The following is a 288,358-nucleotide window of genomic DNA, read 5'->3' on the forward strand; positions in this document are numbered from 1 at the left end:
GCTTCCTGTTCGTTACACAGATGTTCCTTCAGGTGAGACGTCGACTTCCTGGACGTTCACGTCACTTTCACTGCTGGGAGGCGTCATTAGCATCGTACAGAGAGGTGAAGAGACTCCTCCCACTTTAACACATAGTGATGAGGGCAGCTGGCTGCAGTATCCATGGCAACGCATCAGGAAGTGTCGCAATGTCAGTGGACGGATCATGTGACACTGCAGTTCTAGTTTATTCCTTCTGATTTTCTATTGTAATCCTGCTCAGGAATCCCAGTTTCTATTCAATATACCTGTAACAAGATTAACATTTTTTTATGTACTGTGACGGATTACAGTTAAAAAAAAATGTGTATCCTAATTACGTAACACTGTTACATGTAATCCATTACTGCCCAACCCTGTTGGCCGGAGTGGTCAAGGGGTCAAGGGTCACAGGGAGGACCTGGATATAGGAAGACCACTTCTCTCATTCAAAAGTCTGTTCCTTCAGTTTCACTCTCTTTCTTCCGGCCTCAGGTTGGAGAGAACATGTCTGTCCTGTGCAGCTGACCATGTGGTGAACGTCTTTGTATAATAAATTATTGTGTTCATTCTTAACAGTCTCAGGTCTATTGTTCTTAAGCCAGCTACAGTAAAGGAACATGCAGAATCCAGAGAGAATAATAATATAATAATATATTTTAGTTATAAAGCGTATTTCATTTAAACAAATCTCAAAGTGCAAGAAGCACACAGTCAAACAAAGTGAAGCCTTTTAAAAGTAAAGTCTTCCAGTGATTTTAAAAAGCAGCCACTGTCTGTGAGGTTCTGATGAGGTTTTGTTTAGAGTTCTGTTTAAAAACAGTAATTTGTTATACTGCTGTAGTTTTGTCATTCATGTCCTGCATGTTTGTGATATTAAAATTATAACAGCTTTTACCAGAGTAGATGTGGAGAGAATGGTGAAATAGGTAAGCTGTGTACAATTTTAAAATCCTCAGAAAAGAGGGGTTTAAACCACCATTTCTTCAGTATCGGTTCCAAAACGTTGTGTCGTTCTTGGGTTGGTCTCTTTGTGTTCACCGTGTGAGGTTTACACAGATACAACCATACAGCCTGCTGTTGATGTTGTTTCATGTGTTTCAGGTGCATGGTTGCTACTACAAAGTATTTCCTCCACGTGTTTCTCATCACATCCTTCAGTGTGATGAGAAGCCAATCAGATGGTCGTGACGTCTGACCCTCCCACTTTATGAGATTACAAATAAAGTGGAGACGCTCTGATTGTAGCAGTCAGTGGTGGACTCCTCAGAAAATGTTGCTCATAGTTTGTTTTCTGTTGATGATCAGAGTCGCGGGTAAGTATTTGATGAAGTGTCACATTCTGTAAATAGACACTGAATGATGATGGTACATTTAATATTCTCTTTGTTTTATTCACTGGCAGATTTTGCTTGTTTCTTTCAGGCTGCACAGGTGATGAGAAGGTTGAGATAAAGTCTGTTGCTGCTCAACAAGATGTGACTCTGACGTGTCCTCGAGGGAAAGACCAGAGTGACAAGACGCTGTATTGGATCAGAATCATTTCTGGAAAACAGCCTGAATTCCTGGGAGGAACATGGAGCTTTGATTATAAAGAAGTGAATCAAACTCCTCATTTTACAACTAAACAAGGACCTGGAACTTTTATTCTGCATATTTATCAAACTCAGATGATGGACACTGGACTTTACTACTGTGTACAAACCTCCTGGACTGACATGACATTTTTGAAAGGAGTGTTTCTAAAAGTTAAAGGTGAAGTGAACTCATTTTATATGCAGTCTTTCATATTCATTCACACTTGACTCCTTAATTCCATATACATATAATTGTTATTTATTGATTTATTTATTATTATTTATTTACAATGATGTTCTTACTTGCATATTTATCTGGTTACTTGTGTTCTGCTTACTTTTCTAGTCACTTTTTCTCACTTCCATATTGATTAAGAGAAATACTTACCAACTTATGTATTCATTTATATATTTTCTTAAACTGGTTTCTTACTTTTTATTCGGTACTTCCAGGACCCCAGTCTGTCGTCTCTAGCATCAGTCAAGCTCCTCCGTCTGAGTCGGTCCCTCCAGGAGAGTCGGTGTCTCTGCAGTGTTCGGTTCTCTCTGACTCTGAGAACAAAACATGTCCAGAACATTCCACAGTTTACTGGTTCAGAGCCGGATCAGATCAATCTCACCCCAGTTTCATTTATACTGCTGGAGACGGTGCAGAGTGTGGAAACGCTTCACAGAAATGTTTCTATAACTTCTCTAAGAAGGTCAGTGTCTCTGATGCTGCTTCTTATCACTGTGCTGTGGCTGCATGTGGAGAGATCATGTTTGGAAATGGAGCAAAACTGGACAATAAAGGTCAGTACAGACTAGTTTACCAGGAAAATGTTTTTAACTTCAAAAAATAAATAATTATGATCATAGAATGTTTTATTTTCTCAGATCCCATCATTAGAGCTTTGAAGAATACAGTAATAGCTCTTTCTATCGTCTGCATTGCTTTGGCTGCGAGTGTGATTGTTTTAGTTTATCTCATCTGGACCAAGAAGAAGAAGGATTGTACCCGTGGTAATACAAGTTTCTTTAATGTAATGTGAAATCTGAGTGTGGCGTTCAATTAATTAATCACATTTTCCATTAAACTTCTCTGTTGAAACAGACTCTGAAGCGTCCAGCAGTGATCAGCAGGTAAAGTCTCAGGATGAAATAACTGGAAAAGTTCTTTTCAGTTGATTTTATATAAATAAAGTTGTAACATTTCTACATTTTCTTCTATTTCCTCAGAGAGAAGAAGCTTCATTGACCTATTCTGCACCGACCTTCAGCAGGAGAAAAGTTCCCAAAGCAGAAAGAGGAAACACAAAGTCGACTCAGAAAGAGACGATCTACACTGACGTGCGTTTTCACTGAATCATTTACAATCTCAACCTGATAAATGATGGTGGTGTGATTTGTTTTTTTAATACAATTCCTGATTGCAAATATACGTAGCTACCAGGGTGCAAGGAAGAGATTATGTGTACTGTATTTTCATTTTTGTAATCAAGTAGTAATTTGGGTTACTTGTTATACTCCAGTACAGTTTATATCATGTTATGTACTTTTTATATTCAATGTAAATTGCTACCAAACAAGGCCACAGCTTCAATTAAAATGCCAACTTTTTTAGATGACATCACCTTGAACTTCATTATTTCATGAATATCCAGTATAATTTAATGATTGCCTGCTATTAACCAAAGTAAAAAAAAAGTCCAGGAAAAGAAACTGATGTTTTGATGCATTGTGATCAATTAAAAAGTATAAAAAGTAGCAGCAGCTTCACTTCAGTGTTCATCAGTTATTTTCCGCCTCTGATAAGTAACCAAGTATCTGACTTGAATTTCATGTCTGTGATCATAAAGCAATCACAATAAACTTTCCTTCAGTTGGTTCATTGAAAATATAAATATGTTCTGCTCATTTTACTCTTTATGCCAATTATGATGTAATTTCTTCAAAAAATTGAATCCACCATGAAGTTTTTAAAATATTCTCCATTGTTCTGGACAAGTGTGTTTTTTTTTCAACATATTTTTTCTTGATTCTTGTGACAGCGTGTTGAAGGTATCCTGCACATTTTCACCTGGATCAGTTCATTTTAAACAAATCGAAACTAAAGTTTCTTTACACATCTTGTTTATCTGGTTCTGTCAAATAAAACACAATTATTCAAACATGTTTTCTTTTGTTACATCGATTTGCTTTTACATTGATTTTATTTTTGTTTAAAAATGAGATGTTTGATAAATTTCAAACGATGATTTTTCTAAATTGCTAAAACATTATCGTTATGATGTAAAGATTTCTTTTAAATTCATTTTATGTGTTAAACTACATATGAATACACGGTGCTCTGTCTCAATACACCACAATGTGATTAGTAATAAAACCAGACGGGGATCAGTGTGACTTAAAAAAGCCATGATTAAAACAATGATTACAACTCAGAGCTTTACAACTTTATGACATTTTCATGTTTTAATAAAAGTCAAACTGAAAGATGTAATGTTATGAAGGAAACAACCGTCCACTTTCTGCTGCTTCTCCGGGCCGGGTCCCAGAGGCAGCAGGAAGTGTCAGTTACAGGGTCTCACAATACATTCTACTTCTTTTTCTTCTTTTTTTTTTTTGTGAAAGCATTTTACTATCATGTGTCATCAAATGTATTCAATTATAAATTGATCCCCCATAAACAACAATGTATTTTATACTGAAAAGTTCAAGGTGTACTGATGTACACAATGTACTGATACAGTGGCTTGTAAAAGTATTCAAACCCCTTGAACTTTTCCACATTTTGTCACATTACACGCCACAAACATAAATATATTTTATTGGAATTTTATGTGAAAGACCAACACAAAGTGTCACACAATTGTGAAGTACAAAGAAAACTATACATGACTTTAAATTTTTTTCACAAATAAAACACTGAAAAGTGCAGTGTGCAAAAGTATTCAGAGTCAATACTTTGTGGAACCGCCTTTTGCTGCAACTACAGCTGCAAGTCTTTTGGGGTATGTCTCTACCAGCTTTGCACATCTGGAGACTGAGATTTGTTCCCATTGTTCTTTGCAAAACAGCTCAAGCTCAGTCAAATTAGATGGAGAGCGTTTGTGAACGGCGGTTTTCAGATCTTGCCACAGATTGTCGATGGGATTTAGGTCGGGACTTTGACTGGGCCATTCTAACACATGAATATGTTTTGTTTTAAACCATTCCATTGTAGCCCTGGTGTCATGTTTAGGATGATTGTCCTGCTGGAAGGTGAACCTCCAGTCTCTAGTCTTTATGTTTAGGATGGTGGTCCTGCTGGAAGGTGAACCTCCAGTCTCTAGTCTTTATGTTTAGGATGGTGGTCCTGCTGGAAGGTGAACCTCCAGTCTCTAGTCTTTTGCAGACTCCAACAGGTTTTCTTCCTAGATTGCCCTGTATTTGGCTCCATCCATCTTCCCATCAACTCTGACCAACTTCCCTGTCCCTGCTGAAGAGCAGCACCCAGAGCATGATGCTACCACCACAATGTTGGACAGTGGGGACGGTGTGTTCAGGGTGATGTGCAGTGTTCAATTTCCGCCACACATAACGTTTTGCATTTAGGCCAAAAAGTTCCATTTTGGTCTCATGTGACCAGAGCACCTTCTTCCACATGTTTGCTGTGTCCCCACATGGTTTCTGGCAAACTGCCAACGGGACTTCTTATGTCTTTCTTTTAACAATGGCTTTCTTCTTGCCACTTGTCCAGAAAGGCCAGATTTGTGCAGCCCAATAGTTGTCCTGTGGACAAATTCCCCCACCTGAGCTGTGGATCTCTGCAGTTGGTCCAGAGTCTCCATGGGCCTCTTGGCTGCATCTCTGGTCACTGCTCTCCTTGTTCAGCCTGGAAGTTTAGCTGGACGGCCGTGTCTTGGTAGGTTTGCAGTCATACGTACTCTTTCCATTTCTGGATAATGGATTGAACAGTGCGCCGTGAGATGTTCAAAGCTTGGGAAATCTTTTTATAGCCAAACCCTGCTTTAAACTTCTCCACAACTTTATCTCTGACCTGTCTGGCATGTTCCTTGGACTCCATGGTGATGTTTGTTCCCCAATATTCTCTTAACAAACCTCTGAGGTGTCACAGAACAGCTGTATTTGAACTGAGATTACAATACACACAGGTGGACTCTATTTAGTCATTAGGTCAACATTCAATCATTCAGCAGTCACCAGGCAACTTCTGAAGGCAATTGGTTGCACTCAGAGAAAAGGAGCTGAATACTTTTGCACGCTGCACTTTTCAGTGTTTTATTTGTGAAAAAAATGTAGTCATATATAATTTTCTTTGTACTTCACAATTGTGTGACACTTTGTGTTGGTCATTCACATAAAATTCCAATAAAATATATTTATGTTTGTGGCGAGTATTGTGACAAAATGTGGAAATGTTCAAGGGGTATGAATGCTTTTGCAAGCCACTGTATATTTTGTACAAAATAAAATGGACCTCTGCATTTCAGGTGAACTGTTTAAGTTTAGAGTGAATTGTGAGTTCTACTGTCAATGTGTGAGAGGTAACAGATCTGCTTGAACCCAATTTTCCTGATTTTTGCCCACTTCAACCAGACTGCAGGTCTAAAAGTATAACTTCATCCCCTCCAGCAAATAGGACCCTGTAAAACACACTGGCCCAAATACTACATCATTATATTACTAAATGCCTCCACTGCATCATGAAAATATCCACTTACATAACAAAGCTGTTTTAAAATGTTATTAATTTCATAACATTAATCATTAATGAGAACATGACTGCTAGAAATAATTGCTTCTGTTACACAATACTTTATGACACTTTGGTGTTATTTTTTAAAATCCTGTGTGATGATAATTTGCACACTCCTGCAAATATAAGATAATATTATACGCCATAATCTATAATAATAGATGGTTGGTGTCACAATAAAACATGAGTATATGAATGAAGGTTTTGTGTCCAACTGGCCCATTTTCTCAAATCTAGTTAAGTCAACTTTTCTGATAAAGTACATTTAAAACCAACTAAAGCCGACCAAAGTGCTTTACAGTTCAAATGGAAAAACAAAACACAAACTGTGGGGAAACGTACAGGTCAGAGCCGGCCCAAGGCATAAGCAAACTTAATACATGCTTGCACCCCGTGGACACTAGGGGGCCCCCAAGAGCACTTAACAAACATTATATCTCAGTGGCGCCGTGCATTTCAGAGCCAGACCTTCACTGCTGGTCTGAGTCAATCCAACCCTCAATAACTTTTTATGTCTACAAAAACCATGCTACTGCAGAAATACCATATAAAAAGCGTTTTCATCACAGATAGATACTCGTGTAGCCAGAATAAATACCTTTACGAATGAAAACAATCCAAGTTCACGTCTCTTCTCCTGCTGCAGCTGCATATAAAAGTGGCTGTTTTTCCAGAAACTTCTGGGGGTCGAGGAGGGAGACAAACGTCAGCTTTTTGTGGTCTTGAAAACAATATAATGGTAAATAATATAATCCTGAATCCTGTCATGGAGTTTGTAGTGAGCACTAGTAACTTACACCAGAGGTGTCCCCAGAGTGCTGTGGTGCGTTCAATGACCTCTTGGAAAAGTCCTTCTTCAAAACTGTTTTGACAATAATTCCAACCAAATGTATTTGTCTTCTCCTTTAGTTATTAGTTCTGGAGAGTGAACTCTCTGACCATCCAATCAGAGGGCTTGAATACACTGACGTCATGTTAGGCCTTCCAGAAGGCCCAGATCACTAATATCAAAATCTGATTAGTTGAAGCAGCAGTGACCGACACTAGTTTTACACTGCAGACTCCTGCAGAGTTGAATTTGAAGGCCTCAGGCAGATCTCTTTACCCGGCAACAGATGATGGCTAAAATGTGATTGGTTACAAGCTTTAATATGGAAGCAGCGAAGCCGGGGGAGAAGGGAGGAGGAGAAGTGGACAGACCACTTGGAATTATTTAAAAAGTATTCATGGACAAAATATAATCAACATCTGTGACTCAGATATTTTTCTTAGGCCTGCAGAGAAGGTCTTGAAGACCCTGATGGTCCACCTCTGGTTTATAGTAGGTGTGTGAATGATATTATGGGCAGAAATAAAGGGCCCCAAAATCTAATTTTGCTAAGGGCCCCACAGAGGCTTGGGCCAGCTCTGATACAGATTTACAATCTAGACCAGGACACTTCTGATCGGGGTGATGTGAATGAGGGATACAATAATCTGCAGTTTAATTTTATATTATTGTGGCGGTTGCTAGGATCCAGGCCTCTCACCCAAAGGAACTATAGGAAAAGGGGCGGGGTTTGAGCGCTCCCGCGCTGGGGCTTTTGTGGGCTGTTCCAGTCCAGTTCTGTGTTCGCTACAATAAAGACGTGTTCCAAGATTCAGATCTGCCTCATCCTTCGTCCTGCCACATTGGTGACCCCGTTGTGGACATGTTCGAGGAAGTAGAAGACTGCGACGTTGATTCGTCCTCGTCTCCTCAGCCGCGCCGGACGGCGGTTTTCGCTGCGGCTCCGAGGCTTCCCGGCTTCTGGCAAAATGACCCGGCTTCATGGTTTGTGCATGTCGAGGCGCTCTTTCGACTGCGAGGAATCACGGAGGATGAGCAGAGGTACTACTTGACCGTCGCAGCCTTGGACCAGCAGTCCACCAGGCGAGTAATCCAGCTCCTCCGCGCTCCCCGCGGCTCGGAAAATTCATCGCGCTGAAGCAGCTCCTGCTGCGGAGGTTCCGCCTTTCTGCCCCCGAGAGGGCGGACAAACTCCTCTCCCTGCCTGGGTTAGGGGACGGCTCGGCCGTGGACTTGATGGACGACATGCTGTCGCTGTTGGGCGAGGGCGAGGGTGGATTCCTTTTCCCTCACTTGTTCCTGTGCCAACTCCCGCCGCCAGCGCGCGCAGTTTTGACTAACTCCCGCTGCTTGGTCGAAGGCGACTTCCGTGGTTTTGCCGAAGAGGCGGATCGAGTTCTGCTGGCAACAAGGAAATTTGCGGTTCAAGGTGTGGGAGCGGAGCCCTCCCTCCCAGACACTGCAGCGGTGGCTGGAGTCACCGCCCGGAGACAACGCGGGACCAGCATCTGTGTTTTTCATCAGCGTTTTGGCGCCAAGGCGCGACGCAGCGTCCCTCCTTGCTCTTTCGAGACACCGGGAAACGCCAGCGCCAGCACTCAGTAGCAGCTGTGGGTGCTGGTGGACGATGTGAGCTGCTTTTCGTCAAAGACTCGGTGTCAGGGAAGCGTTTTCTGGTGGACTCTGGCTCGCAGCTGAGCCTCCTCCCTCCAGCCGGCATGGATTTGCCGGCCCGGGACACAGGACCTCTGTTGAGCGCGGCCAACGGTTCCCCCATCTCATCTTTTGGCAGTAGGTCAGCGACTGTATGTTTCCACGGACGCCAGTTTAAGTGGGATTTTGTGATCGCCTCCATTACTGTTCCCATTATCGGTGCTGATTTTGTCTTTGCTCATTACTTACTGGTTGATGTCGCGAACCCGCCGGTTGTTCGATGCAGTGTCATTTGCTACCTTTCCGTGTGAGACCGGGGTACCTGGGCCGTTAACCCGCGCTAATTTGGTAGCATCAGAGAATGTGTTTCAGCGTTTGTTGGGGGAGTATCCGTCTTTGACCAAGCCTGTATTTTCCACCACGGTGACGAAGCACGGCGGCGAGCATTTCATTGCTACCACAGGCCCGCCGGTTTTTGCGTGCGCACGTCGCTTAGACGCGGAGAAGCTAGCTATAGCTAAAAAGGAGTTTGCCAATATGGAGCGTTTGGGCATCGTGAGGCCTTCTAATAGCCCGTGGGCCTCACCGCTTCACATGGTGCTGAAGGCAGACGGTTCATGGGGGCCATGTGGAGATTTTCGCTGCCTTAACAATATCACGGTGCACGATCGCTATCCCGTTCCGCATATTCAAGACTTTTCTGTGCGTTTGGCAGGCACGTCTGTGTTTTCTAAAGTGGACCTGGTGCGCGGTTATCACCAGGTTCCTGTGCGTGCAGATGATGTGCCTAAGATGCAGTGATTACCCCGTTCGGGCTTTTTGAGTTCCTGCGCATGCCTTTTGGCCTTAAAGGGGAAGCACAGACTTTTCAGAGGTTAATGGACTCGGTGCTGCGCGACCTCGCTTTCGTGTTTGTTGACCTGGACGACATCTTGGTGGCTAGTTCTTCAGTTGAGGAGCATTTGTCGCATCTGAAGCAAGTTTTTCAGCGTCTTGAGGAACATGGCCTTATTGTTAATCCTGCTGAGTGCCAGTTTGGTCTGCCTGTGATTGACTTTTTGGGTCATCGGATTTCAGCTCAGGGTGCTATTCCGTTGCCTTCTAAGGTGCAAGCGGTGACGGATTTCCCTCGTCCAGCCTCGGTTAAGGCCCTGCAGGAGTTTTTGGGCATGATTAATTTCTACAACCGTTTTCTTCCGCGTGCCGCCCACCTTCTGCAGCCACTTTATGGGGTTTTGCATTTGAAGAAAGGCTCCAATCCGGTTGACTGGACACCAGATCGTGTCCAGGCTTTTGAGAGTGCTAAGACTGCTTTTGCTGATGCAGCTCTTTTAGACCATCCAGCACCTTTAGCACCCATCTCTTTAACGACTGACGTGTCTGATATAGCGGTGGGGGCTGTGGTGGAACAGCAGGTGGATGTTGTTTGGCAGCCTCTTGCATTTTTCAGCCGCAAGTTAAGAGATAGCGAATGCAAGTATAGCGTTTTCGACCACGAGTTATTGGCGTTGTATCTTGCAATTCGTCATTTCCGTTTCCTTTTGGAGGGTCGTTCATTCACAGCTTACGTGGATCACAAACCGTTGACCTTTGTGATGTCTAAGGTGACGGAGCCGTGGTCTGCTCGCCAGCAGCCCCATTTGGCATCCATCTCCGAGTTTACGACCGATATTCGACATGTGGCTGGTGAAGCGAATTGTGTCGCTGATTGTCTGTCTAGTGTGATTGTGTGTCCGGTGCATCTGGGGTTGGATTTTTCTGCTATGGCTGCCGACCAATCCGATGACTCACATTTTGACCCTTTAGTCTGCGAGTACGGGCCTTAGGCTGGAGAATGCGGCTTTGGAGGAAGGTGGTTTGTCTCTCCTCTGTGATGTCTCTACGGGTCGGCCCCGCCCCGTAGTTCCAGTTTCTTGGCGCCGCCGCGTTTTCGATTCTGTTCATTCCCTCTCTCACCCAGGGGTGTGGGCGTCGGTGAAATTAGTCGGGGCTAAGTTTGTGTGGCCGGGCTTCGCCGTGATGTTAAAGAGTGGGCGGCTGCGTGTGTCGCGTGTCAGCGTGCTAAGGTCCACCAGCACACTAAGGCACCCCTGGAATCGTTCCCCATTCCGGCGAGACGTTTTGATCACGTGCATGTGGATTTGGTGGGTCCTTTGCCTCCTCCGCAAGGTTTTACCCACCTGCTTTCAATGGTGGATCGAACCACCAGGTGGCCAGAGATGGTTCCTCTGTCCTCCACGACTTCCGTAGATGTGGCGCGCGCGTTCCTTTCGGCTGGGGTCTCGCGTTTCGGTACCCCGTCAGATACTACCTCTGACAGGGGCCCCCAGTTTGTGTCACAGCTTGTGTGAGCGTTTTCACCGGTCCCTTAAAGCAGCGCTGCGTGCCGCATTGTCTGATGGTAACTGGGTAGATCGTTTGCCTTGGGTAATGCTGGGGTTACGTTCGGCTCTGTTGGAATAATTTCACATAAACTATCACATTTATGCTTAATCCACATTTATGCCAAATCATTTGAAGCGTTTCAGTTGCCATGCAATAAGAACAGTGCCCTTGCTGTTTAATCTTGTATTTGGAATACTTGCAGGAACACACTGACCGAGACTGATAAACAGGAGACCAATGTCCTGTCGAAACTGCCACACAGCAATGTCTCGTGCATACTGAATGTTCCGACTTGTGCTTGTCTAGTGATTTTCCACTACAGTGCCTTTCTTTCACCTTTCTTCCACACCCCACCTTCGAACCCCTAATAACAAGAGAGGAAGTGGATGAGAGTCTTCAGAATGGGTTGGAGGTTGTAGCTGAAGCACTCCCTATCCATTCTCCTCACGAGTTAATAAGAAACTTACCCTTGTTGTCTTGTTCTTTCTTGCAGATTTAATAAATGTCTATAGCCTGAACCTGACAGGCTCCTAAGGAGGATCTAAATGTGTCGCCTGCCGAGCTCGTGCTTTGTCAGCCGCTTCGTGTTCCTGGGGAATTTTTGCCTGTGAGTTTTGCGCCGCGACCCCAGTCAGTCGTCGGTCCATTTTCCTCCAGCGGTTTTTTGGCTCCGGGCCCCATTCACCACTGTTTTCCACAGTCATTTGCTCCGGTGGAGCTTAATTCGGCCAGTTTCATTTTCGTACGACATGACGCTCACCGATCCCCCGTATGATGGCCCCTTTAGGGTCCTGGAGAGGGGTCCTAAGGTTTTTGTGCTGGATATGGGTGGGCGGAGGGAGTGCATTTCAATAGACAGGCTGAAGCCCGCTTTTGTGATGGCCGATGAGGTCATGTGTCCGCCCCAGGTTCCCCGTTGTGGTCGCCCTCCTTCAAGACCCCCTGTGTTTTCTCCTCCTCATGGACGACCTGATCGCCGAGTTTCATCTGAGGTTTCGCATGAGGGGACAACGCAGCCGTTATGGCCGACCGTTAAAGCCTCCTGTGAGGTATTGACTGGTTTCCCAGATGTGCCTTCTGGGTGTCCGGGAGGGGGGGGGGGGGGGGGGGGGGGGGGATCCAGGCCTCTCACCCAAAGGAACTATGGGAAAAGGGGTGGGGTTTTGAGCTCTCCCGCGCTGGGGCTTTTGTGGGCTGTTCCAGTCCAGTTCTGTGTTCGCTACAATAAAGACGTGTTCCAAGATTCAGATCTGCCTCATCCTTCGTCCTGCCACATTATTATTATTATTATTATTATTATTATTATTATTATTATTATTATTTGAACTTGAATTCTTCCATGTAGTGAATCATTTTAGGTTCACTGTCAGACAATAGGTCAACATTGAAGCCAACATTTTCCACCATGTTGGCTTCACTGACACTTGTGAACAAGAGGTGTTGAAATGTAAACAAGGACCCACTGGAGCCCACCTCAGAGGACAGGAGCCATTGTGATTGGCCGGAGTGGTCAAGGGGTCAAGGGTCACAGGGAGGACCTGGATATAGGAAGTCTGCTTCTCTCATTCAAAAGTCTGTTCCTTCAGTTTCACTCTCTTTCTTCTGGCCTCAGGTTGGAGAGAACATGTCTGTCTTGTGCAGCTGACCATGTGGTGAACGTCTTTGTGTAATTAACTACTGTGTTCATTCATAACAGTCTCAGATCTATTGTTCTTAGGCCAGCCACAGTAAATGAACATGCAGAATCCAGAGAGAATAATAATAATAATAATAATAATAATAATAATAATAATAATAATAATAATAATAATAATAATGATAATATATTTTAGTTATAAAGCACATTTCATTTAAATCTCAAAGCGCCAGAAGCACACAGTCAAACAAAGTGAAGCCTTTTTTTTAAAGTAAAGTCTTCCAGTGATTTTAAAAAGCAGCCACTGTCTGAGAGGTTCTGATGAGGGTTTGTTTAGAGTTCTGTTTAAAACCAGTAATTTTTTATATCGCTGTAGTTTTGTCATTCATGTCCTGCATGTTTGTGATATTAAAATTATAACAGCTTTTACCAGAGTAGATGTGGAGAGAATGGTGAAATAGGTAAGCTGTGTACAATTTTAAAATCCTCTGAAAAGAGGGGTTTAAACCACCATTTCTTCAGTATCGGTTCAAAACGTTGTGTCGTTCTTGGGTTGGTCTCTTTGTGTTCACCGTGTGAGGTTTACACAGATACAACCATACAGCCTGCTGTTGATGTTGTTTCATGTGTTTCAGGTGCATGGTTGCTACTACAAAGTATTTCCTCCACGTGTTTCTCATCACACCCTTCAGTGTGATGAGAAGCCAATCAGATGGTCGTGACGTCTGACCCTCCCACTTTATGAGATTACAAATAAAGTGGAGACGCTCTGATTGTAGCAGTCAGTGGTGGACTCCTCAGAAAATGTTGCTCATAGTTTGTTTTCTGTTGATGATCAGAGTCGCGGGTAAGTATTTGATGAAGTGTCACATTCTGTAAATAGACACTGAATGATGATGGTACATTTAATATTCTCTTTGTTTTATTCACTGGCAGATTTTGCTTGTTTCTTTCAGGCTGCACAGGTGATGAGAAGGTTGAGATAAAGTCTGTTGCTGCTCAACAAGATGTGACTCTGACGTGTCCTCGAGAGAAAGACCAGAGTGACAAGACGCTGTATTGGTTCAGAATCATTTCTGGAAAACAGCCTGAATTCCTGGGAGGAACAACTGGCAGTGATTTTCGAAAAGTTAATCAAAATCCTCATTTTACAACCGAACAAGGACCTGGAACATTTATTCTGCATATTAATCAAACTCAGATGATGGACACTGGACTTTACTACTGTGTACAAACCCAGTGGACTGACATGACATTTTTGAAAGGAGTGTTTCTAAAAATTGAAGGTGAAGTGAACTCATTTTATATACAGTTTTTCATATTCATTCACATGCATTTGATTTCTTTATTACACAATTAACTCCTTAATTCCTTATACATTTAATTGTTATTTATTCACAATGATGTTCTTACTTGCATATTTATTAGGTTACTTGTGTTCTGCTTACTTTTCTAGTCACTTTTTCTCACTTCCATATTGATTAAGAGATATACTTACCAACTTATGTATTCATTAATATATTTTCTCAAACTGGTTTCTTACTTTTTATTCGGTACTTCCAGGACCCCAGTCTGTCGTCTCTAACATCAGTCAAGCTCCTCCGTCTGAGTCGGTCCCTCCAGGAGAGTCGGTGTCTCTGCAGTGTTCGGTTCTCTCTGACTCTGAGAACAAAACATGTCCAGAACATTCCAGAGTTTACTGGTTCAGAGCCGGATCAGATCAATCTCACCCCAGTTTCATTTATACTGCTGGAGACGGTGCAGAGTGTGGAAACGCTTCACAGAAATGTTTCTATAACTTCTCTAAGAAGGTCAGTGTCTCTGATGCTGCTTCTTATCACTGTGCTGTGGCTGCATGTGGAGAGATCATGTTTGGAAATGGAGCAAAACTGGACATTAAAGGTCAGTGCAGACTAGTTTACTAGGAAAATGTTTTTTAAATTTCAAAAAATAAATAATCATGATCATAGAATGTTTTATTTTCTCAGATTCAAACATGACAGCTTTGACGAATACAGAAATAGCACTTTCTATCGTCTGCATTGCTTTGGCTGCGATTGTGATTGTTTTAGTTTATCTCATCTGGACCAAGAAGAAGAAGGATTGTACCCGTGGTAATACAAGTTTCATAGATATCAGTCTAACACTGAATGAAGTTTTAAATTTGAATGAATTTAAAACAACTATTTTTGAAAATATCTTCTTTGAAAACAGACTCTGAAGCGTCCAGCAGTGATCAGCAGGTAAAGTCTCAGGATGAAATAACTGGAAAAGTTCTTTAAAGCCATTTTTAAATAAATAAAGTTGTAACATTTCTACATTTTCTTCTATTTCCTCAGAGAGAAGAAGCTTCATTGACCTATTCTGCACCGACCTTCAGCAGGAGAAAAGTTCCCAAAGCAGAAAGAGGAAACACAAAGTCGACTCAGAAAGAGACGATCTACACTGACGTGCGTTTTCACTGAATCATTTACAATCTCAGTCTGATAAATGACGGTGGTGTGATTTTGTTGTTTGTTTTTTTGCTGATGGCACTTGAGTGTAAATATAGTTACAGTTAGGAAGGAATCAATTACATTCACTCATATTTCTGTAAATACATAATAGTAATAGTAATTAAGAAGGGTTGTTTGTACTATTAGGAGTATTTTTCCACGTACTAGTACTTGAGCACAATTTACACATGTTGAATATAATTTGAAATTATTGTTTTAAGAAAATATATTGCTTGAAAAAATATTTCAAATTATATTCAATCATTTTTTTATTTTCATTTTGCAGATTCTAAGTTAGTTTAAAATAATTATTGCTTTTCATTTACATGTGTTTATCATATTCATAGACATGATCACTCATGATAGAAATGCTCCTTGAACATTCACATGTCTTACATGTAAATTAAACTGAATGCCTGCGACTGCCAATGAAAATATAAATATACAAAGTAAAATGCAAATCATTTGGCACTTTTACATGGGTAATTTTAATGATGATACTTTTACTTGTGATTAAGTAGTAATTCTAAACTATAACAACTTTAATACTCATCATCAGTACTTGTCATATGTTTGCATGCGACTTGAATTGATTAAAAGAAAGTACATTAAACCTTATCTACATTTAATTATTCTCTACTTGGTTTTAGACATCATGTTGATTTAAATGTAGTGACGTCAGAAATGTTAATCCTTATTCTGTATTATTGTCTTTTATTCATTAATTCTTTGGTTATTCTTGATGTTTATCACTTCGTGTTGAAGGTTTCTGCCTTTTTTATCTCTGAAAGATTGTAAGATATTTACTTCTCTTGTATATATCATGGGGTTTTTTCTACCTCATACAAATTTTGAAAACTGAATCATTCAAACAAAGCTGTTTTATTAATTTGTATCTTCACAAATGTTTACTTTCTATCTGCTTCATATTAACTTTCTCTTTTCTAAAAACTATGTTTTATACTTAATCAAATTTAATCTTACTGAAATAAATGTTTTGGTAAAACGTCCAAGCTTATGATGTAAACCATCGTTTAAATGTTCTATATGTATTAAATTAGCAATGAATTCAAAGTACACACATTTATGGCATATGTTGAGTTGGTTGAACATATCATGTAGTTCTAATTTAATATTTTGACCAAACCTCCATTTCCGATAGAAAATTCTGTTGTACAACAAAATAACATCTTTCTGTTAGAAAAGTCAAAAACTTTGATCCGCTTGTCGAAGGTTACTCAACCTGCTTTGCTATCGCTCATGTCGGGGCAAAGACGACCTTTTGGTCTCTCAATGTCACAAGTTACAGCTCATGGGAATTTAAATCACTAATTGTTTTATTCAATTCGTGACCTTTACTCCTCACCTTTACTAATTTTTTCCTCACTACCAGAAGTAATGTGCTGTAATAACAAGTTAGTGGATTATTTACTTAAAATGATACCATGAGTGGTGTCACACACAAACACAAGGACACAAATGAGGGTTTATGGTGCATTAGGTCAGTTTAGACCAGGACAATCTGCTGGAAACTGCCTTACTTCTGTCTTTATTTACCTGCAGTCGCAGTGTAGTTTGAAGTTATTAAACATATCAGTGCGTTTTAGGAAATACATATTAATTTTAACAGAAAAAAAGAACACTATGAATGACTATCTGCTGCAGCTTCACTTCAGTGTTCATCAGTTATTTTCCGCCTCTGATAAGTAACCAAGTATCTGACTTGAGTTTCATGTCTGTGATCATAAAGCAATCACAATAAACTTTACTTCAGTTGGTTCATTGAAAATATAAATATGTTCTGCTCATTTTACTCTTTAGGCCAATTATGATGTAATTTCTTCAAAAAAATTTAATCCACAATGAAGTTTTGAAAATATTCTCCATTGTTCTGGACAAGTGTGTTTTTTTATTCAACATTTTTTTATGTGATGCTTGTGACAACGTGTTGAAGGTATCCTGCACATTTTTACCTGGATCAGTTCATTTTAAACAAATCAAAACTTAAGTTTCTTTACACATCTTGTTTATCTACTTCTGTCAAATAAAACTGTCAAATAAAACTTTGCTTTTATATCAACTTTATTTTTATTTAAAAATGTGATTTTGATAAATTTCAAATGAGGAATTTTCTAAACTGATTTCTAAATTGATAAAATATCATCATTTTGATATAAATCCTTGCTTTAATTTATTTTATGTGTTAAACTGCATATGAATATACGGTGCTCTGTCTCAATACACCACAATGTGATTAGTGATAAAACCAGACGGGGATCAGTGTGACTTAAAAAAGCCATGATTAAAATAATGATTACAACTCAGAGCTTTACAACTTTATGACGTTTTCATGTTTTCATAAAAGTCAAACTGAAAAACGTAATGTGAAGAAGGAAATAAAATCGAATTTAATTACATATTATTGCTTAATTAAAATATTTATTATGTATTATATTTCCAGTGTGTCAGCTACAGGGTCTCACAATAGATTCTACTTTTCTTTTTTTTTTTTTTTTAATTGTGAAAGCATTTTAATAGTTATTGATGGACAAAATATAATCAACATCTGTGACTCAGATCTTTTTCTTAGGCCTGCAGAGAAGGTCTTGAAGACCCTGACGGTCCACCTCTGGTTTATAGTAGGTGTGTGAATGATATTATGGGCAGAAATAAAGGACCCCAAAATCAAATTCTACTAAGGGCCCCACAGAGGCTTGGGCCAGCTCTGATACAGATTTACAATCTAGACCAGGACACTTCTGATCGGGGTGATGTGAATGATGGATACAATTATCTGCAGTTTAATTTTTTCTAATAAGTGTAATAATAATTTTCTAATAAGTGTAATAATAATTTTCTAATAAGTGTAATAATAATTTTCTAATAAGTGTAATAATAATTTGTATTATCATTATTATTAGTGTTATTATTATTGTTATTTGAACTTGAATTCTTCCATGTAGTGTATCATTTTAGGTTCACTGTCAGACAATGGGTCGACATTGAAGCCAACATTTTCCACCATGTTGGCTTCACTGATACTTGTGAACAAGAGGTGTTGAAATGTAAACAAGGACCCACTGGAGCCCACCTCAGAGGACAGGAGCCATTGTGATTGGCCGGCAGGTTGCTTGTGTTGGGATTTCTTACATCATAAGGAACTATTATTTATGTTGTGGTTGGCTATCGATAATGATTAATAGTCATCAAAGATAGTTATTAATTATGTTGTTGAAATATAATCTGATCTGTATCAGAAATCTCGGAGCACCACCTGTCTAAACAGGAAATGATAGTCAATTCAGTTATATCAGTCTCATAAGATATACTAAACAGTTAATCAGGAATTTGAATTAATAGTTAAATTAATTGCAATTACCAGAATTAACAGTAAAGCTTGAAGGATTTTGGAGTTCTTGACACAGAAGAGGTCGACATTTCATTCACCTTTGTGCTCATTAATACAACAGCAAATATGATTCCAAAAATTATATTTATTTACAATGAAAACAAATAAAACACAGATTCTAGCTACCTATATACATCTTGGTGTGTGTAGGTGTGTGTGTGTGTGTGTGTGTGTGTGTGTGTGTGTGTGTGTGTGTGTGTGTGTGTGTGTGTGTGTGTGTGTGTGTGTGGAGAGAGAAAGAGAGAGAGAGAGTTAGAGGGAGTGTGTGTGTGAGACGTGTGATGGAACTACAAAACAAGATGGCGGATCACAAGAAACTACATTCAAATGGAGGTTATCAGAGAGCAGGAAGTCTGTCCTGAGTCTCCACCATGTGCTGGAGAACAATGGAACATGGAAGCTAGTCTTTAGCGTCTGCTTCCTGTGGGGAATGTTTTACTCGGACACCAGCCTGAACACAAGACAAGGTAAGTGGAAACTCCTCACACACCACAACACTCATCTTCAAACATTCACAGCACACACATCAACAACCAAAAGAATAAGATCATCTTAAATACACATATTGCACATTGCTCCATTCATTGTTGTGTTTCTCCACAGGTGGCCGGACCTATCCACAACAGAAGACTCAATAAATAAGTTAAATGGTGCAGCTGCCATACCATGTTGTGATGCAGTATGTCAGGACGCTCTCAATGGATGAGTGGTAGAAGGTCAGCAGCAGGTTGGAGTCCAGTACAACCTGGACTCCAACCTGCTGCTGACCTTCTACCACTCATCCATTGAGAGCCTCCTGACAAACTACATCACAACATGGTATGGCAGCTGCACTGCTGCAGACAGGGAGAGGCTCCAGAGAGTGGTAAAGACAGCACAGAAGATCGTCGGCTGCCCTCTCCCCTCCCTGACGGACATCTACACCTCCCGCTGCCTCAGCAGAGCCATGAACATCATCAAGGACAGCTTCCACCCTGGCTCTGACCTGTTTGACCTGCTGCCCTCAGGAAGGCGCTACAGGGTCATAAGGTCTAAAACAAACAGACTCAAGAACAGTTTTTTCCCCAAAGCCATAACCACTGTGAACTCCCATATGCACTGACCTTACAGTCTACCCACCACCGTCATATTTATTTCCTGTAATTACACACAACATTATTATTATGTATTGTTCTCAGGACTGAACTGTGTACCTTACCTCCTCTACACCCCCCCCCCCCCCCCCCCCTTGCACTTATTCTGCACTTTCTTCTTGAAATGTTTTTAACATATGTTTTGCACTGATACTGGAGTTGTTTTTAATCTCATTGTACCTAGGTATAGTGACAATAAAAGGCATTGATTGATGAAAACAATTGTGTGCAAATTAATTTATCTATGTGCAAATATCTTGATCTTAAAGTGTCGTGTGCTTCTTAAAGTGCTGATGAACATTTTAAAGTGCTGAATAAAGTGTTGAGTGCATCAAAATAAAGGAACGAGCTTCCTGTTCGTTACACAGATGTTCCTTCAGGTGAGACGTCGACTTCCTGGACGTTCACGTCACTTTCACTGCTGGGAGGCGTCATTAGCATCGTACAGAGAGGTGAAGAGACTCCTCCCACTTTAACACATAGTGATGAGGGCAGCTGGCTGCAGTATCCATGGCAACGCATCAGGAAGTGTCGCAATGTCAGTGGACGGATCATGTGACACTGCAGTTCTAGTTTATTCCTTCTGATTTTCTATTGTAATCCTGCTCAGGAATCCCAGTTTCTATTCAATATACCTGTAACAAGATTAACATTTTTTTATGTACTGTGACGGATTACAGTTAAAAAAAAATGTGTATCCTAATTACGTAACACTGTTACATGTAATCCATTACTGCCCAACCCTGTTGGCCGGAGTGGTCAAGGGATCAAGGGTCACAGGGAGGACCTGGATATAGGAAGACCGCTTCTCTCATTCAAAAGTCTGTTCCTTCAGTTTCACTCTTTCTTCCGGCCTCAGGTTGGAGAGAACATGTCTGTCCTGTGCAGCTGACCATGTGGTGAACGTCTTTGTATAATAAATTATTGTGTTCATTCTTAACAGTCTCAGGTCTATTGTTCTTAAGCCAGCTACAGTAAAGGAACATGCAGAATCCAGAGAGAATAATAATATAATAATATATTTTAGTTATAAAGCGTATTTCATTTAAACAAATCTCAAAGTGCAAGAAGCACACAGTCAAACAAAGTGAAGCCTTTTAAAAGTAAAGTCTTCCAGTGATTTTAAAAAGCAGCCACTGTCTGTGAGGTTCTGATGAGGTTTTGTTTAGAGTTCTGTTTAAAAACAGTAATTTGTTACACCGCTGTAGTTTTGTCATTCATGTCCTGCATGTTTGTGATATTAAAATTATAACAGCTTTTACCAGAGTAGATGTTGGAGAGAATGGTGAAATAGGTAAGCTGTGTACAATTTTAAAATCCTCAGAAAAGAGGGGTTTAAACCACCATTTCTTCAGAATCGGTTCAAAAACGTTGTGTCCTTCTTGGGTTGGTCTCTTTGTGTTCACCGTGTGAGGTTTACACAGATACAACCATACAGCCTGCTGTTGATGTTGTTTCATGTGTTTCAGGTGCATGGTTGCTACTACAAAGTATTTCCTCCACGTGTTTCTCATCACATCCTTCAGTGTGATGAGAAGCCAATCAGATGGTCGTGACGTCTGACCCTCCCACTTTATGAGATTACAAATAAAGTGGAGACGCTCTGATTGTAGCAGTCAGTGGTGGACTCCTCAGAAAATGTTGCTCATAGTTTGTTTTCTGTTGATGATCAGAGTCGCGGGTAAGTATTTGATGAAGTGTCACATTCTGTAAATAGACACTGAATGATGATGGTACATTTAATATTCTCTTTGTTTTATTCACTGGCAGATTTTGCTTGTTTCTTTCAGGCTGCACAGGTGATGAGAAGGTTGAGATAAAGTCTGTTGCTGCTCAACAAGATGTGACTCTGACGTGTCCTCGAGGGAAAGACCAGAGTGGCAAGACGCTGTTTTGGATCAGAATCATTTCTGGAAAACAGCCTGAATTCCTGGGAGGAACATGGAGCTTTGATTATAAAGAAGTGAATCAAACTCCTCATTTTACAACTAAACAAGGACCTGGAACTTTTATTCTGCATATTTATCAAACTCAGATGATGGACACTGGACTTTACTACTGTGTACAAACCCAGTGGACTGACATGACATTTTTGAAAGGAGTGTTTCTAAAAGTTAAAGGTGAAGTGAACTCATTTTATATGCAGTCTTTCATATTCATTCACACTTGACTCCTTAATTCCATATACATATAATTGTTATTTATTGATTTATTTATTATTATTTATTTACAATGATGTTCTTACTTGCATATTTATCTGGTTACTTGTGTTCTGCTTACTTTTCTAGTCACTTTTTCTCACTTCCATATTGATTAAGAGAAATACTTACCAACTTATGTATTCATTTATATATTTTCTTAAACTGGTTTCTTACTTTTTATTCGGTACTTCCAGGACCCCAGTCTGTCGTCTCTAGCATCAGTCAAGCTCCTCCGTCTGAGTCGGTCCCTCCAGGAGAGTCGGTGTCTCTGCAGTGTTCGGTTCTCTCTGACTCTGAGAACAAAACATGTCCAGAACATTACAGAGTTTACTGGTTCAGAGCCGGATCAGATCAATCTCACCCCAGTTTCATTTATACTGCTGGAGACGGTGCAGAGTGTGGAAACGCTCCACAGAAATGTTTCTATAACTTCTCTAAGAAGGTCAGTGTCTCTGATGCTGCTTCTTATCACTGTGCTGTGGCTGCATGTGGAGAGATCATGTTTGGAAATGGAGCAAAACTGGACATTAAAGGTCAGTACAGACTAGTTTACTAGGAAAATGGTTTTTAAAGTCAAAATAATCATCAGTATTAAATGTCTATTCTTTTTTTCTTTAGAACATAAGCAGGAAAAAAGTGCCATCACAACCCTTTATGGTGTCGCTGCAGCTTTTGTTGCAACTGTGATTGTTTGCTTCAGTCTCATTTGGACCAACGACAAAAATGATGGTAACAGAGTGAAGACGGTGGTCTTTTTCACCCGTCTGTCTCAATCTGAAGGAAAAACATGGAACTCCAGCCAGCAGTGATCGGCAGGTAAAGTCACAGACTGATGATATTTTAAAAGTAATTTGTTCTGAAAATAAAATCACAATATTTTCTTCTATTTCCTCAGAGAGAAGAAGCTTCATTGACCTATTCTGCACCGACCTTCAGCAGGAGAAAAGTTCCGAAGCAGAAAGAGGAAACACAAACTCGGCTTTTTTAAATACAATACCTGATTGCAAATATACGTAGCTACCAGGGTGCAAGGAAGAGATTATGTGTACTGTATTTTCAATTTTGTAATCAAGTAGTGATTTGGATTACTTGTTATTCTCCAGTACAGTTTATATCATGTTATGTACTTTTTATATTCAATGTAAATTACTACCAAACAAGGCCACAGCTTCAATTAAAATGCCAAGTTATGCGTTATATAAATATATAAATAAATAAATAAATAAATATATATATATATATATATATATATATATATATATATATATATATATATATATATATATATATATATATATATATATATATATATGAAATCACCTTGAACTTCATTATTGCATGACTATCCAGTATAATTTAATGATTGCCTGCTATAAACCAAAGTAAATAAAAGTCCAGGAAAAGAAACTGATGTTTTGATGCATTGTGATCAATTAAAAAGTATAAAAAGTAGCAGCAGCTTCACTTCAGTGTTCATCAGTTATTTTCCACTTCTGATAAGTAACCAAGTATCTGACTTGAATTTCATGTCTGTGATCATAAAGCAATCACAATAAACTTTACTTCAGTTGGTTCATTGAAAATATAAATATGTTCTGCTCATTTTACTCTCTTTATGCCAATTATGATGTAATTTCTTCAAAAAAGCTTTATCCACAATGATTTAAAAAAAAAATTTCTCCATTGTTCTGGACAAGTGTGTTTTTTTATTCAACATTTTTTTTCTTGATGCTTGTGACGGCGTGTTGAAGGTATCCTGCACATTTTTACCTGCATCAGTTCATTTTAAACAAATCAAAACTAAAGTTACACATCTTGTTTATCTGCTTCTGTCAAATAAAACACAATTATTCAAACATGTGTTCTTTTGTTGCATCGATTTTCTTTTATATCGACTTTGTTTTTGTTTATAAATGTGATGTTTGATAAATTTCAAATGATGAATTTTTGAAACTGATTTCCAAATTGATAAAATATCATCATTTTGATATAAATCCTCGCTTTAATTTATTTTATGTGTTAAACTACATATGAATACACGGTGCTCTGTCTCAATAAACCACAATGTGATTAGTAATAAAACCAGACGGGGATCAGTGTGACTTAAAAAAGCCATGATTAAAATAATGATTACAACTCAGAGCTTAACAACTTTATGACATTTTCATGTTTTAATAAAAGTCAAACTGAAAGATGTAATGTTATGAAGGAAACAACCGTCCACTTTCTGCTGCTTCTCCGGGCCGGGTCCCAGAGGCAGCAGGAAGTGTCAGTTACAGGGTCTCACAATACATTCCACTTCTTTTTCTTCTTTTTTTTTGTTAAAGCATTTTACTATCATGTGTCATCAAATGTATTCAATTATAAATTGATCCCCCATAAACAACAATGTATTTTATACTGAAAAGTTCAAGGTGTACTGATGTACACAATGTGCTGATACAGTGGCTTGCAAAAGTATTCAAACCCCTTGAACTTTTCCACATTTTGTCACATTACACACCACAAACATAAATATATTTTATTGGAATTTTATGTGAAAAACCAACACAGTGTCACACAATTGTGAAGTACAAAGAAAACTATACATGACTTTACATTTTTTTCCACAAATAAAACACTGAAAAGTGCAGCGTGCAAAAGTATTCAGAGTCAATACTTTGTGGAAGTGCCTTTTGCTGCAATTACAGCTGCAAGTCTTTTGGGGTATGTCTCTACCAGCTTTGCACATCTGGAGACTGAGATTTGTTCCCATTGTTCTTTGCAAAACAGCTCAAGCTCAGTCAAATTAGATGGAGAGCGTTTGTGAACGGCGGTTTTCAGATCTTGCCACAGATTGTCGATGGGATTTAGGTCGGGACTTTGACTGGCCATTCTAACACATTTGTAAAACTTCTCAAATTCTTCGATTCATCTTGTTTGCAGACGAAACAAATATGTTTGCATCAGGAGACGTTTTAAAACAACTGTGTCTAATTGTTAACTTGGAACTCAAGAGTGTCAACAAGTGGTTCAAACAAAACAAATGATCTCTAAATCTGAGTAAAAGCAAAATGACGATATTCGGCAACTGTAATTCCAATTGGCAGGAAGCAGTTCAGATAGAGGGTGGTGTTGTAGAGCGGGTGCATGAAATCAAATTCCTTGGAGTTATTATTGATGATAGAATTACTTGTAAATCTCATATTAAATATATGTCTACGAAAATTTCAAGAAACATTGCAATAATAGCAAAAGCAAAGCACATTTTAAATATCAAAGCTTTACACAGCGTATACTGTTCTCTGATTTTGCCCTATTTATATTATTGTACTGTTGGGATTTATGGTTGGTAATTAGCATTAATAATTACTGTAAGTGATAGATTACTGAAAGTAATAGATTACTGAGAGTAATTTAGGAAAAATTGGAATTACTAATGAAGTAAACGGTCATTTAGTCATCAGCAACTCCTAGAGTAATTGAGTAATTACTCAAAAGTTAATAAATTATCAAAAATAATTTATTAATGAAACATTTTTAATTTGAATAAATTGATCATTTATCAAATAATAATTGAATGGGGTCACCACCAGCTAAGCTGGAAATAGCTAATACCAAGTTTCAGTCTCATTTGTCAAAAGGTTATTTAATTAAGTTAATATTTCTGTGTAAATATAACAATCTTAAATAACAAGGAAGGTGTGAGATTCGAGCACAGACCAGTGAATTGTCAACAATAAATACACAATAATTACCAGGAATCGATCAATTCAGTTAAAATGTGTTTATTAACAAAAATTTATTTATTCATAAATAATTCAGGAACTACTCATTACAACAACACAATGAAGTAATAAACGTTTAACACGGAGATCTAATCTGCTAACAGCAACACTATGTACAAAGAAAGAGTCTGTGTGTGTGTGTGTGTGTGTGTGTGTGTGTGTGTGTGTGTGTGTGTGTGTGTGTGTGTGTGTGCGTGTGTGCGTGTGTATGTGTGTGTCGTGTGTGGAAGCCTGAGTAATGACCATGTAATGACCAGGAGTGTCCACCAGGTGGCGGCGGACCTTGGAGGGTCAGTGTGAGTGGGTGTAATGACCATGAGTGTCCACCAGGTGGCGGCGGACCTTGGAGGGTCAGTGTGAGAGGGTGTAATGACTATGAGTGTCCACCAGGTGGCGGCGGACCTTGGAGGGTCACTGTGAGAGGGTGTAATGACCACTAGTGTCCACCAGGTGGCGGCGGACCTTGGAGGGTCAGTGTGAGAGGGTGTAATGACCACGAGTGTCCACCAGGTGGCCGAGGACCTTGGAGCAAGAGATGTCAGTGGAAAATACAAGATGGAGGGGTTACGGGCGTCGCCATACTTATTTACAGGTTGCCGCCATCTTGAACTCGAGTAAGGCGGAAGCGTGACCGGAAATGACGCAAAATGACGCGCATGAAGTGACGTTCATATAAGCGACATACAGGAAGGGACGTATTCGACTGAAACGGAGGGAATTACGTTTACGGAGGCCGACCCACAGTTAGTTACGTTCTGATCGAGCATGCAGGAAGGTACGTAGACGACATGAACACTTGGGAAGTGGCGTAGCGGGACCCACTCGCCGGATATGACGCCAAAAACAAGTCATTCGCTGAAAAGACGAAAAGACGCACATTTATCGTTTCTTTCTTCCAGTCTTTCGTATGTCAACAGAAGGAGGATTGTCTTCTCATAAGGTAATGATTTCCCTTGTTATCTATATAGAAACGATCAGCCTGCTCTAATAAGAAGCAGTAGTTTATCAGTGTTAATGAGAGAAGGAGGAGTTTTGTAATTAAGTTAGGAGCAATGAAGGTTTAAGTTGCTCTTTCTATCCCCATGCCTTGTTTTGTTAAGTGTCATTTCTTGTCTTGTGAAAACTTACTCTAGTAACTTTTGGTGTGTTAAGAATTAAGAATGTGCCGACATTGAACTGCATCAGTAATCATGTCATTCTGTATTAATGGATGTATACAACGAGCTTGCTGCTGTATTTTTATCCCAGATAGATGCTGTGTGTGTGTGTGTGTGTGTGTGTGTGTGTGTGTGTGTGTGTGTGTGTGTGTGTGTGTGTGTGTGTGTGTGTGTGTGTGTGTATATGTTCACTTTGTGTCAACATGTGTCTTTATGTGTAAAATTACATTACTATTCATCCTCGGTCACTAAAATGTGACTAATAATTAATTTATTATAATCAGGCATCTCAATAGGAAGCATGTATCTTGGATGAAACTTTTTATCAGTGCATTCACATGAGAAAATTATTAAAGGTTATGAGATAAATTTTAAATCAAATGTATAACATAATGCAACAAATCATTTAGATGTTTGTCAATAAAGTTAAATGTTTATGTCTGTGCCACACATATAGAGAACTGAAATTGCATTTCTCTTCACATATGCATTTAAAAAATAATTTCACACACTAACAATATACATAATTGACGTAAAATATATACAGGCTATGAATATAAGAAGTTAAGAGAAGTATAAAAAGATAAATAATGTAAACACTGCAGTGAAATCAACACAGTAAAGTGAACAGAAAGTTATAACAAATGTAAATAATGATGATTGACTTGTTCTTTTTTCAGAGCAAATCTTTTATTTAAAATAAAATAAAACAACAATAATGTGAATACATCTCTTGTTTTGCAGGATTTTTTTATTCGAGACACAGAAATGCTGGAATGGATGCAGTGCAAACTTTGCAAAGGCTGCTGCATGTTGGTTGTGCCTTAAAATCCCACAAACATCTGGAGGAGTCCAGATCCAGCTGTGGATGTAAGACCACGAATGAGAGCACAAGGTACTACAACAATAGTTTGTACAGTTGTTCAATAGATGTGTGTCGTATGGCAGAAATGACTGAACCACTTGGTGAGATATTTATTCTGCACTCTTTGTGTTGATGGTTTGTCTTTATATGAGGTCACTGCTTTCATAAAGGTTTAATCATCAACAGTAGTTTGATGATCACATTGTCAAAGTAAAATATCAACTGATTCTGCATCTTGTCTACAGTTGGTGATTAATATTGTTTAAATCACAGAAACAATAATTCCCAGACAGTTTAAGTTTAATCAAAGTGGAACTTTCCTGCTGCGTCTTTTCATTGGTTTCCACAACGTATTTTTCTCTGCAGGATCATTGAGGCTGTTGAAGGAGGAGGAGGATCCTCACTGTGTTTTCCAGAGAGCAGATCAAGGTGAGTGAAACAAACTGTGCTGTTAGTGATTCTATTCTCTTGTGCTAATATCTGTTCTCTCTTCTCTCTTTACTCTTTGGCTTCAGAGCTTCATGAGGATCTCATGGACTCGAGGGTCCGTTCAAACAGAATGAACCTCTGGAAGATGTCGTCTGCATCACCTGCCCTCCAGCAGCACGTCATCATGAAGATGTTGTTTCAGTGACCAGCAGGTCAGAAAACATCTCTTCAGTCAACTTTGAGAGTTTTTACGTAGCATAAGCTTGATTTGTTTACTTTTATTCCTCTGTATTGCAGCAGATGTTGGAGCTACTGGAAGAGATGGAGGAGGTCACAGGAACCAAGAAGAGAGACCAGAGACTCATCAGTTATGTTTTTGATGTTATACTTCCAGATGTAAGATGATCAATCAAATGGAGGACATCATAGAAGTAGAGTGGTCAATATTTTGTGTCTATTGAAGCCTATCTACATGCACCTTGTCAGTGTTTTTCCGATCATCATCAACATCCTGATGGGCTCAGGTCACACAAGGCTGGAGGCCCAGGTCCTCATAGCCAGTGGGAGAAAGTTCTAACACTCTCACAGACTAACCAACCGTACATGATGAACAAGAGTCTGAATGCATCTGGTGATGGTGAAGTAATCTGATTACTTCCTGTTTTCACCTGAGTGTAGCTGCGCTGCTGCTGCTGCTCATTACCGTCTTATCTATTGGAATCTTTACCTTTACTTTTGGTTCTCAGAGTGCTGGTTTACTGGAGGTTCCTAGGTTTTCTAAAAGTAGAACGGAGGCGGAGCTTTCAGAGTGGATCTCTCTCTTATCTACTATCTGTCTGTCCTCTCTTCTGTCCTCTTCTCTGTCCTCTCTTCTGTCCTCTCACCTCAACAGGTCAACAGAAAAGACGCCACCTCTGACTCTGGTTTCTCCAAAGGTGTCTTCCTGTTAGAGGGACTTTTTCCTTTCCATACTTGCTCATATGAGTTTTCTCTATCAAAGTCACCTGTGCTTGTGTATAAAATAAAGAACAATGACATGATTCATGGATGTTTTATTCTTTTAAAGTTGTCAGAGGTCATTTTTGAAGGTTTGTCATGGACATTTACTCCTTTCCTGCTGAAGTAACTACAGTTACTCTCCATTCTTGTAGTTTGTTTTGCTTAATGCACCACACATTGTCAATGCATGAATGAATGAATGAAGTAGGCAGATCAGTTTAGTAGCTGAACTCTCCAGATGTGGTTCCAGCTGCAGTGTCTTGCTGAAATAGGTTCAGAGAGAGTTGGACAACTTGGTCAATCATGTCCACAGCAAGTGTCTCCAGAATAAATGTTTGCAATGTGGCTCAGCAACAATGTGGGATATAAAATAAGAGGTGCAGTGATGTGAAATGTCAATGTACTGCAGTATTTAGAAGAGAGAAGAGTAAATGTACTGCAGTATTTAGAATAGAGAAGAGTAAATGTACTGCAGTATTTAGAAGAGAGAAGAGTAAATGTACTGCAGTATTTAGAATAGAGAAGAGTAAATGTACTGCAGTATTTAGAATAGAGAAGAGTAAATGTACTGCAGTATTTAGAATAGAGAAGAGTAAATGTACTGCAGTATTTAGAAGAGAGAAGAGTAAATGTACTGCAGTATTTAGAAGAGAGAAGAGTAAATGTACTGCAGTATTTAGAATAGAGAAGAGTAAATGTACTGCAGTATTTAGAAGAGAGAAGAGTAAATGTACTGCAGTATTTAGAATAGAGAAGAGTAAATGTACTGCAGTATTTAGAAGAGAGAAGAGTAAATGTACTGCAGTATTTAGAAGAGAGAAGAGTAAATGTACTGCAGTATTTAGAATAGAGAAGAGTGGGGTTAGATGAGACTATGTTGTCCTGAAGGGAAGGAAACATGACAAGTAGAAGGAAAGCTTATTCAGGATGTCTGAAATAATTCTGCCTCATTTCATTGTCAATAATTCCTCACCAGTAAGACATTATTGCCTAAAATAGCAACGTTTAATTTCTTTTCAGAAATGTTTGTAGTTCTTCCATCTGAGCCTGGAGATCAGAGGCTGTTTTTATGATGATACATTGAATTAAATTGTTCAAAATTTGACTCCATCCTCTTCTACATTTGTAAAGTTTTCTTTGTTTATGAGAATCAGATCATTTATGTAATTGAAAAGTGATTCAGTATTTTCTTAAGAAGATGCATAGAGGTTGATAATGACACCTCCATTATTATTTTGTTCAAAGCATTCTTTTCTCTAGGCTGTGTTTGTATAAATTGAATATGTAATATAATGGGGGGGGGGGGGGTTCTCCCTCTTCAATCCACTTGGCTCTAGACCTTGTATAAATACTCTCTGAGCTTTATTCACATTGTATCCACCTGGATGTTCCTCCAGTGTTCTTGTACTTCTTCAAACTGAACATGATCATGATCCATGAAACTGTGACGTAACTGAAGCAGTGACGTCAGTAGTCCTTTTAAATATGGTGGCGACCACAAACGCACATGGCGGCGGCCAAAAACAAGTATGTCGACAACTGCAAGCCACCATTGTGATACCGCACTGGCGAGGTTTGAGTTTTGAGAGTAGTATGGCGCTGACCGTGAGCAATAATGGCGGCGTCCGCAAACAAGTATGTCGGCGTCCATAAACAAGCATGTGAGCGGCCGTACACCGCCATTTTTATACCGCACTGGCGAAGTTTCAAGTCTGGAGGAGCACGGTTGTATTGCGGATCATGTACTCTTGCTTCCCATCGACAGTGACGTTGTAATTGTGCGTCGGAACAAAACAACGCCGCGATCCACAGGAAGCAGCCATATTGCATGTACTACTGCCTCCCACCAACAGTGGAGGGTCCGTGTGAGTGGGTGTAGTGACCTCGAACGTCCACCAGGTGGCGGCAGACCTTGGAGGGTCAGTGTGAGAGGGAGTAATGACCTCGAACGGACACCTGGTGGCGGCAGGCGTCTGGTTCGAGGCAGTGGCCGTAACGACCACTAGGGGCGCGGCGGCGCACGGAGGGAGAATGCAATGACTCAGGTGTCCACCAAATGGCGGCCTCTCAGGAGATTGCAATCACCCACGCGGCCACCAGAGGCGCTCGGCGCACTCTTTCTGGACAGCGTGACGTCACTGTGCTCGTGCACGGCTCGTGAGCCTGCTTGGAGCGCGCCTGGGGTCTCTTGGGCGAGAAATCCCAGGGACAGTGAACTACACACGGTCCCAGAAGCGCTGTGGAGGAGCGCACGGTTAGTGAGGAGAGGAGAGAAAGGAGGACAGATCCTACTGTGTGTCCAACTCTGCACAATGTCTCAGCCTGTCCACAGAGTCTAGATATGCGAGTTAGGCAGGATCTAGACTCCAGGAGAAGAGGGGCAAGCTAAGAGAGAGAGAGAGAGAGAGAGAGAGAGAGCTGCACAGTGTGGAGGTTCGCGTGGATGTGAATCTAACGCGCTGACACAGATTGGTTGAAAATAGGGGATCAGCGTCCCTGCGTTCAAACAATAATAAAACACACAGCAATATTAAAGTCACGTTATTCTAATTGCCTGCCCAAACTCTAAGCCTTACTTAGTTGGACGAGGGTGAACGTGCTTCCGTGGCCGGTTGAAGTCTGTTGATTTCCGGCCGCGGGCTTGTTTCTCTGGTGTCCCAGGGAAAGGGAACTGAACTGTTTGTGGACAGGGAAAAGTCCACAGGATGATCGGAGGAGTGATGAAGCGCTTCTTGTGAGGAGGGGGAAGAAGAAGCGGGTTCAGGTCGGCATGCAGAGTGCGCGGTGGTTCTCGGCTTGTCCAGCGAGGTGAAGAACTCTGGGCCCGGTCAGTGTGTTAACATGTGGTACTTTGTCTCCGTGCGAAGAGGTGCGTCCGTCTGGGAGCACATTCGACTTGGAAGAGGTCTGTTTACCTTCGCGGGTGGATTTTATACCGCTGGTTTTTGTTCCGGGTTCCCATTGTGCTCTGGGCCATGTGGACCAATCCTGAGGGAGGGCTCGCCCCGGAGTCTCCGGCTGGTGAGGGAGCTCTTGGGCTCCCCTGCCGTTGGCCTCCAGTGTTGCACCATGCTGGGGGGGAGACCCTGGGGGAGGGTCACATGACCAATGGCGAACTTTTCCGGTCCTGAGCATGTGGTCTCTTTGTTCATGAAACGTGGTCCCCCCTCCCCCCTTCCATGAGGTTGAGTGACCACGGGACTTTGGATCCAACAGTACTGTGGTTTGCGGTAGTACTTTTAAAAACACAGTAAAACCAATAGTAATGTTGCAAAAAAGAGCTATTCAATTAATTCATAAAGTTGGTTTCTGGACCACACAAACTTGTTATTTTTCAAATCAAAGATCATGAAGTTTAGTGACATTGTTGAGTTCCAAGCAGTACAGATGTTCTATAAAGCAGGTTACAGATTGTTACCAAGACAAATACAAAGAAGGTTCCAAGATCGTACTGGTCGTTATGAATCACATGAGGAATTAAACTTTAGGACTCAGAAACACAGTACAACCCTGAAAAGTTTTAGCCCGACAGTTAATGGTGTACGATTGTGGAATAAACTGGAGATGGAGTTGAAACAATGTCCAAACATCCACCTGGTCAAATATAAATACAAACAAAAGACTTTTGAAATATACAGAGAAGAAGAAATGCATTAGGGGGACAAGTAGGATCAACTTATGTGTGTGTGAGTGTGTGTGTGTGTGTGTGTGTGTGTGTGTGTGTGTGTGTGTGTGTGTGTGTGTGTGTGTGTGTGTGTGCGTGCGTGCGTGCGTGTGTGTGTGTGTGTGTGTGTGTGTGTGTGTGTGTGTGTGTGTGTGTGTGTGTGTGTGTGTGTGAGTGTGTGTGTGTGTGTGTGTGTGTGTGTGTGTGTTGTAAGTTTGGTTCGTGTTGATATAGTTGTTTGAAATGTAACAGGTTCTGTTTTGTTGATGTTTTGTTGATGTTTTGTTCTTTCTATACCAGTAAAATGTAAAATGAGTTTTTATTGCATGAAATTTGGGGGAAGGCGCTCATAAGCTTCTAAATAAATAAATAAATTGGATAATGTGGTTATGATACAAGTTTACAAATTTTGTAGTTAACAGTTCTATAGTAACAGAAAACATCTCATACAGTGAATATGTTTTAGCCATGAAAATCAACATTTTCATGGCTAAAACAACAACAACAACAACAACAACAACAACAACAACAACAACAAGAAAGTTTTCTGTGCCTGAGAAAGAGACATTTCCTGAAAAGGGCTTCAGGGTTGAAGGGAGTGTTTGTCTCCCTCTCGTGTCAAAGTCTGCACCCTGCAGCTATGAGCAAATGTTTTGAGTTCAAATGACAAAACTGATTTAAAAGACAAAGCACTTCCCCTCCATTGTTGAAAATGACAGTTGAAATGGCCAAAACAGCAATGATGGCTGAACTATTGAGTGAAACTAAAGCAGAGTTATTACTAAAAGATTTAAGTCAAAATAAAAAGAACGAAATGAATTCCTTTCATTTCATCAATGCAACACAAGCCACCGTTTTGGTACATTTAGAAAAAAAATCTAATAAAGGTTGTATTGACTTTTCATTTTGTTGGAGGTTTTGTTTAGTGTGTCGACCTCAGTCCTGCCGCTGATCGCTGGTGTTTGTGAGGATGTCTGCTGGGAGCAGTCTGTAAAACAGCACCAGGCTCCTGGTGGAGATGACGCTCAGGCCAGCTGTTCCCAACATCAGGACATATAGAGGCAATGTTGAGTCTGACGAGTCGGCCAGCGGCTCGTCCAGCAAAGTGTGACAACGATGAACACCGCAAGCCTGAAACAGGAAGTGGAAAGCCAAGAGACACAGGACATGAATATGATGATAGAAAACACTGACAGGACAGGATTAAAATATATTTGTGTGGCTTTATCTTAGTTCTGTGAACGTGTGAATTAACAGACAATAAAAGAAACAAAGTGTTTGGATGCTCTTCCAGCAGATCGCTGACTGAACAGGTGCTTCTGTTTGTGTAAATTAATCAATAATTGGTTGACTGATGACTCAGGTTGTGGTTTTCCTCTCTGTGGAGGGTCTGAGGCCCCAAGTCTGATGAACTAGAACAGGAACATTTCAGATGTAGCTGAGCTGTCTGAATACAGTGACAGACACTGAACACTTGCAGGGAAGCTGGAGGGACGGCTGCAGCCGGCCGTGGAGAGGGAAAGGCCTCGGGCCTCTGATGGAGGAAGACACAGCCTGTATGGCTGCCACAGTTCCACATCCTGGCGCATGTGCTTCTCCTTCCCTATCGTCTTCCTTGTTTTCATGACAAGCAAAGAATTGTGTGTCCGGACACGTGGAGCCATGATGGTTTTGCTTTGCAGGCCCCCTGCTGTGCTCCCTGGAAAGAGAAGTGAGGGTCCCCTCATTGTGGAGAGCGTGTGCTCCGACGCCCTGCTACAGGATGAAGGCACTCAGACCTACAACGTTCCGTCTGCTCCGTTCCAGAGGAAAACCTCCCTGGCTGATCTGACAGCGGGGAAACGCCTGGAGCTGCACCTCCAGCTGCAGGTAGAGGGCGTCACCAGTCGTCACCACAAGGCCACTCCGCCTTCACCTTCCTCTGTGGACACACCTTCCAGAGAGTTCTGCACACACTACAAGTGAGTTGGTATCTGGAAGTCTCAATCTAAGGAGATGACTTTATTATGTGGGGAAGCTATTCTGTGTGCAGTAATCAAGATCTATGTATTGTTTTTTCAAACCAGAAACATCCGCAGTGACATCCAGATGGGTGTGAATGGATGGTTTGACCACAGAAGCCCACTGGATTATTTGGGATGAACCTATAGCCAGAAGAGGTTTCGGCCCTCAACGCATGATGCCAATGTAAACTACAAGTAAGCAAAACAAACCCTTTAGAAACCAAAACAGACCAGATTTCTAAGTCTATCAAGTGAAATGCCATAATCAACAGTGTCAAAAGCAGCGCTGAGATCCAATCAAATCAAGACTGTGAGCTGTTGGGAGTCTTGATTGTACCTGATGTCATTTAAAATGTTTAAAAGATTCTCTGTGCTGTGGTTCTTCCTAAAACCAGACTGATGCTTCTCTAAAATGTTCTTTGTAAGTTAAAATGTATTTAATTGATTAAAAATGATTTTTTCTAAAATGTTGCTAAAAAAAGGTCAGTTGGATCAGAAGGATAGTTATTAAGAACCTTGGGGTCTAAACTGCTCTTCTTCAGAAGGGCCTCACCACCACCGTTTTAAAGGCGGTGAGGGAAACACCGTCTGAAGAGAGCAGTTGACCATGTATAGAAGCTGTTCCTCAAAGAACCCATACAGTGACTTAAAAAGTGAGGTAGGAATTGATCTAACAGGCAGGTTGTTGGTTTAACTTGGGAGAAAAGTCCAGCAAGTGTTCCTGCATCAACCAGAGCAAAACAGGGATTCCTCTGGTGAAGAACCAGTCCAGGTGAGTTCAAAGGTCCAGTTTGTAAAGGATCTCTTTCTTAAGCTTTTATTCCTAATTACTAAGTAGTAATCAACATTTCTTCTGTGTTCTTTAAACTAAACCTGCTGATTGAGACTGTTTAACTCTGATGTAATTGTATTTTATCCATTATCATTAACAATGTCTTTCATTTGTTTTGTTAGATCAAATCTACATTGAAATTTAAGTTAACTATTTAAAATATTTTTCTTTGTTTTCTTCAGAGTAATGTGAAATCAATTAATGATCTAACATTGTCTCCTGCTGAGACAGAAACAAGCAGTACAACTACCAGGGTGAATCCCCCAGCCGGCCCTCCCGGCCTTGTGCACACCCCATTTTCCTAGCAACACTGACATTTCTGAATCATCAGTGCAGTTTTGCTGATCTAAAGATATCATTTAGATAAAACTACATTTATTTATTTATTTAGTCTGGATTCACAGGTTGTGTGACAAGGAATGAAGTATCTGAGCAGCAGAAGTATTCAATATGTGCAAGTCTACATGTGGCACATGAACTACACAATCGTGTGCAAGTACACTCAGTGAAGATTTATCAGTCAAAGCAACAGCGGCCACTAATCTCAAACATCTAGACATGCCGAGGACAAGTGGGCAGAGACGCGAGGAGTAATACTCCACAGCGCACCATGCTTCTGCACCAACATTCCAGTAGAAGCCAAGCACTGGAGCTGAACTCAACGTCTGCTTGAGTCTCTGAAAAGCATCTTGCATCTCGCAATGACTCCTCACACTACATGGACCTTGCTGACAAAGTAGTCACATGATTGGCTTTTGTTTTTGTCCTCTGGTGTATTTTGATGTGCTATTTTTGTTCTTATGAATGAGGAGACAATTATGTCCTTCGTTTTCCTTTCTATTGCACAGATTTTGTAGTTGCATTGTTTAATGGAAACGAAAGCCACATGGACTTTCGTGCTTGCAGCTATTCAAGCTATTTCAGGTGACAGACAGTATATGTGGGCTGTCAACAGACCTGCACCGTCCGTCAAGTGCAGTGCAGCCAGCAGAGGACAGCAGTGACCCTCATTCAAACCCCACAGTGTCCAAGCTTGTGTAAACGTGTGTATCTGTATAAGTTATGTACATATTGTGTTTCATGAAACGTGTTTCAATGCATTAAACTCTACAGAATAACATATTTTATCATGTCTAGCCCCCCCAAAAACTTAAGTGGATAAATGTAGACGCTATTAAGCACCATTGTTGTCACATATGTCATATACAAACACATAACTATACTTATTATTGGTGGAAATTAACAAATACCCCCCCATCCAAACAAAAAAGAAAAGAAATGAAAAATAAAATGAAGAGCATCAATCAAGTGTTCTCGCTGGGAGGAAAATATGCTTCAATAAGAGCTCAACACATTACAGCAGCACCTACCTCAGTGTTTAGCATGACTATGTTGTGTTCTGGATTTACAATTGAAATTGAAGAAGAAACATGAAGGAATGTGGAGGTTATTAAACAAGTCATCAAGTGACTTCTCAACATTAAGTGTTACTATCAGCCTCCAGTTTTCAGGTCTGGGCTCGTTTTCCTGTGAAAACCAAGGGGAACAAACATTTCAATGCCTTGTTATAAACAATAGAAAAAAGAAAATCACATTAAATTAATTGTAACGCAAAGTGATTCACGTGTGGAAACATTTGAACGGACCGTCAACTCTGTACACAGACTGATGCAGGTTGTGGTGAACTGTGGTTAAACCAAGTCTCTGTGAGGGAGGCCAGTTCACACGCTCGAATGAACAAGACCCCCTTATAAAAGATTCAGCTTGGAGACACTTCATCATCAGAGACCTCTGGAGTTCAGGTAAATATACACCACATACTGACTTTCAGAGGAGAGAGAGGTTTGATGTGTAACAGCAAACATTACAGCAGTCATGTTTTGATTCCTTTTGCAGGTACATCTGAGTAATCAACAAGAAGAAAGAGAATCTTCAAATTTCCAAAGGTTTGCAGTCCTTTTTTTTGTTTTTTTTAAGTCAGTCAGTTTGTAGTCATATCATGTTGTGTGTGAAGTGAAATATAAACATTACCCCTGATTATTATTATTATTATTGCTTTTATTTGATTATTTTGACGCAGAAACATATATTCAACATTTCAAAGTAGGCCCTGCTTATTTTTGTGTGACTCTTTTGTTATTGTTGTTTTGTTTGTGAATGTGTTGTTTGTCTGTCTTTTGACCTGTTTTCCACAGCGGAGCCATGAGGATCCAGGTCGTGAGTCTGCTGCTGCTGCTGGCTGCCTCTCCTGTCTTGTTGGATGAGAACCTCAGTCGTCCATCTGCATACCAAAAGTTCAAAAAGCAGCATATCAACAAGACGATGGAGACTGGTGATTGTGATTCTGTTATAAGAAAGAACAAGATCTACACCAAGGAAGACAACAAACCAACATGTAAGCTGATCAACACCTTCATCCTGGCCACTGAACGCAGCGTGAAATCCGTCTGTAAGAAGGGAAAACCACAAGGCAAATATATGAAAAGCAATGCAGTCTTCAACCTCGTTGCTTGTAAACTGACAAATAGGAAAACCGATTACCCAAACTGTCTGTATGAGGGAGTCAAACTTCACAATAAGAAGATTATAATTGCATGTGATAAAAAGAAGTTGCCTGTCCACTACCAGGGAGACATCAGATACTCTGACGCCTGATTGAACAGCTGATTGTAAACTGTCTCAATAAATAAACTCCTAGACCATGTGGTCATCTCTTCCACACCAGTCTACTGTATTTGCTCATAAAGTCACTTGAAAGTCAATGGAAGGTTTGATTTCCACCTCCGGACTTTACTCAGTTCTGATGTTCCTCTGCAAGCTGCAGTGAATTCTCTCCTGAACGCAAGACAACTGTGACATCGGCAAGCAAAATAAAACTGGACATGTCATTTATGTAGAAATAGAAAGCAATTGTGAATGTTTCATTTGTGTCTGAATCATGTTTCATAAGCTTTAATTTGTCTTTTTAGCGTAAGCAGTGTATAAAAAGTTATTCACAAACATCACTGGGGGAAAAAAGAAAAAAGAAACACGTGTAAAAAAAAAAGAAGAAGAAAAAAAACACATGTGACTGTTAAACTGGTAAAATCCTGTGGTGTTTCACTGACCAAACACACTATTGACTCACAGAAGACTTCCACAGCTATTTAACAGGATGTAGAGCCAGACCATTTGGTGCCTGAGGCCAGATTTCACCTGGTGCCTCTTCTATTGCAGCCAATTCTGCCACAAATACCATTTTTTACACACTTAAAGAAAAATGAAGTACAGCTTGACATTTACAACACAATTTCTTTATTTTTAAATAAAAGAATGTCTGTGAACAACTTGAACAAAATTGTAACATTTATATTTATCATTGAATAAATTGGAATTCAAATAAATACAATTCAAATACTTTAAAAGTGCATCTGTCAAGAGAAGATGAGATGTAAGATAATCTTTCACAAGTTAGTCATATTGTGAACAAAGAAATCTGCTGTGAAACCAGGTAATTTGACATGAGTTGCATTACAGCCTTTAACTGTCTCATGAGCAAAAACAACTGCAGGGATTTCTATATCTTTGTGACTATTGATGTTATGGCTGTGTTGTTGTTGTTATTATTGTTCACAATAAATAGTATTATTGCAAAAGTCTGGACCAATATGACGTCAATATTCAGACAATAGCCAGAAAAATATGCAAAATCTGCTGAAGATAAGCTGACTTCACGATTGATCATAAAAAAAACACTTATAAAAGCATAATTCCAGTTCAAGAAATACCATGGTACCATGTTTTCTCTACAAAGCAGCAGAGCTTTAAACTAGTAATCAGCAGGTGATGGAAAACAAAGACTTTTAATGGACTCAGCTCGGTGTAAGATTACGAGGTACACAATACATTCAATAAGAAATATATGTCGGTCTTATCCAGCCTACCATAGGACATATTTCACGAAAATAAACTTTTTCACTGTATCACTGGTTATTTGAGAACACATAACATAATATCAGTAATTAAAACACTCCTTATTTTTCTTATTTTTTATCCATTGATCTTAATTAATCAATAAAACATACAAGTTCTGGATTATCTGCTCAAATACGCCTTTGCTAAATGTATTAGTGGACACAGTGGTGGTTAATTCAAGGACATGTTCAGTTTCACTTTCACACGTTGCACTGAAACAAAACGATGCTTAACGATAGTTTGTATGAATTAGTAGCTTGATTGTGGCTCATCTGTCTTTCACCAACCTGAGAGAACAGGCAAACTCCAGAAAGAAACCAACTCTCTGTGCCAATCACTGCACCTCGCAAACAACCGTCAACACAAACTATTTCTAAGTTAGGATTTCGTCATGATCTGAAACCTGAAGGTGAAAAAAAGAGAAGGGAGATTTAGGATTTCAGGATTCACTTTGCACGAGCTTTTACATGTGGAACATGACAAACAACCAGCTGTCCCACCTCAGCTGAGGACTTCAATGTCTTTCATCTTCTTTCTCTCATGACAGAAGTTGAACATTTGGGCGCCCCCTGGTGGCAGCACCCTGAAACAGCCAGACAACAACTTCAATTGGAGCGTCGTTTCTCAGGCCACAATGAAACCTGCTGCTCTTCTAAACAACAAAACCACGCGTGACTCGAGTGATTGTCTTTCAGTCGTATGGTTGATGGTTCAATTCCCCATCTCCCCCTGTCCAAGTGTCCTGGAACAAGACACTGAATCATTAATTTCTCCCGATGGACGGATTGAGTTACCTATATTTGTGTGTGAATGGATGAATGTGAAACAGTTATAAATAAGCTGTTAATAAACAGAATGGAGAAGAGCTTTGGGGAACAAGTGGTGGAAAAGTGGTATGTAAAGTTGTATATTAGTGAAATCCAATTACTATTTACCATCAAAGAAAAGTATCTAAGAATAACAAAACTGTCACTTCTCACAATTAACTTTGGTCAATTAGCTCACACACTTGTTTGTCTCAGTTGTACAGTTTGCTAGAATTGTGTATTTCTAGTTATTTCATCTATATATATAAACTGCACCATGTTTATGTCCTGTCACTGTGAAGCAGAATTCACCAAGCGTTGGATTGTTCACACACTAATAGGAATCATGAACTGGGATTAGTGAGGCAGGCTGGTTTTACTCTACCAATGATGTGTTGTTGCAATAGTAATCCTCTTCATATAGACTTCATATGAATATAGAAATCATCTGTTTGCGCAAGAAACACAAACAGCAAAAATCTTCATTCACTCACATTATATTTATTCAATCAACAAACAACAATTTAACTGTATGGTTTCTTTTTCTCAGCATGTGTCCTCTGACCACATCTAAAATTGTCTGGCTTAACAATTCAAGAAACAACAAACAGATGCACACAGAAGCAAATGCTGTGGTTCTCCATTTCCTCACTGAGTGACTCAGCATCAGCCAGGGCCTTCAAGACAGGATGTCTGAGGTTGGAAGAGCATGATGAAGCTCACAACCTGTGGGTTCGTTTTCAAAAGAAAATGCATGAAGATAATATCACATGGCCTTATTAAAGCATATTAAAGTGGTGAGGAAGACAAATGGATGTTACATATTTTAAAATATACATGAAGCAAGGAAAAATCTAAGAAAGTGTGTGTGTGTGTGTGTGTGTGTGTGTGTGTGTGTGTGTGTGTGTGTGTGTGTGTGTGTGTGTGTGTGTGTGTGTGTGTGTGTGTGTGTGTGTGTGTGTGTGTGTGTGTGTGCGTGTGTGCGTGTGTGTGTGCGTGTGTGTGTGTGTGTGTGTCTCTTCAGCGAATTACGCAAAACACGTTGTCCAAACTTTGAAAAGAAAGGCCATAGAGCTCAATCCTGAGGGGGATTCTTGGTGTGAGATGAAAATAAAACCACTACGATGCTGTGCCGGAAATGTTTTAACTGTAATTGAGGCACAGCCTCTTGACTGGAATCGAGAAGTAAAAAAAAAAGTGTCTGAACAAGCAGGCGAGAGAGATCAGTGCGATACATCTACATTGAAAGTTACACAATCTGCTTCATGACTTTGCATGTCCTCCCCCTCATAAAAAACGTATGGTGTAAGATCACTAAGTACACAATACATTCAATAAGAAATATATGTTGGTCTTATCCAGCCTACCATAGGACATATTTCACGAAAATAAACTTTTTCACTGTGTCACTGGTTATTTGAGAACACATAACATAATATCAGTAATTAAAACACTCCTTATTTTTCTTATTTTTTATCCATTGATCTTAATTAATCAATAAAACATACAAGTTCTGGATTATCTGCTCAAATATGCCTTTGCTAAATGTATTAGTGGACACAGTGGTGGTTAATTCAAGGACAGGTTCAGTTTCACTTTCACACGTTGCACTGAAACAAAACGATGCTTCACGATAGTTTGTATGAATTAGTAGCTTGATTGTGGCTCATCTGTCTTTCACCAACCTGAGAGAACAGGCAAACTCCAGAAAGAAACCAACTCTCTGTGCCAATCACTGCACCTCGCAAACAACCGTCAACACAAACTATTTCTAAGTTAGGATTTCGTCATGATCTGATAACCTGAAGGCGGGTTAGTTTTCAAAAGAAGCTGGTAGTTGTACTGCACAGCTCCAGTCGTTTTCTCATTCACACAAATCACAGTGAAAATTAAACATGTTTACACAAATGTACTTGAGACAAAAGTCCTGGCTTTAGACACTCTTTGTCTTTAGATGCAGGAAAAAAAATACATGTGGTATTTAAATATGTTTATGCTGCTGTGTGTGAAGTTGTCTCATGTCTGCCTCGTTGTGTTTTGACAGACGCTGATGAGAAGATCAGGAGATCCTGGAGAGCCAGGACTACTTCCCTGATCCTGACGCTGAGATTGAAAACCAAGAGTAAGTACACCAGTGAATATTCAGAGAAAGATGTTGACGCATTGATTCTCTTTTCTTTAGCACACAGTTAAAAAGACAAACATAATAAATGTGGCTTTTAGTAAATACTTTTTTAAGTACTTTTTAAGTATACTGAAGCCTCTGCAATCAGTGTCCATACTGAGAATACTGCTGATGTGGGATTGTTTCAGATACAGTAAACTGGAGCATTTTCCAACCTCATTACTAATTATAGAGTCATTTTAAAGGTTTTTATGTCACCATGGTGACGCCACACTGGCACATTGTCAGTCATGTGATTTCACCATCCAGGTCATGTGACCTGTGGGCCTCTTGAGCTCAGTGAAGGTGTGGGACTAACCCACAATGCAACAGGGCCTCACTTTCAATGTAGTCAGCAGTCGGGGTGAAAGAGAGCTGAAGCCTCTCCTCTGTCTAACGGTTCCTCCACCTTCTGTATGACACCAGGAACTAAACAACTGTGAACCTCTGAAGACAAGAAACGTGTCTGTGCCTGGAAGAAACACTTCTTCTTTTGTGTTCGCAGGGACGAAGTTGAACTGGAGTTTGAGGTGGAGCCGTTCGAGACAGAGGAAGGAGCAGAACCTGAGATCATCTTCAACTTAACAATTGAAGGGCCAGAATAAAAAAACCTTCCGGTCCACTAAAATAAAGTGTCTAAACTCATAATTGATAAAAATTGCCCAATGCAAAAAATACTGTATAAACAGAAAGTGTAAAGAAAAACCACAGATGTCTAAAGGATTGTTAAATGCATCCAAGAAAAAAAATTCACTTTACAAAATGTTTATAAATAATAGATCAAAAGAAGCGGGGGACAAATATAAGAAATATAAAAATATATTGATGGGTATAATTAGAAAATGTAAACAGGATTATTATAATAAGTTGTTAGATAACAATAAGAATAATATTAAAGGCTTGTGGAATATCTTAAACAGTATCATTAGAAATAAACCGAGAACGATCAATTATCCACAGTATTTCAAAGATGAGGATAAAACTCTAAACAATATGAATGAAGTAGTTGATACATTTAATAAATTCTTTGTAAATGTTGAACCCAACCTCGCTGCAAAAATAGCAAATGATGAGAATTATAACTGTGAGCTCATAGACACAAATCCTCTGTCCTGTTCCTCCATCCTGTGGAGGAAAAGGAGATACTGGACATTGTTAGAGGGTGGAACAATAAAACCTGGACACATTATTATGACATGGATATGAAGACCTTACAAAGTGTTATTGAAAGTATCTCTAAGCCGTTAACATACATCAGTAACTTCTGGTTACAAACTGGACATTTCCTGATGGTATGAAAGTTAAAGTGATTCCTCTGTTCAAGGCAGGAGATAAACATCTCTTCACAAACTACAGGCCTGTCTCCCTCTTACCGCAATTCTCTACAATCTTAGAAAAGGTTTTCAATTCCAGACTTGACAGCTTTATTGAACGGTTTAATTTACTCTGATAACCAGTTTGGCTTTAGGAACAATCACTTAAGTCAACTCTTTGATATAAGTGAAGAAATAACTAATGCTGTTGACAACAAGAAATATGCATTAGGGTTATTTATTGACCCGAGTAAAGCGTTTGACACAATAAACTATGATATATTAATTAATAAGCTAGAACATTATGGGATCAGGGTGTAACTCAACAGTGGGTTACCAGTTACTTAAAAAATATAAAACAACGTGTGAAAATTGGCCATTATCAGTCAAGTTGTCTACAAATTGTGTGTGGAGCACCTCAAGGTTCCATTCTGGGCCCAAAATTGTTTAACATGTACATAAACCACATTTGTAAAACTTAAATTCTTAGATTCATCTTGTTTGCAGACGAAACAAATATGTTTGCATCAGGAGACGATTTAAAACAACTGTGTCTAATTGTTAACTTGGAACTCAAGAGTGTCAACAAGTGGTTCAAACAAAACAAATGATCTCTAAATCTGAGTAAAAGCAAAATGATGATATTCGGCAACTGTAATTCCAATTGGCAGGAAGCAGTTCAGATAGAGGGTGGTGTTGTAGAGCGGGTGCATGAAATCAAGTTCCTTGGAGTTATTATTGATGATAGAATTACTTGGAAATCTCATATTAAATATATATCTACGAAAATTTCAAGAAATATTGTAATAATAGCAACAGCAAAGCACATTTTAAATATCAAAGCTTTACACAGCGTATACTGTTCTCTGATTTTGCCCTATTTATATCATTGTACTGTGGTTTGGGGTAGCACTATTCAAAACACAGCAAAACCAATAGTAGTGTTGCAAAAAAGAGCTATTCAATTAATTCATAAAGTTGGTTTCTGGACCACACAAACTGTTTTGTTTTTAAAAAAAATCAAAGATCATGAAGTTTAGTGACATTGTTGAGTTCCAAGCAGTACAGATGTTATATAAAGCAAGTTACAGATTGTTACCAAGACAAATACAAAGAAGGTTCCAAGATCGTACTGGTCGTTATGAATCACATGAGGAATTAAACTTCAGGACTCAGAAACACAGTACAACCCTGAAAAGTTTGAGCCCGACAGTTAATGGTGAACGATTGTGGAAAAAACTGGAGATGGAGTTGAAACAATGTCCAAACATCCACCTGGTCAAATATAAATACAAACAAAAGACTTTTGAAATATACAGAGAAGAAGAAATGCATTAGGGGGACAAGTAGGATCAACTTATATGTGCATGTCCAAAATCAACATTTCCATGGCTAAGAAAACAACAACAAGAAAGAGACATTTCCTGAAAAGGGCTTCAGGGTTGAAGGGAGTGTTTGTCTCCCTCTAGTGTCAAAGTCTGCACCCTACAGCTATGAGCAAATGTTTTCAGTTCAAATGACAAAACTGATTTAAAAGACAAAGCAATTCCCCTCCATTGTTGAAAATGACAGTTGAAATGGACAAAGCAGCAATGATGGCTGAACTATTGAGTGACACTAAAGCAGAGTTATTCTCCGAGCGAGCAAAGCAAGTGAGGAGACTTATCTCGTTTCAATTTCACTCTGAACCATCTAGCCTGTGAAATCCAACAAAAGTGATCGAACCACATGGGTTTCAGGTACCGCAAGGTAAAGAACACCAGCAATAGTCAAGTCTGGTCGAGTCGAGTCAAGTAAAGTAAAGTAGAGTAGAGTAAAGTAGAGTAGAGTAGAGTAAAGTAAAGTAGAGTTGAGTCAAGTAAAGTAAAGTAGAGTAGAGTAGAGTAAAGTAAAGTAGAGTAGAGTTGAGTCGGCTCGGGTCAAGTCATTTTAACTTACTGGCACAGGGATTATGATATACAGATTATGATGTGTGATCAAACTAGTGATCAGATTATCCTACTTTGTTGTTATCTAACAGTACTGCATTTAGGTAGGTAACACAGTATTGTGTTCGTTAACAGTAGCCAACTGTATTGTTTGTTGTATCTATATAATTTATAGTTTTCTGTGCATTCATTGTCCTTTCTAATGTTTTTTTAAATGTATCTAAAGTAACATGGCTGCTAGGACACCAGTGAGGATCCCTGTGGACTTTCCATACAGATGATCCAGGACGGATTGGATGAAGAGCCCATCAGAGGCATTGACTCAGAATGTGACATCTCAGATGTAGAGGACCCAGACTGTCGTCCCCCACTGAACAAGGCCAGTCAGACACAGAGGAGTCCTCTGATGAGTCCTCTGAAGAGGAAATGGATATTGTGTCCAACAGAATGAGGTTCAAAGGCTCTTACTGGGCAGAGTGACCTCCCAGCCAGGCTAAAACACCACGGCACAATATTCCAAGTTGTCAGCCAGGGCCTGCACCTGGGTTTAGTACTGTCTCCCCAATAGATGCAAGGAAGCTGTTCATGTCTGATAATATAATAGAAGAGGTGCTGACTGTACCAGTCCGTGTGTTTTTTAGGAGTCCTCTACATAACCCGTCCGTCCTGGACCATTTGTATGACGAGGTCCACAGGGCTCCTCGCTGGCCTCCTCGCAGCCATGTTACTTTAGATAAATAAATAAAAAGATTAGAAAGGACAATGTTTAAAATGCACAGAAAACTATAAATCATATAACAATACTGTTGGCGACTGTTAGCGAACACAATACCATGTTACCTACCTATATACAATACTGTTAGCTAACAACAAAGTAGGCTAATCTGATCACACATTGGATCACTAATCTGATCACACATCATAATAAGTCAATGAAAAATAAGTACATAAATGGAGAGAATACTTACATGTACACTGCTGGTAAAATGACCTCCAGGGTGGTGAGACTGCTGACATCACATGTGTAAGTGGGACAGTATTGACAGTCAAAGTTGCATTAGCTGTATAAGATGATATCAGATGTGTAAGTAGGACTGTCAGAGTTGCTAAGAATTAAAGTTTCATAGAAGATTCCATAGGAACTGCTTGGGGTCATTTTTGACCCCACTTGTGGAAGAGTAGGGTCATGATACAAAAACTGCAATTTCTTAAAATTAATGAAAAAAATAAATAAAAATGCAAATGGCCTCATGTCACAAACATGTTTTATGAGGAATACCTAGAATATGAAAATGTAACAACTCTTTGTTTTAAAAGATTTTGACGAATAACAACCCAGTATTGCAAAAACGCATTGATTTGAATTGGGGTCATTTTTGACCAATTTTCCAAGATCGGTTGGAACAAGAAGAAAAGGAAAGATTAAGTGATGAGTTATTGTGTCAAGAGTATGAAGAATTTCTGTAAAGGTGACAGAGTACATGGTGTGACAGAGTACATGGTATGGTAAATGTATGAGTAAAGGTATTGGTATGACTGTCAGACCAACGACGTACGGAGCCAGAATTTTTCTGGATTACTTCCTTTAATGGAAGTGCGTCAATTTTGCCTCCCAAATGGGAGGAAATCTTAAATTCTATAAAAATTGAAGTAAATAAGAAAACTGAGTAATGGTAGAGTGGTTTTTGAAATGGTTGTTTGTGTATTTGGGAAAGGTATTGAAATTTGTGAATGCATGCTTTTAAATTGGTATTTGGCAATCAATGTAAAGTGTGTAATCCCCTTGCCAACCTCAGTCTATACTGAATTTGATTTGATGTTCATAGTATTTCTTGAATATTGGCAACGGCTCCAAAGGCCTCCTGGAATAGTGTTGCAATGTCCTTATTTTGATTTTGAAATACTATGTGGCCAGGAAACTGGAGGTGGCACACTTATGTTAATATCTAAACCAAATGCCCAAACAACTTTCTCCAATGCCACTCTACCAATACTCTGTTCTATTTGCGTAAGATTACTTCTTTTACAAAATAGTATTCCTGTTTGCCTCCTGCATGAGAGGCAACTCTGCTTATGCAAAAGGCCCTTTTAAGAATGGTGAGAATGTTTTCTAACAATGGAGAAGACGCTGGACAACACAGGTGGACCACTTGAACTTCAGAAACCATTGATGACCGGTTTGAATTGTGAAGAAACCACTGGGGGAGATGTTCAATGTCAGGATTTCAAATGTCGTATCGATAGATATATGAGGATGATGTTCCAGGTAACAATATGTTCTGTTCATGAGAATATACATCTTGTGCTCTGCTTGGTTCCACACAATGTCTGGGGAAATATTTACCAATGATTCAACAATTACACGCATTATTTTTGATCTGGAAGACGAGGCATACAAGAAAATTGACATATCGCTAAGGCTCGCTCTGAGGCATTCCACAACGTAGTGTGGATGTCTATTTACTGGTTTGAAAAGTATTCATGGACAAAATATAATCAACATCTGTGACTCAGATCTTTTTCTTAGGCCTGCAGAGAAGGTCTTGAAGACCCTGACGGTCCACCTCTGGATCATAGTTGGTGTGTGAATAATATTATTAGCAGAAATAGAGGACCCCAAAATCAAATTCTACTAAGGGCCCCACGGAGGCTTGGGCCAGCTCTGATACAGATGTACAATCTAGACCAGGACACTTCTGATCGGGGTGATGTGAATGATGGATACAATAATCTGCAGTTTAATTTTTTATAGTAAGTGTAATAATAAAAAAAAATATAGGATTACTACATCAACAACACATTATCAGTAGGGTAAAACTAACCTGTCTCACGACGGTCTAATCAGCTCACGTTCCCTATTAGTGGTGAACAATCCAACGCTTGTTGAATTCTGCTTCACAATGATAGGAAGAGCGACATCGAAGGATCAAAAAGTGACGTCGCTATGAACGCTTGGCCGCCACAAGCCAGTTCTCCCTGTGGTCACTTTTCTGACACCTCCTGCTTAAAACCCCAAAAGTCAGAAGGATGGTGAGGCGCCGCTTTCACGCTCTGTATTCGTACTGAAAATCAAGATCAAGCGAGCTTTTGCCCTTCTGCTTCTTCCTTCTCCCTACAGGGTGTCCGCTCCCATCACGTTCCCTCGCCAGAGCTTCTCTGTATCAAGTATAGGGATAATTAATGATATGATTTGTGATGAAAATGAACAGTTATGTCCACGATGTTAATGTCTATGTACTTGGATGGTTGAATGTGTAGGAGTCCATCTGATTGGCTGAAGTATTGACATGCAGGCAGCCAATCGTTGACATGAACCACTGATGGGAACTCGTGCAATGTGCTGCAGGTTTCTGTTGTTTGAGGTGCTCACAAGCTCACAAATCTGATTGCATAAAATACACATGCACACGGTGCTTCCGTTTTCTCCAATCAAACTTGTGGAACTCCATAATATCCTGATTTTTTGTGACATGTTTTAAATGTCAGGAATCAGTGTGAAGATCGTTTTAGTCAAAACTAAAACACATTTGCTTCTTTTGTTGTTGTTGTTGTTTCCCGCCCGTGAAAGTAAAAACCAAGTACTACAGCGACACCTGCCTGACAGGAGAAACATGTTCGGATGGATGGGAAGTGGTGATCCAAGTTGTGGGCATTCATCCCTGTGACGGCTGGACGAGCATTAATAAGAGCACGACTGTGACTACGGAGAAGCCGGGAGGTAAAAGTACAAGAGTATCAAGCATATGTACTATACAGTGATTTTTTTTAGGTGATTTTCTATGTATCGGTCATCATATTTGGGTGGTATTTTAGAGCCTGTCTGTACTGCATGTGCTTGCACAGGTCGGCTGGTGGAGGGTTTTAAATGTGTGACCGAGCCCAGTGGAATAAACTGTTCCTGGATCCCGCTGAATCCAGATCTTAACATGGTCGTGTCCTACAGGTGAGGATTAAAATATATGGAAACAGAAAAAGGAAAAGCTGTACAGTATGTGCAGAAAGAAGATGATTTACACAATATCCCTTCCAGTGTTACTTGGAAACTTGTTTGTAGCTTCATTTGGTGGAATTATAAAAGCGACAAAATGATCCGAGCCTCATTTCCTTGCTAAAACTGAAAACTTCCCCATCATCGTTTCAGGAAATTTGATATTTTTTCCCATGTTCTTGCAATTTTATTGCAAGTTGCAACATTTTAAATCATGGAGTCCATAAACTTGGATTTTCTGGACGCTGGAGTTGGTAAAGCCTTGTTTGAATAGTATTTATATAATCATGACTACAAGACATTTTCTTTGCTCTGTTTTTCTCTTTGTCACACATTATATCCATTTAAGAGCAAACAGAGCAGTAGTTAAACTACATGGCATCTTTTTATTTCTGTTTGCATACCAGACTTTTACACTCTATATCAACAACTGTCAAGATCCAAACTGCAGCCGTGGATGCACTAAAGGTTATTATATAATTACAATCCCCATCACCTTTGTATCAAATTCAACAGCAAATGTTTTGATTTGTGGCAATAATGGGCATTGTAGGAACCCCGAGTGGTGAAAGAAGGGATTGCAGAGTCATCAACAGCAAGTAAAGGATGAAAACCTGTCTTGACCCACTCCCGTCTCTGTAATTGCAGGCTTTGTGAAACCACAGAGGAGAATATTAAAAGTTTAAAAAGATGCCATCACGGTTACAGCGATGGGATGAGGAACGGTTGTTACCTGAACGGTCTCAGCACAGAGGTCTGTGTCCTCGTGGAGACCGACCTTCAAGCCGACACTTGGTTGGTGCTTTTAATCACATTTGTCTCGTCACGCGCTTTTGAGACATAAGTAAAGTCAAGTGTGGACGACTCGCTTGTTGTCTCCCATCTCCAGTAATACCTTTGCCAGAGATGAGCGTCAGAGAGGACGGAGAGCGTCTCAGTCTGACGTGGACGACCCCGGAGCTTGGAACGAGTAATTGCTGGGATTACCAGGTCTGCTACAAAGAATGTGAAATAAAACAAGTAAGATGCCTGACGTGTGTGATCTCCTCTCACATTTAACTATTAATGCTCCCAGCTGCAAAGAGATGGCACTTCATGTCCATTAATCAAAATTCTTTCCTTTATTTTTTCCCCAGCCCTGCCAGACCATTCAGACACCCCCTGAGCTCACAGAAGAGCGCTTATTGCATTTCATTATTGACTATAATAATGAGTGTCGCTATGAGTTTGTGTACAATGTTAAGTCCACTCATTACTGCCCGGACATGCGGAGCGATGGCCCGAGATTCAAGACTTACGGTAAGAATCTTTATTTGAAATGCAACGTTTTATTGCACACACACGGGTGTGTGCAAGTGCTTTAAGTGCAACCGGTCCAATTAGACAGCTGCTTCTCGATTTGTATCAGATCTGCTCACTGTGGTGAAAAGTGAAGGTTGAAAATAAAAACAAATCATCATGCAATCTTTCGTCTGGGCTGGTCTGGACTCTCTTTAGGGAAGCGTTGGCGCCTCCTGCTGGTTGTACACTAAAATACACTGGAGGGTCTCGCTTCACGTGACACACATCTGAAGAACAAGTAGATCTGCCCAGAAGTGAAGAAGTTAAGATCACATTGCTTTTGAGATCTGATAAGTTTGTAGGATGAGACTGTGTGGAGTTCAAGTGAACAAGCGAATGTGTGTTGTCGTTGTCACAGGTAGTAATAGAGTGTCTGTCCAGCCCATGAAGTCTACCGTTGTGATCGCCAGCATCCTTTCCATCGTTATGTCTATCTGCTTGGTTCTGGCCTGCTACTGCTTCAAGAGGTGCGTCTTTTAAGAGTCGTCTGTGCGTGTTCCCGAAATGCTCCCAGAATTGGCCTGAATTGCAACGCGCTTTTCTGTTTGTTCCGTAGATACAGAGCCATCTTCTGTCCCAATATACCCGATCCTTTGGCGATATTCAACGGGAACAAAGAATGGAAGGTGCAGTAAAGGGAAAAACAGAAAGTGTTTGGTGTGTCTCTCTGAGCAGGAACTTGAGCCCACGCCTTTCTTTTTTTTTGACAGACCCCGATAAGCCGCCTGTACACGCCGGTGCCTGAAGCTACTGAGCAGTGCAAACTCACACTGGTGGTTGAAAACAGCATCCGCCAGGAGAACTCCTGACAGGCTCGTGGTTCACCCTGAGCACCAGAAGGCTTTGTCTCGCTCCTCTCTTCTCATTTGAAGATTGAAATGCGTCGCGTGTCTGTGGCGGCGTCGGTCACCTCGTCGCGCTCCTTTCTGGTCACGTCTCATCGACAACTTCGGCCACAAAGTAGATTTCAGCCTGCTGAGGAGTTGCTCTCTGACGGGCGTGCGATTCACGCTGAGACAGGAAGTGTTTCCCGGGACAGGAAGTGAAAACTTTGGCACCGCCTTCCAAAGATCTGTCGGCGCAGAACCCTGGATCTTGTGTGTGAAGTTTACTGGGAAATGTGTGCGCCATCATTTCTTTTTGTATGCAAGTTATTCTTCTAGAAGCTGTGCACTTTTCACAGTTCCAAGAACTCTCAGGAGGGATGGTACCTGATCACATCAAGAAGAACCTCGTCAGTTCACAGAACTGGGTTTTTAACTCGCTGTTTTCAAGTGGATACGTTGCTATCTTGCTTTCCCTATCGTAAGAATACTGTCCAACACTTGAATGGACTGGTAATGGCAATGGACAAGTTAGAAATTGGTTACAAATATGGCACAAAATGAAAGTCCAGACTGAGAAAAGTCTTTGAAACAACTTCCCCCAAACTACACAAAAATGAAAAGGTCACTTTTCCGTTTGGATCCCGGGGAAACTGGCCTCAGTAAATAAACGCTACTCCTGCTGCTCCCGTGGTCTCTCTCTAATAAATGAATGAATAAAGCTGGTATTTAAGTTGACCAGTGTCATTATCAACTGATATCTGCATTAGTGGTACACTGGCGTCTACTGAAGTTAGTGGACAAGCTTGGGCCGCGTTGCAAAGCCCGTTTGCGCCACAAGGTGGTGTCGAGATCAACAAAGCAGGAAGAAGCAACACAACAGTGACCAAGGGTCTTGGTAGCTAGCAAATCAAAAGCTAATTTATGAAATTAGAGAAACGGATGCGACGCCTTCTATTCACCTTGTCTGAGGGAAGAAGAGGGGCGTTTATTAATTCCTTATTACAACATGTTGGAACCATCAACCTGCTCGAACTTTACTTGGAGAAACTTCTGACCTGAGCCACAGAGTTTCTGTGACTTTGGCGGGAATTTGGGACTTAAGTGTGTTTTTCTTCAAACAAAAACAAGCAATGATGAAAACTGGGGCCTCTCCATACTGGATAATGAAGTAATTCAACAAACGTGGATGTCACTTAGTTGATTCTGTGTAAAGTGATGACATGAGTATTGACATTTCTACTTGCTTATTTACAATGAGATGTTTCACCCTGGGTTCTCTGCTGACTGTGTTTTAAGGAGTTAATAAAGACAATCTGAATTATTTGATTATCAAGCAATCTTGTGTTTTCTTGGCAGATGTTTGAAGGAGATTATGTTAGTCTCAAGTTTCAATGTAATCTGCAGTGAATTGTATTAAATGCTCTCAAAGTTCTTCTTCTTCTACGCAGCTTCTCTTCAAAACACTTTTCAGTTTGTGCTTTGTTCACCCACATACAAACATTCAACGTCACAATACGGAAAGTGTGACATCAATCAATCGAACCAGGCGAAGGAGAGAAGAAGCAGGGCTTTTCTCCTGCCTCCAGGGACGACCACGCTTCTCCTCACATGAAAGGCTGAATGTTCACATGTTCCAAACCACTTTTCAACATGATTATCATTCAGCCATTAACACAAGACAACCTGGGGTTTCTAACCCAAACAGAACCATGTAAACAGGACGATGTGAGCGTCAAACCATCAACCCTGATGAGGTCAAATGTGAAAAAGTTTCTTTGTTCAAAATGTTTCAGCTCAAGACTCAATGTGAGTCAGAGTCATTCGTTCATAACGGACACTGAAACCGAAGTGGCGTCTTGTGAGGAGGACGCATGGGTCAGAGGATGCCTGAGGAGAACGGCGCCGAGTCCCTGGAGGCGCTCGTCCGTTGATCATGAAGGAGCCGAGGTGCCAAGTGAGAAGCCATTCATCATCTGGACCAGCGTCCAGCCCCCACCTGGTCCTCTTACGTATATGATTTCAGTTTCCCAAGGGCCACACACTTCTTCTAAAGTCGCACGTTTAGAGCATTTTTTTAATAGACAGCGCCACCTACCATGCCCAACTTACTTTAAAGGGACTCAGTTGGTGTGAACCGTAAGTTGTGCATGGTATTTAGCGCTGTCTTTCAAAAATGCTCAAAACGTGCGACCTGAGAAGAAGTGTACAGCCCTCCGGCTCTGCAGACACATCCTCATTGTAATGGGAAAATAAAAGTCCTTTTTTTTTTTTTTTAAACTTCAAAATGTATATTTGATCAATATTTAAATGGGCCAGAGGCCATGATTGAGCCGACCCCGATGGTCCAGAGGCCAAAGTGTGAGCCTGACCCTGACCTGACCCCGACCCCGACCCCGACCCCGACCCCGACCCCAACCCTGACTCCGACCCCGACCCCGACCCCGACCCCGACCCCGACCCCGACCCCGACCCCGATCCCGACCCCGACCCTGACCCTGTCAGGGGTACGTCCAAAATGTCCCTCCTCACCCCTTATCTATCGACTTTCACTTCACCCCGGAAGTGTTTTGTGTAGCTGCCATGATGAAAAATGTCTGAATTTTAAATGAGCAAAGAAAAGGAGGCTCGTAGCTTCCTTTAGAGCCTCCTTTAGCCTAGGAAACACTGATGCTTCCTTTAGCGAAGGAGGCGAGCTCATGCTGCACCACAATTCCTTGCGGCAACAACATTTAAAGGGACCTGCTCATCTGAGCGTTGATGGAAAATCACGATGGCGGAAAAAGGATCATGTAGGTGACAAAGGCATTAATCTGCCTTGAACAACTTTAAATCATCAAAAACCCAAATGCTCTTTTTGTAGTCCATTTTCGGAAAGTTGTAGTTCTTTCCCCCACATGTGCTGCTTTGGGCTATCTTAGGGCGATATTTGGACAATCGTGCAGAGGTTGAACTGTGACTTTGTCTCTTCTTGTGAGAATAATGTAATAAACAATTTATGAATAAAGGGAATAAATCAAATGTGTGGTGTGGACATGAAATGTTTGGGGTGTGGCTGCAAAACAAAACAGGTGAGGTGAGGTCAGTGAATGGCAGCACCTTCAAACTGTGTCCGTCACACAAGGTTGGACCTAAGCGTGGCTGTTTTCTTTATATTTTATAAGGTTTTGGAAGTGTCTGCAAAAAGGATTCCTGCATATACATGAAAAAAAATGTGTTTTTTAAATCTGTTTAGGAAAACTATACTAAAACAAGACAAATTCAGCCAAAATATCTTTAAAAGCATTATTCAGTCATGATGGCATAAGTGCATATTCAAAGCCGAAAACTGAATGAAAATGCGAGATTATCGTTAACAAAATGGCTGAAATGTAGCATTGAAGGTCTTTTACACAGATCCATTAATAAATGTGTCCAATTGAGAGTTTTATAGCAATAAAGTAAGGTTTTTGATCAGTTCAATGGTTCTTAATTTACTATGTTGTACTAAAAAAAAGGTATGTCGGGTGTTTATCTACACTTCAATGACAGGATGAGTTGAAATTTTCAGGTATTTCAATGAGTGTCTGTATATAAATCCAAAATAAATCCACAAGGTTGTTAAATGATGATTGTTCTTTGTCAAATCTGTGAACAATGAAAGAAGAACGAAGTCAGATGGATTCATTCCATGGTTTTGTGTGGATGTTTTATGTGTTTCTTTATTGTTGAGCAAATTCACACTTGACTGTTTAGAAATATTGATTAAATGTTCATTGAAATGAGGGATGTTCAGGGGTCCAAAGTTGTGGTGATGAAGGTGGGAACCGGTGTTGTTTTTCACTTTCCACTGTGAAATCTGCCGTTGGTTCACAGATTTGAAGTCAATTCTTCAACATCACAGACTGATGTTAAAATAAAAAACCTCAAAACTATGTTGTAATTACCTTTGGCCTTTCTATTAAATCAATGTATTTGCCGAATATCAGAAAAGTGAGCAGGCTGTGTGCGGAGGTCATGTGACTTTGATGCTGGTTGTCATGGTGATCAGATGGTGGCTGGGGGTATGACATCACAAAGCATCCTAAAGTTCCTTTCATGTCTGCTTGACTGTTGGCCAGTTCATAACCTCAAAGCTTGAGAGAGTTCAGTTTGAGAGTTTTTTCCACACTGAGTGCTTCAAAACCTGCGACGTTGACCTCCAGACCTGAGATAATCTTTGGTAAGTTGATCTGATCTTTATGAAGAACTTGGTCCAGAAAAGAAAAGTCCAAACTAACTTCTATGTTGATGTCAAGTTTTCCTACATAGTTTACTGGTAATGTGGAGCTGTAACTAATATCAAATGCTTGTTTTATATTCAGAAACATGTTCTTCTACATATATTTACTTTAACGTCAGTTGGAATTTAAAACATTTAAAAAGTCTGAGCTTTTTGATGTCCAACTTTACTGGATCAGAACGGAGACAGTATGTCGAGGTACAGGTGCTTTTGTAAAGAATTTGAGGTTTTTTTTTTTTTTTTTTTTACTTAAATCAAACATTGAAATTGAAACATTTGAGGACAAGGCATTTTGTTTACTATTTGTCGATTTAGGCATGAATGTGTTTCATAATATCACATTTCTCTTGTTCATTTATTTAGAGACCATAACAATTAAAAGAGAAAATATCACACATCATTGCCAGTTGGCTTTGATGTTGGCTTTGATATTTTCCTTTTATCACATGATTGAAAGGGACTCAGCCAACTTAACCTGAATAGACAGAAGTGTGTGGCATTGTTTTTTGGAGTGTGAGTTGGATTGGAGACGTTGAGTCCTGAAGTTCATCGTTCATTTCTGTTTTCTCTTGATTGCAGCGTACAGGAAAGAATCTGCCTGCAAACAATTACACCTTGCAATTACAATTAACCCTTTGACCCCCTGTTGTGCGAACACCTTTTGGTAAGTATCAAAAGAGTAACATTGAAGGTGGTAAAGGACAAGCTAAGTTGAAGTAATAATGAAAAGGAATAAAGTAGCACTAATAGTGGGAAATAAAAATTAAATTAGCGCTAACAGTGAAAGAAATATCAATAAAAACAACAATCCGGCATACTACTACTACTACGGCTACTACTACTACTACTACTACTACTACTGATAATAATAATAATAATAATAATAATAACAATAAAATACAGGGACTTAGGTTAGTAATATTTGCCTCATCTAATACAAAGGCATGAATACAGTAACTGAATGTGGTCTGAGGATAGTAGTCATTGCTTTTTGCCTTATTCAGAAGCAGGTCCACACAAAAAACATATCTACTTTAATGCAAGCTTGTTCTTTATGAATTAACCTATTCTATTTCAGGTTAGACTGACTTTAACTACAGTTTTAATTGGATTCTCGATGTTTCATCATCATGAACTCTTCTCTTAAAGATCGGAACCATGTTAAAGGTTGGAGACACAATCTCCTCCCCCACATGCCACTACTTGGTAAAAGACATCCTGGGCACCGGGGCCTTTGGGACGGTCGTCACGTGCAAAAAGAAGGACGCCACCAACTTGGTGGCTTTGAAAATAACCAAAATGGCGAATGCCAAAGTTGACTGCAAGAACGAGGTACCGTACAAGAAAAGTCACTCACATTTCAGTTGTATGACATGAATCTAAAAGCAGTGTGTAACATGAGATTTTCTACGATGTGGTGTGATTCCAGACCAAGATCATGAAACTGGTGAGCGAACTGGGCTCTCAGAATTTCAACATTGTTTTGTGGGCTGACTCCTTCAAGGCCGAGAATCTTTTTTGCATGGAGTTGGAGAGGCTGGACATGAGTATCCATGGTTATATGAAGAAAAAAATGTTCAGTCTGAAGGAGATTCGCCCCTTCATCCAACAGGTATGAGTTTCTTATCTTCTTAATTGATACAATTGCTCTGTATCTCTTTCATATGTCGGTTTACTCAAAATTCAACCTGAAGTGTCATGACAGTTTCTTTTTAGAGTTTTAGGAAAGTGTTGCAGTCAGTTTATTGATTATGAATCCATTTGTGTCTTTGGATGTTTGAAACGTTTGGGACACGCAGGTGATTTTCTAGTGTTGTTCTGTTCTTTGTCTCAGATGAGCGTAGCCCTTCAATTCCTCGGGGCCAATGGGATCGTTCACAGCGACCTCAAACCCCATAACATCATGCTGGTCGACCATCTTCGGGAACCGCTGAGGTTCAAACTAATCGACTTCGGCTTGGCTCATAGTGTCCCGCTGAGACGTACTGGTCGGGTGAGCGGAACTCTTCCATACATGTAAGTAACCAAACTCTGTTCTGCAGATGTGAACAGCTGTGTCAGCACTGCAAGCTGGCATCTCAGTTTGTCAGTCAAGCTCATGTGTGATCAAGTCATGGTGACTAAAGTCTATTTGTGTCCTCATCAGTGCTCCAGAAATGCTGCTGGGAGCCCACTATACCAACGCCATTGACATCTGGGCTTTGGGCTGCATCGCAGTTGAAATGCTTTGCAAAAAAGTTCTGCTAATGTGTCGCAATCGAGCTGACCTGGTGAGTGTTACATTTAATATGATCATTTAACCCACTTTGACTCGACTTCTATTGAAATCAGAACTTCTCTGGGTATGTTTAAACATATAACATTGTGTTTTGCCCACAGTTGAGACTCATCATTTCAATTCTTGGAGATATCCCCGACCATGTGATGGACGGTGGATATCACACTGGAATGTATTTCCATAGGGCATTTGACCGTCAAGCCAAGTCCCTCACTTTGTGTTGGAGGCTCCGACTCATGGTCAGTTTGAACAGTGTTGGATCACAGTCGATTGTTGTTTCCATTTTTCAATCTGACGTCATTGAGATGTGGACTAAATTAAATATTTTCTCTCCACAGCCAACCGGTGTGGACAATGTCCCATCAAACCACATCAAATCTTTGAAGGACCTTCTGGTGGTGAGTGGTAACTCCACTTGTTTTTAGGATTTTAACGTGTAGGTTTATGTCTCGTCTGACTGTTTTTTCTTCTGTGCCTCCAAGGTACCTAAAGGTACAACAGTTGAAGACTACCAGGCTGAACTGCTTGACCGAAAAAGCTTTGTTGATCTGATCACCAAGATGATCAATGTCGATCCCTCCCAAAGAATCACAGCCTCAGCCATCCTCAACCATCCTTTCGTGACGCTCAGCCACCTGGACAGCACATGTGACAGCTAGTAAGTGTCTCTCTCTGATGTTTGGTGCTTCATCAGCCATTAAATCAAGATGTTGAACTCAATGACTTATTGTCTTACAGCCGACAAGAGTCCATCAATATCATGAGAGTCTGTCCCAAATGGCATGCCGATAAGAAGAAACATGCTCTTCCATGTTCTGCTGCCACCAGCAGTTCTAAGCAGAGCAGCAGAGAGCATCCTGTCCTACAAAATAACAGGTCAGGACGAATAAGACCTTCTGATCCTTGTTCCTTTGGGTATGCATTTTAACTTTCATCCTGCGCTGATACTTTGCTGTATAATGTACTGAGAAACCGTTTGTTATCTTGGTAATTAAAGGTCTTCACAACAAACTGATGAAGACATATTTGGAAACACACGTGACTGCAAGGCTCCACCTAATAAAGTTTTGAAAATCAACCATGGTGGAACTGTAAGGAGGAGCATGTCCAGTAAGTCCACTGATTTCAAGCACGATTTGATCAGTTAGATGAGAATTATTTCAAATGAGTGCTTCCCACCTATCATCTGAGCAGCATTGTTTCAACACAAACGGCATGTTATTTTTCAGAAAAAAGAAGCAAGTCAAAGACTCCAACAAGTCAAAATCAATTGAGGAAGAGGACGAGGGCGCAAATGAAGCAAGACACTGACCCGTCCCCCTGTCTCAAGACAAAGATCCCCAACATGAAGAGGACGAGGGAGGAAACGGAGAAAGACACTGACCCGTCCCCCTGTCTCAAGACAAAGATCCCCAACATGAAGAGGACGAGGGAGCAAATGAAGAAAGACACTGACCCGTCCCCCTGTCTCAAGACAAAGATCCCCAACATGAAGAGGACGAGAGAGGAAATGGAGAAAGACACTGACCCGTCCCCCTGTCTCAAGACAAAGATCCCCAACATGAAGAGGACGAGGGAGGAAACGGAGAAAGACACTGACCCGTCCCCCTGTCTCAAGACAAAGATCCCCAACATGAAGAGGACGAGGGAGCAAATGAAGAAAGACACTGACCCGTCCCCCTGTCTCAAGACAAAGATCCCCAACATGAAGAGGACGAGGGAGGAAATGGAGAAAGACACTGACCCGCCCCCCTGTCTCAAGACAAAGATCCCCAACATGAAGAGGACGAGGGAGGAAACGGAGAAAGACACTGACCCGTCCCCCTGTCTCAAGACAAAGATCCCCAAAATGAAGAGGACGAGGGAGGACACGGAGAAAGACACTGACCCGTCCCCCTGTCTCAAGACAAAGATCCCCAAAATGAAGAGGACAAGGGAGGAAACGGAGAAAGACACTGACCCGTCCCCCTGTCTCAAGCAAAAGATCCCCAAAATGAAGAGGACGAGGGCGCAAATGAAGCAAGACACTGACCCCTCCCCCTGTCTCAAGACAAAGATCCCCAACATGAAGAGGACGAGAGAGGAAATGGAGAAAGACACTGACCCGTCCCCCTGTCTCAAGACAAAGATCCCCAACATGAAGAGGACGAGAGAGGAATTGAAGCAAGACACTGACCCGTCCCCCTGTCTCAAGACAAAGATCCCCAAAATGAAGAAGACGAGGGAGGAAACGGAGAAAGACACTGACCCGTCCCCCTGTCTCAAGCAAAGATCCCCAAAATGAAGAGGACGAGGGAGGAAACAGAGAAAGACACTGACCCGTCCCCCTGTCTCAAGACAAAGATCCCCAAAATGAAGAGAACGAGAGAGGAAACGGAGAAAGACACTGACCCGTCCCCCTGTCTCAAGCAACAGATCCCCAAAATGAAGAGGACGAGGGAGGAAACGGAGAAAGACACTGACCCGTCCCCCTGTCTCAAGACAAAGATCCCCAAAATGAAGAGGACGAGGGAGGAAACGGAGAAAGACACTGACCCGTCCCACTGTCTCAAGACAAAGATCCCCAACATGAAGAGGACGAGGGAGGAAAAGGAGAAAGACACTGGCCCGTCCCCCCGTCTCAAGCATAAGATCCCCAAAATGAAGAGTACAAGGGAGGAAAAGGAGAAAGACACTGGCCCTCCCTCTGGGTCAAGCTAAAGAGCCTGTGGCCCTTTTCACACTTATTTTAACATGTTGATATTTTCAAATTATTATTGTCCAAAAACAAAAATAAAATAATTAAAAAAGAAAATTACACTCCAGCTTCCTCAGAAGTGAAGAAAGTCTGTCGTATCGTTCTCTGGCAGGTTTTTTCTAAAGTGTGTGCGAGCGAGTCGGAAAGCAAACCCTCGGTCGCGTCATCAGGTTGTTGTTTTTTTAACCAACCACTATCCAGGTAGACCCTCCTTTGACCCGCCCACAACCAGCCCGCTGTGGGCTCAAGACCTCTGTGATGAAGAGAAAGAAAAAGGGCACCCGTCTGTGTGTTGTCTACTATTCTGACACAGCCCTCCAACAGACCATAATGTCTGAATGTATAGTTCCATATTAGGGAACAGAATACACAAGAGTGTCCCGCCATTTTAGGAGATGGAATCCCACCCCTATTTGGGGATTTATTACCTCATAAGGATCACTCGGAACCATTTATTTTGTGTTTGGCTATCGATAATGATTAATAATTATCACAGATAGTTATTAATTATGTTATTGAAAATGTAATCTGACCTGTATCAGAACCTCGGAGCTCCACCTGTTTAACAGGAAATGATAGCCAATTCAGTTCTATCAGTCTCATAAGATATACTAATCAGTTAATCAGGAAGTTGAATTAATACTTAAATTAATTACAGTTAGCAGAATTAACAGTAAAGCTTGAAGGATTTTGTAGTTCTTGACACAGAAGAGGTCGACATTTCATTCACTTTTGTGCACAACAAGCATGATTCATAAAAATTTGATTTATTTACAATGAAAACAAATAAAACACAGATTCTAACTACCTATATACAGCTTGGTCTGTGGGTACAGCCTAGTCTCTTCGTTACCGTGGAGTGCATTTATGGAACAAACCATGTTGTGGAGATTAAAGAAAAATCAAACATGGTTGGTGCCGTAACTGTTGTATAAAATTGTGTCTGTAGATGTTTGGGCGTATGAATGCAATGACATTGGATGTTAAATTACACCAAAACTTGTTTGACTGAAGCGAATGAAGATGCAAAGGAGTGGGATTGAATACATTTACACTTCTCCCTACTTCCTTTTGAACATGCAAATCCGGATTGACACGTAAGGGATTGTGTTGTCTTCTACATTTGTTTACTCATCTGGATTATTTTTTTCCATTTTCCTTCTCCGTTTGTTTGTTGTTGTTTTTTTTCTTTACACGTTTACAATATGCAAAACATTGGGGAGAAATGCTGTAATTCACACTTAACAGTAATCGGAGCGTTGGAGTTTAAGTGTGAAACATGTTGCGCGTGAGTCTGCGTGTGCAGACTGCGGTCAAGCCAGCCCGCAAGTTCAAAAACGAAGTCAGGGTTTCTGTTAAATTTAATGATGCAGTGTACTACTTCCGCCAGCTGATTTCAAAATAAAACCTCCAATCACCTCGCCTGGAATGGTTGTCAATTTCTATAAAGAATGATTTATTCAAGCTAAAAACTATTCATTAAAGAATTCTGAATTGATTTTTTTTTGTATAGAATGAAGGTTTATTTCATACGTGGACACAAATTTGATTATTTCAATCTGTAACAACACAATTAAATATATTTAAAAAGAAGAACAGAAAACATAATAGAGCAAAGCAAAGCCAAATGTAAGTAATTAAATTATAATGCACAGCCAATTGAGAACAATTGTGGAACAAAAGGTTAATTTAATTAAAGTTGTGTGATATTAAGTAAAACTTTATTTTTATTTCTATCTTTGCTAATATGATGTTGCATCCAGTAGCAACAGTAGCGGTCCAGTACCTCCATCCTTCACTTCATACTTTTCTTTATTTCCTGTTTTGTGGTGCACCGGTGATGAGGGTTTTGTGTCTGTTCCTCCAGTTTACTCTTCAACAACATCTCAAGAAGAAGAAATCAACCCAAGCAGAACATAAGAATCAATTGAAAGGTTAAAATCAACCTCTTGTCTCCTGTGTCCACGAATATGTTCACTCTTTCATTTATAGATATTTTTACTTGTATTTAAGTACAATTAAAGACATTTAACAATGGCTGTATTTAAATACACATTTTCAGTACTCGAGTCGTAAGGAGCCTGCATATGGATTGTTTGTCATGTCTGAAACAACAGAGTGAATTATTTTGAGCTTGATTTAGCTTTGTTGTAATTATGAATTGTAATTATGAAATATAACTCAGTTTGTTTCCTTTGATGCCTAGAGTCTATCTGGAAGTTGTAAATACCATCCTGTTGTAGAATATCTAAGATCTGTTTGATTTCGGGCCTACGTATTCACTGATAATTATGCCATCTGCCAGGTCACTGCCACCCCAGGCCGGTTACGTTGTTGTTAGATTTGCTAATTCTGGACTAGAGTGTTTCATTCATCAATATTTTGTTTTCTTCGTTGATGTTTGTCACAGTGCGTTGAAGGTTTCATGACTATTTTCATCTGAAACAAGGTTTTTCTGAGACTCTTCTGTTGGATGCGACACTTCAATGTAAACCGATGTATATAACTAGTATTTTTTATTTTTGCAACGCTTTAGACCTTGGAAATAATTGTAATAGACAAAACATTTTGGCTTAATTTGTAAGACCGTCTACCAGTCACTTTTTGAAAACTGAAGAAACTGGCCAAAGATTTGGTATAAAATGTCTTTACATTTGTATCTTGACAGGGGGAGGCGGAGTTTAACTGACAGTCTGCAACAGAAGCAGAGTGTGTGTGACCTGTGTGTGACCGTTCTCTAGGATTCTGATTGGCTCTGTTTGGCTGCTCACAGTGACTCCTCACAAGCTTTTTTATGGGTTTGTGATTTAATTTTGGTGCTTATAAACAGGGGTGGGGTATTAATTTGATCAAATCCAGGCGATGTGTAAACATGGCATTTGTTGTGTCGGTGCACTCAGTGTGCATGAATGCATGGCAGAAATATATCTGATGATGAAGATGAATACAGAGTGGCAAATATACATTTTGTTGAAGAAGCATTTCAATTCCAACACGGGAGTCGTGTGTTCAGAAATCACCACTAATCAAACCGACAGAGCTTTTGCTGCACACCTACTTCCTGGAATGTAACCAGAGGGCGGGACAGGAAGAAAAGCTGCTACTCTGCACACATGTACTTCTTTAAAAGCACAACCACAACAAAGGTGGTCATTGTATTCCTCAGTTCCACGCACAAGCAACACTTTGTAAGGAATCTCACGCATGATTTTTAAAAATAAAATCCAACTCAAAGTCACACAGTAAAAGTCAAAGTCAGTTGTTTTTGCTGTTGATCTTTCAGAGTAAAAATCAAAGTGTTTTCCAGCTTGCAAAGTTGTGCTCATCTGGAACAGTGGACTCTTGTTGTTCCTGTGATGAACTGCTGACTGGTCTTGGTTCCAATCTGCTTTAACTTCAAGTCATAAAGTGACGCAGAAGAGCGGTACGTCAACAGTTTTATCTGCAATTGAAATTCAGCAAAACCAAGAGTGAAACTTTGTTGTGGTCGAGCGTTTAAGAAGAATTGCAGAGGACTTTTCTTCCTGCCTCGCATTCTGTTTGAAGTTCAGGAAGTTGGTCGTGCACTGCTTTTCAAAGAAACCTATATTTAGCACTTGTGATGTTCTGGTGATTTCAGAGCTATTGAGTGGAAAAGTAAGTGTACAAGAGTGTTGACCACACATTCAGATATCCTGACTGTTGTCTTTTGTTTATAAAATCATTTCTGTGTTGTTTGATGTTTTCACACTGTTGAAGAGTGTTGCCTTCTCTTTGGCTTCACACTACGAAACCTGAAGTTAATATTTTTTACTTTGACCTTTAGGACAGAACAAATTCATTCACAACAAAGAGTCTAAGATCTTTATTTATTCTGTTGGAGAATAAATCTATGAAATGTGTGTTTCCCGTGTTATTTCCCAGAAGAGGTGTGTGAGGAGTCGACCTTCACTCTCCTCTGATGCCCCGTTGACACGATTTAGGAGAAAATGCATCGTTTTTGTTTCAGACACATGTTCACATTTACGGCAGCTTTTTGAGAATGATGTCCGTTTCCAATGTAATGAAAGATGACATCAAGACAAACTCAGAGCATTCTTGGAAAGATGTGGTTTTCTCTGTTTCCACGGAGACAGAGGATTTAAAAAAAAAAAAAAGTTGTTTTCAATGACACAAACAAAATGTGCAGCAGCTCCTCCATGTGCTCTCTGATGAAGACGTCCTCCATCGTCTTCCTCTCACTTGTTTTCATCACGTCCTTCAGTGTGAAGACGAACCAATCAGATGGTCGTGGAGTCTGACCCTCCCTCTTTATGAGATGACAAAAGAAGTGGAGACGCTCTGATTGAAACAGTCAGTGGAGGATTTCTCAGAAAATGTTTGTCATATTAGGTTTTCTGTTGATGATGGCAGCCGGCTGTAAGTATTTCTACACAACTCTGTTTCACCGTATGTGTGATTGTGTAATTAATGATTGAATTTGCTTGTTTCTTTCAGGCTGCCTGAAGGATCACAACTTTGAGATAAAGTCTGTTAATGTCAAACAAAGTGTGACTTTAATTTGCCCTCGTGATTCTGAGACCCGAGATATGTTTTATTGGCTCAGAATCATTTCTGATCAGCAGCCTGAAGTCTTGGGAGTAACAACTGCCTTTAATTCTAGTGAAATTAATCAGACTCCTCATTTTACAACCAAACAAGGACCTAGAACTTTTATTCTGCACATTAATCAAACTCAGACGACCGACACAGGATTTTACTACTGCATAGAACTGGGCTGGAGCTTTACATTTTTGAGAGGAATATTTCTCAGAGTTAAAGGTAAAGTGATCTCTGTTTCTATGTCTGCTCATAAATGTTACAAAACAGATGACCTTTTATATGGCCTTTTATCACTTCTCTTTTCTCTCTATCTTCATTTACTGGTTTATTAATAAATTCACTTATTTATATTTTACCTAATTAATTGCTTATTACAGATGTACTTACCAACTTATTCAGATAATTGTTAATGTTCTTTATTCTGTTAATTCCCTTAATGTTCTCAAAATCTCTCACTTCATATGGGACATCAAAGCTCAGTCATAACCTACAAGTTACCCTTGTGTAGGATATAGAATCTGAGTTTTGGTGTAACACTGCAAGAACAGATTCCAAAGCTTTAGTAATATAAGAGAGAAGAACTGATGCAGGTCTTAACCTCATTTCAAATACACCATCAAGAATTCACATAGACATAAAAATTCAGGACTATCAACACCTTTCAAAGATGTCAGATTTTGGATATAACTGGGTAAAGGCCCCTGCATACTCCCAATTAGAAGCCATAAGAGCAAGAAGAAAATTCAGCAGTGAAAAACATCTATTTCGGCAGGAGAGTTCGTACTCCAGGGAGAAGCTGATGAAATCGCAGGCCACGTCCCCTCACAGCAGCCACATGTCGGTGAAGCAACATTTTATCTTTTCAACTGTACAACTTATCTCTCGCCTCCAGTGCTTTCAGAAATACATTTCTCTGAACTGTTTCAGTAATAAAAGAGAAAGTTCATGTCCAAGCCACGATGTTGGTCTGGTTTCAACTGCAGGTGTGAACTTGCAGGATCTGACAGCATTGAGTGATGCATTCAGTGGCATCGCGTAAAGCCACCCTGAGACATGTTGATGAGCTGCGGGGCTCATACAGTAGAGAGGCTACATGCTAAACAGAATAAAAATATGACTGATACAGTCATTAGTGAGCTGGAACATGCATGTGCAGCACACAGCAGTGCCGAAGTTTGTGTTGCATTAGCATGTTTCAGCTTGCTCATGACTATCAGTCATATTTTAATCATATTTAGCTTGTTACCTTGCTACTGCAGCTCGTTAAGATATCAGAGTGCAGATGTACATGATGCACCTGAACGCATCACTAAAAGCTCTCACCTCCTGTAGTTAAAACCTAAAGTTAAAAACCGGACCAACATCGCAGCTTGGAAACACACTTCTTCTTTTATTACTGAAACACATCAGCGAAGTGTATTTCTGAAAACATTCAGCTGCTTCACACAAGAGTGAGCGATGTGAGGGGGCGTTGCCTGTGAGTTCACAGCTTCTCCTCAGAGAATGACCTGTCCTGCTGAAAAAGCATTTTTTTCAGCAGCCTGCTGACGTGACAGCCAAACTTTTCTTCTTGTTCTTATGGCTTCTAAACGGTAGTACGCAGGGGCCTTGACCTCAGTTTGTGGGGTATATTGCTAAACAGAGTATTTTCAGTAGCAAGTGTAGAGAATTATCTTTGTTTAATCTTAATTCAGATCATCTCTTGCTGACCCACATGGAAAGAACCTATATAAACATGTATGTTTTAATATAGGTTTTGATATAGGTTTTGAATATATGTGACATATATAAAATTGGCCGTTTCCCTATATTTTATGCACATATATGTGCATAAAAGATAGGACATATATGCACATATTTTACATCTATGCACATATGTGTACTTATATGTGCATATATGCTGCATATAGGTTTCATATATGTGCATAAAAGATAGGACATATATGCACATATTTTACATCTATGCACATATGTGTACTTATATGTGCATATATGCTGCATATAGGTTTCATATATGTGCATATATCCTCATATAGGTTCTTTCCATGTGGGGATAGTGATTTTTTTTTCTTACTTTTTTACTCACTAATGTCTCAGAAATGGTCTTGTAGTTTTATTTTGTGTCTTCCAGGACCCCAGTCTGTCGTCTCTAGCATCAGTCAAGCTCCTCCGTCTGAGTCGGTCCCTCCAGGAGAGTCGGTGTCTCTGCAGTGTTCGGTTCTCTCTGACTCTGAGAACAAAACATGTCCAGAACATTACAGAGTTTACTGGTTCAGAGCCGGATCAGATCAATCTCACCCCAGTTTCATTTATACTGCTGGAGACGGTGCAGAGTGTGGAAACGCTTCACAGAAATGTTTCTATAACTTCTCTAAGAAGGTCAGTGTCTCTGATGCTGCTTCTTATCACTGTGCTGTGGCTGCATGTGGAGAGATCATGTTTGGAAATGGAGCAAAACTGGACAATAAAGGTCAGTACAGACTAGTTTACTAGGAAAATGGTTTTAACTTCAAAAAATAAATAATCATGATCATAGAATGTTTTATTTTCTCAGATCCCATCATGAGAGCTTTGAAGAATACAGTAATAGCTCTTTCTATCGTCTGCGTTGCTTTGGCTGCGAGTGTGATTGTTTTAGTTTATCTCATCTGGACCAAGAAGAAGAAGGATTGTACCCGTGGTAATATAAGTTTCTTTAATATAATGTGAAATCTGAGTGTGGCGTTCAATTAATTAATCACATTTTACATTAAACGTCTCTGTTGAAACAGACTCTGAAGCGTCCAGCAGTGATCAGCAGGTAAAGTCTCAGGATGAAATAACTGGAAAAGTTAATTGCAGCTATTTTTATATAAATAAAGTTGTAACATTTCTACATTTTCTTCTATTTCCTCAGAGAGAAGAAGCTTCATTGACCTATTCTGCACCGACCTTCAGCAGGAGAAAAGTTCCCAAAGCAAAAAGAGGAAACACAAAGTCGACTCAGAAAGAGACGATCTACACTGACGTGCGTTTTCACTGAATCATTTACAATCTCAGTCTGATAAATGACGGTGGTGTGATTTTTGTTGTTGATGAAAATGTATTTCAAATAGTTACCAAGGGAGGAAGTACCAAATTTTATGGAATCACATTTCTGTCATTAAGAAGTAGTTTGAGTTTCTTGTGACATTAGAAGTTTTTTAAATCCAACATACACCATGTAATTAACTTTTCTGTTTTAAAAGCTTAAATTACTACTGAGCAAAATATTTTCAATTCAAATTCTAACCTTTTTTTTAATCATTGTTTTTACTGATTACATTTTAATTACATTTTTCAAATAAAGTAGTATTCACATTTTTGATCTGCATTTGTTTGCCATTTTGTTACTTTGATATGCATTATCACCTGTAGGGTAATTTGGTATAATTAAATGCAAAAGCATTTGCACGTTTTCAGTCTATTATGTTTGATGTTGTTTCACAAAACTACATTATTTTGTAAATGTTACCAAAAAAAGCAATAATTATTTACAATTTACAATGATTTAAAAATATTCACCCCTTTTCTGAATTATCATGTTTTAGTCTGTGCTTTTTTTCATCTATGAAGTTTTTTTTTATTGTGTGGAAGGTTCCTTTCCTATATCTTTATCCCACACAGTCTTTAAGATATACTTTCTTCTTGTGTGTATCAGTTAAATGTGAAACAACGATCCAAATTAATTTATTTAAATTGGTTTGTTTGCTTCATAGGAAAAAAAAGAAATCATTCAAATCTGTTTTCGTATTTTACATTTTTGCTTTTTGTTAAAGAATGTTATGTTTTAAGCTTTGTAATAAACAGTTTTCGACCTTGATAAAACACTCAAGCAAACAGGATTTAGCCTCAAATGCCATCGATCAAAAGGCTGATTGAGATGATTGAGATTTCTACCATTTATAGTAGAAAGTGGCGTGTTGATTTGAACTTGAAAGGGTTAACACAGTATTACCTCTTATAATCAGAGGCCTGTCCTCTTATTAACCTCTGTCCTCACATTCACCTCAGGTACTTTCGGTTTGAAGAACCGGCTCAAACCAGCTCTTGTTTACCCCAAAAACTTTACCTTTGCCATGACGTATGCATTGACTCATGTAGAGACCACTATCTGACTGTGACCAATCACAAGCATGAAATACCTTCTGAGACCAAATAAGGGGTCCGCCGAGGTCGAGAGGTCAGGTTCAACTGTATAAATCTTATGCTCCGTCAAAGTACGAGGCTTCTATTCTGTACTCTTGTAGTGCATGTATGGTTGCCCTGAATGCATTCAGTACAATAAAGACTCCTGCAATTCATCCAGACAACGGTTTGACTCTTCTTCATAACCAAACGGACGCGCGGAATTGATGATAATTCCAACAAACTACATAAGAGTCCAGGTGGATTGTGACCTAAAAAAGGAAAATGCGTGCAGATGTGACACACAGTTTTACCAATCCGATTGCTTTTTAAAAGCAGACACGATTTTCAGTTTTTGGGCACATAAACACTTTTAGTAGGAATCCTGCACACGATTTTATACACGAGGCCCCTGGCATCGCGGCTCCAGTGTGTGTAACTCTTCCTGTTGTCCACCAGACGGCAGCCAAACCACATATTTCCAATCTTCCTGTAGCAAACTGAGGCCTTAGTTTCTTTTTGATGGGTTCATGTGGCACATGAAGGTTAAGGTAAGATTTCGGTCTCATATGACACCAGTTGTTCATGGAAAATGTAGAAAAACAGCTGGTTAGACTCCCAATGCAATAAGCCAACGGACATTGTGTTGTGCTGAGTGTATGCAGCATTTTTGTGGAAGCGTGTGTCCTGAGAATTCATTGATTCATTTGACGAAAGTCTTCTCCTAATACTTTGTCTCTTCTGTAAATAAGACACACACCCACTGACAGAAGTGCCTGCAGGTGAACTCTTTCTGTGTCTGTAAACTCCTCATGTGCAAACGCACGATGTGCTACGATTTATGCAGCGAGCCACGATGAGTGAACACCCGGCATAATATTAATTCAGAGCCATGACTGGACTTGCTGAAGCGGCCTACGGGGAGCTGGAAGGGACACTACTGCGCTAAGCAGATGGCGTGGAGGAGGCAGAGGCTGGAGACACACGCCGATAAAATCACACTCTCATACGAGTGTATATACGCACACACACACATACGCACACACACACACACATTCACACACACGATGATCCCTCTGAGCTCCCGCCACACCACTAATCACTCTGCTTCATCCAATGACTACAAATGCATGGATCAGTGGATCAGCTCGTGATCACGAGTGCTATCAGAGAACCACCAGAGGCTCCGACTCCATATCTGCCAAGTAGAAGTCGTCAGATAGTCAGTTCACATTGGCCCAGACTGCACTTTTATACATCAGAATCAGAAAAAGACTTTATTCATCCCCGAGGGGCAATTAGGTGGGCAAAGAGCGATACATAAAAAAGCAGGAGAGAAAAACCCCCCACAAAAAAAGACGGGTGGGCGAAAGCAGGAGATGGTGTGCAGAGGCAGACCTGCCTGCACAGTATAAGTAACAGTACAAGTAGTTGCTGCTGAGGTAGTGAATACAACATTCATCGACATGTGAGAAGAGAAAAGAGCATTTTTAAACTTTCAATTTAATGTTAATTTTCACTTGGGTTGTTTTATTCTTGTAGTTGTTGGAGAGTGTACACACAAGGGAGAACGCACACAAAACCACCAGGGGCACCACAAAACTGGAAAAAAGAAGTATGAACTGAAGGATGGGGTAAAAAAACCAAAGAGGTGCGGTACTGGGCCAACCCTGTACACGGCTGTGGAAGCCAGTACCGGCACCGGGTTGAGGAAAAACCCAATCGAGACCCAGATCAAAATGAAAGTGAAAAACCTCGGCCGGTCCAGCCAAGTGAAAACTACTACTGCTAACAAAGAAAGGCTCTCGGCTACCAGGAAGTAAGAACAAGCAACATGGCACTGCTGACGGAGGGAGAGTGCACGGAGACGAGACGCCTCCAGGAAGTGATCGTCGCTGAGAGAGAAAGAACTATATTTGTAGGTGGAGCACCAGCATTTAAATAAGAAAATACTACAGAGAAGTAAACAGACTCACCAAAAAAAAATAGGCTCAAGCCATTTAATATATAAATGCCCTCAAGAAATTACACACCCCCATAGCACCCTCAAGAAATTAGATTTTTTTTTTTCCTACAAATTTGTTTATATGTGAACATTATAATTTTTCATCTGGCTAATTAATAAATATACCAATGAAACATCTATCTATCTATCTATCTATCTATCTATCTATCTATTTGTATATTTACTAAAAAGCAGTCTGATTCAGCCAATCGGTGCAGCTCTTGCATTAACCTTTGAACTTCCTGTAAATGAGAGCTCATTTCACCTGGTGACTGTATAACTTATTTATAGTAATACAGCTAATTAAATGTTATAATAATATGTGACAAAATCATTGATGCCTTTGCTCTCAAGCACAACAACTGACATGTCGATTAAACTGACATCTAAAGGGGTGAGTGCAGGATTATTGGTGGCTACAATCTGAATTCTGATGCAGCAGAGGGAGTGGGAGGCGCTGGGAGGCTCCTGATGCTCATCCATGTTTAATTGTGTCTCTACTCATGGACAGTAGCAGCTGGGAGGCTTTTAAAGGAGGAGAAGCTCAAGGAGGCAACAGAAACTTGTTGTGGTTAAAATGAAGAACTTAACAATTGAGACTGACTCTACATCTGTGTGCTCTCCGATAGCACCAGCGGGGGGAAAAATAATCTCTGGCGGAGTCCTAAATAAACACTAGCTTACCATTATCAGAGTTCTTTGCTGTTTCTTTCACCAACAGGTGCTGCGCCGAGTTCTGCACGACTCCCAGATAAAGGCACCAACCTTCAAAAGAGCACGTGCTGCACCTGCTTTCAAACCGATTAACTGAAACATTGACTTCTACTTAACCCAAGACTCGTTTACATGACATTTTAAAGCGAAAATGACAACATTGGTTGCATTCGGGGAGTCTGTTTGTACGATGACGGTGCTCGGACCCGCTGAAATCACAGCTTTTTGAAAATGCCCCCCAATATGGAACTTTACAAAACAAAATGATTTGACGACACTGTCCAAGTTGAGCGACGAGTCAAACATCCCGCTCACATGTAAAATTTAATTTAAGTAATAGTTTTCTAATTTTGTAAGCTGTTCAATAAAGGTGACATTCATTAAAGGTCTAAAAAGAGCAGAGTATATATTGTATATACAACCCCGTATATATAATTATGTATATATATATATAATTATATATATATATATTTTACTGAGCAGTCAAACGATGGAGGAAAGTGGCTCACTGCACCATCTTGTGGTGCAACGTAGCATTACAATATTAATCGGTGCATGTTGCGTTTGGTAAATTTCTCTGCCAGATCATTATTGAACTGTTTTGTTTTGCATACTGTTTTTGACTAAAGATATTCCAACTTTTCTGAAATGCTGCTACTGCCCATGTGCACCATGGCTGTAGTGACTAGTTCTTCTTGCACATGTTTTCGTCTGTGGTGCCATATTCTCCTGGACTTGATAGGTTTATTTTGACAGTCACCATAATAACAATACAGCTTAGTTGTCTGTCCACTAGAATGTCCATGTATGAACATTGTTAATGTTTATAGTGTGTTGTTCGCTGCAGCATGTGTATCTGGTTTTCTTACAAAAACAACCAACAGTGCCCACTACTGGCCTAACATGGTAACGGCATTGTTTTGAGCCATTCTGTCTTCCTGTGTAAACAGACAAGGTTTTTAAAATGTTGCCGTGCAAACACAAAAAGATGCTGTCTGATACTCCTCTCTGCTAATCACATGCTGATATCATGTGTACAATGTCACAGCACGACTACTATAATACAACTTTGTGCACATTATTGTTGTAATTGAGTTTATATGGAGGTAAAAGGTAAAATAATTAATTCAAAAAAGAACTGTCTTCATATTTTTTGGGAGCTTTCTTTATTTATCTGTTATTTCCTGTCTTTCTGCACCCTTAATCCACCAATATAGACTGCATGTTGATTATATCTGCGTCCACTGTTCCTATTCCTGTTGGTATTTATAGTATTTTCAGCATGTTTCATTTGTTTCGTTCATCCATCCATCTACTCAAATATTTGGAAAGACATTTCCAACCACTATTTGCTCGAAAACTCCACTTCCAGATGTGCCTCCCTGATTTTTTTTCAGGCAAGTCTTTCCCACCTGTGAAACTGCCAAAAGCTCAAGTGAGACATTGCCACTGAGGTAAAATCACTTCCATCACTCCAACACATATATAGAAAGAAAAGAGGAGGGCATCGGGGTGACGATGTGGACATCACTACTCAATTCCTTGGGTGACAAGCAGGCAGTCAATAAAAGCAAGTGCACCATATTGATTTCATCTCATGCCCTTCGCCATACAAAATGTTTCCAGTGGCAAGCAGATGAGCCCCCCCCCCCCCCCCCCCCCCTTGCTGTTTTTGCAGTTTTCTGTTATACAAGTATAGATTTCTTGCGACTGTCACCATTTTTCAAGTTTTGCTCTTACACGTTTGTTCCTGAGGTTGAACATCTGTTTCTTTTAACATGAGCAGCCACTGCCGGCGCAGCCACAACACATTTCAATTCATCCATCTTTTGTTGAGTTTGTGGGCGTGGGGGCTACATCCAGTCCAATCCCAGTACGGGTGGAGGTCACCAGTCCACTTTTGACAGGAAGCCAGAGGAAGCCTTTGTATGCAAAGTCCACACAGAAAGGTAATACGATGATAATGGGTATTCTAGCTGTAAGTTGAACATGCCTCAAGATCTGTAATTATATTTTAAGCTCTGTATAATTGAAAAGACATCCAGTGATGTGGCAGGATGGCAGAGTTTTGTCGCTCTCGCTGCCTTGAGCAAATAAGAACAAGTAATAATCTGTCATTTTATTCAGACTGCTTCGATTTACAGCAGAATTTTGTCAGTTTTAGGAGTGCCGCTGGATGGATTTCGTGTAATTTTCCCTGCACTCATCTCTGAATTGTTGTTTGTGTTCAGCTTGTCTTTATTAGCTATTATCTGCCAGTGTAGTACTCCTTGTTGAGCCTTTGGGTTTTATTTTATTTTTTTCAGTTGGTTTCTCACTGAATCTCACGGTTCCAATGAACAGAGAAAAAGTCATGAGCAATCATTGTCATTATTATCAGTCCTGTAACTCACAAAACAATGAGAGAAACCCACATTTTATTTGAAATCTCAAGCAAGAGTAGAATCCTCGTGTTGTATTGTGTTTTATGCTGGTGTCTTGAAGCAAATAATACTATTTACATAACCAAAGCCTGTGTGGTGGTGTTCATACCTTCTTAGATTTCCTGACTCCTCCGGTCACCTCCCAATAAATTCAGCGTTAATAAAACTATGAATTCTGTGTTGTGGAATGGCTCACCGCCATCCAGCACTAATGCCTGTTTAATGAACGAAGACCGCACAATGTCATGGTCAGCCTCCAACAACACAAAAGAAAAAAAAATACCGATCCTCAAAAACAGACGTTCGTCATTTGTCAGTTGAAATTCAATCTGTTTTTTACTCACTCTATGTCTTAATACCTAAAAGCTTTTTGATATTGGGTTGTTACAATGAATGTGGCTCATTTGTTTGACTTCATTTGTCTTTTTGCTCAATATGCATTTCATTATTTTTTTACATGTATAATGTTGAACTAATGCGTATGTTTCTGGCTATGTCTGATTGACGTTAACAAAAGGGAAAAAGGTGCATGCTAAACATTACTACATGATACTAAACATACTTACTGAGCTTTCAACATCTCACCATAGTGCAACACTATTGTGCAAGAAGATAGGAACTGTCTCATTGAATCAACACAGCGACCTGCTGCTAGCACATTTTTTGTCAAGAGGGTTGTTATTGTATATATTATTGTACATGTGGCAATGGTGAAGAGAAGAAAATCCACATGCTGATGCTACAGCCCACATGCTCATCACACAAATGCATTTTTCTGGTAAATAAAGCAACAGGCAAAAGGACAATAACCAGGTTATTTAACAACTACGGTGGATTTGTAAGAAGCATGATCATAACAGTTTAAACATCTTCCAAACACAAAGCTTGATGCTGTTTATGTTGAGAGGTTTGGTAGAAGGTAGAAGATGGAGAGGTGACTCAGACTGCAATCCCAAAGGAAGGAGAAGGAGGTTAAAAAAATAAATGTTTTCTTCTGTATTTAACCAGAAGCCCCATCTCACAACCCCAAGTTGCAAAAAGCAGCACAGAAAATTATTGAGCGTTTTGGATTGTACCTGCCTGGGACACGTTTACACGACATGTCATTTTATTTTCATGTTCAAAATGACAAAATGGCTTTTTTCATAGGTGGAACAGAACGATTCCAAAAGCCACATTCATTTCCTCTAAGAGCTGTGGAGGTTGTTTTTTTTAGGAGGACATCTCAAGGATGAATTGACCATTTTTAATTTTATTTAATAAAAATTTTTTACAATAGGAATGTAGTCCCAATAAATAACACCATGTTGCATTTGCGATGAAAATTTTCCCTTGTAATGAATATCTTAGCGCTGTTTAAAGGCAAACTGCACCCCAACATTCAATTTCAGCTATTGAATAATATCAGTAGGTATCTGCAAGTGTTAACAGCTGAACAAAGTTGCCTCTAACATCACTACCTATGAGTCAAACTTTAGTTAGCTTTAAATAATGAACTTCATGCTTAACCTCATGCTTAACATTTCTGTGGTCTTTTTGCATATGTCCATTCTCAACATGTCTCTCGAGTGCCAATTAATATCTTGTGGGAAATTTGAAATTTGAAATTTTGGATTTATTTACATAGACTTGTAGTGACACATAGTGTTTGGGAGCGATACACTCACAATGCAGTAATTCTAAGTTGCACTGTAGTTGGCAGATCTGTCATTGACATTTCCTCAGCTGACTAACAGGACACATTATCTGTATTGTATCTTAAATGCTGAATTTGTAACTGTTCATGTGTCTTATTGTGTATTTCTTTTTTTTTGTTTTGTTTTATGAGCTCAATTACGTCCTCCCCAACACATCCATGCAGTACCGACAGTTTCAACTCGGGATGGGTAATGAATTTGGTGCTTTTATATGTAACTACGAATTCTGGTGGTACTACCAAGTACTGACTCATGTAAAACAATCCCATGTTTTGGTACCCAAATGCATCCTTGTGACTGTTGGAGTGGAAGAGTGGGCGATTTTCCGAGCAGAACTTGAACACAGCATTTCCACACACAAGCGTAATGATGTCAGTCGCAACGGGTTCAGTCAACAATGTCATAGTGGTGTGTGATACTGCGAGATTTGGTTATGATCCGATACCAAGTAACTACAAGCCCAGTATCACCGATCCCGATCCAATAGAGATACTTTTTAATTCTCAAGGTTAAAGCAATTGCTTTATCTGAAGCAATTTTTATGCCCCTAAAGGTTTTTATGATTGTTTTTTACTTTGGTTTATGAATTAGTTAAACGTTCAAAATGTAGGGGTAAACAGAAATACCATATTTCATAAGAAATAATTTTGTTCAAACAACAGTAGCAAAACAATTTTCTCCCATACATTGTAATGTCTGGATTGTGTTTCTTGTTATATAAATAAAGTGTACAAAACTATCATTCCAGAACAAATTAGAACAAAACATGATTTCAGGTCGAGGTCAGGATGGAGCAGCAGGCATAGAGAAAAACTGAATGAGTATTGATCTCATTGTACTGTTAATACCAACGTAGGTCTCGATATTTAGATCAACCCGCCCACCACTGCAAAGCAAACATGGCTGATTGAAAGTGCTCCAGAGGCTCTGCTTTTCAAAACATGATGCAGATTACACTGCTGCAGTATTTGTGAGGCGAAGTGCAAGGCCAGCGGTGGGAATATCTCTAAACTGAAGAAGCACCTTGGTTAAACATTAGATTTTTCTCAAGGCTGCAGAGCGCACAATTGTCGACAGTGTCAGATCTGCCATCACAATGTTTCTAGAGGGGACAGAAATAGGAGTATGTGGCTTTAATTTGTGCATTATGCACTCTCACAAAAGCATCAAAAGATGGTACTGTTGAGCTCAGGTACCGGATATTGTTACCGCACCAGTTCAAATGTGAGTACCCATCTCAAGTTTCAAGTACATCAGTCTTGTACAAGCTGATTACATGGAAAACTCTAATTGAAATACATCTGTTTTCACATAATGTCACATGTGTTCTCCTGAGACGTTCATACAACATTTCAAGTGAAAATGCATATTTATACAGAAACATTTTGAAAATTATGTCCATTTACATGGAATCAGCAGAAATATTGAAAATCATGTAATTGACATGTCGGGCCACTAGTGGGTGCTGTTGGTTTTAGTAATGAAGACCACACAAATGTGCACAAAGAGAACAATTCGCTACAAACATTAACAATAAGAATACACAAACATTCGCATGGATGGACAACAAAGTCAGATTGCTATTACATCAACAATAAAACGATCAAGTCACAGGAGAATATGGACTGAGAGTCATGACACTCTGGAGGAAACACTATTGTTATTGTCCATCTACTTACTACGGCCATGATGCTCATGCACTGTTCCAAAAAAGTGTTGGCTTCCCAGGTTTACTCAGAGCAATTATGAAAATTCCACCACGGTTTTCAATTTTCTTCAAAAACAATATCCAACATGGAATTCTCTAGAATAAAGGTAGTTCTCAAGCGCTGCCATCTATGCATGTATCTCTGTGCGGTGTGTGGCTTGTCGCAGAAGTCCACCTTTCATCGAGAGAAATACTTTATCTTGTTGCTCCTCTCATACTCTCATGTTTACTTCTCTGGCTTTAACAAGTTATTTCCTTCTCATTAAAACCTGTCAATGGCTAACTTCACTGTCTGCTCATTAAACTTATATAGCAGTGACTACATCCAGCTAAGTTTATAAATACCCAATGACAGATATATGTGGATATACTCAAAATAGTGGATTAAATGTGGAAGCACTGAGACAGAAACAATCCAAAATTCTTAGGTTGACAAAGTTCGAATGTTGTGACTTGACCTGGACTTCAAGACTTGATGGCTTTTCTCCTTTAACTCAGTGAACTTAAAACCAGAGAGGAATCTGAATTTGTTTTGACTTCACCACCACTGCCAAAACCTTCAATCTGGCAAGAGGTCAGGTAACCAAAACCAATGACCGTAAACAAATTACTTTAAGGGTCTGTGTTTGTGATGTTTACAGGCCCCTGGTTGTTTTTTAATGGAACAATTGTATCCATAAATATACAACAAACTAAACTTTTCCACTGTGGATCGACGTGTCCTTATGCTGAATCCTAAAATGGACGATGAACAAAAACAAAATATCCTCATATTGAGGAGTCTGTGGTTTGTCCTCATATTTAATTTGGCAAAAATAACTATCTCCATTTGACATCAAACCATCTCCATCTTTCATTCAGTTGGTGTATATTCATCAACAAATGTTTTGATTCTTAATGTTTTTGCTTCCGTCTGTTAAGAGTTACTGCCCTCCTCCCTCAGCTCAGATCTCGTCTCCAGTCAAATCTAAAACTGAAGACGCTTGTCATGTTTTTTCGGCGTTATTTGATGCATAGATCACATCTGAGGTGATAGATCTATTTCAACATCAAAACAGAAGGAAATCTGTCAAAGTGCAGAAGATGTAGGAAAAAAAAAATCCAGGACTTGAGGAGATTTGATCTCAATAGGTTTTTCACACTGTGATTTTTTGGGCCGTGGGGGAAAACATCACAGAGATTTATCAACATGTGCTGAAGCTGATGTTTTCACAATAAACACACACAGATTCAAACCCTGCAAGAAACACTGACACAAACTTCATGATATACTTACCCATCAAAATATTAGAACAGTGATAATCAACTATTTGGAGAACCTTGGACATTTTTTAAAGAAAACAACACAATACTGCAACAACAATTACATTTTCAATTTAAATTAATTTAACAAGGAAAATAAAACCCATTGAAATCAAGATCTCTTTTACAAGGGAGACCTGGCCAAGAGTGTCACGTCTCCCCAGATTATGTCAGGTTTCCCTCAGGTTTCATGTCATTTCCTGTTTTAATTTGAAATCACTCACCTCTGTCTCTGTTTCAGTTTGTCTTCCTGCCCCTCCATTTTGTGTGCCTCGCCTCATGTTTTCAATGAACCAAACCAATTATGTTCTTCTTCTGTGTGCTCCCATCCTTGTGTCCACCTGTGTCTCGTCTGGTCTGAGAGTATTTAATCTGTGATCTCCCGTCCTCCTGTGCCAGTTCGTATGTCGTCCTCCCTCCGTCCCAGCGGTTTCCTGTATGACTCCCTGTTGCCGACCTCAGCTCTGTTTTGGGATTTTCTTCTTGTCTCCCCCTTTGGATACTTGTGCCTCAATAAAACCCTTGAACTGTCCTGCCTTGAGTCCTGCATTTGGGTCTTCCCCGTCTGTGCCAAGCTCATGACTAAGAGGTCCGCAGCACACATCACATCTTTAGATTTAAAAACATATAAAACTAATTTGACACAACTAACAGAGTATAACAATTAAAATGAGCTCATACAAATTAACATCCCATGCATGATTTTGGACTGTGGGAGGAAACCTGGAGGAAAAGTTAAGCGTGGTTATGTGAGAAGAAAAATAAAAAATTGATTCAAAACCATCAAACTCCACACATAGAGGCTCCTAAAGCTTTCACATAAACCATAATACAAACTCCTCAAAAAAAGTTTGGAAACATAATTTTGGTCAATTATATCCCCACTTTAACAATACTGATTGGTTTTGTATTATATATCGTTGGGAAGCTTGGTAAGTCACCTTTACAACAAGATATCACTTTTAAGGATGGTGCTTTTGTGGAATAAACAACACAGTTAAATGTGTAGGTAGCACCGTCCAAAAATGTGCCAAAATCCACTGCAATATTCTCCTGTTTTCTTGTTCAGTGTTGCTTTGTGGATTGGATGATTGGTGCCGCCGTCTCATGCTGGTCACCAACCTGACCTGGTCACTCTGGCACTACAGCTCGCCAAGCTGATCCCACAACAGTTGAGTTGGGTTGAGGTCTGGAATCACGGCAGGCCAATACTATCATCTCCACGCCCAGATTCTGGAGGTCGTCTGTGATGATCCTGGCTCGGTGGGGACGAGCATTGTCATACTGGAGGGTGGAGTTTGGTCCCAGATTCTGGAGATATGAGATTGCTGCTGGCTCCAGAATCTCATTCCGATATCTCACTGCAATAAGATTGCCTTCAATGATGACATGTTCTGTTTTGCCTGTGAGAGAGATAAAACACTACACCATCACACGCCATTGAAAGATGTCACGTGATCTGCGCTGCAACCTGCATAGCATTCTCCACGCCATCTCCACTCTCTGATCCTGCCATTCAGCTTCCTCAGACAGAACCTTGATTCATCACTGAACATGACGTTTCCCCACATTCTTAGGTTCCACTGGCGGTGCTGTCAACTCCAGAGCAAATGAGCCTGACGGTGAAGGCCTGTCATTGCAGACTTCCTAGCAGCCTCAGCCAGAGTCTGTCTGTGGTACCGTTGTGCAAATCTTGTCTGGACATTTAATGAAGTGTGTTGTCTTCCTGGGATGCCCACTTATCAGTCTGTCTTGGACTTTGCCAGTGTCAAGGATTTTGGTCCTCAGTTTGGACATGGTACCAAGGTTGACACCAAATAATGCTGTCATTCTGTGTACTGGAACACCAACTTCCAGTTGCCCTACTGTGCAGACCCTGAAGGGACAAACGTGGCATGTTGATGCCTGGAGCGAACACAAACTCAACAAAGTAGCAGGACCCATGCTCACAAGTGCAGTGGACAGGTGTAGATCACTATTAGGTGCTAATCTGGTGCCAGTCACACTGTCAAGTCTCTGGGTACATCCAAAAAAATCCCCCCTACCTCCTTATCTACGGACTTAACTTAACCCCGTGGATGACATCATAGGGTTAAGGAAAGGTGTTAGAAGGCTTCCGAAAGGAGTTAGTGAAAGGCAATCATGTTAGTGTGGCAGTCGGACTGCACTTTCACTGAGGGAAGTTAGTGACGTCTGCCATAGTGGGAAAAGAACTACCGGTACAAGTTTCTGAAAATGGACAACAAAAGGCACATTTGGGTTTTAGATGATTTTAAGTTGTTCAATGGAGATTATTGCTTTGGTAACTTACATGATCTGCTCCTTTTTCAGTCATCGTGAGTTTCCCTGACCACTCGGATGAGCGGTTCCCTTTCAATGTTGTCGCCACAAGGAATTGTAGCATGAGCTCACCTCCTTTGCTAAACTATGCATCAGTGTTTCCTAGGCTAAAGAAGCCTCTAAAGGAAGCAACAAACCTCCTTTCCTTTGCTTATTGAGAATTCAGACAGTCCTTATCATGGCTGCTACACAAAACACTTCTGGGGTGAAAGAATAGTCGATAGATGAGGAGATAGGAGGGACTTTTCGGACATACCCTCTGTGTCTGCCCCTGTGTGTGTCACCTCATGTTTCCTATTAACCAATGATCTTCTCCCTCTGTGTGCACCCATCATTATGTTCCATCTGTGTCCACCCTCTCCCGCTGTTGTCTTGTCAACATGTTGCTACTTTTGTCACCCGTTGTTCCATGTTCCCTGGGTTTTGTTGTACCACCTGAACATTCTCAACAATAAAGTCTGTTTTTTATGGAATTGTGTCTGCCTTTGGGTCCACCTCCAATTCCCTGACATGCACATTTGAAGCTCAAAGCAAGAGTGAATACCAACAGAAGAAAACTGCAGGTGATTTTGGCACATTTGTTTGATACACTATACACACATTTCACTGTGTTGCTCAATATATGAAAGCAGGATCATTACAAGATATATTGCATTATAAACATGACTAATCAGCCTTTCCAATAATATGTAAAACTAAACCAATTAGTATTTTTCTAGGGGAGATGTTTCCAAACTTGAGGAGAGGATAATCACTGCAAGGCAAGACTGCAGACATGTAGAAAAAGTTTCCAATCATCTTTGTGAGGCTGAGTATTCACAGGTATGATTATCATTCGACTTAGAGACTTTAACAGTCACCGATGTGACAGCGTTTTGTTAGAGTTATGACGTTTTCTTTGACCTCCGAACTGTGACGCTTCCCGCATGGACTTATTCAAACTGTTAAAATGGCGTCGGACTGTTTTGTTATTGAGCTATAGATGGTGGACAAATACTGAAATGCATCATGGGTAGCGTAGTTTGTTCAGTCTGTGTGAAGGTCCGCCAATAGGAGATTACGTTGCTTACGCCTCTTTCTAGCGGTGGCCAATGCAAAGAGGGGATTTAGCGGAGCGCGTGTTTTATCTAGCGGAAGCTCTGGCTGGCTCGTCCTTCTTGTTTTCCGCTCTTCGACTGATCTGACGCGCGTTTATCCTCAGCTGCTTTAACGGCTAAGTATAAGGCGATTCTCTGGATGGCCAGTGTTTCTGTCTTTTGTAATAAATTACTGTGTTAATCCAATCTCAAGGTTTGTAGAACTATGACTTACTGTTCGCCGCTGCTTCCCTTCAGCAGGAGATCTGTCCGCTCCTCCGTGCGGTGGGATACAGAGACAAAGGACGGACAGTTTCTGCTGAGATGAAAGCGTTAGTGATGAGATCATGCTGACATGGAGAAATAGTTCTTGTGTTTTGGTAACACAGTAAAGTGTCATTCTGAGAGTGTATGAGCATCTGAAGCAGAAACCCTATGAGGAATCTAAACAAGATACTTGTGTGATAAACTACTGAAGTCAGAGGAATGGCTATGACAGAAATGAGAGAGAAGGGAAGCCCTAGTTCAGCCAGAGTTACATCATTATGTTGCATTTAAATCAATAACATAAATACCTATATGAGTTGCAGAGTGATGATCGTCAGTAAATTATGATTTCATTCAAGAGCAGTGTTATTTTTAACACATTTGGAAGTTGTGCTTTAAGTAGAAATCCCTTTGTGAGTTGTCGCATAAAGCCATTAGTTAATTGTAGTATTAATTACATTACTGAAGTCTAAGATGGCACATTTCACTTCTCAGATGTGAGACAAAAGCGTGATAAGTGTGATATGCAAATGTTACCCCAGTTCATAGTGTGTTGATCTGAACAGCCGTAAGAAACTGTGACTGTAAAAGTTAGATGAAAAAGTAATAAAATGTCTTCACAAGTTCAGAAACTGTCCTCAGTCTACCACGTCACTGTGAATGAGCAGTGAAGGCTGAGTCAGCCATGTGTTGATCGTGAAGCCATTCACTGTCTTTCCATAAAAACATGTTTCAGATGAAAATGAAATCAACTACAGGTGACAGAATAAGCACTTGAAAAGTCTTTTGTTCTTTATTGCTAATACAGATTGGAGACATCTTCTTTTCTGCATACCATGAAAAAAGAAAGCTAACTTCCCACACACTGTCAGCTCCGACTTAAATGTATTTCTAATTAAATGACAGCCTGCAGGCCTTCAGTTTCAAATACACTTTCATCATCAGCATTTTTCCTTCTACTTAAGAGCGTTTCACTGTTTCTGTCATTAAGTGAGTTATTATCATCATCCCCTGAGTTTCTAAAGTGGCTTCCTTCTTTGGAAACCAGTCAAGTTTGTTGAATTTCATTAAAAGCTCAGCTTTAGTCCTGCATTAAAAAAAAAAAAAAAACATATTTCTTTGGGACCCTGTCACTGTAACTAACTTCCAGGTGGGTTAATAACAATAAATCGATGATGAACTCTTGCAATATGTCAACACCCCCTTTGTACTTTCGCTTTTCCTTGAAGAAGTGACTGCTAACGCTGGATAACATGGAGGGTGAATGAGCTTGTGTATTGTCTCCTCGAGGCAGAACAGTTGGCTGTGCTCGCGGTGTATTGATCCCTGGAGACGCTCACCTGGCAGCCTGATAATTTACTGTCAACTTTAAGTTTCACTTCAAGGCTTTATTGATTGTATAAATGCTCATCCAGCGCCCACGCTGCCGTAAGCACTTATCACGGCTTAACTTTGTTTCTGCTCCACACACACACACACACACGACGTATATGTTTGAACCCACATGGATCGCAATGGGGGAACAATAAATAAATAAATAATCTTGGTTCATATGTGTACATCCTCAGGTTTAAAGCAGAGGTCTAAAACTCAGATCCTGGATGGACGCAGCCCCGAATGTTTTCCATGTCTCCCTTCTTCACCACACCTGGATGTCCTGATGGTTCATCACCACATTCAGCACAAAGCCAGATAATGAGACACTCACTACAGTATAACAACTCACAACAACAGATCTTGTAAAAAATAATAGTGCTGCATTTGGTGCTATATAAATAAAGTTGAATTGAATTGAATTGAATTAAATAGCTCCATTTGTTGTTAAAAACATTGTCATGTTTTCAACAACTTTACTTGCTTCAATTAGAACTGAAGAAAATAAAAAGCTGCTTTCACCGTACACAATATTAATAATAACAGTAAAACAGTAAATCTGCTGAGATAATAAATAAGCCACCATTTGAAAGATTCAACTCATGATTCTCCTAATAATTAACATAATTTGGATCATTTTCTAATTACTTAGCCAGACGGGGGACAGAACCCTTCACACCAGCAGGCACAAAACAAATGATGTGACGGATTATCACCCTCCCATTGAAAGGCTCTGCACTGATTAACAAACACAGAAAACAACATGCAAAAGACTGCGCTCCAAAATTACTCATGTTAATCAATGTTCTTTAACATATTTAGTTGTTATGATTAAGACATTATGCTGTTAATATACTTGAAATGATATTTCCTTTAGGTTGGACTTGAAAACAATGTTTTGGAGCTGATCTGAACTGGGGAGATCAAATATTTGTCCTCTTTTCATGTTTGCGCAGCGAATCTGGGTTTTGATTTGTTATAAATTCATGAGAATGTACAATTTATATAATATTAATATATGTATATATGTAATGTACAGGTGCAGATACATTTATGTGATGTCATACGAGTAAAGTTTGAGTTACATTACAAGTATCCCAAGGCCCAGCCAAGTGCCCACTATTTTGGATATCAAATAATGATCATTATAATTGACATATAAGGTGGATGTGAGACAGTGTAAATATCAATATTTTAACATGAAAATAAATCCCAAAACAGACAAAATATGATCATTTTGGTATTGATCTCCACAATACTACTGAGAGAACTGTAGCCACAAGAAAACATTTTTCTGTGATGTCGCAGATACCAAACATCAGCATCTGACAGAGATGATTAATTTTGTATCTTTGATACCCCAACAATCAACACATCAGTTTTCTTGTCCTTCAGCAGCAGCTACCAGATATGACTTAATGTCAGATCTGCAGGCCAAGAAAAAATAAACAACAAAACAAGGATACTCTGATTTCTTCTCAGTTTGATGTCTGTTATTAATTCCCCCCTGCCTCCTCAAAGCCAAACAATGGCAGTGTGGGCTGCAAATGGACACAGTGAGTGAAAAGCCATTTAGCATGTCGGGCTTGAAATAAAATGACTTGTATAGATGAAAGAATAATGGCCCATTGTCACGATGTAGAAAATAATAATAGATAGACCGAATATCTCCTCAGTTTTTAGCTCGCATATTTGGGTATTGAAAATTCTAGTTTATATGTTTCTCTAACATGCAGATAGCAAACATGTAGGATGAACAGCAGAGCTGAGCGCATGGGTTGCAGCCATGAAAAATAGGGAAAATGATAAATATATGCTAGTTTTCCATTGCAGCACAATCAGAAATGACTTCATTTAAGAGTCAGACTCTTTAATTGTGGTAGATTTTAACAGTGGGTGCATTTCCCCATCAAACCCAGTCAATAAAGCCTTAATGCCACAAGCTCAGGAACGTTTTACACCAGTATTACATGTAGACAGTAAGACTCTTTTCAAAAGGCAGCCGACTGTTTCACTACTTCTCTCTAGCCCATGCTGCTACAAAGAAAGACATAAATCAATAGTAATCTATGCTGTGACCTCAACGATCATTCTGAAAATACACCTCTTATCTTTCCCAACACTCATCAATCATTATAAATTCTGCTTTTTATTCCACCTCTGAGCTTCATCTGAGAAATCTTTGGCTGTTCAATGAAGTCTCAATGCTCCAGTATCTCAGTTTGTTCACAATTAAATACCAACTTTGTATCTTTATTTTTCCTTGAGTACTACGTGAGCAGCACATGTAAGTACGGCCTCCAGAGGATAACGTGGTAATCGCATGGGGATCGCACGTTGTAAGCACGTTGTAAGCACGTTGTAAACACGTAGACAGGCAGCCAGTGTAGAGATTGGAGCACAGCTGCAGCATTCTGGATGAGCTACAGTTGTCTGACACTTTTTTTACTGAGGCCTGTAAACACACCGTTACAATTAATAACCTAAGGGGGCTTTTCTACCAGAAAGAACCAGGTTCTAGTTCGGAGCCAGGGCCAGAGTTAGCACCAGTTCTTTGTCTTTCCACCGCCAAAACCGGTTCTTAACAGGGGCTAAACCGGGGCTACGCTGGCTCCACTTCCTTCCTGGACCAGTGAAGAACCAGGCTGGAGCCAGACGTGTCATCAGCTGGGGGCGGAGTTACCGGAGTTATCGCTACTTGCAAGGCGGAAGAGACGTGAACCGGCTTTCTGAAAACTACAATGAACACGGAGCCCCGGAGAGGTTATTGAGAAAAAAATACAAATAAAGCATTGGAACGATGTAATCAATCGCTCCTTGAAGTTAATAATAGGAGCAAACGAGAATGCTATTGTATCAACGGTGATTATAACTTTAGAGCTGAAGTTCTCTACAAGGTGGTTGATAGAAGCTGCATGCTAGTGAATGTCTGGCTGAAGACTCAGTGTGTGTTTTCATCAATGTGCCATTTTCCAATCAACTCCGTCTTATTCTGCTGTCAGCTGAGATAGACACTTTAAATGAAACAAAATAATGGTCAGAAAGAGACACATCTTTCACAACAACCTGAGAAATGTTTAGGCCTTTGGAAATAACCAAGTCTAAGATGTGTCCCTTGTGTGTGGAATTTGTCACATGCTGGAAAAATGTGGACTTATATTGTCTCTTTGACAACCGACATGCCTCAGACAAACCGTTTTTTCTCCTTGAAGCATAAACATGTTTTCTCCTTTGCGTCGTTCATGAAACATCCTTTCATCTGCATCCATTTTTCTCTCCCTGGACATTTTGGGATCATTTGTATTTCTCAATTCTACTTGGTGAAAATTGAATCGATTTTTATACAGTACAATCTTTACAGGTAGTATAATATTTATTTATTTATTTATTCATTTGATTGGGACGACACACATTAATGAACAATCATACAAATTTGACAGAAATTGTAAATGTGCTAGACTGTTGCAAAACTGCAAATTCACATTTTTAGTATAAAAATAAATCCCCCTTGAACTGCTACCATATCGTGGTGGGGGGGGGTTTGAGAACCGGAATGATCCCAGGAGCTCTATTGTCGGGGGGCTTTATGCCCCCCAGTAGGGTCTCCCAAGGTAAAAATGTCTGAGGTGACGAGTCAGACTAAAAGCAGTTCAACAAGCCTCTATGGACAGGGAACCAAACAGAAGAGTGATGTCGCCCGGTAAGTTGCAGCCGGGGCCCCACCCTGGAGCCAGGCCTGGGGTTGGGGCTCATGTGAGAGCGCCTGGTGGCCGGGCTTTTTCCCACGCGGCCCGCCCCAAAGGATGAAGCAGGCCCCTCCTCCTCTTCTTCCTGTGTGCCCACCACCCACAGAGGCTACAGTAGGGGTCGGGTGCATTGTGGATTGGGTGGCAGTCGATGGCAGGGGCCTCGACGAACCGATCCCCGGACACAGACTCTGGCTTTTGGGACATGGAACGTGACCTCGCTGGGGGGGAAGGAGCCAGAGCTTGTGTGGGAGGTGGAGAGATACCGTCTAGATAGAGTCTGGTCAATAGCTTCGACTCTGGAACCCCTTGAAAACTTGGCCTATGTGTGCTTAACAGCTACACCCTGGGAGATTTTATTTCATGTTACACTCAACAACTTTTTTAGTAAAGCATTGAGCTTTGAATTGAAAATCGAGAGATTTTCCAGAATGTCCAACTACTCATCCAGCTGTGTATACACTGGAGATGCTTCCCATACAAAATGTAAATATTTGTAGTGTGCTTATGTGGCACACATACTTATGTACTTAAGTAAGTAGAATGGGACCCTGAGCTCATTGACTGTATTTATTTTAGTAGATTATCTCAGTGTCAATTTCATTTTGGGTATGCAAATTAACTGTAAACACGAGAAAACAACTTTTTCGATCACTATTTGATATTGGTGATTATTATGTTTGAGGACCTTTAAACTTATCAAAATCAGTTTACACATAATAACCAGTTATGCCAGTAATGCGTTACCTAGTAACCGAGTGATGCACTAGCAACATCACTAGTTATTCACTGGTGTAAAGGTGCAAAGAACCGGGACCCTCCTTCATTCTCCTTCAACTGGAGACACACACACACACACACACACACACACACACACACACACACACACACACACACACACACACACACACACACACACACACACACACACACACACACACACACACACACACACAGGTCGTCTCTGCATGCTCAACCAGTTGTTATTGTCATGTTGAGATAGTGGGTAGTGTTGCCAGCTGCTGCTGAAAGTAACTAAAAAGTAACTTTTGATTGTAGTTACTTTAAAAAACAAGTAATCAGTTACTAAATAGTAGTTAGTAAAAGTAAGCAAGGTACTTTTTAATGTAGTGACGAGTAATCAGTATTTGGATTACTTTTCAAGCTAACTGGCATCACTGATAATAACACAGAAACTGAATTAAAGTAAAACAGTAATTTCTTACTTTATTTATTTTAGTCATAAAATATTTCACCTTCAAACAATTTTAACACAAAACTATATTAAGCGGGCAGAATAAAGTACTGAATCAAAATAGCCAGCTGCAGGCCTGTTCACTTGAATGTGTGGAAATCAAAACTGACTCGCTCACCAAACCAGCGAGACAACAAAGAACCAAGAAGTACCTTTCAGAGAGGAGTGGTGCAAAAGATGACTCCTCCATGAGCTGAGAAGTAGATGATGTCCAGCAGTAACACAGAGCTGCCAGAGGAACTCTGAGAATCCAGGGGAGATCTGGTGGATCACTCTTGTTTTCTGGTCAAAGTCGATTCGAGAACGAGTCAAGTCATCCAGACGAAGCCACAATGACGAGCTGTCTGCTCACTCAAGGCGTCTTCATGTGGCTGTGTGTGCGCAGAGTATGTGTGACGTAATAGTCGTCATCCATTCCTTTGCGCAGTTCCGCTGCGGCCCCACTGCAGTTGACCGCGTAGCCCAAATTCTGAGACCGCGCGACCTGATCGCGCCGACTGCACATGCATCAGAGCTCCTGGGCGCTTGTGTGAGGAGATCCTCCGTCTCCCCGTCTGAACAATCACAATTTAAAAGCAAATAAAGAGCCAGACGACTCAGAAGTCTTGAAGTGAAACAAAAACTATTTGAGGACAGGTGGAGAATGCCGAGCAGTATGGATGTGCACCTGTGACCTGTGACCTGCGACCTGCGACCTGCGACCTGCGCACGTTCTGCAGAAATACGATGTGCAGAGCATGAAGGGGCCTTCACTGCTCACTGGTCCAACCAACATTTCATTCAGTCAAAAAAAGCCTCCAAAAAGCCTTGCTAAAGTTCTGGAAATATGTGTTCTTGCAGATTACTTTACTAATAATCCATCCATAAAAAGTTAGTGCACTCACTCTGCTCATTAACCTCTCCGTGCTCCACCTCACACACTCACCTGCCAGCCCACTCATTAGTCAACTGACCACTTGACCAATGGTATTTCTCCAGAACGATAGCTCTCAAAGATTTAACATTTCTTACTGAAATTAACAGATTTGCCTGCTCACAATGAAATTCACATTTTGTTTTTTATGGATAATTTAAAGCCGTCTACTTCAGGCATTACCAATATCATTATATTCTTTAGCGAAATATCACATCCACTGTTCCAAATGGAAAAATAAGAAACCATCATTTCCTTGTTTTATTAAAGAATTTAAATTGTATTTTAATGGCCAGGAAAAATAAATACCACCAGCTATTCAAATTGCAAATGTTTTAAGATGTGTTCTCTTTTGTATACATTGACTAGTTTTATGGAGGGTCTTTTTTTTTCTTCTTCTTTGTATTCTTCCTCTTTAACTTTGGTTTCAATGTTTTGGTGATGATTCATTTATTATTGAGAACTTTGTTAATGCACTCCCAGCATGTTCTTTAAAAATGTTCATTGTTTATTTCTGAGATTGTTTTCCTATACAAGAGTTTGTAATTGTATTGTTTGTTGTTTCTTAAATAACAAAGGTTTGGGGGAAAAAGAAAACAGATTATAAGATTTAACATTTATTTTACAAAATAAATTCGATAAAATGTATGTAAGCATTTTTAAACATAAAAAAGAAAAAAAACACAAAGCTGTAAATAAACAAATGTAGCCCCAAAAACACATTGATAGTTTAAGGTTCTAAATGTCATCACAAACAATCTGGCTTCAGTGTGAAAGATGCTGTGGGCTTGATTTCATTCAGGGCTTTTGCATTAGCGTTGAGTCTGTGCACTTTGGCAGTTTGTCACTGCTGCAGATCAGGAACAGTCTGAGAGCCGTCCTCAATGTGTAACCACATTAATGTCTCCTCAGAACGAATTTACTCCTCTTAATTGAATTGCTACTTCAGTACCTTCAGTATCTGTGGCTGTCTGCCCGTCTTATCTACACGTCTATGTCCGTTCTTGTTTATCTTCTTTTAGTCTGGCTTATCAGTCTCCTCCTTTTACAATTTGCTTTTTAGACTTAAAAAAAAAGGTTGACTGTGTTAAGCAATTACTTTAAAATGCAGCAACACAGGCCTATGTTACAAAGTCTGCACCCCACAGGGGGTTGCACATCACTAATGTCTTCATCCATCGTTTCACGTTATGCATTTGATGTATCACTGCAAGAGACAAGTTAAATGAATCACAATGATCAGTTTAAACGACTGCCCAGTTTAATTTGTTTTCCCTTTCATCCGAGCTCTCTGTGCATGTTTTAGTGCATGACAGAAGTATATATAAAAATTTGTGTCAGAGTAACAGCTACTTGACAAATTATGATGTGCTGACCATTTCTAATTCAGAGGCTGTCTGAATTATTATTGCTTTCCTTCTCTCAATGTATTGAGCGAGTGCCATTTGAGACGTTTGAGCAAATAGAGCAAAAGAAGATTATCTGAGCGGAAACATAGAACAAACAAGCTGGATTCATGGAGTTTTTGAATAGCATAGCATTGATTTAAGTTATTATGATGAAGCGATATGCAGTATATATTAAAGACTTGCAGTAAATTGTTACTGTAATAATTTGCATCAGTATTTTAACCGTTTCACATACATGGAGATCACAATAGAGCTGGACAGCTGCTGTCGCACTCAACAAAGCTGTTGTCTTGACTGTTACTATTTCAATAAATTCCTGTTTACTTGAGGAGGAGCACCTCGTTAATCTCGCTCACAAAGGGAAATGTGTATGCAAAAAGTTCTTAAATGTACAGTGACTGAAGCAAAGTTTGATATTTGCATAATACTCCTTTAAAACTTTTATAAATGTCATGCCATGATATACGTTTGCTGCAATCAATCCTGCATGTCTGACCACCGACGTTTCACTACCTTGTGTGAAGGTGAAATGAGTCCTAATGAGCTGCATCCATAGCATGCTGCACAGACAATGTAAACTCAAATAACCCATCAGATGTCGCCTAAAGTAAATTCTTCCCTGCTCTTGCAGAACTACCCAAAAACAGAGTGGGAGCATGCATGAAGTGATTTTACTTTACATAAAGAGTGCATACTTGTACATGCATGGTTTCCTCGCTTGTAATTAAAAATATGCATTTGCATGTTTTATTTTCTCATCCTGGCAAGCTGGCAATTTACACAAAATAATTTCCATCTGAACTCCAAGGAGTTCTGCACTAAATTCGAGAAAAAAAACCTTTTTCTATATTTATGTTAAGAACAAGCTTCAAGAAAAGCCTGATGACATAATTAATTATTATTATCATCATCATCGTCGTCATCATCATCATCATTAATTATTATTACACGAGAGGGAAAACAAGTTTCTCAGAATTTTCAATTATAGTTTGAAGCATCAGGGGAATATAAAGGTCAGTAAATTTCCTGCCTGTCAGAGTGTCACCAGTAAATTGTCATCATTGATTCATCATATAGGCAGTAAAAACAGGAGAGACGCTTTACTCATCCTTCACTGTCAGCCTCCACAAGGATGAAGTGCTTAATGTGGTTTGTCTCCTTCCAGAGTATTTCTGGGCTCCTTCAAGCTGCCAGAGTTTCACATACGGAGGCGGAACATCTTGATCGTGGAGCGAACCGACACCAATGTTGTGTAGAAATGCACAAAGCAGCCAACGTCAGGATTATCAACATCTCTTTAATCTTTAATCAGCCTTTTCTTTTGTTTTGAAATCAGAACTGTCACATAGCAACAGAAAAAAAGTCATACACATTTCAGCTCCCTGAAAGAGAAGCCTTTAATGTTCTTTTAATAAATGAAAATACCCATTTTGTTCTGTCAAAATAAATACTGCAGAGTTATATAAAAGTTGTTCTCTGTTTTTATGTCTCCATCAGACAGTTTGTGGGTGGTTGTTTTTTTTTCATCTCTTCCTTTATATACACATTCATGGTGCAGGCTGCAAACATAAAATAAATTAAGAAAATGGTTGATTCAACAGGGATACAAAGAAGAACAAATAAAGATGGCAGCTACTGTCAGAGCCCTGTTTAATGAACCATACATTAAAAAAGAATTATCACATGAGGATTCTGTGTCTGACAAATCTAATCAAAATATCACAATGAAAACCTATAGGAAGATTTTTTTTAAGTGTTATTTTACTTTTTTAAATTTTTGGTTCAGAAAGTTTTCCCAGGACTTGGACAGTAGCGCAATCTCAGCTATTCTGTCATTGACATTTAAAAGGCAGGAAAGAATATATCAAGGGACATTTTCATTATGCAAATAAAAGGCGAAGTAGAACTTTTAGTACCAAATGTCGTCCGTGAGGTTACTTAAAGTCTGAATCCAGCATTTGACAGAATTATTGCCACAGCTACAAATGTTCAATACACCAGAAACCTTGTGATTATGGTGAATTTGAAAAAAACAAAACAGGAGTTGTCTGAAAATACCTTCATAAAAACAGAGATACCAGCCCCCTAATCCTTTGCAAGAATAATGGGAGAAAAGGATTTCAAGGTACAAATTTAGGAGGCTAAAGGCTTTTAAGAGCTACAAACTATTCAAGGGAAAGAAGAGAAAATTAAAGGTCTTTTCTTTGAAATTATATGCCTTTATTATCATCTGTCCTCAAGCTTTTTGCAGTTTGCCTCAGCAGAGGGTAGTGGAGGACTTTAACTGCTTTATAGTTCTGTGTTTAATTCGTGTTTTGAGCGGCAGCACAGCTCTGAGTTGGTTTCACCAGACAGGCTTCTAAATCCACCACAGAAATTCTTTTCTAATCATGTTTGGTCTTCGTGTGATTGGTTGCTTCTAACTAATTCTCAGTGTTCTTTATTTTGTGTAAAGCACTTTATCGTGTTGCATCTGTTTAAAGTTTCTTTACTTTGATAAAAGCTGGAGTGGATTCTTGCAATCAGAGCTGCATTCTTTGCAAACTGAAAATCAAAACAACTAAATAAATGCACATTATGTGGTTTGTCCACTTCCAGAATGAATGTCACAGTTTTCCATTTTTCATTAGTTCAATACTTCTTTTTTTGTGAGACAAGGATGTTAAAGTAGAATGTAACACATTTTTAATTGGAATATACACTGAACAAAAATATAAAAGCAACACTTATTTTTGCTCCCATTTTTCACGAGCTGAACTCAAGGATGTAAAAGATTTTCTATATACACAAAAGACCTATTTCTCTCAAATATTGTTCACAAATATGTCTAAATGTGAGTTAGTGAGCACTTCTCCTTGACCGAGATAATCCCTCCACCTCTCAGGTGCAGCTTATCAACATGCTGATGAGAGTCTGATTATTACACAGGTGTGTCTTCAGGAGGCCACAATAAAAGGCCACTCTGAAATGTGCAGTTTGATGACACAGCACAAAGCCACAGATGTCACAAGTTATGAGGGAGCGTTCAATTAACCTGCTGACTGCAGGAATGTCCACCAGAGCTGCTGTCCCTGAATTGAATATTCATTTCTCTACCAAAAGTGTCTCCAAAGGCATTTCAGAGAATTTTGCAGGACATCCAACCAGCCTCACCACCACAGACCAGGTGTAACCACACCCGCCCAGGACCTCCACCTCCAGCATGTTCACCTCCATGATGGTCTGAGACCAGCCACCCAGACGTTCACCTCCATGATGGTCTGAGACCAGCCACCCAGTGGAGCAACATTCCACAGTCAACCACCTGATCAACTCTATGAGAAGAAGTGTTGCACTGCGTGAGGCAAATGGTGGTCAGACCAGACACTGACTGGTTTCCTGACTCCTCCAATAAAGCAAAACTGCACATTTCAGAGTGGCCTTTTATTGTGGCCTCCTGAAGACACACCTGTGTAATAATCAGACTCTCATCAGCATGTTGATAAGCTGCACCTGAGAGGTGGAGGGATTATCTCAGCAAAGGAGAAGTGCTCACTAACACACATTTAGACAGATTTGTGAACAATATTTGAGACAAATAGGTCTTTTGTGTATCTAGAAAATGTTTTAGATCTTTGAGTTCAGCTCATGAAAAAACAAAAGTGTTGTGTTTATATTCTTGATCAGTGTGTTTTCTTTACATAGGCATTGCTTTCACATAATAAGAAAGAATATTTTGCTCAGATTCTGTGGAAAATAAAATGTGTTTTTATGAAATGGTTAAAACTACGGCTGGATTGCTTAGCAGAAAATAAATCAAAACATATTTGTTGAGGAGAAAAGCAAAGCTTTGTAATAAAAACAAATATATAAATTGGTGTTTACACACCAAAACAATAGCTTTGGCTCATTTAAAATCTAACGTTTCTTTCCCAATGTGAATTGAATATACTTCCATTTCTAAAAATGCACAACTTGTTCTTCATTCCTGGAAAAGATCTGGAAGTTACATATTGATTTTAAAGGTCTGTGATGTATCAATGACAGATCACATTCATTTGAGAATCACCTCACAAACAGTTTAACCTGTTCATGGTTCCTTGCCGGTGTGTTTTATGGTGCAGTTAGAATTGTCTGTGTATTAAATACATTTTGTCGCTTGATCTCTCCGCCTGACAGCCTGTTGTTACTTTAACGCATTGACAAAAAACCCTTCAGTAGGGTCAGTCTAAACAATGTAGGTTAGTCTTTGTGAGTGACGCATGCATTCTTCCTCCCCATCCCAAACAGACTGAGAACAAGTCCCAGACAAAGGGAGGCTCAGTGGATATTTAGAGATTGAAACACCACCAGTGGTTCGTCTGTTGCTGCTGTCACTCCTTCCTGCAGCTTTCCTCTCAGCGTTTTAGACTCAGCAGTGCAGAAACTGGCTGAACATTAACACAGAACCCCCGTTTTCTATTTTTTCTTAAGTTATCTCTCTGAGGCAAGGCAGATGTTCCTTTTTTGAACAGTGTTAGAAGGTTTAAAAAAAAAAAAAAAAAAACTCAATGGAAAGAGGTTTAGATGCCTGAGGTGATTTTGCATCGCTCTCCGTCTATCTGGCAAATAATTTAGCAACCGTTTGGTCGCACCATCACATGTGAACATCAAACTCAGAACAAACTCACTCATGAATAAATCCTGATTCCTCCACAGGTCGATGAGTGCCTTGTTTCTAAGAAGTCGGGACAAAAATAAAGCGTTTCAATTTGGGGCTTTGTGCTCGCTACATCTCTTTCCAACGGAATTAGTTCAATGACCCCGAGAATCTCTTACATGGTCTCCATCTTGGCTGCATCTCGTTGGATAATCTCAAACAGAATGTGGCTCATTAACTTTCAGAGAGTTTTAGTTGCCTAATTTTAGACTGTTGAGGAGCTTCCCACACAACACAAACACACACAATCTTCTCCATGCAGTTATGGACAGAGACACACACTGCTTGATATTCAGCTGCAGACTCAGATGTCATGGAAACTGGACTTGTGGAGGTGGGCGGCTATTGAGCAGCAGAGCAAAGGGGGGGTGAAAAAAATAAAGAGGTAAAATATAGAAAGACCAAAAAGGCATGACACTCAATACGACAAAGTCCGAGCCCTTCCTCACGCACGGAAAAACAACAGATGCTTGTTTGAAACGAAAATTGCGGGTTTGCAAATGCTTGAAATGTGAATGTGATTGCCTATTCAACAGACCGAAATTGCAACATCCCACTGTTCATGGTTGTTGTTGTTGTTTTTGTTATCTTTTATTTTGTATAATCTGCAGCCTTTGTTCCCATGTTTCGTGGCCTCAAATTGCAGGTCATGTCTCTGAAGTCTTGACTTGCTTCACCTTCACTCATGTGTGCTCATTTGAGCCTTTTCTTTCAAATATTCATGCTAAATATATCACAATCACAAAAAAACAAAACAAGTTCTAAACTTTGAGATAGCTGGAGCTTGTGTATGAACTTGTGAAAATGTTGAAAATATTTTGCCGTTGTGTTTTACCTTCTGACAAAAACAGACAATTCTATATTTTGTTTTAAGAAACCATCTATTTCCCCCAATCATTGGATTTAAAGCAATGCTTGCTATTTCACTTAATAATACACATCGAGTAAATCAAGCTATCAACAGTGACTGCATGTCCATTTTTAAATGTATGCACAGTGTGTTTAGTCATCAGCAGTAAATGGTGTATAAAATGTGTCAATAAGATGGTAAAGACTTTTGATGTTCAGATTTGTATCATTTAAAGGAATATTTTGACATAAATCTGAAAAGATTTTACATTTCAGACAACTCAGATATAGTTGTGTTGTTAAAAGACTACAAAAGACTTAAGACTGAGACTTGAATATCTTTTGAAATGCTCCAGCACTGAAATTTTACATATCTGAGTATTGGAGTGCCTTTCTTGATTCAACATCATTCCAGTAACAGCGTCTCTTCAGTGGTTGTCAGTAAATTAAAATATTTCACTTAATTCTGTGCTACATTGATCTAGACTACATTTATTTTATTTTTGGAAGTATGTTGCACTTTTTAAGAAATCTTTAAAAAAGAAAGTACTTGTGCTTTACTGATGAAAGACGTCACAGCTTAAAAAGATCACACGAAAACAGAAAAGTAAAGCTGTTGTTTGTTGCTGAAAATATCACTAACATTAACATTGGAGGAAACAAACTAAATCCTCCCATATATTGTATCATCATCATTTTTACCCTTTACAAATGTTTGGACTTAGATCAAACCTGAAAATGGACCGAATTCCTGGAGGAAATGTCTCTGAAATGCAGCGGTAAGGCAGCGGCTGATGGTAAAGCTCTGCTTCATCTTTACGCATTCCTGTCAGCTCGCTGCACCACAAACTTTACATTACAGAAAGCTGCTTCTGGGTTTTTTTTTGTTGGTTTTCTTATTTTACGAGTGAATCAAGTTTTTTCTTTTAAATAATGCTAAACCTTCAGTTGAAATCTTCTGTCTGGAGAAGCTTTGTTGTACGAATTTTCCTGTATAACATTTCAGACAATTACTCTCAGTCTGCCATACAGTGAAACATCATCTCATAAAGGACGTATTTGATGAGGCTTAAAGGATTTTTATGTTGTACAAATGCTCTAAACCCCCAGCCCCTGGGCCGCGGACCGATACCGGGCCACGGCCGTTTGGTACCGGGCCGCACAGAAAGAATAAATAACTTATATTATTTCTATTTTATTCATTGTCCGAGTCTGAGCAATCTCTTATTTTGAAAAATTACTGAATTCTTTCCTTTACATCTGTCTATGACTCATGCTTGTGTCGGTCACATGATACATTATCGTTAATATTAAACCCACAAACAGCAAAATGAATGAAAAACAGACGTCTTTGGAAAGTTTCTTTGCAAAGCGGAAAAGGCCCAGTGAGGAGACAGAAGAATAACATACAAGTAAGTAGAAAGACATATAAGTACACATTAGATTACTATCTATTATCATATTTACAAAATGGCACAGTTTTTGTGTGGGTTGTATGATTTTATTATGTTGTATTTATCTGCTACACCTTAAAGACCAGTCCATGAAAATATTGTCTGACATTAAACCGGTCCAGGGCGCAAAAAAGGTTGGGGACTGCTGCTCTAAACACTCATCCAAATAATTTAAAAAAAATTCTCGTTGTAAAATTTTAACTGTATTTCAAGTTTAGTATTTTATTATGATTTATGTTGCCATTATATTATTGTAGTATTGAACCTTTTTTTCACAGGCTTTTAAAAGCAACCTGCTACACAAGTAGCTCCACTACTATTTCTGAGTTCAATTTGTCGTTTTTATTTTCACTGCATCCTACAACCTTCACTTAAATCAAAATGCTCCAATACTAACCTCTCTTCAATGGCTCCCTGTTAAATCTAGAATAGAATTTAAAATCCTTCTTCTAACTTATAAAGAAGACAAACAAATAAAATAAAATAAACAACCAAGCCCCATCATATCTTAAAGAACTGTTTGTCCTGTATCTCAGAAGAAGAACACTTGGTTCTCAGAGTGCTGCTTACTGGAGGTTCCGAGGTTTTCTAAAAGTAGAATGGAGGCAGAGCCTTCAGCTCTCAAGCTCCCGTCTCGTGGAACCAGATCCCAGTTTCAGTTAGGGAGGCGGAAACAGTCTCCACTGTTAAGGCCAGACTCAAAACTTTTCTATTTACTAAAGCTTACAGTGAGGGCTGTTTCAACCCCCACCACCACCCGCCTCTCTCTCTATGTCTCTCTACCTGGACCAGGGTCTGTTTCTTGCCGATTACCCGAATCAAGGTTTGTATCTCCCCACCCAATCTATCTCTCTATCTATCCTCTCCTCTCCTCTATCCTCTCACCCCAACCGGTCAGCAGAATGCCGCCACCTCTGAGTCTGGTTTGTGTAAAGGTTTCTTTCTTTTAGAGGGAGTTTTTCCTTTTCACAGTTGCAAATAAACCTGCTTGCTCATGTGGATCCGTTAATCCATTCTGTTAAAAGCACCTGGAAATGACAGTCTTGTATTTGGTGCTATATAAATAAAGTTGAATTGAATTGAATTGAATCCTTCATAAAATGTACTGGACTTTATATTGCTCTGTTGATATTTTGGCATCATAATCGACTTTATGCTTATTTACTTCCATAATGAGTGAAAGAATAAATTTCTCCACCAAAAGGTGTATATATCTATTGTCTGCATTGATATATCTAAACGGAAGCAAGCTTGAAGCTATGGCTTAGCTTTGAATTTCGATTTTAGTTTTTATTAGTTTTTTTTTAATATTGGAACATAGAGACTGATTGATTTAACAAAATAAAATCAATGGAGATGTATCTAAAAACACTTAGAATAAGTTCTGAGTTTATATTAAAAGCTGATAAAAGCTTCATGGCTTGGTGTGAGGAAACAATGTATAATTGTGAGATTGGAGTTAATTGTGCGCCTTTCACTCTCCATGCATGCCAATGGAATTTCTCCATTACTTGGATTCGAAAGATATTTTACAGTTATTGGTCAGGTCTGCTCGTGAACTTGCTTGAAACACCATGCAGGAATAAATGTAATCCCCCAGCAAAAGCCCCTTTCCAAGAAAAGGACATCCACTGTCGTGTTTTTACGTTACATTGTTTTATCCATGTTCACCTCACTGTGCAGGTTCTCGCATCCGGGCGACTCGAGGGCTTTAAAATGAAAGCCTTCATTAACTTTTTACGCCACACCATTACATTGGGAAGTGGGTCAACGGGCTCATCTGTGAGAGGATTTGCAATCATCTTTCTCTTTCAAGAGCTTTTTTGGGGGCTTTTCTTCGCCAGTCAATCAACCCTGAGCCGTATTTCCATATAATTAACTGATTTGAAAAGGCAGTTTGTTTTCTCCTTTTTCCAGCTTGGTCTTGTTAAATTACGATTCTACATTTTCATGTGTCATTGAGTCAGGAAAATGCTCCATACAGGCACCACAGTGGTGTTTTCAGCTCTTACATTATTCAGCAGATCAGAAACATTACAAATGCAAAAGAACGTCTCGGAACTATTGCACATCCCAACATTGAGTGGCTCAATCAAAGGCAAAAATATAAACTGACATATCATGTTATAGCTACAGACTGAGCTGAGAACAATGATTTCATGCTGAACAGCATAATGCTTTAGTCTCGACCATCTTTAACAACCAAATATTCTGTCCTGTACTTTCTATAACTGCTAACAACATTAGAGCTGCTTGGGTGCATTAAGTGAGCCGCAGCAACAGCAACAAAGGAGTCTAATGCAGTCAAGCGCAGCAGAGTTTTGCAGCTTTGTTTCTGCAAATAAAGCAGGCTGAGAATAAAAAGATTTCCCCTCATACAATTCCTTCAATTGACTTCATACTCATGTACAAACCACGTGTAATACTTTATACAGTAGCTGTTATCAGATAGAAGTTCTCGGCATCAATTAGAAGAGTAAAACTTGATTTGGTTTCCTCTGCAGCTTTTATTGAAGGAGAAACCTCCCCAGTGAAAGACGAGCAGGAGAAATTTGTAAAGTATGATTGATTGCGACTTACATGCAGACATTTCCCTGCAGTGTTTTTCATGTATTCAAGTGGCGGCACCTCTAATTAATACTTTGTGGAGTGTAAGTGGTGCCTAATCATGTTGTGAGATGCAGCCTTCAGGGATCAGTGAGCGGCCTTTTGATGAAAACACTTCAGAACTGAGTTTCATGGTGAGAGACGCAGCGGGCCTCGAAAGAGATGAGAATTTTAAGCAAAATCGTACACATTTTCAGTTTTTGTTTCAACAATTTTATGTTTGCGCAGGAACGTTTTGAAAACTACGTCAGTTTTCACCGAAACACTATAAATCATATTTTCATGTTGGGCAACACTGGTTGGCACTGTTGTTTGTTTTTGTAATGACACCACACAATCCACTGGAAGTACAACAATTGGAGAAGACATTCTAGTGGACAGACCACTAAGTTGAATTAAGGTGAATGTCTACTCTAAAACTACCAAGTCCCAGGAGAATATGGACTGGGAGTCATGACACTCTGGATACCGCCATTGCTGTTATTGTACGTCTACTGGCAAATGTGCAGAAGAAATATTTACTATGGCCGCAGTGCACATGTACACTGGAACACTGCTGACAGGTTAATGGAAACCCAAAACGAAATGAAAGCTTTGCATTTCACTTGAAAACATTGCATAAACGGGGCCTTTAAAGTGCAAAATACAAACAAGTTGGTAATCTCAGAACATAGAAAAAAAAAAAGGTCTCTAAGTCCATAAATTTAAACAAATGGGAAAAAGAACATTCTTGGTACATTCTTCATCATCGTCTCCAAGGTGAGTGCAGACGGAGGGAATGAATGATGAAGGAAATCGGAAGCAACTATGATGGGGAAAGTGCATTTCATACATAAGACCATCATGTTTCACGCATTCAGCCACACTCAAACACACGTAATCATACAAACACATACGGCTCCTGATGAATCATTATATTGCGAGACGCTCCGCGGTAAAACAATCATCCAGATGCAGCCTGGTGGAGCCATGAGCACAGTGTGAGGAAGCAGCCTCTGTAATAATGACACACTTTGACAGTTCAGGTGAAGGGTTTTCACTGGCCTCGCAGACACAAATGTCCTCTTAAAGACCTCATAAAATGAAAAAATACATGTCCTTCACTTTTGTATTGTGTCTTTCAGCTGATGTGACTCCATATCAGTGCCACGTAATTGAATTTTGAAGCATTTTTGCATCAAATTTTCTCTTCCCATGAAACTGTTTAGGAAATGTTGGTTGAAGTTACAAGCTCTAAGCTTCTGAGCTCCTTCGCTGTGACGCATTTGCATCTTTGCTGTTTGTTATCTTCGCTGCAACACCTGCACTACCAGCTGTAACTGATGGGGGGGGGAGGTCACGCATGATCAGCACAATTAAAAAAAGTTTTTGCAAGAATTTGTGAAGTATCCAGAAATATATACTACTTGGATATCATTTTATGGACTCTTCAATGAGAAGTTAACATAGTGATTAACACAAATAGAAAATATAGTTTTCTTAAACTCTGCATCTTTCCTTCTCTTTTAAAGGCTAATTTTCCCAACTTGAGGAGCAACCTTCTAAAATCTAAAGTCAATGCTTCTGACTTTTCAATGGAGAAAAAACAAAAAGGAGCATCATTTCGTAATCAGAACATAGGTCCACGGTATCAAATAGCTTTGGCAACATAATGCACGTCCATGTCTCCTGGGTAGAGTCGTCCATCACAGAGATCCTCCAGGACACCAGATCGGTTCCAAGACAAGCTGGACTCCACAGTTTGGCTCTGGGTGAGTTTTATTCACTGACACAGAACAACCGGTGTGACACAGAACTGGTTTCACACATTCACAGACCTCGGGTCAAGTTTGAGTTGAGCTGAGGAATCAGACGCCCTCCCCTTTCCTGGAAATGTCCTCTTCGATCCTCCACAGCCCACCTGGAGGTCCAGTTTGGAGTTCTGCTGGGTGGTGTTGCGGGCAGGGATGTGTGAAGGCTGCGGTGAGTTTCCGTCAACTCGCCAGTGACACAGGGACGGCCGAGGCCGCAGGGAATGTGACTGGAATCTGGAGTCACATTGGTCACAAGCAGGACTCGTGGGATTCTGTGTGCAGAGACATTTTCTGCTCTGTGTGGTTCCCGTTCTGAAGAACTGAATACCTGAAAGAAAAAGAGGAAGAGAAGATTGCTTCAGAGATGAAATAGGAGCACATAAATCCTTATGGAGTGGGACATTTCTAATGTGCATGCAAAACATCATGATTTAAAATTTAAAGAGGTCATATTATGCAAAATTCACTTCCTAATGGTTTTCCATCAGTACTAATCGTCTCCATACCAGGAACGACGCCCCAAAAGTGAAGAAATTCTGTCCTCTCTCTCCCTGGCTGGTTTCAGTTTTTAAAACGTGTGTTGCTCCAACCAGCCAATCAGAAATCAAACCCTATATAGTGTCATCGGGGGTTTAGCCAATCACAATCAAGGTAGGCTCCTCCCCTTTGACTCCTCCCACAATTAGGCAGCTCTGCTTTGGCACATGGAACCATGAGAGGAAGTACTTCCTCCTCTCCCCATAGATGGGCATGAGTGGGCGGAGCCAGTCCAGTTCACACAGACACAGCAGATTCTGAATGCAGCAATGGGAACTGAATGAATCAGTTCCCATTGAAAAATGTTACAAGAAGAAAAAAAAGAAAAAGAAAAAGAAAAAAAAGATGTTATAATAGTATTTTTACTGGAACTTCTGACAATTTCTCTCTTGCTTCTGTTCTCTCTCCATTTCGGTGAAAACATCAGCATCTTGTCATATCCAGGTCAGCCTCTTGTCTTTTTCTAAGTGCCACCACGTCTAAATCACAAAACACAGCCGGTCTTTATCCTCCTGTCGATCTTCCTTTTCAACCAAGCTCGGACTCTGATTGTTAGGAAATGCGTCAGCTGTAAGGACAATTCCCATTTTGATAAAGTATTTTTTTAAATCTCCTGTATTTGTCACTATCTGCAGTTAAAGGCACAATAAATAATCCCATTTAAGGCCAATGTGAATGTAAACACTACTATTATAATAAATCAACCCTATCTGATTTAAACTATAATACAAACGACAACACCGACACCCAACATGACAGAACAAAGCATTGTAGGATTGATCCGACGACTAAATAGAAAGATATTCTTGAGGTATATAAACCCAGACATCAATCCGATCACTCCCTTCAATATTCATCTAAACAGGGCTAAATAAATAATCAAACAGATTTCAATCCCAAAAATTCCGACCATGTAAACACAGATATTAATTGACCATCGTCGCTGTACAATGAACAGTTAAAACTTGAAAACTGCAGCGTTACTCATACACAGCAAACACCTCCAGCACCAACATAAACTATGAGAAAACTCTTGTGTTTCTCTGTCATCAGCCTCTAATTAAAGACACAAAACACTGGCTTCACCCGTCTGTTTGGACGGATGAAGCCAAAGTGCAGCAGGAGGTTCAGGAGAATAGTAGAATTCCTTTGAGACAAAGTTGAGAAACATAAAAACATCCCAGTCGGTCTTGTGTTGTTTTTTTTCTTTCAAAACAGTTTAGACCTGACAGACCTTTATAAAAATGCAATATGATTGTGTAAAACTTTGTAATTTTCTCCTGATGGAAACTGAGTCATTTCTTAACATTGTTCAGTCGCTTCTTACTGGAAATGCGACCATGCAGCGAGTTACAGGAGCGTGATTCAGAGAAGCTTTCAGCCTCAGCCACACTTTGACTCAGATGACATTGGTGGTACTGGAGTGATAGTGAAAAGCCAGGCTGAGGTGGAAGAATTGGTCGGTGTGTTCTATTAAAAGGCTTTAGAGCCTCTTGGCTGACTTTATTTGGAGTATGTGTACGTCAAGACAGACTGAGAGACTGAGGCCTAGAAATATGAAATACTGTCAATTTAAAGCTAAAAAACATCCTTAGTGGTAGGAAAGAAAAAAGAAAAAAACAGCTCCTCTGTACTACTGACCTGGAACAAGTTGAAATGGCTATAAAGCAACATGACATCTTTCAATTTAAGTATTTAATATTTCTTTGCTCTTTTGTGACATCTCCATCGTGTGAGACATTCACCTTTAAAAAGCTCAAATACGGACTATTTGTTGATAACATTTAACCAAGACAAATACAGTCGAACACATTTTAATTCAGGGTTTACAAAAAGTCCCATTCCATCTTGAGTGGGCTTGAGTTGGCCGAACCGGCAACAAACGTTCAAGTTTTTTTTGTTGTTGCTGTGGTGCCGAGTATGTGTGATGAGAATGTCTATTTTAGTGAACCAAACAATTCTACCAAAATCTACTACCTCCAAAATAAAGCCAATTTTTATTAAACCTTCTGGTGTAAAATGGAGTGAAATGTCCAGAAAGCTTCTCATATAGTTGTTGCATTATGCAGGTTTTTTACAAACTCACTCTGGCAGCATGGCTTTGAGGTTAATGCTTTTAAGCTGATATCTCAGCACGGGTCTCGGTGTTGTTCTGTTTATTATTCTTAAAAAGAAATTGGAAAAAAGCCTATGTAGTCTTTGAAATGTTTAAAATTTTCTTGATGGTTTGGTTGGATTGTAGCCTCTTGTTTTGTTTTAGCCCACAGACCTTATGCTTGACATCCCTGACTGAGGCCACTTTCCCTCACTGTAGGTCTTTATGCTCAATTCAGAATTTTTGCTTGGAGAAACATTTTTTACGTGATCATTCACATTACATTTTAATCGTGACCTCTGCCAGGCTGCCATGGGATGTGATCAGACCAGATGTTTTTGAGCCCCAGAGTGCAGAAGACAATGGTCATGGAGGTAAATATGGACGCCACGCCGGTCAGCACCAGAGTTGTTTACCGTTTAAGCCCAAACAGCAAAAAACCCACACACCTCAATAAAAACCAGCTCAAACCTCAGCCTGTGTAGAAATCATGTTAACGCCCTAAAGCTATTATATGTGTGATAAAGAACACGTCATAAACACACAAATGCACGAAAATATACAAAGTGAGAAGGAAAATGAGCAAAAAAACTTTGCTTGAGCTGCTTCCTCTGTGACGTCAGTCACACGCCAATGACGAAGCTGTCGCATGTAGAAAAATATCCAAATTGGAACCACGTATAATCAAATAAAACATCGGAATTGCAGCTTTCACATGGCCACAAAACAGGTCAGATATGGGTCACTGTGAGCAACAAATCTGAATGGGGTTGCGTTTGCCTGCAGTGTGAACGAGGCTTCAGAGTCTTAAGAATAGTTCACAACAAGCACATGCATTCACATTCATTCACATCTGCAGGCAACCAACTCAACACATCAAATCAAATCAAATCAAATCAAATCAAATCAAATCAAACTTTATTTATAGAGCACCTTTCATACAAATAAACAGGCAACTCAAAGTGCTTCACATAAAATAAAAATATAAAAACTAGAAATAAAATAGAAACATGCACACACCCAGCCACACCCACCCACACCAACCCTAACTGCCCATAACAGAATATAAAAACTGATATAAGGATGGTGTAAGAATAGCCAGACATCTGTCTTTACATTGTGTGAGGATGACGCTATGAGGTCAGTAAGCAGTACACCAGTGTGCAACATCAATGTGGGTCCCAAAATTGAGAAAGAAACACAGCTTCTACCAGCTTTTCTGAATCACTGTAAAAAACTAAAAACTAACAAATATATTAGCTGCTAAAGCAACGTGAATAATGTGTTAATCAAACTGCTGGAGCAGCTACACTGGCTTGACAATAGAAGCATTTAGCAGCACAAATGATCACATTGACCAACACAATTGTGATGCGATACATCTGTCCTATAATTGGCTCAGACAAGCAATGCAACACAAATCTAAACAGGACATTAAGAGTGAAACAACAGCTTCTTTCAAAGAGTGGTTAAAGTGAACTCCACTGTGGAGTCTGTGGGCCTCGCTGCATTTCAGTGAGTGATTCTCTGCAGTAAACATGCAGGCATGCACATATGCATGTGTGTACACAGTAAATGATTTTGCATTGTGTGTATATGATCGTGTGCATGTGGAGACCGTGTGTGCCCCGCCGCGGGCTTAAAACCATTACGAGCCGTTTACACAAACACCCTGACCAAAGACACTTCCTGCTGCCAAACTGGCCGTGAAATGCACGTTCCAGACAGCCACGAACATTTAGGGCTTTTCTAAAGGAAACAGGCTGCAAACTCTCGCCAGAGCAGAACCCAAAAATTGCTGCCACATTGTGGCTCTAAACCCCCAGCCGGCCTCACTGCGGGGCTGAAACCGCGATCGTATCGAGACTCTTCCAGCTGCAGTCAGGACTGCCACTGGAGGCCTGCTCCGAGGGAAATTATTGAGTTTTATTGTGCTTTCATTGAGTTCTGCCCGGTGACACGTTTTCATTCATCTTAGTCACATGTCATGCAGCTTGTGTCCTAATCACAGCACTTACACAGTAACTGCCGTTATTGCAGTGATATGCTGATAAACAGCCTTTTGAAAACATTAAGTTCCAAAAGCTGTGAGAACAGAGATATTAAAATAACGATTGCTTTGGCAGCACATGTGACGATTTAACACACTGTTGCCCTTTTTTTTTACGGCATCTGTCTTTGTTGTTCTAAAATCAGATCCCAGTTGAGAGCTTTAGGGTTCACACTGAAATGAAAGTGACGTAGAATAAGGGAATTTTAAAGTGGGAGTAAAGTCACAGACCTTGACCTGCATGAAGTGCAGATTCCTTCATCAGCCTCTGAACAAGGTACTCGGTGTGGGCCTACCATGTATCCTGAATACTTAAATAACCAGCACTGCTTATGTCTTCAGTAGAAACTATGGTACGAGGTGTTGCTACAGAATCAACAACATGTACCCGAATGGTCTTACCTCCTTGTTGGAGGCAGAGTGCAGTTATATAAAGAAGCATTCTGTAGAAATCCTACAATTTCAGTCAGAATCTTAAAACCCTCAACACAAAATTGGAATGTTACACATAGAATCATAACCTCATTCTTATTTTGTCCAAGGTGAGGTGTAGGGGAGCTGAACCAATCCTAGCAATCTCATACAAACACTTACAACTTAGTTGTTTAGTCCTCAGTGAAACTAACATGCATGCCTTATGCCACATCGACCCCCTGACCCTGAACTAAAGCACGACACCACAAAAAGCCTTAATGAGCATCAAAATGAACACACAGTGAACGAAATGAACAGATAGAACAGATAGAACCACAAACTGCACCACAGATTTATTCAAACAAATGTATAGAAAAAACACTGTTAGACCCCAAATAGAACACATTTACCTTGAAGTTTCACATGTCATGCATATGAACAATTTATAATAGACATCAGCGTGTGTGCACACCATAAGTTCTTTGTACAGAAAACATCTCCAAAATCCCAAGAAAAAAAAAAACCGTGATGGGTTTGTTTGAGGCGTGTGTTCAGTTTGATACTTGGATCAAATGAAAACCCGCAGCAGGACATGTGGCTGGATCCTTCCTGTGTTTATTTGGGGTTTTATTTGTACACAACTGAGCCAACCGGCCAATTGGCAGAGAGGGAGAGACAGGATGGAGATTTGTTTAATGAGGCCAAGAGAGAGAGAGAGAGAGAGAGAGAGAGAGAGAGAGAGAGAGAGAGAGAGCGAGAGAGAGAGAGAGAGAGAGAGAGAGAGAAAGCCCGGATTGCAAGCAGACTAAACATTTCAACATTTGGGCAGCAATGTGCTGAACATTCATCTTGATGGAGAGCCCTTTAGCAAGACCTTGAAAGTGCTGAATAGCAGATTCTGAATTTTCATTTCAAAGCCTCAGAAGGGAAAAACTTTGTTTCTCAATGGAGATGTTGAGTGACGATGTAAAGTGACGAATCAAAAAATTAATACACTTGTGACCTAAATGTACCTTTGCATGCATTGGTAAAGCTGCCAAACTAACATTTCAGTGTCAACACAACAACATCGATTGAAGATACATACGAGGTTTAATTACTATAAATCCTATTGTAAGATCTGCCACATTAAACTCAATGAAGTTTCCCCTGTGGTAAAACGCTACAAGTTTTACCTGCTTATCCTGTAGAATTTGAAGTAAGAAATCAGTCTAACAAGCCTAATAAACTAAACAGCCACCTGAATAAAACTTTGCATAACACCAGTGAGTGATAAAACAATCCGTCCAGTGCTTGAGAGCATCTTCAGCTTTATTAACACCAACTTTATGATGCCATTGGTGAATCACATTAACCTGAGAAACAACCTTTTCAAACTCAACACTTGTTCTTGCTTTATTAATGAGTCTGTGGAGGAGATTTTCACGCAGCATCCAGATGGCAGTGTAGTGCTCTGGTGAGAGCTTACCAAAGGTTAATTCATAGGTTAATAAAAGAGATAGAGAAAGCTGACATAAAGGTTTTTTTTTGTTTTTTGTTTTAAATTAGTTAGATTAAAGTGATGAAAAAACCCCAAGAATCTTTAACATGTTAAAACCACATCGTAGCTGGATTTTTGTTGGACTCTGTTTACAAACAGAACTGAAAGTGGTGATTTAAGCCTAGAGGACCTACTTCAAGCCATCATTCAACCACCGTCGGTATCCAGGCACACCCTCACATGTCAGCCAATCCCTGCTGCAGATCAGCTCCTCCCAGCCAATCATCGGCCAGGTCCGGCCTCATAAGCCAGTACGTTCAAGCCTCGCCTGTCTCAGCTGCATGGTTATCCTCCTCCACTCGCGTCTTTGACGCCCATCATCCAGCCGCAGCCGTACTCGACCTGAACTGTTCACCTCACGCTCCTTCACTCTCACCCCAACCGGTCAGCAGAACGCCGCCACCTCTGAGTCTGGTTCTGCAAAGGTTTCTTCCCATCAGAGGGAGTTTTTCCTTTCCACAGTCGCTCACGTGGATCTGCTGGGTTTCTCAACGTCAAAAGAAATGAATCGCCTACTCGTCTCAGGCTTCATTTTCGTCACTACCAGTGTCCGGGCTCCGGGAGAAAGACTAATCCCAGATCTTCATGTTCATGCAACCATTACTCATTGCAGTCTTCCGCCGGGGTCTGAGCACCAAATAACTTTCTAAGCAATAAAGCTAACGCATATTGTATCTGTGAGTCTGCAGTTTATGAAGAATGTCTAAATGACTGTTTTTTCCACTGAGAATATCCTGGACTTGAATCTGGGCTTGGGCTACTGCGCACGTGTGACTTGTTTAGTTGTTTTCTACAGGTTCTTCTACTTCATCTCAGTCTGAAAACATGAGCCCTAATGTTTTCTCCTCTTATTCAGCTGTAATTGGCTCCAGTGCACCTCAAAACTCTGTACGTTAAAATAGTATAGAAGATGGGTTTAATTGATGACTGAAAATCAACATTTTGTGAACATCATCTTCAGTACCGGAAAGCCTCAAACTGTATTCTCACTGTTTTCATGTTTGACAGGAACAATGAATATTTACTCTGGCTGGGGGAATTTTTAGCACATCTTGTGTTCCTCCTAGTTTATTCAAATCTAATGATTCAATCATAAACTTGTGCATCCTGTAGCTCTCTCTCGCTCTCTCTTCCTCTCCAATTGTGCTGATGACTCCACTCGTGCCGTCTGAAGAGGATGATTTTATCATTCCAATCAGGAAGCCCCTTTTCTTTCCCTGCTCTTTGCTTTCTCTTTTTGTCTCTCGCTCGGAGCTCGATCAGATCTCCGCCTACCAAGACAGCGAGTGGCCTGCCTATTTCAGTCACAAGCAGCTTGAAGCACCAGCTCACAGCCACGATAATAAAATGAGGAAGAGGATCAGGATGGAAGGATGATGAATACGTGACGAATACAATACACCGGAATTTGAATAGGGAATAGATTTCTCAGAAATGAGGCAACTGCACATGAAGAATGTTATGTCAAGCTTGTTTGGAGGTAACACCCTTGAGGAGAGTTTACATGGGGTTCTGCAAAAGAAACACTTTATTTCAAGAACACAATGACTTTCTGAGGCTTAAAAAACATATTTCATATATGAAGTTTGCAATCCAGTCCTCTGACCTGGAAGGAAATCTATTTGTAACCTTGCGCAGGTGAGCAGGAGCAATATGAGTCTTCAATGTCAAATAAATAACAACAGGTCAACGCCTCAACAGCAGCAGCAAAGGGTAAAGTTTTATTTGAGGGCAAAGAAAAGATGAGAAATAGAAGAGTTGAAATTTTTATATATGAAAGAACTCCAAAAACGTCCTATTTTGGTAAAAAAAACTAAACAGGATTACCGCTCAGGAGCTGATTTGATACTGATTTTGTAACTGCAAAATCTGTCTATCAATCAGAATTCTAAGAAGCTAAAGCCGCTTTACTGACATTAGGTTACTGAGAGAATCTGGAAATTGGACTTTTGTGGGATTAAACCTTGCCGGCTTGTTTTATTTCTTTCCTCTTCTTGTTTGATGAGACTCTGAAGATGTGTCAGAGAGCATTAGGGCAAACCGAGAGCTTTTTAACCAGGGCCAAAGAAACCAATCTGCAGCAGGTCAACAGAGCAGAGAAACAGAAAAGTGAAACACGGGTGGAATGTGGCGGCATGGATCCACGTTGTGTCACAGCAATCGAGCACAATTAAGACTTCATATGAGAAACGGGGGAAAACTGAGGTTTTTGTGAAAGCTTGTACAGACATGTACAAGGACTAGCAATGCAAAAAAACCAACCCCAAACTCAACAGCTTAAAGATTGTTGCGCAGCCTTTTGTTCATTTTAATTTCTGAATAGAAGCTTCTCTTGTGACGAGTTCGTCGTGCAGCCTTGTGATGCATCAATATTAAGCTTCACATATGTTTGTCTTTATATCATTTGAAAAAAAAAATGTCTCTGCATTTTATCATCTCATCTTAGTTTGGCCTCACAAACATCTTGTCTTCTTGCAGCTTCAGCAGAGACAGACGGCTTCAGCGAGACGTACGTGTTGTCCTGTGTGTTTCTTCAGGGAGTCCAGAGCTCAAACGCAAATAGAAGAGTTGAATAAGAAAGTCTGAAGTCATCCAAAGAGCCATCTGTCCCAAAGTGCAGTGTGAGGACGCACTCAAACGTCTTCTCGTGTTAGTTCCAAAAGAATGATGTTCTCTCTGCAAACTACCAAAATGACCCTGAAGCAAGGAGGGGAACACGTCAATGGATGCTGCCGATGAAACACAATATTGTGAAGTGACACCCCAACCTCTGGCAGTAAGACTGATTATTTTTATTATATTTCCAACACCTGGTTTATTCTCTTAAAATCTCATTTATTCCCATGAAAAGTTTGTAACTTCTGGAGAATATTGCAGCCCTGAATAAAACATGCAAAGGATGGATAGAGGCCCCTCGTGGACAAACTGTGTGGTCCATCTAGTGCAGTAAATCAAATCGGGTGAGAATTCATAACATTTCAGCCTCAGAGTTCTGCTTATCAGCATATAAAACACCACAGTCATCCTCCATATTTTTCATCAACTTGTTTCGTAAGGATCTGATGACAGACAGTTTCACCACGAGCTGTGAGGGATTAGATGGCAGAGCGTTGCAGAGCGACTCGATGCAAACAAAAAAACTTTCCCCCTTTTATTCTGTCACAATGATACCTTCTACAATTCCAGGCTCAGTTTCAGAAAGAGACGGTGGCAGGGTGTCTGTTACAGCTCTGCGCAAGCTTTTCTGGGGTCGAAACTGAAACTGCATAAAGAGATATAGAAAAGTTGAGTTGGCGACAATTGTATTTTGCTTGTACCGTTGTCACTCCATGATGAGAGGCTTTGAGCCACATGGGCTTCAACCCAACTGGAGTCTGCATCTAAAGCTGTTCTGCAGGCAGGGCGAGCCGCAACGCAGAGAGAAAACTGCAATGGGATGTTGACCTACTGATAACAGGGAGCCAGTCAACATTGGCAACACGGAAAAAGAAAAAAAAATGTGTTTATATTGCGATCTATTGTCGTCTCTAATGCTCACAGACTTTAATCTTTCGTGAAAGCTCTTCCTCTCCGAAGTTTCAATTGTCTGGGATTTCTGCATCACCTTTTGTTGTTCGGCGATCGAATTTCAAATATTAAAAGTTTACAACAGAGAGAAAGTATACGGTGGCGATGCAGGAAGGTTTCTGGAAAACCCACTACATTGTGCATCCATCCATCTTTCCACCCGTCCACCCACCCACTCCTCCGTCCATCCATCCATCCAAACAGAAACAACGGTCACACAGGCACAACTACAGGCATTTAGTCACAAATTAACCAAATATTCATCTGATCTTTGTGAAAAACAGATTGCGTCGAACCAGACCAGCACCCACAAGTGGGCCCAACATAAAAACTACGTTGTTTTCAGGGTTTCTGCTATTTCCATGGTAACCGACATGGTTGGCATTTATACGTGAAGCTTTTCTGAGACAAAAACGCAGAAATGATGCCTTGTCACTTCAAAGGTTATGGTGTAAATGGGGCATTAATGTTATTGCTGTGCATTGGAAGACTTATACCTTATCGAAGGTAATTATCAAAGCAAATTTTACATTTTAAAATGTGTAACAGAGGACTGCATGTAGAGTCATGTATGAATCTACTTTTTGTTGTAGATATCACATTATATAAGACCTGAAATTCACCAGGAAGGAATTGAATGCAACAGTAAAATAATAATGGCGAACAGCAAAAGCAACTTTAAATAATTTGATTTCATATGATACCCAACTCTTATCATTGCTGCGTGGTTCAGGCTCGCTATGTGGTTTAGTCATTTGTCACCTGACCCTTCTGTGTTCTTCAGTGTTGTTTTTTCATGATTCTGCTGCAACACTGGTTTTGGCAGATGTTCTATAAATGAACTCAACTTTGAGTTCTGAATACAAAACTGGAGATCAGCAGATTTCACTGATGATGTCATATTGCTGTTCATCTTGTGCTTTCCAGAGCTGCATAATTATATAGAACAAACTCAAAAAGCCGAGAAAAACAGGCCCCTAATGGCAGATATCCTTTGTGGTTATTTCTGGTAATTTTCTAAGTGATGCTCTCTTTTTCCTCTAACCTTGTGTCTGTACTCTCTAAGTTTTTTTCTTTTTCTCTTGGCCGAAGCGGGTCAGGTAGCAGAGTCCATATCATCTTCTTTGATTTTGCTCGTCTGTCACGTTGTGTGTGGGCGTACTGAGCCCACCTGCAGGGGTGAGTCCAGGATGAAAACAGTGACGTTCTGCTCCGTTTGTCTGAGGACATTAAAGCTGGACGCCGCCGCCAAGCGAGGCGGTAGGAAATACATAGGAAACACAACATATGCTCTTCTACGTTTATCTGGGTGAACGCACACAGCAATGCTGGTGAAACCTTAAAGATGCTAAAAAAAATAGATGGAGAAGCGTCACTTTCGAGTGTGTGTGTGTGTGTGTGTGTGTGTGTGTGTGTGTAAGGGGTGACAGCAGGCTCTCAGTAGAGCAGAGATTTTATTATTTCTGGATGACCGACGTCTGAAAAGCAACATTCCTCAGCTAATTGCTTACATGACCCGAATGAAGGGAGCCAACCTCGCTGTGTGTTTGTACATGAAAGCGAATTAAAGCACACAGTTTGTTACAACCCGCAAATAGTTTAAGTCAAGCCTTTAAAGTACTATAGATTAGAATTTGTTCGGTGTAAAAGATTGATGTTAAAAGTTTAAGCAAGTAGATACTGCATGTCTGAAAGCACTTCACTTTGACCTTTATGTTTTTCTATTTCATGATACAAGCATATTAAATGTGTGAAGTTAATTGGAAAAGTGCAACATGATATATGTTTTTGCATGATCTCATTTATCCAGGAAGGAAGCACCACAATGCAAAATGAATCATGTATGTAGTACATGAATGGACAGGACCCAGTCCAGTGACCTCATTTAGTTTGCATTGAGCTGCAACATGAAAGTTTTGGGTCTGACAAGATATTGTGATGAGATTTTATTATTCAAATGGAAAAATATGTATCTTAATCCCAAGTGATTCAAACTGTGAAATACGTAAAAATGTCTGTCATTCTCATCCTTTCCATTTCATTGACTTTACTTTGCACTTTTTCCATATTGATATTTGGCGTCTTAAATCACCTGTAACTATCATGCCGTCTCATCAGAGAACCACACGTCACCCCGAGCCGGATGTCTTCACAAACAACAGACGGGCTCCACGCATCCAACGTAGAAACACTAAACTTCGATATGAGAGGCGGAGGTGCTTCACTGCATCACTTCAAAAATGAATGCGTTTCATTTCAAGGAGCAATTTTCAACTCAATCAAATGTGAGTTAAAGGACTTACAGATAAGTCAACTTTACTTGCTGCTTTTCCCCACATTAATATTTGGGGTGTTAAATTACTCACAGATATTACGTTCTCATAGTGAAAAATACAAGCACAAAATCCTACTAAATTTGAATTAATGAACAAAAACTTGAGAATGATGACCAAAGCTCATTGTTGATTTGTCATACGATGAATCACCTTACTTTTCCTTCCGACTGAAGTGTCTCAATGTTATTAACCCCAAAGTAAAAATCTACCTTTCTGGCAGCAAAACGTATTCCTCCATCTCTGATTTGATGCTGATTATTTCTTGCTAGCGAAACAGTCGATCTGGTTGTCTGAACTAATCAGATCCTCCTCCACTAACAGAAGAGGTTTTATTTTTCTTCCCCATGTCTTCATCTGACAGGAGATTAACAGATGATTGCAGCAGTAACCTGAAGGCAGCCGGACAACTCCAGCTCCACAGTCGTTCGCTAGATTTCTCAAACATTTACTAGTTTGATGGTGATAATAGGTATATTTGTTATGGCTTATATAATAAGACCATAACAAATACAGTAGAACAGGTAAATGATTAACACCAGTAGGGGTTTTTATATCTTAAAAAAAAAATATTTGAAACACCAAATAATAAAAACTACGCAAAGAACCCAAAGACATTAAGAGGACTTCAGAAACCAAAAACTAAACCCCATATCGCAATGAAACAAAGCTTTATTCCAGGGAGAAGAAAGAAAATACATCGAGCAGGAAGATACTGATCTAATATTAGCTTTAAGCAGCGACCAGGCGCCTTTTTCATAACCAACCACAGACCAACAACACCAGTCAAAATCTAATAAAACGTCAACTATGACTGAAAACAAAAGCTTGAGCGTTCTGTCAATTAATTTTTGGTCTCCTGGGTGAAGCCGGAGTGCCGACATTCATGAGTCAAGAATGAAACTAAACTCACTATATTGTGCCGCTTCATTTGATGTTTTTCAGAGGTACTTTTGTTTCAGCTATTTGAATTAAGAAAAACAATTAAGGAAAAAAACCTGCTTTCATTTCGGGTTATATGTAGGTTTGATTGAGAGTCAGTGGGTGGTGGTGGTCGGAGGGGCCGATGGCGCAGTTTAACAGCCTGACTTCAGTCAGTCTGCCCCGGGGCAGCTGTGGCTACATAGTTTACCACCATCCAGTATGGAGTGAATGAATAATGCAATGTAAAGGATCTTTGAATGTCCTGAAAAGTGCTATATAAAACATGCAATATTTTTACTATTACTATTATCATCATTATTATTATTATTATAGGAGACATGTTTCTAATTAGATTGGCAGTAATAAATTTTATATATATATATATATATATATATATATTATACAATATATTATTGTAATAACACTATTTTTTATTAATTTGTTTGTTTATTCTGTATTAATAATTATTATTTATCTGCAAGTTATTGCATCATTGACTTCATGACATTCGGCATGCCCAAACTATTTAACTTATTGTCCCGTTTCACATTACTGGCTGCTGCATGTTTCCTTAAAATATGAAAGTATAAAGGAAACATGCCGAGGTTGATTCTGTATGTGTCATTCAATTTGACTTCATAAAAACTAAAAGAAAAAGAAAGCTTTCAGTTTGGAACAGAGCTGCACAAACCATGGTTGAATACTTTGAACGATTCTTTTAGAAATTAGTGGATTGATTTAACATCTCCGAGCTTTTAGATTATTTTCAGGATAATGGGCATCTGTCGCTCACGTATTCAATTACACATGAGTGCATAGAAAGGTAATTCATTGCAGTTCAGTCAATTGTTTTCATTATATAAAATATATTGCACATGTTAATATGTCAATGATTTCTTAATTACATATTGTTCAGCCCTTCGTGTGGAATTTATCTGAAGTATTTCTATCTTTATTTGACTAAAATAACACCAGATCAGAGCAAAGCAACAAACGGCTGTTCAACTGCAGAAAGTCCACTTTCTTTCCAGCCCTGTTGTTGCTTTATGTTGTCAATATTACTTTTTTGTGGTCACACACAACAACAAAACCAAACAGGATCTTTCATTTGAACCTACATTTTTATTTTACTATAACAACTGGTGGTTTCCTGAGAACATAATCCATAAATCACTTTGGCAGGAACATATTTTTTGTTAAATCTGTGTTTTGAAATGTTTCAAAGCTCCTACAATTTAAAAAAACAGCAACAATGTTTGTCTCTCACTGTGCAGGACTGGAAAAAAACCCTCAATTATAAGGTCAACAAAACACATTTTATTTATTTATATATTCTGTACTTTTAGAAAGCGCTTCAGTCCAGGTATGACTCGTGTATGCAATTCAACCTTAAACACTTGTTTTGATTTGGTTTCATCTGTGATGATCAGTCCCACGTTACCAGGGGATGAATTATTATTGGTCCGAGTTATACCAACTCAAACTCTGGTTTATTAGTGCTTTGCAAGAAAACTCTGAACTCTGGAACAAATGTTTTGATTCACTAATCCTCGCGTGTCGCGTCTTTGCCCTCATGTGCTGCAGCGTTCATGTTTTGTGGTCTTCTCCCTGTTTAAATATCTCTGAATGCATCACCCTGGGCTCCGTGGCTGCGGCCTGTGGCAGAACAATCGTCCTCCTCAGAGGAAAGTCTTCCATCTCAGAATTACAATCAGCAAATAACCAATAAAATACTTTAACAGAGTTTATAAGTTTTTGTGCATTTTTGCTGTAATTCACTTGCATCTTCACTCCTTCCCTCTCCTGTCTGCTGCCTCACCACGGAGGCCCTGTTTAAAAAGTTGCTTTTTTTTTTTTAAAGTTAACACAATCCCGCAGTGAAATTTATATCTTTACAACATGGACACCTATTTATATATGCTTATAGACAAGCAGAATGACTGACTGACGTTTGCTTCACGTTATTGGGATATTTTAAGCTGGAAGTGCTTAGAAATGAAAACTCCTTCCTGCAGAGTGTGAGAAATACATTTTGTTGTATCTTTGGCATTACTGTATGGATTTATGCACTGCAGGCAGGTTAATTGTCTAAAAATTGTTGATCAGATTAGTCACAATGATAGATTAAACTGCGTGAACACGTCAATTTTGACAGCACTAATAAAAATCTGATTGAACCTTAATTTTGCCTGGACGAGTAGGCTTCGACGTTTTGATTGATTTGATCGAAAGAAACAAAACAAAGTGAAATAAAAAAAAAAAGAGGAGATGGGCATAAAAATACATTTATTGTAACGATATAGAAGGTTTCATCAACCAGAAGAGCTGCAGGTGTGTAGTATTTTTCATCAATTCGTTGCATTCTTTAATCACACCCTGTTTGTCTCGTGTCCTTCATCCTGTACGTGTGAAACGAACCGGCAGAAACTGAAACCATCTGTCTAATCTACATGGACGTGTGCTGCCATGTGCGTTCCAACATGCCTCCCATGATGTATGAATGAAACATGACCAGCAGCTGATTGGGAGAGTTTAATCTCTGCTTTGACCCGTTGACCCGCGAGTGTCGAGCCCTGAGGACGGAGACGTCAGTCAGTCTGTTTGTTCATCGTCTGTCAGTTTCAGAGCATGAGACAGTGAAAACCCTGAGGACAGTGTGTTTCAGAGGCTTTGTAGTTAGAACAGATAGTTACAGATAATTACCTTCACCAACAAAAACTGGGGCAAAGGTTATGTTTTTGTCTGCGAGTATTTATTTATTGGTTTGTATGTATGTATGTATGTATGTATGTATGCATTTATTTTTACCATCCGCAAAAACTATTTCCTCGAATTACATGAAATATTTAGAAATGATTTGACCCCATCCAAAGATGGCACCACTACATTCTAAGAGGCATTGTGTTAAAGGGCAAGGCTTAGATCATGAAAAGGTCAAAAAAGTATCATACCACAGTCAGTTCTAATCTGACCGGAAACCGCCAAAATGTTCGTTTTTCAATTCCTAATCCTCTGATATGCCACATGATGCAGTGACGTCATTACCGTGGTTCGTGGTTGGGGAGGGTCACATTGGAATTGTAAAATGTATGTGCATCAGTTTCAAACAGTAATAACATGTAGCAATTCAAACGACCACGACAAATGATGGAAGGAGTGGTGTGGTGGATCAAGTAACCTTGTAATCCATTGGTTTCCATGGTGACAAATGTGGCGTTGCCAAAGGTATGCGCTCTACCGAATGCCCGTTCAAGTTACCAGATGTTTCAAGCAGCAGAGTGGTGTCGTGTTTTGCCCTCTTGCCTCATAAGCAGAAGGTGTAAGTCTGTGCTGGGTGCAGTTTACATGTTCTCCATGTGCATGTGGGGGTTTTGTCCAGTTTCTACTTTCCAAATGAGTGTAATTGGTAACAGCAACACGTCTGAAAGCCTGAGTGTGTATATCTGTCTGTTTTTCTGTTTTCTTCTGTGATGGATTGGCCCATTTCTCTCCTTTTTTGAACTGAAATTGGCTCTGGCAAGTCCAGGTAACAAAGATGGATGGACGGGAGATTTTTCAAGTACCTTATAGGTGCTGTATGGTGTGTACCCCAGGTGGGTATAATACAAACAAATACCTTCCCACTGTGCAACAGTGGTCCAGATGATGGGGTTGAGTGATGAGGCCAAAAAGGTTGCTGTTCATTCTGGCTCTCTTGAAGACAGAACATGTTATTGTACGTTAAGGAATCACGTGACCAAGGTGAACAGAGTGAAAAAGAAAAAAGTATTTTCAAAAGAGAATCTCCGACAGTGGTACAGACAGTAAGAGAATGTGGAATGTACGCAATGAAATCATGGGGAAAATAATCTACCTGTTCTTCTTTTGTTGAATTGAATGGAGTTTATTTGACTAAGCCATCACAGGCTGCAAATTAGTTCAATGATTATTTTGTTAATAAGGTTTCCAAACTTAGAGAGAAAATGGATTGTACTGCTGATTCCAACTCCGATGAGCTGATAAAAAAATCTATTATGAAGGATAAACTGTGTAATTTGGAATTTCATGAGGTTACATTTGTGCAGGTGGAAATGTTGCTGAGAGCTTTGACTATCGGTGGGTCTGCTGGTACAGACAACTTGGATAGTCGGCTGTTGAAATTATGGGCTGTACATATTTCTAAATCAATGTGTCACATATTGAACAGACGTGTGATTAGTGTTTTGTGTCCAAAGCTTTGGAAGGAGGGAAACGTCATTCCTTTACCCAAAGACACAAAATAAACTTTCTGTGGTTCGAATAGTCGGCCTGTTAGCATTCTGCTTATTCTGAGTAAATTATTGGTAAAGATTCTATCTGGGGGTGACCGTGGCTCAGGTGGTAGAGTGGTCGTCTTCGGAGTGAGAGGTCAGAGGTTCAATCCCAGTCTACACCGGTCTATGTGTCGAATTCACAGGTGTGTGAATGTGAGCATGAATGGGTGAATGATCTGATATGTAAAGCGCTTTGGGACTGCCTCAGTGTGGTTAGAAGGCGCTATATAAATCTAGACCATTTACCATTTGAGCGAGGACATGATTATATTTCTCACAATGATTTGACAACAATGTTCCAACGTGCTTATGGGTTTGGTCAATCCACCTGCACATGTCAGACAGCTAGTTAACAACAATTGATGACTCAATGCTACTGGGGACAATATTACTTGACTTCAGTGCTGCAGTCGATGTGATCCACCATGACATTTTGATTTCCAAACTTATTAGTTACGGTTTTGCTTCTTCCGCTAGCAAGTGGTTTAAGACCTATCTGTCTGAGACGTCGCAGACTTTATTTTAATGGTGCATTATCTTGCAGTAAGTCCCTGGACTGTGGAGTCCCTCAAGGAAGCTCCATTGGACCTCTGTTGTTTTCAATTTTTACTAATGATATGCCATTTGTGCTCAGTAAGACTACATTGACTATGTATGCCGATGAGTCTAGTCTTTATTATGCAGCTCCTACATGTTCAGGGTTTAATCAGGTTCTGTCTTGTGAGATCAACAAATTATTTAACTGGATCAAAACAAATAAACTTATTCTAAATATATCAAATATATCGAGTATAATATTTGGTTCCAAGTATAGATTATCACATAATCCAAAATTGAATATACAAGTTAAATGGTCAAACTATACAGCAAATAAAAACAGTGAGGCTTCTGGGACTTAGTTGCACATTGTCATGGTCTGATCACATCAACAAAGTTTTTGCCAAAATGGGTAGACCTGTTGCCATAACGCGTAACTGTGCACTGTTTCTTAATTCACAATCTTCAAGCTTTGGGACAATCTTCCAGTTGTGGTTTGCGATATTGAGGGAAAAGCTGGTTTTAAAAAGAGACGAAGAACATATTTTGTTCTCAACACCAGAATACAATCTTGATTATTTGACTGAGGGAGGATTTGTCATGTGATACAAGGGTATGTGGCATTTCTATCTTTGATTGTTTTTGATTTAATAAGTGCTTTCAGTGTTGTTTTTGATTTTTTGAGATTATGAGTAATTGAGATGTGATGATTTGTATGTACTGTCTGGACCCCAGGAAGACGAGCTGACGTTTTGGCGCTAGCTAATGGGGATCTTTTTAAATAAACAAATAAGTATAAAACAAATGTCATAAAGATATCATCAGGACCACTGTTGCTCAGTGGGCTTCTTTAAAATTGACACCCTGCATGTTGATCGTACAAGTTCAGTCTTGGGTAAGAGAACTTGTTGAGCCAGAATTATCACTTTCTGATGTAAAACAATCTCCACATTCCATCCCATTATTTATTTAGCTAAACAAATTTCACCCACGTCAGATCTCTGTGTGAGATGTTGTGGATACTGTGGAAGGGAGAGTGGAAAGTTTCCTTCCAAGCCGACTTGCCTACCTGGCAGGACGGAAGAATTACATCCCTGCAGTGGAAGGTCCCGTGAGATGAGAAGGAAATATCTTCATATTTACATGATGCTCAGAGGGGACAAAATAAACAGACCTCCATAAACAGACGAGAGGTAATCATGAATGAAACCTCAGTGTGTGTGTGTGTGTGTGTGTGTGTGTGTGTGTGTGTCTGTGCATGTTTGTAAGTTAGGATTGGGTACTCAGTCTGTATTCCAGTGAAACGAACAGAAAGATTGCGTGTGGGTGCCCGAGAGTGAAACGCAGAGACAGGAATAAACAGATTGTTTTTTTTTTTTGTCTCATGTTTCGCGGCCTAGAAAGGTTTGAGTTGGACGCATGTAAAGAAAACATCTGCTGCACACGACCCTTAAATGACCCGAGGGTGCTCTGTGGATGGCGTTTCATTTCCAGTCATAAATTGTTGAAATGCAACATCAACCTCAGCGTCAGTATTCCCACTGAGACCCCTGAAAGAAAACTCCAATTTCGGCGAATGTCAACAAAGCTGCAGGTGATTTCTGAGGTATCTGGTTGCGGTGATGTCGGCAGTTATTATAAAAGTCCTTCATTTATGTTGGTGTGTGTACGTACAGTATATGTGTCAGTCAGCTTTTCAGGAGTAAAGTGTAACTAATACTGAAATTCAAGGGTTGGTGATCTTTATTGTTTTAGTCACAAGTACTTCACCTGAGACCGAGTGAAGGCCAGACTGTGTTTCACTCTTCATATGTGAGACGGCTCAGTTTTAGACACCATTTTAGAAATACATATAATGTATTTTGTCCAACTTGCTGGTGAAGTATTTTTGAATATCATAAAAATATTACCCTGCGCTTATACATACATAATACTCACAGAAGAGGCATACATAGATAACTGAGGGGGTTATGAACCTCCCTGGTACATCACATCCTGGGTATAAATGATAAGAGTCTGTAAACTCTCTTTATTTGAACCCATACTTATAAATTTGGCTGCATGTAAATTTACAAATTCTCGATAAAGTGCAAAATATAATGTATGTATGTATGTAATGTATAATGTAATATAAAGTTCAGCTGGTTTTGAAGGCTGTGAGAACACAATGTCAATGCAGTACCTGTCTCCCTCTAATTTAAATATCGACTTTAATACAAAAAAGTATATTTTATGCATTCATAAGCAAAAAATAATTAAGAATAAAATAGGTTAGACTTCTTACTACCCCTTTTCATGCAGGATACACTCGCATAAGTATATATTTTTTTCTGTATACTAGTTCAGAAACAAATTGAATGAATAAATAAAAGTGACGGACACAAGCAGTTACTAGAAATGAATTTGAAGCAAATTCATGCAGAATCTATATTGTGTGTGTGTGTGTGTGTGTGTGTGTGCAGATGTGAGCCAGATGCATCTGTATTGTTTATGTTAATTGAGGTCTTTCATGTTTGCCAGGTCGGCGGAGCGGCCTGCGTCTCCGAGAGCGAGGAACAAATAGGGACGAAGGAGCCGAGCAGATGGAGAGCTGAAGTGAGTCCGGCAGCAGCCCACACAGTGAGTCAATTCAATTAGGAAGTGAAAATCCTTCCTGACCGGTCTAATGTGGTTACTGCGACACTGACGGCTCTGAAGCTGCTCAGGAAACCCGTGCAGCAACTCAGTGACAAGGACGCAGCGTAAATTTAGTTTAAATTCAACTGCAGTTATGAGGGGCGGAGAGCTGTTGTAGTAGGGACTTCAAGAGCGTGGAGATAACGCCATAATCTATTTGATAGATGTCCTGGACCGCTTGTAGTTGTGTTTGTGTGTTTTTCAAAAGTTGTTTGAGTGATGGAGGGTTGCTTCATCTGACTGAATTGCTTGTAGAGCTGAATTCTGCTACGAGATCACATTTTATCTGGGAGGCCCACTGTTTAAGTGGCTAATCCACTGTAACAGTAAAGTTTGTCAGAGTCAACACAGTGACCTCCTGTTTAACTCTCCTAACTAGCAGTGTCTCTGTTTCTTCTCCTTGTCCCTCATTTTCTGTGACCTTTCTACACTGTTGTGTGACACTGCCAGTAGCTCGAGGAAGAATTTTCACCAAATAAAAGCTTCATCTGAAACTGATTCAGACACAGAGCTTCAGACCAACTTCACCCATCAGGCCTGTCTCTGAATTGTGGGATTAAGCTGAGCAACCTGAAGGTCACTCCTGCACACAGAGAATACAAGCTCCGCCCAGCATGACGCTGCAGACTGTGATCAAACCTAGCTGACCACGACGCCACTGTTCAGACCAGAGTGTAATACATTTGAAAATGCGACTGTAAGCATCTGTGAGGTGGCGAAGCTGCATTTAGGTGACCATCGGTAAAGGTACACGTTAACAATAGGCAGATTATTAGTCCATCATGACAAACACGAGGAGACGATTACACACTTTTTGAAAATGGCTCCCAAGGAGGAAGTTTTTGAAATAGGTAATATACAACTTTTCTGACACGCTGCTATTGCACATGCTCACCAAGACTGTAATGAACAGATCTTCTGCACACGCTCAGTAGACAGAAATAAGACTGTGCTTCCTCTGTGGTGTCATGACTCCCCGTCCATATTCTACTGGGACTTGGTAGTTGTATTTTGACAGTCATCATAATAACAATCCAACTTGGTGGTCTGTCCACTAGAATGTCTGTCTTCTCCCATTGTTAATCTTTAGATCTCATTGTTCTCTGCTGCATGTGTGTGTGGCTTCATCATAAAAACCAACAGCACCCACTTGTGGCCCAACAGGGTTTCAGCCATTAACGCAGAAACTGACATTTTTTTTCAAAACATTGTCGTACAAGCTCTTTACAATCCATTTTCACTTGAAACATCACATAAAAGAGGCCTGAAATGCATTTTTTTGGAAAGTGGAAATACATTTGCATTGGGGGGGGGGGATTCCACCAATTACATCAATCTCCAAGCTGCACACGCTGTAACCAACTAACTAATAATACCTAAAACACCATAAAATAGTTACTAAGATGCTGCCAACTGAGACTCTCTGGGCTCATGTCCTTACTAAGCACTTGGCAAAAAAAAAGTTTGATTGAATGTAATAAACAAGCACTTTAGTGAGAGTGAGTGTAGAGATTTATTAGGTCATCTCGTCTTTGTGTGACTTTTCCTCAGAAGATTCAGTCCATTTCTTTCAGGGACTAAGTTGACTTTTTCAATTACTGTTATTCTCATGTGGGTTCACACATGTAAAGCAGAACCTATACCATAGCCGTTAACACACGTATACTCCGGTATAGATCTTTTCAATGGCTACCTTAAGCAAAACTCAGCAAGTGCAGGCAGTAAAAAAAAGAAAAGAAAAAAGACCCCACTGCAATATTGTTTTTTAGTCGTAAAATAAAAGGCCACATTAAAAAAACAGCAGCCAGACACATAATGGCTTCTATCTGCACGGTGCTGCGCCCAGAGATGCTGCACATGCGGTAAAGCCTGGCACACACTACAGGATTAGACACACAAACTATCCCACCACAGGGAGGTATTGAAAGGTGCAATACAAATAACATTTGGCTGTGTATTTAATTATGAAACAAGTGCAAAATTAAAGCCTCTTATCTTCTATTCTTCCTGTTCACCCTGCAGAGAAAGATTCTGTAATACAAACACCCTGAATTACGATCCGTGCGTGTCCGACGACTGGAGTGCCACCTGCTGACCCCCATCCAGTGACAATGTCAGCTTTTATGTTTTGCTTCTTAATTTTATTTTATTTTTTTTTAACTTCAAACACAAATACATGTGAAGTGAAGTTTTGCTTTCAACATAAGAAGAAACAGGGTGAAAAAGCTTGATAAAAAGCTCCTGGCTGACACCTCCCGTCTGTGGAGACCTGGGATCAATAACATCTCTCCCACGCATGTCCTCTTTCACAAACCGGGAGCCCAGACGTCCACAGCACGAGCACAGCTGCAGGAGCTAAATTGTCCACTCTGTCACGTCAGGGTCTGAACGCAAACGACATCCGAGGGAACAGATTCATGACTCATTCTTCCCCATCAGCAGATATGAAAACATCCATTACAATTTGTAGAATTGGAGCATCACTGCATTAAATGTGAGTTAAATTCTCTTCAGGTGGACATCTTGATTGCTGGATGGTTAGTTGAATGCATACAGCAGTACCATTTAAAGAGCTATGAACACTTTCACACTAATAGCTCTGAAAATGGCGCTGCGATCTGCAACAAAGAACAAAGTCCAAGTCTCACAGCCGGCTCTCAGAGGTTGGATGTAGTTAAAAAGGAAAACGGTGAACAAAAATGTGAGATTGTTCAACATCAAAAAACTCTGCTTCTTTCCGGGCGTCTGGAGTCCATGTCAGGATGAGACAAGATGGAAAACACAATGGAAAGAAAAACAACAGCAGGGCAGCGGAAAAAGGCTGTGACACGTTTGCAAACATTTAGAAATGTGCTGCATGTCAGCAGGAAGCATGAAGAGGGAAAAAAAACCAAATGGATAATTTAGTGATTAAGAAATGCGCAACCTCTTCTACCGTCTGCATGCACCAAACAAATAGGTGGCACATATATCTTGTTTGGGGTCAGTGTTTCGCTCAAGGACACTTTGACATATAATTAAGGGGAGATGGGGGAATCGAACCTGCAACTTTAATAATTGAGAGTTGACCTGCTCGACCAGCTGAAATATTCCTAATATAACATCAATGACTAAATATTATCAATCACAGGTGCACAATTCGATAAACTACGTTGGGAAGTTTGTGTTTGTGTGAATATGTTTAAGTCCAGTATATATTTGTTGCTGAATTGTTTTTGTCTAATATTCTATTGGTCTTATTATTATTATAATTATTATTATTATTATTATTCAACACAATTATATTGACTTTTTGATTGGTTTCTGTAATGATACTTTAAAAGAAACAATTTTTTATATTTTATAAATGAAGAATGTGAGTCTGTTCTGACTGGGGACTCATCGCTTCAAGAGCTCCAGGAGCACAATTTGATTTCAGTTTGTAAAACTTTCCCAGGAAACAAAATTTGAGTGTTTTCTAATCTAAGTGGATGTATTTGTGTGTGCACCGAGATTTGGCAGGAAAAAAAACCCTGAGGCAGAGATGCAGCGTTGAGGAGCGGCGTAATTAGACTTGAGCATTCGGCCAGCAGCAGCAAGTCGACCAGAAAAGCATCAGAGAGACTCGGGTGGGCAACTGGGAGAAATAAAAAATGTGCTTCCCTCCTGATGTCACTGATCTCAGATGGTATCAACATCTTCGTCTTCCTCCTCTTACTTCTGGCCGAGCAACAAACTGTTTGCTTCTGTGGTTTGCTTTTTTTTTTTTATTTAAAATTTTTTGATAATTACATGTACCAAAACTGCTTTCAAGTGTATTAAGAGAGTTTGGGATCAAGGCACCATTCACACGAGTCAGAACAATCTTTTTTCTCCCTGGCGTTCTCAAAAAAACAATTGCGTCCACACGTCACAATGAACACGGCTCAACACGAGGCTTTACGACATGTAGTACACATGCCAGGCCTGTAGGGGTGCTGTGACTCACCAAATACACCAAAAACACAGAAGAAAACACACAGCACATAGAAATTTAGAAATGCTCCGCTTCCAACTCTCTGGTGACAGGATAAAACACAAAGTCCACTGAGCCTTTTCACAAGTCCCTGTTCAAATATCTAATACATACATTTAATACATTTAATAAACAGATAAAATTGAACTATATCCATCAGCTGTGGTCTTCACCAACGCTGGCCGTCACAACCATGAGGGCTGTTTTTGTGTCCAGCACACTGCTGGACACAAAAACATGACCAAAAACTGGGCCGTGATGTCACTCTCCTCCATGATGTCACTCTCCTCTAACCTCCACCTTCAGATCAGACTCTTCTTCTCCACCTCTGCAGTCACACACACAGCAGTGTGGCGACTGTCACACTTTTTCCAGCAGTGACGACACACTGCCGATCGCTGGTTTGTTTTTATTATTAGTGATTCCACTCCTGTGACACCAACTAATATCATTCTCCTGACCTCCATGACTATTTCTCTCTCCATAAAATTCCTTTTCTTCATTGTTTCTGTCAGGATTTAGCAAAGAAATGCCGGCGATCAACAGGTTGATTGAGATGCAAAAATATGGACGAGGCACTTTGCATTGACCATATATGGTAGAAGGTGGGTGTGTTGAGGGTGAGAGATAAACTGTCAACCTTCCAGATGGATTGTGATCTATGAAAGAAAAATATGTGCAGATGTGCATACGCACAGTTTTATTGATCCACATTTTTTTGGGCACATGCCATTTTCAGATTTTGGGCGTAGGAACATTTCTCGCAGGAATCCTACGCAAGGTTTTATAAATGAAGTCCCAGGTCTGCTGCCCCGGCTGAGATTACTGTTGTAAGGTCACATATCTGTGGAGCTACTGTTTAATCTACTTTCTGCAGTGGAAACGTGCACAAGATTTGGCTCCGGTTACACTTTGCCGTACCGCTCCGTTCCGTCCTCGCAACACGCCATGAGAGTGGTCCCACTCCTACGCTGTCCTGCTGAGAACTCTGTCATATATACAGCCGTGTTACACTGTTGCTTGTGCAGATGAAGTTCCGCTTTTGTTGTGAATCAATGTTTAACTCTTAAATATGCCCTCCACATCAATCTCAAGGTGAAAGCTTCCATTTCAAACTAAACTAACTAAAAATAAACAGGCCTCCTTTGTGAGCAGGGAACTCTGAACCAATAGAATCACGGCCCCCGCCGCTTCCTTCTCCCTCCAGTCGCTGACACCTTTTCCTCGGCACAAGCAAGTCTTTTTGTCAGAGCTGTCTGGTGGCATCTCTGTTATCTTCACCTCGTCTCCTCACACTACAAGGCCTCGTCCACCTCGCCCTGCAGGTGATGACTAACCTTTCAGGGCGAAACATTTCCAACTCGCACTGCATTCGATAGCGGTGGATCTTTCTGTGCGAAAGTTATTTAAAACCAAGCAGAGTTTTCAACACAAACCCATTTAAAGCAATCAAAGACAATCAGCCCTGAGCAGATAAACAGCTGGAGAAGATTAACAGCCCTGTCAAACACACAAGCAGAAAGAAATGAGATGAGAAAGAAAAGAATGAAGTTAAGATCAAAGCAGGAGCCACTGTGTAAGTCAATGTGTGACACACACACACACACACACACACACACACACACACACACACACACACACACACACACACACACACACACACACACACACACACACACACACACACTAGTTTTATCAATACCACTTATCTCTCAAGTCGCACTGCAGGGCTCAGAGACGGAAACACACATTTGTGCAGCTGTACTTGTGAGGTCCCCCCAAATCCACCACAGACAAACACACACTCAACCTCCACATTTCAATATAAACTATAAAGCATATGGATGCACCAAATACCAAAACCTTTATTTATATATGTGCACACGGCAATTTGTGGCCTGAAAGATTCATCAGTCTGCCTCAAAATGAGCTTCAGATAATTCAGCTTTAAATTTGATGTATTCATGCCATTCAGATGACTTTCTACTCATTTCAAGCCTCCTGCTGGTTTGCATAAGCATACAATCAGATCTAATAGAACAAAAAAACCTTCCCAAAACATTTCCCATTAAAGCCTCCATGCTGTCTGAGATTGTTATTGCAAGGACAAACGAAGTAATTCTTCACATGTGAAGGTTTATTCCGCTTATTTTTCCTGGCAGCAGTTTGATGTTTGCAGTCCAGCTGTGTGTCAAAACATTTGGGAAATTAAGTAAGCAAAATATGAACGTTTTAGAAAATTAGGTGGGTGGCTTGGTCCGTTCTTCCTTAATGCATTGTTTTGTGAACGTTCAGGATCTTCAGTTTGACACCACTCCAACATTCTTGAGTGAAACTTGAGCTTTGAAAAGTTTTTAAATATCACGAAGAAAACAGAATCCAGCATTTTAGTCATGAAACTGGAGGTCAGGACTTATAGTCCCTCAACACTAAAAGCTCAGTTCAAAACTAATGTTCGCTGACTCATTTGAAAACTCCACCACCTCAATAAAGATGTATACGATCTAGTTTTATATCGACAGCCTTGTGTTTATCCGCGTGTGCGTGTGTGTGTGTGTGTGCACGCGCACACGTTTATTTGCACGTGTGAAGAAGTAGACTCACTTGATAGAGCCTTGAGGCGCCCTAGACATACAGCAGCTAGACAGGCACTGGTCTGGTGTTGCAGAACCAGAGCAGCAACTTGGAGGCAGAGGAACAGCCACTGGAGGAGAAGGAGGGAAGAAGAGGGAGAGGAGGGAGGAGGAAGAAAACACAATAGGCAGGTGCAGCCAGTAAGTGAGAGGAAAGTTCAAAATGAAAGTGAGGCGCCAAAAGGACGAGAAATGGCAGGGAGGGGGGGAAGACATGGATGAGAAGGAAGACAGGAAAGTGACAAAAAACAAATTGTGTGGAAAAATAAAACAAAACCAAATCAAGCATAAAAGATTTAAATGAGTAGATTCAGAATGGATGGAAGACGTGATGTCGTATGAGGGGGAAGAAAAAGGAGAAGTGAAGACAACAGAAAGAAGTGAGTTAAAAAAAAAGCAATCGTAGTAGAAGGAAGTGATGCACAAACATCACACAAAGGAAAGTAGACAAAATAAACAGAAGAGAACAGAAAGTGTAGGAGGAAAAAAAGGAACAGGAGAAGAAAGGGCAATAGAAAAGGTAAAGAGCAGAAGAGAGGGAGAGAGAAACGGGATAAACAAGGTTAGTTTACACCCAGACGACCCATCAGACAGCCGGCAAGGCGAGACTTTTGAGTGTGTCTTTAAATTATGTGTGTGTGTGTGTGTGTCCATATTATCATCTAAACTGGATAAGAAATGTTGAGAAAAGCATAATAATGAAATAATGTTGGAAACATGCACACCGGCATTAATAAAAGGCCCCTTCATCCCTTTCACAGGCATCAGAACAATACCGAACTTGAAAGATATTTGTTCTTCAAATGATGCATTGAAATGCATTGATTTTTACTCATTTAATGGCGACCTTGTAGAGGAGTGTTGGGAAGCTGTGGATAGTGCCAACAGTCCGTTCTTCCATCTTGTCTGAAGTGCTTTCATGTACTTGAATAGAGCAGAAAATGAGTGTGTGCACAACCACGATGAACACGGCAGGATTTCGCTCATTTACATAACAGCTGAGCAACTTTCAGCCTTCCGTTTGTGCATTCTGAGTCGCTGAGTTGCAAGTGGGAGGTAAAAATATGTCGTTGGGCCTCAAGTGTTTTACTTGTTGCAAGCAAAGTGGTAGTGCTCAGAGTGGCTCTAATAATGGCAGCAAAAGTAATTTAAGTTCCTCTTAAAAGTCTGGTATAAATATGATGCCAATCAGCTTTCATCCCGACAATACAACATTCCCCAACTTTTGCAATTTATCATGGGTGTTTGTTCAAGAAGCACTAATATTCAAGTAATACAGCATTTTATCAATAACAGTTTGCTGTTTCCAACCATGGGCAAATTACTACATCCAACATTTATCAGTGTACTTAAAGATACCAGCGTCTCAAACAGACCAGGAGGAGGTTCTGCCCTGGTTGAGACTCATACTGTGTGTGGCAATAAGAATAACATAAGCTTTGAAAATTAGGCATCAGAATCTAACAATGACAAATTTGGGTGAAAGTGAGAGGATGATACCATTGGATGGATATAAATGCTTAATGCCCAGTGACAAATTACCCCCACCTTTGCAGCTGTCAACAGACATATTGACCTCATTCAGCACCAAAACTAAAGCATCGCCATATTGCGTCATTTTGTCTTACAGCATGTGGTGGGTGGGATTACTGTAGTGTTGTGTTGTTGCTCGTGGTAGCAGCTCACTTCAGCTCGAGAAAGCAACTGAAACAACAGCATTCTGAACAAAAAGAGGAGAAGCAGGACTGTGGAGAAGCATACGACCTGTGGATTTGTGCAGCACTGTATAACTTTAAAGCAACATAATCTCTGATGTAGAACACCAGTGAGTCCAGAGTCGTCCACATCTCACTGTGTAAAGCTCATAGTTGTAATAAAGAATAACAATTTTGAAAGGATTTCATCTTGGTTTATTTCATAGAATGAGATCCAAACCTTCCACAATATTGAAGCTGCAGCTGATTGTTCTGCTTCACCCAGTCCGAGTGGATTAGCATGGTTAGCATGATGTAATTTTCAGTAACCAGAAATGCTATAGCAAAATATGGAAGAATGGAGAATTGAAAGTGAGCGGAACTGCATAAGATCAATCAGAATACTCAAAATCAGGGGTGCCTTAACTTAGTGTCCTGCAGGTTTTAGTTCTCTCCCTGCTTCCACATACATTAGTCTAATGATGATGTCATCACCAAGGTTGTGAAAAAGCCCAATAACGAGCCCTTCATTGGAATCAGGTGTGCTGCAACTGGGAGGAGCTGAACCCTGCAGGACCGAGGCTGGACACCCCTGCTCTAAATGATCTCCTTTCATACATATGTGTCTTTTATTTAATGTATTGTATTTCTCACACACACACACACACACACACACACACACACACACACACACACACACACACACACACACACACACACACACACACACACACACACACACACACCTTAACACTCAGCCAGGAGCTTGGCTGTGGTTCCTCTTTTGCCAAAACTGACATGTTACTGACGATAATCCCAAAGATTCTTAAAAAATCTTCCTAGATATTAGCAGGAACCAAAATAATAATAATAAAAAAAAAAACTGATGTGCGTGAGAAAGCGAGACTGGATGACAAAAATATATAGTGAGTGAAGAAAGAAAAATGAGGTGATATCACACATGAAGACTGGGGGGTTTCTTTGACAGCAACCTGATGTAGACCAAAGCAACTGGAATAAATCATTCTGTGAAAACTGTAAATATGCTGCATGAGAGGGCGCTCATCCTTGGAGATATTGACTCAAGTCAACTCTCAGACTCCGGGCTGTTGGTGAGGTTCACTTATCAACGTCTGAACACTTCATAGAACAAAGCTTTGTCCACATCACACCAGTGAACAGAGACTTGTCGAGGTGCAGGTCTCATTCCGCTTCCAGATAAACTCTAATGTGGTTTGAATGAGGCAAGAAACAAAGATGCCAAACAGTACCAAGAAAAGTATGCAACAAACAATGCAAATATTGTTGTTTTGCAACTTTTTTCCTTATGTGCAGGGAAAGAATGTGGTGCGATGGTTTCTCCACAAGGCTATTTAACCAAGGACACAGTGTTAGGGCAGCTGTGTCGCATAGTGAAAGTAAAGAATTCATAAATTATTTTCACTTTAATAAAAAATATGGTGGAATATCTGGATAAGTTTGAAAATCTTTGTAAGCTTTTCTGATCTTGGGCTGTTCTATATGGAGTTTGCATGTTCTCTATGTTATATGTGGTTTCATACATGGCTTTTTGCTGAATTCTATTCTACTGTCCCTCTGTTCAGGCCTTTCGCTCATCACTACCCCCACACCTTACTTGGAAATGAAGCATAAATAGAGACAACAGACTACAGATGGGCATTTAAAGTCTTTGCTTGTGTGCACAGATGGACACTTTTCGAAGAAACAGCTGGCATGCATGTTTTCTGTTTACATTTTTATGGTTAGATGTCACAAGTTGTGTTATTCTGTCTGCAAAGCCAAGTAAATCTCTCTTTTTTTTTTTATTTGTCCAGAACAGTCACAATTGTGTTCCAATTTAATTTAGTTCGGAACAAGTCAAGTTAGGCTTACCCATCTTTATATATAATATCTTGTAGTTGTAATCAAGATATTGAGTGTAGTAAATGATTAGAAATGTATACGTTATTATTTCATGGCAGCACATCCTCACAAGATTTACTGTTGCATACATTAGACAATTATGCTCAAGAATATCTTTAACATAACATGTCAGTGGGATAGCAAGTACAATGGATGGATGGAAGAATGGATTTTTACATTTCATCAGCTGAGGATATCACAACCCGCCCTGCTTTGGAAGCATGCTCTGATCAGGAGCATGTGTGGTTTATTAGCTGCAGGTATTTTGTTGTGAACTTGTGGTTGAAAGCGACAAAAACAAAACATCATAGCAGCATTCAGTTCAACAGCCTGTGGGTAAGACTTTGTGTTATGATTTTCTCTGGCTTTGTTTGTAACTGCAAGACAATGCATTTCAGGCATGCAAGCGCACGCGCGCACGCACACACGCACGCACGCACACACACACACACACAAATCTTCATCAACCTTGTGTGTGTGCAGTATGTGTACTCATGCAGGGGCGATGAAAAAACGTGGAGGTGATCAGGTGGTTGGTTGGTGGTTTTATATGACTGAAAAATGTGTAGCAGTTGTTCATTTTCATTCCAGAGTCTATTGTTGTTCTACTTTGCTTTGTGTGTCTTAATTTTCTTTGTGTGTGTGTGTGTGTTTGTGTGTGTGTGTGTGTGTGTGTGTGTGTGTGTGTGTGTGTGTGTGTGTGTGTGTGTGTGTGTGTGTGTGTGTGTGTGTTATGGCTTCAGGTCTGTTACAGTGTAATCAAACAAAGGCAGCACACACTGAACATTGCTGGGAACACACTTGCACGAGGAGAGATCCAGACAGGAGAATACAAAAAAAAAAAAAAAAAAACACAAGAGGACGACCGTGAACGGACACAACAAGAAAAAGAATAAAACAAAGGATGAGACAAGGAAATAGACAAGGGTAAGAAAAGTGAGCATGCTAGAATGAAAAAAAAAATCATTGTGAAAAACAACCGAGCGTCATCTGAATTCGTTTTGTTTTGGGAATGGCTTTGTGGCAACAAATAAGCTATATCACACACCTGATTGTGATCGTGCTGAGATAATGCGCTGCACAAAATTTAAGGACTGAACTGTCAGGTCTCCGGCCACATTTACACGTACCAGGGCTTTTAAAAAAAACCCACATATTTCCACCTCTCCTTTAAAAAAAACAAAAAACAAATTCATTGACATGGACCTGCATGTACACCTGGTTCAGCGCTACTATGAGCATGCCAAACCTGTAGGGGGCAGCGTAACGAGAAGCAGGAAGTCAAAATAACCTATGAGGATCCTGTAAAAAAATCACTACGTCATGAATTGTGACGTAAATATCCGCCAACCCCTTCTTTAGATGCAACCTGAGACACTGAGTTTATCCAGATCTCCACTGTGGCTGGAGTTTTCAGAAATCGTCCTTTGCGGTGAGTCGTAGTTGCATTTATGTGTAAATGTGCAGCCCAAAGGCAGAGAAGTTCCGCAGTTTTTTCAAATACCCGGTACGTGTAAACACGGCCTCTTCTCCCTCTGTGTGAACCCTTCGTTATGAGTTCCACCTGTGTCCAACCTTTCCTTGTGTATTTAAACTCTCCTCCCTCTGTTGTCCTGGTCGGCTCGTCTTATCATCTTGTTGTTTGTCACTCCTGTTTCTCCTGCGTTTTCTCGTGTTCCCTGGACTTTTCTACAATAAACCTGATTTTATGGAGCTCTGTGAGTCTGCTTTTGGGTCCATCGGCACACGTCTGGACAGAACGAGCCGACCAGTTATGGACCAGCGGACTCAACCAGCACCTCATCAGTGCAAGGCTCCCATGTGCCAGGCCCTGCCCGTCCTGTTCCCGCCCTACCAGCTTCCCAGTCGGTTGAATCTCTGTTTCTCTGGGGAGCCCAGGACGATCACGGCTGCCTCTCTGCTTCTCCGGGGGGTTCCAGGATGCTTCCTGGCCCTAGCAGTGTCCACAACAGTTGAAATGCCCCAGTGCACTGGACGTCTAGTCCGCCTGTCGCCGGAGGAGAGGGACCAATGTCTCTACGGCTGTCCTTCCCCAGCTCCTCAAGCAGTGGTTTCCCTGAGTTCCTTAGTTTCCTGTGTTCCCCGAGTTCTCTAGTTTCGTGGGTCATGTCAGCTCATGTCCTGCTCGTCCCCTGAGTCCCGTGAGTCCCACTTCTGTCTGTCCCCAGTCCCTTGGCACATGTGCCTTCTGCCCCCAGTCCCCGTGGCTCCTGAATCCCCGAAGTTCCCCGGCTTCGCATATTTAATACTTTTGTTATTGCTGCTGTAACGAATGTTCAATTGTTTTGCATTAAAAACTGCTAATATCTAAACTTGCCTTTAAGTAGTTAGGAATCTCAGCTGAGTTAAGATAAGAAAATAAAAATATATTCAAAACAATTAAAAAATCTGAGTTGCGGATATACACACACTGAATTAAGACTTCAACACACGACACAGTTTTGAGGGCTGAAATCGCCTTACAATTTATGCAAGCCATCTTATTGACATTTGCTTGACTGCGATCAACACGTTTGGAAAGCCATGTCTTCAAAGATACACTTTTCTTTTAATTAAAACAAAGTAGAGATTTTGTTTTAGTGATTTGTGGCCTGAGGCATTAACTTTCTCTCCAACAACACTGTGGCATGACCAGAATTTAATGGCATTTTAATTCAGAATTCATTCAGTTCCTCTAAAGCTACTTTGTCATGATTGATCACAATTCTTTTTGTCAGAATTGTATTCCTGAAACTATTCATATGGGAAAATGTCTCAATGTAATTGGCCATCATCACTTTTGTTTAAACTGCAAGATAAATTATTCCTCCAACTAGTGATGGGGCAAATCCGATCCAGTATCAATATCGGGTTCCGATATCAACGTATTTCACACATTGGAAATGTCTGATCCAACCTGCAGAAATTTCCGATCCATGAAGCCTCGTCTGCTTTATTGTTGCTGAAATGACTCCACAAGTGCTTCCCTGCCGCTGCTCTGCCCGCTGGCTGCAAAATGTGGAATGGTCCAAACTAAATAACAATACTTTGTACTGCTTCCTTTTCTGACCTTATACTAACCTCAAGTTGCCTTTTGAGAGAATACATGTATACATTTTTACATTTCATACTTTACTGTAGAGAGGAGTTTATTACAGCCTCATATAAAATCAACAATAATAATAATATTAAAGGAAACAGAGCTCCAGTATCGGAATAGTATCGGTATCCGCAGATATCCAAATTCGGGTATCGAGATTGGAAGAATCGGGATCAAAAAAACGTGGATTGTGCATCCCTAATCCAATCACTTATTTTAAAGCATCTTCTGGCCTCACTATTTTACTGTCAACCACTGAAATGAGCATTGATGATGTACACACACATTTCCTCTCTCTGCAAATGACCTCTTGTCCCCCTGGGCGAATTGCTGCATCCACTAGAGGGCACAGTGTCTTCAGTACTCACATCTTGCAGAATCCACCTGTATGGTCTTATTTCACTTGAGGACAAGCTGACTTGTCTTTGTTAGTTGTACTTGTGGCGTTGGCCCCATTGTGCTTCCTGTATTAACCTTGGAAGTTCTGAGGCTGCTGTTTGACCAAGACTGTGTAGGTGTGTGTGTGTGTGTGTGTGTGTGTGTGTGTGTGTGTGTGTGTGTGTGCGTGTGCGTGTGCGTGTGCGTGTGCGCGTGTGCGCGTGTGCGCGTGCGTGTGTGTGGGGGGGGGGTTATAGACCTGATAAATGCTAGATCTACAATGGCACCATTGGGTCTAGATCTCCACTATGATGACAGATACAGATAATCAGTATTTTCCCACTGTGCCCAGTGTGTGTCTCTACACAAAATAACACTTAATAACACTTATATATATATATATTTGCGTGTGTATAAACTATCCGAGTGTCCGACTCCTTCTTCTTCCATCTCCTCCACCTTCAGCCTCCTCGCACAGAGCAAAGACAGCAGCTGAGTGACAGCTGTATATTTTCAGCCAAAGGTAATATTTGCAGCTCAAGGCAACTGGTGGAATAATAGAGAGAAGTTGTTGTTTGTTTCTCCGAGTGGAAACTGGACCTGCTGAGAGCCATAACATTCTCAGATCGCTGGAAGACCTCTGACCATCCCACGCTTCAGATGAGGGGAGCTGCTGATGTTGGGCCCATTTCAGGAGGCACATTTGTTTTTTTACTGTCCAGTATAATTTAGTTATTTTTGCGAAATCGCTTCCAATGGTGCTGCCTCATCGGCTGCTTCTACAGGCAGTGATTCCCCACAATGCCGACACGCTGTTTTAATCAAAACTCAGTAGCTTTTTGGCTGCAGTGGATGCAGATATATTTTGCCTCTGTGGTTGCAGCAAATTGGTGTCTGTGTTGCTTTTATGACACATTCCTACCCACATAATAGCTGGAAAAGGCTGATAATTAACTGGTTTTGAGAAAATGATAACAAATTAAACCAAGAGGACTTTTTTAAAAGCATAGTTTGCAGCTTCACTTTGATGCCACTTTATTACATTTATAATTGTTTCCTATTACAATAACAAATAAACACTGTGAAATCTAATTAAATTGATGAAATTAAATATTTATAAAGGAAAAGACTGAAACTTAACCATAGCCTGCTGGCACTACTTTGCAGTCCCATCTCCACATTTTAAACTCTAATTACTTTGAGTGAAAACGCAAAGGTTTTAATAATAATTGTAGTGGTTTGATCCATCAAACTAGTTTGCCTAAAGAGAGAATATATCCATTCATCCATTTTAATACTGATTTTTGCAATCTGTGTGTGGATTTGCGGCTAATTGAGGAGAAAGTCATTTGACCTTATTTGAACTCATGGTGTCGATTTGAAATAGGACGTTTTTACACAAATTACACACGCCAAATTCTACAGACAAAACGGAATGAAAAATATGGAAGACGGGTTTTGCAGGCCTTTAATTGCAGCTCTTTGATAAGTTGAATTGAAAACACACCCTGTATTCTTACTGGAATCAAATGACTGAAGCGGTTTCAAAACACATCCATTTGTGTATTTATACAATTAACCATCAATCTATGATGTCCACTTTGCTGAATATTGGTTGTTGATTATGAAGCTAAACTAAACTGATATAAACCAAACAAACACAAGACAGGGCAAGATAAAGACAAACACAGCAATTCCCCTACATTCATCCAACTTTATCTCAGTGAAGATGCTGGTTAACAGGCGAAGCTAAACTTATTGAAACTTAAAATAACAACCAAGCAAAGTCAAGGAAAGGCAAGTTAATGTCACTGATGAAAAGCTTAACGGTATTAAAATGAGTACAACAAAGCTCATCTAAAGTATAAGAAATATGATGGCCAAAGCGACACTGAGGCAAGACCAAGCAAGACCAAGCAAAACAATGTAAGGCTAAAGTAAAGACAACACAAACGAGGAAAAGACAAAACAGCAATCTGTGGATGCATTCATTTTCTTTTAAAGTGCAGCTGAAAAACTACGACAATACTATATACCCAGACAAGTCCTGAACTATCTAAATTGTTTGATATGGCTAGGACCACTCAGGACTTTTCCCGGCATCACTCCAGATCGGGTCCAGGACCAATAAAGCCGATCCACTGATCAGAGCAGGTTTCTCGTCTGTCCCAATCTGCTCTGCATGTTTTACTGCATTATATCAAAGAAACTGAAAGCAAAAGAACTGGGCATTGAGAAACAGTACAATATAAATGAAATCTTTGCACTGAGTTCGTCTTTCAGATCTATTGTTTGATTGTCTATTTGTACACAACCTGCTGCAGCAAATAGACTGATGATAAAAGACCCACCTGAAAAAATGGGCCGTAAACCATAACCTCCACACTAAACCATGACAAAAAGGCTCAGCAGAACTGAGCCGGGTAGCAGAATTGGTGGAAATTGCCAAGAGTGAAATATGATGGTGACAGTTTCCCAGACAGCAAGAAAGGAAATAGATGATGTACAGATTTGACGTCAGAAGTGGGATGTGCAGATGTACAGGGGGATTTATTGTGTCGTGACACATCAGCTGATCTGTCAGCGATTCACTGATTCACTCTGAAGTCAACCAAAGTTACATTCAGTAGTTGGAGCATGATGCCATAACATCTGGATGTTTTAGAAAGTTGGATAACTACCAACATGTAAACATCAGCAGACCACTTTTGAAATGGGGAGCTAGCTTACATTAAGGGCTGCTAATGCTAATATGTGCAGCGCTGTCAGTGCAGGCAATTGTTTCTTACAGCTTTCATGTTGCTGTCTGGAGGATTAAGTTACTTCAAGGTTAATTATGTGCACCTTCTCATGTAAATGGAAGTTCAGTGAACGAGTACCTAATCTGCTTTACCCTGGAGAGAGCAGCGACGCTTTACATAATGCTAATGCCAATACAAACTGTATGAAAAGCACATTGCTTGTATACGAAAAATGGTTTGTTGGTTGGTTGGTTGATGGGAATCAGCAAGACGGGTATCAGCTTTTCAACTATACAAGGATTTTCACATGGCATGAAACTGAAACAGTTTGTTTTCTTCTTATTTAAACTAATAACTCATTTCTAATCACTATGACTAATTTGTTACTGCCAAAGGCAGTGGTTGTACAGCATTTTGATGCTTTTCTAAAAACACTTGGAAATGATGGCTTTAAGGCTTTCTTGTGGGTTCAAGTCTCCTTTTTATTGGGAGATTACAGAAGAAGGCTTCTAATTGTTGATTTGAAAACAGGCAATGTAAGGCTAAATTCAATAAAAAGTCATTATATATATGTCTGTACCACTTTATTCAATAACACAACACAACAGAAACAAACAGCTTTGAGTTTTCCATTGAATTCTACCTGACGTTTGTTTCCACAAGTGCTTTCTTCCTTTTATGCACAATAACTGTCCAAACCTCCTGATTTATATTTCCTCATGCAAACAGTGAGCATCATTTAAAACTCCTATTTAAACAATGTTTTAATACAGGGTTTTTTCCCCTCGTCTTTGGCCGAGCTCAAGTCCCTGTGCTGCATCGTGTGTTTAACCTCCTCTGTGCTTCATTGCTGATGAAACCAAAGAAAAATGTGCATACCACCCCGGTGAGAGCGGCTCTCTGGTGTTTTCTCAGCTCTCCACAGGTGACATGAACTCAGCAGCTTGTTACAATTGATGGAAACGACCTATTAAACAGAGACGAAAACGCACACTCACATGAATTATGATGCCTGTCATTTACAAGACGGGAGTTGGAGCAATCCAGTACAAATACAATAAATAATAAAAAGGGAAAATATTCTCTGATATTACATTCCTATCATTTATTCTGTTGTTTTCACTGTCGGGCTGGGGGCTTTTCTCTGTAGTTTGCATGTTCTCCCTGTGCTCAGGGTCAACTCCAGCTCCCACAGCCCAGCAATAAGTGGTACAGAGACGAGACAAACATCTTTCTCTTCTCTTTAGATCTACTTTCCATCTCCAACCTACCGACTGCTTCCTCCTCTTTTGCCCCCACAGATTAACAAACCACACCACTTCCTCTTCCTCCTCTTCTCAGTCTTCAGTCTTGCTTAATGTTTTTACTTTCCACTGTTATCAGCTCTAACATTAACTAAATTTTTTTTATATTTTGTCATCTTTATTGTGTCTCAACTGTCTTTTACGTTCTATTCCTCACTTTCCTGTTACATTACAGTACTTGTTTCCTGCCCTTCCCTATTCATTCATCGTCTCTTGTTTTCTCATATCTTTCATTGGTTATCATAGAGTTTTAGTTTTATTCTCCACTCACTTCCGTGTTTTCCTTTTTTCCCCCTATTATTTCTCATTTGTTTAATTTTGACATCCCTCCTATCTTTTTTCCTCATCACTCTTATTTCTAATCTTCACTCGTTTTTCTTTCTCTTGTTTTTCTTTTCTCTTTTCTATTTAACTATAACCTTGAATTACTATGAATTATTATCTCGCCTTCCCTGACTTCATCCTCACCCTCTTTCCTTCTGATTGTCCAAGCCTTCACACCTGTCCTCTTCCTTTTCTCATTTTTAACCATTCGTTTTGACTCTCTCCATCATTCCATCTTTGTTTCAAACCCGACTATCCACCTTTTCTCCTTCTTCATCCACACTTCCATCCTCTCCTCCCTCCCTCCCTCCAGACGTGAAGAAGTGCTCCTTCTACACAGTTTGTTCTCTCCGTCACGACAGGCTTCAGATGTATGACTCCGGCGAGACTATAAACACGCAGCTTGCGTACTTTGGGTGTGCATGTGTATAATGGAGTGTGTTAATATGCCTGGGGGAATATGTGTGTTGTACATCATGCCACTGCTTGGCCCGTGTAAAAGGCTGATTCTTCATAATCCACCACTGTATTAACCAAACAGCTGTTCTGTTTTTGATCTTCGGGGAAAATGGGGGTTTGAATAGGTTTCCCTGCCAAAGGACACTCAACATGTCTTCATTATCCTCTCCCACTCGGTTTCACTGCCATATTGTAATCCAATCAATACTGTAGATAAGACTGCCTTTTTTTTTTACTGGGTTGCGTTGTTGATTCATATAGCCTATTCAACTATTTCTCTGTTAAATCGATATACCTTTGTAAGCCTGTTTCATTCTCTCTCTATTGTTTATAAAAATATGGCTTTTTTTCATGCAAAAAGTAACTCCTACAGGTAAGCAATTATAGTAACAGGGACACCATCAATGGGACAAAGCATCATGTGACCTTCAGGTGAAGGCCTGCAGATGTAATGGGAAAAGGAGAATGTGCATGCGTCCACTCCTGACCCTTCGTTACGTGCTTGAGAAGCTGGTAGTGAGGACATGGTCAGATGATATAATGACCATATATAACCAAGATACAGCACGTCAATAATGAAGGTAGCAAAGGAATTCAATCTAAAATATGGATGGATGGATGGATTTGATTTTATTGTTGGGTTTCTCTCTGTTAAAAGCCCCTAGAAATGGCTATGTTGTATTTGTTGCTATATAAATAAAGTTGAAAGTTGAATGGATGGAGAAAAATGGATGGACCAAATATTAAAACTCACAGCTTGCAACATCTGCCCAAATATGTCAACTATCTCGTTTTAAATATAGAACCACCTGCTGCTTTAGTCTCATTCACAGCCACGTAAAGACCAAGAGCAAAAGACATAAAGTTGGTTTGTCAATGCTTGAGTGAGTCACATCCGCATTGTTGGAGTTAATGATTAGGACAGAGAGAGAGGCCAGTGAGGGTCACACGGGAAAGACTCCAATCTGTGTAAAATGACCAAAAACAGGAAGCTTCTATAATGAGACCATTTCCAAGCGAGCAGCAACAGGGTAGATGATTTTATTGTGACGTAAGTGTTTGTTAAAGTCCATGACGTTTCTGTAGTTGTGTTTTTATGTTGGAACACCAATGGATGCTTCACTCTGAAGCTCGAACCCACGATCAACACAGAAGAAGTTACGCGTCTTTGACGTGTAACTTGTGAAAAGTGAAAGATGAAAGGCATCAAATGTCCCTTAACCTGGACAATAACAGTCCAGCGAGAACCCAGCTGAGTCACACATACAAAAATCCTGCCACAGGTCTCGCTTCTCAGCTCTTCCTGCGTCTCTAGCAGTCAAAAAATAAAACATTTATTCGAGGCTGACATAGCTCTGGCACTTTTAAAACCACTCTACCAGCTGTGATTTTTCTGCCGTTACTGGATTCGTCCTCTTGCGCTGTCAAGCTGAAAGGCCCGGCTGTAATGGACCGTGGTTTAAAGGTGGCATAAAACAGCACCACTGCTATAAACACCTCAGTGGGAAGGAAGGACTGACTGCTAACAACAGAATATAATGCTCCTTTGTGCTCCCATAACTGCCCATAAGACGACTCCGCCTCCTCCCATTCAAAGCGCATAGATAATGTTTACTTCATTAAATGCATATTAATTACAGAGGATGAAGACTGATGAAGGCTGCTCTGTTTGGTGGACTCAGACATAAGACACACCTACAGACTTAATTTAAAAACAATGTCTAAAGGTATTACAACTAGTTGCTGAGTGAAAATCATAATGACTGGTCTGCTTTTCCCCATTGGAGACATTCACTACAGAACAATGATTCCACTGAAGGTGCAGTGTTTTCTAGAAAGCAGCAGGTTTCTTTTAGGACCTGTGAACCTTTTAACAGTGGGGGGAAGAAACAGTTTGTTATGAGTCTCACTAACATATTAGTACAGTCTGGGATCAAAGTGTAAACGAACAGATTGTTGTTACTTTGGTTGGCAGACACACTTCTATTTTTGGCCGAAAAGATTAGTGACCATTGCGACACAGAGATGGTCAAGCTTACGTGTCTGTGAAGGGAGAGTACTTCATAGAAACATCACTTTCAGTCAGTTCTAACAAGGTAGAAATGGTCCAAACAAATATTGTGAAGCTTGTACACAGAGTAATTCAGAGTTAGCATAAATAACACATTAGAATCGTCAGGCTCCAGGTTATTGGCTCTTTCCTTCACCACGTTTCATCACTTACTGCAGTAGCAAGTCACAGTGCCAAGATCACCGGACTCCAGCAGCCTCCTGCCTCTGTTTGAGACCGTTTCTGTGCAGCGATTGCCTTTGAGCAACGTTCATGTCAAAACAACTGGAGCCGATAATCAGCGTCTCGGCGAGGCTGTTTTGGTCTGAAGTTGAATGACGTCTTCTCTTCACCTCGACCCTATCACGCTGTACTCTCTCTCAAAAATCTACTGAATCAACCTCAAGCCACCAGATGTGAAAGCACCCTTAAAAAGTCTCTGGTCAAATACACCTGATTGTAATGACGGGGTTTACCATTATAAGGCTTTCTGCAGAGCTTCTTGATCCATCATCCAAATTCAACATCTTCGGTGCAGCAGACAACTGACTCGCTGCACTTTTTTAATGTACATCACGGTTCTCTGTGTGCAATATACATTGTTCATTTATTCATTCTGTGTAATGATAATCTCTGGTTTGTTTCTAATCACTACCAACATTATTGTACTGCTCTTATCCTGATTGTAAATTATTGATACAGTTTATTACTTAATTGCATTCTTTTGCAACTCTTTTGTCTACATGCTCCTGCAACAATGCAAATTTCTTCATTGTGGGACAAATAAAAGACAATCCTATCTTATGTTAAAACATGAATATAGAGATTAAAAAAAGTACTCTAACTGAAGAAAAGACAATCATTGATACATTTACTGCCCTTTGTAAAGGTTTACTTACATTTGAGGACCCACTATCTGACTTGTAGGGATATATTCTAATTATTGCTGCAATCTTGTGGGTGATGCCATTTTTATTGCTTCTTGCAGCCTTTTTTGTAGTATTAATTGGATCCTGCCGTAGTGTCTGAATATTTGCTCAATGACAGAGAAGCACTCCTGTATGTGAATAACCAGAATTTTCAAGCTGCGATTCAATCATTCACAACATTTGCTGCACCTCCAGAGGACCTGTGTTACTGGAGACCCATGAGGCCGCCTTCGTACATCTCGCATTCTGGGTCAAGAGTTAAAGACTCGGGATGACCTTTGAGCTCAAGAGACTCAGTCAGGATCAATCAACTCCTTCACTCCTACATCACCGGCATGTAAATCCCAAAGTAAATGTCTGATCATAAAAGACGATCAGAGAGCTCAGACTGGGATCCTCAATTAGTAAGTCAATGAAGTCACTGAAGTTGGGATTTCAAGCTGTTTCTTTATATATTTTTTCTTCAAAAATGGAGGTTAAAAATGATGTGATCATGTCTTCAGCGAAGTGGATTAATAAACACGCAGATCACAAATATAGGAAATCCCACAGTGACAACAGGAGGAAACTTTCCACTGTGCAAATTGGTTTTTTTTAAAAATCCAATACTTGAGTTGTTTCAGCTTCTTCAAAGAAACCGTGAAGTCTGTGAGAGAAGGCCTGTTTTACTCAACTCTACTGTAATGAGATATTACGGGAAACCAAGTAAAATATTGATGTAGAAGATAGCATAATTAGTTTTTGTTTTATTCCCCAACAGAGAATCTAACTCGTCAATAAACGGAGCATCTTCAGGAGCCCTAACTTGCTGGTTCTCGCCTAACAAATGTTTCTTCTGTATCTGTTGAAAGAAACCTGCTGAGATTTTTCTCTCTGAGTGTAAATATACAATGATGGATCCTACAATAGGAGAATATGATAAGCGACAAACATGATGTAGTTTGTCTGAGCTATAAAAGATCACCTTTGGTGCCTAATTATTGTCTAATCAAAAGTCCATTGATAGGTCAAAGAGGATTTTATAATCTCCTTTGAGAATCTGCGTGCATCACGATCACAAGAGTGTTTGCAAGATCACAGAACATTTTTTCTTATTAGATCCTGAACTAATGAAGTGAGCCCAGTTGTGATATGCATAATCGTACACATCAATCTCAATTTAAAGCTATCATCATCGCTTCTGCTTCCAATTGCTGGAGTCAACTTCTGATTAGTATCTTTCTTTCTTTTACATACAAAGAGTAGAGGTTTCTGACGACCACATGCCACACATCACTATACACATCACAACAAACGTTAACAGAAGTGACCTAAAAAAACTAATATATTCAAATATATTAGAGCTAGTTACATGCACTCTTCTTGTATGTAACTGTAACTTCTTTTCTTAACTAACAATATATTCAAAACTCCAACAATTTGTATTTAAGTGTGGACAGTAAATAAGTGGGATGTTGATCAAATTCTACATTAAAGTGAAAAGTGTTGAATTTCTAATTAAATGACTGCATTGGCTTTTCCTCTGGTTTTTAGAAAAGTTCTATATTTAGTCTTCACAGTGTGCAGAAACAGAAGCATATCTCAAGTGGTCGCGACACTAATGGTGGTAATGGCGATCAGTATATGAATATTTTACTTGCAGCCACTGGGAAAAAAAACAACTTCTCATTTAAAGAGGAAATCTGGATTATCACACAGGCACTTTGACACATTTCTCCATCCAAACACCATATCTGTTAGCCTCTTTGGTGTTCCTGTCTCTTTATGCATACCTTGTGGCATCACGCACGGCACCTATTGACACTGGGCGCATGTGCAAGAGTAACGGTATGTATGGTATGCTTTCAGCAAGAAGTGTCTTTGAAGTAAGAGTGTACTATTGAGCCTTTGAACAACCCACACGTCCACGTTTTGGCTCTCCAGCAGAACCACTAACCCCAGCATGCATTCACATGCCTCTGAAGTCCAGGGGTGTCCCAGCACTGTGGCGTTTCTATCAATAGCACACCAGGAGGTTTAATGAGCCCGTCTACTGAGGGAATTTAACTCATGTCTTGCAAAAAGCTCTCAGTTTCAGTCAAATATGGCTTCTGGATAAGTAATAACTTTCACAAATGTTTGCCAGCAGGGAGTCTGAACGCTAATGACTTTCCATGTGAAAATGGTTATATTAGTTTGGTCAATGGGTGTTTCTGACTGGCTTTGAAGCCCAAGAGATATTTGTCCATCTGCAGGCTAAATTATATAATCCAATTTTAATCCATTTTATATTGTTCAAACTCATTTTGGCACTGAATCATATCTGCATTGAGACTTTGGGTTCCAGCCACACGGTGATAAAGATATACATCAGAGCTCAGTGGAAATACGTGTAGGAAACTTACCACATGAATATTAGTCTACCTTGCTGGAGGTACACATACATAAAAATACTGTATTTCATGAAGTGTGTAACTTTACGTCACTCATTAATCATAATTTTTCCTGTAAAATCCAGAATCAAAATTATTATATGAAGTCACAAAACTCTTCACTAAATTTTACAGAAGTAATCAACTTAAATGCAACTACAAATAACACATTTGTAATCTTTCAGGAATTGTGCATTTCATTGGTCTATAGTTCATATAGTACTTTGTATTTTTGTCCGTACGAAGCACTGACTCTGTGGCACTTACAATTTCATTATACATTTTACTATCACTATTATGAATCTGTAAAGTAATTTTTTGTAGGTCAGGTTTTCCAAGTAGAACAGTTTTTACTTCATGTATTTGAGCTTTAAAAAGGAGAAAGGAAGCAAAGTTTTCAGGAATGAGGTTTCTGTCATGCAGAATCAGTTACCAGTGTTCAAACTTCTAATGATCATCCTGGAACATTTTCGTAGTTCAGCTGCTATAAGTTTATCACCATTATATGTCATTAGCTCGTTTGTATTTATCTCTGTATTCTGTGCTGACTCACCAATTTATCTTTCAGCATGGTATCTGGATGGAGAGCTAAAGCGCCTCATCGGCAGTCCAACAATACATTGATCATTATCCTGTCTGTCTCTTTTCTTCCCTTTTCCCCCCCAATGTCCAACATGACTCAGCAGCCTACGCCTGAACCGAGCGGAAGTTTATTCCTGTTAAAGGAGTTTTACTCCATCAATACGTCCTGTTTTTGCTTTTTCTCTGGACTGTCCTCTTTCACTGGAATGTTAAGGGCAGTTAAATTAAGGTTGTGGTTTCCTAACAGAGAAATTTACGCTGAAGTAGGATCCAACTGAAGTGAAGTGCAAATTATTGAATTTATCGTCTTTACAAAACCGGCCAATTTGAAACTTTTGCAGTTCAACTGAGAAACTGGATAAAGGACAAATGGGAGGAGCACCAACGACAACACAATTCACAGATGGCCCCACATATTCCCTATGTGAGTAATCACACTTCAATTGTAAAATATCCCTGCTTTTGAGTACAAGAGTGATCATATGAATTACTTCCATGTGAACAGACTTATTATGATACCTGCTCCTAATACTTGGTAACAAGTCTCTCGAGACGTCTGGGAATGGAACAGTTCTGTCGAAAAAATTGACGTGAAGTAATTGTGGTGGTTTAAATGTCATTGACCAGAAACCAGCGTACTCCAGTTCTCACACGTTGACAGTATTTTAAATGAAAGCAGCATTTTAAACGATGATGTTCATGTTACTGTAATGCCAACATTCTTGGTTAATAATATTGAAGTCTGCTAAAGGTTGTTATTTGTTACTGGTGTTGTGCTTTAAAGCTGCTGTTAGTCTGTGTGATGAAAACAGAGAAATTATAGTCGTATCATATCAGAAATATATCACCAATCCCCAATAATGCAATACAGTCGTGTAACCATTTTGTCAAATTCTCCAGAACTTGATAAATTGCCAGTATTGTAACATAACAGTGAGATAACACTTTTTACAGCTGCATATAGTATCTATCCTCAATGAATTACTGCCACCCACTATACCTATTTGTGATAATCCAATTGCACAAAGCCTGCAAACAAATGTAATATTTACAAAACATGCAGTACTATTTATGCATTATTGCATTAAAAGATGTGGTTGAAGCTTTTTTAATCATTTTTTTAATGCTTCTTCAGTTAAAGCTATAACTTAAATGAAACTAGAACTACACTCGGAAGAGCGCAGACCTTCCCCAATGCCACATTTGTTTGCAGAATGTAGTTGGCATGACTAGCAGGATAGTCATTAGCTCATATCGGTGCTACCAAAGTAGGTCAGGTTCACATTGTTGTGAAATTCTGCGCAGGGAGCGTCTCCACGGCAACAGATGCTGCTCTCCTTTGATCTCCTCTATGAGGTGCCCCTCTCTTCTGCTTTGTATGGAAACAATTTTCTTTGTTTTGAGGAATTTATTCAGAAGTGGTTTGTTGTTAACGTCCCAAAATATAATTGGAATATGACAAATCGTCCTTGAAAATTTCATGCAATTCGGGAGAGTAGCTTCTGCGAAAAGGTGGTAAAATATATTCTTCTCAACCAGTTAATTAATTAATCAACTAGTGCCGATGGAAACATAACATTCTCTACCAACTTTCAGTGATCACCCAACTTTCGTTGCAGAAGATAATTATCCTCTCCCTCCCTTTCTACCTTCCAAGGAGTCCAAGTCTTCCAAGCAGCACCGACCTCCACATTGTGCTGCATCTTACCAATCTACCTAATCCAGTAAACTTTGCTGAACTTAATGAGTGAATCAGTCAATGGTCTGAATCTCACAGTGAATCAACATGACGCAGCAGCAATGTGATGATGCAACAGACAAACCGTATTATTAAAACAAGCTCAACAAAGGGAGGTCATTAAACCTAACACAAGAGTAATTTTCCTTACTTTTCATTTTCAATATCTGGTAAAGGGAAGCCACTACTTTTGTGAAGGTGTGTAACTGTAATTAGGTCTTCCAGTAAGTTGCCCAACAGTGTCTGCTGGCTGCAGTTTACAGCGACCAGGAGATTTTATGGTTTCAAGCTGGGAATCAAATGACTCAAACTGATTGCTTCTGCAGCTCAGTTTTAAGCCTGAATGGAGCTTCATGTGACTGTGCAGGTGGATGATAATCTTGCACCGCAAAAGTGGAGCCATGTACTGATAATGTCTCCTTTCTCTTTCTCTCTCGTGTGAAGCAAAAATATACAAAACTGAAATATTTCCAGTAATCGGACATTTGGCAGAAATGTGCCTGTGATTCACGTCGTCATTTTTGACAAATTGCCTCTGTGTTGTTTCAGTGTAGCAAGAAAATTGTGCTTTTCTTAGAAGAACCTGGTCCAAACAAATGAATAACAAATGTCCTTTTATTTAGCGAGCTAGAAGAAAAACAAAGACTACTGCGTGAGACATCCCACAAGCTGATGATAGGCGCTGTCAAATGTCAAAATAAGAAGGAGGAAGATATTATAACTTGGTGTGATTAGGTCTTTTGGGTTCTGCAGCTACATCTGGGAAATGGCTTGTAATTGAATAGAAATCACATGCACCCTCGAGGTCAAAACTTTCAGAGACAAAACAAGCTGAAATATTCATGTTTATAAAAAGCCATCTTGAAATGCACCCTCACTTTACATAAATCTACAAATAATTACTGGAAAGGTCAGAGCGTGTTTTAATACCAAACAACTCTGAAAATCTCCGGCTTCTAATGAACACTGTTGTTCAAGCACAGAGTCATGATGAATGAATGGAAGGCTATCGCTGTTCTACATTTACAAAAGAAGTAATTATTGCAGACCACCATCTCTTACAGCGCTAGATGATATCTTTTATAAAATAATAATACTACTGTGGTTGATAAGACTACAGCCGTATCACACAAATCCCAAACAACAGGGGGAGGACACTGAATCAAGCTCCCGCTGAGATTTCAAAGCAAAACATGTGATATGTGTATTAATGAAATGCCTGAGAGGAAAACTAAGCAGAGTCTTAACATTAACATCAAGTTTTTGAGCTGGCTGCACTATTGATTTTGTATGTTTTTGTTTGTGCAACCTTTAGAGAGCCAAATATTGGTGGCTGGAAGGTTGTATAGAAGAGAACTCTAACTCTATAATGACCCGTGTGATCGTCTCACATTCACCCTGTGATGAACTGGTGACCTGTCCAGGGTGAACACTGTCTCTGCCCAAAGTCAGTAAGAATACACTTCAGCCCCACACAATGCTAAATTCAATCAAGTGCTACAGAGGATGAATGGACGCAGTTGCCATCCTATAGTCCCACAACTGTGGACACTTTGTCTGGTTATTACTCTCTGAGTCAATAAAACACGTCAACACTGTCAAGCTCCCATTCGTCCCCAGTACTCTGTGAGAGGGTGAAGAGCTGATTCCACCGCCAGGAGGGAATCTGCATTGTTTCAAAGTCTCTTTCCAGTACAACGGCATAGATTTCCCTGGAGAGGATGAGAAGTTTGACACCTCCGTGATTGGCACAAACTCTCAGGTGCAGTTTTTGAGAAAAGGAACAACACCCCTACCTGCCAGTATGCCATAATGCAGACGTGTGTCCAGCCAGACAGCCCTATAATATTCAGGAACACCTCTACCTCTGGGTGCTTGCTATAATGGAGTGTTTTGAAAACTGTGGTGACTTGAATCACAGTGATAGACGAGGACGTCCAAAAGCCTTCGGGTTGGCCTGGTTCAGGAGAACATCAAAATGCTCTCTTTATCTCCCGATGATATCCTCATTTCATAGCCTGCTGCTAACAGTCTGCTGAGTCAGGAATCCCCTGAGAGAACAGTTCATGAAGCTTCCTTCATCAGCTTGATGGCCTCCTGGACTACTGGTGTCCACCCGAGTGACTTCCAGTTGCTGCTCTATATAGAATCGACAAGCTTCTTGCTGCACTATCCTGAAGCTTTGAACAGGATCTAGGTGAGATTTCTTATAACCCTTTCAGCCTCTACGGTTAGAAATACTTAGTAATACAACATTTGTCATTACAGCAGGCGGATAAAATCTTTCTATTATGGTGCAGAGACCAAGGACAGAAAAAACACGATTAAATATTCCCATATAAGCGTGTCCTTATCACTGTGAAACATGTGCTCTATGTTTAGAAACAGCAGTAGGTTGGGCAGGTAATAAGTCAAGGGTGTTTATTTGAATGTTCAAGAAGGAGAGGGAGTATTCATAGAGATAACCTCATACGTCAACCACCTAACAACAAATCATTACATTGACAAGAATGTTGCCACCTGCCCTCTGCTGTATGTTCATTATTCCATTAAGATCTGCAGTTACAAGCGTATGTAGACGCACATTCCTCCACATTGTGGGAGATGATCGCTTCAGGAAACAAACAACAATACAATAACAAAATTTTTTAAATTATTAATAACTACTGCAAAGCATCTATCAAAAACTATTATACAGAAGGCTTTTGTTGACAAATTTTAAAAAAGCTAAAAAAAATTGGTGTATTTTGATAAAATAAAAAAAACCCACGATAAATAAATAGGCATTTAAATATAGCTTTAACCATCAAATGTATATTAAAAACACAACATCATCAAATGATGTTGTATTCAAAAGCTATATTAAGTATTCTTTTTCCATAATAATACTACACTGTTTCATTCAATTATGGACATAAGCCTGATAAATATTTGGGAAGAAAAAATAATGACAATAAAAACAGATTTCCACACTTTTTCAGAACTTAATTGATTGTCAATGTGAAGATGATAAACAGTGCAAAACCAAAAGCGTAACAAGACCATCGCTTGCAGACCAGACCTGAAGACGTCCTTTAGTTTACAGTGTGTTGTGAGTGTGTGCCTTCAGTTCATTTCACTCCCAATGCATGACGGTGAGCAGGTCTGCATTAGTACGACTTTCTAACTGTAGCTCAAGTTTCTGCTAGTGGAGGTGCATTCATCACCAATGTGCTACGAGTAACATTCACGTTTTTGTGCAACATGAAATCTGGGCTTTCTGATCAGGCAGCATCGCCTAAAGTCTGTGGAGACAGACTAGATAACGCTGGTAATGGTGTCCAGGACTTACTTGAGTACATGTGTGGAGCCGTTGATCTGTGTGGCTGTGCACGGCGCGCCCGACCCCAGGATGGACGGCCTGCGATACCGCTTCCTCCCACAGCACAGGATGATGAGGAAGGCACGGCGGAAGGACTTGTTGAGGAAGGCGTAGAGGATGGGGTTGAGCATGGAGTTGATGTAGCCCAGCCACAGGCAGGCGACCCACAGCTTGTCGGGCACCGTGTAGTCTATAAAGGGGTCCACCACGTTGGTGACGAAGAACGGCGCCCAGCAGAGGCAGAAACACCCCATGATGATGCACAGAGTCTTTGCGGCTTTCGTCTCTGTTCGCATGCGGTGGTTGCGCTGATGGTCCGCAGAGTCTGATGTCGTACCCGCCCCGACACCGGGCGGGCAGGCGCCGGCTCCTCCCGCCCGCTGAAGCATGCTGATCTGCAGGGCGTGAGCGCGGGCTGTGATGTAGATCCTCTGGTAGGCCAGCACCATGAGGACCAGGGGGATGTAGAAGGCCACCACCGAGCAGGTCAGGGCGTACGGCTTGTTGACCATGAAGACACAGGACGTGGAGTTGCTCCCCTCACTGTGGCGCCTCTGCTCAATCTGCCAAAGACCACATGAAGACATGAGCAACCCTGCTGTGACAAGTAGTGAACACATTTAGATTCGTACAAACCCCCTGAGGGCGAGTCCCCTTGGACGAGTGTGAGCCAAAAGGTGCTCTGCAGCTATTTAGGGAGAGGGAGGATCCCCACGTCACTATTAATCATAGTGAAGTCCAATCTTGACTTCCCCTCCGCTATCATGACATCTCTGCAGGAAACTGTGCCTATGAGCTACGAGATGAATAATACAGTTCAGCCCGTATTACTAAATGAAGGGTACGGGTATGGGAGCTGTTTTTATCAATGGACTGATATACGTGTGTCAGGTAAGGTTACTGGATCTCTCGCTTGAGTGCCCACAAAGTAATTGGACCTCTGAGTGTTGAGCAACAGGATGAAATAGACACATTTGATATGTGTAATTCATGTGTGACACTTTTTCTCACAGACCTTGACCATGATTTATTTCACTGAAGCAAAACTGAGGTCAGAAGCGCTGCGGAATAACAAGGGGCTGGCAGTTTAACCAAATCCCAAACTTGAAGGCAATTTTGGTGCTTCTATGACGTCCAAGTTCACAGAGCTTATAAAGTAAATCACATATAAAATCTACTGAATATAGAGTATAAAGTGCAGCATGAAAGTTCCACATCAAATGTCAACAAAGCATTGTATTGTGACTGTGGTTAATTTAAAAATGCATTGAAGTATTGTGATTTGCCATTACTTCAGGCAAAAATTATGAATAATGATTATAAAAAATTATGAATGCATGGAAAACCTTTAATCTTAAACTAATTAGAAGTATAATAAACAATGAATAAAATTGAAGCTTAACATGCTCAAAAAGGAATACAAAGAAGAAAGAGCTTATTTAATCCTGTCCTTTCTTTCCTCTTTTTAATCACTCACATATTTGTAAAAACTGAATGGGTAAAAAGAAACTGAATGTTAAAGCAATAAACAACATATGTGTTCACGTATAAAATGTACAAATTTAGGCAAAACAAAAATCCATCATTACAATCCTGAAACGTTATTTTTAAAATGAATTTTACTTCAAGGGCCACAAGCAGCACGATCTGAGCTCAAGCACGCTGGACCAGTAAATAATTACATCATAATATATAAATAACTAGAACTCTACAACTTAGTCTTTGCTTTATTGCAGCGAAGTATTAATACAACCTGAAGAAGTTCATTAAGTCAACTATCCTTCTACAAAACATGACAAACTTGAAACTTCTGTAAAAGAACTGCAATTGCAACAATATCAAGCCTCAGTTCACCATGTGCATTATGGGTTACCGATCATAGTGGATTGTTATTACACTATTCATATCTTCAAAAGCATAGAAAATTTGGTGGAACGCTAAAATATAGCAGGCTTGTTCATATTATTATTATTATTATTTCTACGTCTGTGTAATGTTCCTGGTCACCTGAACCGATTAACCACATAATAACTAGAGTGGAAAGAGAATAACTGATACCCCTTTGGTGGTCAAATAAGTATATTGCAGTTAATGTCATAATTTTTTAATAGCATTGTAATAAACATTGTGATAAAAATTAAAACAGAATTCATTTGAAGCTCGACTAGGCCACAAAACCAACAGGCATTGATCTGGAAGGTGGAAGCATATTGGATAAAGTGTTATTGAGATGCACCTGCGCCTCTTAGAGCCTGAATTCTGCTTGTTTTTTTTGGTGTTTCAGTTTGTGCCAGACCTCACCAGCTCCTCGCAGTATTCAGTCGCTCTAATGAGACCCGGAGAGAGTCGCTGCCGCCGCCGCAGTTCGGCTGTGCTAAGTGTGTGTTTGAAAACGTGGATGCCACGTGTGGGTCGCTGTCATGGCTGCCAAACTGAACCACAAGTAACTTTTGCTGGCAATTCGACGAAGGCGGACGGGGGCGAGCCAGGTCATTAGTGGCTTGGGAATGTTCCTGTCTTTTTCTTTGCATCGTAGTACTCCTCCCGTCTTTAGACTTTCATAGCCAGAAACCATGTTGTGTTTGCATTTCCTTTAACTTTTCATTCAAGAATCAATGTAAGAGACACTCTTGTAGAACATCTTCACAGATCTCAAGTCAAAATGTTCCTATGTTTTGTCAATTCTCGCATTTTAAAGCTTTCATTTGAATTCCAAACAATTATGCTGACAAGTATCACCACTTTATTGCACTTTGAAGAAAAAACTAAACTGAGTGCTTCTAGCCTATTTACCATAAAATGTCTAATTAACATAAAAAGGCAGAAAAAACACGTCCCCTAATGGGACACTGAGAGTACAAATGAGTGCATGATAAATCTTCTTAAATATAATAATTACATTCAGTTATCTATCTGTTGTGAATACAGAGAGGAAATGTACCATCTTCTAAGTGCAGAGTACTCATTACTGAAAACATGAAAGGTACAACTTTAACCTGGAAAATTCACTATTGTGATAACTAGAAAAGCATTTTTTTTTTATCTTAATGTATTAGCTGTACAACTTGAAGTGTTTTGGGCCAACACAGAAGTCCCCTCAGAGCTCCTATAAGAATATCAAATAGATAATAATCAAATACAAATTTTCTTTACTTTAAATTAGTTAGTTTAGCTTCATTTTGGCAGAAATTGTAACTCGTGTGTTTTGTCTCTGTGTGCCAGTGGCCTTATTCATCTGTCTTTGAGTCCAGCAGCGCCATCATCATGATCACAATGGCAACGGGTGAAACTGTGCATGTCAACAATGCAGTTTGTTTCTAGGTGGATGTGGACAATTGCTGCTTTATTCAAAACTTCAAGTGTGGGAGTTCAAGAATTTACTCCAGGCATTAATAAAGTATTAATAAAGTAGTTGCTGCACTCAAGTTTGAAGGCAAACATGAGAGTGTGTGTGCAGTCACATCACGTGGCGTCGATTGATTGGTCACATATTGTCGGACGACCAAGGTGAAAGTCTCTTCAGCAGGTAATGTTGTTTTAATACATTGACGTCCAAAAGGGAAGGCTTTTAGCCCAAACTAATGGAGTAAGAGTCACATTTTTGTTCAGATTCGTACTTGTCACTATAAAAACCTTTAAAACTACTGAATTTATCACAAAACGTTACTTGAGTAACTGTGATGCGGTAATTATGATGCATTACTCCTGATCTACTTATAATAGTGTCATTGTCAGCATGCGTACGACAGCTAATTTAAAGAAGGTAATAATCAGGCTGGAAAATTTGAAAACAGTCCATTCAACACTTCCATGTTTTGGAATGAAACGGAAAGTCGTGGCAATCAATCATTCAGTCTTAAAAGTGTCCATTTTTGCACCTTTGCCGTTTTACTGTCAATCTTAATAACCGTCACATATTAAAACAAACAAGCCAGTTTGGAAAAAATTTAAAGAGTAAAAAGTATAAAGAAAGTTTGGAGTAAAAGTAAAAATTCATCATAAAAACCTGAAACGCACAGACACTTTGTGACCTGCGGCCTCAGGTTAACAGTGGAGTGCAGCCATCATGAATAATCGACTCTGGTTGTGATATTTTTGACTCCGCTGCTGGATCCTTCCGGCCCCACGCCGACACGCGGGCGGCTGCACTCACCAGGTGGTCGATGCCGATGCTGTTCCAGCCCTGCATGATGGGCAGGAAAGAAATGAAAGTGGGAATGACCCAGCAGCCACCGATCATTAACGCCACTCGCATGGGCGTCATCTTGTTCCGGTAGACCAGAGGCTGGCAGCAGATAGCGTAGTACCTGCAGGAGGGTGAGAGAAGAGGTAGAAATAACTTCAAGGGCACTGTATGAATTGTACAAGAGGAAAAGCAGACAGGGACCTTCCAACATGAGATTTCTTTTTATCTATCATGGCATATATATATATATATATATATGTCATGATAGCCATAAAAAGAAATAAAAAGAAATCTCATGTTGGAAGGATAAACATATGGAGCCAAATAAAGAGCCTCTTGCAGAGAAATGATGCAGCTGAGTGACAGAGCAAAGGTTTTCCAAATCTAAATTGTTTGATTTGATTTCAGCTGATTATTTTCTTCTTGTGTTTTTTCTCTCTCTTTTTTTTAAAATTTGATTTAATGTTCTTGAACATGGAACTTCGATTTTAGAGCATGACTTAATTATAATTTATTTAGGTCCTGACTTGTTTCTTTCACACCAACAATCACAAGTTAATGACAAACAAATTGCTGCTTGTGTGTGATTATTGTAGTTTTCAGAATTTGTGGTAATCAAGTATGGCACTTCTACATTAAACTGCTTCTATTGTGACATGAACTGCTGTATTTTTCCCATTTTTTTGGGAAAAGTGCCTTTTAGTCCCAGTTATTATGCAGTCACATTAAGTACTTGATAAATTATGAAACATTATGACATCATATTTACTGACAATTTCCACAAAACAGGTGTCAATAGGCACACTGGGGGCATTTTTATCAACCTCTGTTAAAAACAACACATTACACTACAAATCCTGTAAGAAATACATCGCATTCAGAAAATATTTTAAACTTTGCAGAGATTTAATTGTGAAGAGATTACATATAATTGTGATTTTTATTTTCTATTCTTTTTACTTGAAATCATCTTGGGTGAAAACTGACCTTATACACTTGTATAAATGTGAAATATCACTTTAAACATGAGCGGAGATTTCTGACCAAGGGTCGACCATTTAGTTTGGTGATTACGTGACTTTGTTTTATAATTTGAAAGAACACAAGATAAGACAATATATTGCAAAATGAAAATTGTCTATTGTAACAATTATTTTGATCCGGATCACCACTAAAATTAAAACATTTTTTGTTTTTTGTTTTTATCAAAATGCACTTTTCATGAAGATTCATTTATTTGTTTTTGAGACATCTTGTTGACAAACAGACAAATAGATGTGGGTGATTCTATAACCACCTTGGCAGAGTTAATATATTTAAATTCTCATTTTTCAGGTATTTTAATCGGCGCCTGATAAATGGTTAAAGCTGGTATTTTTTCCTGATATTATTCATTCCTGTCTTCAATCTTGTTTTTACTCAATGATAAAAAGAGAAAAATAAAAATGCATTTGCAACGAGAGTCAATTCAAAGTTTCTCTTAATCTCCTGTTATGATCTTTAACATTCTCCAAATCTGTCTTGTGATATAAGATGGAACATTCATCTTCCATATCTCCTTGATTTTACTCTTGTCTCATTTGCTTTGACACGTGTGTAGGAATCTGTCTAGTATTTTTGAGGTGGTCACAATTTGTAGGACAAGTAGAAGCCTGGATTTTCCACTTTTTTCAAACCTTTTTTCCTTTGATTGCAACCTGTGAGTATAATACGTGACATTATTTTCTCTTTTTTCTGATCGTATCCTGCTCCCTTTCTCAGAAACCTGCACTGAAACAGCAATAAGAGACCACATCAGGTCAATGCACCACGATCACAGAAATCTGTGTCCTATTTCTTTCCCCTGTCGGACTGTCAGGCAGTAGATTGTCAGCTGGCCTTGGCTGCTCAATTGCTGCTTGAAAGAGGAAGTTCAGTTTGTCAGCGGCGCCCTTCATCACTTGTCCACTGTGACAGGAATTAGACAGAGACGAGAAACAAATATCATATTTCATTTGCTGCATGTGGCATTAACCCGTCCAGTGTGTTCGTCAGGGAGTAAACGGAATACTAGATTTGACCTCTTCATTCAGGTGAAATTATCTGACTACGTCACCAGCAGATGCAACTGGGATAAACCCATACCACTTATCATTATGTCTTAAGATTTATTACTGGCAGTGCGTCAGTCTTCGATGTGCTCTGTATGTCGAGGCAGGACGGTCATCTTTGTCTGCTTGTAGGCTTCTCTATTGGCACACCTTCATTTATAAAACAATAACTGCTCCCATGATGCCTGTCCATATGCCTTTCCTTTAAAATCAAGTGCAACTTATAGTTTGTTGTCCTTGGACTTCCTATCTGCCGAACATGGGCTGAGTTTGGGAAGATGGCTTTACTGTGCTCTGCTCCATCTGCCTGGAACACAAACCATTAATGGTTTTAAAATTCCCTTTATATTCCTTTAATTGTTGGAGTAGATGTTTCATTGTACACAACTTTCATCATATTTATTTTATTGGTCTTTTAGTGCATGTTTTGGTCTTTGTTTACATCCTCAGGATCCAGAGTAGGTCACATGATCCCTGGACTATGTAACATAACTCTTCCACAGGACTCTGGTATGTTCCCTTTTTGTTTATTTATGATTTAATGTCTAAGAGTCTCCGTCTATCATCCTTTGTCTTTACTGCAGCCATGTTGTCCAGGACCTGCTTGTAACAGAGCTCATTTGATCTCAAGCCTGGCACATGACATTGTCACCTATAATCCATATTTTTGGACAAGCTTATAAAAGTCATGGGTGTAGTAGGAGAGAAGGAATAACACTGTGGGAGAAACATGAAGCGAAAACACTCTACACTCCAAATGCTACCCTGATCAATCACTAAAAGTTTCCAGTAATACAGACAATTCCACTCATAGAGCGCGTCAGTTTTTTGAAGGAAAGTTGGGGAAAGAGTGACAACACTGTTAAACACTGTTAAACACTGTTGCGATCGTAGTTAATATCCACATCTGAACCCTGTGTCTTTTATCCTGCAAGTGCTTTCACTCCAGGTTTTTATATCAGAGTTGAAGACACATTGTGGATTCGCTGCAACACACATGTTGCAGTTATGCAGCTTTCAAGTCGCTGTCAAGAAGACCAAGATAATGAGGGGCTCCTGTTTCATGAAAACATTGTTCTGTGAAATTGTAGTCGTCTGGTCAGCTTTTGCTAATGCGTGAATTTCCATCTGGTAATAACCTTTGCTTATCCACAGAGGGGTGACTGAACATTGTGTCCTGCTGTAGCAGTAACTAAGTATCGCTGTACATATTTTCCTGCCTCCTTCTGCTATGATCCGACCTCATTACCTCCACGAGCTGCGTGGCATTTTAGGGCCTTTCAGACTTGGTGCTTTTGACCGATGTGGCCTGCATGCGCTGTGCCATTAATAAAGGTCAGGAGGTGCTTTTTTTTCATTTCAGTTCCAGAAATAGTTGCGTCGAAAGGTTGCAGATTGATTTGTTTGAGTGAGGATGTCTGAATGGCACAACAGGCACAGCATCTCCAACACTAGTATGAATCCTTCTATTGTGCAAAGACAAATGTCCATACATAGTCTGAAACGTAGCACACATGCACACTCTCATACATGCAAATAATCACAAGTATGCATCGGTGCACAAGGACAGTCAGATGCTCATATGCACATTGACTAGAAGCAGAAACGTACTTGAATGGCAGTACAGTAAAGCCTGTGATGTACGGATGCCCTAAAGCTCAAGGGCAAGTGTCCCCTGAAGGCAGGTGTCCTCTCTCCGGAGGGACGAGTCACGAGGACAAATCTTAGGACCAGTTGATATTAAATGAACCAAACATCAAATATGATATTTAAAAGCAAATAATTGACCCAATACAAGATCTATACAATAGAAATACATATACACACGTACTGTATATAAGATGTTTTCAAAATAATTTAGATATAAAAATACAAATAACAACATTTAAGGGATCACATAGAGTCAAGTTTCATCCTGAGTGGACAAGACTGGTAAAATATTGCTATAATAACCTTTGTTATTATTTAACAAAGTTGTTCTTTGTTGTGGTCGAAGTGTATGTAATGAAATTGTCCCGAGTTTTGCAAGATCAAACAGTTTGTACTGAAAATTATTATAATCTTATTGGAGTTGCTTTCCTAAATGCAAGACAGTTAGAAGCTTATTGGTAAATGTGTGCATCATATTTTCTAAATATTCTTACTTTACTAACGTCATCAAGAAAGCTTTGAAAGAGAAATCAATACTATTGACTGATAAAATATGGAAGTTTACACTCTTGTATTCATTGTTGTCCAGTAACTCTAGATTGATTCAGTTTATTCCAAGATTGTAGTGCATACATGCTCTGTAATCGCAATATGTGAGAAATACAAATCAAATGAAGATACATTATAGCATGTACTCTGGGACTGATTATCTTGTGATTTTAAAAGCAATATATGTCATGTCATGCAAGTTAAAGGTTAAGAAGACTGCACTAAAGCCAAATGTCAAATAGCTCTAAAAGCTTTCATCCCGCACAGCATTATCTAAGATTTTCTTTGATGCATTCACATTAGGAGAAAGTCGCCAGTGAGTTTGCTTCAAATTTTAATGTCTAGTGCTGTATTGTTTATCCAATATATGATTTTCTATCTAAAGGTTGCATCCTTCAACTTTACAGCACAATTGCATATTAAATACTAATGACACAACAGCACACGTCACATCTTATATTCACATTATGGGTACATCCACACGATGAGAAAAACAAACTTTTTCCCCCACAGCATTCTCCAAGAAACCTCCGTCCACACGTCAACATGAACTCGGCTCAACACGAGGCTTCAGGGCATGTAGTACACATGCCAGGCCTTTAGGGGCGCTGTCACTCACCAAACACACCAACAAAGTACATAGAACTTTAGAAGTAGATTCTAGTTCTAAAGGTCTATGGCCACACTCTCATGTGGATGATAGGCCCAAAACAGCATGTTTAGGTTAACCAGGTTCATGGTGTGGACGGACCCCAAATAATCAGCATGCGTTCAGCAGGTTTTCTGTCGACTATACATGTAGAAGACTGCAGCTCTGCAATGGTTGCTTCAGCGCGTTATGTAGCCATAGGGCAGAAGTCTACAGCACTCACTCACACAGCAGAATCGTAGGAAGTGTTGAGACGGCAGAAAACAGAAGCGACCTAAAGCTTTGAAATGCTCACTGTGACCTTATTTTCACAACAACAACAAACGATAAAGTCGTAGTGCGCTCACACCAAGGTCCACTGATAATTTACTGTTATAATGAAATCAGCTCCAATCTAACATGAATTGAACTTTAGGATTTTGGAGCCCCGAGGCCGTAAGCGCCAATAAACTGAATTACTGAAAAGTCAATATCAGCAATCTTGTTTGTTCTCTGATGGTTTATGACTTATGTTACTTAAAGAAAAATACACTGTTTCTGCTTGCTTATTTAGTGTGAAATTTCATTATATCTTTCTATTTCTATTTACCCTTTGGTCATACAGGAGCATCATTTCACCTGTGCAATTTAAAAACAGGTAAAGTTCAGGGTTCCAAAACTTTTTCAATTTTAAGACTCCCTATATATAAACGACAATCTGGCAGCCTGACTTTGCAAAGTCACCCCTAAAACCTGTCAACAAAATAGACAGTCAAATGAGAAGGAGATAAGAATTCTGAGGGACCTTCAGCCATTTCATCAGGCCACACTACCAACACACACACACACACACACACACACACACACACACACACACACACACACACACACACACACACACACACACACACACACACACACACACACACACACACACACACACACACACACACACACACACACACACATATATATATATGCCACTTTATTTCAGCTTGTTTAAATGTCTCAGTTAACCTTTTCATTGGATTTCTTTGTGCCTCCTTGTGGCAGTTCTGGTATTTTTAGTCATCATTCATTTCCATTCAGACCCGTTTAGCCTCTTCAGCTTCAAGAAGATGAATAAAAAGCTTTATCCTGCAGCTGCTCATTTGTTTTTTGCTTAACATTTCTTCCCCAGTCCCCCTTCTTTTCTCTCAATATGGACCCTTTGTTTCCTCTGGCATTGGCACAAGTTTGTGTTTGTGAGCCAAGTGCCAACATGTTGAATTCACCAGAGACAACAGATGTGTCCATTTCTTGTTTGTTTCTCCTAAATGCTGCTAACTAAGCACAATAAGAATCTTATTGCAACTGTATTCATGTTCTCTTTCTTATGAAGTATTTTTAAATGTTATATATTTTTGAATTGTTTGTTGACTTGAGGGATTTCTGATCAAATTCAGGGACATTATTACAGCTGGTTTTCACAGAGCTCTGGTTTATGGAAGATATTTTGACATTTCAAGCACAGATAATTCCCTAAACACTTTTTTTCTTGATGAACATTTATCTATTTATTTGCTGTGGGATCAATTACTGACTAGTAGGGTGGGGACAAGAAGATGATTTTACTTTTTCCACTGATATTGCCCAGCGATTCGAAGTAGTGATTTTGTGGATAGGGTAGATCACTTCACTAACCGGTAAGCCACCAATAAATACAATTAGAAACATAAAACTGTTGAGGATTCAGCTCCAAGTACATGGAATAGCCCAAAATCATCACACAACAATCTTAAAAACTCAATCCAAAGGGATTTCTTTGGCTAAGTTGGGAAATATGTACATCACCAGTCTTTGTCTTCATTTTGTTTTCATGTCATTTTATTTTATGTTTTACTGTTGTTATTCCCACATGTCCAAAATATACGTTTTCATTCATATTGGTCCATTCTCTACACCGTGAACACAGAGGCGATGTTAAACCCGAAGAGGCATATAAATAAAATGTGCAGAATTTGAATTGACAGTATTTACATTCAGGTAGAAGTAGGCTTTAAGGTATTTCTCATGAACATTTGTCTGGGTTATACATGCCAAAAAGTCTGACTGACTCCTCATGTGTTTGCCCTCCCTCATTTCCACTAATGTAATCAACAGATGCTTCTTGAATTAGAGCATGGAAACCTGCCGTTTTCTTTCTTTAGTCTGTTATTTTCTTGTTTTGGTCTTTCCTCATAAAATCTGCTCTATTTGTGGTGCTGGAAGCTACAAATACCGTCAACAAGCTTCTTTGGTTTCCCCTGTTAGAAGTGAGTTTTCCATCTGCTTTTCACTGCTGTCATCTCTGAAATATTTCTGTCACATGTGTTTCATTAGCGTTGGGCCGTTTGTGGATGGCAACATTAATCAGGACATCATGATTATCCTCCGAAAAGTGAAATGCAACTGTTTGTAAAACTGGAGTTACTGTTGTTGAATAAGACGTGGATTAAATCCTACAACAATCCTTCACAGTTTGCAGGTGTGAAGCTAAAGAAGAGCTCCATTTAATGAAATAACGCCGTTAATGCAGATTTGAATGATAACAGTATTGCAGTGTATTTCTCTGTGCTCCAGCAAGACACAAATCACATTAAAGAAATGTTTTTAGGATGAAACTACACACGTATAAGTACGATAAATTCAGGATACAAGTTTTTACTTTGCTTCTACGTTTACAAAGATTTCTCCCAAAAACAAAGCGTTTGAAAGCAGAGAGAATTAAAAAAAAAAACATTCCTGAAAACAAGTGACTTTTATAAACAAGTGACTTTTATTCATTCATACATTTTATTCATTTATAAAGTCATTGTCAAATTAGAAAAAGTGAAAATTAATAGTTATGGCAATAAAAACAAAAAAGAAATGAACCTTTGCTAATAAAATCTAGACTCTTGTAGAAAGTACATTATATATATAAAACCTGATAACTGTACTCCCATTATTGTTTTATTTTGCCTTTCATTGTTGTTATTTTTCTCTTTATATTTTCATTTACAATCCATAAGCAAAAAACACAGTTTAAAGTTTGGACACGGTTTTTTAAAAACAACAAGGACCACAAAAGATCCTATTTGAAACTAATTGCAGCAAGAAATCTCCTGATTTGACTGCAATGCGCTGAGTTAAATAGGTCCCATGTTAAACAAAACTGTGTGAAAATGTTTTGATTTTTTTTTTTTTTTTTTAATGTTTTGGTACTATCACAGTATGTTCTTAGTTTTGCATCTTTCTTTCTTTCTTTCCGTGTTTGTATTGCTTCATGTTCCCAACGGCCTGCTCCTTTAGTCCCTGCCTGTGTTTAGTAAATGTTTGCTTCTCCTTCATGTCGTCCTCTTCACTCTCTCTACTCCTCTGATTACTCTTCATCTCCCGTGCCTGATCAGGCCCCGCCTCCCACTGGGTAATTAAGGCCCTGTTTACAAGGCCAAGTTTTCGTATTTCCATTCAGGAAAAGTTTTGCGTTTACACAGCATCATATTCAAAACGATGTCCGTTTACCCGGGAATGGCAGCAACTCTGAAAATGGGGCCTAAGCGGCTCCTTTTCCCTGGACCAGCAGATCAACGCCACACCTCTTCTTATTCAAGCCAACCCGCAATGCTTTTTAGTGTAACGCTATCTTCAAATGGTTTTCGGTGTCTCACAATGGCTTTTACCTTCAGCGACAAAAGCAAGCCAACCTGCTCTGAATTAGGACGTTTCAAATGCAGGGGAAAAAACTAAATTATATGTGAGGACAAAGGTGCACACATTTACATTCAGTAGTGGACTCAGTCACAGACATGAAATCTATAGGGGTTGTGTGAAGAATAGATAACTGGGAGGTGAAATTCCCCCTCTCACCTTGAGCCATTGCTTTATAATAGCACTTTTAGGTAATTGGTTTCTCAAAATGACAAAAAAGGTTCAAATATCAAAAGGAAAAACGAAATGCCAAATGCAGATGCATGCTTTCATTTCTTGAAAAAGCTCCCAATTCAAACATTAAACTGAGCTGAATCTCACTATTGTTTTACATTTGTATATATTATATGTTCAGATATGTGCAGAGCAGTTATGGATCCTTTAATAACATCTTGTACTGACACCAAAACTTTGAGAGAACAAAAACCTAGAGTAAAAACTGTTGGGTCAGATCAATAGTGTACATTTCTTTACATCCTTTACCTTTCAAAAAGCTTGTCCTGCTTTCAGTTCAGGTGCATGTTATGTTTTCCTTCGAATGTCAAATCAGCAGCAGCAGGAGCCAGACATTTGGGTTAAGCCCACATGGTGTCCTTGGCTCAACTGAAATCAAAGGATGACAAAATGTTGTATCTTGCTCCTCCCAAAAAAAGTCAATTAGAAGTTAAACTGTTTTATGTGTCACAGGAAGAAAGGGTGTGTGACTTTCTTTATTTCAAGCTTTTAGTCATTTATACAGCTTTTAGTCATTTATACAGAATTCATTATTAATCCCTAAGGGGAATAATAATAATAAACTCCGATTCTTGAAGCCAACTCCAGCTGAAGGCAGATTACACACAAGACAGGTCATCAATCACAGGGAGACAAAACTACAAGCAATTCACCAATTAACCTCAAACAAAAGTTTTTGGGCTGTGGCAGTAATGCACAGTACTGAAAGTAAAGTGAAACAAGGATGGGGAGAACATACAGAGCTCACAGAAAGACTCCAAACCCAGAGGAGACTTGTCATTTCTTTATTTCAATTTGGTCACAAAGAAATATGCTGTTCGCTTGGTCGTACTGGAATAGAGGATCGTCTATTATGGTTTGGGAGTGCATTCAAAATAAATCTGTGTTTGGAATCACTGAAGGTGGAACTTTTTGAAAGAGACTTTTGGAGACTCCGTCTCTGTTTAAATGGAGGAAAATGCAACTTCTTGAAAATGCTACACGAGTCGATGCACAATAACAAACAACCATGACAGCCTCCGTGATGTCATGACTCCCAGTCCACAATGTCCTGGGAATTATTTTGCCAGTCACCATAATAACAATCCCACTTGGTGGTCTGTCCAGTAGAATGTCAGCATTCTCCCATTGTTAATGTGAAGAGCCCATTGGTCTCTGCTGCATGTGTGTGTGCTTTCAGTACAAAAGTGGAACGGGGACTCGGTGGAGCGAAACATGTGAAAGCGTTTTCGCAGTTTTTGGGGATTTATTTTGAATCGTTTAGCCATTAACATCCCAAAATCAAACTGATTGGTCTTTGGACGACGACAAATCATCCCTGAAGACTTAATGCAACTTTGAAGAGTAGTTTACTTAAATACATACATACATACATACATACATACGTACATGCATTGTCACCCATCTTTGTTGGTGAAGGTAACACTCCCGAGCTGCCCAGAATAGAAGGAACATTGTTTTCTACATTCTGTTAATATTCAAAATGTTACCATGGAAACATGACACTTTTCTGAAACGAAAATACAAAAGCAATAATTTTTCACTTCAGATATTATAATGTAAATGCAGCTTAAGACTGTAATCAGAAGCTGTTTTACTCCCTGTGTGTTCCCACTGAACACGTCCACCTCCTGTTCTTCAACCGAAGCAACTCGGTGGTTGTCTTCACTGTGTTTCGCCACGACTTGCGCCCCATGGGGCAGAACAGGACTCTCAGACACCCCGTTAGGAACAGCAGACGTTCCTCACCATTGTGGCCTCTACATGAGCCTGAAACAGCCCAGGGATAGAGGGACACCCAGTCTCACTCACTTAACTGCAGGTTCAATCGTGTATATTCTACATGATATCGACTTTTTAAATGAGGTTTGCAAGCAGCACCTGCTGGTTCATTTCCATTCATTAGCTTCTATGCAGAGTGAAAATCAATTACGTCCTGCTGAAATATGCTCGTATTGCATAAACTGGACAAACCACCTCTGGGAAAAGCTCAGCAAGTATTTGTTATTGTGCTATTTAACGTTTTTTTTTTTAACAATCTGCTCCATACAGTTTGGATTAATAAACGACCACCTCAAAGCTTTAACTGCTTCCTTGTGCTCAATGTTGACTACATTCAACTCGGGCTGGTGAAGCTTTTAGGAATATGTGCACACAATACCAAAGGATGAGATTAATGCCTACTGTAAGTAACGCTGTATGATATTTCAGTTATTGATCTGTTAAAGAATTTGCTATGTCATATGAATGTCCAATTGCAGCAAAGTTACAATTGAACGTTAGGCAATGCTTATAAATATAGATTTATACAGTTAAGAAAAAAGTGGAATGATTCTGAATGAAAAATTAAGCTTTAATTTTCTTTGGAGGCTTAAACTGACATTGTCTGTAAGAGCATTCATCTCACTTTGATATATGAGGAATTCAACACAAGAGCAATATTAAAAGATCTTGTGCCAAGTTGAGTTAATGTAACAAAAAGGAAGTGACTTAGCCAGGACTTCTGTTAACCTCACTGTCTTGTTTTTGTCGTTTTAGAGTCTAATCCAGTTCAACGCATACACAAAAATCAGTATCCTGAGAAAGACACTTTTTCTGGGGTTTTTCCATTATCCCATCGGCCAACACCAGGAACTGTATGACTGCAACACAACAAACATAAGCGGTGTGCAATAAAGTACTAAAATGTGTAAAACCACACACCACATGGGCACATTGTGCTCAAAAAGAAATCATCAAGTCAGCAAAGCAGAGGCACAAAATGTTTTCATCTGCAACACTCCACATTACAACCTGCTAAAAAGTGAAACATAATGTGGTTCACACACTACAGTGGAGGGGAAAAGTCAATAAAAACAACAACAAAAGCAGCAGGCAATTAAAGAAAGTGAAGGAGATTTTGTGTTGCGATTGTGATATGATTCACAGGAGATGAGGGGGTGAGGGGCAAAGGCAGTAATGTGTTGCACCATGTGGAGGCAGTTGAATGTTTCACTGTATACGAACCTCCTCCAGTCATTTGCTTTTGCTGAGCATTGCAGGTTTAGTTTGTATTTCCATGGTTGGGTGATCTGCACTGAGAAGTGTGAGGAAACTTATACTAATGTAGAACGGATAGCTGCGTCTTTATTCAACCACCATGATTAATGTTAAAGATCCTCCATCTATTTTTATTAGTGACGCATGTAAATTGAGGCAAAATACACATTGTTTTGGAAAACCTAAACAACATGAAAAGTTGCTGGGGACAAACTTGAAGAACCCCTTAATTGGAAAACCTAAAAGTAAAAAAAAAAAGAAAAAAAGAAGTGGTGCGTCTTCAGGCGGAGGCAAGGTTTAATCTGGGTGTCTGCACGATAAGCCTTTACCCTGCCTGCTCTGTTTCTCACATCACAGACTGCCAGGCTGATCCCCAACACACTGCAGGTACAGCTTTTAACATCCTGACCGACCGGCTGACTGACAGGCTCTTTTTTGTCAAAGTGAAAACTTTACAACACTAACTAATCTACCTGTTATCCCACAAAGTGATTTGAGGAAGACTCAATCAGCAGTGTTGTGGTTTCTTCTCATCGTCAATTTATTTATTTTTTTTTAAAGTTCTGTATCATCGAGAGCAATTTTCAAAACAGTTTGATCAGAGCAGCGTTGGCCTGTAAAACGAAACCCAAAACACAATGAAAGCTTCCCCTTTTCAGTTAAAACATTGTTTCCCAAGTGCTTAATTTTTCTCCATCTCTGTTACTCTATTTTAAACCTTGATCTCCCTCTTTTCCTTGGCTTTTAACAGCCTGTTGGATTCACATTTTACATGCACACTTTCTCATCATGTGACACTGTTTTGTTTCTAAACATTGTTTTATACTTTCTTTAGTTTTTCATGATTTTATATACCTGAATTTGATTAACTCTTACTGTTGTTTCTAAACTAACGATAGGGAATGAAAATAAAGATTTCAATATATAAAGAAACTGTTTTAGATATTTTGTAGTGTTTGCGGCTTTTGCAGAGGCAACTCATTGGTGCAGTCAACTTTAAATCATTGACAATAATCATGGCATGCAAAGTTGCTGCAGCTAGACTGCATTTATTTAAATGTACATATGTTTATTTCACGTTTATTGTAAATATCTATTGTAGGATAGTAGCACTCAGTGTATACTCAATACTGTATACTCAATATATTTGAGGGTGGGTTGAAGCCTGTTTAGAGAATTAAAATTAAAACAAAAAGTGGAAAAACATATGCAATTTTAAGCAGCTTTGTGTCACTATAGAACATATTTGATGGTGTAATTAGCCTGTATTCAAATCTGTAAATTTAAAATCTTGAAGTATATAATTAATATATATATATTACATATATAATATATGTATAGAACTATGCATCAGGATTTTATATGCTCAATTAGATTGTTAGAAGAAGCACCGTATCAAGGTTTAAAGAAGTAGTGACCATAATGAGTTCTAATTCTCAGTAAATATATTGGCTGTAGGTAAATCATTGGGAAATTGCTGTGAGGTACTTGTGTGTAAGAGCCTGTCAAAAAAACAAACAAACAGAAAAATAAACTTAAATAAAGTTTTCCTGGAGTTTAGTTTCATTTCCTGGTACTTTAAAAGTGATGCATGTGAGAGATTTGACAATAAAAGCTGTCACACACTGTATGGGTTCCCTTAAATCAGAAAATAAATTGCATCATTTCCTTGGTGAAATTCATGAGAGGGTTTTTGTCCTCCAGCAGCTCTTGCTGGTGGTGGGAAGACTGTGGAGGCTCATTTCCAAACTTTTTTAAAATTCACAACAACAACAAAGCCTCTTGTTGCTTCTTGTGTTTGCAGCACACAAAGAAGAAATGATAAAGAAATGCTATTTCACCGAGAGTACAGAAAGTCCTCACAGACACCAACAAAAACACGTGAGAACATGAAGGGGCGTTTCCCTACCTGTCCAGGGCGATGCAGCACAGGTGCAGGATGGACGCAGTGGTCAGCAGGACGTCCAGCGACGTCCGGACGAGGCAGAAGGTCTCGCCGTAGATCCAGTGCTGGTGGACCAGCTCGATGGCACCAAACGGCATCACCAGCACCGACACCAGCAGGTCGGCGAACGCCAGAGACACAATGAAGTAGTTGGTCTTGATTTTCCTGATGGAGGGAAGATCAATGCAGGGAAAAGTTGAATTCTTCATGAGACGATGGACTATTAAATCAACGATGGCCAAACTTTTCCAGAGACCCACATTTTTACCATTATAACCCCCCCCCCCCCCCCCCCCCCCCCATCCAACACCACACCGCCCTGTGAAATTACAAAATAGTAATTCAAGCGACCGCATATGACATAAATAAAATACAAATTTGAGCTCACCTATTTTGAAGACATAACAAAATGTTATACGGTTCAAAATTGAGAGAGCTTTGCAACCCCTCATGAATCTTTGGGGGTCAGAACAAACATTTGAAATTAGACCGCTTTAGCACTGTCAACACATTTTACATGATCAGTCATATTTCTTTATTTACACACACCATTCGGGCCAATGTGGGATTAATAAAATTGCTCAGTAACACAATCAGGGCGGTATGGGAGATCAAACCATCAATTTAAGGATTGTAGGGTGTTCCACTCTCCCAACTGAGGCTCAACCCTTCTTATGTGAGCATAGTGAGATAAGACATTTGAGACTGAAGCCAGCTTTCCTCTACAATCTGAGGGCACACTTGTACGTACCCAGTTTTTTTTGGTTAGTTTTTTTGTAAACGGATATTTCCCTCTCTTCGTTTAAAAAAAAAATCTTAATTTACACTGACTGACATATACAGCTGGTTAAGAGCTGCTATGAGCATGTCAAACCTGTAGGGGGCAGTGTAGCAAGAAGCATGAAGCCATAATAGCCAATCAGAATCCTGGAAAAAACAGGATGTCATGAATTGTGACATAAATATCCGCCACCCCTCCTTTAGATGCAAACAGAGACACGGAGTTTATCCAGATCTCCACTGTGGAGTTTTCAGGAATCATCGTTTGTGGTGAGTCGTAGCTGCGTTTTTTTCAGAAACCCAGGTAGGTGTAAACGTGGCCTGAGTTTCAAGTTAATTCTATGATGTTGCAGTTGCTTTAATAAATCTGTTTTGACTAGTTTGAATTTACCCTCTAATTAAAAGATCCATGGAAACTAAATAAATGCATCAAAAATGAGCTTCTAATAATGAAATGACACATTAATGCATTTTTTCAGTATATTTATGAAAGATCCCATAATGGAAGCCAAATGGACATTTTTAATTGGAAACAAACAGAAAAAAAAAGAATACATAAAAAAAAAACTAAATGAATGCTTGGATGGTGAATAAACACATTTGAGAACTAGTCCATCACAAATGAACTGTGCTAAATTAATATTTGGCATGTGAAATTAGTTGTTGGGATATCCCTCACATCATTTACATACCACGTATGTGTTTTGTTTTGTTTTTTATTACAATAAGTGAAAGAAGCCAGATTTAGCCAGGATCATCTTACATAAGCAACTCTCAAGAATATCTCTTAATTTCTCCCACTTTTAATGAAAAGTAATAAGCAAGCTTCACATTTCCTCAACAGTGGCCACAACCACATCCTGGTTTGTTGATGACACTTTAGCCAACACCATTAAACTTGTCCAAAAAAGGACTGACCTTGACATTTTGGAGAATAATGTGCTTTCCACCGGACAGCGGCTGTCTGCAAGTTGGCCTTTTGTCTGAGGTGAACCAGAATACCAAATGCAAGAGAGACCTTATCAGAAATACAGTTGGACTGCGCTAATGCTCTCGTGTTAATGCTCCTACAGCAAGGATTCAGAACACTGTGGAAATCCCTGCCAGCAGAAACTTGGCAGTAGCGACAAGAGCATAGTAATTAATTTTGGGAGAGCACACACATGTTTATAATGAATTTAAAGTCTGAAACTCCTTAAGGGAAAGTCTCAGAGGGGAACGTTAACTCCATCATCAAGACAAGTAGGTTTATTTAATAATCAAAGGCAAGGAAGGGCAGACAGGTCGGCCTCTACGTTTGTCCTCCGAAAACAGCAAAGAGAGAATAGACAAAAAAAAGGGAATACTGGATAAAAGATCCAATATGGGATCTATTACTCAGACAAACAATACATTTTCAGGAGAGCTGGAGGTAAGAATGAAAGCAATGATCATGAAACACCCATCTTCCCAATCACCACTTTGGAAGAATGGCAAAGGAAAAGAACTTTAAAGAGGGTACAACCACAAAAAGGAAACTGCTGAGATAAAACGACGCAGCAGGACACAGGTTGTACTGTCAGCCAGCTGTAGCAGGGCTCATTGCAATGAACAACTCTGAACGAGAAGCTGTCTCTCAATGTATTTATTTTGTATTATGATGGATATTTCAATATAAATGCTTCTGTAATTGTTTTATTTTGGAGGACAGTGATGTGTCATTATAATAATGGAATTTCACAATCCTGCATGTTTTAAACATTCCCAAGCTAAAAACACCCTGAATCAAACTACAGAAAACCTATTATTGAGTCACAAATGATCACTGAGTGTGCTGAGTGTGTTGAGGCTCCTTCAGTAAGTGCAATCATAAAAATCTATAGCGTGATGTGGATTTCAATAACTGGGGTGACAAACACCAACATGGTCTTGTTATCTATGTGTATATATAGTGACTGTTCCACGAGGGACTAAACAATAGAAGCTAACACAATTGAGTGATAATTATAGCATTTCTGCACAGGAAGAAACGTGTGTGTGCAGATGATTCACCACTTTATCTATTTACGAACCTGCAAACTAAGGTTTTGAGGCACTCCTGGTGTCAGTTTGGTCTCTGGATCATTTTACATTTCTGTTAGACCCTTAAACGTTGAACTGAAAATGCAAACATTTCATTGTGTTTTGAGTTCTCTGGGCTACTTCTTAAAACGCAATTTTTCTGAAACGCTGCTACTGCACATTTGGCCAGAGTAAATTGTTCTTAAGTACATGCTCAGGCAGATGAACATTGAAACGTAATTGAGAATCAGCAGTAATAGCAATCCAACTTGATCGTCTGACCACACGAATGATAAAGTACTCCTGATTCTGATTCTGAAAATGCAAAAAGAATGCGTTTCCACTTGAAACATTGCTGTTAAAATGGGGTCTTAGTTGTTAATTGCAGCATCACGATTGCTTTTTGCTGCCATTTAAGCTCTTTGTGAATACCTTCGACGCAATTGGACCATGGGTGACCAAAATGTTTAATCTGTCGTTCTCTTCAGGCGTGTTTCCAGATTTGTTCAAACATGCTATTGTGGAACTGAAACTTAAAAAACTCAATCTGGGCCAATCAGACCTCAGTAACTTCTAAACTCCACTTTTTGGGCAAACTGTTGGAAAAAGTGGTTTCATTGCAACTCTCACAATTTTTGGAGTCATATAACATCTATGATACGATTCAATCAGGGTTTGGTAAACACGACTCCACAGTGACATCATGATGTCTGCAGACTCGGGGAGAGGTACGGTGTTGGTCCTATTGGACTTCTCCTCAGCCTTCGACACGCTCGGCCACCTGATTCTGATAAACAAGTTACACGACCGGATTGGAATGTCAGGTTCAGTGCTTAAATGGTTCTCTTCATATCTGAGTGGCAGAACCTTCAGTGTGTCCATCAACCATATAATGTCCGAGTCCGGTAATCTGCTGTGTGGTGTTCCCCAAGGCTCTGTTTTGGGGCCTCTCCTGTTTATGTTGTATGTTCTTCCTGTGGGTCAGGTAATCCAGCAGTGCAGTGATGTGTCCTATCATCTATTTGCAGACAACTTTCAGTTGTACTGTTCATTTAAGACTTCCGAGGTCCACAAACTGAACTCCTTAATCAACTCACACAATGAAGCAGTGGTTCAGTGAAAATAGTCTCCAACTGAACTCTGCCAAAACTGAGAGACTAATCATCGACCCAGATAGTACTACCCCCACTGCCAAACAGTACCAGATAGTACTACCCCCACTATCAAACAGAACCTGGGTGAACTGAGCCTTTCAGCCAGAACAAAGCTGAGGAATTTAGGGGTGATCTTCGACGTGGCTATGTCACTGGAGCAACATTGTTAGACAGTTGATAAAAAACTGCTTCATTCAGTTGCGTAACATCGCCAAGCCTCAGGTCCATGATGTCCAGGGAAGAGCTCGAAATGATTATCCATGCGTTTGTGTCCTCACGCCTGGACTACTGCAACAGCCTCTTCACGTGTCTCAACAAAAAATAACTGGCTTGGTTGCAGTTATTCCAAAACTCAGCAGCGAAACTCTTGACCCGCACCAATGGAAGGGCCCATATTACCCCGGCGTCGACATCACTCCACTGGCTCCCTGTTGAGCTTCACATTGAATTTAAAATCTTGGTGCTCACTTTCCAAGCCCTACATGGTCAAGCTCCCTCTTACATTACTGACCTCATAAAGCCCTCCAGCTCAAGCTTGAGATCGTCTGGGCAGAACTTGTTAATGGTTCCACGTACCTGTTTTAAAACTCGGAGAGACCGATCATTCAAATCTGCTGCACCCTGACTTTGGAATAAACTCACCCTCGACCTACGCTCCATAGACTCAGTGGACATCTTTAAAAAGTGCCTAAAAACACATTTATTTACAAAATCGTACTTGTGCAATCGACTCACGCTGCCACCAACCGTCAGCATTTGTTGTGTTTTATAGGATGTTTTCTTATCTGCTTTTCTTATCGGCTTTTACTGTGTTTTCAAGATGGTGTTCTTACCTGTTTTTACTGTGAAGCACTCTGTGACCCTGTGTCTGTGATTGCAGGCATTTGTTGTGTTCTTTTTCCTTTAAGGTTTTCTTATTTGTTTTGATGTGAAGCATGTTGTGAAGCATTTTGTGACTCTATGTCTGCGAAACGCGCTATACAAATAATATGCACTTACTTACTTACTTATTTATCTTTTGTCTGGGAAAATTGAAAAAATGCAGACAATATATAATACCGTCCAGGCTACCGATAAGACACGTTTGATGCGGGAGAAATAGAAACCCACATGACATTCATGATGTTTTAACATAAATTACTCAATTCAGGTGTAGTTCTCCATTTGGATGAGTATGTCTGAGTAGATGTTGCAAGGTGTTTTGGTTTGAGTGTGCAAAAAACTGAAGCACTTCAAATACTCTACTCTCACTCTGGGCCAAGCACCGGATTACTTAATCATCACCAAACTGTTAATAAACCACATTTTGACACTTAAATGTGATGAAAAGGCCCGACAGTGTTGTGCACAGATTCCTGGCTTCACAAAGGGATAATGACACACACACACACACACACACACACACACACACACACACACACACACACACACACACACACACACACACACACACACACACACACACACACACACACACACACACACACACACACACAACTTTGAATACACAGATACTTCTTGTGCAGCTTGGTGTTTGACAAAGACCAGCGGAGCTGACCCACGGTGACAGGATGCCGCTCTGTCCGCCAGCAGTGAAGTACTTCACAAGAGGTTTGTATTTGTTACTGTTTTAATGAAATCATTAGACTAACCCATCATTCACTGAACTGTCTTGTGTGTGATCACAGTTTTATGTGAAATACTGGTTAGGGCTTGGTGACCTCGTCGATTTCTTCTTGTTCTGTGACCTTGTTAGCATTCACAGAATACCCCCCCCCCCCCCCCCCCCCCTCCCCCCCTCCCACCCAAAAAAAACCCAACAAAAACATAACAAAGAAAAGAGTTGGTCAGTCAGCTGGCCTGTTCTCCACACTCTCTGCACCGTGGATGGCCTGTGGTTTAAAAATAGCTCCACTAAGAGTGAGGCTTCTCCATCTGCCTGTCTCTAACCCAAACAGTTCCTCAAAACAGGCTGTGAGTTGTGGAACCAGTCTGCTGCTGCCCCGAGCCTCTGCCTGCACACAGAACGCATTAAATCCTGTCCGACACACATGTGAAACACTAACACAAGAATACTCCACTCACACACAGACACACATACTGTAGATTAAGGAGCAACTGTTTATACAGAACACACGCCCACATGCTGTGTTTAGTACGGTAACGCCTTTGCACACTCACACAGTCGTGCTGGCTGTGATTCAGGACAGTTTAGAGACCATTAACAAGAGCTGAGGGGGAGGCGTCCTGTTTAGCTGGGATGACATATTGTGTTTAGCTTTAAGTGCTATGAATAAATAAACCTTATTAGAAAGGATTGTGTTACTGTGAGAATGGTGTAATTTACATTGAAGCAGAAAATCAAAGAGAAGAGAAGGAATGGGCAGACTAATGTAATTTTCATGAAACGTTACAATCACAATCACGATGGTGATCATAATATGTCATATTTTTACTACCTTCACATTTGGTTGCTTTACAGTTTGTGAAAACAGCCAACTGGGCAACAGCAAATCTATTTCAATACCAAAACAAAGTAGAGATTTTGTTTTAGTGATTTGTGGCCTGAGGCATTAACTTTCTCTGAAACAACAGTGTAACATGACTAGAATTTAATGGCATTTTAATTCAAAATTCATTCAGTTCCTCTAAAGCGACATTGTCATGATCGATCACAATTCTTTTTGTCAGAAATATATTCCTGAAACTATTAATGTGGGAAAATGTCTTAATGTAATTGGCCGTCATCACTTTTGTTTTAACTGTAAGATAAATTATTCCTCCAACTAGTGATGGGGCCAATCCGATCAAGTATCAGTATCAGGTTTCGATATCAACGTATTTCACAGATCTGAAATTTCTGATCCAACCTGCGTAGATTTCCAATCCATGAAGCCTCGTCTGCTTTACTGTTGCTGAAATGACTCCACGAGTGTTTCCCTGCTGGCTGCTCTGCTCGCTGGCTGCAAAATGTGTAATGGATTTCCTGAACGGAGGCGGGTCTCAATGAGACGGGGAGTAATGAGTCCGGAAATCTATTCCACAGTTTGCAGCCAGCGAGGAGGCTCCCGTAGCAGCACTGTGCTATCCAACTTTTCATGACACGTCGCTGTTTGGATGTATTTTACGATCAAAACACTGCAAAGCAAAGCATGTTTGCAAAGCCATTGTACAGCGAGTCGCCACCCTGCAGCCAGATGTCACTGTTTTAAAACCCCAGCTCACCGAGGAGAACGCCACTAACCACGGCATCAAAACAATGAACAGCAGCTCCTCCGCTGTCGCAGGAGATTCACACCTCCGTGAAGCTGCGTCCTCCGCCACGCTAAACCCCACTGAAAATAGTTAGAGCTGGAAACATTCAGTTGGTGCTGCATTGCTAAAGAATTCCTCCAGGGATTAATAAAGTGATTCTGTGGTTTTAAAAATAGAACAAGTTTATTATGATATGATGATGTCACGCAGACCCTCACATTGTCCTAATTGATTAAAAAATAGTTTGTACTGCTATCTTCTCTGACCTGATACTAACCTCAAGTGGCCTGTTGAGAGAATGCCTGCAAAAATTTGTACATTTCATACTTACCTGAAGAGAGGAGTTTATTACAGCCTCATATAAAATCAACAATAATGATAATATGAAAGCAAACAGAGCTCTGGTATCGGAATATATTCAGTATCGGCTGATATCCAAAATCGGGTATCGGGATCGGATTGGAAGTGAAAAAACGTGGATCGGCACTTCCCTACCTCCTACACTAAAATACACCACAATTACTAAATTATTGTGGACAAAAATGTAATATGTATGCATCCATTCATCCATCTTGTTTGAGAGGAGCCAGTTCAGGTGACGTGGGCATTTGATTAGGATGCCTTATGGTCAACGCCGATTGGAGGTTTTCCAGGCAGAACATCAACTGGGAGAGAGATTATCCGTCTCATTTGGTCTGGGAGAGGCAGAAGAGCCACAGGAATGTGCAGGGAACAAGGGTGTCTAGACTTCCTTGCTTTCCACACTGCCACTCCGTGTGGACTAAACTGGGAAAAAGATCGAAAACATCTCCTTGTCACACTTTGTCAAAGTCACAGGTGATGATCGCATCTGTACTACAACCTAGACTGGTCAGTCAGTCCATTCCAAGACAAACACAAAGAGAGGCACACGCACGCATGCGCACATGCCTCTGGGCAATCTCACCGAGTCACTAATTAACTCTAAACGGATGTTTTTCGTCTTTGGGAGGAAAGGAAAGCATCCTGTGAAAACCCATGTATGCTGGTTTTGTGCAGTTTGCTTCTGAAAAATATGTAACAAAAGGTCCTGGCACCAGAAGTCAACAGGAGGGTGCTTATAGGGCTGTTCAACATCCAGCATAAACAGCAAGCAGACTGTGTGGTCGCATCCAAGTGTGTGTGCGTGTGTGTGTGTGTGTGTGTGTGTGTGTGTGTGTGTGTGTGTGTGTGTGTGTGTGTGTGTGTGTGTGTGTGTGTGTGTGTGTGTGTGTGTGTGTGTGTGTATTTTGTTCACACACTTGACATGACACATTGAGAGTAACAGGAGGTGGTTGGTAACAGGGGTTGTGTTTGTGTGCTGGTTATTGATGAGTGGCTTAGCACCCTCTGAATCTCCTTCGGCTGGTGACAGCTCCCAGCAGAGAACTGTGTGTGTGTGTGTGTGTGTGTGTGTGTGTGTGTGTGTGTGTGTGTGTGTGTGTGTGTGTGTGTGTGTATGTGTGTATGTGTGTGTGTGTGTGTGTGTGTGTGTGTGTGTGTGTGTGTGTGTGTGTGTGTGTGTGTGTGTGTGTGTGTGTGTGTGTGTGTGTGTGTGTGGTTTGTCTATTGGGTGTGTTTGGATCTGTTGTGGGGGGGGGGGCCAGGGTGAGAATTTTAAGTTTTGTTCGAGAAATGGTCAAATGTTTGATAAATTTAGTTTAAACGAGTATTTCGCAGAGTGCCTACATGAAGAGTTAATTATCATATTGAAATACTTTTGAAGATGTTTACAACCAGAAGTACATTTCCTCAGCAGAAACAAATCTTGCCTCACTCTCAATGCCAGGAATTGACTTGCAGCTGCCACTTTCTCACCAGCTATTGATTAAGATGACAGCATTTATACGGATGCCTTTGGCAACTGTCTGCAGATGCTGCACGCCGCCGACCACAGAGCCCCAGGATCCTTAACTGGCCGTGACCGCCTCACCCAGCAGTGCACTCGGTATTCTCTGATCAACACTGACCATCATTATCCACACAAAGGCTTTTGCATCAGTCAAAGTTCATCTTTATATGACAGTCAATTTGTGCTCCAAAGCCTTCTACCATCCTTCAGTGTGTAAATATTAAGCACGCAGAGATGAATCGATATGAATCGGTATCGAAATACAAACATGTGCGATGCGAGTGTATCGATCTCTTCAGTGTGAATTAATTTACAGGTGAAATCGAGATAAATCGGTCACTGCATGCCCGCATTGGTAAAATTCACGGTTGCATTGATTTTTTTTCACGTTGTACTTTTTCACATTGTATTTAATTCTATTCTGTGTTTCCGAGGCACATTGAATGCACCATCACTGTCAGCGCTACCCTGCAGCCGGTGTAGCAAGCCGGTCCGGCAGCACTGAGGTCCACCAGAGCAGCATAAAGCAGGGAGAGGAGATCTTTGATGCACCGAAACACTTAAAATCAGGCATTTAGAAGTACTTGGGCTTTTACAAGAAAGATGGTAAACTTGACAAGATGCAGGCGGTTTATGAAGAATGCCATGCTGCTTAACCTGAACGAGTGTTCAGCAACAGGTGATATTGACAATATCACTTTATTATTGTGACAGAAGAGGCATTCTGCTTCTTCATGAACATGTGGACCAACTAATCTACCTGAAAAAAAAAAAACTGGGGAAAAAAGCCACATGAAGTAAACCACCAAGTTAGGTGTTAGCAGTGAGTGGCATTTACTGACACATCTGTTTTCAAAAGGGGATTTAAATTTTTTATTTTTTTTTTCTGTTGTTTACATTGAATATGACTCAGTGAGTCAGACACTATGTGAGTCTGTTTAAAGCAGCTGCTTCTGACAAATAATAGAGGTTTTTTGGGTTGTTTTTTTTTGCAGTTGTGACATTAAACAGTTTTGAAAGACCTACCGTAATTGTGAAAGGTTATTATTATTTGTATTATTTATATTAGAAATCTTAGTTAAGTGTCTTGTGGCAGACTGGAATATGGACATTGCACTATTGAAAGTGTCACTTTAAGTTACTGATTGATTGTGATTGTTGTTGTCTTACTGTTTACTGTTTTGGTTGTGACATTGTGATAAAACTAGTTCCAAATGTGAGGAACCGATTCCTGTTCCTTATGTTGAATCTGGTTCTAAATCCCAACATTGTGAAAAGGCCTGTATTTTGTGTTGTGCTTTTTAAGAGGCCAAAAAGAAGAATCATAAAGTGATGCATAGTTCTAGCAGATTATAAGCAAAATGTGACCTTTTGTTAAATTTGCTGCTTAAGAGGATTGGAATAAAGAATAAATCCTCTGCCTCTAGTACCACACGGAATGGCAGCTTCTTCTTTTGCATTTTCATTTTGGGTATCATTTATTTACCTCATGTTGAATCCAATCAAATCGCACCAAATTGCATTGTATCGCATTGTGTAGAATTGAATTGCCATCAAATTAATATCAAATCGTATCGAATCGGGAACCGTAGCGTATCGTATCGTTCTCCTTTAATCTGGAGTACTTTACAACATCAACTGAATGTGTCCAGTTTTATTGCAATGGGTTATTTTGAATGTTCATTCAGGATATACAAAGTTTTGTTGTTTTTTTGGGGGGGTTCAATAATTTGATGAGCCACACTTGTAAAAATGTAAATGCAGTATGTCTGTCTAAAACCAATTGTTATTGGTTACATACAGTTTTTTTCTTGAGATGAACCTGTATAAAGTAGAATGGGCAGAGCGCCTACCCTCACCAATGCCACATTTGTCACCATGGAAACCAATGGATTACAAGGTTGTTTGATCACCCACATCATGTGTCGTGGTCGTTTGAATTGCTTCATGTTATTACAGTATGACACATTTTACGATTCCCATGTGACCCCCCCGACATTTGACTCCAAACTACTCACCAGGACAATTACGTCACTGCATCATGGCATATCAGAGAATAGGGAATTGAAAACTGAACATTTTGGCGTTGGGTCGACATCAATCAAATTAAAACTGACCGTGTATTGATGAAAATTCCTTTTTGACCTTTTTTTACCTCGACCTTGACCTTTGACCTAATCGCTTTCAATATTTAATTAGACCATCCTTGAATAAAGGCAAATCATCTCTGAAAATATCATGCAATTCGGGTGAGTAATTTTTGCGAAAACAACAACAGACGCTGATCTCATTTGATCTCTTGCTTTCACAGTTTTTTGGGATTTAATATAAAACGGTTAGCGGTTAACGTCCCAAACTCTAATCCCTTGGTCCTTGCATGATGAGAAATCATCCCTGAAAATTTCGTGCAATTTGGGTTAATAATTTCTGCGAAAAGTTGGTAAAAGCCACACATACATACGCGCAGAAGAAAACATAATCTTCTTGGCCCAACTTTCATTGGCGAAGGTAATAAAGTTTAAGAATAAATTAAGGCTCGCCTCATTAACATTTGATAGGAAAAAAGTGGCTGATTGTAAAACTACATTACATTACAAATACATTACATGCATTATGGCTGCAGTAATTTCACTTAATGAGTGGAGCTTCATGTGATTGGAGCTTCTTTCTTATATCTTTTTGCTCAGAGTTCACTTTGTTTTGTACCGTAGTCATTTGAGGGAAATCCACACAGAGCGGAAGTATTTCTGTGTGTGTGCGTGCATCCGTGTGTGTGTGTGTGTGTGTGTGTGTGTGTGTGTGTGTGTGCAGGCCCCTATGGACTGGAGTACAACGATGCAGGGAGAAACTAAGATGGTGTGTCATTGCTCTTCCTCCTCAGGGAGGTGAAACGTTGCAGCAGCAGTGACTTTGTTGCTCTTAAATACACAGCAGCAACTGCACGCTCACACCTAGCATATTAGCGGTGGGAGATAAGGTCTTGAACTGATATCACTGTTGCTTTGGCATACTATTTGTGATGAGGTGAGAAAAAGTGGGGGGAAAAAAAACATGTTTATCATCCAGAAGGATTTAATCTGTTTATGTCCTGCTGTTTTGTTGAACTCAATATACCATGGTCTAATGTATACCATTGTCTGTGCTTACGTGACGACTCAGCGTGGGCTGTTTTAAATTGACCCTCGGGGATAAATAACGTATTTTTGAATTGAATTTTAATGGCAACAATACGATAGTGTTAACTTTAATATCTCTGGGGTTCTCATGTGGCAATTTACGAGGTATTGTCACGAGGAGAATGCATAAAGAGGATGTGCTGTAAGAACTGCCGGACTGTTTAGCAGCCAGAGAAACCAAGGCATGGAGGAGAAAACCCACACATGCAAAGGGAGAATATGCAATTTTCACACCCATCACAATGAAACTACTGTACTGCAATGTGTACTATAAATTACCTCATGATGATGAAATGTGATCTGGATATTCAACATTGCATTGTGTGATGGTCTATCATTAACAAATCTGCATTATTCCAATATGCCTATATACATTTTTGGAGTAAATGATTTACTTTAAACAGCCTCACATTAATATTCCAATTATTTTGTTTTTGTAGTTTTTTTTTTTTTTTTTTAACATTAACACAGTTGACTATAATTGACGCACTTCTGCCTCCATGGACTTCTAGGAATGTACAGCAGCTTCCTGTGTGGAAAGGTCACCGTGAGCTTTCAGGAGATGGGAAGAGACAAAGAGAGAAAGAGAGCGGCTATCAGGGAGACAGTGAGAGGAGAAGGGAAAGACAAAGCAGAAAGGACAGGAGGAGGAGGAGGAGGAGGAAGAGGAGGAAGAGGAGGAAGAGGAGGAGGAAGCTGGATGGGAATAAAAAATGAATCACTGCAGTGACAGAGGCTCCCACATGACCGGGCATCCTCAGAATGACCTGACAGCGACACCCGAGTCACCACTGCCTTTCATTCACTGCCGCAGCTCCTCATCAGACCCACAGGGAAATATCTTCATATATTTACATTGTTATACATGAATTTTGATTGGGTAAAATATGTTCCAATAAAAAAAATATATATATATAATTTTGACTTTGGTTCTGATTTAATTCTACTCCATGAAGTATCAGCATTTTGTTGTTTTTGTGATTTCAGTTCACTTCATTTGACAATTTCAAGGAGATTCAAAGATGCATGTAATCAAAATTGCACAATGAAAAAAACCTTTATGAGCACCAGCAAACTGGAGATTTTCATAAAGATGTTGCATTAAACAAAAGAAAAGAAAGTGGGAGAACAATATTTCGGCAGTTTGCGTAACAAACCTTGACGCTACAATGACTGCTATGAACTCCAACTATCAAAAAAGGATGTTGAATTGAATTACCTTCAAATTATTGCATATTCATGAAATTTAATCCAGTCTAAGACTCAATATTTACTAAAAGATATTTTCTCATATTTATGACTACTGACTGAAAGTGTTTAAACAGTTCAAAACTGAACACAAACACTGTAAGAATGACTTAATGTGTAAATTAACTGAAGTCTGCTTGTATCGCTCTGTCAATGTCAATGCTGTGTCACATGGGAGCAATCAATCGTGCTTTCGTACTTAGCACGTACGTCACATAAAACACATGCAGGCAGATGTAATGAAGTGGAGCTAATCCAACCTGAGTTGTCTGTCCTTGCAAACGGCCACCATGACCAGCAGGTTTCCCAGGATGCTCATCAACATGACCAGAGACAGGAAGCAGATCAGAGCCATCCGCTTTGGCATGCTGTCACTACGGAGACAAAAACCATAGAGCCACATGAAACCAGCGCAGACCTGCAGAGGGAAACAACACTTGCAATACGACCAAACATTATTTGGGTGAAGGCATTCAGTGAAAGTTTTCGACAGGGAAACGCAACATATTCAGCTTCAGTTTGTGAAATGTGATCCAACATCTCACACAGAACGCGATTGTTCTGCCAAAGATAAGGAACATGATGGGGTCAAAAAAGATATCAAGACCTTTGAAAGGTTACAACACCAAAAATATATCATATTAAAACTGGCAGATAAAACAATAACAAGGCAAACATTTTCAGACATGAACTGCATTGTACATTAATATATTAACATTTTGTGCGACCTTTAACACATGCTTGATATTCCAATTTCATGAAGGCACACGCACTAAATGGATATTACGTTTTAATGTGCAGGACTGCCAGATGCAATCGTCAGCACGTGGAAGTCGTAGTTTAACTTCCACTCATATGTCAAGTGTGCATGTGTTTTTATTTTTGGACATTTTTAGCGGATCAGATCCTGAGCTTATAAAAGTTTCTGCGTATTGATGATGCGCCCGTCCAAAGTGGCACACAACAAGCAGGTTGTTTCCTGAGGACACTTTCAATTGAGATCCTCATCAAAAAGTCAGCGGCATCTTTCTGGCAAACAGAAACATGGAGAGGTAATTTTTGTTCAGGCCCAGGCTGGGAAGATTCAAGAAGGGCAGCTGCATAGCGCTCATTCATAATCCACTGAGGGGTAATGTGATATATTTCATGGTATGGAACTGCAGCCGTGGCAGTTTTGCTCCTATACATAACCTTGGCCAGGCGTCAAGAAAATGTCTCAAGGTACTGCAAAGTAGCCGGCATGAATCAAAAGCTCTCAGCGTGAGTCGTGTTGCTTTAGGAGCGCTTTGAAAATGACTCGTCTAATCTCAGATTTGTTTGACATTGGTAATGCATTATAGTAATCCCCCTGAGGTCTCCGGCCTCTTGCACTCTGAAAAGCTTGACAGGAGCGATGGGGGGGGGTCAGAACGACACAAGTACCACACAGGAGAGAGGGAGCTGCTGTTCAAGAAGTTGAGACGGGAGAAAAAGTTTAGAGAGCAATTTGTGTTTCCTCACAAACTGTAATATGGTAATACAGAGATTTACGTTGGGATTCACGCTGCATGCCTTATCCCCGTCTGCCAAATGATTCTACTCTCGACGTCTGCGGTTCAAAGACGAAGTGATAGTGTGCAAATGAGTCTTGTTCTTTGATCAGTGGTGCCGACGCACTAATCAGATCAAATGGGAACACCGACAGTTCTCGACAGAAGCATCATTACCGGGGAAAAAGCAAGGAAAGGGCTCACAGTAATGCAGTGCTAATCTTCTTTCATCTTGAATTTGTCTGCAACACAGTCCAACCTCTTCCCCTACAAGAGACACTGATGCGTCTGTTGTTGTAGAAGAAACCACCTTTCAACACGGCTGCAGCTTTTGACACGCCACATGCAAACGCAGTCGTTCAGTCCAAAGCGCCGGCTAATTTTGGGCTCGACAATGAATTAATCAGATGCAGAAGCTCAAGCTTTTTCTCCGAGCTTTTCAAAACACACGCTTACTGAGCATTAGCTTGGCTGTCAGCTTCAGATTGTATGCCGCCGACATCGGCCTCCTAAATTTAAGGGAACAATTAAGCTCAGCTGTCCAGTGTAAATGATTTAGTGTGATTTGTTAAGCTCTTAGTTCTTACTCAGCAGGGGCGGGCTCCACTGTTTTCCTGGAATAAAGCCACAGGACGCCGTCCCTGGCTGAGCTTGGAGGATTCAGAACTGTTGGCTTTTCTTGTACATTTCTTGTACATTTCTTGCACATCGTCATTTTGCAGACTGACAAAACTGCAGCCATATCACTGCTTGTCCAAACCTTGTGTCCTCCTGAATTACAAAACAGTGTTGCCACAGTTACCTTAATGAAGTAATCTGATTACTGATTAGTAGTTACTCCTTTAAAAAGTAACTTAATTACTTGACTGGTAACTGGTTTTTTAAAGTGAGTAAGACTACAAGTAACTTTCAGCAGCTGCCGACAACATCAACCTTCACCGCAACATAAAAATGACCAAAAACTCAGTTCTGATCCCTTCCTGACCTCCTGCTGATACATATCCTAACCTTTGACCTTCATTCTTTGTTGTTTTTATATCTGACTCATGGTTTTGTTATTAGAATTTTACTCTTGCTGGTATTTATTTATGGCAGTGAATGTGGCTCAAAAATCTATTTAAACTGTATTAACAGAAATGCTTTTTCATTTTCAGATTAAACTGCATTTTTTGACTCATAAATACAAATTAATGATCAATCATCCAAACTGCAGTTTCATTTTTTTTAAACAAGGCTGCTTATTCTGTGACTTAATTAAAATGAAAAAGAAAATGACATTGAACTTTTAATTTTCAAAAGATGCCCCAGCAAATAGTGACCAAAATTAATTTTGAAATGTCAAATTTGAAAATTAAAATACATTAGCAGAAATGCTTTTCCATTTTAAGGTTCTGGCTGCATAGTTTGACTGATAAATATAAGTATTAATGCATCATCCAAACTGCCTTTTCATTTTCTTATTCAGGCTGCACATTTTGTAACAGAACTCAAAAGAAAACCTATAGAGGGAATTGTTTTTTCGCTTTCATGTCCGCCGTGCAAAAAAGGGCTGAAAAATTCAATTTGACTTCACTTTTCCAAACTGCGCAGGAGAGTGACGTCAGCAGACGTCCTCCTTCCTCCGACTGCCTCGGATCTGAACGGTGAAACCAGGAGTGAGAAAACAACGTGGCAGAGGCAGATTGTCAGATTCTCTTATAGCGAGGGAAGCGTGCTTGTTCAGTGATCTGCTCACGTACTGGGAGGTGTTTTTTGTCATACTAATGCTGTTTAAATGTTTCTCTTTTCCTTTCTTTTTTCTTTATATTTGCGTCTTCGAAATAAAGTTTCATTCATTCATTCATTGATGACGTATATTATATCCTATTGTTTTCAAAACCTTAAACTCAGTGTTATTTCAATGGGGTTGCTTGGTGTATGGACGGCCGTGCTGTTGATGTCGGGCCCGTTTAACTGTTTTCAAGTGAACAACTGTTTGTTAATAGGGGTAAACGCAACTTTTCAGAATTGCTCTGACTCCTTAATAACTGATAAAAAAAATGTCTGTTGTCTGAAACACTGCCACTATGCAAAGGCACCGCAGCCCCACTGGATTCTTCTTCATACGAGTGAGTAGATTTACAATAACAACTTGGAACTTGGTCATTTTAACTTACAGAGAGGTCAGAGGAAGGAGGGAAATGAAACATAAATGTTGTTACCCTGCTGACATCAGATACACATGAACTTTGACCTGCAGCTAAGCTGAACTTCTGGTGGGTAATCAGCGAGCAGCTGCTTCTGTCTCTGTCTGTAAATGAAGCGTTTACAGATGGATGAAGGGGGAAGGATACCTACACCAGAGAAGTCTGAAAGTTTCAACCACAAAGACATAATATATGTTATTATTTTCACTTCCTTTAAAGATATAACTTTCGAGTCTTGAGGTCATGTGGAATAAAACAGTTGAAAAACAGGTTTCACAGGTCTCTCAGATAGTGGAAGAAATATGCCAATTCAATCATTTTGTGTGACTTCAAATATTCCCTCCATCATTACCCTTACAGCCACTCGGGACTGCCTTATTGGAAGGGCGCAGTATCATGTAGCTGCACTAAATGCCACTGATTGGCTTTAAAAAGCAGGAAGTATTTTCCGATGGATGACTGACAGACACAAGACGTGGTGGTCCAGACCAAAGTTGTAGTTGAGTGGAGGATGCCTTACAGAAGCAGAACATTGTCCATCAAGACATCAGTGACATTCTTCAAGAACTGTTGTGTCAAGACGCAGACAACTGATTGTACAGACAATGCTACGGAGCTGGATCCAGGTCAAGAGATTTGTTCACATTACTGTTACATTCAGTAACATTCAGTTAAAAAAATAAATAAATTTCAAAAGCATTTTTTTTTTCAAATGAACAAACCTTTTGACCTGGAACTAGCTCCATGCAATACCCTAACTATGGAGAAATGTACAATAACAGTGGGTTCATGAGTAAATATGAAGTGGGAATGGTTTTGTGGGAAAATGTGAAAATTCCATTATGGGACATCCAAACCAGGAGATTTCAAAGATCTGACGAGATGTTCTCAACTCTATATGAACTAAATATGAACCTTTCAAACCTGAAAAGTTCAAATTCCCGCTCTCTTACGGCACTATTAGACCCAATACGTCCAGTCCCATCTGCAAAATGGCCCAAGGTTTGGCGACTGCTGTGTAGACAGACTTTAAAACGAATATCCACCCATCCTGTGACGTACTGGTGGCCTGTCCAGGATGTAGGCTGCCTTCAACCAAAGCTGGGATTTACTCCAGCCTCCGTGACCTTGAACTAAACCAGTATAGAAGATGGATGGATGGGTGGTTTTGATAAGTTACTGTTCATGATCTGCATCAGTCTATTTTAGGTATTTGCATGATTTCTCTGAAAAAGCTTAATCCACGTTCCATCCGCTTCATGGCCACGGGGCACAAGAGGAATGTGTGAGTATGAGCAAAAGAAAGATGCATCTTGGACACGTCACAGAGAGACACTTGTATTTAAAACCATATGAAGTTTTAGACTCACCAATCAGAGTAAAATGCAATTAGGTGAGAAAACCCATGGATACATAAGGAGAACATGTGAACTCTGCAAAGAAAATATATCAAACACAATCTGGATTTGAACTACAGGCCAATCACAGAGAATTACGAGTGTGTCTGTTTTGGTTGTGTAGCAGTTACTAAGTTACTGTTTGATTGGTTAAAATATCTTTGGTTTATCGGCAGTGCTGTGTTCACTTTGGTATTTAAATTTGAGCATGTTCAAAATAAAAAGTCGAATGGAAAGAAATAACCTCAGTTACTTAAGTTTGCATTTGTATTTGACTCTTTTCTATAAGCTATTTAGTGTGTTGGTATATTTAAATCCTGTTAAAATGACTGTCCAATAAAATTTGGCATTTTGGCTTAGTTGCACTATTCAGAAGCTTGCAAATTAAACCCTAAAATCAATGTAAAAAAAGTATTGTGATAAAATCATGATGTGATATTTTTGCCATATTGCCCATTCCTAATTTAAATGGAAGATAATGCTAGATGTTAGGTCTCTACAAAATGATGCCACCAAATGATACCAGAGATCCAACCAGTTAGGAAAACATGAAGAAGCCAAAGAAATAGGCTCTGCAAAGGGTTGATGTACGTCCACAAGCATGAGCTGCATGCAGGAGTAGAAAAATAAACCTGCCACCTCCCAAACTAAAAACTAAAAACAGAGCAATTGTATTGCACGGACCATGTGCCCAAATTTTAATTTTCATTCATAATATGGGGTTGGCCCATGACAAGCCAGCCGAAGACAGCCAGGAGGCTGCTTGTGCTTGTGGCCTGCAGGCTGGACAATAGCCAGGTCTAATTCAATTCCCCCATCCAACATGTTTGCATGTTCTCTTTCTTTCTCCTCATCCAAGCATGTTTCCACTTTGATACTTAAATCAAACCCTGTGTCTGTGTAAACAGCTTATAAACAGTGAAGGGCTCCAACTTTACATTATTCCTTATTTTTTCAAAAGAAAAAAAAAAAACTGTTTGGTCAGCTCTCAAGGCCTCCGTGGGAATCCCTAATTGGTAACAATGGCTGTCTGAACACTGGCGTTCTCTCTCAGCAGGGAAAGACAAGTGTGCCATTATGCGGACTGGCACCAGAGGCGATGGGCACCGCTCAAAATGGTATCAAATGCTGCTTATCGGCAACACAAACACAGAAAAAATGTGTCAGAGTGGCTGGACTGGGTCGCCAGATATTCTCCTGCTGGCTGAGACCACAAGAGGGTGGAAGCCCAGGCCAAAAACGAAAAAGAAGAGGGAAAATTATTATGCCTGAAAGCTCTGGAGTAATACCAAAGACTGAAAGCAGGTGGTTCACTCAGCTGGAAAAAATTGACAAACGAAATAAATCAGGGCCTTAGAGCGAGTGGCCTTGATGACATTTTTCTATCAAGTGGGAGAAAAACAAAAAATGTTCTCCTGCTTGCACAACATTAGTTTTTCCATATTAGGTCTGGGTTCGATATGTTCTACTCAAAACTTTACTTTTCTGACCAACAGAAACCTCTGCTGACTTTGATCAAGACAGGAAAAATATACTACTCCAGACACCACTGTGGCAACCTGACCCCCAGATGTGATCTTTTTTTAAAATAAACCTAACAAAAACCTTTTCAGGGTCCTGGAGCCAAAGTATGAACCTTTTTCTTTGAGCTTTTAGGTTTGAAAAGTGTGTTTGAACACCTCTGAGATGGTCAATCAAGGCTTGACACGGTGCTTTAGTCACACTGGGGGTTGCCACCTGTAAATAATTGCGCCGTGATTAGCCCTTCTATGTGAACAGTGTTTTCAGTCTCTAAAGATTATTTTCCTTGCTGCGACAGGAGATTTTGTTTTGGAGCACATGGAGGTGGCAGCTGCTGCTGAGTTTTGCTTCTGAATGGAAGGTTTCTGTTTTTAGCTGGCAGGTCAGACCAGCGTTTTGTTCCAGATAGCTTTTGTTATCTTAACTTAACCTCTGAAAGAAGGTTTATGCCGTGAAGTAGAGTGGCAGGAAGGAATGGAACACGATCCGATATGAAAGTGTTGGTTGCCCAAGATCTTAAGATAGAGCGTTTAAGTGCATGTGACTGCTCCAACAACTTCGGCCAGTTGAGGCTCTCACAGTTTGCACTGTAATATAAATGATAAGTGACAGATGGTCTAATGCAGGAGTCCTCAGTTAGTTCCCCCCCAGGGCTAAAATATGACCAGCATGACAAACCAAGGGCCAGAACACTGGCGGATTTCTTGCACCATGGCAGTAAAAGTTGTTTTAATGGAGATGCTTTAGCTGATGTTCCCATTACTACTATCATTATTGTTGCTATTATCATGATTATTATGAATAATAGTAGTCAATGTGGTTGTAGTCATAATTTAAGCCTGGGATTTTCAAAACTTGTGTGGAGGGTCACATTAAAAAGCCTTATTCTCCAAAAGTAAGTGCAAAAAGCAGCCATGTAATTATTCACCAGCCCACTGAGAGAAACAAAGACAGAAATACTGGGAGAGATTTACAATTGGTGACTTTTTAAATACCACAATTGTTGTTTAAGTGCTAAACTTGTTTCTTTTCATTTAAATATTTATTGTTTTTAATTGTGGTCTTTTGTATTTGAAGTATACAAACTGCTCTATAAATGAACTTATTAGAACTATGGTTGTAATTTTTGTTATAATACATCAGTTAGAGAAAAACAAAAATGAATGAATCCACTCACCAATCAGTGAGTGATAACAAGCGATGATGTTGTGTTCTCTTGTGCCAATGCCGACATATCGTCATATAGACACGGAGTGCTTATATGACGTTCTACTTTCTGTTTTGCGGCTGTGGGATTTTGGAGGGTCGTTAGCATTAAAGTTGGTGGCATCCAGAAAGTTGAAGTGCCGCTTCAGATGACAAACTTTGCTGACAACTCCGCTCTGCGTGAAGATCAAGTACAGGCCGGTAATATAAAACTAAAATGTTCAGTCCAGTCGGAGTTGAACTGACACTTCTCCTGGTCGACTTTGCGCTTTTTCACGCTGCGGGTCATGTTGTTTCTTTGTTTAATTTTGATTTACTGACTTTCTGCTAGATGACGGCTGGTTTCACGGGTAGTTAAATGGAAATCTATGGGCATGGACGTTCGAGCAAAGCACGCATTGATGTAATTATGTCAGATGCAACTACAGTGTGGTATGAGGATTAGAAAAGTAGAGCAGTGCATTATTTTCCCAACAAATCACACTTTATTTCACATTGATGTGCAGCTCATGTCGGCGCGGCCAGACAGTTGGCTCCCGCAGGCCAGAGGACCCCGGGTCTAATGTAACAGGGGGAAAAAAACATTATTACTTTATAGTTTCCTGACTGTGGCCATAAACTGCCAATACAAAAACAAAATAAATTAGCTTGAAAATAAAGAACAGCAAGACCGACATATTTCACTAGATGTTGCCACATAATAATATTGTTCTATTTCAACAAGGGTTCATAAAATCCAGCTGACATTATTGACCACATCTTATTTGAATCTGCAGCTCCTTATTACTGTATGATTTGTAAAGGAATGAGAGTCGTGGAGGTGGATGTGAATGTAAAGCGTCTGACTTTATGAAGGTTTCCTTTTCCACCATCGAAACAATATTATCATCTGTTTTTATTCACCAGGAGTCTTATATGAACCCAGCTTATATTGTGTTTGCCACGCAGACAGGCTGCAGATTCTATCACCTCGATGCCATCATATAAATCCAAAGTTTCCCTTCATCATCATGCATACCCCACAACCCAACTGATGTCAACAAGTATGGTGATTATAACTGATGCAAATGATGCAACTATCATGATGTTATCTGACACAAATACTATTAATGGTAAATATGATGACGGTAACCTCAAGTCAATGGTAATCAAATGAACCGGTTGTTCAAAGCACATTTGACCAATAATAAGGCTGATGTCACAAAGCAGTGCAAAGTTGACTCAATATGGAAAAAATTTACAAAAAAACCCAAACACCTTTAATGTTTAACTACATCTGTATGAACTTCTTAATAACACTGCACGGACTCGCGTAACCAAAAGGAAACATGAGTAAGTTTCACAAACCTGGCTTCATCTGACATTCAGCAGAAACAAATCTTATATTTGTGGTTGAGGTGCTGCTTAATACAAACATTGTTTCTTCAATTGCTTGCATGACTAAATCAAACTTATTTAATAAAGCCTGCACTCTTGAGCTTGTCGCTTCGACTGTGTCACAGTTAAACCCTCGTTTACACAACAACGCTTCAAGTAAAAATGCATAGATTTGCTTTTTCCTTTTATAAAGGTTTTGTGTTTTCACAGGAATGTATTGCAAACGATGTCAATATACAGGAACAAGGGAGAAACGCTGAAAATAGCTTAGTTTTCATGTAGGGCCACTAGTGGCTGCTGTTATTTATTTTTGTAATGAAACCACACATTAACAATGGGAGTACACACACATTTATATAGACAGAATACACATTTGGATTGTTATGATGAGTTACTCTCAACTCAAAAAGTTGTATTTTAAAGTGGCGCTTAGCATAATTTTTATGTAAACGGACACACGAAACACCTTGACAGTTATGAAAAAGTTGTCGTGTGAACAGTGCCACAATCTATATACGTCAATGCAGTTCAGAACAGATGTATTGTTTGATATGAAACAAGTCAAGCTAACAAAAAAGATAATAACAGAAACACCCCATGTAGAACCCAACCAATGCATTTATGATTTATGCTTGAGACTTTGCATGGTACAGTGATGAAAATGCATGAAATGCTACCTTTTTTTGGATGTTAGTTACACAAGAAAATTAAGAGTTCCTGAATAAACGTTTTCATATTCTGAGCTTTTGAATTTATCACAATATTATTTAAATGATCTACTTTTAAATAAAAAATGGATATATAAATAGAATATATATAATAAACTTGCTGCTGATATTGGTGATTCTGACATTATTGGAGAAATATCACATTCAAACTGAAGGACAGCCAGAGGGCTCAAGGAATATTTTTTCTATAAGGAGAGGAACATCCCGATACTTGATAAGCTTTGAGAGGCAACCAAGCGGCGCTTTTCTTGACTGTTCTCTGGCCAAAATGGTCCCACGCTTTAGATATTATCAGGTGCATTGAGCTGTATGACTAAAGCTGCTGCTCAAGGCAGCAACACAAATTGCATATGTTCACAGGGTTCAAGGGGATCAGAGTAAAAAGTCAGCATTATTGTTGCCTTAAGGCTGTGCAGACATTTAAAAAAAAAAACATTAGGAACACATCAACAACCGCCATTCTATGCAGACCCCTGTATTGGGGGAGATTGGGATGACTCGTGCGTCAGACAACACTAATAAAAAATGACATTACTTGCTGAATACTTCTTTTGGAATAATAATTACACCCTTACTCAAATACACAAAAATATAGGAAAAACTGGGACTATTCAAAAGACTCAGATCTGTCTCTAGAAAAAGAGAGAAGGGGAAAACACCACCTGCATTTGATGAACTGCAGAATACATTAAAGAAGCAATCATAATCATAAACAGTGTGCCACTGCAATCACTCAGTCTCACACAAAAACTCTCAAAATTCACAAAAACATGCATGAGCAGATTTATTTTCTCTGCCAATCAAAACCTATTCACACTCTCTTGGATCTTAGTCCTGATGAAGCAGCATCACCCTTCCTTGTTAATGACATTGCGCTTTTCGTCTATCAAATTCAGCACATCAACAACAGCTTTATTTTCCCTCCAGTGCATCTACTCTTCAAATGCCACATTTTGACAAAACTATATGCATCTTTTTAAAAGCCAGACAAATATCTATGACAAATTAACCTCCTTCTGGTTAAATTCAAGACTGGAAAGTACAGGCAGCTAGATGAATGGCAAGTAATTGGAATTTCAGCAGCCTAGAATAAATGAAGGAATGAATAAATAGATTAGACGGACAAAGTTAGACAAACATATTTTGCACGATATTCAAGTGTTAAACTTGTGTTTTCACTGGTAGCCATACAAACTCTGCGTACCTTATTATATTTAAGCTACATGTTGGACAGTTCAGTATATGCCATCAGTATTCATCATATAAGAGATGACTGGCAGGAACTTTCATTCCTCCATCACATATCTGGATGAATGTGCTACTTGATAAGATGTTCTTGAATTCTTGATTCATGTTTTGAAATCAGATAGGCAGTAAAAGATAAAAAGTCTGAAAATATACATGAAACATTTAATCCATTCTTAATTTAAGGCTGAGAAAATACACAACACCACCACTGTAAATTTATAGAGGGCTGTCGAATAAATAGAAATTTAGGTGGTGTCGACCAAATAAATACAACTCAAAACAATCAGTTTATTTTCAGTTCAAAATCTCAAACTGCTGGATGTCGAATTGTTAGCCATAGCAATACGAACTGTACCCCTGCTTATCAATAGTCAGATTTGTTTTATTCATTTTCTGGAGGGAAAATTGTGATTGTGAAATTATGTCATGAAAATAAAAACAAGTAGACATTAGTCAAGTCATGTCAAGTCACTTTTATCTATATGGCACTTTAAAACAGCTGTGGCTGAACTCAAAGTGCTTCACATAAAAATGTAAATAGACCAGTAAAAACAGCAAAATATAGTAAAAACAAGGAATAAAAATGTGTCTTAAGATGAGTTTTAAAAGTGGACAGTGAGGGGGATTGTCTGACGGGCAGAGGAGTTCATTACACAACAGAGGAGCCACAACAGAAAAGGCCCTATCCCCTCTCAGGGGTGGAGCAGCTCAGAGAGGTAAGGTGGGGCGAGAGTATTCAGGGATTTAAAAACAAATAAAAGAATCTTAAAATGAATTCTAAAATGCACAGGCAGCCAGTAGAGAAGAGCCAGAATGGCGTTATGTGCTCCCTCTTCTCGTTCTATAAACTATGACCATAGACACAATGATATTAAACCTTTTTCATGAGTTCCATAGTTCAAAGTTGTAGTTAAAATGAACAGCTACTACAAACACGTCATTATTGTTCAGAGGAGGAGCAGAACGGTGTGTCAACATATGTGCCAAAATTAATGAGGCAGAACGAAAGGTCAATTAAGCCTGAATCTAAGGCCATTCATTATCACTCATTAACCCATTCAGACCTGATATAACATTCATGATTGCTTCATCAACCACAATCGTCCTGATGCAGATTTGCTTGCAACCCCGTCATATCTTACCATGAGGGGAGTCTCTGTTGTGTTACTTCCGGTCTCAATGATTAAAATAGTGAAAATATGATCTGACGATTAGTTGCAGGAAACAAACAAAAAAGTATCTTACTCTCTTCTTCATCTCTTTTGTGCACTTCATATTATTCTTGAAGGTTGACCCCACGCAACCTTGAACAAACTCCCTCAACACTCTCTACACCTATTCAAACACTTTCTCAATACAGACACATTCCACCTCGCCTCCACTGACATCCATCACTCTCCCTCAGCAGGTTCTGTTGCTTCTGCTCTACCCTCACCACAGATTACCAGATCATCTGCAAACATCAAGACTCGATGGAGCCTCCCTGCTCTTGTCCTGTTCCTGTCCATCACCATTTAAAATGAAAGGAAATGTTTTAATGTTTTAATGTTTTCCGGTGATGATGCCAGACTGTAATTATTGTGATTTCTGAATGGGACGGCTAATGATGTGCAGCCAATCAGATAAACAGAGGAGGACATCAAATACACACCAGGAAGGATTATGATGCAGGAACATGGAATCTGGCTCGTTACAAAGTCATTGGGAGACTTGTTTTATTGAACGATAATGTGACCTCGAAATAAGTAGGGGGGAAAAGTGTGAAGAATGTTCCAGTAAAGTAACAACCTCTCTGAGTTGCTTGTAAGATGCTTTTTTCCACATGTAGTTACAGCCAAGCCGAAGCCCGGAGTGAGGATTAGCACTGCATGACTGTTTTCTTCTGGACTCAGCCGCTGATTTGAGGATGTCAGCACCAACTCAGTGAAATTACTTTTTTTTTTTGGGGGGGGGGCACGTTTAGTGGTTGGTTAAGAACAAATCCCTAAAAAAAAAGATGATGTCGGAGGAATTAAGGAGTATTGTGATTATTCTGACTCTGGGTCAAACTGATAGTTACAAGCTATTGTCTTTGTGGACGAGGGATGGTTCCCCTTGTGATTTCTGTCTGATTTGTAAAACACTTTAAAACAAAGGGAGGAACATGTTCCTTATATTTGACCGCCTCAGGAACCCATAACACTCTTACAATTATCAAGTCTTTTTTCCTCAGACAAAATGAGCTGAAAAAGCCTTTGATTCTGAAATGTCAGACATTTTCAAGAATCCTTCAGAGGGATGTGGCACGCTTGACATGGCAACGATATTGGGCCGGGATCACAGGACTATCAAATGTTTTATTACAAAAAGTCAGCAGGGTGAAAAGGAATGCCTTGAGAAAAAGAGTGAAGCAAATTGCCAAAGATTTGCGAAAAATGAGGTGTGAAGCTGCAAAGAAGCAGTTTCCCCCCCAGTGCAGGCGAGTTCCAGGACTGTAAAGTACCTGAAGTGCGAGATGTTCGGTATTTAGAGAACCGGTCAAAGTACCTCCACAATGCTAATGTATTGGTATTGGACGCAGTATTAGTAAATTACTATTGATGTTCATTTAGTAGGAAGAGGAATGTTTGGTGTGTTAACACACCACTATACTTGACTGTTAATAATACAGAGACACAGACAAGAGCTGGAGGAATACATTTTTTAATTAGACTTTTTGAATCAGTATAATTAATCATTGGATTCAAATGTATTTTAGTTAAATTACCATGAACACAAAAGCAACAACTGGCAATTAGATGCTTAACTTAGTCTAAACAAAACGCTGCAAAACCCAAAGGAAACACACAACAGCAATACTTAATATTTAATGTGTTAAATCCTCATCACACATCCTTGCTGGGTTAAATTAATTGAGCTCCAATTAACCTGTGTGTTTCATTCCACTGTGATAAAAAAATTTTCCACTTTTACCCCCATTTCCTGCTCATTGATTCAGAGGAATAATCTCTTATGTTCTGTGAATGCTGCTCACCAAAAGGTAAAAGGTTACAAGCTGCCTAAATAACCTTTAATTACCAAATATAAATCTGCATCACGCGCTCAACCCTCCAGCGCTAATTTGTTTAATTTTTCTCCCGAGCGTGAAGACAGAAAGAGCTGAGACACAGGCAGGAAACAAGCAGCAGTGTTCTTTCTTTTTTTTTTTTTTCAAATATCCACTCAACTGACTAACTCCTCATGTGATCCAAACTCGTTCAAAAACTAGTGAGAGAACAGTGTGAAACATCGCACAGCCGCTGATGCTAATTTGCAATAAGAAGCACTGCAAGTGATGTGGAGCTAATTGTCTCCATAACAATCTCCCTGAAGGCACGAGGCGTGATTTTGGCAGATGCCCCCCCACCCACACACTTTCTCTCTCTCTCTCTCTCGCTCTCTCTCTCTCTTTCTCTCTCTCTCTAGAAAAAAGGCGTCGGGCCACTCGGCATGAGCTCCATTTCATCCAATTACTATATGTCAGTTTTCTCTGGTTGTACATCCATTTCCCCTCCAATTATCAGTCTTTCATTGGCTGCATCCTAATGCCGGCTTTGCCTTCACATGGAAGCAGGGCAAATCTGAAAATATGCTGCTCACCAAAATCTGGGTCTCCTGAAGTTTCAATACTGAACTTGCCACACCACCACATGCTCACCTCCACCTCCCAGGCTGTGAGACACATTATAGAGCATGAGGATCCACACAGAAGAATGATGCATGTGATTGATCTCCTCCGACTGCACAACTTTGGAAAATGACAAAGTCTCTCTCCGGCGACTTCCTTTTTTCAGGATAGTGTTTAGCACAATGCATAACGGAACAATGAAATGCCACTACTTTTGACAGTAACCTACCAGTAAACAATTGCTTGTGCTGCTTCACAGCTGCTGTCTCCATCTATATTCTAAGCTTAACCATTAGGTTGTCAGCTTAATGGTTGCAATTTCAATGAACTCTTGTTAACTAGAGGAGGAGTGCCTGAGTAATCCTAAAGTAACTCAGTCCTGCAACCAACAAGTAAAAGTCCTAATAGTACGATTAACCTATACTTATATTAGATGTGATTCATTAGTAACAGCAGCAATAAGGTAACAATGTTATCGGGTAAAATATCGTTTTTTGTCTTTAAAGAAGTGCTCAAATTAAAAATGGCATCTACAGGGCTTTGGCTGAACTTACAACATTAATCCAGTTACCTGCATGTGATTGAGAAAAGCAAGCGACGGGGAAACTAGTGATACAAGTGTTGCATTTCAGAGGAATGGCCACTTTTTCATTTTCAGCATTCAATAAAGGATGAAGGGGCCTATCCACACAAAAATACTGAAAATACAGTAGTGCTGAACCAAGCCTGCAGTGGCGCTGTAACACTACCACATAAATACACACAAAAGAAATATGCAATATGCCCTTCATTGATCTTGTACTGCATTATCCAATTCACCAGCTGACTATGGCTCCAAGCGTAAGGTGAGTTGAAGACTTTATTGTAAAAGCCCCGACAGCTCAGTTTTCTCTACAGCTCAAACACATCCCTGTAATCCACCATTGTTGTTTTACGTGTTGGTACATTAGTGCATGCAGGTTAAGGGAGAGGCCTTTGAAGATAAAATGAACCCGACTCCATCTGCATGGAGTCTTATTTAGTTATTACAATGTAAATAACATTTACATTGTTAATGTCGCGCGGCGACCGTGGCTCAGGTGGTAGAGTGGTCGTCTTCGGAGTGAGAGGTCGGAGGTTCAATCCCAGTCTACACCGGTCTATGTGTCGAAGTGTCCTTGGGCAAGACAGTGAACCCTAAATTGCTCCCAGTGGTCGACTAGCGCCTTTGCATGGCAGCTCTGTCCCATTGGTGTGTGAATGGGTGAATGAGCTGATATGTAAAGCGCTTTGGGACTACCTCAGTGTGGCTAGAAGGCGCTAGAAGTTTCTCTACCAGAAAAAAATCTTTAAAATATACTTCCCTTGAAAAGTCTCACTTCTGCAACAAGAATAAACCAACAAACCAAAACAAGACCATTTCCACTCATTTCTATTCATTCACAACCCGCAGTTTCCCAAATCTATCACATCAAAGTCTATATGTTAACAAACAAATCAGAATGTGTATCCATCAAACTGGTGATGTTTCACTAACTGACGTCATCTTGGGAAACCTGCTGCAAAGATGGTGCCATGGCAATACGTGTTTGTTCACATTTTAAAAGCCGGAAAATGTGTGTGTGTGTCTCTGTGTTTTTTAACACGGGTCCCAGTGTGGGGAAATTATAAAACCCCCGGCTTGGCTGTGAGTTGTGGATGGCAAAGACGATCATCTGTGAAAAAACGATGATGTCATCAATACCACCCCCGCCATGGAGGTCCATGATGTCATCAAATAACCACAACAATCAGGGACTACAAGCTCCAGTAGAGCTGCGGAAGCTACATGATGCTAGCAGCAGGAGGAGCCGGGCCATAGACCTATAGAACTCAGAGTTATATAGTGGTTTATGAGCATGAGTCTATTTCTAGATTTCTACGTGCTCCGTCTTCTTCTGCGTGTTTGGTGTGTTTGGTGAGTCACAGTGCCCCTAAAGGCCTGGCATGTGTACTACACGCCCTGAAGCCTCGTGTTGAGCCGTGTTCATAGTGACATGTGGACAGAATTTTTTTTGAGAATTCCAGGGAGAAAAAAGATTATTTTGGTTCGTGTGGATGTGGCCTGAGTGTAATGAGGAATTTCCTTCTGAAAGGTTTTGACAACATATGAGAGATGGACATCGACAGCTAAAACTGTCTCCTAAAGTTTACATTTTCCCATATGGGAAGACCCTAACCCTAACCCAACATTTTTTTTTTAACAAAATTAATAAAGATATTATTGATTATGCTAATTATGAGCACATCAATGCTTCAACATCATCAACATAAAATGGAAGGACAAAAAAAAGCTGCCAGTGTATTATATTTAACGCTCATCTGTCTCCTGGTGGGTCTGTTTATATGTTTGGGATTCTGGGAGATGGTCTGTGCGTTGGAGTAGAGTCTCATGCCGGGAGGTGGAAGCCTCTTAAACCTCTCAGGGTTTGAGGAAAATGCATTATTGAGTGTGTCTGCTACGACTGAAGGGATACCTGTACATGAATCACTGAATTTGGAAAGGTAACTGAAAGAGTCACTCACTGAGAAGATTAATAACGGAGCGACCAAAATAGAAAGACTAGCAGACTGAGAGTAAAGAGAGAAACCATAAAAAATAAAGTGGTTGACACAATCTGACCGAGACAGATGGTGAGGAGACTGAACAAATAGAGATGATGGAGGAGGAGGAGGGGGCAGAACGGTATCCGCAAACTTTGCCCAAATCTCACCTTGGTACGACTGACCCACATTAATCCATCATGAAGTGTCATTTCATTCACCAAGACCTGGCAACACTTTAAACTTCACTGCAGGCCAGACGAATCAGGGTCAGACTAATGTGATAAATGGCTTTCTCCAAAATGTTGACCTGAGCCCATTTCCTAAAATGGTTATTAAAGAACTTTGGACCTCATATCGCAATTTGATCACCAATTTTAAATCTCACTGAGGAGAACTGAAGGATGGCAAAAAAAGCAAAAATGTTCTCTCTCTCTCTCTCTCTCTCCACACACACACACACACACATACACACACACACACACACACATATATATATATATATATACATATATAAAAAAAATCTCTTACATATATTTATATGTATAGAAATTAACTAATTAATTGTATTGTTGTTCTTCTGAAGAACGTAGGAAACCACAAAATTAATGTCGACTCAACGCACGTGTCTATATTTAAGTTGAAAAGACTATTTTTATGACGTCCTTTTAGCTTTGCATGAATGCCGTTTCTCTCCAAGATCAGCAAAATAATAAAAACATGAATTAATTAATTAATAAACATCTAACATAATTCTGTGTTTTGTTCGAGTGCAGGTCCACCACTTTGAGAATTTGAATATTTCTAGAAACAAAGATGTGAACTTGAATGAATAAAGTGGCAATAATATACTGTAACACACACACACACACACACACACACACACACACACACACACACACACACACACACACACACACACACACACACACACACACACACACACACACACACACACACACACACACACACACACACACACACACTATACAAGAGAGCCAGGGAAAGAGAGAAAGAGGTGGATTAATATTTTACCTGTATTTCCTCCATCTTTAGCAGTTTTGGTGGCTATAGGTCAGCCATATCTATCTATCTATCTATATAAATATATATAGATATAGATATATATAAAGACGAAGATGGTGAGCTTCAGTGACTTAGTGAGCCCACATGTGAAAAACGATCACTAGAATTGAACAAGATTTCTATAGTTTCACATGGGAATTAGGTTGATTTGATCAGCCATAAGTTGATTCATCTATTGTGCTCACTTCATTCAAGTCCCATAACCAATACACCGCAGAGAAAAGCAATGACTGCTACAGGAAATTTCTCAATTAATTGAATTATAAACAAAGCATTCTCAAACCCACAGAGGATTAACTGCTGGTAAATTAGTGTGATTTTTTTTTTTTGAAGATTGTGGGAGGAAGCGAAAGTCCTCAGAGAAAACCCAAGCAGAAGCGAGTTGATGGCAATCTGATCCACAAATCTGTCATCAGGACCAAATCTCTATATCTGAAAGATTCACCATAAAATAAATTCAATAAGCAATTGTACTACTACTTTTTAATCATTACATACATTCATTACCCAATAAATGCCAAGTTTATAAATACACCACTTTCTTTCTGTCTGTGCAGGTGATCACCAGCCAGTGTCCTCTCTGTTGCTTGGTTACCCGTTTTCTTTACTAACAGGCAGCTGGTTGAGATACTGCAGTGAACCGTCTGCATGTGGCTGACGACAAGACAAAGTGGCTTTGCTTCACCCACCGAGGACCCGTCGTGCAAGCAAGTCTGCAAAAGTAATGAAAAGGTGGTGTGGGTTTCATTTGGACGTTGTTTTTGTGCACAGACTTGATAGGTTTAACCGCTTACAGGAACTTTCTACATTCTTCCAGAATGATTTAATTTCTGTGGAACCAACATCAAATAGTGTGATTGCTTAAAAAAATCCCCAGAATGTTGGAAGAGAAAGACGTTTTCTTTCTATTTTCTCCACCATCTTAATCTTTGTATTTGTTTGGTGTTTTTAACCTGTCATTACTAAGTAAATATTTGATCTGGAAATATATAAAAGCCACCGAGTGCGGGTAATATGGTTTATGTACTATTCTACCAAAACGAGTCAACAGCGATGAAAAGCAGTGTGTCAGAGAAAAACTTGCCAATTTCTCAACTCTACTCATTTCTTGCCCTGATCTAACAAATGAATGTTTTTCACAAAAGTGGCAGTATTTAAAACATTGTAAATGGCAATTATTGTCAAGAAGGATTGCTACAACTAAATAATCTGCTACCAAACATTCTCTTACTTCAAATTTTAGTAACGAATTCAATCATCATTTTTAATCCTTGACTTTCTCGCTCGATACTGCAAGGACAGTGCAAGGATGCAAACTGGAGAATGAGTTTAATTACACAGTACATATCCTTATTAAGTGGCATGCATCCTGTTCTATTTTTAATAAGGTTTCCTGGTCAGACTCAAATGTGGCTGTAAATCGTGAGACGTTGCTCAGAACGGGCTCTGCTTCAACATGCATTACCATTGAGTAGAGAAACCACTTGCACTTTTGACAGAGCATCTTGACGTTGGCCTGGTCGGGTCTGGTTTGACAGCAGCTCTCTGCTGCCTGATCCCTCCTGACACCCCGAACTGCCTCTCTCCTCCTCCTCCTCCTCCTCCTCCTCCTCAGCCACAGGCGAGTTGACACAGAGCCACCAAAATACCAAACAGGCGCTGAGCAGAAACAAACCTGGAGGATGCAAACGGTGCAGTGAAATGCCACGTTGCTGGCTCTCGGCCTGATTGAACATCACATCAGAAAAATGAGTGGTAAAATGAGAGGATAGAGGCAGATGCAGCCATCCTCACTGGCTCAGACACTTCCTCATACTAAAATGTGTTGTTTGATATATCAAATGACAACACATATGTTTTCATAAACAGGACACCAAACACTGCTGGACTCTGGTCCTCCACATTTATTCTAACCTTAAATGTAAAATAGCGTTTATAGATACAAGTACAGTAAGTACAGTTGTAAGTGATGGTGATACAAGCTAAAGCCACATAAATTACAACACTTTACATTAAGGACATTTGGGCAACAATCTTTTGTGAAATGTAACAAAAGACAGCAGCTTCATCTAGCATAAGAGCCAATGGTGAGCAGAGATAGAAAGCAGCTTTGCAGACCTTTAATCACTTTTACTTTCCACAAAAGCAAAAACTTATGAGATCAGACACTTTGACTGCAAAGTAATTTAATTATGGGAGTCACTTTAAGCATATTACTGCCAAACTTTACACGTGTAATTCCCAACACAGGCGGCATACAATAGCAGAGAATCAAGATTGGTATGAGCTTTTATAACTCCATCTCAAAGCATTAAAGGAGTCATATCACACAAGTTTTCAACACTTGGTTCTTATTGGTCCAAAAACATTGTATTCAAAGTTTTTTGCCCCAAAATCCAGCTTGTCCTTAATTTTCAGCCAGTTGAATATTTGATGTGCAATGGCAACCACATTCAGGGAGCTAGACTAGCTCTGCTCCACATGCCCGTCTTGGGAAGAAGAGGAAGTCACTACATTATGGAGAAATACTGTTCAACCAAACCAATAAGAACCAGAATGTGACCCAGAAGGAGAAGCTCCTGAAGACGTTGTGACTCTGCTGCTGTAGCAGGACGTTTCAGAAAGTTATTGAAACATATTGTGTGTCTAAATATGTTCATCAGCTGCACGGAATATTTTCTTTACAAGAAATATGCTGATTTAACAGCAAATAAATGACTGTTCAGACCAGCCTGAGTGACAAAGCACTTATTTAACTGTGTGCATGCCACACCGAGATCAGATCATTTAGTTATCGTCTACTACTGATTATAATTAGTAGCAGACAGGAGAATATCCTGAACCCCCATTTAATCATAGAAATAAATAAAAAGATCACCTCACAATTATCAAGGCCATACACAGACCTCAGACTCTGCAAAGCCTACATTTGATCCACAGTCTCTATCAGCACATCTTTGCAAACATGAACAATACCTGACAGTAAACAAAAAAAAAATTATGCAAACTAACCAGCCTGGCGCTTTGAAAAGTAATATTAAAGCATATAATTCAGAATATTTCATTTAACAGTCCACGCATTTGCAGTAGTCACAGATAGTTGGTCCAGATCCATGCTTTATTAGAAGTTTTGCGGCAAATCCAGCATTGTTCTGGCCAACGTTTAGAAAACACTCCTCCGTGAAGTGCCGGGAACAACCTCCAAATCTTTGGGAAGTCCAGTGACGTGCAGTCAGGGTAGACAGGATAGGCAGTCCCGACCCTAGGCTAAATTGAAATGAACTAAACACTCATTCTGGATACTTGTTTTAATTCTAATATAATTCATATCTGTTTTTACATTTTCAGCTTACAGTGCCTGTAGGTTTGAAAGTGTCAGCATTTTGTGCTTTTCATAGTCCAAATGACTCCTGGTACGGCAGAGAGGCTGCACAAGTCACTCACTACTGCACTGAGTTACTGTGATGACCACACCCCCTGAAGGCAGACTGCTGCTCTTCCTTTGCAGCTCATGTCCAGTGAATGGAGGTGTTTGTGCATGCGCAGTCAGTTTCACCATATCAAATCATTTACGCAAAAAGGCAGATCCTTATACTGCCTTTGGACGTAACTGTGATATGCTCAACACTATACATACGATCACAGTGCATTAGTGAATTTATACAGCGCTACTACGCTCTCTCGAGTGTTGGCGGGATAACAAGCAGGATGACAGCACGAGAGACGATAAAGTATTATCAACTTTCTTTTGAGGGAAAAAAACAGATTTTAAAAAATGGGAGACCAACACCCGAGCTACCAGACCTTCACAAAAGGAAGACAAGGTCTGGACAAATACGGGATGCAGTGAGTAGAACAACTTGCCCTGTGCCATAGCAAACATGAAAAATCAGTGGTCCATATACAGAGCCTGATTACTGTGAAAACATTTGGCCACAGCAGAATTGACCTGACTTTGGACGAGGAAGAGCTTGCTTTTTTTGGAAACAATGAAATTGAAAGTTTCTCAAACTGGGGAAATGACATTGAGCTGCTGCAGCAGCCAGGGTCGGGGACAACATGTTTGCCTTGAAGAACCAGCGCGAGTCGTTTGACTCATTCCATGATTGTTTTCTGTCGCGGTGCAACGCTATGAACTTGATTGACAGCAACACGCGCAGCAAGCAGCCGCCGCGGATGAAAGTTGTTTTACACCATCCTAGATAACATCAGCTTGCAAATGGAGGCACGATTCCAGAACCTGAGAAAACTTGATTTTCTGGCTTTAGTTGACTGTGAAAAGTTTGATGATCTGTCAGCCCACTTTGATGATGCAAAACTGCACAGTGAGGCTGGCAAGGAGGATGACAAGCATTTAGGTTTTGTGAGGCTAAAGGCTGATCTTATCAGACTATATAGCTCACAGGTGATTCAAAATGAAATCACCTCAACAACTGCTGGCTTTCCTGGTTGAAAATGACCTTGATCAGAGGCAATGAAAGTTGCTGTTGACCATTCCAGCCACCACAGCATTGGTAGATACGTCTTTTTCTGCCTTGAAATGCATAAAAACCTACGTCCGCAACAGGAGAGAGCAAGGAAGACTTTCCCCACTGGCTCTCATATCCATGGAGAAAGAGAAGCTCATATAGCTGAAGGCCAAGACAGCGGAATTTTACATGTCTGTGATCAACAAATTCTAATCTTCACACATAAGAAAAAAATCAAAATAAACCATTAAAAAAAAAAATCACATTTCTTGGGGGTGCTTTGGCTCTCCTCGGGGCAGCTGCAGCACACCGCTGCCTACGTTTTCATCCAGCTGTAAAGTTCTCCTGTTTCCCTCTCCTGATCTAATCCCTTCCACCAGCAGGGTGAACACCATCGCAAACCAAAACTGGACGACACAGAAATACAAACCCAAAACAGTGCTTCTGCGTCTTCCTCCTCCATATAATTAAGATGCACAAAAGGCTGCTGGCTCACTTGAAAATAACTGTGTGCAGAAAGATTAGTGTCCCGGGTTCGGCTGAGAGTGTCCACTCAACGTTAGACTTTTTTTGGGTGTATGTTTGCAACAAAGCCTTGATGTCATTCTGTATCCAGAAAAAGAAAGAAAGAAAGAAATTGTTTGTGGGGATGAAAAAGATACTCAAGTGTGTTAACGGTCAGAGAGCTACTTCAAGTTAACAGATTGTCTTATTCTGCTACTTGAAACAGAATTATTTCACTGCAAATGGTGTGAATGCGGCATTCTTTCTTTGCTTTTTCAAGCTGACATTGCTTTTTATCTTCTTTGAAACACTGAAACGCCAAGGTGTGTTCTGCAGGGAGATCTGCCACTTCCTCGACAAGTGCACATCGTCAGCGTGGTTAATGAAAAAGTGAACCAAGATGTTCTTCCGGCACTCAACGAAGGCGGACGCTTCTCTCTTCTCTCCTCTCCTCTCTCGTCTCCCCGGCTTGCTGCTTCCGTCTTGTACTGTCTCGTGTCAGAATCTAACAAAAGGCTCTCTTTACATCCCCATCCGAACCAAACCGGAACCGTGGAATTGATCAGCTGGCCTCTCAATGCAATCGACCAAATTTTTACGACACGACAATCGATCAAGGGAGAGCCCGCATGTCTCAATGAGACGTTTGCTGCCAGATACATGCTCGACTCCCGGGCGACCTGGAGGTCCTTGTGTTTGGCCATTCTTTCCATGGACAACATGGAGGAGGTCTACATATTTGGATTCAAGATAGCAGGTATGCTGCTGATTGGGGCTGGCGGCTTTTTGATCTATCGCAGAGTTGGGAGGCGGGCAGCTGCATTGGGAAGGCGGCCGATCGTCACTGAGGGACTGTGCTGAGCTCTGAACGCTCAGACTGATGTGATAAATGAACGCAAGAGTACGCAAGATGCAACTTTTGAACGGTTACGCGGAATTGTAACCACCTTGGAGAAATGCAGAGTCCGGCTGGAAGGCTAAAAAATGGCCACAATCTGGAGCAGCATGAAGACCAGAGAGTCTAAAGGTCGAGAAAAATATAAAGTCGTCCTGAACGAAAACAAATCTTATCTACATTCGGATTCTCTCAGACCACCAGTCGCCAAGGCTGATTGTTTTTCGATTCCTCCTGGGTGTGCTCTGCCCCCCCCCCCCCCGATAATTCCCCACACCTGGCCTTTTGTGAATTTGTCTCTGTTCAGGACTCAAGGCCTTCTCATAGCAACAGACGCTGCACCAACTGCAGAGATAAGTAAGAGTACGTTTCACCGTCTTCGCTGGCCCCATCCCCCCTCCGAAGCATTTTTTTTATATGAGGCTGTAATAAACTCATTTCCATAGGAAAGTATGAAATGTACGGATGTATGCACGTATTCTCTCAAAAGGCTTTGCAGACATCCATGTTGATCCTTTGCTGTGTTTTGAGCGTAAAATACGTCCAAACAGCGACGTGTTGTCATGGAAACTTGGATAGCCAAAACACTACTTCTGTAGCCTCCTCGCTGGCTGCAAACTGTGCAATGGATTTCCTGACTCTGCGATATAAAATGCAACTTTTTAAAAGCGGCTCCCAATGGAAACGGGAGAAAACACACCTATTCGAAAACACCGACTCTGTCGGCACCATAGTTCTGCTGTACATGTGTGAGACTGCAACAGCGGCCTCCAGAGCAGCATGACTTCCAGTCCATATTCTCCTGGGACTTGGTAGTTATGAGTCACCTGTAGCAATCCAACTTCATTGTGTATCCATACGAATGTCTGTGTACTTGACATTGTTATAACATATATGTTGTATGTGTGTGTAGTTTCATTACAAAAACCGACAACAGCACCCACAAGTGGTCTAACATGAAAACTACCTTGTTCCCAGCGTTTCTGTCTTTCTGTGTAAACTGTCAAATGAAAATCATATCCAACTTTATTTGTAGAGCACTTTTCATACAAACAAAAAAATGCAACACAAAGTACTTCACATGAATAAAAAAAATAAAATATCATTGTGTAAACACAAAACTTTTCTGAAAAAAGCAAAAGCAAAAATTCTGTGTTTTCACTTGAATTTTTGTGTGAGTGGGTTGAATGTCGATAGTAACTTGAGCCCCGTCTCCACCGCACACAAGTGCCGGGACGGAGCGGAGCGGTATGGAGCAGTTCGGAAGCACTAACCCCGACCGTGTCGAGGTTAGTGCCCAAATTTTGGGCCGTGTCTCCACTGCAGAGAGGACCTTGAAAAGTGGGCGGGGCTTATGAGCTCCGCAGAAATGTGACATTATAACAGAAAAGAACGTCGTCAGATGTAGATCTTATGAATCCTCTGTTGTTGTTTACATTCTCCACTTTGCACTGTTATTTTTTGCAGCGGAAAAAAAAAAAAGTTACTTTTTGCAGCAGTCAATTTTTGCAGTGGAGAGCTGCAGCCGCAACTTCCGTGTTTGTTTTGAGAGAGCGAGTTGCTCGGCCACTTGCCGGGCGACGTGCCCCGCACTGAGCGCTCGGGTGCGGGGCAAGTGGCCGGAGCGTTCCCCCCGGTTGGCTGAGGCACAGACACGGGAGTCTGAGCTTTCTGCAGGAGGTTCTCCACTCCGGCGCCTCCGTGTTCCGGCAGCACAGCGCCGGAACACGGAGGCGCCGAGCTCCGAGCAGCCGAGCTCCTTTTCATCGCTTCCGCGGTCTGTCCCCGCGATAAAGCGCCACTGACCGCGGCTGAACAGAACGCTGACCGCCTCTGGAAAGCGGAGCTGCCGGAGCGCTGTCAGCGCCGGAGACGAAAGCTCCAGACTCCGGTGTCACGGACGCGCATCCACGCCACGGCGAGCGCTATGCTGCAAACAGAAAACTCCAACGCGATGCAAAGTCCCTCCCCCCGGTCTCCCCCTGCCTCAAGTCCGCTCTTTCACAACAAACACTAAAGTTGAGCAGCAAAGAAAAGAAAATGAAAATAAAAACAACCAGTGCACAGCTGACCACACTGACAGCAGAGGCTTCATCCAGCCGGCACATAAAAATATTGAGGGCGTGTAGTAAATCACTGACCAATCAGCAGACAGCAGCTCAACCTCAGACCCGTTCCATGGTCCCCGGCACCCCAACGGATGGGTAGCGGAAAAGCGGTCGCCTTTGGAGCGGTCTGGAGCGGTTTAGACTGCATTACATGTCGTGAGACGCGAGCCGGAGCGGTTTAAACCCGTCTAGGCTGGTACTTTCTGTGCGGTGGAGACGGGGCTTTTCATTCTACGTGTCTGTTGATGGCGATCCTCAGTGTGTCCCGTTAGGGGGTCTTCAAATCCTGGCCTCGAGAGCCAGTGTCCCGCAAGTTTTAGGTCTTTCACAGGTGCAACACACTTGAATGCAATAAGGGGCTTGTTATCGGGCTTTTTTTTACAAGCTTGATTATCGCCTCAACATTAGATTGAGGTTTTCTGGAGCTGGGAGAGCTAAAACATGCAGGACACTGGCTCTGGAGCCCCAGATTTGAAGACTCCTGCATAAGTAGATCAGCTCCCTCATATTTGCTCCCACTTTCATGTGGACACAGCTTTAGTCCATCAGGCCTCAAGAATCAACGTTTTGGATGAGATACCACACTATGAGACGTTTGCCTACGAGCTGATGGAAAACTTTTTTTTGTAACGCTATGCGATGTTCTTTAATAAGGAAACATCAATGAGCAGGAGGAGGTGCTGGAGGCTGAACCACGACAAGAAGCCAGGCAGCGATATCAGTGACAGGTGGGATAAATCACCTTGTCAGGCGTGAATTCAAACGGGTTGGAAACACTGTATAATGGAGCGCTCTACCCAGCCAACACACACACACACACACACACACACACACACACACACACACGCACACACACACTGCAGATTCCTCTCCATCTGTGAGGATAACAGATTCGGGAGCCTGACAGATTTGGAGTTTTATCACTTGAGTTTTTGACAGCGTCGTTAAGACGACTTCAGTTCCCAGATACGATCCTGTCTGAGTTGAGTGAAAGCCTCGGCATCTTGTTTCTTTGTTGTTGATCTTTTCTCAGGCCCACAGTTATGTGTGTGTGTGTGTGTGTGTGTGTGTGTGTGTGTGTGTGTGTGTGTGTGTGTGTGTGTGTGTGTGTGTGTGTGTGTGTGTGTGTGTGTGTGTGTGTGTGTGTGTGTGTGTGTGTGTGTGTGCACGCTCTGCTTCATGCATCAGAAAGAAGTTTTTATATGAATGGTGGATTTCCTATTGAGATTACGTAAGCAGTTGCTGAATGAATTATTCAAGTCTGAAAGAAAATGACGGCACTCTGATTCAGAGTACAGATCTGGCAGCGAACGCAAAGACTCCAAACGACATGAGTGGAGTATGAATCGATAGATACAGAAACAATAAAAGAAACAAGTTGAGTGGTGCATGATGAAGAATCAACAACAGACTCCGGTGGTTTGAGGTTACAGATGATAAATGGGTCTTTGAGCACCCCGGACAAAATAAAATAGTACTGGTCACATCTTTAGATTTCAAATGATGGAGAGATTATTAGTATTCTATTTCATGATGACTCTGATGCATCATTTCTGGTGTCGCACGCCTTGTCTTGTCCTTCATCTTATCATCTTTTCACTGATGTGTGAAGTACGTTCGGTTGCACTTACCTGCATGAAATTTACAGTACAAACAGAGTTAAATTGATTCTTCATGTTCCCCAGACAAGCAGCTCACTTATGGCCACAGAAGCATGACCATGGCTTTTTGTTGACATATGTACTGGAACAACATGAGAGGGCAGGGGCAACTTGTTCCTGCTGAGCTTTATGTTTGAGTTCACACTTTCGAAGACTGAACTATCCTGTTGAAACCAGCCATGCAGAAAACCGGATCTGTCACAAGACACCGTAGGTGATGCGCAAAGTGAAAGCAAACAGCCAAGTATGGAAGGAAATCTGATTCCAGGAGAGGAAAGAGAAGCCGACTGCTATCTGATCGCTCCGAGTCTGACTGGCTGCGTCATATTGACTGATTGTTCCAAGTCAGGGTTCCTGTTCCGGGATGATAGCGTTTACTGGTCACATATAAATCTGTGACATGAGATACTGCCTTGCAGGATCATGTTTGACATACAGAGTTTAAGTCGAAGAAAAAGTAAGGTAGTGTCACACAAAAGAGACTTGTGTTTTCTTTGTGTGATGAGATGAGATACATTGCACTATCTTCAATAATTTTTAATGAAATCCAAGATGTATTCAACTGGACATGGTCAGAATGTTACGGCTGATCTGTGTAACAAAACATAAGAGCAGTTTACAATAAAGGACACATTATTCCATAATGATGCAAATGGAAGAAAACAAGCAGCATACAATATGTAGAAAGATTAATTGATATGGTGGCTGGGAAACTTTGAATCTCTGAACTGTGACCTGATTTAGGTGGAGAAAGTGAAGCTCATCTCGTATCCCCACTCTCATTTCCATCATTCTGTGTATGCATGAGGAATCACCCCAAACTCCCGGAATTCTCCCACTGCTTCCAGTGTGTGTATGAACCGGATGGGGTTCAATGCAAAAGATAATTTCCCGAAGGAGACCAATGAAATGACTTCATTCATCTCAATTTTAGATCAGAAAATTAGACGACGTGCAAGAACCATGCAATTTTTCATGGACTCTTCAAGTTTCAGTCTGTGTTAGGGAGTGGTCACCATCTCCACCACACAGCAAGAAACAGGTGCACTTCTGAGTCAATGTCTATAAAATTGAATGTAGGAGTGAATGCATGTGAGCGTGTACGTCTGTTTTTTCCGGTGTGTCCCATGCCTATCGTGCGCTGCCAGCTGCAATTGGCTCCTGTTCTCAGCCTTTCAGCAGCGCCAGCTTAGGCAGATTCTGGAAGAATATACAGACGATTCTGTAATTCAAACAAGAACCGCAAGATAGATTCAAAACTTGAATCAAGATAGAAACTTCTTTAAAAACCTTTTGGAGTAATACAAGTCACAGTTGTCACTCCTCCATCTTCCAATCCACCAAGTTTTGCTGATGCCCTGGATTGTTGCTCTTGGTGACATCTTGAAGGATCCTCCACATCTCAACTTTTTCTTTTTTTTCTTCTTTTGTTTTGCATCTTTATCATTCCGTCAGTGTTGAATTGTAAAGATGTACAAGCAAGCTAATGAGCCCCACTCTAACTTTCATACGCTCTCTCTCACTCCGCACTATACAGAAATAATACAGAAATATGGAAACCTTTGCAGAACAAACACAGACCATGCACTTACACACATACAGTATATCCATGTCTTTGTACCATGGCATATAGAGTCCACAGCATGTGCAGCATCTATCTATCTTCCCTACGGCTTTGTTTAACAGAGGGTGGCAGGACGCTGGCGCTGAGCCGGGCCAACTATGGACAAAGACAGGATGTACTGTACTCTGGACGGGTTAGAAGCCCACCACAATGAAAACACAGAGACACATTAAAGTTCCTGTACTAGAACAGACACATTTAGGACTCAGTTTTAGTTTTTGATGTCCAGCTCTAATGCGTTGTCACGACCTTTCTCAATTAAGTTCCTCACTACACGTATTTCCAGCATTTAAAGTCCGCAGATCATCTCCGGGTTTGTTGATATCTTGTGGTCATGGGAGCTCCGGAAGATTCCTGAGGCATCGTGTCACAAGTTCCTGTTCGATAAACGATCCGTTTCACAACATTTAAGGCTTCTCTCATACTACTCTCAAGACTTTGTTTGAGAAAGTCTGGCTATTTTTGGACTGAATTGGTCAAATATTGATATTTTCACTTCACATCTTTGATATCCCAGAAACCCTTGCAGCAGGTTTCTGAATATGTGAAACATAAACACAGTTTAATGGCTACAAATTCTGGTTTGTTTGTAAACATATGGACTTTGCTGTGATGGATTTGGGAAACTGCAGGTTGTAAAATATTGACAATGAGTGGTAATGGTCTGGTTTGGGTATATTGGTTTATTCTCTGATCTTGTGAGGTCAGATAATAAATTGTGAGTGAAACCTTTTATGGGAAATATATGTTAAAGATTTTGTGAGTTGTTACTTTAACATTCACACCGACGCACAATTTCTGTGTCATGAATTACCTTCAAATACTTGTGAAGCTGCAGCTTCACATACAGAGGTAACATTGACGAATAAGATAGTTAGATAAAAGGCCTATCTATGCATAGCTACATCATAGTCATATATTACATAACTAAGTGGCATCCATGCATTATGTGTTGTAAAATATATACGATATAAAAATGCCTCATCCAACCCTATTGAAATTGAGGTTGAGTCGTTTTTTTCTTTTAAATGGAAAATGGTACCATGTATCAAACCTTTCTTTAAATGTAAGCAAATGGAACACATGTGTATGTTCTCATTAATGAATATAGACATTTTTTAAATAATGATAAAGTTTTATGTTCAGACATTCTTTTCATTAGATTAATATAATGTTGAAATGTGCAGGATGAAAACATACTGTATGGCATGAGCACTGTAGGGACCAGAGGCTGTGCAACATGGGATTACATCTTAAAACCCATGTGGCAAAGGGTAATTACCATGGATTACATATCTATACCATAGATACATATGTGCCAACACAAATGTGAGAATATATAATTTACATAAGTGATGCTGTGCATCATGTGAGTTTGATGTGTCAAACATGTTTCTCCCTCCTGGTGCAAGATGCCAATGTCTCCAGCAAATAAGAAAATATAGACAAAGCTGCTATGTTGGCATTAAAAAATGGCTTTAATGCACATTTTCTCTTATTTCATGCCGGTATTTGTGATTAGTGTCTCCAGAGGATGATTGCCAAACCTCAGAAGTAAGAGGCAAGGAAAGGATTGGAGCACCAAGTGAACTTTCGTGAGTTTTTCACACTGACCTGTAGCTTTAGTGGATTATCAGACAAGATGGAATCTCCTAAAATAGATTTGACCGAAATAGCATGCAAACGTAGTTTTATTCTGTTCAAATCTGAGGATGAGTTTACAAGTTTACTTCATTAACAACAACCTCTCATGTGATTTAAGAGACCAGAGGATGAACTAATTTGGATCGGCTTCCAAAGACACTGGTTTGATTAAAGCATGAACATGGTTTGGCAAATATTTCTTGTTTTTCTTAGGTTTATATTCCTTACTTTGTTCTCTGTTTCCTCTCCTTGAAGTTCTTATGTTTGCTATTTTATTTTCAGTACGATTCTTTGAACAACACTTCCTTTTCATTTTTTTATTTTTTTATATATTTCAGACATCCTTAAAATCAATATCAAGTCAACACCAGATAACCAAAGGTTTTTATCCACACAAACAGTGAATAATTACAGCAGAATAATATAATATAATTAGGTAAAGTGTCCCAAAAGTAGAAAGCAGTAAAACTAATTAAATCCCACCCCTTGTCCATAAATAAGGTACAGTAGGTCCTGTGAGGAGTGGACACTCTGTACTGGGCGTCACTGTGCACAGACACATATTTAACTGTTAACACACCGTAATGAGCGACAACCTGCCGAACACGGACAACGGACAGGTTTCCCTGGCAAATTTAACACTAAAATGGCCAAAAACTGGACCCGATTATTGGAACATTCAGACGTGGTTTCAAGATGTTAGTTTTTAGATCTGAATAATCGTCGCTTCACCGCAGCACAGTGCCGCACGGTGAAGCTCCTCTCTGTCAACCCTTCCATGATTTCCACATTCCATGTGGATTGTGTAATGTAGATTGTGCGCGGGATGCGAGTGCTACACGATTGCGTCCATACTACACTCCAGGTTCACTTCCATAACGTTCCGTAACGCAACATAACGATCCGAAACTATCTCCACTTCTGCTGTCTGGCGTTCTCCACCTTTCCTCAAGTAGTTTGTTTTTCACTTCAGGAATTCTGACTCATCTGGCTTTTTATTTGCTTTTAATTTGTGATCATTCAGATGGGGAGACGGAAGATCTCGTCACACAAGCGTCCAGAAGCTCTGGAGCACGAGCAGTCAGCGTGCACAGATCGTGTGTTCCACCACAGAGTGTCTGAGCCCAGCGTACAGGGTGGATGACGGTTTTGACGTCAGTCGTACTCTGCACACATGAAAGTTTCACAGTCCCTTGACGGTAGAGAACATAAGGCCCGTGGGCCAAAACCGACAAGTCCCACCAATCTGGTCCCACCAAGCAAGGAGGTTATTCAGGATTTATGCAAGTATTTTGGGGGCATTTCATTGTATTTCACACCAGAATTATTTCATTAGAATTGATGTTGAAATTGTAATTATTTTAATAGAGACAATTTCTTTCCATACACTGTGACCACAACAAAGAACACCTTTTAAGTGTAAATTTAAAGGTTATTATATCAATATTTTACCAGTCTGGTCACTCAGGATGAAACTGGACTGTATGTGGTCCCTGAAGTACATGAAATCTTATTTAATAATTATTTTGTATACATCTTATATGCATGTGTATATATGTATTTATATTATATACGTGTCTTATTGGTTCAGTGGCATGCTTTTAAATAATCATAACATATTTGATGTTTGGTTCATTCAATATCAGCTAATCCACACATGTCGAACTCCGGTCCTCGAGGGCCGCGGCCCTGCACAATTTGGGCGTGTCCCTGCTTCCACACAGCTGATGGTAATGAGCAGCTCGTTATCTGGCCTTGTGCTGAACTTGGTGATGAAGCATCGGGACATTCAGGGGAGGGAGACGTGGAAAACGTGCAGACCTTCAGCCCTCGAGGATCTGAGTTTGACACCCCTGAACTAATCCGACAATATCCAACAACAAATATCCTACAATTTGTCCTTGTGACCTGTCCCTCCAAAGAGAGGACACCTGTCTTCACGGGACACTCTCCCGAGGATTTGAAGGCGTCCCTACATCAGAGGTTTTACTGTATACACACATGTAGAAATACACAGTATTTAGGCACATAAGCTCACACTCCTTCTGCTTTATGCTGTTTAAAAATCATCTATTTACATTTTTTTAACTGTTTGGCTGAGAGTTGTTTCATCATCTTTTTTAAATACCATCGTGAACAAAATAACAAACCAAATATACACTCAAATTTTGTTATTTTTCAAGCTTTGATCTTGAACTGCTTGACACAAATAAGCACATCCTTAATGTTCTACTGACACACGTGTAAAATGTCTGTCAACAGCACCTTGAAAGTGTGTGTCAATGGACCAAATAAACACTTGTTCTAACAGGTATGAAACCACACCAATCCACATTTGTGTCTGTTCTATATGTGTATGTAAGCTGCAGCGCGGGCCAACAAGGCCTACCTCATGAATCACACTTGCTTTTCATCAAGGCTGACAAAGACAGCCGTCAAACAGACAAGGACTCCAATCATGTGATCGCAGTAGAAAACTGGGTCACGTAGGATCCTTCTGTAAACCAGCTTGTTTAAGGGCCCGTCCACACAACGGCACCATTTCGTGTAACTGCATCGTTTTTGTCTGTTCATTCACACAGCGCAACGTTTTAGGAGCCTAAAGATTGTTGTTGTTTTTTAAACGGGTTCCAGAGTGGACACATTTGAAAATGTCACTTCATCTTTGGTGTATTGACAGGCAAGACGGACATAAGCTGAAAACAAGAACAACTGGAAGAAAAACAATCATTTTGGCTCCTGTGGATGCCAACGTAGGCCCCGCCCACTCAGAGTACAGATACAGATTCAGATCATTTAGATGGTTGAACAGATACAGATAGTGGTGTACTCGCTCATCCCTACTGACAATACATGGATGATGCATTTAGGTGCATCATGTAACTCTGAACTCTGTGGCTGCGCTCCAGGCCCAACAATTTTCTAGTGGTATCACTGCAGCATTTTTTTTTCACAATCACACACTAAAATCACACCGAATTATAATATTGCTGTCGAGGCAGATTTGTATAAACTCCAATAGTTTTCAGTAAACTGAACCACATTCTTGTTCTACACGGCCCCAAGTTCCTCTGCGTCAATTTTCAAATGGACTCACTGCAGCTTTTTTTTCCACAATTACACGCTTAAATTACACCCAATACATGTAATGATGTACAGGCTGATAAAAAAAAAGAAAGTCCCCACAGGGACAATAAAAGTACATCTTAACTTATTCAGGGTGGTGTGTAGAGACATCCACTCATCTCTCTCTCTTTCTCTCTCTCATTCGTTCCTTTTATTTTTTGGGGTGGAATTATTAAAAGTCGCCCAATATTTAAATAAATATGCAATTACTTACAACATGTACTTGTTGTTTTTAATCTCACACGACTATAATAAAGCAGCCGGTGGATCAACACGCTGCCACTGACCACCTGCCGTACAAAATGTCTGTACGCCACTGAATATTATGTTCTTGTCCCATATTTGTATGAGAGACTGACGGCGTGTCACCAAGGGGAGTACCGGCGCTTATCTTTTACCACTTAAAGCACCGCTTGTAATGACTGCAGCCTGTCAAGTTAATCAATATAAATAACCTTACATTGTTGTTACATTTACAGCCTTTGCTTCTTCTCACAACACATGAAGCGTAATTTACTTTTATTAAAATGCATAGATCTTCATCCTGAGACATAAATATTGATGCAAGCCATAATAAAGACACAGGTTAAACAACAGCTCTATCTATAGAAAGATGGATTGTGATGGCTTACTTTTGATTTCATTTGTTTGCTGCCATTGCTCACTGCTACATTTTTTTATTCTTTGTGCATCTAAAATAAAAGTGTTTCCCGACATTGCAAAATTAAACCTTTGAGGTATGAATGCCTGGTATGATTCATGTTGTGTGCTCAGTGTGATTGAAATATTACTATTCATACAATCATCATGTAAAAACAAGTCTGATCAGATTGTTCCTGATAAAGTGCATTGAAATACAAAGCCTTGATCAAATTACAGCTAATTAATCACAGTGCCTTCAAAATGTGGAATTATTTCTTTGTAGCATTTGCAATGATAGTGCTAAATTACTTGGAGTCTACAAACAAACATGATCGTAGTGAAGACACATAGTGAAGACACATAGTGAAGACATTTTGGCTTTGTTGAGCTTTGCACCATTGCTTCCTGTGTGAAGAACAATGTGCACCTCAATTACATACTACTCATATATGTTGTGTTTAGTAAAAGAAAAGGCCACCGATCTGTAGAACAGGGCCGGATAACAGCCAACAAACCTTGTCACTGTTATATGTCTTCCACAGGTGCAAGTAAATGAAGGCACCAGTTGTTTGCATGGATGTCACAATGTCTGATCGAATGCATTGTGCTCGGAGAAGCAGAGTTCAAAAACACCAGGTGAAAAATAACCCTAAATAAAACATAGTTTATAGTCTATTAACAAAGGCTCACTCCTAATCAGATTTCTGACTGTAATATATAAGTACAGTTTGGTACTGTGACTTTAAGAGACACCTGCACAATGCATTGTGGGATGCGCTGTTGCCCATGTATTCAGTATTCATTCTACAGTTCAGGAGTGAACCACAAGAAAAGCCACCACTCGTCTCGCATCATGTTTTACGTCTTATAAGCTAAGACAAAGACATTACACCGACCATAAAGCAAATTGAGCCATTCCAAACAGAAAGGCTTGTTTTTAACCAGAAAGAAATGTGATTCTCTTGCAGGTTCAGCTTTTACTGTAGGTCTAATGTCCATCTGCATCTCTTTCAGGCAATTCATTTGATCACTTTTACATTTTTTTAAGTCATTATGTAGCTCAAATTAGGCAAAAAAAAACTGTTGCGGAAATTGAAGGAAAATCTCGAGACTGGGTGTTCACTAAGCACAGGGAACTACAAAAAAAAACCAATTATATATAATATCAATACTATATATAAAAAAAAAAAACAACCAACAGTTTCTGCAAAATCCGTGTTTTAATCAAACCAACAAGCCTGAGGCTGCGGTAGCGAGTGAGGAAGCAGGCAGTGCAGAAGTAATATTCTCACTTTGTCTATTGTTTCCTCTGCTGAACTAAATACGCAAAGAGAAAACCTCCCCTGCAAGCAAGAGCTTGTGTCTGATCTCCAGACAATTGAGGCTGAGTTTTGCACAGCGCCAGTCCCCAGAGCAACAATGAACGAAAACATGGATGCTGCAGATTCAGGACGGCGTGCAGCCGCTCTGACAGCTAATCTTTAATGTGAAACTGGCTTGATTTTCTTATTTTTAAAGGAGAACTGTCACAAACTGAACGTCTATTTTTGGAGTATGCTTCAGAAACCACTGGAACCCATTCATATGATGATTAGATGATTAGTCCAGTGAGCATGATCATGATCTGAAGACTACGCATACTACACATTTCAAATTGACATTTTGAGGCACACCTTCTGATGAATGGTATTAACAAACTGAGGAAAACTGCAAAGACATGCCAGATCTCATACGTTACTACGCAAGGACCGATGACGTGGCTCTGCGAGTTTCACTCACCTCCGAAGAGGACAGATACTCGGAGTTTCCTGCGTTTCATTTGTCACCCATCTGTTTATAAACAGCACTCAGGAAATCCACTCCAGAGGACATTCAGAGGACTTCAAATACCTCGGAGCATATGTGCAAAATTAGGTGAAAGACGTGATGCAGAAGGGGAAATGTTCAAACACTCACTCGGAAATATGTAAACACGAAGCCTGACATTAGGTGGTACTGAACAACATAATATAATTCGTTTTAAGAGAGAACTCTTGTCAGGTGGCATGCAAATTTATTGCATTAAGTGAACTATGTGAATGCTAAGAGTACAGCTTGAATAGACTTCCTGTCTCACGGACTTGTTCTCCGAGAAAAAGGTCCAAAGACGCAGTTAGAGAACCACGACGAGCCTTGTGGCTAAAGGCAAGGCACCTTAAATAACTTGTTGTTTAGCCATTAACATTATAAATGTGGAAAAAAAAAACCTGAAAAGGTGCTTGAGAATTAAAAAAAAACACAATCATTCATGAATCTTCTCATATGTTTGAGTTCAGGTCACATTGGTACAGAAAATTTTAAAAAAGGAATGAGAGGAAGTCGTTCAGGGTCTGTTTGGACTTCAGGTAAGAATCAATGGTAAAATCAAGCATTTGGAGAAACCAAACATCCATTGCTATTAATTTGTAGCCATGAACACTTTAATCCCGTCATTATATCTGAACAACACATGAACTATCATCATTACAAAAAAAATATATTTTGTTGGTAGATATATATTATTTATTCAACTGTCTACCAAAATGTTCCTTCTTGTGTTGAATACTGAGACGTGATCGATTACAAAGCCTCTGATTAATTATACATTTTGATCGAGTCCCACAATGATAGACAAACTCAAAACACCACTTCCTAAACACTGCCGGGTCCTAAGAGTTATTGTGTTATGAGGATAAAATAAGAGTTTGTTAAATATGATGATTCCAGCACATTCAGACTTGTACAGAGCTTTTGCTCACATATGGTTTCATTATTTCCCAGACGTTTTTTTTCCAAGTTCAAAAGAACAATGAGAGAAACTTTGCAACACAAAGGAGAAAAAGACCTGTGTTGTAATATCATGAGGGGTTTTTATGCATTGTCATCAGTTCAATGACAATCTGCGGGCTTGTGCTGTTTATTCAACAGTGTGACTATCATCAGGAAGTGCTAAATCACAAACGCAGTGATTATTAAACATTGAAGCTGATTAATTCTCACCTCTCACTGACAACCTCCTCCATCACCGGCATCTGGCCCGCAGCGCTGACATTCATGTAACCATAAATGCAGAGAGTCCCTGCAGACACAAGACGACAATTAAGGAATTGACACAATCTTCTGTGTTATTAAAGGGTAAACTTTTAATGACATCAAACAATTGGTGGCATTAAGGTAGATTGCATTAACATAAACCTGCTGGACTGAATTGAACTCACGCACATGCAATAATTTCATGCCACATTTAAAAGTCCGCTGAGGTTCGACCAGACACCGTGTGCAGGATTAGATTTGGAGGCCAAGTAAGTTTTTGATGAAAATATATGTTAAATGAACTGTCCTTTTCTGCTGAATTTCACCATCTTCCATCCTGAAACCAGACAAAAACTGAACTGGAAATGTTCATAAATCAGCTGTTTCACCTATCAATTCTTATTTAAGAAACTTTAATTGTCGTTTATACAACAACATTTTCAAGTTAACGGAAAATGCAACTTTTTGAAACGCTCTGACTCTGTGAAAACATGGCAAAAAACTTAACTTTTTGTGGAAACGCTACATCATGTAGTAAATAGTCCTCCTGCACATGCTCAGGAGATGAACAATAAGAACAAAGTTTTCCTGGGACTTGGAAGTTTTAATGTAGAGAATCATCCAACTACCTCGTCGTTTTCAACACCTTCCTGTGTAAAGGCGAAACATTTCTGAAATGAAGACACTAAAACCAATAATTTTCACTTGGAAAGTGATCAATGGAACTTCTTAGATATTTTAAGGCCCTGTTTAATCACATAATTTCAAATTAATTCATATTTAAAGCACTTTTGGACACTTGCATTTGGGCATTTTATTTTATTTCATGTTTCCTTTAATACGTTGTTTCATAATTTGCTAACATATTGCTTCTTTTAATCAAAAGGCCTTGTTATTCTAAGTATTATTATTGCAACAATAGTAATACTAAGAATAAGAATAACCTAGGAAGATGACACAAAATAAATAAGTGAATACAATAAATAAATAATGCCTCTCTATTCATATTTAAATTGAGCAGAAAACTGATAATTGTAGACTCTGCAGCTGCACATGTGAAATGATGTTCAGGTGGGACGCAGAGAAGGTGGGTAGTAAATGTCAACATAGCGGGGGCTCAGTGATAAACCGAGGAGGGTTGTGACCTGCACATTTACCCACCTAATAAAATGCATTATGTTTCCTGGCAAACAAGCAGCTGTCAGCGAAAGTTCATCATGTGGACATTTAAAGGTGGCAGTTCTTCACACAAATCCAATGAGAGAAAGAAAAGGTTCTCCTAATATCTGTTATCAAGAGCAAGAAAAGTGACATAACTGGAGGCTGTTGATAATTATTGGATTATTTTGTACTATGCAGAGTATATATGCTATATACTAAGTGTATGTATGTGTATATATGTGAAAAAGACTGCAAATAAGTTTTTTTCTTTTTTTGCAGGCAAACAGTGAGAGCACACGTAATCCTCTCACACAAAACCAGCTAAACATGCATGTAAACAATAAGTTGCGTTACATCACACTAGGCTGGATTAGTGTGAAACAGATGGCCCATGTTGCAGCTGTTCAACTGCAGGCAAAGATCTACTGTTATAGATTTAAGTCACTCTAAACCGCTGTGCATTCCTAAAGGAGACTTCGATCACAGTTTTGCAGGGCGAGTGTTAATGGTTTAAATATTTAGCCAGGAGTGTTGATTTTCAGCTGTTTCTGCTGCATGTGTGGAAGAAACGCAAATTATAATCAACACACAACACAATTCATCAAATACTACAAAACACAATGAATGACTTCCCAACAATAACATTTTTATTTTTAGACCCAAGCCAGAAAGGTGGAACTTAAAATGCTTTATAATAAGCAGAAAAAAAGATTATATTACTTTAATCCACCCAGCTTCTATATAGTCTTATTCAGTTGAGAGTAGATCTGTCCATCACAGAACACACACACACACACACACACACACACACACACACACACACACACACACACACACACACACACACACACACACACACACACACACAACTCCTACAACTCTGATAAATGTCAAGAAGACTGAGTTCATTCATGAATAATGAGGCACTCCTCAAGTAAAAAAGGAGTTTTCGTTGTCATGTAATGAGTGTAAATTAGTTTTTATGCATGACAAAACACTAAATGTATTTTTTAGAGAACTTCTGAGAAACTTTTTGTAAACGCCAAGTTTGCATAGTTTCCTCATAAAACCCAGAAATTGCTGCGTATGAGACTTCAAAGTGAGCTGCTTATTCTACTGAAGCACGGCGACAGGTGAAAGAGTGTGAAGGGCTTTATGCTGCATGTTTAAAAGGATTTATCCTCAAATAGCCTTGCTCACATGAAAATCTATCAAATGCCCCAAACCCACCAATCATGCATGTTTTCATGGGATAGTGTTCCAAATCTCCAAAAACCAACTGTATTTCAACCATGTCAAGACAGAATGTCACTTGGCCTGCTTTGAAACACAAGGTTAAGCTCCGATATCTACATATCTGCATGAGCTGAAGCCCGGCTTAAAAAGCAAATAAGAGCAAATCATATTAAGTCTATGGCATTGCGCATTAAACCAATCCTAAGTCTGAGTAAATTAAATTCCTGTCCTGAATACCTGGAGATGAGATACAGAGAATATCATGAAACGTATACAAGATTGGTTTGGGAAGCTCAGTGCTTTAAAGATTGCCATTATCTTTATTACATCTACTTTATATCTGGAGCCTTCCACTTGTTTATAGGGGAAAGATGACCTACATAATGTAGATACAGTAAAGGACATACATTCTTGTTTTTCTTGGACATGTGCCCATCTATTTACAAGAGTGCAGTTGGTAAGAAACCAGAGGAGGGGGAGGCTTCAAATTTTGTGAGGCAAATCCATCAAAACGAAAAAGGACGTTACAGTAATGTAAAGGCTTTGGAAGTTGAACGCTTCATGTCATTCAATATTGTTCCTTTGAATGCAAAGTCTTCATCAAGCAAATGCTCTTAGTAGCCTGTGGATCCAAAGCAGCCAATAGTACCAACATATTTTAATGTGACACACTTTCAAAAGGTCCAATGTTCAAGCGAATATTCACAAATTCACAAATATGTCACATGCAAAACGGATTCAAAGGAGGGTTTTGTGTCTTTCACTTCCCGTTTACATGACAACAATCGGCTGGAAACCATATGGCTTCTGTGTTTATTTTTCTTGAAGTGATTGTACGGAGGACTGAGACCCAACAAGCATGGAAATGTGGAGTTGGACGTTTTGGAGGAGGAAGTCATTGAACACATGAAAAGTGTGACAGCAAATAAATCTGAATTTGGAAAACAAACAGAGCATGTCTTATCATGAAATCTCGTCTCCAGAGCAAACTTGCTGAAGGCTGAAATCTCAATACGAATTGTGCATTAATCTATTAGCATAAACTCCCAGAGATATTTGGGTTTATCTCGTAGACATTCAGAAGAAAAAAACAAAATGCAAGTCTCCTTTCTCAGCCAATCACATGAGATGTCAGTGGGATAATGGTCAAGTTCCTCCTAACACGGTGCATGTGAAGTTAAGTGAGGAGCAAGGCATTCGCTCACATGTTGACACAAGTTCACACTTGTAAAGATTTTCCCAGCTTACATTGACATACGTGCAGCACAGGTCACAGCACCCCGAAGCCTCCATTCATCCAGAACGGATTACTAAATCATCATGAGACTGATTTCCCATCAGTCTTAAATTCCCCTGACCCTTTCTTCAGGTCGCACCGGGCCTGCCGACTCTGTTCTGTAATAGACTCAACAGGGAGTTGAACGCATGACGGGCCTAATGGGCCGGGCCGCTGAGAGGGTTTACTGGAGCCTGTCAGCTCTCATCCAGTCACACAGAGAGTGAGGGGGGAGGGAAACACAAGTATGATGGAGCAAGAAACCGGAGGGGGATAGTGAAAGGAGAGAAAAAGTAATTGAACAAATGGAGAAAAGGAGGAAGAAATGCTGAGCAAGAGAAAGATAAAAGAAAATGGATGTGATATAGCAAACTGCTGCGTTTTGATGGGCCGACGGTTTCTTTATCTCGTACTTCAACAAAACAGGCTGGGGGTTGATGTGGAAAAACAGCAGACATGGCAAGACAGAAAGCACATTTTCTTACATGCGACAAAGAATATTTGCACTGTATCAGCAAACACTTATCATTAATGAGATTTAAAAAAATACCAGACATGCCAACAAACAAGTTGTGACCCTCCCTTGCAGTTTGCAGCGTGTTTTGTGTGTAAAAGATAAAGATGGAACAGCGTCTTTGTTCAGCAGTGTAATGAGGCCCGCTGTTGAGATGCCAGATGCTTGTTTCTTTCACCGCCGCTGAGGCGTGGACACAATTAAAAGTTCGGCATCATAGGTGCACTTTGATATCAGCACAAGCCACGGCAATGAGAAGAGGAAGAGGAGCCAGAAAAGCCACAGTGACTGCCAAAGCTGGCAGGCTGCTCAGGCAGTGGGTGGGACATCACAAGAGGACAGAAACATCCTGCTAAGCGGTTTTTTCATGGCAGCACTGGCAACACATACAGCTCAGAATAGATAGATAGATAGATAGATAGATAGATAGATAGATAGATAGATAGATAGATAGATAGATAGATAGATAGATAGATAGATAGATAGATAGATAACTTTATTCATCCCCGAAGGGAAATTGTTTTGTCAGATAGCAGCATACATTAGCAAAGCTGATGCATGTAAAGGCAGACAAACAAGGATTGTCATTTGTCATATTAATAGCTATGTTGAATAAAATTGGTCTTAATTGAGCTCAAATGTATTTGCTGGTTCTGGACTTGCCTGAAGCTAGGGATGGGGCCGATTCGATCCAGTATGAGTATCTGGTTCTGTTACCAACGTAATTCACTGATCGGAAATTTCCGATCCAACCTGTGGAGAGATACGATCCATGAAGCCTCATCTGTGCTTTATTGTTGCTGAAATGACTCCACTGCTTCTCTGCTGGCTGCTCTGCTCGCTGGCTGGAAAATGTGGAATGGATTTCCTGAAGGGAGGCGGATTTCAATGAGACGCTGAGTAATGAGTCAGGAAGTCCATTCACTGTTGCCAAGTCAGCGACTTTCTCGCTAAATATGGCGACTCTTTGGGTCCTTTTGGCGACTGTTTTTGTGAAAAGCGACTCGCGACAAATCAAGCTACTTTTTCTGGTGTTATTGGCGACTTTTTAGTGTGTTTGGCGACTCTGACGAGAAAGCACGTTTCGTTCTGCAGTCACTGTCGTCAACGAGCAGTGGGTCCTGCTGTGAGCCCCTCCTCTGTCCTGAAGCATTCACAGACCTGAGGTCTGACAGTAGCCTCCCTCCCTCCTGCAGCAGTCCCAGCTGGAGTCCAAAATGGCTCGTTGAGTGTTTAAAGCTGGTGTCGGAGCCATTTTATGTTTAATATGGGTTTATTGTTTATTTCTGTTTTCTGTATGTGATCCCATTTACTGATCACCTGTGCAGGTTTTATGTTCAAGTTGTGGCCAATAGTTGGAGCTGGAGCAAGGTGGTTATAGAGCCTCCAGATAATTGGTGCCAGGTGTGCAGGACTCAGAGCAATCAGTTTTCAGACTGTGTCAGGGAGACAGGTCAGGGTGAGTGACAGGGGAACGTTCAGGTTCTAGGTGTTGATGATAGGCATTGACTTGTGGATAACAAATAAATGCATTGTCATATCCGAAGACAAAACAACGCTTTGGACCCTGATCATTGTTGCCCCTGAACACTTCAAAACCAGTTACCCTTAAATAGGTTGAGGTGCCGCTACGGTTGCCGACCCCTGGTCTCGACAAAGCATTCGGCTTGAAGTTATTTTGAGAAGTAGTGGCCTATTTCAATGACAAAAATAAAAGCAAAATCACTAGAATCAGCAGCAGAAAGCTCATTTGCAGTTTTAAACATATTCAGGGCATTTTTTTATTTACTTTGTTTCTTCCACGATGTTATTCCTCTTTTCTATAGCGTGTCTTAAGATTACAATGTCAAATAATGCAAATTAGGTGACGACGTGATTTAGCGATTTCAAGGACAGCCAATAGCTACATTCCATGTTGTCCCACAATTCCTTGCGACGACAACATTTAAAGGGACCCGCTCAGCCTAGCGTTTACGGAAAATGACGATGGCGGAAAAATGACGCATATCATATAAGTTACCAAAGCAATAATCTGCTGGAACAACTTGAAATCATCTCAAACCCAAATGCACTTTTTGTAGTCCATTTTCGGAAACTTGTAGTTCTTTCCACACCACGGCACATGTCACTAACTTGCATCGCTGTCACATTATTATGACGTCACTAAGTGAATGTGCGGTCCGACTGCCACAGCAATGTGAACGCCCTTCACTGACGTCATCCACGGGGTTGAGTGAAAGTCGATAGATAAGGAGAAAGGAGGGACATTCCTGATGTACCCTGAATCCATTCCACGGCTTGCAGCCAGATAGCAGGCTAGCATAGTAGCACTGTGCTATTCAACGTTTCATGACAAAATGTCGCTATTTGGATGTATTTTACACTCAAAACCTACTCCATCCCTAATTTTGGTAGATCAAACTCAACATATGAGGCCCGTCTCTGCAAGAACCGACCTCATCATATAGACCAGTGTGGTTGTTGTGGACAATAAGATTATAGAAAGCATAAACTGGAGTATGAAGTTGTATTATAGAGAATCCGAAACTGTCCTTACATCAGACAGGTCTGCAATCCTCACCCATGTAACACCTCAGATATTATAGTATAACATCAATTACATCAAGTCCCTATATTGAACTGATGAATGCATCAAGTTTGATTTGTATCGTGTCTTAAGTTAGTTAGTTGCGTGAAATTAACTATATGTCATAAAGACATCTACATAAATCAGATATTTATGAATACATATTTACGTGTTTACATGATTCATCCCTTTTTGTCACTTCATGATGAAACACATAGATGCTGAGCAGCAGCTGGTGTTTACATGATAAACCTCCTAATTCACAAAATATTTATCCCCAAGCAGGTGATCCTGTATATTCTCGTCTCATTTGACTTTCACTCTTGACTCAGGCGTTTTCAAGGACAAAGTCACAGTTCTTACTAAATACTAGCAATTGTTTCATTATCCAAGGATGAAACTAAGTTACATCATATTTGGCCACCCAACAGGAATTAAATGGGCTTATTTGGTCAAAAAAAGACAAAAGGAGAAAAAAGTCAATGCCAAAATTGGAGAAATAAGAACAAATCATCTGAACGGGGATTAATAGGGTGAGCACAAACAGCCCAGACCACCAGAATAACTCTGTCTGACCGACGGGAGAGAGGTGGGGGTGCCGGGGCTGTCTGTGTTTGTTAAACTATGTGGTGCAGTGGGTTCAGGTCTCCTGAGGTTCAGCCAAAGGTTTCCAGAAAAGGTGGGGGTAACCATCGAGCCTACTCTGATGGAGACACTGTTTACCTCGGATGGAGACACTGTTTACCTCGGCACAGAAGAAACTAAAAACAAGCGTGGATCTCTCCTGTATAAACCTGCAATACAATACACATGGATGGCTGTTGAATCAGCAGGTTAATAAACATGAATCACTCATGCATATTAGTGGCTGGTAAGTGATTTATTCTTTATACTTAATTTTACCACTTCAAATCACATCTTCCAGCTTGTTCAGAAGATGTAAACAACTTATAATGAAAGTGTTGTAAAGATAAGTGTGTCTAGAGGTGTGTACTGCACAGGAAAGGTTAATAGATGGTAAACACTCGACAGGTGAGCTGGTGACTGCACGTTGTTCACAGACAGACACGGCAATCCACGATCTGCATTTTAACCACTTTTCTACAGCTTTCTACTTTTTCTACATAAAATCCGATGCTGGTCAGTTTTTTCTATTCATTTCATAACTACAGGGATAATTACGGAGGCCGTCCAGTTTCCAGTTCTTCGAGAACACCGTCTATACAAAGACAACTTCTGGTCAAATTTAACTGTAATACTGCACAGAGTGCAGAAATATTTTGGCTCAACTTTCTGCAATGTCCTGATTCAGCACTCTGATATCATCTGGCCAAATCCGCTAATGCGTCAAATGAAGTTACATGCAGGATGGCTTCCAATCAGTCAGAAAGCCGGTGTAAAAACTGGGCGACTTTGTGAGAAAAATCACAAAACTTCATCAATTTAATTCAGGAGAAAACAAACTTCAAAGGAGCAAGCAAATCTGAGAAATCCAGGAATCCACAAAAGAAATACTGTGATGCAGGGGAGCCCAACCCTGGTCCTCGAGAGCCCCGGTCCTGCATGTTTTAGTTCTCTCCCTGCTTCAGCATACCTGAATCAAGTGATGATGTCATCACCAAGGTCGTGAAAGCCCAATAACAGGCCCTTCATTGGAATCAGGTGTGCTAAAGACAATCTGATGAGTGAGTGTGAAAGTAATCTAATGACTAATTTGTGACAAGACGCAGGTGTGGCGAGTGAGAAAACAGGAAGTGAAGCACAAGACCACACTGTCTGCAAACAAAATAAAACAGGAAGAGACACCATAAAGGACAAGTCATAGTGAAAATAGCTAATTATTATTCCGCATACTTAACAGTGGGTGTTTAGTATATAAGAGCCATTAAGTTAATATTGTCAAGAACTTTCGTAGCGTCTTAATACGTCATAGTTAAAGAATAAATATTGGAAAATCAAGCGCATATGTAAAAAAGTCACAATCAGTGGTCTAAAACATTCAAATAGGTTAAGAAATGGCCTTCCGTCAGAGGTAAATCGGTCGCTTCAGTCAATTTTTATTGTAATTTCAGTCAGTATCAGCTTGAATTACACCCACCAGATGTGTTGACTCCAGTACACACAATCCAGTTAATCTCTTTAACCTGATTTCAGTGAATGTCATGTTTCCTATCTTGTTGCTGCGACTGAATTTTAGCCCCGGGGATTTATGATTACGTTGCAGAAGAATAATGGCAAATTTATGTGTTATTCACAGGGACACCGAACAAAATCATGTTAAAAATGTATTTTTGGACGCTGACTTCAAGACTTCAGTTCAAGAGAAGCCAACAGTGACGGCATATTTTTACTACCAGCCAGCAGCTGCTTGTTAACATATACACTCATAAATAATGGTGTAGTCATCACTGAGGGGAGAGACTGGTCTGTAACTGTTGTTAGACTCTTAGGAATAATAGTAATGAGATTATCAAGTTATTACATTACGAGATTAGTTAGGATTGAATAACAAGCTCGCTGAAACTTCTGTTATGGTAACTTTTGTTGGTCACAGTTTGGAAAGATGCCAACTCTCTCCGTCTACCTCAGAAGAAAACTCATACACAGAGCTACAGCTCTTCTCCTAGCGCTTGTTATTTTACTAAACTGTTGTTTGCTAGAGCAACTCGAACTTTTTTTTAAACTGTCTGGATGCTGGTGGGATATCTCCAGCTGTTTTCTAGCGGCTCCTCAGTCGCTTCTTAAATCAGTTTGTTTCTAGTCCATAAAATCTTCCTCTCACTGACTGAAGTAACTTCAGCTGAACTGCCAACTGAGGGGATAATTAACTACTTCACAAGACATTTACATGTTTGCATTTACAGAGCAACATTTTGAAAACAATGTCCATTTACACAAAAACTGCAGATATGCTGAAATCTATGTAGTATTCATCTTGGGCCACTCGTGGGTGCAGTTTGTTGTTCTTATAATGAAACCACAAACATTCAACTGAGAGCTGTGTGACTGCCTACCAATGGGTCTGTTCGGTAAAGAAATGTTTCCTCTAGGAACTCACGCAAAAATAATTAAATGGACACCCAAAATGCAATGAAAGTTTTCTGTTTTTGCTTGAAAATATTGTGTAAATGGGGCCTCAAAGTGAGGAAAGCACTGCCACATTTTTGCTCTCAGTACCCAGTAACAGAACCTCTATGAAATATTTTTTGAAGAAACTAATCTAGTCCTACTTTTCAGTAAGACTGATCATTATTGTGTTGACTGTATCGACTTGAAACAAACAAAACAGTTTGTTCAACTGCCTCCAGACGTCCTGATGCCCATTGCCACGAGAAACAAACTGGATGTGGTCACAGGGCTTCGACATAAATGTAATATGTACTAATGGTTTGACCACTGGGAGCAGAAGAAGGTTGTTAAAGCACGAATGTACCGGACCAGGGATGGTTTTTCCACTCCATTATATACGCATGTCAATCGTGGTGAAGATCACAAATACAAAGAACGGAAGTCATACACATATTGTTTTGAGTTGTTGATGGCTAGTAGGGGGAAATACCGCATTTTCCAGACTATTGAGTGCATCTGGATATAAGCCGCAACAGCAAAATTAAAAAAAAATGTTTTTTTAAAAAAGTAAATGTATAGGCCACACTTGACAATAAGCCGCAGGCGTCCACGTTGCAACACGGCAGACATTTCACTGTGGGAATATGGGGATTGCTCATATTTTCATCATTTCCCACAAATCTGTCTTTCATAGTGCTAGAAATTCCTGCATAACAGCGCTGTGTGTGTGTGTGTGTGTGTGTGTGTGTGTGTGTGTGTGTGAGAGAGAGAGAGAGAGAGAGAGAGAGAGAGAGAGAGAGAGAGAGAGAGAGAGAGAGCGAGAGAGAGAGAGAAATACACAATCACCAAGGGTTTTATTTCTGTTGATAAAGTGTCTTTTCGGTTATTTGGTGATTGTGATTCTGAGGAGGAACATTTCTCGGCGATGGATTCCAGCAGCGCTGCTTTACGTGATGCACCTAAATGCATCGCTCACGGCCGCCAGCTGCTGGAGCTCCAGACCACGGAAGGCGACACAAGACGAGGTCATGAAGAGCAGAAACATCACTTTTAGGGCAAGTTTTGGAGAAGTAGAGGCTCAAAACAGCATGTATCTAAATGCAGAAGAAGAATCTGGCAGCCTGAAGCCTCTTACCCTGTAAAAATCCATAAATTAGACACGTCATTTTATAACCCAAAGTGTTCAATGCGTGTGAAAAAAGTTGCGGCTTATAGTGGACATTACTGTAAACAACATATGAAGAACAATGTGCTATCTAAATCTAAAATCTAAAAAGAGAAGTTAATAAAAGGCACACCACTCTGCACTTCTTACATAATTTATGTTATAAATTAGCTGGATTTCTAAAGGTAAAAAAGTTTGGCACAGTCACTGAAGAGACCACTTTTACTACAATGACTAAAATCTATGCAGATTATAGTAACGTTTCATTGCTTTAAGTTACTATTGTTTAGTTTTTTGTGTATCTCTCGAGAAAAAAAACCCTTCACAAAAAAAGGGGGCATAAATAGAGGAAAAGTATCTCAGTATTTGTTGGGTAAAAAGTGTAGCGAGATCAGACTAGGTTTTGTACTCGCTGACCTGCAGCATCGGGTCACATTGACATGGGAACACACACTTCAGACAGATGGACTGGAACTAATTAGCAGACTATGTGAAGACAAGACCACACACAAACCGAGAAAGCTCTCAGAGAGCTTGGTTGAGGTAACGAAAGCACCATGTTGATGCTTTCGTTTAAAATGTTTCTTCTCTGGCTTTCATGCATCACAAATCACTTTACTAGGTGCAATCGTACAGCTGCTACTCAGTCCAACGACTCTGCCATCAATTGTGAGCCAACATGGTGGAAATGTAAAGCTTTGCTCGAGATGACTGGAGGAGAACTTATTCTTTGAGGTTTTAGACTTTGATGGTAGTTAAATTAAACTGCAATACAATTACAGGTCTTACTAACATTCTGGATCGTCAAAATAAAGCCAGAATATTATACATACAGTACCTGTTAGCGCTTTGCAATTGCACTAAACAGGGGTACATGGAGGAAAAAAAACACAAACATATATTGAAATAGTTGAACAATAGAGTAAGACACAATTTATAATATCATCTGTATGCAGAGGTGATACAAATATGTACATTTTTAATAGGAGTGGACAAGACCATATTAGAAACTCACTTCTTCAAAGTTTTGACAAAATCCAGGCGGGTATTTTTCTAATCCTTTACAATCTGTGTAAAATCATCACACTAACAAAACATATAAACATATTGTAAAAAAGATATTCTATTAAAATTGCAAACTATATTAATTATATTGTATTTATGCTGGGCATCAGTGAAAAGGGGGTTTACAATTATTTTGTGACGTTGGCATGGATTTCTCAGATAAAAATTTGAGACATAGGAAAAGCTCTGAATGAGAAATTGTGAGATCAAACGTCTTTGCAGAGAGACTTATCTGTCAATCACATCTCTGCTTCAGCAGCAGTATTATAAAACTCCCTCTCAGTCAGAAGTGACGTTTCAGTCATCCGATAGTCGTCGGGAGGAAACACATTGAGAAGTGTCACTCGGCTGAAGGGATGCACACAGAGGGTGGAATGACAGTAGTGAGGTTATTCCCAGTTAAAGAAAAACCCCAATGTTCCCTAACAACCCCTAAATGGATTTGAGCAAATAGCAGATTACATTTGTTTTGTTGGTTCTTTGTTTTGAAGGCCAGGCTTTTAAACACCAGTGTCAGGGAATTATTTAGGAATTGGAGACAGCTTTAGTCTCAATATAATCACATTAGTGCTTCAAAATGCATTAACATCCATACAGGCTGTGTGGTCTCCATGCATTCATTCAAGCAGCTCATTATTGGTCAATGAGCACGAGCATAAGAATCTACCTGAGATAAATGGATGGTAGTTATATTAAGGTCTGACTTGCTTGCATGGAGTTCAAAAATACAACAATTGACAAACAATGCTTTACATCTTTAGTCCATGTTGGAAAGTATGAGTCACTAACTAGCCTGATGAGCATGTTTTTGGATGATGGAGAGAATGAGGACAGAGAGAAATCCAACAACAGTCTTCATGATTGGAGGCAAAATCACTACTTCAGATGTTATATTTTAACTTGTTTTATTATCTGAATGTTCATCATATTTTGTCTCAGTCCCGTGACTTCTTCCTTCATATTCTGCTCCGGGTGGTGAAAACCATACTGCTAATTCTCCTGCCAATCAAAATCTATTCACCCACTTCCATCCTCCACCAGTTCTTCCCAAACAAGCATCAGAAATCCTGCTTGCTAGCTTCTACAGTGCAGTGACCTGCTGACCGAACCATCTCCTCTTACATTATATAAACTCGCCACAGCAGGGAGTCCCATAGTTCTAATAATCCAGGGTCGACCCAGATGACTGCAATGCAACACATCCGTGGGACTTTCATGCACAAAAAAACTTGCATTTGTTCACATTACAGGAATGCTTCATTACATTTCGCAAAAAAGTTTAAACGTACTCAATGTAGCACATTTTGTGGCTGACCAATTTCACAACTTTAAACAAAAAGATTACACTTTAATGGTAAACATTCAATTGTAAATCACATTCCCCAAGGGTGAACTGATATTTTTGTGTTTTAAAAGTAGTGTCTAAATATATTTTTTAAGGCTTAGTACTCTTCTTCCCACCAGAATTACAAAACTAATATATTAACTTACAGTCCAAAAGTTAGATATAGGAGGGTATATAAGCAGGAAAATTAAAACGAACAACTTCAAATATCAACAATATTACACACGAGGTATTTGAATACAGCAGCACTTTTCTGGCACAATTTTTTTTTTTTTTTCAAATTCAGAGAAAACAATTACATTATCAACGCAAACAATCCATGAATGTAAACGCGTTTGACACAATAAACAAGGACAAACACAGTCAGGACACCTACTGTGTCGCCTGCATACAAAATCACTGATGGATTCAAAAGTATCACACAGTTTTATCTGTCTGCTTGTACATACTTGCAGTGCTCCACTGATCGGTGCAGTTTTATCACCCAAACCATCTGCTGCCGTCGTCCCACAGAGAGCCCCATTAACACTCGGTGCAGAGCGCAGCGCTGAGCGAGGCGACCCGGGCCGGCCCAGTCGGGGCTCGCAGCCTGACCCAGGACCTCTGGCAGCAGCAACACTTCCCAGATCGACACTCCCGGAGCCCGCTGGGTTCTCTGGATGAGGATCGGGATGCATTCTGCCACCTGTTCCAATGTGTAATTAAGAACAAAACTGCTGGAGCAAAGAAAACTATTGCTATAGAGATTGAATTCTCAAAATTTCAATGATAGAAATAGAAAGATCTTCACTGTCAAATATGTTTGTAGTTGATCCCTAAAATTAGGCATCCCTGCAACACAATTGGTATTTTTCAAATTTTTGGCATCACAGATAATGTATTATTATTTGTGAAAATGCTGTTACTTTACCATTAAAGTAACAGCATTTAAATTAAAGGGAGAACAAAATTGAAAGGTTCAAAGTATGACTCCATTGAAAAAAATGCAAATACATTTTAAACTGGAGCTCAGCATCTTGAAAGAAATACTTGCGTACACATATAAAGATACTATGGAGCCCCTCTGGTGACATTGGTGAAAAAAATATTATTGCTGAATAACGCGTGGCCACGCGTTATTAAGGCGTGGGAACGAGATAAATAAGTCGTGGCCACGCGTTATTAAACTGCCGTCAAGTGAGCCGGCATTAACTGCGCTTTTATTAACGCATTTACGGTAAAACACAGGTCAGCGTACGGCCGCAATGCTGACAGAAAGACAGATGGTCTGATTTCAAAATGCAATAAAACGGAATCCTTCATAGGTTTACACCCAATTTCACTTCAGCGCAATACTAGGCATACTCCTTTGTTACTACAAGAAATATGAAAGAATATTACTGTATAAATTTGGAGAAAAGTACTCTTAAACTTGGATGTGTTGATTGAAAATGATGGTCTCCTCTATTTTCAAATTGCAATAAAATGGAATTCCGTTTTATTGCATTTTGAAATCAGACCATCTGTCTTTCTGTCAGCATTGCGGCCATACGCTGACCTGTGTTTTACCGTAAAGGCGTTAATAAAAGCGCAGTTAAAATTGAGTGCCGGCTCACTTGACGGCAGTTTAATAACGCGTGGCCACGACTTATTTATCTCGTTCACCAATGTCACCAGAGGGGCTTCCGTAAGATACAGCCATATGCACGTAAAAACATTTTTTTACATTGATGGTTGGTACTAGTTTGCCACAAGTTCCACAGCTCCTGTGTAATGGAATTAATAGTTATGCTTGACTAAGATAAAGGTTGCAATAAAATGATGCTCCTTGCTGATGAAACTAAATGAGTAGAATAGTGTTTATATAACCTGAAAACAGTCGATGAAAAAGATGTAATTGCCCCCGATAGGATGAGCAAAATGAAGCCGTCTGAAATTGACTCTGAAAAGGTCTGTAAAAAACAAAATTACATGGCAGAAGTGCAAATAAGACGGATTCGAGGCAAGTCCAATTCAGGAATGTAATAAAGACCTTAAAAATTGTATGAACTATTTCGTGTTACAGTTTGGAACTGAATTAAATATTTACTCTGCTAAAAAGCAAGGAAAGTGTGGGAAAATAGAAAAATGTTTCCCATTTTACCCTGAAGAACTTGGAAAGTGGTTATGCGTGTCATATGTGACAATAACGAAAAATAGGAGTCCGACTGCAGCTTGCGGTGCTGAAGGTAATTTGAAGCAGAGGTCAAATTTAATGAGCAGATTCATGAATCTTTTGCTTTGACTTGCGAAGACTGTAAAAGTTTATCCAGTTAATTTAAACTTAATGGCAAAGAAATTAACTTCATGAAGGTTCGGAGGTCAATGTCTGCTCCGAGCGTCCTTCGCCCTGTTCATGCTCCTTCTCCTTTCATTTCTGGCGAGGGCAGTTTGTACCGTCACACCGGCTGTTTTTCAATTCACATCCTCCCTTTTTCCCCCTCATTCACCTGAATTATATGTTTGCTCCTGTGTGACAAATGCCCTTCCTACCAAACACTCCTCTCCTTTAACTTGTCTGCCTGCTGGAGAAGTATAATCCAACTGCCTTAATGCGCGAGACTTCGAGCTCTGGTGAAGCCTCATGGTGACTGAGTGACTGAGTGACTGAGTGAAGCCTCATGGTGACTGAGTGAAGCCTCATGGTGACTGAGTGACGCCTCATGGTGACTGAGTGACTGAGTGAAGCCTCATGGTGACTGAGTGACGCCTCATGGTGACTGAGTGAAGCCTCATGGTGACTGAGTGACTGAGTGACGCCTCATGGTGACTGAGTGAAGCCTCATGGTGACTGAGTGACGCCTCATGGTGACTGAGTGACTGAGTGACGCCTCATGGTGACTGAGTGACGCCTCATGGTGACTGAGTGACTGAGTGACACCTCATGGTGACTGAGTGACGCCTCATGATGACTGAGTGACGCCTCATGGTGACTGAGTGACTGAGTGACGCCTCATGGTGACTGAGTGACTGAGTGAAGCCTCATGGTGACTGAGTGACGCCTCATGGTGACTGAGTGACGCCTCATGGTGACTGAGTGAAGCCTCATGGTGACTGAGTGACGCCTCATGGTGACTGAGTGAAGCCTCATGGTGACTGAGTGAAGCCTCATGGTGACTGAGTGACGCCTCATGGTGACTGAGTGACTGAGTGAAGCCTCATGGTGACTGAGTGACGCCTCATGGTGACTGAGTGACGCCTCATGGTGACTGAGTGACTGAGTGAAGCCTCATGGTGACTGAGTGACGCCTCATGGTGACTGAGTGACGCCTCATGGTGACTGAATGACTGAGTGAAGCCTCATGGTGACTGAGTGACGCCTCATGGTGACTGAGTGACGCCTCATGGTGACTGAGTGACGCCTCATGTTGACTGAGTGAAGCCTCATTGTGACTGAGTGAAGCCTCATGGTGACTGCAACGGGGAACAAACTTGAGCTGCTGTTCTGGCACAGAGGTGATCGCTTTCCTGTAGTCGTGGCACTAAGAACAACACGTCTGTACTTCCTAATGAATTTTCCAGTTTAATTTAAATGCTAATTTGAGCTTAATGGCAGAGTTAGAGACTCACTGTTTTCAAAAAGTAAGATGGATGCTTCTCCTCCTCCACCCATGTTTGCTTGTGCATTCGTTGGCCTTCATTCAGTCTCATGATGACTTCAGATTGGGCTGAACACATGGCCACAGCAGTCAGAGTCTTATGATCAATTTGCTGAAGTGATAATAATCAGCTGTGGTCTCACACCATGCTGAACAAGTGTGTGGCTAAGATGGCCTGTTTATTATCTGCTAATGAAATGCACCCAAGTCTTTTTGGGGGGAATTTCTATTTGCATACTGCTGCTCCCTCTTTGCTCAGGTATTGAGTGAAGAGTTGTGATGATCCTTCGAATTATTCATGTGCATTGTAAAAATAGAAATGAGAAAATACAATAAGGATGAAGAAAAAAACTATTGCGGTTAAGGCAATTCGAGACAAAAGTTTGCTGAACTGTTTCTCTTTTTTTAATTCACCAAAGAACAGGGCATGAGGACCTTGCCAGGAGCTATGTGACACTCAATGATATTTCATGGGTATTCACCATGTTAAATGTCAGCAGTAGCTACATCAATGGCCACAGTAGAAGCTACGTAGATCGATGGAGAAACGTCTGTGGATTGAATAGAAACAATAAAAGCTCCTGAGTCAACTGAATACCAAATAATATAAGATATTGTGCATGATATACGCTATACTGCTGTTAGAAATAGTCTACTTCCTTGCTGCATGTCAAGTAAAACAACATTTTACTCACAAGTATTATTAGTTGGGAAAACCAGACAAGCTGCTCATGTTTCATCCATCAAACCATTTCCTGTGAAGTGAAACTACACTCAAGTGTCCTTTTTACTATAAAACTCAATGGGGAGATATAGTTAATCAAAAAATGGTCAAAGTTAAGTCACGAGTCTGGTGATTGAAATAGTGTTTTGACTTTTATGAACAGGCCCTCTTGTCTTTAACAACATTTTGGTCACATTTAGAAGTTACTTACCCCTTGACATCCTTGTTTTATTCAGCTGAAGTTTCAAAATATACAAACACAAACTCCTACATAGAATTAACTGATAAAGCCCATAATGAAGTCCTCCTTAACATTGTTTCCACAGCATCTTTCATTTAGTGTGTTAGAACAAGCAGAAAAAGAAACCTAATGAAATTCAACCAAGCACAATAAATAGAAGAGTCAATCTATCATTCAGGTCAGGACAAAGAACCAATGGCACTTTGCAACCAAATTACTCTAAAAACAAATTAATATTCTCATGTGCAAATGAAAAGATTGTATGTCCATCCCATGTGACTTCACTATAAGGAGGCAAAAAAAACAACTATTGTTTTGCTATTTGACGTTTGTGTTCTGTGAGGGGGAAAAAAGTTCCTCCTAGAACTTCAGTGACTCCTGAAGAAGGAATCAACCTTGAATTCTCAAAGCCCAAACAAGTGAAGGAAAGGAGGAATTAAATCAGCCGGTGGTTTGTTCAGATATTGGCTTGAACTGAATATCAGGACACTCAATAATACAAAGCAAATCAAAATTGGCTGTTGCTCTCGATGCAGTCATCAAAAACTGACCTTTAACTTCCCTCCCTGCTGATCTATAAGTCCTCAGTTGGCATCGCCGCGGAAACCTTGTAGGTGCCCATCAGCAGTGAGCGTCAGCGGAGAGTTCAGCAGGTGAAACCTTCAGAAGAAAAGGGACTGGACGGTCCAAAGAGCATCTGAGTAGGAAGTGACTCACAATCTATAAACTTTGTGACTTGAGAAACACTCACTTCCACAAAAACTCTTACGACGAAACACACTGTGGCGCTAAAACGCCAGGCCAGTCATAAATGTCAGGAACGCTGCTTTAAAGGAGGACTTTAATGCACATCGTAAAAAAGAAAGAAACAGATGGGGGACAAACGGGAAGAGATTTGACGATAATTTATCACGTCGCCTCTGAAAGTCTTATGTAATAAGTCAATAAGTCATATTCCCTTCAGTCTCCGGAGTTCAAATGCTGACACGCATTGTTTATACCTCCGAAGCTCATGTCAGTGACCTTGCTTTGCCTCAGTTTCCTCTTCCCCGGAGGGAAACAAGAAACCTTAATCACATCTGTGCTTGTGAGTGTCGATGCTGCAAGAGGAGGTACAGAGAGTAATCTAAAAGGTGAAAAAAATATACAATATATCGCTCATTAATCATATTCTTGGTGGGAGCTTTGCTTTGTATAACAGTGGAAGCTGTCATAGGCATAAGGTCCATACATTTTAACTTAAGAACAACGTTTTCCATGATCTACAGCAATAATGTGTCACAACACACCAGAAGATCAGAGATCAACCGTCTCAGTGATTGTATTTGATGGCGGGCATTCAAAATCTTCCTACTTGGATGGGAAATGAGACTTTTCAAATCCAAATTGGAAAGACTTGAGACGTGCTATAAATGTAATCATTGTCAAACATTAAGTAGTTTTAGTACGTATGCTTTGCTGAAATTAAGTTTTTATCCTTTCTTTTTACCGAAACCCTGCAGATATCAAGAAACTTTAATCAAATTGAAAGGATTCCTGAATGGTCTGAAATGGCTCAAATGTAACGCAGCCCATTTTCTTTCATTCAATCCTCACTGAACTATAAATATCTCCCCGGGTCCAGCTCCAATCGCCGCTTCATCGCTTGTAATCCACCAAGTCAAAGTGTCAGCTCTGCAGTATTTTGTGTAGGGCCACTTAGAACATGAATGATGATGATGAATGATGAACCTTACATCTCAGTGCACCAGAAAAGTAGCTTCCACATCTCTGAACATCAGCTCCCATTTTGTTTCAGGGTTTGTTTGCTGGGAGACAGAGCTGATCCCAGGTGACACTGGATGAACGAGAGGGAGCTTCATGAGTGCGCAAACATGAACATGCACCTTCTCACCTACAGTCAAATGTACAGCCGCCTAAAAGCACCGTGAAAACCACGAGAAGTTTCACACCACTGTCTGAGGCAACCTGAGCAGTCGAGGGTTTAGAGTCTTTGTCCAGGACAGAGCGGCGGTTGGCTGTACAGCAGTGGAACTCAAACCAGAGAGAAACCCGCTGCCCTAACCTCCAGGCCACCACAATCCAAATGCTGTGAGCAACATTAAGCATGAAACAACAAAGTCTTATGTTGGGGCCAAAGCCCAGAAATAAAAACTGGTTTAATGAGCATTTTTCTAAACGGACAGCAACATGGCCTGTCTGTGTGAGGGTAAATCATTCTATAAGTGGAGTGCAGAAAGAGATGTAGACTCTTCCAAACATTGACAAAAAGACTCACAAAACAGCCTTTGCCCAAAGCAGACACAGACACACACCTTCCACTGAAGGTTTGAGAAGCAATAACGTCTTACCCCCCCAAAAAAAACCAAACAAGGAATTGAAGTGGAAGGTAAGAACTGTGACGCCTTGGTCTTATATCTGTAGTCCACTTGTAGTGCAATGTTTTTTTCTTAAAAACTGCTGTTTGCAGGCCTTGGCTTCTGCAAATGAAGAAACAATATCTTCCTTATCGAAGGACCTCTGAACATTTCTCTCTATGAAAACCAGTGTTGGTCCTGTGAGCCTCTCCTGGAACAACAACAAGACTTATGACATACTGTGTAAGAAAAGCTGGACAACTTCTTCAAATAAAGCTGTTAAAATTGGTGTAAAGAATAAATATGTACTCTAAGTTTTGTGATTTTGACCAATATAAACACTAAACCTGTGTGTGCTACTAAATTTGTCTTTGTGTTTCTGAACTATTTAGTTTGCTCATAAGAGTACAGTCCTGTGATGACACAATCATTGTGCTTTGTTTAAGACTCAAGTCATTTTGTTGTGGAGAAAGAGGGAGAAGTGGTTTTTCTGAGTGGTTTGTGATTTAGTACATTTTTGACATTTCTGGTTAAACTATTAATGGATCTGTCAGGTTTTCAATATGTGCCCCCCAATGTTAAAGTCATTCCTACACCCTTGATTACATTTATATCAAAAGACACAAGGAATTACTCCCAGACCACATGACTCATGAAAGGCAATGCTTATTTATTCTTTTTTTTTTAAAGAAAATTAATCAGTGTGTATTTTTTAAAATTTTGTTTCGTGTAATATTGAAGTTTACATAGACTAACATTTCCTTCTTAAGCAAAGTTTCCCATTCACTGCATTTTAACATGTATTTTCCTGCAAATATAGTATTTAGTTTAAAAGTGACAAAAAATGTTCCATTCTGAGAGGAAGGGGGAGGAGCCTCTCCCAGCTTTTCTATTATGTGCTGGAAAGGTCTTGTTTATTTAAAATTAATTAATTAATAATTGGAAGTCTGCTAAGTGTGGTGAGGGTGAAGCCCCACTGCAGAGGGTCCTGAAGGACAGAAACACCATGGAGTGGATTGTGCAAGGTCACAATCCACTTTTATTTCTCTAATTCTAATCCCCAAAAAACTCCAACAAAACAATCAAGGGAACATCACCCCAACAACAGACTCCACTTCTTCTTCACGAGCTGTGTCCCACACACCATGTGGCCTCCACTGCCAGCCATCTTCACCCTTCACGTCACCTCTGCCCCGCCCTCGTCTTTGCTTCGCCTCCAGAGTTCTACTGCCCTATCCGTATAGAACACAGGATATTTAATGTACAAATGACCATTTAGTTAGGAAAATTCATAACAAAATAATCAATGTTAAAGCCCAACAGGAAGCTGGTGCTGTTGTTCCTTGTGTAAAGACCTTCCTAAATGGAAGGGGATGCACTGAAAGTTAACCAAGTCCTCATCCAATATGGCCTCCTCCCTGACATGTCAGCTCCAATATGCAGTTAATGAGGTGTCTATTGACTGTGTGCATATATGTGCATCACACCAAACCCCCGTTACGACAGCGGCTGAGAACAGGAGCGAGCTAACAGATGTGTGAAATAGTCAATTTTCAGTTTAGAACATCTGCATGATTTAAGCAACAAAAGTGTACATATACCAAAAGGAATTCCAGTCTTAGGTACCACCTCAATCCTAAATGTGTAGCCACAAACATTGACATCCAACGATACTCCTAGTGGTATACATAAAATTAAATAAACTTCACTGCACATTTCTTTTATTGCTCATTTTGTTGTGTCAACCCATACAAGTCTATTTATTGATTTATCCATCTACCAAATTTAGTGTCAATTAAAAAATGTTACCTTGAGTCAAATAATAGAATTAAAATATGATAAATTGTTTACTATTTTAATCAAAAACAAGTCAGGTGATGCCTAAAACACGTTTAGCCTTTCGGTTCAAAGCAGGACGGGCTTGCTGTGAGGAAACAGTCAGACAACAATGAGACCCTTCATGATTTATATCTTACAAAATTCAAGACAGAAAAATGCTACTTACACAATGAAAAGCCTCATACTTCCCAATAAAGTGAGTGTTCTGAGCAAAAGTGCAGCTGATGTTGCCAGACACGTTTTGAAAGTATTTTACACAAACTCTGGAAGTGGTACTTGACAGATAATGACTCTTAACCAATGCTATTGTGGGTCCTCGAGAGAGAGGACCTCATACTGTGCACCACATTTAATAACGATCCATCAGTTGTCATGACATTTCATCCCAGAACTCTGCATGTCAACATGATGACTCCTGCCTCCAGAATACAGTGACAGGCTGATTGTGTTTCACCTCTAAATAGTTACATTTACGTGACCAGATAAACAAAAGCAGGATTCACCCTGTGTGAACTGCCATCGCCTGCATTAAGGTTTCAGGATAATCCCGTGAACTAGCATGTGGGCTTAACCAGGAGACACACAAACAACAGAAGATATCATTATTGGAAGAACGGTACATTTCCATAAGCTGTCATCAGTTTTTGTTTATCTGTTATCTATTGTCATTATCTGAAATCTGTTTATTGAAGCAGTGACTTAGTACAGGAAGTGATAGTCTCCGAATAGTAAATATGTAATCGATCCCTATTTTGAGCCATGTCGACGTTACAAAAATTCTGAATTCATGTTCATGAAAAAGTCATTATAAGAGTTCATAGAATTATATAAAGTGCTCCTCTGTGTAAAAAGCTAATTATGATTATCTGAATATAATTGTAATAGTGTCATGCTATTGTGAGGCAAATTAAATTAATCCTGTATGCAGTATAATCCCCAAACCATCTTAATGATAGCAGAAACATTAAAATCATGAAAAAAAGATGAGGATTCATGAGGGACTGGGATTATAAAGAGCTTTATTTGCATCTCAGTATAAAAATATGTCACAGAAAGCAGTGTGTGTGTGTGTGTGTGTGTGTGGGGGGGGGGGGGGGGGGGGGGGGTTGAACTGGGACTAATACGTCCAAACAGCTTCAACCTTCATCCAAGTGGGAAGTCAGGGCACATCATGGAGGAATTTTACAACAGTGCAGCACAACATGAAAATTACTTTTTAACTGTGCCAGTTAAGGAATTTCTTATTTCCCTCACCTGTGAACAATGCAGCCTCTGTCTTCTGTATTATTTAACATGGCACACATTTTTATAGCACCTCCAACATTGCTGCAAGTCGTTACTATCAGCAGTCGATCACCTCTGAACATATCCGGGGCAAAGAGCAGCAACACCCTCCTCACATTTATGACCATATAGTCAGCATAAATTAATGAATCATGGACAGCCGTCATTGTAAATTCTCTTATAATATTCCTTTTGGATTGTTATCGTTTCTGATCATTCAAGTCTTTCAACTATATAACTAACTTGTGAGTTTGGTTAAGGTTACATTAAAGTTGGAAACAGTGCAGCCACAAAGGGAAATGATAATCAGGAAAAAGGTTTTGTCGAGTGAATGACCAAGTTAAGATATTAGGTGTTAGGATATGTTCAATCACCATAGAAAATATCTCAACACAATGGAATTATATTAAAGTAGGGGTGACATTAAAAATGACTATTGTGATCAGGTCATGCAGCAAGTTGTACTCTTTTGCAAAAACTAATAACCTGAATTGGATGACAAATGCAGGGATGATTTGTCATCATCCAAGGACCAATCATTTTGATTTTGGCAAGTGAACGGCTAACTGTTTCCGATTAAATCCCAAACAACTGTGAAAAAATGTTGGATACAACATGGATGGGAGAGGCACCACGTGTGGATCAAAGAAGATCAGCGTCTGTTGCCATGGAGATGCTCCCTGCCCATTGATTCACACAGTAATGTTGCTACCTGACAGGCTAGTTAGGATCAATATGAGCTAACGGTGAACATGCTAGCAAGGCTAAATACGTTCTACAAACAAATGTGGCGTTGGCGAAGGTCTGTGCTCTACCGAGTGGAGCTCTCGTTTGGTTTTGGGTTTTTTTTACCTGTTTTCTCTGATACTGGTGATCTGAACACGGTGAAGATGGCTAAAGGAAAAACCCACAGCCATGTAATATATACACCAAAAATGTAAGTTTCCATCACCATCTTAAAAGCTTGAGGCAATAATGTCCTGTATCCCTTCATCCAAGGGCTGCTGGAGCTGATCAAAGCTGACTGTGTGAGAGTACGTTCTGGAAAGGTCACCAATTAATCACAGAGCACACAGAGACGGAAAACTTCACAGAATCACATCTACAAGTCACCAAATAACTCAAAGTGGATTCATTTGGACTGTGAGAGGAAACATGACTGCCCTTTTAGTGCAAAACACAAAAAGACTCCTAATATCAGGCACAAGCCAAGTGGAGCAAGTGTTCAAATCACTGCACCATCATAATGCCACAGATTATTTATTTATTCATTTTTTTAATGGACAATGTAGTTGCAGTTGGTATGATCTGAAATGAAAAAAGTCCAAAATGTTTACATTGCATCATGACTAACAACTTTCAAGATCTGTGAAGAAGTTGAACACACATCCTATCACACACTCGTTGTTTGACTTTTTCTTTGATAGAAATAAAGAATAGGTTAAAATGCTGCCACTTCGCAGTCAAAGAATTTATCACAATCTTGTCTACGAACAATGTAGCTGGTTTTATTGCTTTCATTTGAACAAAACGTCATCGTATGAATGTTTGATCATGTTTTATTTTCAAGGGAGGTTAGAATTGAAAGCAGATTTTACTGCACTGAATCCACACATTACGTGGAACGTTATTTAAATGAATATAAAATCAATCAGTGATGAAACAACCAGCTGGAAACATGTTGATCTTTCATCTCTGGTCTCAGAGGTTAAACCCAAAACTCTGCCGGCAGCTCTGACTCAAAGCATTTGTTAGTAAACTAAAAAATCCAATAAAGACTTTATTAAAGCCGGCCATTAAAAGTGACATGAAGCCCTGTAAACATAAAGTGAACTCAGAGCGAAAAGGGAGCAACGCCAGACTCCAACACAGTCAGTGTGCATCTCTGGTCCCATTAACCTTAATGGCCGTTTCTGTTCACTGGCATCGACAGGAGCCGTAAGCATGTAGGTCACAGAGAAGTCGGCACGATGCGGCAGCTCATTAGTGACATCGTCTGAACGAGTTCATGGGAAACGAGTCAAAGACACAGACTGCAACAAATTCTGGGACAAAGTTTTACACGCCAAGCATGCTCATGATATTTCTGCCATATTTAAGTGCATTCATCAATTCAAGATCAAACTTGAGCAACAGTAAAAACCAAGAAGTTAGCAATCTCTTCCTGGAACCTTGAATAATTGTAAGATGGAGTGACCTAAGGGCCTTTGAAATCAAATAAGTGGTCTGGTAGCAAACAGCAATTTTTTAAATCCTCAAACATCACTGAGAGATAAGATTTCTTTTGTTTAGATAAAAGCATGATGGTGGCAGCATAATGACATGGTACTAAATGAAAGCAACAAAGACACAAAATAATGAATTTAACCAAATATGGGAAGATCCCTCAATAAAAAGAAAACTATCCTTGTGTGACTCAAACCAAAGCCCAGACTCGAACATCTGCGGACAGACGTATAAACGGCAGCTCACCGAGGCTTCACAACCACTCTGACAGAGATTGAGAGGATCTGCCAGTAAGGGGGGAATGAATGTCTCACATTCACATGTGCAAAGCTTGTAGAGAGTCAGAGTTATAACTGCTGCCAAAAAGACTTTTACAACCTTGTGAATCAAAACGACGGCGTAGTCCTTCTGTAATGGACGGCCAAAACAATGCATTAAAGCAAATGTTATAAAAAAACTATAAAACATTTCTGAGGCGAACTTCCTTGAGGATAACAAATTACACAAGCGTGTGTGTGTGTGTGTGTGTGTGTGTGTGTGTGTGTGTGTGTGTGTGTGTGTCCATAAACAGTCTAACAAGTACGGTACATAAATGAGTCATGCAGCATGTGTCCATGTGTTTGTTTAGACTTCTAAACATGTTTTTATGTTTTGTAGCATCTCGCAAGTCGAATTTCTTGTCTGCAAAGCCGCTTTATTATTAAACAGAACCCGGCCACTCCTCCATCGCGATATACGCAGCGCATGCATGCAGTCTGCATGTTCAGTTACTTTTCAAAGAAGTAACTTGTAATTTTTCAATTCAATTTAATTCAATTCATATTCAATTCACTTTATTTATATAGCACCAAATACAACACAGTCATCTCTCCGTGCTTTAAACAGAAAAAAGAGAAAAAAAATGTAACTGGCAACACTGCGTGTGTGCGTGCCTTTGTGTTCTTTTACTGCAGTGCCATAACACTGACAGTCTCAGGCAAGCACTTCCCTTCACTGCTGATAAACTACGTAGACCTCCGAGTCCACAGCCGTGTGTCTGAGGTTCTCTGATAAACCATCTATCTATAAAGCAACTATTTGCTGTCTTCAAGATTACATTTGACGACTCATCCATCCATATAAAAGAGAATGAACCCGGCATGTATGTATTTATTTGTGTATGTATGTATTTGAATGTTGTCAGAAATGTTAAGTAGGAGGAACATGAAAACTTGTACAAATGCACACAGGACACCATTAATAAATCAGAACTCCTCCAATGAAATCCTCGGAGATTCTCCATTTGTTAGGGAGATGACGGAGGCCCTTCTCGAAGACCTTTTAAAAAGGTACTCGTCTGATGAGGAAAGGATCGATCTCAACCTGGCTTCAGCACTGGACCCACACTTTAAAGCTCTTCTGTCTGAAGAGGTGGAGCAAGAAACACTTGCAAGACTGGTCACTGAAGTTGCAGCCACTGAGCTCCATGAACACCAGGTAAATCAAATCTAAAATAGAAATTATAAAGGGGTGTATGTGTGCGTGCGTCCGTGCGTGCGTGCATGTGTGTGTGTGTGTGTGTGTGTGTGTGTGTGTGTGTGTGTGTGTGTGTGTGTGTGTGTGTGTGTGTGTGTGTGTGTGTGTGTGTGCATTCGCGTGTAATAAATAAATACATAAATGGAAGTAAACAAAACTACATTGATCACGCAAAAATGTTTCAAGGAATTAAACATTTCAAATCAATTGATTAAATGAACGTGTTATTTTGGATCAGCACTAATCTCTCTCTCTATATATGTATATATATATATATATATATATATATATATACACACACACATATAATTTCAAACAATTAAGAAACAATAAAACTGGTGTTAATGAGTCTAACTATCACCAGTCAAACACGCAGTTTATTCCCATCAGCCTGTGAAATCACAGCCTGTGTGCACAACTGGCAAAACAGCACGGGAGCTATTTTCATGACGTAAACTTCAGTCAGTTCGAATGTTTGTGGAAAGGAAGAAGTTGCTAAAGAGACCAGTTGCCACAGCGGGGGCTCTGGTAAAAATAGGATTCATGACATCCGTTCGTCACGAGTGCACGACTGCGCTGCCAGGCTGACTCACTCTTCGGTAACGCGTCGGTAATGAAACTCGGCTCGCTGGGCTTCAAGTCAAACACACGAGCAGCGAAACATGAGGATGCAAATCTGACCTCTGACCGGCAGCAAGCAGTACGGCTGAATAAATGAATAATGAGACCACGGTTGGATACATGCTTGGTTTCAAACTGAAAAGGATTTTTTTTTCACCAACTGACATCATTTATACGTTGGGAGCTGAGCAAAGTTTGCGGAGCAAAAACTCTGTCATCTCCACGTGAAGCAAACATCCCCCTGTGATGATCTCACACTGTTATACTGCTGGAACTTTTGTTTTGATGAAATGTAATTTATCTCTTCGTTGTCCTCAAACCTGTCTTTGTTCTTCCACCTCACCTATCATTTACCTTGCTTTTCTATTGTGAATTCATAACATACAACTTATTGTACATGGGCGTTATAGATTTAACACGGAGATGTCAAGGTGGATAAAGTTAAGCATGTAATTCAAAATCACACTGATGGCAAACTGAAAGAACAAAAGGACAACTTCTCTAGAAAACAATATATCTAATTAACTCAAGGAAAAGGCCTTTTATTTGTAGCTCCACCACAGGGCGGGAGGCACAATAGTTGACTGGTGAGCGCTGAGAGGAAATGTTTTTATGATCAATCGGAATAGGGTTTGGGTGGTGAACTGTCACCATGGTAACTCAAGTGACATATTGTCAGGGAAGGTCGAATCAGCATTTCTGACGAAAGAGGCTTACAGGAGATGGTGTGGGAGGAGGCCCGGGGCAACTGGGTACAACTCGGAGTTCAGGAGGCCCAAGAGGACGGCCTTTCCAGGGAGAAGGACGAGGGAATGGTTTCACCACATCTTAATGAACACAGCAGCAGAGTGCAGCCAGCTTTCAGTGCAGCAGCTATAAATGTGTGTGCTTGTTAAACATGTGTTGTAATGATCTGTGTTGGATTATGAGAGGTAAAAGTGTGATAAAGGGTAATAAAACATAAGTTGTTAATGAGGTAATGATTAAAATGGTTGAAAAGGTGTTTTTTTTTGTTTTTTTTAGTGGACCAGTTCGTGGAGTAAAGAATACGACACCAAGCCACAAGCAGAGTCGTTCATTGCAGGTACACTAATATACTCCCTAAACGCCCCACACTCGAGTTTAAAATGTATTAGTTGATTTTCCCTTCCTTCTGTATTTTGTGAATTATACCATTTACAACTGGATTTCAAATTTTTTTTCATTTTCTTTTGGTTTTATTTATTTATTTACTTTACTTCTAATATATTTTATTTGTATTTTTTTATTATTGTTTTTTGAAATTCTTAGTTTTTTCCATTTTTCAGTGTTATGGGTTTCCCTCTGGGTTTTAAGTTCTGATTTCCCCCAATATACCCAAGACACTGCTTGGCTTAGCAGGGAAACTAAAAGATGCCATAATCAGCCAAAGTGTGTTTTGGTGAATTTATTCTTTCCTTGTAATGTTTAAACAAACACTTACAAAACTAAAATTCTCTAAACATTTGAACAGTGTCAGTGATCAAACCACCTACGTGACATTTTGTTCTTGTTAAAGTGCATCATTTTAACAGTTACTACAATTTTGAATGACTTTTTTGTTGTCGTTTTTTTTAATCTTGAAGCCACTTTAAGATTTCTGATTTCAGCTTTTCTGCAGTTGCTGTGGAAACAGACCTCATTTTAAAAACGTGGCTGTGAAAGCTCCAAGTATTTCTGAAACCAAAATGCAAAAACGATGCATTTTTAAATGGGGCCAAAGTGTGTTTCATTTAAAAAAAACAAATGTAGTGCACACCGACAGTTCAACACTATGTTATTGATGAGACTGAAACTGCAGCACATGCCAGAACACAAGCTGGCCAATATAAAACATGACATTTCTATCATTTTAAGGCAATGCCATTCTATTTTTAGCCTAATGCGCAATCCTTGACTTGACTTTTTTTATGCCTGGAGCAGAACAAGATGACGGCTGGCAGATGCTGTTAGTGTCACTCACGCAGAGAGAAGTGAGTAAGTAGGGAATGACATCTGTCGGTAGTATGCTTGTTGTTTTTCTGAGGGGGAAAAAAAAACAAACCTTGAAAACATCCTTGTGCAAGTGAAGATGAACAGGAAACAAAACGCACCAGCACCTCTGGATCTGTACAGTTTGTCTCTGTGGAACAGCACGCTGAGGGATGTAATGCCAGGCATCTGGTGACTGCACTCCAAAACTTACTTCTGATATCCTACACATTGGTGAATAATGTGCAGAGGACATGCAAGATGCTTAAAATGTATCCATACTGAAGTTACTTACTCACCTAACAGCTATATGTACATGCAACCCACTAATATACTGTGTATAAAACAGTTTCATTTGCTTATATAGTGCTTAGCAAAGAACATTATAGAGGGCAAATATATTCATATACCCATAATACATGGATACATTTCATGCTGGAAAGCTATTGTGATTATAATCTGCAACAGAACTTTATATTAGATCAAACCAGATTATTCCAAGGACATTTTAACTCGCTAAGAACTCGGTCACATCACTGAAGGCATCAAAATTAGGATTCCCTTAAATGTGTACATTAGTTTGGACCTACGAGGACAAGCGTTGTCCTGCGTTTGTTTCATTTCCAGCTCTTTACATCAAGGAATCTGCACCACATTTAGGTTCGAGCTGAAGTGAAATCTGCTTTCCACACAACTTTGACGTGACGGCATTCACAGTTCCAAAAGGGCCTGGAGTTAAGCAACAGAGCAGCGCTCACTTCAACCAGGATAAAGACTGAGGGAGGAGAGAACTTTGTTAACTGAGTTGGTTTGTATATTATTGCGCGAGAAACTTAACATTCCTTCCACAAGCTATTTATTCGTTCTCCTGAAAGGCACACAAATAGTGGTTGAGTATACGTTTTCATACACAAGAATTCTGCTGTAAATAAAATCCCATTCGTTAGATTGCACCCTTTCTGTTAATAGGATAAGTAAACCTATAAAACGTGTTTTTCTTTGTTTAATTGCATGAAAATGGATACAAACTGTGGCATCACTGTCCCTCCCAACGAGATGGTTCACTTTGAAAGCAAGTAGTGCGCTCAACAACACACATATAAACAGTAATAAATATGGATTGGTTTTTATTAAATGGAACCACCCTCTAATTTCAGTAGGAAGAAAACCTCACAACATCTAGCAGAGGATGCTTTCCTCACTTTAATCTCTCAACAAAAATAAAAATAGATTAAATTGAGAAGATCATCTTCATCTTTTAACCGAGGTCACTCTTATCTTTCAGTGAAATCAGATGAATAATGGACAGTTTGTTCTCCCAGGGAATAGAGTCTGATGGGAAACCATGTTTTCCTAAATCATCTCCAATTAGAGAGCCACTATAACCACTTCCTCTCACAAAGAGTCTCAAAGAGCAAAGATATGGGAAATCGAGGCATGCCGCCATAAAACATGCAGTTAAAGGCTTTTCTGTTTTTCATTCTTGCACTGCATGGATACATGGACACACTACTTGGTGATTTTTTGGACTTTTCTGAATTTGCGGCTTCACATGGGAAAAACAGACTTGGTTCTGACTGTTGTGGCAGAGAGGTGGTGAAGCCCCTGATAGGAATCATGTGTGCTGCATCGCCTCTCTGCCCATAAAAGGAGGAGCCGCCCAGACAAGGTGTGACAGGCGGGAGACACAGGCCGGGAAGCTGAGTGAGGTGTGAGTTTTGGCTTTACTTCAAATAAAGAATGATCATGGAAACTCCTGAGCCTGCGTCTCTGTGGGTGAACCCGGGGCGGCGTGCACACCTGCCACACCGGCTCCCCCGTCGGGGACCGATAAAAAAGGACTCGGGATGGTTCGGTCAATGTGGATAAAAAGGCAAGTTTCCTGAGGCACTGGAGGCCCTGACGGCCCTTTTTACTGATCGACTTGCAATTTTCCTCAAAATTCAGTTTATCATCAATAATGGTCCCCAGGTATTTATACGATGGCACTTGCTCTATTGTCTGGCCTTTAATTAAAGTGACTGTCTTGTTGTTTTCTAAAATCAATGACCATATCTTTTGTTTTAGACATGTTCAATTGAAGGTGGGATCCCTCACATCACTGTACAAACTCACTAATGACTGGGCCGTGACTGGTCAATAACGGAGTCATCGGCGTACTTGATTATGGTTCTGTTGTCATGTCTGGTCCAACACGTTTGTGGAAAGGATAAATAAAAGCGGCGACAACACCCCCCCTTGTGGAGAACCCGTGAAGGAGAACACTGGGTCACACAGAACCCATTTATTCTCACTGATCTTTCAGTTAAAAAGTCTCAAATCCACCAAGTCATTGCAAGAAACTTAGTCTTTTGGTTAAAATGTGGGGCTAGATTGTATTCAAAGCAGAGGAAAAGTCAACAAATAAAAGTCTAGTAGACATTCCTTTATTCTCGGTGTGTTTAAAAGTCATGTTTAGTAGAGTTAGAGTAGTGTCCTCCACTCCTCTGTTTAGCCTTTATGCAAATTGCAGTTTGTGTTCAGTTTCCCTCAGTATCACATTCCTCAAAAGGTTTTCGAAGACCTTTATTACTACTGAGGTGAGGCAACAGGCCTGAAGTGTTCAAGGTTTTAGGACGGCTGGATTTATGGACACGGATCACGACAGCACCCTTCCAGAGAGAAGGTCCATGTTGTGTTTCCAAGGACTTATTAAAAGACGACCTGAAATACAGGACCGAGTTCATCCGCACATGATTTAATAAGGCGGCCTCTATTATCAGGACCCTGGCTTTTGTTTATGTTCACTGTGCAAAAGGCCTTTATGATGTTGCAGAGTTCCAAGTTAAAGTGTATTACAGTGAAATTTCCCCACTAAAATCAGAGGAATTAAAAACAGCCATAAAAACCATTAAGAGCATTTGCAAAATCTTTTTCTGAATTAAAATCATCTAAAATGGTCTGGCTGCTGCTCTGGGGATTAAGAACGCCCATGGTTTGTTATTAGGGTAAAATTTAACACCATGGTATGATCATGTCCTTACAGAATGTAATATAGGAGCTTGTGACGTCCACCAGAGCGTCCAGATCATCCGCACAGGACTTGGTGAAAATGTCCCAGTCTGTACAATAAAAACACTCCTGCAGGGAGGACACAGAGTCCTCTGGCCACATTTCAATCTTCTTGGTCTTTCTCTTCTCCCTCTTCAAAAGAGTCTTGTCGATGGGCAGTTGTGATCAGCGGATCCCAAAGGAGGAAGAGGGAGGGATTTGTAGACATTTTTCACTGATCCATAACAAAGATCTAGCGTTCTGTCCCGTCTGGTAGGACAGGACTTGTATTGATAAAAGTTTTTCAGGGTTGATTAAAGGTTAAAATCACCCATAGTAAAGTTAGGGGCGTGGGGGGGAGAGCGACTGCAGCCTCTGCGATGGCGCTGCAGGCGGAGGCGGCGTGAGCCTGCGGGTGATGGTAGACCGCGGTAATAAAAAGTTGGGAGAACTAATGGGGGAGGTAAATCGGGAGCAGTGACACTGATAAAAGTTACACATCTCGGGTGCAGATGCACTCTCTGACAGTCACAGCGCTGCAGTAACGTTCGTTTACGTACAAACACACTCCCCCTCCTTGTGTTTGTGACTTACCTCCAAGCCCCGGTCCAATCGAAACGAAGCTCCAAATCCGTGGACTGACAGGTCTGCGTCCTGGTCCTGCTCTGTCTGCCACGTCTCAGTGAAGGACATCACACAGCAGGCCCTGAAGTCCTTCCCGAACCTCACCTTTCCCTGGAGTTCGTCCAACTTGCTCCTCAGGGCAGGGGAGTCCGGCTGAGCTGCCGTCTCCTCAGCCGTCGTTTGACTCCTCCGCATCTCCCTCTTTCCCTTTTCTTCTTGTCACCCGTCCTGTTAAAATCTCTCTGTATAAGATCCGGTAGCTGTGTGGTGACGTCTTTAACTCCATTTGCAAAGTTCAGCTGTAGCAGAGCTTCACGTGTATCAGCTGGCTGACAGCCCCACTCGCCTTGTAGGTACCAAGCCACCACAAAAGTCCAATCATGGTGAACTAAAAGCTCTTTAATCAGTGGAACATGCACTTACAAGCCGCCGCTCGACCAAGAAGCATAGGAAAGTATAAAAACGATTAAAACAATGATGAAAACAAAAAAAGACGGCAAGCTCTCACTTCATGCCACCAGGTCCTACTTCTGTTTTTAGCGCCTCTGTTTCTCCAAAACTTTCCTTAAATGTGACATTTCTGCTGGTGGTCCGGAGCTCCAGCAGCTGAATGTTGCATTCAGGTGCATCATGTAAGCTGGCGTGCTGGACTCCGTGGCTGAGGAATCTTCGTTCTTAGAATCACAATTAGCAAATAACCGATAAAATACTTTATCAACAGAGATAAAATGCTTGGTGATTATGTGTCTGTCTCTCTGTCTGTCTGCGGGCTTCACAGTAGGCGCAGGAGCTGCACAACACCGCCTGTGTGCAGGAATTTCCAGCACTACGAAAGACAGATTTGTGAGAATTGTTGAAAATATGATCAATCCCCGTGTTCCTGCAGTGAAATTCTTGCCTGTTACAACGTGGAACCCTGCGGCTTATCGACAAGTGAGGCTTATATATGTTGTATATATACATATATACTGTGTGTGTGTGTGTGTGTGTGTGTGTGTGTGTGTGTGTGTGTGTGTGTGTGTGTGTGTGTGTGTGTGTGTGTGTGTGTGTGTGTGTGTGTGTGTGTGTGTGTGCGTGTGTGTATACATTTTTTTATTTTTTTTATTTTGTAGGTGCGGCTTAAATTTGGGTGAGCTCGATTGTGTGGAAAATACGGTAGTCTTGAGCTGTCGTCTTCCTCTACCTGACATCAGGGTAAGGCTGATACAATGCGTGATATCATTAACTGCACACTGCAAAGAGGTGAGAGTTCAGCTCTGTTTTGAGATAAATCCTTGAACGTGGCACATCAACCTGCTCATAATGAAAAAGAAACCATTCCCAGCGCGTTTCCATGTCTTCTCATCCGGGTATTTGAGATCTTCAGCCTGCTGCAGTGTTCAGTGTGCCAGAGTTCAAGTGAAGTACATAAAACTAACGACTTGCTGCGATTGAGGCCTGTGGGTGTTTTTCCTGGGGGGTCGGCTCCTGAAGTCTCACTGGTGCCACCTCAGCTCCACATTATCGACTGCCCAGACATGGCTGCCAGGATAAACTCATGAGTTCTCACCAAACTCCCAAACTTAGGTAAATACTCAGGCAGTTTGCAGACGACCTTTCTTGGACTGATGTTCAAATGTCAGCTCAAAGAATGCAGAGTGCCTCTCCCTCTCCCCTTCCCTCTCCCCTTCCCTCTGCCTCTCTCTCCCTCTCTCTCCCTCTCTTTCCCTCTCTTTCCCTCTCTTCGTCTTCCAGAGTCGAAGCTCTCCTACGGCAAAGTTTGTCCTCTCAAAGCCTTTTTCTCTTTTCCATGCAAGAACAGAGAGTTTTCTGTGGGCAATAACAATCCGCCCCACTCTCACGTAGAGCACAAGTCCAGCTGGTGTGAACACACACAGTATATCAATATCACAGGTTCAGCATTCATATTCATTTACTTTTTTGCAAGTAATCAAAACAAGAAATATAACAAGCTCTTAAAATTCCCAGAGCATGCCTGTTAATTTTAGATTTTTTTTTTTTAAATCTTACTCTCGTTTTACCTCATTGTATCCATATTGGGTGGAGCTCTGCTAACGAGAGGTACAAAAGGAAGGAGAAAATGACCACAGTGTTAAAACAGACGTGTGTCTGCTATGAAGTCCATCTTTGCCTGCTTGGATGAAAACCACAAGCAGGACCAGGATTGTGGTAAACGTGCTGAACTGCAAGGAGTTTGTATGTATATCCCAAAACAATCTACCAATGTACTATCTGACCAAATATCTTTATCTTAATTGCTGTAAAGACGAGACCAGATTTTATGTTTTGATGTTTAACATTTTTAAAGCAAAAACTTAAAATACATCTAAAGAAACCTATCCTTGATATAAATAAACATGTGCAACAAGCATATTTTAATTGATCCCCTCTGTCTGTAGTATACTTCATGTAGTCTTATTTTTTACCAAGCTGTTGCATGTTTTAATGACCTGCTGCATTAATGAGGAATACTTTGTATGAGCCCTTCAGGCTTCTTTCTCTTGCTAAATAGATTGAAATGTTCTACTTTGAAGTTAATCAATAACTGGGACTAGGAGGCCAAGGACTAGTTGGAGCGACTATCAAAGATGAAACACCAAAAATCCAAGAATGCATGAGGAAGAAAGCCAGAAAAATGAGCTAGTAAGTGAAATCCTCAGGCAGCAGAAACCTAAAGAGACAAGCGACCACATAGCATGAACCACCGCCAGATAGAGGAAGTGGCTGATATCAAGAAGATCTACCAATGGCTAGAAAATCCAGGACTGACAACAGAGAGACACAGTCATGGCAGCGCAAGAACAGGCGCTGAGCACAAGGGCCATGGAGTCAAGGCTCTACTATAGATCAGGTCTCAGGTGGCGGCTGTGCAGCACAGAGGAGCAGGGTGTAGAATGCAAGCATGATCAGCGATGATCATGATCAGGGTACATGGAGAGATCCTGGTGGAACTTCAACTTCTCGACTGACAAACACTTGCTGGACAAACAACCGGACCTTGTGCTGTTTGATAAACAACAGAAGAGGAAAGTAGTGACAGATGTGGCAACATCAGAAAGAAAGAGTACAACAAGACTGAGAAGAAGCAAGAGTTGAATCAACAGCTGGAACTGATGTGGAGAGTAAAAATTGACATGGTTTCTGTTGTCGTAGGAGCACTCTGGGCAGTGACCCCGAACCCAGGAGAGTGGCTGCAACAGATTCCAGGAAGTACTTCTGAAGCTTCAGTCCAGAGGAGTGAAGTCACAGGAACAGCTAAGACACTGTGCAGAACCCTCAGACGTCCAGGTCTCTGGTAGGGGACCCGAGCTGGACGATGATACAGAGAAGGAGCTTTTCGGAGAGAAAAGCATCTTCCAGACGAAACTACAAGCTCTCCTGTGGTCTAATTGTAGCTCCAGGTACAAAACTGCTCCTTTTGTGTTATTTCATGGTCTGTCAAGCAGTTTTACAGGTGACAGATGGAATGCAATTTCATGGCACAATGTGTCTGGACAAAGTGCTTTACAGTCACACGTTCCCAACTCCTAAGTACAGCGATGCCAGAAGTGCTGAGACCTTCACTCCAGAGGATTTGAGGTTTTAATATTTGTGTTTCACTTTCCAGTGCTGAGGGACAGAAACCTGCCATGTCTTACTTTCAGCTCACACCTACCTGTCCATGGGCGGGGACCAGTCTGTGTCTGATGTCAAGCAGGGACAGCATTGAGATAACCAAGTTATTTATTACATTCGGGAACGCCAGGAGTAAATTAAAACTCTTGTAAAACTCCAATTGATCATAATCTCGAACAGCAAGGAACGTCTACAAGCCCACGTTATCGACGCACTGCTGTAACAGTTTCTGACGAAGCACTTATGATATCTTGTTACAAGCAACTGTCTATAATGGATACTGAAGACCATAAAGCAAACATGTCCTTTTAGTTACGGACATGAGCGCGCTGGAAAAGATTAAACTAATGGAAAACTCCTTCCGCTTAAAGTGTTTTTTCTTGTTTGTAAGATGAAGTGACCATGAAGCCATCATGACACGTCGAGTGTCAACTTCAATAAATGTCAAGTCATGCAACCCCAAATAGCCACTCATGTTGATCAATCGCTCACCAGCACACTAAGGTCGCATTTACATAGTAAAGTTTCAAGTGAAAAAGTCGTTTTTATTCATGCATGTGCAGAAGAACTATTTACTACGGCCGTGGTGAGAGCATGCGCAGTGGCGGCACTTTCAAAAAGTTATGTTTCACCCCGTTTCCATGGATACCAAGTCAGAGAACTTTCAAAAAGTTCCAGTTTGAAAGCGGTTTTCAAAACATTGCGTATTAGTGGCTGTGAGCACCGCTGTCGTGTAAACAGGGTGTAAGAAGACCAGAATGAGTGAACAGTAAGTCATTCAGAGAAATGACTTACTATTCACTTGATTTTTCAATTTTTTGTTCATATATTCTCTTTTCATGTGTTCATGACTTGACCGTGTGTTTTCCATGTCATTTCTGTGCTGGCGGGTGGTTCACGTGGCTTATAGAGCATCTATCCAGTGACATGTGGAAGTTGTTGATGTGTCTAATCCATCATTTTGCCAGTTTTACCATCCGCAACGACACAATCCATCTTAGAAGAGGAGCATCGCTCCCAGTTCTTATTTCTTGATGGGGGCTTTATCTTATACAACTCAAGATTTCAAGGACAAACTTTTACTTATGAACTATGTTTTTCTGATGAGTTTTTTATTTTTATATTTGAATTTATTCAAGATCACCTGAATGATTTTAACTTTCCAACAAAATCTCCTGACAGCTGCTTATCAACACCTGCTTTAACAACAGAGCATACACTTATCGAACAAACCAGAGGGAGTTGAACCTAATTATTTATATTTCATTCCTATACTGAAATAGGTTTTTCATGCTTTTGTACATAACACAAGTATTTTTCTCTCAACTTGAGAACATGAAGAGACACATAATGCATTCAAGCAGAGAAATTATCACTTATGTACAAGTTGGAGACTTCACAGGCAATCAACATAACCTGAAGGGAAAAAAACTCAAAGTTCAACACAAAAATGAAATAATTGTTAAGCCAGAATGTTTTTTTAATATCTTGTAAACTGTAAAAGGTAGTGTGTTTTTCACCTCAACATTATTAATTTATAGATAAATTACCACAATTTCTGAACTATTGAGCCCATCTGAATACAAGTATATTATATTATAGTGTAATAGAAGCATCTGAGTATAATATATACTCACCATATTTTAGAAGAAAAAAAAGAAAGGCCGGAATTACGTGAACTTCATCAGCCACTTAAATCCAAAATCCATTAAATTAGCCATGTCATTGTTTAAGCTGCCGGGTGAAAAAAGTAGCCATTTATAGGCTGGAAATGAATGTTTCCATTTTGCTTCCAAAATAGCAGAATTGTGTCTATGAAATAACAGTAGTATTAAGAGTGATTAATCCACAAAATAAGGCGATTAATTACAATTATTTGAATTTAAATATGATGTTCATTATTTAATATTATTTAAATATAGATGGTTGCCACAACGAAGAAGTCCATATTTAGGAGTAAATAACCCAAAACAAACTTTCCAACCTGTCAAAGCTTTTCTAAATAAGGGGCAAGAGAAAGGCCACTGTTATTTGCAGGAATAAACGATGTACATCAGTGTAAATCAATCAGTAAGTGTATTAATTGCAATTCATAATGATATTGCAATTCTCATCAACATCACATTTACCTCACATTGTGCAACATCACATAAAAGTGATACTGTTGCACTTTTTTATGATAAATTCTCAGTGTTGTTCTGAGTTATATCAAATTTAATGAAGTTTCTCCCACTGGAGCAATACTATCCCCAATTACTCATGAAGTCGTCATTAAGATTGACCAATTTCTCATGAACAGGTTTGTTTTCACCAAATACCATTATATTAAAAAGGTTAAGACTGTACAATGTACAGCCCACATGCTGAGCCACATCTCATTCCCTCTTGACATTCACATGTTTATCTCTTCTCTGCAGAGTCGCTGACTGACAGATAATCCTGCACTGGGAGGACTTCACTTCAATTTCATGCTTCCTTTAATAACCAAACATGCATAATTGGGAATTGTCTCAGTTTGTTTTAGTTAACAAAAACATAATCGAGGCGACCAGAACAAAACAAAACAAAATGCTGCTTTAAATCTTACACATACTAATAAGTGTGAAAAACCAATGTCATCCTCCCATTCACATCTGAAAGAATTCCCCAAACAAGACCTACAAAACAAATATCTCTCACTTCTGCAGCTTTATAGTTTGTTCTTTCAGGCTTTCAGAATATCAGAATACTCGTACTCATGATCATCCCCAAAAACTTGAAAACTACTTTTGCTGTCAAAGCTTTTACTACAGACTAATCTTATTAAATTATGTAGGAGCTGTACTATTCAAAGTCAAGTCAATACATGTACTGTATATGTGTGCAACATACAGAGGACTAAAACTGAGTTACTCATCACACCCCTTTTACATGGAATGACAAGATATTGTAATTTTTGATAGAATAAAATAGCATATAATGAGGGTCTTTATAATTATAATGGGGAGAAGAAATGGCACATGGCAAATTATAGAATTTCCGAGGACAATAAGTAGTTGTAATAGCGATTCTGTTGTTTTAGTCGACGAAGGGTCGTAGAAGCACTTGTGATGGTCATAATGGAAGCAGTCGTAGTGGGAGCAGTGGTTCACTTCATACTGATGAATAATGCAATCTATAAAAAAAAGTGCAGAATATAATAGAATCCTCCAGAACAGCACCTCACAAAGACCTCGAAATGAACAAGACAAGAAGGAAAGCTAATCGGCATGAAACAGATCATTGTTCAAGCAAAGTGAACCTGCAGGAATATAAGAATATAAGATCAGACACTGTAATCACACCTCCAAAGACAACTGAATGAAATACCAAATTCCATCCATGCATAATGGTTAATTCACAATGGGAAACAAGAAAACATACAAAGTCATTTGTTTTTATTGTCCATTGTTGTGTCAAAATACCAAATAATAACTTTTCTTTTGAATTCACAGATTCAGACCATCGGTGAACCAAAAGCTTTGACTGGATGGATTTTTAATGTCTTATACATGTGGACCGGAGCTGAATAGCCTCTAACAGCATTACAGACGTACAGCTTGATGTCCAATTTTCTCCAGATTAATTTTTCCTTTTCAAATTACCACACTTTAAATGTGACAGACCCTCATCCCAATTGATGCATCTGCTGTAAGATGACCATCTATTTTTAGTATTACCTTGCAGTGTTTGCGTCTTGGCAGCTGTTGCACTCTGCAAATACGGAATGCACATGCAGTAATATCTATTTCCAAAGCTGCCGCTGTGAAGTGTCCCTCAAGACGCTGCACATTTGCATCTCGGTGTTGACGAAACCAAATGAGTCGTCGCTTCTGAGCCGGGTAGAGTGATTGGATGATGATCCTCAGTGGGTCTTGTGGGTGTTTGCATCTGCATTTTTATTGATTGAGATCCAATTACAAAGTGTTTAACCAACAGGCTCGGGAACAGGTACAAACAGAGGCGACGTGAGCAGTCAGTCACAAACAGACCCGACCGCGATGTAAACACAACCTTCACTCAGAACAACGAGCACGTACACAACCGCTTATTTTTTATACGTTCTTCTTGCACAGTTTCTATTGTAGCTATTTCTAAAATTAACTGTACAAAAAAATGGAAACCATCACACCTGAGCTGCAATTAGTTTGCGGCCCTTTTAAAATGCACTTTTACAAAGGCTGATGGGAACTGAGAAAACACTTTGAGTGGATCCTTGACACCGCTGCACTGTCCAACACATTTCTTTTTTAGGAAACTGAAAATATTTGTTATGGTTTTCTGCACCCTGGGTTGGGTCTGATAAGATAAATCAAATGATTTATATTCGGATGAAGAAAACCTCTTTATAACCGGGTTCAGCTATGTTTGTTTCAATTAACTATTCTATTTGATGAACTAAATAATACATTTCCATTAAAAGCAATTAAAATTTAAAGGATCTTTGCAAGATTCTGATCTTACAAATAAAGTGACATTTTGACTCAAAAGAAATGCAAAACAAAACTCCAGTCAATCTTTAGCTTTGTTTTGTTTTTGTTTGTTTTTATAATGGATAAAAATAGCAATAAAAACGCAGACACAAGATTAACCATATTGCCCACGCCACATGTTCACCTCCATCTATCTCCGCTGGTCAGACATTTATAAAAAATAAACAGCGTAGAGCTAAGCGCTTGACTCCTGGCCCCTTTAAAGCGTCTGAGTAAACAATCGACCCAGTATAGACCAAATATGTCCAAAACAATTTTGGAAAGGAGCACTGTAGACTTTGTGCAGACAGATGATTCAGATTTTCCTTTAAGATTGAGATTACACATATAGAATGTAGTTCAAGCTGTACAAAACAGCTTTTTTCCATAGTGGTGCCCGTGCACCAAGCACAATTCAATAAAGTTTTCCGTTTTAGGCAACGTCACCATTAACATGTTCCTCCAGAAGTTCTCTCTCAATGTACAAATACTGCACACATTAATCAGTTTCACATTTTCCAAGCAATATCACAACTATGTCACTACTAAAGCTAAAAATACAGCAGTCATCGGATGCCTTTTCTCTCATTTATCCACGTGAATATGTAATACAAGCAGGTTCAAAGTGTTTTCTGTTTACCATGTGTGCTTACACCCCAATTTGACATGAGAGATGAGAAATTATGCCCCATGTCTATTTTTTTTAAATGGCTATGATTGAGCGTGAAACTGCTTTTTTGGCAAACATCACTTTGAAATGCGAACTATGTGATGATGTAATCAGGAGTAACATGAAAGGTGTAGGCTGCCGGGAGTCGAAAATACGCTTGAACACAGACAAATGTTGGACTTCCACATGGACAGTGGGAAATATCAGTGATCTCTGGTCGGGAAACATGGACGTCAATATGAAAAAAGATAATTTTACAAAGCTATCTGTGACAACACCTTATTACAGTCAAAGCTAAAAAAAAAAAAATTTTTAAACTTTAATACCATCTCTATCCATATAGATGCCATTTTCAATCCTGCATATTGATTTCTTTGCAACATCTTACGTCATAACACTTCCAACGTTAAAACTCAAATTCACCATGAAAAACATGTCAAATAGGATCTGTGTGACTTCCCACGAAATTCAAAAGGCTCACGTTTGAAGGTTTTGACCAATTTCAACAGGTACGCATCATGAATTTTATGAATTTAATTTAATTAATTAATCTTTATTTTGAACATACAAATAGGTAAAAGAAAGAAAGAAAAAAATGAAACATTTGAATTAATAAAACAAAAACAAAGAAACAACACAATCCACTTGATCAACATCAGTATGAATAAAAAGAAACAGGAAATGCAGGAAATTGGCGGAACTGAATTTGTTGGAAGACTTAAAGATAAACTTTTCAATGTCTATTTGCAAGAACAACAAGTACACTGCAGTCAATAAATCACATTCAAGTGCCGAAGCACAAATGTTTGATCTAAATTGTGAGAAAATATCACTTCATCAGGTTCAGGACCCCAACATCTGTCAGAATCTAAATAAATAAAAACATTTTCACGGCTTTAGAGGTTCAGTCCATAATCCTTCAAATGCTTTTTTGAAGCCTTTCTTCAGCTTTAATGGCTCTATTCTGCTTCACAAGGCTTCTTGGTCTCTGATGTTAGAAGCTTGTTAAAGTCAAAGTGAGCCTCGACTCTGCTCCCCAGGGTTGACATTTCTTCTACAGATGAGTTGGGGGGATTATGGATGGTTGCTCGGGTCACATCACTGAGTAACAGGCTACGTGACTGAGGCAAACTGCTCTCAACGTTGATTTTAATGAAACATGTCATCATCTTGAGTTTAGTGCACACTTAACCTTTCCGAAGACGATACACTGCTCATATTGACTACTTTGGAGGTGCAGCCATTGTAAGTATGTAAGTCATGAACTAAATCTATTAGAGTAAACAAAACTACGGATGAACGCAGTCACTAAAAGGATTACTGCTAATCTTAATGAGGAGACCGACACTGCAGCCAAATGGAAATACATGAGCTTTTGTGAATGGGAGAGTGCGAGAAGGTCGACATCAGCAGCAGGCCGGGGTTCATTAATCAATGTTTGTGCCAGAAGGAAAGTCAGAAATCACCATCAGTCCCAGGACCAACCCTTCAGCACTTTGTCAGCCCTCACACACACACAGCTTGAATAATGAGGCAAGTTCTCAGAGTCACACAACACAACATCCTGAACATGAAGGAATTCATCAGTGCATGGAGCAACTGAGTGAGTGTTTATTGTTGTCAGGGGCCAATGCCAACTCAACACCGGACAAACCACATAAAAAACAAGTACAAGCACTCCAAGCGCACGGAAGTCCAGAGCATGGCAGGATTCAGGATTATATTATTTGCCATTATATTACTTTCAAGATCACAAAAAGCTGACGTTTGTCTCCCTCCTCGACCCCCAGAGGTTTTGGGAAAAGCAGCAGCTTTTTTATGCAGCTGCAGCAGGAGAAGAGACGTGAACTCAGACGTTTTTCATCATCATAAAGGTATTTATTCTGGCTACACGACTATCTATCTGTGATGCAAAGGCTTTTTATACGGCATTTCTGCAGTAACATGGTTTTTGTAGCCATAAGAAAGTTATTGAGGGTTGGACTGAGTCACAGTCTGGTCTGAGCTTGTAAACAGACACTTTGAAACTCTCAGGGTGCCCAAACTTTTTCCTCTGCCAAAGTGATGTTTTTTATTTTTGTAATTTTGTTCAATTTATAAATGCATTAATGTTTCTTGATAATATTGTGTTTTTTCCCCATATACCAGAGAGACTATAATATGAATATAATTTTTTTCATATATAAAATATGCTGTTTTTAAAGGGGTGCTCTGACTTTCGCACACAACTATATATATATTCAAGGAATTCAAGTCGTTAGAATTATAATTTACATTAACAGTTAACACAACAAACGTTTTAGTTTTTTAATAAGACGGCACCCACGCAAATGACAATATCAGAATATGCCACCTCCAAAATTGGCATTCAGCTTTGTGGTTGCCAAACTTGCTGTACAAGCAGAAGCAAATTAACACTTTTTCCTGCTCTCATGCATTATAATGAATGCACTGTCAGATCCTGATTAATACTGCTGACACTGCGCTTCATCCTACTGCAGAGCAAAGAAAGACTCAGGCTGGACCGGCAGAATTTACAACTGTGATGATTAAAAGAAAAGTCAAGAGGCTCTTTAATTTTGCTGATAAACACAAATTTGGATGTGTTGTCAATTAGTTTTCTCTTTATCATTTCATTCCAATGTCTCCAGCCATCTACAATATGAAGTATATCATCTAACTGTATTGACATATGACATATTTAAGAAATAAACAAGGAAAACAAAAGCAGACAAAAGGAAGAGTCAGTCTTTGGCCCTTTGATTTTAATCATTGAGGATAGAAAGCAAAAGCATCCGGAACTCTGCCAAACCCTGGAAAACAGCAACAACACCTCCTGCTCTCTGCACTCAAATTACACCCGTCTCAAGAAACAGAGAAAAGAAGTTTCCTTCGTTCCAAAATGAAGCACCACTTAGTGAAGTAACAGTGAATGCTTTTCAGAAGAAAAAAAATACCCCAGACGCCCAACTGAAAGACCCTGCAGTGACAATGCAGAGCCAGCGTCACAAGGAAAAAAAGAAAAAAAACATTTTTTAAACAACAATAGTCGAGGACGAGCAAACACAAAGACCTGAGCACTATTGTTCAGCGCGTTTCAGCTTGAAGAAAGCGTCTGAGCGTTATTAAAGGTGAAGGCAGACTCCACCAGCCTGCAGCCTGCATGCATAAATAATGAGGGACCACATTTGCTTTCTCACATTTTGGGAATTTAGCTGACGCTCTTATCTGGAGTGACTTAGAAGGTGTGCACAAGTTGAATGAATTCAACTCCAATAAACGGAAACTTCACAATAATAAACTGAAGCAGTGAGAGTGCAGGTCCACGTCAGACGACTGGGACACAAAAAGAAGGCAAACTTGTGATGGGAGACGGCATCTTGTTCATGTTAGTCACTTATCAAAAGCTATTTCGAAGTGTTTCGCAACATCAACTCTAAATATAATCTATGTTAATGAGACACATTTTGTAGCGTATGCGTCACTTGAAAATTGTTACCAGGGCAGCAAGAGAAGGTTTCTCATTAGGTTTATTTAGTTTAATGTAAACACATCAAAAATAACTTGTGTGGAGCCTTGAAACATCTTGTTTACAATTCTACATACAATTCTAGAAGTGAAGGTATGATAAGAAGAGTAGTAAGAAATTAAATAGTGGAAATATAGAAAAAAAAAATAGAAGTGTATTAATTATCATTGAAAAGTCAGAATTTAAAGCCAATGTGACTGATAGTTGGAGGCCAAATGTTCCACATAGTTTATATTAGAAAGACAAAGAAGTTCATTTGATTTCATTACCAATAACTCCATATTTTCAGTATTTTCTCTTCTAAGGCTCACCACAGCGCATCTCAGAAGAGTTTTCGATTCCTAAGTGTCCATGTTTTTCTGGAGTTACAGTAGTAGTTGTAGTCGTGCTGTACTGGCATCCGTTTGAAGAACACAACATAACTTACGAGAGCAGACAACATGTCATTCCACTCGGTCCGCTGACCACAGTGTGTAGTTGTTTAAAAGTTTCCTCTGTAATATTCATTTCATTTATCTTCTGAAAATAGTAACTGCCTTGTTTCTTCACCCCGATTACTGAAACAAATGAGATTTACGTCTGGCTGCCAGAGAACACACGTCCTAATTCATTACATTGGAGGTAAAACGCTTCAAGACAAAATCCGATCACAGCTTAGGTTAGGAGCAGAGGAGAGAGGGAGAGAAAACCATCAGGCTGCAGGGTCCAATTAATCCAGAAGTCATTTTAGAAGTTCAGATGGATTAATTACTGGCGCCTGTTTGGGGGGGGGGGGGGGGGGGCACTCACACAAACAAATACAATCATGGGACACATACAAACATCAGACACAACCTTGAGAGTTGAACTGATGCATTCTTGATCATTAAGACACAGAGACACACAATCACTGATGCACAAATATGTTTGAGGCTCATCAGTGACACAATTCCCAGGAGCCAAATTTGCTTCTGGCAAAGACCATGATTATGATTCAGAATCAGACTTGACATGTTAATAGCAACAAAAAAAAAAAAAAGAACTGTAGTCGTACGAGATGTCGACTATTCAAACAGACACGCTTGGAATATTTATCCTGCTATAATTGTGTTTACACCCTTTTATTGCTTTATGATATATGGGTGAAGGTAGAAAAGTGCATCTTCAACATCTAATGGGTCCTGACAGCTGAAGTCATATTGTTTATATTATCCAATTCAGTGGGCAACTAATGATGAGCAGACGCTGTGCCATTAATTGATGTGTTTATTGTTTCGGGAATATAAATAAATAAATAAATAAATAAAGGGTGGCAGTAGAGGCAACACTGCTCAGCCATGGGCACCAGTTTAGAGTTTATCATCTCTTATGCAGCCACACCTCCAGCATGGAAGTGTGTGTTTATAGAGACGCACTGTATCTGCAGCAATCAAAAACTTAATGTGACCTCATGCCTGAAGTCACATGGTCATTCCAATGATGTGGTGTCATTTGATTATGGCAACTTTGGAACTTAAAATGAGAAATTTTGCTTAATTTTGCCATTTTTTATCAAAGGAAGAGTTTTTATCAAATAAGAAAAACATTCTCAAAGCACAAGCAAGGATTTCTTTATTAAACTCTGAGCATTGGATGAACATATCATCCAATATTCATTTTAACTGAGTCAATTCAGTCTAAAGTTAAAACGACAAAGTTTCCAGTGAAAACGCATCATTTGAAGAGTGTCTTCGAGCCTGTAAACAGACACTCGAACCCTTCAAAGCACCAGGGGATGAAGAAATTGCTTTTACTGCACCCACGTTAATGTCTGACCGGACTGGCTGGAGCTCACTGCCTACAAGGGCCACAGAGGAGTTGAACTTCCCTCCGACTTCATGAACTTAATAGATGTTCAGTGTGGAAGAGACGACAAACCAGCCACGAAATATATAAAATGCAGTCACAAGCACAGACGTAATACAAGTGAAACTAAATGAATCAGTAACAGAATTGTAACGTCGAACAGCCAGCCATAAAGCGTCTTTTACTTTGTGTGTGTGGAGATCTTCCAGCTCAAACACAAACTCTCTTTCTCTCTCCGTCTCTCTGCTCTGTGCCAGAGGGAAAACCCTAAAAATACACACTCCCCCACAACACTACCCCCCCCCCCCCCCTCTCTCTCTTTCTGCCCTCTGTTCCTTTTGCTTTCACGTCCTTTTCTCTTTCAGCACTCTTCGGGAACTCTCTCCACACTTCGCTCATCTCGCAACCACAACTCTCATCACTCTCTGCATGTCTTGACCACGGCTGCTGTATAAGTCCTCCCCACAAAGCAGAACTGTTCTGGGCCGGCTCCTCCTCCTGTGGGCCGGCTCCGGCCCACAGGAGGAGGAGCCGGCCCAGAACAGTTCTGCTTTGTGGGAATTAAGCCATGTAATAATGACACGTGCCTTATTTAGCTTATTCAAATGTTTCAACAACAGTGATACAATTTTTCAAACATTTATTTTGTAATTGAACAACTAATGAAACTCAATTCACATTCCTTAACAGTCAAAATACTTAAAAAAACACTACATTCAAGTAAAAAGTGCCAAAAGACATTGTGACTCAGCAAGTTTAACTATTTAAATACTTATCAATAAATCAACAGTTCTAACCACACCCAATGGACAAACTACACACACACACACACACACACACACACACACACACACACACACACACACACACACACAAACACACAGGCACACACACACACACTTCTACTCCTCATTGATGAGATTTGCTGCTGATTTTTCTTGTTTTCTGCCATTGTTCTTCAGTTCAATTATCAAAATCATTTTTTTTGTTTTTTGTTTTGTATTTTATTTTGCTTTCGTTGTTAGTTTTGTTTTTTGTTGTTTTTTTGCCTACCTGCTAACTGGAACCTGGAAAATCATGTTACAGTCATGATAGAGCTGCTCAGGCTGGTTTAATCTCATAACAGTTGGAAAATATTTGGATCAGTGTGATTACTGTAAATAATTTATGTAGCACTAATAAGGGTATTGTATGTTGTCCCCCATCCACCCCTCTGCCCTCCACTCTCTCTCTCTCTCTCTCTCTCTCTCTCTCTCTCTCTCTTTGAGCGCCCCCCACCCCCCACCCCCCACCCCCCGCCCGTGTACAGCAGTCATGCCAACTTCTAATAACGGCAGCAACATGGGGAGACTCTTCGTCTCTTCCTGTTACAAGAGTAAAAACTGTTCTGACATCAGAAGGCTCTCAATCGCACCATGTTGTCTTACCAAGCTGCCAAACAGGACAAGGGAGGGGAAAAAAATACTTATCAATAAAATTATAATTCAATTAAAAAGTGCAGAAATGCATCTTAACACATTCAATCATTAACAATTCATGCCAATGAGAGCAAAGCACATTTCTGATTGTTTGGTTGGTTGCCAGGCAGATTGTGAGGCAGATGTCAGCGGCTGTCTTTGTAGAGGGACAGCGCAGAAAGCCTGGAACTCAGTAAAGTTGTCATTTTACTCATTCAATTCTGAACAATGACAGTTATTTGGCAGTGTCAGAGCATGTGATGTAAACGTATTTGAGTTTGAATGATCTGAAAATAAGAGTGGGTAGTAGTGTGTGGGTGGCTTTTCAAACACCATGGAAGAAAGTCATTTTTGGTTGGCTTTTCAGACACCAATAAAAATAAAATAATTGTTAAGTCTTACTTTCTAAATGTTTTTCTGAGTTCACCTTGGGGAAAAAAACACATGCTTATGAGACATATGGATGACATAAGGTCAACCACAAAGGCCCATTGACATTTACATGTTCAGCCTGTTGCATTTGTTGGTTTCAACCCACAGTAAACAAACGTGATTCTTCAGGCTAATCTGAAACTGTAGATTTCAGCATTTGTTACGCGATTATCTTCTCTCAACCAGTGAACCTGTACAAGGCAGTAGTTGTAATCTCAATCATCAGTGGAATTGAGGCCACTTTGTGTGAGAGAACAGTGCTCAGCCTCGGCCCAACAAATAAATAAGTCCACAAAAAAAACACTCAAGACGAAGCGATTATTGAAACTTTGGTGGAAGTAGTAGAACAGATTGTAGTGGCTCTTGAAAAGCATGTGCACTCCACAAAAAGCCCTTTTGAAAACACTCACTGTGGCCCTCCCTAATGTTGTAAATACAAATTTAAAAACTTTATAATTGGTAACCATGTCTGTCGTTATTGGTACAATCTTTAAGTGATGATCTTCTATTTCAGTTATTTGTATTAGTCTGAGCATCAGCAGCAGCATACGTACTCTCACCACCACTCCTTTCATTTTACAGCTTCAGATCCTTTTTAATTCATGTATGTATATTTCATAGCAATTAAATATATCGCTGTGAGTAATCTCAGACTAATGTATAACATGACACTCTGCATGAACCTCCTACATAGTTGAGCATCCCACTTCCATACAGACGCAGCTTCAGTCCACATTAGAAAGGAAATTAAACCACGAAAAAACATTTCAAATTAAATGATGAATGGTTGGTGATATGAGAACAGATGAATTTCTGCAAAAATGTAAATGTGACTAAATGAAGCTTTTTCATCTCATAAAGAATGACTCTCGCTACTCTGTGCCTAAATACATGTATTTGATTGGTTTTAAGAAGAAGTATACCACATGTGTGGTTTATTTAATTAATGCACCAGCAAAAGATTTATTCTTCAAGTTTATAGTTGGAGAAGATATTCATATAATCATGCATGAAATAAAACACATGAATGATAAGCAAAAAAAAAAAAACATTCAAAACCAACATTTATAGCTCTGAAAATACATTAAAGAAAATCTACCAAGGGAGAAGAAACTGCGTTGAATGAAAATGCCTCAATGTCCTTATGTATTGTAGCATCTTTCAAAAACGTCCATAATGTGCCTCGCATACAAGAAATATACAAAGAATTGCTTCACAATACAGAAAGATTTACATATAACTAGGTAGACTTAATAATTGCGATATTTACAGACATATTGAGGTATCATCATGGGAAATTAAGGTTCATATTCATCTTCTTATTTCAGTACATTCAGCCGATGGAGCAAACAGTGTGAAGCCTATAAAATCATCCACTGAAACAAACACTTTTCAAGCCTTAATAAATACAAATTGTTCAATTGGAAAAACAAGAGATTAGGTCCAGACAGCGTTTCCATATCCGCAGGTCAAACTAAGGATAGGGTGAAATATAATGTATAGCAGCTTCAGACGGAAACTTTGTGATTGTATGTTTTGTATTTGTATTCATAAAATGCCCATATTTATACATTTCAGACAGAAGTTAATGCTCAAAGTAGCATTTTCTTCTGTTTAAATCAGTTCTAGATGGTTCTTCTCGTCATACATGATGTATACCTGGTGGAACTTGGCCCGTGTAACGACTGCAAAAAAACTATATTTCCATAAAAACTAGTAACCAATAAATAAAAATGCGATTTTTACTTTGCAAGTCTATCATAATTGGTCACATAATTGGTCTTTCTGTGATCTATGGCACTGCACCAAGTTGCAGTTCCATTTAGCTTTGGATGCCTCTGCAGCTGTGGCCATCAGGCGGCCGTGACACCAATTCCCCTCACAGTTAAATGTACAAATAACAGAGCAACAATACAATCGCTGGTGAGCACCCTTCAACGCTCCATCACAGGTTTTCCATTGATTTGGATCACAGTACCTGTTTAAGTTATTGAAATGCCTCTTTGAAAAACAATTATTTTTCTTAACCAATAAATGGGTTGAATCACATTGATGCTAAAAGATTCCCTGTATTGTCCATTTGGTTGTTTTTCAATCAATCTGCATTTGCATTAGCGCCACACCTGTTAAAGGTTTCAGGTGGTTCAAGACTCTTTTCATCAAAATGCTAATGGCGCCATTGATGAAAAATCTGATTTCAGCATAATTCATTCTTCAGTTCCAGATCCTGAGCATGTTGCTGTCACCGTGACAGGTACTTGCTCTCGTCCTCGTCAGACCTTTCAACAGGCCCAACACAAGTCTTTTTACTCCTTTGTGAGGCCCGACACGAGCTGCTGTGTAACTTAACATGATAAAAGTTAATATAAATTCAAAGACCAAATATTCACACGTATTATGTCGGTAATATTCATGTTATTTTGCCATTGTTTCTTGTTGACGTTGAAAGCGAGTTGCTCAAATGCAGTTTTCAGAAATTGCTGCACACGTGTGTATTTTCTCACATCAGCACTTGAGTTTCCCCAGTTTGAGAAAGCAATCAATAGATATCCAAGCTTCTGTGGTGGGATTGAAAATGAAGACCATGTCAGAAACTGCAACAGAGGAAATACCACAATGCTGTAAAAGCATGGAAAAATAAATCATCAACATTGACACCTGACCAAGCATGTTTTACAATAGACTGAATAATGAACCAACAAACAACTGAACTATATTTCAGATACTCCTCACCCCAGCCATTTGTCGTCATGTGTTCCTGCCAAAACCGTCATTATCTGGTTAAATTAGGTAAATAAAACTGCTGCATATAGCTGTGAAATGGGCCCACAAACCAGAGACCAGCTGGTCCAGTCCTTACTTTTCTCTGTGGAATATAAACAATACCGCTCTGTTGGCACTGAATAGTGTGTTTTAGCATTATGTATGCCAAAAAACAAAATCATCATTGCAGGTGATTTGCATAAAGGTACATAATTCCGAGAAGACTAGGATAAAATTTGCAATTTATTTTTTTTGCAAAATCAGCACAAGACCTTCATCTGTGTGTTGTAGTGATGCATATATTCTACTTTAAAATAGTCTAAAATAAACTACACTTTCCAAAAACACATGATTATTCTTATAGTTCAAAACCTTCACCTGAGCAGGTTTGGTTTTCCGGCTAATTTGCACATCCCAGCTGTGTCCTTTTATAATGTACATAATGCAAGTGGGCTGATATATCGAGTGACATAAAGCACCACATGTCCTACACTGAAGGTCTCCTGTTGTTCAACATGTACCGAACCACTCAATATGCGAATCCTTTTCTTTGACGCCTCTATTGACTGTCCTATGCGGCGTTAACACATGATTGCACTCGAGTTACAGCTGCACGTTGATCACAGGGGGAGGAGTGTATAGAGCTTTGGCTTCAGGTCAGTGTTCCAATATTAGAAAAAAAAGTTTCAACTTTTGATTAACACTGGCAATAATAGAAAGTGACTTATTAATCATAGTTTTTCTCTGAAATAGTTAACTATCGGTAAAACCAGAAATGAATGAAACTGGACAGAATTCAATAAATGTGTGATTCAGTGTCTTGCCCAAGAATGCTTGGTGAGATGGGGAATTGAACCAGCATTGTCAGGATTGGAGGGCAATCTGCATACCCACTGCCCACTGCCATCCCAACCTGGTACAGACAAAAATCTTTTGATTTAACTTGAACTTATCTTTACTCTTATGTTTCTTTATCGTGTGAAGCAAGTAAATTGCATGAATGTGACGCATAAGAGATTAAATCAGGACTCTGTAACTTAATGTACTGCAGGCAGTATCCTCTCAGTGGAGCACATTCACTTCTCAAAATGTTTTCTTCTCCCAAATATTGATCCTGTTTAATAATTCAAAACCGCAAAAAGTTTTGTTTTGAGGCCAGAAGTAAGAGGTAAGAGATGACCCAATAAAAAGAATCAATTCTCCATTTTGTTTTGACCATAAATAATGAATCTAAATCTCATTTTACAACTTGGGAAGATTTACACTCAAGTGAGACTATTATCACCACTGATGAACTTGCTTCTCTTCATTGATTAAAGTTCACCTTGAGTCGCTGAGTTTCTGCCACTTATCCCGGTCTGCTTATATTGTTAAAAATATTGTCCGCTTCCACTTCCCTCGACCCCTGCAGGGGATCTCGAGGCATTCCTATGTCTGACGAAATATACCTTCTCTCCAGAGTGTCACTCTGGATCTCTCCAGAGCTGAACAGGCTTCACACACTGTCATAAGCCTCTCACAGATGATTGTATCACAATGGTTTCCCTCCTGCTTCGAAGGAAGAAAGATGTCAAACATGCACTGCTGTCATTAAAGGTGAGCCTAAACTTAGAATGCCTAAGTTTTGTATAACAAATGTTATATTATATTATTATATTTCTTATAATATCTTTATAAGAAATGTTTTTCCGACAAAATCCAGTTTAACATCTGGGGAGAGCAGACACAACTACAGCAGTGGAGTACGTTTGCACTGAGCAACAGGAGCAGAAATGCAAAAGCGCAACGAGAGAAAGCAAAGCAATAAAATTCAATACAATCGCAGGCAAGTCTGGAGAAGAAGTCTGCTGAAGCGTGGGTCAAGAGATTCAATCAACACCTTAATCTGACCAAAACTGGAGAGCCAGTGTTGAAGCTACTGAACAGCAGCTGCTCGTTTTCACTTCGAAAATATGAAATCTTGCTCCTCCGATTCCCGTGTGTGCACTCCAGTGCAGCGCAGGTACAGGGTGTGAGCCAAGCGCACCAGAATTCTGTCTTTAAAGACAAAGAGCTGAAAATCAACACAGGAGGAGTCGTGCTGATGAATCCCCACACCCACGCTGATGTAATGCTTACCCCTGATGCAAATGGCCTATGAAATTGCTGCACTCCTGCTGCTCCACAGTGCATCTACCGCAGCTGGAGAGAGTTTGAACTGTAAACGATACAGCGGGACCGTCTCACTGTACAGGCCGACACGGTGTACCTGCACCTTTGATCAAAGCACATCATATCCCCAATCTGATCTATAAATACTGCACAGCAATAACAATCGCAGAAGTTGCTGCAGAAAATGTTCCGGGCTGAAAACACAAAAGGACACGTTCGGAAAAGCTTCTTTGTCAAAAAAATAAATGCCATGCAATGTGAGTCTAATACCAAGCGTCATCCTCAGATTTATGTGCAAAGAATCTTATGATGGTGTAACCACATCTAAAATATACCAGCTTTAGATTCACTGCAACTCAGAAATCCTGGTCTTGAAGGTCTTCAAATAGTCCATGTCTACAATACCATCACAAAATCAAATCATTCACACAATTACAACCATTTTGCATTCATTCAGGCACAGGAAATTACATTTTTGTGACGGGTATGAACGGTTCTTGACCATCGTTCATTGACCCCAATGCAACCTAGAATGTGAGGAAACAATATAACTTCATGCTTTATTCTAAATATAACAGTTTTCTTCACAAAACCAAGCAATGTACCAATACGATCAAGCTATAACACCACATGGATCGATTTCCAGCCTTCATATTTAGTTAGTCACAGACCCTCCCACAAGAAAAATGTGTATTTCTCTTCATTTTCCTGAAACTGTTTGATTAGGTTCTGCACCAAGGAATCAAGAATGAGCAATGCCCACATTAGACGACAGAGAAACAAACAAATGAGTCTTGTATTAAAGCCACACTCAATCAGTTGCAGTTTGTCTTATCAGAAAACCACAGCAACTCCCATTAATCAGTCCATCTAACGTGTTTTCCACTGCTCATTCACAGGATGCTGTAGGCTGCACACACACACACACACACACACACACACACACACACACACACACACACACACACACCCACACACACACACACACACACACACACACACACACACACACACACACACGCACACGCACACACTCCAGGAGAGCTGGTCGTAAATCCATTCTGGGGATCCACAGCCCTCATTAACAACCGATTACTGATCGACATACACGAGGCGCGAATCCACCCGGACACCCCCGGGAATCACATGTATGGAAAAGTATGTAATCCACATGCAGACAGAATCAGACTGATGTGACGTCTCCATTACGTGTGGATGTCAAAACACTTACACCCTTAAAAGCATGAGCGATAACGCACGTGGTACAAACTGGAAATAAATCAAACTTCTGTCAATTGTTTGAAGTTATATGTGGAATCCCCAACCGTATGTGTTTCCTGAAAACTAAATAATGAAAATACAATTAACTTCACACAAAAAGTGAATTACATGTCAGATTTGGACAATCTGAATACCATCAAGGTGGCTGGGAACTCAGTTGGGCGCGCCACAAACTCCACATATCAATGCAGAGTATTTCTTGTAGGTCACCTTGTTCTTAGATATAAAACAAAATTTCAAAAATAAAAAACATGCATAAATCGCGCAGCCAGACTGTTAATCTGCCGGAATAAAATGGGTTTAACTCACCATTTCTCTGTGGAGGCGCCGGGTGTTGGGAGCATGTCACGACACTAGATCCCCACGGCCAAGAGTCACATTGTTCTCCAGTCGGAGCGCAAACTAATGACAGGAGTTAAATGAGTGAACTTAAGAGTAGCCGGGGGTTTGGGGGCTGCCGCTGGGGATCTTTTGGGAGTGAAGTGATGAGCGGAGCGCAGCGCAGCGCCGCGGGGACCGCTGGGATCACTGCAGGCTGTGCGCAAAAACAGGCGGCGGCGAGCGACCGGTGCGCGTCCGGTGACACCGGGCGAGACCGACGGTGAATGGTGACAGGGAGTAAAAACCCTGAGGGGCGGGGAAAGGTGGAGGAAAAATCGTGTGAAGGAGAGCCGAGCCCGAAGGTGTTTTAGAGACGCACCGCGGAGTCTCCGTCTGCCCAGCGTGGATTGCGCGGAGTCGGCACAGCGGAGGAGATGTTGCGCTCTGTCGCTCCGACTGAACTCGCAGCGGACATTAACCAGTTCTGCTCTAGTCCCTCCTCTTCTGCCCTGGAGTGAAGTGAGGGGAAGCGTCTCCCTCTCCCCCATTCGGTCTCTAAACCACACGTTCTCTCTCCGTCACTGGCACACCACATTTGACGGACATGGTTCATGTGGTCGACGTTGTGCTCATTGAAGTGCGCGCTGGAATGGAAGAGAGCACATGTAACACTTTGACCTTTACTGATTGGAAAGGCTCGAATGTAACCTTGAATATGGACCTGCGTTATATAACTGAAGTCTTTTCATATTATGGTGATTTTTTTTATTCTTTCTTTTCTTGATTCTAAAATCAAACTTTTTAAAATAATCTCAGTACGAAGCAGTTGTTCAATTTAATAAATTGTTACTTGGAAGTTTTGCACAGTGGTGTAGTGGTTCGCAGTTTTGCCTTGAGAATTTGCATGTTCTCCCTGTGTTGTAACTTTCCTCCTGCAATCATTTCATATTTTAATTGTACTATTTTGTGCAGTCATATCTCATTTTTCAAGTGGATCTGGTAGTAAATTGTACAAATTCCATTTGATGTTGATGTTTCAGGTTTGACCTTCAGAGAACAACCATAAAGATGTCTCACTGAGCTTCATACGGTCCTCCCCAAAATAATAGGAAACACTTTTAAATCTATGCTTGCAAACTTTTAGACATATCCAAGGTATTTTGAGTATTTTTGGTAGATCTGACTTTGTGTTTTGATTCCCCTGCATATGTCAGATTTGTAAAGGTGATTTAATATACAGACACTTTCCCATATTTTATGTTCTGTAGTTCCTGAAGGATATAAATAGAACGAATGCTTCAGCTCAGAAACAGCAGGTGTCATCATTAGAAAGGGAAGTGGTTTTAATCTCCACAGCTCTTTTATAACTCGTCTCTGACTCATGCGACTGTCCCTGGCCTCCATTCATTCATGTCATTTATTGCACATTACTCCAAACATCTCATAATTTAAACTGAAATAGTTTGATATCTGATTATTACTCTCCCTCCTGCCCGCCTTAGTCTGATTCATCCTACTTATTCCATCAGACTTTCCCTCACTGGAGCCAGCCACTCACAAAAATGTCTCCTTATAATGGCCCATAACTATAATTCTGCCTTGTGTCAGTCAGTTCCTCTTCACAATGGGGGGGATTATCACTCAGTTGTTTTCACTTTGTTACTAATGTCTAAAAAGTCCCTTGCATCTCAAGGCAGAATTAATTCTAACATGCAGTGCTATGGTGAGAATATGATGACCAAAAATGCAATTTTTCAAAATTAGAATGAAAAATAATCCATCTGTGCAAGTTGGCTTATCGTCAAAGTCCTCTGTGATGTGATGGCACATTGAAAAATCTCCTTTTGTTTGACAGAACTGTTTCTGTCTTTAGGCTGAAACAGTTTAAAAGCAGCGTCTCGGCCCGATGACAAATGTCATTTCATCAACTTTTGTCAGTTTGTGTGTGTCTGATTCACGATGGCTGGCTAGATGGCCCACAGCTCAGCCAAAGTCCCACCAGTGATTAAATTATTGATAGCAAACACTGATAGAAATTCTCTGTAGAAGACTGAAGTGAACATTTTTTTTTTTTTTTTTTATTGTGAGTGACAGTCTGATATCACCAGACGGGTTAGCATAAAAGAAGCTGAGCTTGAACTTCCTTCTTTGTATGAACAAAAAGACAACAAGAGGGACCCTGCTGTAGTTTACACTGATTCCAAACATTCTGTCTGCAGTACGATAACATTACTGATGTATACTAATTGGATTCTAGACCTGAGGTCCTTCACAATGTTCCACAAACAACAGCCAAGCAGTATTAACTGCACTTTACTTCATTTTCTCGGGACTTTTAGCTTTAAATCCACACAAAGCAGCTGGCACACAACATGTTGCTGGAGCTGAATGCAGTTCTGCAGTTTCTCCTGTCTTCCTGTAGCTGTCACAGAATTCTGTTGCACATTCATCATCTTAAACAAACATCATTTTGGACTGTCGCAGACGCGATCCAGAGTGGAAAATTCTCCCTATCAGGCCTGTTTGTTCACAACTACATCATTGTGAAGCGAATTGTTTGTTTTTTGTTGTTGTTTTTTCATAAAACATGAATGTGTTTGAGTGTTAAGGACGTCACTTTACTTAGCTTCTACATTTCTTTCATTATCAGAAGGAGAGACAATGAAATGAAGTGGATGGGATTCATGGACTTTGGATGAGTGTAAGTGGAATGCGGAGAAGCCAGAGAAGAGGAAGTCAGGTGAGTTCAGGCAGGAAGGCTTTTCTGTCTTTGTGATAAATGTTCCATTTGTGAAGAGCATCTGAGTTTTTCTTCCAAATCAAATCCAATCAAACTTTATTTGGAGAGCACTTTTCATACAAACACAAAATTGAAAGACAAAGTGCTTCACGTGAAATAGAAAATATAAAATAAAATAAAATAAAAACATGTGCATGAACGCACACACACACCCACACCCAACCACACACACAACCAACCCCAACTGTCCGTAATAGAATATAAGAATGATGTAAGAATGGCCAGGCACTGATGATCCAGGAGAGAAAACACCACCCTAGAGGGCCGTCCACACCCAGAGGAGCCACAGCCTCCAGCTACGGGGGCCCCGTCAGAGGGACCGTCCCCACCCAGCTGGTCAGGAGTCCCCACCACGGTCAGTGAACCCCAGGCTGAGTCAGAACACACAATCAGTCTGGTGCAGACATATGACCTCTGTTTTAGCAGCGATGAGAAAATCATGTTCTCTGGTTCTGCCTCATCGGAGTAGCCTTGGATAATGATGAGAAAGTACAAAAGAAACATCATCTTTAACAAGTAACAACATCATTATAATCACATTTTTCTAACATTGTCTATATTTAGCATGTGCACCCACACAAATATGAGCAGGTATGTATTCCGAACCACTATTTGTGGAGCATTATGATTTGAATTATGGTCAAAAGTGAGCAATTGCGTGGAGCAAAACTTTAAAAGCACATACATACGTATATGTCTCAATTGAAGCCAGAGCTTGCAGTATATCAAACAGTTTGTGTGAGTCATGGACACAGACTGGCAACAGCAGGGCCACTATTTAATGATTACTTAAACAAGTGAGAAGCTGGAGCCACTGTGCTCATAAGATCATCTATGGTGACGTGGAGCAGAACTCAAAAGAGACCTTCATCAGTGCTTCTTTCAATTTTAATAAGTACAGAAATTAAAAAAATATATGATTCTTGAAGTTTGAAGTCACATCTGTGAAAAGAAAAAAGCTTGTTATGGTCACGTGATGAATGTTCAGTGTCACTGCCGAGATGAGAGCTGAAGGCAACTGGTTTCAAACGCTGGAACACAAAAAGTCTCGTTACACCGGAAAACATCCAATGCTACTAAAAGGCAAAGCATGTGCCTGTGCATCTGAATTCACCACTCAGATGCAAAGCAATTCACAGTGTTTCACAAGGAAATAAAGCATATGCATTAAAACAACTCAATAAAGAAAGGCATTAAATGTAGAATAAATAAAGCAAAAACCTTTAAAGATAAAGGTACTAAAGTAAGTCAAATCTATTGTTTATTGGAAATCCTGAGCAAATAACAGTGTCTTAAGTCAATTTATTAGTCATTTAAAAGGCGTGAGCGTGTCCGAATGTTTATTCCATAGGTGAAGTGCGTCGGAACTAAAAGATGCGTCACCTTGTTTCTTCTGACTCTGGGAACACTGAGTAAACCTCCTCTTGAGGCCCTCAGAAGTCTGAATGTTTCATATTCTACTAGGAAATCTGAGACGTATTCAGGCCAGAGACCATTCAAAGTTTTATAGACAATGAGTGAGATTTTGAAGAGGATTCTTTAACACACCGACAGAATGAAGCTCAGGAATAATGTGTTCCACCTTCTTCATGTTGGTGAGAACTCTGAGCTGCAGCTGTATAACAGCTTTGTTTACTGAGACCTTTAAAAATACAGTTACAAACACCCAGGCTACTGTAAATAAACAACATTCACTCTCCATATAACTTGATATTTTGCCTCGAGCTCTGTGACGGATGGGCTTTCTTTGCTGTTATGTTTTATTGGACATGTCCATGAAGCTGAAGGAGTTTTATGCTGTATCAGTTGTGTGTATCTCTCCATCACTAACACACCGCATCTCATCTCATTCTGCAATACCATGAACATTAATCCTGCTTCTCTCACTTCAAATATCATCTCCCTCCCTGACTTCCACAACCTCTCCACCCCTGATGAGCGGGTTTTTCATTACAACACTGGATTCCACAATATCCTCAATTCTCTCGCTCTATTAAGAACTAGACTAGTCTCTTTTTCCATCTTCACCTCCTGGTTTACCCCCAACCTTCGGCTTATGAAAGCCAAAGGTCTGCAACTTGAGTGCTTGTAAAAAAACAAACAGGTTTCAGTATTTACAAAGAAATGCTCACCAATCACATCACATCCTACAAGGACTCCATTGTCTCCATGAAAACCTACTATTTCTCCAATTTGTTTTCAGCGAACAAAGGAAACACTAAATCTCTATTCTCCCTCCTCAACAATATCACTCAACCCCAGGATTCTCTCCCTCCTCACCTGTACACGACCTTCTGCAATGACATCATGTCTTTTTTCACGGATAAAAATACAGAAAATCCACCAACACCATAGTATAAACCTTCATTCCACAATCTCAACAGAGCTTCACCCATTCACACACTCATTCTCCTCCTTCCAGCTTCCAACTCTCTTGGAAATCTCAGAACTCATCTAAAAATCCAAACTATCCACCTGTCAACTGGACGCCCTGCCCCCAGTCCGGTTTCCGCCCACTCCATAGCACTGAAACTGTCCAAATTACCAACGACCTCCTTATGGCAGCTGATTCTGGACTCCTCATCATCTTTCTTGATCTGAATGCAGCCTTTGATACCATTTGTCTCTCCACCCTCCTCAACAGACCGTCCTCCATTGGCGTCTCCCACACTCCGTTAGCCTGGCTCACTTCCTACCTCTCAGGCTGCACTCAGTTCACTCAATTGAAATCCTGTAAGTCCATCACTTTCTCCATCACCTCCTTTTCATTATTTACCTCCTCCCCCCCCTGCAATATCTTCCGCAAATGTAACAGACAATTCCACTGCTACGCGGATGACACCCAGCTCTACCTCACCACTAAACCCTCATCCACCCTCCCACCCACCTCCCTCACTGATTGTATTTCTGACATAAAGACCTTGTTCCCCCTCATTTTTCTTAAATTAAACAGCAATAAAACTGAAATCCTTCTTATTGGCACCAAGTCCACGTTATCCAAACCCCGCAGCTTCTCTTTCAACATTGACAAGACCTCTGTTTCACGCTCCCCCTAGGTTAAGAGTCTGGGTGTATGATCCTCATCAATCACTCTATCATTTCCATCGCACATCAATAACGTTACCCGGTCTGCCTACTTCCATCTACGAAACATCAACCGTCTCCGCCCCTCCCTCACCCCCCACACTGCCGCCATCCTGGTCCACAGCCTCCTCACTTCCTGCCTGGATTATTGTAACTCCCTTCTCTTTGGCCTCCCTCACAAACCCCTCCATAAACTACAACTGGTCCAGAATTCAGCTGTTCACATCATCACTTGCACTCCCTCCACTCAACACATCACTCCAGTCCTCCAACGGCTCCACTGGCTCCCGGGTCAGTCCCGTATCCCGATCTAAAATCCTTCTGTTAATTTTCAAGGCCATTCACAAAATGTGGGTTACTGTCCCATTATTTGTTGGTTATTTGTAGTTTTTACTCCTTGTGAAGAGTCTGTTTTCATTGCTTTCTTTTTTCTAATGATTCATTTATTAAGAAAATAAGTTAGTTTGATTTTATTGTATTATTTCAACATAATTTAATAATTTTAACATGTGTGACTTCTGACATGCTCATTATAACGACTGCATGGTGTCCAAGGAGCAGAAAACAGGAATTAATTGCGAATTAATTTCTTCTTTCTGCCCAAACTGAAAGTATGTTTCACACATTACAAGTGTTCAGTGCATAATCTACACATTCCTTGTTCAGGTTTGTTGAAAGTCATTATTTTTTTGTTGATTTCAGGAGGAAATCATGGTATTCTGACTCTTTGTTTCTATCCACCTCTCTCATGTCTCCTGTCAGGCGTCTGTAGATCTCAACTTAATAAACCATTTACAAGATTTCCAGGAAGCATCAAAAAACAATCTGTGATTCTTTTTGAGTGGGTTAATTTAATGTTCAACTAAAGAGGAGACTTCAAAAAGGCAGAGCGACTCCACCATAAGTAGATTTGAACTCCAGGTAAAGACCATTGCTTTTATCTGTATGTCTCTAAAAATAGGTTTGATTTGATTTACTAGTATTTCTGTGCTGTTTTCCACTGATCTCATCGTTAACCTTCCTTTTTGGGTTGTTTCGTGAACACTAATGGTTTGCATACTCATAAAAGCGTCAGCTATTTTGTGGAGATTTGTGGCACATCTCTGCCATTTCAAAAATAAAGTTATAAATTAAAAAAACATGAGTACTTTGAACTTGAAGGGAACAGAATAAAAAATATACATTCAACATTTTCTAAACATTAAATATTGTAAAAACTGACCCCCCCAAATGTTGTTGCATGATCGTGCTCAATGTGATCCAGACACACACCAGACAACTGCCAACATCACTTGGTCCCACACTGTTGGGAGCATGTACACAAAAAGCAGATCAGAGCATGTGGGAAACTTTGGAATTATGTGCTTTGACTTTTGTCAACAATTCCATAAACTGCAAAAAGTGGTGGGAATAAAACTGGAAAAAAAAACATGGCCAGTCAAACACAAAATGGAGGGGATACTAATCAGCAGCGAGCAGCAGGTGCACATTAAATGTCATCTGAAATGTTCTTGTTTTCTTTCTCTTATTCGAGATGGACTCAGTTCACACCCACATTATGGGCCGCTGTTTACTTTTAGTGCAATTGATTTTTTTCACACATTCAAATCATATTACATTTTGCAGGGGCGACCGTGGCTCAGGTGGTAGAGTGGTCGTCTTCGGAGTGAGAGGTCAGAGGTTCGATCCCAGTCTACACAGGTCTATGTGTCGAAGTGTCCTTGGGCAAGACACTGGACCCTAAATTGCTCCCAGTGGTCGACTAGCGCCTTGCATGGCAGCTCTGTCCCATTGGTGTGTGAATGTGAATGTGAGCGTGAATGGGTGAATGAGCTGATATGTAAAGCGCTTTGGGACTACCTCAGTGTGGTTAGAAGGCGCTATATAAATCTAGACCATTTACATTTATTACCTTATTAAATTTGCACTCCTTCAATCTCCTTTTTGTTTATCTATTTTTCTGATGACTTTTTTACTTTAGCTCCCTATTTGTATTCAAATGCCTCAAATTTCTACATCTTATGTTCCTCAAACTGGCCCATAACTTGTGATAATGAATCAGAGCCCTCGGAGAAAGAAATTAAAATGTGCCTCGACTTCAGTTAACAACATGAATACTTTTTTCACCTTTGGGTATTGTTGAGTTAACAATGGATGAGGACAGCATTGAAATGAAAAAAGAACGTAGAGATTGTTCGAGCTCAGGAGATACTTCAAAATTCTACCATAAGCTTGTACTTGCTTGGCGAAGAGTAACAGATCCAGTTCAGATTGACATTCTTTAATACTCCACGATTAAGATTACAGAATTAAGGTAAGCTGTTAAATTTAATTTCGTTCATTGTTTTCATTTATAACCGCCTAACAAAGGTAAAAAAAAA

At 40.0% G+C, this 288,358-nt stretch overlaps 1 protein-coding gene and 1 long non-coding RNA gene across 4 annotated transcripts; one reads left to right on the plus strand and one right to left on the minus strand.

Moving 5' to 3' along the window:
• The first annotated feature begins 26,589 nt into the window (after positions 1 to 26,589).
• LOC308134766 lies at positions 26,590 to 29,323 on the plus strand. Of its 3 annotated transcripts, none has more exons than XR_013936776.1 (5): positions 26,590 to 26,799; positions 27,762 to 27,896; positions 28,233 to 28,295; positions 28,382 to 28,507; positions 28,593 to 29,323. It is a non-coding gene; the product is annotated as an uncharacterized lncRNA (long non-coding RNA). The 3 variants fall into 3 exon arrangements; XR_013936777.1 differs by having other exon boundaries at positions 28,596 to 29,323; XR_013936778.1 differs by having other exon boundaries at positions 26,590 to 26,784; positions 27,746 to 27,896.
• Positions 29,324 to 103,973: 74,650 nt separating this feature from the next.
• Positions 103,974 to 224,113, minus strand: htr4 (5-hydroxytryptamine receptor 4; the record flags this gene model as incomplete). The annotated part of the gene is made up of 6 exons (XM_080502130.1): positions 224,043 to 224,113; positions 186,126 to 186,239; positions 172,307 to 172,507; positions 158,464 to 158,617; positions 154,281 to 154,873; positions 103,974 to 104,052 (listed from the first exon to the last, which is right to left on the minus strand). The coding sequence occupies exons 1-6, from the start codon at positions 224,096 to 224,098 to the stop codon at positions 103,974 to 103,976; spliced, it is 1,197 nt and encodes a 398-aa protein (XP_080358256.1). The 5' UTR covers positions 224,099 to 224,113.
• Positions 224,114 to 288,358: the final 64,245 nt, after the last annotated feature.

This window comes from Blennius ocellaris (genome assembly GCF_963422515.1).
Source record: "Blennius ocellaris genome assembly, chromosome: 9".
Taxonomy (NCBI): Eukaryota; Metazoa; Chordata; class Actinopteri; order Blenniiformes; family Blenniidae; genus Blennius; species Blennius ocellaris.